Source organism: Chenopodium album, chromosome 21 (assembly GCF_948465745.1).
Source record: "Chenopodium album chromosome 21, dcCheAlbu1.1, whole genome shotgun sequence".
Taxonomy (NCBI): domain Eukaryota; kingdom Viridiplantae; phylum Streptophyta; class Magnoliopsida; order Caryophyllales; family Amaranthaceae; genus Chenopodium; species Chenopodium album.
The window spans coordinates 1,501,186-1,719,286 of record NC_137854.1 but is presented as its reverse complement, the minus strand read 5'-3'; the positions used below and the strand labels follow the sequence as shown (position 1 = coordinate 1,719,286).

Sequence of the window (218,101 nt, the reverse complement as noted above, 5' to 3'; positions counted from 1 at the left end):
AAAGTATTTTTTAACTTGTTTGTATCATGTTTATTATTCCCTCTGTTTTTAAATAATTGCTCCACATTCTATTTCTGGCCGTTTTAAAATACTTGCTCCATTTTCTTTTTTGGAAAAGTTTTACAATATTTAATTCATTTCTCACACATAGTGGATCCAACATAACACTCTCTCTCATCCAATTCTTCCACTAGTTTTGTTTTTTACAATTTTTTTATTTTCTCAACTACTCCACTACCTTCATATTATATTACTTTCTCTAATTTCTCCTAAACTCCGCGCATGGAGAAATTGAGCAAGTATTTAAAAACGGGGAGTATTCCGTAAGTGTTGATTTTACGGGCTTGGTTCCACCCAAAAGGTTGGCCCGACCTGACCAAGTGGGTTGGTTATTCCGACACTATTTTATGACCTTTTCCTTTACCTACTACGGACTGTACAGAAAGATGTCCAGCACAGTCTTTTCTGAAATGGCCGCGCAATTCCACCGACCTTATTTTCTCACTCCTCCACTGGAATTGAGTCCCAGAAAGAAGGCTAGATATGTTCTGCATTTCATTTACCCAAATCGCTGGTTTAGTACCAACGCTGAGTCGGAGTTCTCCGGCGCTGACAACGCATACGAAGTTCTCGGTGTTCCGGAGAACTGCTCGTTTGAGGACATTAAGGCGTCTTTTCGGAAGCTAGCTAAAGAAACGCACCCTGACCTCGTTTCTTCCGCTGATACTGATCATACTGCCGATTCGAAACGTTTCGTCCAAATTCTCGCTGCTTATGAGGTACTCCACTCTTTTGTCACTTTTGATTTCTTCTGTTAATTTATGTGAATTACATTGGATTAGTGTTGAAATTAATGGTCTCAACTCTGAAGATTCTACAGTTTTTAATTTTGTGAAATTTTGGTGATCATATTGTTTAAAAATTGTACGAATTGTATTCAATTGATTAATTGTCAATTGTTTTGGCACTTTTGTTTATTTGATATTTTTGCATTAATTTGTAATTTGTATTGCTTAGAATTTGGCAAAAACAAGTGCAAAAAATGAAAATAAAACAAGTTACTACTTACTAGTCTAGGGTTTTACATTGTCATGACATTGTTATATGGTTGTTCTTACAAGTCTAGGTTTGTGCATTATCATCATATCTAATTGGCATTTTCTTTGAGAAATGCTAGAGTTTGCTGCTCGGTCTGCTGACATCGGTAATTATAGGGTGCTCATAGGCTAATGTGATCGAACCTATAAGGTTCAATGGTAATTCAGTTTATGTGACTAGAATATGAATCTGGTTGCAGATTCTTTCAGAGCCTACTAAAAGAGCCCTATATGATCAGTATCTGCAAACTGGGAGACACATTGAACAGAAACATTCAAGAGAAGGTTCGAGTTATCACATGTATGCTTCATATGTGAACACAACAAAGCAAATGGAGGTTGTTGAGTGGTTAAAGTGGTATAGACATGCTGTGAAGGAAATATTATCGGAGAGAAGTCTGCCAGCTGGTTCGGGTTATTTTGATGTGCTTCAAAGAGAATTTTATTCAGCCATACATTCAGCGTATTTTGGTCCTGAAATCCTGTCTCTGGACCTTCTTCCTGATCGATTTGAAGCTGAAGAGAGGTCTGTATTTGAAACACCTGAGGTGCTACACTTGGTGTCAGGGCGTGATCTCTTTGGAATTGTCCGTATTGTTGATGATGTTCCTGAATTGTCTGATGTTTCTTATAAAAAACTGACTACTGCACTTGAGGATTTAGAATTGTGTCAATCTATGGACAATGTGGGCTGTCAAAAAGATTTTGCCAACAATAAAGCATCTGCTAAATTGTCTCAAAATCATATGAATGACATAAAAAACCAAGCTCTAGATGCATACAAAGACTTAGAGTTGCATGTGTGCGGGAGGTTAGTTGCTATGGCAACTAGAGTCCCTCCAAAAGAATCTTCTGGTGCAAGCGATTTTCCTGACAAGGCTGATGAGGAAAGTTCACAAGATATGATACATATTTTTCTTAACTCGCTCGAGGAGCCAGTGCATTTCAACCGTTGTAATTTGAATAAAAGAACCTTGCATGGTTCGGTTTCAAAAGTCGTCTTGGGCACAATAGTTGGGCTTAGAACTAATCCTGATGAGAGCTCCTGCTATGTATACAATAGTAATGGTTCAAAGAGTCATGTGATTCTCAAGCATAGAACACCACTGGTTTGTCTGACTATCTACCCTTTGCTCTATCTTACCACGGTCTCCATTTTTACTTTCTGTATGTAAGGCGTATGAGTTAAATGTACTCTCAAATTTAGAGCCTCACATGTGTCTGTTTTAAACAGCAATCACCCATTCAGTCCTATACATTTATGATTTGACTTATGTTTGTTAAAGCTGATAAGTTAGTTATGCACTCAAGTTTTCCAAATTATAAAAAAGATGGTATGCTTAAAATTTTCTAGCAGAATATTTTTATTTTCAAACTTATTACGGAGTATACAGTAATTATGCCCCCCACCCCCCCAAAGGAAGAAAAAATAAAATTGAATTTAGACCCATAAAATGTATTCTTGCTCTACTGTTTTACAAGTTTGTCTGCTTTTGCTATCTTGTCTTAACCTGATCATTGCCATCGTTGAAGCAAAGGGTAGAAATTTGACAACTCAAAGTATCTGTTTAGGTGAAACACATGCACTGGTTTCAGCTGGGAGATGAAGTTTCTATTTGTGAATGTAGATGCACCAGGGCTCGATTGCCATCAAGCAAGTAAGTCTCTTCCTCTACAGATAATTCATGGATGCGGAAGATTTTGAATTTCATGATTGGCTTTACTTCCTGAAGTATTCTTCTCTCTATTAATGGGGATGGCAGTGAATTTAGAGTTACAGAAATGCTTCTTTTAACCAATGACTGTTGCACTATTCATCCCTTATAGGTCTAAAAGTAGACTTCCTCAGGTCACTTAAGAGTATGAACATTAGAACATATTGGTATGGGGTCAGAATGTCAGCTGTTTACATGTACTAAACTGGTTCTTTTGTGAGTGCATACAACTTAATTTGCCAATGAAATATGTAGTTACTTCCTTGGAATATAAACATCCTGGATTCCTGGGTAAACTTGTTTTTAAGGAACTAGGACACTAATTTGTTCTTTAATCCCCTTCCTCCAGACACAAAAGCAAGTAATGTTAGTTTCAGAATCATTTTTTGTTGATGGAATCTACAGTACTTAAGAATCCAAGAAATTTAGATATATAATCTATATGTATTGTATTTCTGTATCATATTTTGGGATTAGCATGCTTGTATATTGTATAGCATAGCATTCATGCTGAAATTTTCCCATTTTTCTCTTTCAATATGTGGTTCTATTATTGAATCTCATTCTGAGAATGATTTTCATGGTAAGTTTTCCATAGAGTATAGCTTTTAGACAATGTGTGTTGTGAGTCCTTGCTTACTTTCAACATCATATAGCCGTTGGATTCCAACATCTCTCTTTCCTTGTAGGTTTTGGTTGTTTGAGCCACGCTGTAGCATGCATGATATTGGTGGATGGTATGTGGAAACTTATGGGCGGGATAGGAAAAGGAAAACTGTTCCATCACAAAGATATTGGGATGGCTTTAATTCTCATCAAGAATGTGAAGAGTAAGTGAACTTTATTATTGTCTTACAACCTTTTGTGCTTTCAAGATCAAAAGCTCAGTTTTTGTTTAGCTTTAGCTCCATGTTTAATATTTGATTTTACCTTATCATCCGTACATTTCCTGTAGGAGACTCCACCCTGCAGTATATTTGCTTGGTCTAGCATATAGGACTCTTGATATAGAAAATGCAAGGCGAACAAAGCAGACTTTCTGGGATATTGCTCAAGGAAGATTATTCAAAATGTTTAATTGGTGCAAGAAGCGTGTTTAATGACAATAAGCTCCTATGTTGTACTTGGTTGCAGTCTTTTTTCCTCTACATCAAATTCATCCTTGCGGTGTTCGGTGGTTATTGAGGAGCTTACTCCTATTATGATTTTGGAAGTTCATGGCTCTAAGATCGTATTTGAAGGTCAACAATCCGAATGACTGCTCCTGTGCTCCTAAAATTGAAGTTCCAGATGCTTGTGTTCAATTTACTTGCTCCTTGAGAGGTGAGCATTTGCTTTGTTGGTTATTATATTTTGTGTCTCACTATGTGCCCATGGCAAATTGCACCATATGCCAATAAACTGAAAGGTCATTAGTGATTTCCCAGCATTAATTTATTAATCCTTTTCTTGATTAAATTAGGATAGTAGAGGTTAGAATAGTAGGGGTTAGTATAGGATAGTAGGGGTTATTAAGTTATAATAGGGATTAGAATAGTAACCTCTACTATCCTAACCCCTACTATATCTATATGAAATTATGAACCCCTACTATCCTAAACCCTACTACCCTAACCCCTATTATCCTAACCCCTACTATCTAACCCTACTATATCTATCCTAACCCCTACTATGGTTCATGTAATAGGGGTTATTAAGGGATAATAGAATTAGTGTAGCATGGACATATGGTCTCTACCCCTACTCCCATATTAGGGGTTTAGATAGTATGCGTTAGGAGGGGTTAGGATCTTGGTTTTAAAAAGCGAGAGGCGCACCGAGGCGCAAAGGGTCCCCAGAGCCTAGGCGCAAAGCGGAGGCGCGCGCCTCTTGGATACGAGGCGCACCTTAAGTGCCCAAAACCTTATAACTTACTTCTAGACCAAAATATAAGCCTTAAATAATCAAAATAACATATTATTAATGCATAAATTAACAAAAGGAACTACAAGATATCCTTAAAAGGCGGGTATTCCATATTATTATTAGGTTCCGGTTTTCCATATTTTCTAGCCGGGTTGGGATCGGATGATCCGGTGGAAGGAAGGGACTCTTCATCCATGTTCCTATAATCAGAAAACAGTAACAAAATAAATATAAAGTTATAAACAGAGAAAAACAAAAAAAATTGGAACCAAAAAACAAATAAATAATCTGGAAAGCCCAAAAAAAAAAAAAAAAAAAAAATAACAGAATATAAAATCAGAACACAGAAGATAAATACAAGTACTTTATTAAAAAACAAAAACAAATTTTAAAAACACAATATAAAAAGAAAAAAAAGAAAAAAAAAACAGAGAACGAAGAAACAGTACAAAAAAAACGAAAAAAATAAAAAGTAAAAAAAAAAGAAACAGAGAACGAAGAAGCTAACCTGATTTTCGGCGAGATCCACCACAGCTTGGGTCGTTTCTGGCGAGAATCGGCAGGTTTCCGGCGAGAATCGACAGGTTCCGGCAAGAATAGATAGGTTTCCGGCGAGAATCGACAGTTTCCGGCGAGATCCGGCTGTGACCCAATGTAAATCGGGAAGCTAGGGTTTTAATTTTCAAATAGATATGTTTTCTCTCTCTTCTATTTCTTTAATTAAAGCCTGATTTTTTTTTTTTTTTTAAAATTAGCTATAGTAGCACGTGTCTCAAAGTGCCTCAAATCTCAAAAGCGACGCCTCATAGCGCCTCACGCCTCAAGTAAAAAGCGCGGAGGCGCGCGCCTCCTTGACTTCGCCACGCTACAAGACCTTGAGGCGATTTGAGGGCCGCCTCGCTACGCCTCGCGCCTCAAGTGCGCCTAGGCGCGCTTTTTAAAACTAAGGTTAGGATAGTATGGATTAGGATAGTAGGGGTACCAGGGGTTGAAGTAGGAATAGTAGGGGTTAGGGTAGTATGGGGTTAGGATAGTAGGAGTTCATATAGATATAGTAGGGGTTAGTTAAGAATCTTAAGATAGTAGGGATTATTAAGGAATAGTAGGGGTTCATATATAATAGGCTACGACCGTAAGGATTAGTAAGGGATAGTAGGGGTTAGGGTAGTAGGGATTGAAGTAGGGATAGTGGGGGTTGGGATAGTAGGGGTTGAAGTAGGGATAGTAGTGGTTAAATAGTAAGGGTTAGGTAGTAGGAGTTTGTATAGGGATAGTAGTGGTTAAATAGTAAGGGTTAGGTAGTAGGAGTTTGTATAGTAGGGGGAGGTAGGGATATTAGGGGTATAGGATAGTAGGGGTTTCATATAGTAGGGGTTAGTATAATATTGGTTCGGTAGTAGAGGTTATTAAGGGATAATTGGGGTTAGAATGGTAAGGTTTTGGCGTCATTTGGGTCCTTTATAGGCTCAAAATAAGATTGAAATTCGTAAAAAAATTTAATGTAAATGCCCTATATTTTGTTTTTGTTTAACTTGTTTGTATTTTGTTTATTAAATGTTGATTTTATTTATTATACTCGTAAGTGCACAGTAGACTAATTGGGTTTTTTACGGGCTTGGTTCCACCCAAAAGGTTGGCCCGACCCAACCAAGTTGGTTGATTATTCCGACTTAGCCCAGCCCGGCCACTATTTTATGACCTTTACATACTACGAACTGTACAGAGAGATGTCCAGCACAGTCGTTGCTGAAATGGCCGCGCAATTCCACCGATCTTATTTTGATAAGGCTAGATATGTTCTGCAATTCATTTACCCGAATCGCTGGTTTGGTACCAATGCTGAGTTCTTCGGCATTGACGACGCATATGAAGTTCACGGAGTTCCGGAGAATAGCTCGTTTGAGGAGATTAAGGCATCTTTTAGAAAGCTTGCTAAAGAAACGCACCCTGACCTCGCGGATAGTGATACTGCTGATTCGAAACGTTTCATCCAAATTCTCGCTGCTTATGAGGTGGAGTACTGTTTTGTCAATCATTATTGATTTCTTGCTGTAATATTATGTAAATTAGTGTTAAATTTGATGGTTTGAAGATTTCACAATTTCTAATTCTGCTAAGTTTATTCTAAGTTTTGTGTTATATATTGTTCAACAATTGTACTTCTTGTGAATTATGTTCAATTATTCAATCATCCATTGTTATTGACATTTGTGTTAATCAATCATCTGTAATAAGTCTTTTGGGAGTAGCTTGCTTGTATATTGTATTAGCACAACACTAGTGCTAAAATTCCTGGAGCAGTCCCTTTTGGCTCTAATTATTTGGTTATATTGTTGAATCTCATGCTGAGAAGTGAGAATAATATTTTTAATAAGCTTTCCAAAAGGTTGTCTTCTTGACAATGTGTATGTGTAGTGAGTCCCTGTTTACTTTTAACATCATATAGTCATGGGAATCAAACATGTCTCTTTCCTTGCAGGTTTTGGCTGTTTGAGGCACGCTGTAGCGCACATGATATAGGTGGTTGGTATGTAGAAACTTATGGGCGGGATAGGAAACGGAAAACTGTTCCATCCCAAAGGTATTGGGATGGCTTTAACACTCATCAAGAATGTGAAGAGTAAGTTAACTTTGTGATTGTCTTACAACTTGTGCTGTCAGGATCAAAAGCGCTGGCTTTGTTTAGCTCCATGTTTAATATTTGATTTTACCTTACCGTCCATATGTTTCCTGCAGGAAACTCCACCCTGCAGTTTATTTGCTTGCTCTAGCTTATAGGACGCTCGATATAGAAAATGTAAGGCGCACAAAGCAAACTTTGTGGGATATTGCTCAAGGAAATCTATCCAAAATGTTGCATTGGTGCAAAAAACTTGTGTAGTTGTGTAGTGACAACAAGCTTTAATTATAAGCTACTTGGTTTTAGTCTTCTATAAAATCCATCTTTGCAGTGTCCTGTGGTTCTTGAAGAGCTTACTCCTATCATGTTTTTGGTAGCTGTTATGTTTGTGGATCTAGTATCCTATTTGAAGATCAACATTCCAAATGACTGCTCCAGCGTTCTTAAAATTGAAGTTCCAGATGCTTGTGTTCAATTTAGCCCTTCAGCTTCTCTGCTAAGTGATTTCTCCTCGGGAGGTAAGCATTTGCTTTGTTAGTTATTATATTTTGTCTATCATGGAAAAAAAAATAAGTTAGAGGTAATGCTGGACTTAATAATTCTGCTTGAGATGAGAAACTGATTGGTAAAATGTTGAGTGTTAGGTTGGTATCTTCCATCTTGGTCAAGGTTCATGCTTATAGTGAACTCATAGTGACAGATGGTTAGATTTGGCTATGGTACATAATTTTAAGCAAATATTATGGGTGCATAGGATCGGCTATTGGTTTGATTTTCTGTCTCACTTAGTAGAACAATTGACCAAATGACCTTTAGTACTCAGACTACTCACAGTATCGAGGTCAACAGTCTACAATTCCCCTGACTAGGTTCAATCTACTAGTTTTGTTTTTTACCTTTCCATATTTCTCAGAATGATCTTTAAAGCACATGGTCCCATTGTGTGGTTGTGGGAAATTGCACCATATGAACCAAATAGTCATTAGCGATTTTCCAGAATGTTGATTAATCCTATTCTTGAGTTGGTCCTATTTTCAATACTTTTAGTCAAATCACATATACATCAATAATTGGAAACTTTAAATATATGTAATTTCTCTAAAACTGCAATAATGCTCAGAGACATTTTTTCTGTTCTTCTGTGTATTGTAGATATGTAAAGTCCTGCTCAGAGAGGTGCTGTTTCATACAGATACTTCATTTCACACACCCTTATATTCTATTGTAGATACTGAAACAAACTATTGATTCCAGTCCCATAAAGATATGATCATTATAATCTAAAATAACAAAGACAGTGTTATCCTGCAATCTATCTTAGTAGATCCTCCCATTTGCAATATTGCCCACCTGCTAATGCTCTGTAATACCTATCTCTGCAGTAAACTGGCCTCCCATCTGCTGCCTCTGCGGCTGCTGCTGCTAGGTCATCATCTTGCTTAACCTCCACTGGCAACCTCAACAATTCCTCCTTTCTTTGGGGGAAACGAATTGAAAGTAAAAAGTGTTTAGACCAAGAAGATGCTTATATTACAAAGTACTATAATTGTAGAACTTAAGTATCTTTGCGTACCTTATATTAAATTTTGTATTGACATCTGTGGTTGAAATTTCCTGAGAAATGTCTTTTGTGGTGAAAATGGTTTGGAAATAATTCTGTACTGGTGTGGCAAAGATGAATAACAAGACTCCAGATACAAGCAGTGCCCCTGTTCCTACCAGTGTTTGCTTCAACATTTTGATTACTGGTTTCACCTAAAGGTATCACAAATTATTAGTTTATGGACAAGTTAAATGCTAAAGAGCTAAATCTTGTGTGTATATATATGCATTTGGCAATATGTCTTTGTAGATCTCCTAGCTGGTTTCTTATTTAGTGCTGATCTCCCTGGTAAAGAATGAAATTTAAGATTGGAACACATTTCTTACCTTATAGGATCCCAGCAGCCTATCACGAGCGAGAATCTGAAAGGACCAAAATTTTGTCACAAGAATGACTTACAACAAAAGACAGCTCTTGGCTTTTAAAGCCCTGTTGCAGAAGAGTATTAATTCTGACCTCTGGTGGCTTCACCCACATTTGTCCATCATACCATCCACTCTCTTCATAGGGTACTACTGCTGATAAAAGCCTATCGCCTACATAGCTCCATCCCTACAATGTGCCAAGCCAGTATCACTTGAAAATATGGGATTTGATGTGCACAGCACATTGAAATGCACTGCACTAATGCATACTTAGCTGTTCAAATTATAGTTATAGATGCTAATCAACCCTGACATGTTATGAAGAAATACCAGATAGATTCTCAGGACAATCAGCGACACCAGAAATAGGGTTCCTGTTCCCGAAGCTAATAAAAATCTTAGAGGTTCCTGCATGAGGGTGAAGAGCAAATGAGCAATATTGTACTAGCAAATTAGGAATTCAAATTAACCATTGTGCAGACTTAGGAATTAGAATTTTAATATGCTCCAAAATTGATTTTCACACTCCTTTTGTAAGATCAGGTTTAGGTGTTTGGCACACAAAGTCGATTGCTTAATCAATTAAAAGATTATAACATCACTCCCGGCTATTGTTCTATGGTTTTTTTGGAACAACAGAAACCAAGAGACTTATTCATATTGGCAGAAAATTTAATTAAAATCAAGCGGCATCTTTTGGTTGCTGCTTGTAAGCATTGATCATGAGCTATTCAATTTTCTCTATTCATTGGTTTTGGTTACCCTTAGGATTGAGCTAGAACATACCTTGGAAGGATTGAAGCTAGCAGCTGCAACGGGCATCCCCAGTATTGTAAAAGTCGCTAACCACAGACCTCCAAGCCGTTGGAAAAAGGAAGGTGGACTCAACTCAGCCCAGGAGTACAGGCTTGCTTCCTTCAAAGATGAGTACTCATTGACCTGTATGACATATGTAAGTGTACATGAGAGCATAGTACAACATCCCTATAATAACTATGGTGGGATTGATTGAGCTATTTTCTCTTATGCATACTCAATTAGTTTAATTTAATTGCTTAAACATAATTTTTGACTTCAGCGGCATATACAAGAGGGGCAGAATTCAAATCATGCTTTTACACATATGGAAAATAATGAGGTAAACTTTGAATCTTTTGTTTTTTTTGTTGGGTTACATATCTCATTAATGCAATATCTGGGATTCGATTAAAGTGAACTACTAATTTTGATGGCAAATGATGCAAAAGCTAATCAAGATTTCATGGGTTTTAGCATTTCAGGTATTAAGCAGACTAAAAACACACTTTAAACCAATATGCAAGTGTTTAGCTTATGAGGGCATACATACCGGTCGCTGCTCAAATGGAACCTCGATCTCCAAGCCCGGGTCCCAGCTCTGACTTGGCAACCCTCTCGTGCCTTCATTTGGTTCATCTCTTAGAGCTTTGACTGAAGCATTGCGCAAGATTTTCCACTCATTATGATTCTGAATCAGACATGACCCATGTTTAATTCCCAATTTGATCTGTCTGCATCCAGCAATTGGAGTACAATATACATGGAGCCTCAGCATTTGATTTAAGAAGGTGCTACGTCAACTGCTTCACAAAAGCCGGTTTTGCGTCATGCAATTCTCTGTTAAGAATTTACCGACTTTTGGTATAAACTTGGATAGATGAGAAACAACCTTTTGATAAGTTACTTGTTAAGATTAGATATGGCTGCTGCTATATACTGAACACCATGAATTATTTACGTGGAGGAGAACAATTGTGCAATATAATGGGGAAAAGATCGAGATTTTTGTAAGAGCATGGACCCACAAATTTGCCTGGCCTTTAAAGCAGAGCAGCCAATAAATGCTTGCCATTACATGAAGTGGTCCTTATAAATTGGAAGTATATACTCTGCTGTCGAGGAAGTACTAATGTAGCCTTAAAATATTGAAAAGTATTGTAAAGTATATGGGGGTGAGAGAAAGGAGGAGAGAGATGGCACGTGGGACCAGTTTTTAAATGTACCACTGAAAGCTTATATAATATCATTGACTGTGTAGTGATACTATTTCTACACGTAGTTAGTACCACTGAATGAATATACAGTACCATTGAATGAATATATAGTACCATTGTATGTTCAATGATACTATTTGATCATCTAGTGATACTATTAATCACCCAGTGGTACACTTAAATCCAGCACATGGGGGTGAGAAAAAGGAGGAGAGAGATGGGTAAATTTCATACGAAATGTCTCTTATGCCCCTTGATATGTATGTACAGGTACCTATCAAACCTCCCTTTGAAAGGCCTCTCTGCTGTCCCACGATTGAAGGTGAATTATCCTAATTCTTTTGGGACGTTTGTGGTTTATATTAGTTTTCCTGCTGTGTAGAATTCTAGTATATGTTATTAGAATGGAGAAAATTTGAAAATGAAAGTAAGTGTGCAGCATGGCAATCGCTTGCTTACACGCTTCTTTTCGCGTCTTTCTTATTTCTTTCACGTTCAAGCTTGAGTCCATCGTTATTGTGGAAACTCTGTACATGGTGGCTAAAGGCCATGGTTGTTAATACTAGTAGAAAATTTGTCTTTGAAATTTCAACTTTTTGGCCTAATTTGAGTCTCCTATTCTAAACTGATGTTTTACTGTTTGCTGATGTTTTTTTTTTGTACTCAATACACATTTGGAAAAGGAGAAAAAAAAAATACACAAGGAATGAAGTGCTATCAATCAAGATCTATCCTAGCTACACTGATTCAGCTGTAACTCGATCTTCGTTGCGTCTGGAAGAGATCTCAATTGCTGTCCATTTCTGAAGTTGAGTAATCAGAAAAAGCGAAGCAGATTGAACAGTAAGGCCGCAGATTAAGCCAATCCAAAGACCCTGCACCACAGATTTGCGACAAAAAAACGAGGCTGGAAGCATTAATATGAAATCTACCCTATGAATGAGACATGTAAAGTTGCTTAATTGCGCGATAATTACCTTGACGTGCAAATTAAACTTAAAGGCAGTCAAGTATGCAATGGGCATACCAACGATATAGAATCCTCCTAAATTTATGAACACGGCCAAGTGCTGCCAACCACATCCCCTGCATACCCCTGTTTTATGTAACAATATGATTAGCAAAGGAAACTACAAGCGAGCAATCAAACTACAATGTGGTAAATCTAGCACCTGATAGTACGCCTTGGACTGCATCCAAAAATATGGAAGCGCATATCAAAGGAGTCATGGAAGCAAACCCTTTGATTATTTCGGTATTTTCACTGAAGAAGCTTGCCCAAATGTAACGACCAAAGCCTAAAGCTATAGCGATACAAATTGATAAGAGAATCGACAACTTTATTGTAACGACCATTGCACTCTTCGCTTGACTCGGTTTCCCAGCTCCAAGCAAATTCGAAACTCTTGTGCTGTCTCATGAAAAAAGGTTTAAGGAATGTTATCAAGTAAAATTTGCACTCACAAAACAAAGGAATTCTCATGTCATATTGATACCTTGCTGCCGCGCTCAACCCATAAGCACCCATATAAATGATTGTTTCTGTAATGACACTTTTAAGAGTAAAATGTAAGATTGATTTAGTAAAGCAACTAATGTTAAGTACAATTAAAAGAACAAAAGAAATAGGAAATTGTTAATCTTACCAGATTGCCATGAGAGAAGTAGTTGCTTCAGAATCTGGCATGAGGCCAGCCAACAACACCAAGATTTCAAATGCCCAATACTCAAAACTGTAAAGCATGAAGTCCAAAATCCAACATTAAGAATTTATGATTTCTACATGTAATTCACAATGTGGTGTAAAGCTCTGTTTGTTTTTGGAGAAAAACATATTTCTTGGAAAATCAATTTTAACAAAAAAAAAAAAAAAAAAAAAAAACAAAATTCAATGGAATATGTCTTGAAAGGGGTTTTCTTTATTTGTTTGATTACAAGAAACTGAAGAAAGCTTACATATGAAAAAATACGTAGCATAAGAAAAATTTATTATAATAATCTGAACTTGGACGATTTACTTTGAAAAACTCAACTATTGTTTATTTTATAGCCATACGAATTTTGATCTGTATTTTCCTCCGGCCCAAAGATCGGATTATTAGTAGAGGGGAGAAAAATTAGAGAGGAGAGCAAATAGAGAAGTGATGAGTACAAGGAGAAGGTGGCATATCTTCTTTACAAAAGGAAATTGATTTTCACCTTCTCACCAAAACAAACATATAATAGAAAATCAACTTTAATAAAATTATTTTCCACCAAAACAAACGAAGCCTAAATGTAAATTAAAGAAGTGTACCTACCATACCATAGCAGCAGAAGGTAGTGCGAGTTTCAAGTTAGAAAAGACGTGTAAAAATGATTCAGTAGATAGCCCTTTCCATGTATTCTCAACTTTATTAGCGAAACTCACGTACACAATGAGAATTATAACCGCTAGCCAAAACGTAGCGGAGGTAGCCACTGCTGTTCCCTTAAAACCAAGGGTTGTGTAATGAACCAACAAATAGTTAAGGCCACAATGCAAGAGCAATGGAACAAATGACAAAATTACCAAGGGATAAACCACACATTGTGCTTGGAGGAATCTTATAATGTTTTGTAGAATGCCAAATGCAAATATTCCCGGTATTAAAAATCTTATATAGATGGCTGTTTCTTTTGCAATAATAGGGCTTTGATGGAGTATTTCTAATATTGGTTCCGTAAACCACCATATTACGGATATCATTATAGAGAACACGAACGATATCATACATGATGCTTGCAGATAGATCCCTAACATATTGTACATATTTGAACCAAACCCTTGCCCGCATAATGTCTCGAGCGCACCACTTAATCCAAGCTACAATCACAAATATTTGACAAATTATCAAGGTAACAAAAATAAAAAAAATTGATCTCTATTATATAAAAAAATGAAAAATGAAGAAAGTTTGACGATTTAAAGATAGAAATCTGACCATGAATGCATAACCAGTGACAGTAGCCCAAGAATTGGCAAGAGTAGAGCCAGCCAATGGTAGCTCGCTGAAATGACCAGCAAACATAACTGAAATCATTGGAATTAGATTGTAGAACACATTGGTGAGTATCATAGGGAATGAAAGTAATATTTGCGCCTTGGCTTCCTTTACATCTATCACTTTGTTCAACATTTTTCTCCCTTCCTTTTCTCCCTAGGACGCTACCTATACAGGCCAGGGGTTTTCTGGGCCTAATCTACTACAATCACAACCGTGTAAGATTACAAAATTACTAGCTAGGTACTTGATTTGGAGTACGCTAGAAAAACTATAACAATTACAACAAATAAAAACTTTGTACGTATGATCTTTACAAATTGAATTGTCCAGTTACAATATTATCTGAAACATTCACTTTGTAAGTTTTTAAACAATGTGACAGCCTTAATTAGCTCGCAACAGAATTTGAAGCCAAATCACCAACTGTTTTCTAACACTTCTTCTAAAACACTGCCTCTCTTTGAAATAAATAATACAGTTAATCAATTTTGATAGTGTAATAAAATCTAGAAGTAAACTGAAAAAAATTATATAAAGTGTGATATATAAGCTTAGAAAGAAGGAGAATAATACAGTTACTCCACCATGTAATTTTTTTAGAATCAAATATGAATCTTTTATTTAGGCCACAAAAAATAAATTAGGTTAGTTGCTACATCTAAGGATATTTAGGCTTGGATGATCACTTGTTCTCCCAAACTCCTATGTTAACTGCTTAAAATTAGTTTATTCCTAATATTCGTTTTTTTGAGGGGACTTATTCCTAACTACTACTGCAATATAGTTTGGAAAAAAAAAATTAAAAAAAAAATAATAAATTAAATTTGCATAGTACGTAAAAATAAAAATTAAAAATTATCTGATATAGTAAAAGGCTATGGCAATGATCAAGTGATGAACTTAAGTTAACAATTGTGAGAAGACAATCAAGCAGATTACTGATCATCTCAAACAGCAACAATATATGTCGGTGGTGTCTCCTCATACATGAACTCATCAATAAATTCAAGCATGCCTATATATATGTACAAACATGAATAACTTGTGTTTTACGTATATATATGTTGTAGTTCATAATTTTCGTTCCTTACAATTTGACTTTTATTCGAGTTTTTGACAAGATGTAATATGACTATTATTATATATTGGTTTTTCTAACGTGTGCCCATGGGCCATGGGGCATGGGCATACATATTAAGAAAACATATTCTTTATAAACAATGTACATTAAGACTAATCCAACAATCTTTACTTATAAGACTCCTTTTGTTTCAATCTAAAGGTAATAGGACAATAGGTTGACTTTTACAATTCACATGCAATGTCTTCTTTTGACTGTAAATGTTTACTATTAGTGTCAAATACGTTTAGATTTATCTCAATATACTAGGTATATTTTTAATATATAAATTTTTCATAATTTTTACTCCTATACTATTTTATAATTAGAGATATAAATAGTCAAACTCATACATTGAAAAATATATTCGTTGCATTTAACTCGAATCAAAAGAAGTAACATTATCAATAATATATCATTAGAAAACTATGGATGCTAATTTGTGATTAATACAAAACTCAAAGTGTACTATATACTAGAATTAAGAAATCAGAAAGAAATAAACAAATCTCATCCACTAAAATTGGTAGGTTTTAAGTAGTCTTCGTCTGACTTAAATAATTTTGTACATATGCTGCTACTTATTATGATATTATCACTGATGCTAGATTTGCACTCAGTTTGCAGAAGTCTGCAAATGAAAGTTGAACCTCGTATAGATTAAATTAGTTATGTGATAGCTGAATCAGCCGCACGTTTACGAGATCTACAATAACCAATTAACTATAATCTAAACTTTCTTTTGGTTCTGTTATTACTAATAATCATATAATTTTCCCACCAGAAGTTGTCTCCACTACCTTTATTAGCCATAACTTAACTAACAACAAATTAAACTAGATTATAATTTAATTAACTTCCATTATATTAATCCATGAAAGTCGGCTATACAAAAAATATATGTATAAATAATTCATGTAATAAGTCATAGATCACTCTTTATTAATTAAATTAAATCCCGTAAACTAGTACATTAGTTATGACTTGTGAGTGGTGAACTAATTTTTTTTTTCTCAATATATGCTGAGTTGCGCTTCTTTTTGCATTGGGTAGGCAGTAGGCCACATCGGTTATACGTAGTACGTTAGCTGCAAAGCTGTTAGGCTTTTGTTGATAATGATAGAGTGGAGTACTAGATTTGCATAGTTATATTCTCCTTTAATTTAGTTTTCACTTACGCTATAATTAATTTTATCATTCGTCAGAAATATATTTTTTAATCATTATTTGAATTATGACTTTGTAAAAACTTTTTTTTAATACAAGTACGGTGTATAACTGTATATGGTTATGTTAAAGTAATATGGAGTATTTATTATTAATTAATTATAGTATCATATTGTAATACCATTCACATCATTTTTGAAGTGATTAATCTGATACGGAGTACTCCGTACAACCCAGTGTCATTTTTACTTCTTGTCACGAGAGTACGAGACTAGTATGATGGACCGGGTTGATATTGAATTAGGGCTAAATTAATGAAGGGTAGGCTCGAACACCATCATTAATTAGATAGATTTATTTGATGTTACACTTGAAATTGGATACATAATACAAGTAAGTATCACATCTAGCTACCACTAGCACTTAAAATATCATTCAATTAATTAATGATTTGTAAAGCTAGTTACTCTAATACAGAAACTGCATAGTTTGTAAACACTCAAAAGTCAAAAGAAGAGGAGAAAAAGGACTGCCGAGAGCCCACCACTGCATAGATCGTTGCTCTAGCTCTTAGCCTTAACCCCATTACTATACTCTAGGTGGAAAAATATTTAAAAGTTTGATGTTAGTAATGGCTTTCTTATCTTATAATAAAAGCTAATTAAAGTAAACTTAAATCATTTGTTTACCATGTTACCATGTATGCTTTATTATAAAAACATGCATGGTCTTCATCAATTCACGCACATTACCTGATTATCAAACCAATGTGGTAATGTGGCATTTTTTATGCACTTAGCTTAGCTAGTCAGCTTTAATATAGATGACAATAATCTTTTTTGGATTAGCTTTTTCAGGGTGCTGCTCAAGTTTATTATGAACTTTTATAGATTTAAGTGATACTTTTATGATATCATTAAAAAATATTATCAATAAACTTATATTTAATACATATTTACACTTGATATTTGAACCCAAAAAAAAAAAAAAAAAAAAAAAAAAATCTTACATATCTTCTACTAATGAAAGTATTACATAATGCTTTTATATTGAAGGTGCCCTATCAAACAAAGTCTCTCACAAGTCAATTAGGCGCAAATTAGCGAGCAAGACCCCTTAGGAGTGAAAGAGAAGGATAAGAGAATCTCCACCCCCAATTTAACTCTAGTATGGATTATTGATCTCACAATCTCATGATTGTGAGGTGACAGTTCACCACTAAACCAAGCACTTATATAGTGCCTCAAATCTTTGATTTGTCCATGAAAGAGTGCACTGCTCTAACCCAAGATAAGAAAGTCGAAAGGATGACCTAGCATGTAAGTGTATGTATCAAATCTTGTAAACGTTTTTTATATTATCCAATCTTTAGTCTATCTTAATTCATTAAAATTCCAAATTTTAGAATGTTAAAGTGTTTCAATTCAATCCAATATTGACCCATTGAACAACCTTAGACACAAACAAGGAAATAAATGTTTTTTTTTAATAAAATACTTATTCAGTTATTCCATTAATTAAGATTTGCAATAATGCAAGAGCATATATAGTGGAAAAGAGAGAGACAAAAGTCGTACGGAAAATTCTAATTGTGATAAAAATAATAGATTTGTAATTGACTCACCGGCTTTTCCTCGTGCTATTTTTCTGACATTTGTAAGTTGTAATAAATGAAAGAAAACTCCATTTTTCTCCCAAAATTAACCAAACTCTTTTCAAACCACACCACTCTCAACCGATGTTGCCGCGTTCTTTGCCTCTGATAATACTTCTATAATCCATTTTCCAACACTCTCTTTCTATATATTTCCATTTTTCAATTACAAACTATTTTCATTTCTTCTCACTTAGTTACTCCAATTATTGGAAAGAAATTTCAAGTTTCTGGAAAAAAATTAGGGTTCATTTGTTGATCAATTTGATCAAATGAAAGTAAAAGGACGAGGAAATTGGAACTCCGGTCGTAATTTAGGGTTACCGACTGTGTTTTTTCTCTGTTTCTTCTTCTTCATTGTTGGATTTTTCTCTTGTACTTTCATTTTTCAGGTATTTTTTCCTTTGATCTTCGTTGTTTTTGCAGTTTTGTTTGAAAATTGAATGTAATTTTTTGATTTTTGATTTTTTTTTTGTGATCGGAAGATTTCTTCGAGTGCTGGATTAAGACAGAGAATGCTTGAATCGACGGATGTTGAAGATACGTCAACACTTGATCTTGTTCCTTCTGGAGAATCCGGCGATGATTCTATTACTTCAATTCCTTTCCAGGTTTTCTCTCTCATCTTCAATTTATCATTATTCTCGATTGAATTTGACGACGGCGGGAAATTGATGAAGTTGATTTCGTTTTTGGAAATAGGAGATAAATAATGTTATTGAGGAATATTTTGTTGTTCTGATTTCAATTTTTATTGATCAAAAGGAAAAATTAGTAAATAAATAAGGATTGATCGTTTAAATTCGAATTTGTATTGTTTTCATTGAAGTGCGTCGATGTTACTTAAATTAAATATTTGACCTTATTTTTGTCTGATACGGAGCTACATGTGTGTAATGTGTATGTGTGGAAGCATCAAACAGTTTTAATTTGTAGGAAGTAAAAGAGGCTGATTGAAGATGTCTGAATGTTGAAGATTTGTTATGTAGGAATTATTATTGATTAAGCTTTATAATGAGGTTTGCTGTTGCTGCCGCCGCTGCTGGAGCCTTTTAAATGCTGCGGTAGTTCTTTGAAAATTCGAACGTTTCTCTTCGCTATTCAACTAAATAATGTTTAGTTGAGGACATTTTGAGACATAAGTGTGGTTTTAAGTTTGCACAATTACCTCTCCAAAGTTTGAGTTTGAGCTTGTTGAACTTACGAATTAGTTGAAATTTTCTTATCAGTAAAATACTGTTAGATTTGACCTAACATAACGCTTTCGGTCACCATTCAATGATGAATTCCCAATGGTCATTAGTCAACTTAAATGTAGGAGAGGGGTAGGGGGGCTAAGAGATTTAATTAGCTGACTATTTAAAGAGTTTAAAAAAGGTACTGTAATAAGTAACAACATAACTTGCTTACACTCTATAAATCCCTGTGTAATTATCTAAAATTTTTGTAATCATCTAAAATTGCTGTACACCAAGTTAAGGATTTTTTGTCATGAGAGTTTTGCATTGCATATAACTTATGTTGATGGACTATATGACTGGATTTGATTTGCTTGTAGAGTAGATGTTGGCTTGGATGTCAAAGTTTGTAGGTCAAATCTGTTTGTTAGTTCTTAGTTGTTAGAAGTGTGAACTGCCCCTTATGCTAAGGATCTTTAATTCTTTATCATTGTAGAACTTATGTAGCTGATCTGAGGAGACTGGTATGTAAGAGATTGGAACGATGATTAGAAATACAAAGGTTAAGATTTATGTTGTTACATGCCTGAATCTTCTAGCTGGTAATGTTTATTAGGGCTCTACTTTAAAGAAATTACAAAATTGTTGTGGAGGATACTCAAGGGAATGTAGGAAAGTTAATACACACTCTTTTTTAAATTTATGTTGGGTGACAATGGAAAGTACATCTTTAAGGGTTTACAAGAAAATTACAGCCCTTGTTCCTTTTAAATATGAGGTAAGTGACAGTCCGGTCTTGGATGATCAACAAAGACAGTGTTTATGTGGTAGAGGGTTGTACATTTTTTGAGAAACAGCCCATAGACTTACAAGTGCATATTTTGATTGCATGGCCTTTAATTTATCTTTTGTGTATATACTGAAGAATCAAGTCTATCTCTTCTTTTGCATGTTCTTATCCTCTGTCCTTGGGATTCCGGCTTTCTGATGTAATGTGATCAAAGTATTGACTTACCGTGCTCTCTGTTAGATCTCTTACCACTTATACTGACTGAAAGCACAACTGAAAATTTGATCTTGGTGAAATGATATTGGGATTTTTTATTCTTTAATTGTAACTTTATTGTAATTGTCTTTCTTGTGCAGGTCTTGAGTTGGAGACCACGTGCATTATACTTTCCTAACTTTGCTACCGCAGAGCAATGTGAAAGTATTATCAGTATGGCAAAGGCACAACTCCGGCCATCAAAGTTAGCTTTACGGAAAGGAGAGACTATGGAGAGTACGGAGGGTGTTAGAACCAGGTTTGATGTAGTGTTAATTGCATAAAATTGATCTGGGATTTTAATCTGTGATTGTATTCTTTCTCACTTTTTTAAAAAAAATATATGGTAGAGAAAAATCCAATTTCAAGTCGAGGTTACATAAATGCATCTATGCCTTTTAGAAATACTATGATGTTAACTATAGTGCTTGTTAATACGAAATTTTTATACTTGTATTTGTTATCTTAATTATGGGATTAAGGCTTTGATTGATTGATATTTGTTATATCAACCTTTTTTTTTATGCTGAATTTAATTTTGTATATGTATACTGAAGTTTGTGTGGCACCATGTTTTTCAACCAGTTCTGGAATGTTTATTAGTGCGGATGAAGACAAAACTGGAATTTTGGATTTTATTGATGAGAAAATTGCAAGGGCCACTATGATTCCCAGGTCAAATGGGGAGGTATACCTTGCATTCAATCCTTCAGTTTTACTGGCTAGTATAATTATTTTTGAATCTGTTGATTGAGTCTGTTTTACTTACCTAATATTGCTTTTCAATATTATTTTTCCTAGCTTAGCATGTGCTTTTTATAATTTTTATGTGGGTCTTTTGAGATGTTCTTTGAAATTACCACTTTCAAAAAGTTCTATGGAGAGCAAACACATTTGAATATGTGACTGTAAAGGAGAGTTGTTTTTAACTGTTGTCGACTGACTGGAAGGAAAATCCAACGTCTGAATTTTAATGGAGTAAATTCTGCAATTCAAGACTTGGTTTTTTTTTTTTTTTTTTTTTTTTTTTTTTTTTTTTTTTTTTTTTTGGTTGCATCACCTTCTATCTATTTTACTATGAGAGAAAGCTGTGTGCCTGTGTCAATGATATTAAGCTTTCCAAAATTTTAAGTGGATGTGATAGCATGACATTAGTCATATGGTTTTAATGCAAAAGTGGTTCCAATTTTAGCTTCCAAATTTGTTGGATTATTTCAACTCGATCATACACATCATATAGTTTTAATGCTAAAGTGATACTCTCTGGATCATAAGATTCATAACTCATTTCAGAGTTCCATTGAGGCATTACTGCCATATTCAACTTAAGTGTACAGACTGTACCCCTTCAAGAATTGATTGTCTTGTATGCTGAGGAAATTAACTGTGAGAGTATTATAAAATGTTGTACAGTGACTAGTCTATTACACTAATTAGCCTTCTCTATAATAGCAAGGTATTGAAATAGGGTTGGACTTTTTTTTTTTTCAAATGCCTTTATGGTACTTGTTCATGCCTGTGTCCTCTTTGCTTTGATATTCTGTTGACATTGCCACTGTGTATGTTTTATTCAGCTTCTACATATATTTTTGCGTGCATGTGTTTGCTGTTTTATCAACATAGATAAATTGCTATTTCAGGTAAACTCTATTACTGTCTAATTCAAAGATATCACCTTGTTTTAGGCATACAATGTCCTACGCTACGAGGTTGGGCAAAAGTATAACTCTCATTACGATGCATTCAATCCTTCGGAATATGGTCCACAGAAAAGTCAAAGGGTATGGAGAAGGCAGTTGAGTAGATCATCTGAAGCAAAGAGGCTTAACTAATATTTCTTCTAATGTGTCTTACGTAAACTCAAGCATGCCTAGATGTTTTAGTATGGCCTTGCATAACTTGTGCTTTATAATATATGACCTTTCCTTTACCCAACAAGAAAGATGAAAATTTTACTTATTTGTTGGTTACTAAAAGCAAGAGGACAAGACTTGTGATTTGGCAGGGTGGTGATCAAGTCTTTCTTATTGATTTTCCTTTTTGTTTCCAAACTGCCATCCTAGTAATCATGTTTTTTTATTGTTTATTTGTTGGTTCTTGGGAGTGAAGTATATAACTTAGCCTTGCTGCAGGTTGCTTCTTTCTTGCTATATTTATCCGATGTTGAAGAAGGTGGAGAAACCATGTTTCCTTATGAGGTAGGACAAGGAATCACTAGAGTACTCTGTTCTTGCTTTTGACTAGTGTTTTTAGATGTCGCTGACATTTTTATTTTATGCAGAATGACAACTTAGATTTCAATTATGATTTTAAAGATTGCATTGGTTTGAAAGTGAAGCCACACAGAGGAGATGGAATTCTTTTTTACTCATTGTTCATAAATGGAACTATTGATCCTGTAAGTTTATTCACATTATAACTGTTATTGAAGAAAATGACCACTTAGCGACAAGCATGTGTAAGTTGAATGTACCTTGTGTCCTTGTTTTCTTACACCTTACTACCTTAGAACCGACCATCAATCAACTTCATTGTGCAGCTATTTGATGGTAGGTACTGTGAAATAGTGTTTGGAGGGAACTGATAAGGGAATTTATCTGGGATTGTTATCTAGTAACTGTCATGCGCGTGTACTCTATCATACATCGACTGCTTTATTGACTTGACATACTGCATATGAGTATTATTTTCGAGATAGGGTCATTTTTGGAATATATAATGGGATTTAATCCAGTTTGTATCACGTTCTTGTACTGCTTCCTTAACCTTGTTTACTACATATTTATTTCCATGTGCTCCTCTATGTTCATGAGTCGCAACTTGCAGCTTCAACCACTAACATGATCTTTGATGGTTTACAGACTTCATTACATGGAAGTTGCCCAGTCATAAAAGGGGAAAAATGGGTTGCAACAAAGTGGATCAGGGATCAAGAACAAGAAGAATGATACGACGTACATTTGTAGATTAGTAGTTAGGAGGTAGATAATTTTTTGTACCATACAGGTATCATTCAACACTCAATTTTGAAAAAGTGTATTTATAAACTCTAAAGTGTATACTTGAATTAAGTTATACAAGAATGAAATCATTTTCTGTAATCTGATGATAACCATCCGGAAAAATGTCAAAGCCGCTGCTAATTGACAATTTTTCAAAAGTTCAAAAGATTGTGATCCAGATACAAGCCGGAAGTTGCGGCCAAAAAAAATGAAAAAAGAAAAAAAGGGGGGAAAAAAGGAGAGAGGGAGAGAAGTTAGCTCTTAGCTCTTTAGTCTATCCAAGCACCCCGCCTGTTTGTAACATTCTTTGGCTGAAGAAGCAGAATGCTTGTTCTAGATGCAAAAATTGAACTGCTGTCTCCCACATTCCATGAGATTTCAATTTCCGAACTTCATAAAGTAATACTTCGTATAATTTCACGATGTTTGATTAATTTCACTTTAAATCATCATCAAAGCCTCAACAAACCAAATCATTTCCCCCTTGCAAATTTGTCTCCATCAGCATGACCTCAAAAAATGGCAATGCTAGTATCATTGTTTGTGCCAGCTCTGGTGAGGCTGTTTGCCCAGATGCTTCAACATGTACATGCAACCTGCAGCCAAAAATAAGCCCAGGGCAGCAAAGGCGATTATAGTGGAATTGTTGAGGTTCCTGTAATAGCCACCCTGCAATATCAACAAGGCCTGAATCAATATACCATATGACATGTACATTGTCAAAATGGATTAGTTTTATCAGCTATGCATGATTTAAAACCACTAGCAGCCCAAAGAGAATTATAGAATCTCCTTTTCTATCAGTAGTTCCTAATTCAATGATTAGAAATATGGCCTTCTAGACCAAACAGATTGTAAAGGAAAATGACACAACAAGCCTAACTCTTGGGCTATGGCCTCACACATCATAAGAATTGTATGCATATTTTTCACTATTTTTGTTCCATTCTGTTTGCCTTGTTTACTTTTTGCATGGTTTTTTGGATTCTAATGTGCATATTGAGCATAATTATATTTGATTACATATTGCTATAAATTATTGATACTTTAAAAATACTTGAAGGGAATAGCGACTCCATGCCTCTACGAGAACAGAAATTTCTAGCTCATTATTATACATCACTTCCTCAGTTCTTTGTTCCATTATACTTATACGTATTCCTTATTGGGAAGTTTTTTTTAGTAGACAACTTAATTTTTTTTTTTTACTTTTACTATTTACATTTTCAATTATACTCTTACTTTACCTATATTGGCTATATATAAGTGTATCTACTGTGGAAAATAAAAGATGTCAACAGATTTACAGTAATCAAATAAACATCAAACTACTAATGCGTGTTTATTTGTTAACTGTGGTCGTTACACAACTTACTACATCAAAGACCAAATAATCACAACCAGCACCACAGAAATTCAATTGGCCTAGGAGTGACTGGAATGTGGCACTTACCTGGATTAGAATACACAAGATAGCAGCATTTGCTGGAGCCAGAGACAAACTTATCATCCCTGCACGGAACTCATTTGGCACGTACCTATGGCAATAACAAACAATAATAGCAATTCAACTCATCTAGAATGAAAAAAACATTATTTACTGGGAGGAAAAAGAGGAAACATAAAAAAAAATCCAGTATCAATTATTTCAAAGGACATTTCAGACCGCTACACTAAATTGTTGTACAGTAAATAAAACTGAAACTAGCAGTAACCACTGTCATGACTTCCGAGGAAGTTGTTTGCAACAATATAATGATACAAAAACCGATAAATGAACAGTGCAGAGTGGTGGTTGGCTTTTACTGTGTGTTTTACTGAGAACCATAAATTCTCCTTATTATTCATCTGATGATTTTAAGTGTTTTAGAGAGAGAGAGAGAGAGAGTACATGGTCCTCAGCCGGGCAAGAGTTGGCAATATAAGGCCAGCAACAGCCTGGAATAAGCAGAAAAGTGCAACAAATACTCCTATTTCCTGTTAAAAGAAACCAATGAGTTGCTAGTTATCTTAGCATCCTTAGAATTACAAAACACGGGCTACATTTATAATAATTCCTCATGTAGTAGAAATAAACCTATACCTGGTAGTCATATGCTACAATAGACAGGATAACCCCAGCAGCGATGAATTCATACAATAAGCAATCTTCGATACGAAGTGATAGCAATCCACTCAGGGTCCATGGAAAAGTTGTGCTTCCGAGCATCCTAGCACCCAAAAAACATGGATACATAAACCCTAATTGAACTTCACGCCCATCAGCCTAAAGCAAAAGAGGGTAAAAATTAATACCACATAACCATAATTTCACAAATATTAAGGTATTAACTACTTGAAAAATGAGGAGGGAAGAAGAGGAATTGAACCCAGGAAAGCCACAAGATTTCCCATTTATAGAATGCATTTGCTGGTCACATTATTTATACAGAGTATAACTTTAAAGAACAACAGCAGAGTACCATACTTCACTTATCCCTTTCTAATAACATATAGAGTAAACAGGAGCCATTAAATCCGTACCACTATAGTTGGTGCCCATAAAATCCAGAATACAGCAGCAGAGAAGTGAAGGCAAGCTTGGGCACATCCTAATAGCCATACCCGTTTATCTGTGGATCATTATAGTCGATCAACAATGAAAATTTCCTCAAAGGTACTAATATCGACAAACGAATTTGAAGAACAGCTGAAAAGTCATCCACTAGAATACAAGTATAGACTTCTATTGACCACTATGTCCCAAACCAAAATGAACAGAATGATAATTCATTAAGCTTCATTTGCCAAATCTACTTTGCTTTAAAGCTGATAAACATCACGCACAAGTCTACTCCAAATGCCAAAATATAATTACATGCAATTCACTCATACAGTGCAATAGCTAACAGTATGACACAAAATGGTGATATACACTATATAAAACCATGGTCAATTTGTTCACCTGATTGATGATTGTTAAAATTTGAACATTTGAAACAAGAATCAATGACAACAAAAAGAAATGGACCATTTGTGCTGACGCAAAAGCACTGATAACAACTGCTGGACTTAATTATATCCAGACAAAGTGACAGGGGAATGGCTGAACTATAGTTATGATGTCATAGTATCCTATCCCTATTGTAAGAAACTAAGAACTGATACACAGGGAACCATTACCTAACGTTCCTGAGTTTAAGTTCAATGAGCTGTCTGACTTCAAATCCCATTGTAATTTTCTCTAAGTTAGAACTACCTTGACCTTGTCTTGTTCTGATATTTCGTTCTCAAGAACAAAGTAATTGTCATCAGTTGGAACATCAGCTGTTCTATAGAGGTTAAATGCTACACACCTACACATGCCATATGGATGTCGAATTAATTTTCTATCAATTATACTGTTCTTGTTTTTATTTCTCCTCCTCGTGATGCCTCTAAAATCAATCAAAATCTATTTCCTCATTGTTCATCAAAACATCAAAAATTAACAAATGCATAAGCCAATCTTGGCTTCTACCAATAAATCCATACAAAGCAAAACATACACTGAACCATTCAATAAGTTGTTCCTCAATTACTTACTTTTTAAACAAAAATTTGGAAGCATGTTACATTGTTTAAGATCTTTACATTGGAATAAAGAGTAATTTGCAAGCTAAGTGAAGTTTAATGTAGCCAGTTTTGGCTGCACACTCAATAAGAATACATCACATCAATCTTACCTCCAAATATAAACGCAGTAAACGCTGCTCTATGTTCCTTAAACTTTCCCCTAGCTGATGATTCTGGCCATCCTCTGATGGTGAAAGCAAGATTGACAGATGCCAAGAGCATAGTTATGACTGAAGGAGAAATGAAACCCTTCATAGAGCCATGGCCCAGAGCCCAGTTTGCAAGAACTTGGCTTGATATCAAAGATGTTGACTCGAAAAAACACATCAACCAAAAAGTATCATTCAATGCATCTTGCCTGTACCCTTGCTGCATCAAATATGTAAGCACAATGTAACAATATAAACCAAATCGAAAAGATAACAGAGAAAGACTGAGTAAATGAGTTTTACATGAAGTGCATATTTTTACTTCACAACAAAGAAATCCAGTAATTAATAAAGAATCCAGGGAAGTAAAGCATTATTAAATTTTCTAAAACTGGAAATATATGAAAATGAATCGATGATGAACACAAAAAAAACAAGAATATTCAAGCGTTTAACCATGATTTCACTAAAGAATTACAACTAACACACACCTTATCATGTTCAACCACCATCCAACTTTCGAAACTGAACGAAAATATGGAACTGGCGAGAGACAAGCAGATGCTGGCTACCCAAATAGCAGGATGAGCTGCAAGTGTTTTCCACACAGCCATGATCAAATGTAGGATGGAAAATAGAAGACAAAATTTCTTGTGGCCTCTGCAACTCATACAAGCATTGCAAAAAAAAAGTACTCAAAATCGATATTGAAGAGCAAGAACTCCATCTTCAAGATTTTTCCCATAGCATAGCAAATTTTAATAGTGCATTTGGTTACGAAGACTTATTTTACATGCTGCAAATGTCAATAGTTATTTATAGCTTCGCACACCGTCCAGATGAGCCTAACAGCTCACTTCTCTTCTATTATTTATATATTGATGATCATGTTTTTCGTTATCTCAACTCTCTTTTCTTAACCTAATTTCAAACACACGAACAATTTTCGATAACTCGGAAGAAAATCCAGTGCACTAAAACAGCAAAAATTCCAGTTCAAACACACGAACAATTTTCGATAACTCAGGAAGAAAATCCAGTGCACTAAAACAGCAAAAATAAATACAAATAACGTCAAAACGAACAAACAAAGATAACAGAGTTTGAGAAACTTACAATGCATCAGAAAATATGCCTGAAAAAGTGCCGAGAACAAGCGAAGCTAAACATCCAGAAGATAGCAACACTATCATCTGCTGTTTAGTCAGTCCATAATTTACAATTTCATACTCTCCGTTCACCAACCATAAACCTTCCAACACTGATCACACAAATTATCAACAATTTAGCAATCAAATTTATGATTAGAGACTAATTAATTGATGAAATCAAACATTAAAATGAAGAAAATAGAGTTAATACAAATAGAAACCTTTCAACACTGATCACACGAATTATCAACAATTTAGCAATCAAATCTGTGATTAGAGAACAATTAATTGATGAAATGAATATACCTGATGAAAGAGAGTAGAGAAAGAGGAATTTGCGCTGGAATTTGAAGAAAGAGAAAGAGGAAGAAATGACATTGGTGTCGGAAGAAGACGACGTCGTTCGATTAGAGAAGTGAGGTAGGAGGAAAATTGATAGGAATGAAGCGACGATAATGAATAAGTAAAGTGACGGATTAAGCTCCCATACTTCGCTTGCGATTTCTACTCCCATTTTCGACGGTTTCTGAGAAAGTAGGAGAGAGAAAGAGAAAGAGTGAGGAGTATTAGTTTAGGTTTAGCTTAATCGTCCGCCATTAAAGTGGAGAAATGGAGAAGAACATGGAAAAACAATGTGATTTTGGCGTGTTTCTCTCAGATGAGATCTGGAGTGGAAAATCAAACAAATGGGAGTGAAGTTTTATGAAGTTCTAATTTCTGTTTTTGGTTGAAGCAACTCTTTTTTTTTTTTTTTTTTTTTTCTCTTTTTGGTTTTTTTTTTTTTTTTTTTTTCGTCTAATGGGCTTAGGTCGTGGAACGAATTGAAATAATGAACCATCAAACACAGCGCTCAAGTGAGGTCAAATGGACGAGGTGATTGTTGATCCGCTTTTCATTTTAAGAGACGGAACAAGATTCTCTCCAATCATTAGACGGGTTGTGTATTTAGCCGTTATGAATAATTCATTCAACAATTCTTGGATTAAGATTTTGTTCTCTGGTATGGAATGATGTATGATTTCAAACGTTTAACATTGATTCAATAGAAATGTGTGTGTTTCTTTTTTAGTATGCATTGTTTCAAAAAATGAGAACATGAACTAAAACAAAGCAAAATCTTAACATTTTTTTTTAATAAACCAATCCATCTAAACTACTACACCCTATTTTCCCGATCTATCCAAGCAAGATTTGACCCTTAATAGTAAAAGGTTTGACTTAAAACCAAGGGATCAAATTTCACTACTGACTCTCTGAGAGTGAAAATTCCCTTATCTTTTCCCCTCACTCTCAATAAAAGTCTTATGATCTAAGGAAAAAAAAAAACACTTAATCATTGTTTCGTGGTGTGTTTTAGTCTCCTAAGTTATACACTTATTAATTTCTTATACTCGTAGTCTCGTACATCATTTCACTTTAGTAAATCATTCTGAAAAAAACTGAATTGTTAATGGCAAGTTGTGACTTTTTTTAAGTGATTGATCATGTCATTGATGCATGCAGAATTGAATTCAAATCATTTAATCAATAGCTTGTAACTTAGTTGTAAGTTGTAACTTACAACTTACAGGCTTGTAACAACTTGTAAAATTGCCAATGCAACTAATTTGGTCATCCTCCATTCAAAGCATAAGAGAAATTTACACAATCAAAAAAAGAAATAAAGATTATACTTGCACATTAATGAGAAGTACAAACACAAAATAGTAAGCCTGCAACAAATTGAATCAAAAGAATTTTATTATTCCATATCAAAAGTACAATTAATGGCAATCCCTAAAATCAAAATATTATTCATTCAATTAAATTTTATACAAATACAATCAAATCAACAACATTGTAACATTCTCTACAATCAACTTCAAATTTTGATTTCATTTTTCATAATCAACCTCGTAAAACCCTGCTTTATTCCCAAGAAGCTCTTCAAAATCCTTTCTTCCAATTTCCTCCCAATCATCCATTATCCCAATTTCTCTTTCCTCTCCTTCTTCTTCCTCCTCACTTTCAATCTCAATTTCACATAATTTTCTCTCTCCTCCACTTTCTTCTTCTGATCCAAATCTCACGTTTTCGTCGTCGTCGTCATCATCATCATCGTTACCCTCTGTTTTACCCTCTTTACTATCAACAACCTCAACATCTTGAAACTTATTGCAATCTTCCTTATTTACCCCTACTACATTATACAATTCTACTGAAGATTTACCTTCATTTGGGCATTCCTCAAACTTGATCACCTCTTCTTTCAAGGGTGTATATTGGAATTTGTCGATCATTTGTGCTTCCTCTGTTAATTTATCGTTATTGTTATCGTTGTCGTTGTCGGCGTTGTTTGTTTGCATTGACACAAGCTTGATGAAGAAAGAGGCGAAGATCAAAGAGAGAGAAATGGTAAGAATTAGTTCAGAAAAAATTTCCATTGATCATATAATGGAGTTAAGAAGAGAGTTTGAATCAAAAGTTTCTGCAGATTTTTCTGAAATTGAGGAATAAGATAAAAAGGGGAGGGAAGAGAAGAGCATATACCTTTATCTCCTTGTAATCTTACTTTAATTGATGTGATGGATGAGAAACATAAATAAGGATTACTATATTACTGTTAGTTTACAACAATACTTATACTTTTCGGAAAAAATAATCCCATTGTCGGTAATTACTACGAGTACTCCGTATTAGTGTATTGTACTCGTACTCGTAAAATAGTATATGCGACTATTTATTGATGACCGATGTGAATTTATTATGGATATATTTAAATAAGTTGTTGAAAAAGAATTTTGGGTGATGATATTGTAGGGACAAGTTGAGATTATGAAAGAGAGAGGCTGGCCAAGAGGAGCAATAGAGAATAATAAAGGATGCAGCAGAGTAAGCAGTAGTTAAGGTATCGGGCATCAGGTACCTAACTGACGGGTGTCAGTATGTTTCATTTGATAATAACATTACTTGAAGGCATTGGTGGAGTAAACCTCCTTAATTGGGTCACTAATGTTCTTTGTTTAGCATAATGAAAAAGGAAAACTAGAGTCAATGTCAATAACTAAGAATATGGAATCGGATATTATTTGCATCATTTCTTGTTGTGACTATCAATAATACAAGTAATATCAATACATTTATAATTTTATATACATAGACATAAGATTATGAGACTGTGTCAAATTTTAAGTTTGCCTATCATTTAGGAGTTAGAAATGGAGTTTCATGCCCAACTAGTGTGTGTCCCGGGCGATACGCGGATTGCTAGTTTGTACTTCTTTCATTTAATAATTATGCTCAAGTGTTGTATAGTTAGTGTGTGATTTGGGCGTTGTCTCAAATGTTTTTTTTTTTTTTTTAATTTTTTTATTTACATATGTATTTATTTTCTAATTTTGTGAAAAATAAATAAATTAAATGACCTCAAAGGAATATATAATGTTAAATATGTGAAATTTAAAACACTAATAAAAGTTGGTTGAGATGGTAAGTGTGTAGCATTTATTTGTTTGAGGTTGAGGGTTCGAATCTAGATAAAACCATATTTTATTAATTTTGTTAAATGAAGTCGCAAGCTTATGTGTCGCTGATGTGGCATTGTGGCATGTTGTCATATACGTTGAAGAGTGTCACGTGGCGCCGTTCCTTTAAAAGGAACGCCTTTTAATAGATTGTATAGATAGATTGCTTGATCAAGCTTGAATTGAGTTGAGTCTCAGTTGAATCCAACTATTTTACTAAAAGATGTATAATCGAGTAGTTCAAAAACATGAATAAGTCTATCGAAGTCTTTAAAAACAAAATAAATAAATAAAAAGAATGCTGAAAATCCGATGACTCTTTAGATACAACTCTTTAAATCTTTGATCTTGAATTTTTGTGAACTCTTCCTTCTATCATTGTTTTCCGTATTTTATGTAAAGCGATATTTGTCTTGTTTGATATTACTAGTACGAAATTTATATATCATTGTTAGGTGAGAAAATCAATGATTCATGTAACTTACATATATGCGTCAATTTTAAGTGGGTAATACATTTGTTAATTTACTCCAAAGCCTACAAACTTTGGCAAATTAACTGTGGCAAATTTGGTTTTAGTTCAATAAAGGCCAATATTTCTTTCCCAAATAGAAAAAAACAATTGTAAAAATCTGAAACAACCGTAATTAAGTTCAGCCCATTTCACTCTACCCAATAGCCACTACCTTCTCTATGGGCTGAGGAGTAAGAACCCAAAACTTCAAAAGGCAAGATGTCGGTGAAATTAGTCTATTTTCCTCCCCAAAAGACTAAAAGAGGCTTCAATTAGACGCCATGTCAATTGTCAATTTGTCACTTATTTTACTACCTCCGTTGAATGTTTTGTGCGATTTTAGAATACTTCCTCCGTTAACGATTATTTGCAACATATAGTATAAATGGATGCTAACTATTATGTGCAACGAATGGTTTTTTTTTCCTTTTTAGGTTATCATTTCTCTCTATCTCTCTCCTCATCACATGCACCCAACTTTTTGTCTCTCCATTTTACACTCACAAACAAATTTTGCCCAGGAATCCGCAAACACCCCCTTTGTTGCAAATAATAGTTAACGGAGGAAGTATTTTATATCTCATAAATAATATCTAAAAGTTGCACATAATATTTAATGAGGTAGTATTTTTTTTGAGGCAAAAGGTGAAATAGACCAGAGACTTTCCCGAAGTGGAGTTAACTAACTACTGCAACAGCCAACAGACAGTGCCAATTAGCCCGCCATTATAAATTCTAGAACTTGCGGTGACCATTAATCCGTTATACATGACTCTCTTTTTCTCCCTCTTAAGTTTTAATTTTCCTAACCACTTTCTTCCAAGATATGAAAGAATTTGGTACACTCATTTCTAGCTCTTTGGTAAAATGAAAAACAATATACTAGTACTTACACCTATGTCAATAAAAACTCCAAATATTATTAAGATTTTAACATGATATTATCACACATTCATAAAGATGGCTTTGGGCCGTGTCTCGTGCCAGGCCTACGTGCTTTGGGGTTAGTTAGGCCCGGCCCATGACTTGACCTATGAGTTTATGTTGTGCCGAATCGGGCTAAAGTTTTCAAAAGGTTGCCCCATGCACGACCCAGGCCCACGTGCCATCGTGTTGGGTTGTGCCTGGTTTGCGTGCTTTGCAAAATAACTTTGATTTTAGTGTGCTTTGTCGTGCCTGGCCCGATCGTGCCATGCCTCATCATGCTTCTCCCAAATAAAGGCGGTCTACGGCCCACACGCATCGTATCGTCCCGTGCTTTTTTCGTGCTAGTCGTGCCGGGCTTTGGGCCGATGCCATCTTTACACATATATACTTCTTTTATTTCAATACATTTGTAATGATCATGGACGCATTCATGGTTCAATTATTATTTCATATACAATTACACTTTCTATTTCGTGTGTATATATTAATTTTCTTGTATTGGGTCACACTTACATAAAATAATGTCAAACGAGTATAAGACAATCAATGGGCAAGTAAATGAAAACGACGTACTGCTTATCTAAATATAAAATGTAACTATAAATTTCTAATACAGAGCTAATAAAAAACCAATTTTATCATCAATCTAATTATCAACACGTGACATTACACTCTCCCTTCTACGAACAAATATAGCACGCTATTTATATATTTGTAAATCAAGTTTTATTAGTCACAAACTCACAATTGACAACTTCTCTAGCATTGTCAAATTGTCACAAAGAACGGAAATAATGTTAAGTTTTATACCAATTTGATTAATCGTTTGTGAAATTAATTAGGTTGCGGAGTGATAGTAGACTAGTAGGTGTTGAATAGGACGGTGGGCCGTTGGCAAGTGGAAGACGCGTATCTAGTATACTCCGTAGAAGAATTATTATACAATTGTAAAATTCAACTTGGTAGGGTTACACTAAAATTCTCTTTTTTTGCCCACCTTATTTCTCCCACTTTCTTTTGTTTTTAGATTTTGCGGTGAGCCTCTCTATATTTCCTGATCCCCCAACCTCCCTCTCTTTGTACCAAATTCTCCAGAATTAGGGTTTGCATCTTTGAACAACTGAAATCATGGGAGGAGGCAACGCCCAGAAATCCAAGACTGCTCGCGAGAGAAACTTGGAGAAGAACAAAGCTGCCAAAGGTCCTTTCTTCTTCTTTTTTCCTTTTTTTTTTTGGGTCAATTTCCGGAAAATCGACAAAATTCTTCTTGAACAATTGATGAAAAATTCGACCTAATTACTTCTTTCTGAATCTTTTACGCGAAAATTTTGACTCAATTTTGCATGTAATTGTGTAATCAAGCTGAGGTTTCATGGAATTTTTGTTGATGGTTTGTTTCGTTTGATCTGGTGCAGGAAGCCAACTGGATGCGAATAAAAAAGCCATGACTATTCAGGTAATTATGCTATTTGCATTATCAATCTGTTACTTATGAAATTGTGTGTTTGGACTGACTTTTGTGCTTGATATTATTTTTGTGCTATATAGTGATTGCTGGTATGGATGTTGCTTAGTTTTCAAGCTGTTCAATTATTTATGTGTAAACTAGGATATATACTGAAATTGTGTGATTCGAACACTATATTTGTCAGCAAATGCTGCAAATGTGCCTATTGTGGTATCTAATTGCTATTAATGTTGAATCATAGTTTTATATATGTGTCGAATTTTGTGTAATTGGACTAACATAGCTTGCTATAGCTTAGATATCGATGTTGAACAAAATTAATGGGTTGCTTTGTGTTTGCTATCTGATGCTCCTATATGATCTGGTGTGCTTTGACCCCCTTATTGAGTGCTTGAGAACCACTAGTTATCATACTATCAAGAGATCCCACAAACAAGACTTAGAAGCTACTACTTTTTGTTATTTTTTCCTTTTGTTTTTTCTGTGAAGAGTACTGCCTATTGCCTTATACCTTGTCGGACTGTGAAAATTTATGGTTCTCCTTTAGAAGCGTTTTCTTTAATCTAATCCCTTTGATGGACCTATCTTTTAGAATTGCAAAGTGTTATATTGTCTATTGTTAGAGGAGCTCCTGGGGTCCTAGGCAAGAAATGATCCTGCTGATCTTGTTATATAATCTGCATTTAGATGTAAGTTGTCGTAATCTATTCAAAGATGACTCAGAATTTTCATATAAAATAGTGGGATCTTAAATGCTAGTGACCCCTGGTTTCAAAGAACATATTTGGTTTGCATTAGTCTATATTCAAGGCCTCAAGGGTGATAATGAATCTTGTTAGCTTGTTATAAACAAATATTCTGGGGTGTTTGCTATCTTCATTTGATTTATTGCCTTACCTACCGCTCTTCATTTTGTGATTTCTCTTTGTAGTGTTGCAAATCTAACAATACTGATAAATACTGATCTAGCTACAGAATGTTTTGCTTGAAGTTATATTTGAAAACTCTACTAGCTATCCATCTTTCTTTAGATTTTCTGTATGCTGCTCTTTGTCCCAAAATCATAGTTCCAAAATCCTTGTGATGAAGATGTTTCATGATCTCAAGTCAATGTAATCTGCGTTGGATTTCCATTCCCAACTACTATTGAGCTCACACTTTTATCTTATCGTTGTAATTGATGATGCTAGAAGGTGGCTAGTGCTGATTTGTCTATTGTGGGCCTTGTGGCACTTGAAAGAGTGCAACTTTATGTGGCCTTTCATTACCATGAAACACTCTTGATTTTTAGCTTTGTACCTCTATAACAAAATATATATTAGTATAAATTATTGTCTCTGTTACATCATCGAACTTGGGAGGACTCTAGTGCTGAATTCTTGTTTAAACTTTTCAAATACTTTACCATTATTTGTACTGGAATTTTAACTTTTGACTGATGGATGCAGTGCAAGGTGTGTATGCAGACATTCATATGCACCACTTCAGAGGTAAAATGCCGTGAGCATGCTGAAGCAAAGCATCCTAAGCATGCTGTTGATGCTTGTTTCCCACACCTCAAGAAATGACCCGTGCTGTTCTAAATTATGCCAAGTTTATGTAATGTGTACGATAATTTAAGTCGTTGGTTGATCTTTGTCATGCCAAATTCATGTAATGTTTATCAATCAAATTGTAGCGTTTAAAATTCTTCCAAGTACATTTGTCTTCAAGTGATGGGTTTGTTTAATGTGAACCTTTGTGCTTAATATGACAATGCAATTGGATGCTGTGTGATAAATTATCTTGAATATGTTACAGGCTTAAATCTGCTGAAATACCTCGCCAAAGATGAATGATTAAACCTATTTTCTGGTAATAATAATGAGCATGGTTAAATACTTGCACTGTTGTTTAGTCCGATGTTATTTGCTGCGCTACTATAATCCCAAAAATCTTGTATGAGAACAATAGGCTAATGCTTATATCAACACTAATATGCTTGTAGCTAGTAATGTACTGCAACAATTTTTGGAGAATATACAGAGTACATTGCATGACACATCCGAAGAGGAAAAAACAACTGAGGAGTATGAACGAAAGAAAGGTTTTCCAGTCAATCAAGGCCATGATTTGCCATCCAATTAGCGGCTCACTTTACTTCCCAATACTAATGTGCTAAGTAGACTTCCCATTTCGTTAGTTAATGTGCTAAGGAGACTTCCCTTTTCGTTAGTTTGATCAAATTGTAGTGATTCATCGCATGTACTGATGTACACACTGACTACTCGTAAAGTCTTAATGGTATGCTGGATTGTTTTGTTTAAACCTGGACGTCGTTTGGTTGACAAGAAAAAATGTAGGAAATTTAGAATTCCTTCTTAGGGCCTGTTCACTTTTACTGAGCTGAATTGAACTGAACTGATTGGAGCTGAACTGAAATGAACTGAACTGATTGGAGCCGAACTAAACTGAACTAAGCTGAAATGAATATTTTATGAGAGAAGGAAATTAGGAGCTGAACTGAACTGAACTGATTGGAGCTGAACTAAATTGAACTGAACTGATTAGAGCTGAACTGAACTCAAATTAAGTAAATGTAAACAGGCCCTTAGTCTAGTTGGCAGGTAATAGAGAAAATGCAATTTCATGGAAAGTTAATAATCCTAGTGCTCAGTTTGTTTTGATGAAAAATATTTTCAATGATTATTCAAAGAAAACAACAATTAATTTTTTTTTTTCGCTTAAAACTAAGAGTGAAAATATAACGATAGATGAGAGAAAAGATTAAAATTATATATTTTCCATAAAACATTTTAGTACATGAAAACAAAAACTCCTAACCCCCTCCAACAATTGAATTGGCTAACCGAACCCCTCGTAGGCTCTTAGCATTGCGATTTGGTTAATAAAATTTTTTGTGGCCAAATTTAGTTTTAACTGTCGTGAGTCGTGAGTCGTGAAGCTTCAATCAATATTACCCTGACCTCTGACCAGTGACCCCAATCGCTTAAACCACTGACGCACCCCCTTCCTGTTCCGCTCAGCGCTCCGGCGACACTATTAGCCGCCGCTCTCTGCTTGTCCCTCTCCTCGCTATAAGCTGACTCTTCTTGTGCACTCGCCATTTCACCACCTCGCCACTCCAGCGTTGCTTTTTACAGTCTCACCGCTAACTCCGCCATTTACACGACAGTACTATCGTCTCTCCTTCCAAAGGTTAGGTCTCATGGATTAATTACTTCTTTTCTTGGATATAATTGAATATCTTCATTGATTACCTTACTTTCAAACCCTTGGAGTTTTTACGAATTTCTCCGTTCCTACTGCTTAATTGAGAAATAGAAATTGTTGGATAAGATTATAAATTCATACTTAACTCTTAAATTTGTGGAATATTAATATACTTTTTTTTTTTTTTTTTTTTGAGGGGGAATATTAATATACTTTGTTTTGATTGGTTTCTGGCAATTTAGGTTTTGATTCAGCAGTATTATACTGTTATGAACAATTTATTTTTTTTATAATGATTGATATGTGTTAGTTGTGCCATTTGATATAATTATATGCATTGCTTCTCGAATCTCGAATTAGGAAGTTGATGAAGTTAGCCTGTTTTGGTTATGAATGCAGGAGTGTGATGAATGTTGCTGCCCTATGTTATAAGGTCCCTCATTCTCTTACTACTGGAGCTATGGCTTCTTCCAGTAGACTGTTAATGGTCTATCAGTGTCCGGTAAGGCGCTCGTGTTTTCTTATTTTGCATTATGTTGGGGAAAAGAATAGATTTCATTGAAGTAACTTGAGGCATTTAGGTATCGTCATGCTTTAATAGACGCGTAGTAGGTATCCTTATTAGATAAAGAAACTCTTATAGCCTAATTCCTAATATTGCTGAGAGACTACTTGCGTATATATGCTAGACCCTTGATCCTAATGGCAGTAGATGCGCCTAACGTGTTGCTGAAAATAATTTTGATCTAGTACATTGCAATCCAAAGAATGATGACATGTACATCATAGACTGCTTTGCAAACAATTAAGTAGAGATTGATTAGCAAGATTTTTAATTTACTCCTTTGTTATAGTTCATGAATCCAAAGTTGCTTTTGTTCAGAGTTCCAATGATGTTGAAAGTAGACCCAAGAGTCAAGGAAAAATCTTAGGACTATTACAGTGTTCAGATGTTCAATGTTTGTTTTTGCAATTTTATGACATGCTTTGTTTCGAACAAGGAATTCAGTGGTAGGATTAACTCTCTTCATTCTTCATTCATAAGTAAGCATTTTGCGTGTCTGTGTGTGTGTGTGTGTGTGTGTGTGAGGGTGACTGGAAATTAGCATCCCAGTGCAGTGCAAAATATTATGTAATAAAAGTCCCAATTTCCATACCTACCTTAAGCGACACTTTTTTAATGGAGGGAGTACCCTTTTCAGGTTTCATTGTTCTAAACTTCTACATTGTAAGAATATATTCGAAGTAGGTGGTATTGTTGATGGCACTGGTTAAAGGCTATATTTTTTTCACCTCTCACCTTATATATACTCGAGTTTTTATATTGAAGTGGATTTTCTATACCACTTTCTGAATTTATACCTGTTCTAAGGACTCATTTGGGGTTCCATTTGACTGTAGGGTGTACATCAAAGGCCTCATACAGAAAAGTTACCAAAACAATCTCTGAGAATCATCTGTTGGAAGCAGAGGCAGAAAAGTGATCGGTCAGTGAATGAGGAGAGATTTTCATCAAAAAAGTCTTATCGGTCAGTGAAAAAGGAGGTACTGCCACAGAATGTGGATCTTCCACCTGTATTACCCAAAAAAAAGAAAAAACCCTATCCAATCCCAATAACAGAAATCCAGCGGATGGCACGGGCTGACAAGAAACTTGCTCAAATGGGTATAGAAAAGGCACTTGAACCTCCTAAGAATGGTATACTAGTCCCTGAACTGATTCCTGTTGCACATGAAGTTCTGAATGCATGGGAGGGTCTGATTAGAGGTCTTGCACAACTCTTGCATGTAGTTCCAGTCTATGCTTGTAGGTAAGCTTGATTTTGTTTTCTTATTACTGTAGTTTATTTTATTTTGCTATCATTATGAACTTTTTAGCAAATAAAATATGGATAAAAATCTCTCTTCAAATTATTATATTTGGTGTAAAAAACTCCAGGTTTTAGTTTTGGTTTGTGATTTTCACTTTTCAGATTTGTGATTAGCCTACTATATATATCAATAATTCTTAAGTCAGCAATGTGAACACTCCTATACAAACACTTCAAAACTAGTAGCTCATACAGTTTGATTTGAGAGTGAATGCGGTTAGTGTCATAAGTCACGAATTAGATGATTCATTGATTCTTTTGCAGTGAGTGCTCTGAGGTTCATGTTGCTGAGACTGGGCATCAAATACAAAACTGCAAGGGCTCAAGCAGCAATAAGCGTCAAGGGCTTCACTTATGGGTCAAGGGATCAATCAATGATGTGATTATTCCTACCGAGTCATACCATCTCTATGACCCTTTTGGTCGACGAATTAAGCATGAAACCAGGTTCGATTATGATCGGATCCCTGCCATTGTTGAACTCTGTATTCAAGCTGGTGTTGATGTACCAGGTTACCCGTCACGCCGGAGAACCAAACCTATTCGAATGATTGGGAAGAAAATAATTGACCGAGGTGGGTACCTTGAGGATCCTACACCTAAACCTAGAGATTCCTCTGCACTCCTAAGCTATGATACACACGGTGCTTTGTTGAGGTTTCCACCTCCACCACCCTCAGATCTGTCTAGGGTTGCTCAAGAAACAATGAATGCATATGAAACTGTTGCAAAGGGTGTGAGAAGGTTGATGACGAAGTATTCTGTCAAAGCATGTGGATATTGCCCTGAAGTTCACGTTGGTCCATGGGGTCATAATGCGAAGCTCTGTGGGGAATTTAAGCACCAGTGGAGGGATGGGAAGCATGGTTGGCAAGATGCAACTATTGATGAATTATTCCCGCCAAATTATGTTTGGCATGCTCGAGATCCTGGAGGACCCCCAATGAGGACTGCGCTCAAGCGATTTTATGGGAAGGCTCCTGCTGTTGTTGAAGTGTGTCAGCAAGCTGGTGCCGTGGTTCCTAAGAGGTATGAACCCATGATGAGGCTTGATATTGTGCTTCCTGACAGTGAGGAAGCTCGCTTGGTTGCCTGATATGACAGTGGAGGTCTTGTATAAGTAGCACTGTAGCAGAGGAGGGCTTGTAAACTATCAGTTATAGTACGATGGATTTGTAAATATGTGTACTTCATTTTCCATGTGTGATAATCAAATTTAGGACTCATCCAATGTTAAAACAGTTAAATTTTATTATATACTTTGTATGTGAAATGCTGTAAATTGTTAGAGTTGAACTATTCCATTAGGAAGTACTTGTATTTTTTAATTTGTTTTTCCAATCAAATAAAAAGTGAATGAACTCATTGAGAGGTAATTATTAATTAATACTGTATTACTGTAAAAGAAAAGACAGCTTACTCGTTTGAAATTTGCTCATGGAAAGATTGATATTGTAAACTCGTAATACAATGCATTGTTTAGACTAGATTTCAAATAATGTGTGCCCGATTCAAATTGTGTCCTTTATAGAGTAGCTTTCTGCATGCATTCGAGCATACCCACAGGCCACATGCTCTATAGTTTATATGAATGGCTGAAGGACTTGGTGTACATTGGTGCATGTATTAATCCACATTTTTTGAGAAACTTTTGAGGTTTCGGGCCCAGTGGCAAAAAGAATAGAGACCCTAAGGATATATCTAGGGGTCATATAATGCCGTTTGAAACCATATACGATCATTATATGTTGTCATAAACGTACGTGGTAGGCTAGAATAAACGAAATCACTGCAAGTTGTGAACGGGTAAAATGACCGGTCAAGGGCATATTGGATGGTTCCACCGACCCAATTGGACACCCGAAGGGTATAAGGGACCATGATAAACATCTCGGCAATTTTTATTTCCGGACGAAAAAATATCAAAAAAATAACAAAATTGAAGGCTATAATCCACGCTTTTAGAGAAAATATTGAGGTTTTGGGGCCCGGTGGCGAAAAGCCTTGAGACCCTAAGGGATACATGTCGGAGCCATATAATGCCATTTGAAACCATATATGATCATTATATGTTGTAATAAACGTCCGTGGTAGGCTTGAGTTTACGAAATCGGTGCAAGTTGCGAACGGGTAAAATGACCGTTTAAGGACATATTGGATGGTTCCACCGACCCAATCGGACTCCCGGAGGATATTAGGGACCATGGCAAACATCTCAGCAATTTTTATTTCCGAGCGAAAAAAGGTCAAAAAATTACAAAATTAAAGGCTACAATCCACGCTTTTTGAGGAAATTTTGAGATTTCGGGTCTGGTGGCGAAAAGCCTTGATACCCTAATGGATACATCTTGGGGTCATATAATGTCGTTTTAAACCATATATAATCATTATATGTTGTCATAACGTCCGTGGTAGGTTTGAGTTTACGAATTCACTACAAGTTATGAACGGGTAAAATGACTGTTTAAGGGCATATTGGATTGTTCCACCGACCCAATTGGACTCCCGGAGGGTATTAGGTACCATGGTAAACATCTCGTCAATTTTTATTTCCAGGTGAAAAAAGGTCAAAAAAATTACAAAATTGAAGGCTATAATCCACGCTTTTAGAGAAAATTTTGAGGTTTCGAGGCCCGGTGGCAAAAAGCCATGAAACCCTAAGGGATACATGTTGGGGTCATATAATGCCGTTTGAAACCATATATAATCATTATATGTTGTCATAAACGTCCGTGGTGGGCTTGACTTTACGAAATCGGTGCAAGTTGTAAACGGGTAAAATGACTGTTTAAGGGCATATTGGATGGTTCCACCGACCCAATTGGACTCCCGGAGGATATTAAAAACCATGGTAAACATCTCGGCAATTTTTATTTCGGGGATGAAAAAAGGTCAAAAAATAACAAAATTGAAAGCTATAATCCACGCTTTTTGAGGAAATTTTGAGGTTTTGGGGCCCGGTGGCGAAAAGCCTTGAGGCTCTAAGGGATACATATTGGAGCCATATAATGCCGTTTGAAACCATATATAATCATTATATGTTGTCATAAACGTACGTGGTAGGCTTTAGTTTACAAAATCGGTGCAAGTTGCGAACGGGTAAAATGACCGTTTAAGGGCATATTGGATGGTTCCACCGACCCAATTGGACTCCTAACAGGTATTAGGAACCATGGTAAACATCTCGACAATTTTCATTTTCGAGCGAAAAAATGTAAAAAAATTTAAAATATTTAAGGCTATAATCCACGTTTTTTGAGGAAATTTTGAGGTTTTGGGGCCCAGCGGCGAAAAGCCTTGAGACGCTAAGGGATACATCTCAAGGTCATATAATGCCGTTTGAAACCATATATAATCATTATATGTTGTCATAAACGTCCGTGGTAGGCTTGAGTTTACGAAATCGGTGCAAGTTGCAAACGGGTAAAATGACTGTTTAAGGGCATATTAGATGGTTCCACCGACCCAATTGGACTCCCGGAGGATATTAAAAATCATGGTAAACATCTCGGCAATTTTTATTTCGGGGATGAAAAAAGGTCAAAAAATAACAAAATTGAAAGCTATAATCCACGCTTTTTGAGGAAATTTTGAGGTTTTGGGGCCCGGTGGCGAAAAGCCTTGAGGCCCTAAGGGATACATATTGGAGCCATATAATGCCGTTTGAAACCATATATAATCATTATATGTTGTCATAAATGTACGTGGTAGGCTTTAGTTTACAAAATCGGTGCAAGTTGCGAACGGGTAAAATGACCGTTTAAGGGCATATTGGATGGTTCCACCGACCCAATTGGACTCCCAACAGGTATTAGGAACCATGGTAAACATCTCGACAATTTTCATTTTCAAGCGAAAAAATGTAAAAAAATTTAAAATATTTAAGGCTATAATCCACGTTTTTTGAGGAAATTTTGAGGTTTTGGGGCCCAGCGGCGAAAAGCCTTGAGACGCTAAGGGATACATCTCAAGGTCATATAATGCCGTGTAAAACCATATATAATCATTATATGTTGTCATAAACGTCCATGGTAGGCTTGAGTTTTCGAAATCGATGCAAGTTGCGAACAGGAAAAATGACCGTTTAAAGACATATTGGATGGTTGCAACGACCCAATTGGACTCCCGGAGGATATTAGGGACCATGGTAAACATCTCGGCAATTTTTATTTCCGAGCGAAAAAAGGTCAAAAAATTACAAAATTGAAGGCTATAATCCACGCTTTTTAAGGAAATTATGAGATTTCGGGCCCGATGGCGAAAAGCCTTGAGACCCCAATGGATACACATTTCGGGGTCATATAATGCCGTTTTAAACCATATATAATCATTATATGTTGTCATAAACGTCCGTGGTAGGCTTGAGTTTACGAAATCACTGCAAGTTGTGAACGGGTAAAATGACCGTTTAAGGGCATATTAGATGGTTCCACCGACCCAATTGGACTTCCGGAGGATATTAGGGACCATGGTAAACATCTCGGAAATTTTTATTTCCTCAAAATCCACGCTTTTAGAGGAAAATTTGAGATTTTGGGGATCGGTGGCGAAAAGCCTTGAGACTAAGGGATGCATCTCGAGGCCATATAACGCCGTTTAAAACTATATATATATTCATTATATGCTGTCATAAACGTCCGTGGTAGGCTTGAGTTTTCGAAATCGGTGCGAGTTACAAACGGGAAAAAGGACCGTTTAAGGACATATTGGATGGTTCCAACGACCCAATTGGACTCCCGAAAGGTATTACGGATCATAGTAAATATCTCGGCAATTTTTATTTCCAAGCGAAAAAAGTCAAAAAATTTTAAAATTGAAGGCTATAATCCACGCTTTTTGATGAAATTTTGATGTTTCGGGCCCGGTGGCGAAAAATGTTGAGTCCCTAGGGGATACGTCTTGAGGACATATAATGTCGTTTGCAGCCATTTATGATCATTATATGTTGTCATAAACGTACATTGCAGACTTGGGTTTACGAAATCACTACAAGTTGTGAACGGGTAAAATTCAAGTTTAAGGGCATATTGGATGGTTCCATCGACCTAATTGGACTCTCGGAGGGTATTAGGGATCATGGTAAACATCTCGGCAATTTCTATTTAAGGGCGAAAAAAGGTTAAAAAATTACAAAATTGAAGGCTATAATCCACGTTTTTTTAGGAAATTTTTAGGTTTAGGGGCCTGATGGTGAAAAGCCTTGAGACCCTAAGGAATACATCTCAGGGTCATATAATGCCGTTTGAAACCATATATAATCATTATATGTTGTCATAAATGTCCGTGGTAGGCTTGAGTTTACAAAATTGGTGCATGTTGCGAACGGGTTAAATGACCGTTTCTGGGCATATTGGACAATTCCACGACCCAATTAGACTTCCGTAGGGTATTAGGGACTATGGTAAACATCTCGGCAATTTTTATTCTCGGGCGAAAAATGGTCAAAAATTACAAAATTGAAGGCTATAATCTACGCTTTTTAAGGAAATTTTGAGGTTTTGGGGCCCGGTGGCGAAAAGTGGTAAATTTGATGTCTATAATCCACCCCATTGTTCGAGTACAGTTTGGGTTCATATCATTGTCGGTTAAGGTCGGGTCCTCGGGTTCAATTCGAGCCAAATTCAAATCGGTTTTAATTTTAGGTTCGAGTTGTGTGTGAGTCAGGTTTGAGTGGGTTAATAGATGGTACATTCGGGTTTAATTTAGTGTTGAGTTGGGTTTTGGTTCAAGTTCAATTCCAATAATTATCGATGTGCTGAGTTGAACCTATATAATTACGCCTTCCATAATTTGATCAACATTATCAATATTTTATTAAACCTATATATGAGTAATAGAGAACAAAAGGTATACAAGCTGAATCGGATTGTGAATTTACAGATTTGTACCAGTATATAAGTTTAACAAAAGGCATATAAATTTTATTAAACCTTCCATGACTCGGGTGCAGGTTCTAATTGGGTCGGGTACTAGTTCAGGTTCAGATTGTTGTTGGTCGGATTAACTCAGTTTACGGTTACTCTTAGGTCGGGTGTAGGTTCGGGCTCATGTCAAAAAGTGTTAAATCAAATCGGTTGTCGGTTAACATCAGGTTAGATTCAGGTCGGGTTACAGGTCATTGGTTTCACCCCATTGTCCGGGTACAGGTTGGGTTCAGATCATTACCGGTTCAGGCCGGGTTCTCGGATTGGGTCAGTTTTTGACAGCTCTACATGTATCAATGTATACTTTTTATTAACTGCTTACTCTTAACTATTAATTATCAATTTAGCCGGTTATGGACATATATCATGTTGTTCAAAGTCACCATAGGAATTTATGTTACCGACCAGTAAGCGTACATGATTCAAAACAATCTATTATGACCATGAGGTGCATCCCTCACCAATCACCAATACTTGAGTCATCAACACCAGATCACGAAATCTTCATAATTGGTCAAAAATCGTGGACTACAAGTTTATAACAAGCACTCTTGACTATTTAAAGGCAAAATAGATGGTTATGACCTCCCAAATGGCCTTCCAAGGTGTCGTGGGATTCATGAATGAACCAAGATCACTTTTCTTTCCGGGTCCGAAAATGTCATAAATTCTACTAAATTTAACGCTATAATCCACGTTTTTAGACCAATTTAGAGGTTTTGAGATCCGGTGTCAAAAAATCTCGGGATTATAGGGAATACATATCGAAGTCATATAATTATGATTAAAACCATACATGACCATAGTCAGTCATATAAAGTCACGTGGTAGCTAGCCTTAATTAATTAAAGGTGGTAAGTTGTAATGCAATTTAAAGGCAAAGTAGACGTTCCACCCACCCAAATGAACTCCCGGGGACTATGGGAAGCACCTAGACTTTTTTTTCCTTTTGGGTAAAAAAAGTCAAATTTTGTTCAAAACCGAAAGATATAAACTACACATTTGGACCAATTTTGGAAATTTTTCCATAATTGAAGTGAATGCGTGGGTTGTCATAGGGATCATATAAGTTGTTTCAAACCATAAAAGGCATATCAATAGGTCTATAAAGTTCAAATAATGAATATTGTATGTGGCTATTTTGTATTTATGATGTATTGGCAGTAAAAAGTTGCAAAAGGTAGTTCTTTGGATTACTCGACAACTTCAGTCCGTCCTTTCAAGTTTGTCATTTCCAGAAGGTTTCTCGGGATGTGGTCTCTCCGGCTCATAGCCTAGCTTCTCGTGCTAGGACAAGACAGTTACTTCATTACTCTTTCTAGTTCTAGTTTTAGTTGTTCTTTGTTTTTTCTGAGTTGATCTTTGTCAAAATTAAAAAAAAAAAAAACCTTCCAATAACAACCAACTTGGCATCTTGATGATCCCGTTAAGGTGCACGGAGTTCTTCATCTTCATTTGTGTTTGTATTATTCCCAAAATTCATTAGTCACCACTATGAGCTTACATGTAACTGACTTGTGAGCATATATGATTTCAAATATCCTTTTATGACTATACTGCACATCCTTCATTTGTAATTGAGTTTTCATCACTTTGTCCCGAAATCTTCTAAACTGGTTAGTAAAAGGAAACATTTTTACCCTTTTCAGGATAGGAAATTAGTTACAACTCTTATCAGTTATAGATAATTCAAGTTATTACAGAAGAAACTTTCTCTACTGACGGAGTAAGAACTAAGAAGTCCTTGCTAATGGTTTCAAAAAAAAAAAAAAAAAAAAAGTCCTTGCTAATTTAGCGGCAAATCTTACGTGGCACACTGACACGTCATAATCCACATCAGATTTGGCGCTCATAACGGTCCACATCTGTTATTCACAGTAACACACCCTAGTTTTCCCTAGAGATACGACCGGGTGCTGCAACAGTACAACTATTTAAGTTTTCTCTCCCTAATTAATCGCATCAAATTCAGATTTGTTTTTTTTAGTGCCGTTACTAAAACTTACCCTAATCGGAAATGGAATCACAGCCGTCGGATTCACTCACAACGCCGGAAAAAACTTCGCCGGCGACGAAACCTCAGCCGTCCGATCAAGTAAGCTCTAGAACTCCGATGAAGCTTCCACATCCTCCTCAAAGATTCAAATATCATCGTCGTTCTGTTCGATTGCCGGAAAAGTAATCTCCTTTTACTTTGCAATTTCTTTAATATATTGTCATTTTATTGCATAATTTTTCTTTCAATATTGTCAATTAAAGTTCTATATTTTGTTATTTTGTTTTGATTTTTTTTTTTTCTGATAAATTGTTTTGATTTTTTTTGGAATGAAGGTATGAGATGTTATTGAAGTTTTTCGATGCATTGGATGCTTCGTTGAAATTGCTTCGCTTGCGGAATTCAATTCCTTTGTTTGGGAAGATTAGGGTTATGATTGAAAATATGTCTGAGAGGTATAATTTCTAATTTTAGTTTTTATTTTTATTTTTTCAATTTACTGCATACATTTTAGTTTAGCTTAGTTTCTGGGAATGTTGAACTAATCTGTTTAAATCTGCCTAAGTTTTGATGATTTTGCCATTGTTGTTGCCTTGTTGGTCTTATTTGTAGTTTGATACTTCTGTTCATACTTTGAAACCCTCATTTTACCCCTCCTCTTCTTTGATACCGCATATGTTTTTATAACCTTAAATCAGAAAGTAGTAGCTTGAGCTCAACAATTGTGAAAGGAGTGACATCAACCTGAATTGTTGCTTGGTAATTTGTAATTGTCGGGCTTGCAAAAAGTGCTCAACTTGGGACTTGGGAGCCAATGTAGGGCATAGTTTCTTGTGCATTTGACTAATGGACTTAATTATTCATTTGGGGATTGCTAAATGAACAAATGAGCAAAATAAATAAATAAATAAATAAAAATCGAGTGAGGTTTATTGAGGTATATGGACGTGCATGAGGATGATGCAATGTATCTTAAGGGATGGAGGAGGAGGATGGTTGTTGATGACTACACAGAATAATCAAATTTGGTTCATGTAGCTAACCTCACTTATGGGATTAAGGCTTTGATTGATTGATTGAGGTTTAGGGGGAACTTGGGTAGTGGCGGATCTTAATGACTCTCTTTTGGGGGGCCAAGTATATTGTATTTGCTCTTTTTTATATTTACAACACTGAAAATTTTATGCTATTCACACAAACTTACCTTTGTGATAATACATTAGAAAAAAACATTGGTGTATCATGTTAGGCTTTACTTGGATAATCTATATATACGAAGTATATGCTAAATTATTATAACAAAATTAACGACACAAAATGTGCGTTAGTTAGTATGAAATTTCTAACGACATTGCTATTAAAAAAACAATGAAAAAAGTATAAATCTATTTCATTATTATAATTTATAAAGCTTATCAAATTAAAGTGAAATATATACAAAGTATATAGATTGATTACAATGAAAAAATAGCTAGTACATGAAATGTCATTAAAATTTTTAGAAATGAGACTTGAACAATTGTATCATTAAAAAAAAAGGAAAGATTAAAATAATTGATTGATTGATATAATTCATAATAGTATGAAAAGTAGTTATTGTGAAGCCATCAAGTAGTGGGATTATACCAATAAAGGAATACATTTCTTAAAAAAATAAAAAGGAATACATGGAATATGTGGATATGCAGTAGGAAATACTAGCTTGTTATTGGTTGAAATGTGATGCAAGGACCTTAGCTATAACTTTAGTAGAATACATTTTGGATCAAAATCTAAGGGGGGCCAAGCCCTGGCATGCCCCTTAGATGATCCGCCAGTGGACTTGGGGGACAAGGGATGGGGTACATAAGCTTGTCATGTTAACCAAAAGCTGAATCTTTACAAAAGAAAGGCTTTCGATCTTAATGCTGTTTTACTCGTACAAATTTACAATGTGCCTTTTGTTTACCAATCAATCTTACATTATGAAATTATAACCTCACGACTTCTTCTGTTCAACTATTTCCCCTATTTTGGGAAGACCAATATTGTTAAATATCCTCAAACTCTTGGGTATCAGATGTGATATTTCTGTGTCTCAATAAAAAATTAAGTTAACCCCTATATATGTGCAGCCTTAATGCTAATTGGTAAAAACCTCCAGGAAGTTTGTTTCCCAAAGACCTAGCAGATTGATTTTGAGTGGTCGTAATTTTATAACTTGGATGATATATAGGAGGTTTACTCATCAACATTTGGCGCAATTGAAGTTTCTTTTGCCAGAGGAGATTGGAATTAGAAAAGTCTTGATGGCTGACGAGGAGACTCGCTGCATGGAACATGATCTTCATCTCTCATTGACTATCAATAGGATGACCCGTGAAGACAAAAGGAAGCGAGGAAGTAAGCACCCCTGTTTGAGGGATCTCTTCATTTCAAAGCTTTTGGATTTTGTAAGAGATCATCCTGAGGTAAACATTGCATACTTGTGTTTTTCTTTTTATATCTTCCTGATGGAGTATGTCTAGCAAATTATTAATCAGAAAGAGCTACTTGAGTATATATGTCTGCATCATGCTTCCGTAATGATTCACACCAAGTATTCAATCCCTTACTTCGTAATGATTCCGTAAGTATTATATAAAAAGATATTAAATCCTAAAATTTGTAATGATTCACACCAAGTATCCAATCTTCCACTTCATCCATCTGTGTTTGAGTATATATGTCTTCATAATGTTTCCGTATAGCTCTTTGAACAAGTCTTGTAAAATCTTAGAAATTGAAATGCATCATTTTGAATGGAGAGGGTGAAGTCCAGTTCAGTCAATGCATTGTTCAGGTTCTGTACGTACATACCTTTCTATCTGTCATTCTCATTTTCTGTGGAAAGGAAGATGTTAGAACTTCCATGGGTTGATATGCACGTGGAATACAAGGCTCTAAGCTTGAGTTCTCTTCCCTTGGTTTATTGTAAAACTAATGGAAACCGTTGGATAAATAATGTTTTCTATGTACATGTTAATTCTGATATTCTGATTTGAATAGTCATAGTAATATCTGATTCTGAATGAAGGGCACTGATATACCTGAGGAGAGTCTTCCTGAGCCATTTAACCAGAAGAAGCGTGATCTGCTGTTACATTCCTTCAAACAATCAAGTGCAAGCTCTCGCATTCAGAAATTTGCTAGTGTAGAAGAGTCAGATGCAGCTCAGGCATCCCATTTTTCTCCATCTTTCAGGAAGCATTTTTCCATGGGAGGCTCATACAGTAAATCAAGGAACAGTCTCCAGAGTGCATCAGATTCCTCAGACAATTTACAATCAATGTATGGTTCTAATCCATCTTTGGACAGAGATGAAGTGGAATCTGCAACTCTTCAACCTGAGACTGTGTCATGTAGGCTACCTGCTGGTCAAATCAAGCGGAAACCTTTTGTTGACAATGAAATTTGTTCTGCACATAGTGCTAAGATGAAGCAGGGAACACCTGTGAAATATGCTGATACTCCGATCAAGCCAGCTACACCAAGTTTGCAAACACCTAAGAGGTTTAGGCTGAGTGCAGATAAAGCATCTGATCTGCCTTCTTGCGCTAGGTCACTTAAATTCGAGGGCCCTTCGGGATCTGTAAATATTGATCTTCAAGTTGATGATGTTGAATGCTCTAATAATATTAGTGACATTCTTCCTGAGAACCTTTTACAGTCGGTACTGCTTTGTATTTTCTTTTTTGCTTCATAATGTCAATATAATATAAGTGATTTTGCAGCCCAATAAATTCTCAAATCTACTATTTGATCTTACATTTGACCTATTGATTTTGCTTTATGCAGATAAAGGAGAAAGAGAAAAGAACCATAGAGCTGGCAAAGAGGAAACAGATGATTAAGTGCCTTCCTAAGCTCTTCGACAGAATTTATATATTGTTTCAGAATCCCAAGTTTTCAGCTATAAAAAAAGAGGCACTAATTCGCAACCTGACTTGGTTGGAAGGAGTGAGGAAGGATATGAAGTGCATGGATTTACGTGAGGATGAAGTTTTGGATCGTAAGGGATGGAGGAGAAAAATTTATGTTGATGACTACACGGAATAATCATATTTGGTTCATGTTAGCCGACCCCACTTTTGGGATTAAGGCTTTGATTGATTGATTGATTGATTGAATTCGCAACCTGACTGAGTGTCATTTGGACATCACTGATGAAAGTGAGTACAGACTTTTAAATCACAAAAACTCCACTTTGAATGGAAATATACTGACTCAGAACTTTATTTACAGGTGAAATTGAGGAACAGCTAAAACTACTGCAAGAATTTATCCCTGAATGGATAGTCTGTAAGTTTTCACCATCGGGAAATGTACTTTACAGGTGAGAAATAATATCCTATTTGAACTTTCCTCGAGTTTTTTTTGTCGCCTGTTCTTATCATCATCGTAACTTCCTTGCACTTTGTTGTCAACTTGTCATGCACTTTGCAGAATCAACAAGGCATTAGATCCAAATTCGTTACGACTGACACTCGATAAAGCTATGTGACGACTGACGAGTGCTCCTATAACCTGCTGTTTTCCATAACATAATCCATGGTAAATATTGTATTTAATGTCACCTCTTCAGAAACTATAGGTAGCTGAACATTAGAATGTATCTATCTCTGCAAATTTGTACACGAGAGATGTTTTGGAAATCTTAGTATCACAGACTTGGTGTTCCCTCAAGTCTCTACAAGGGTTGTCAATTGTCCAAGGGGCAGAGCCCTTTACCACTTTGTTTCACTCTTTTGTCATGTTCAACGGCAAAGACGTGCTGAAAAGACAAGACCAATCTAAGTTTTTGCAAAATTCCCTTGTCTTCCGAGTTCATATCTTTGAAATATCATATGTTCAGGCTTAGCTTTGATTTGCTTTGTTTATGTGGGCCGTCGTCTAGGTTTTTTGAGCCATATGGATGTAATACTGTCCTATTTATGTAGTACTTCGTATATCTTAATTTTGATGTTACACCTGAGCAGAACCAAAGCTATTAGTATCATTGAAAGCTAGTGGACATCCTTGGAAGGTTGAATGACTAATGTTATAATTGTTGTTTGACTAGTTAGGTTGTTGCAGGAGAAACATCTTAATATAGAGAGGTAATTGCAGAAATTTTTTACTTGTATGAATAATTGTTTAATTATATAACTCATTCTAATCAGCTTACCAAATGGAGTGGAGATTTTAAAACCAAAACCCCTAACCTTGAGTTTTTGGCCATTAATTCTGGCAAAGGTAAAAGAAATACCATCTACTTCGTATATATCACGTTCTAAGAGGTTTTTGCCACCGGGCCCCAAAGCCTTGCCACCGGGCCCCAAAACCTTTCGCCACCGGGCCAAGATGTTTTTCATAGTCCCTAATACCTTTTTCCGGAGTTCAATTGGGTCGGTGGAACCATCCAATATGTCTTTAACCGGTTATTCTACATGTTCACAACATGCATTGATTTTGTAAACTCAAGCCTATCACAGAGTGTATGACAACATATAGTGAATTAGTGATCATATGTGGTTTCAAACGGCATTATATGACCCCACGATGTATCCCTTAAGGTCTCAAAGCTTTTCACACCGGACCCGAAACCTCAAAATTTTCTCATAAAGCGTTTATAGCCTTCAAATTTTATAATTTTTTGACCTTTTTTCACCCGGAAATAAAAATTGTCGAGAATGTTTGCCATGGTCCCTAATACCCTCCGGGACTCCAATTTGGTCGGTGGAACCATCCAATAAACAATCATTCTACCCGTTCACAACTCGTAGTGATTTTGTAAACTCAATCATACCACGAAGTGTATGATAATATATAGTGATCATATGTGGTTTCAAACGGTATTATATGACCCCCGATGTATCTCTTAGGGTCTCAAGGATTTTCGCCACCAGGCCCGAAACATCAAAATTTCCTCATAAAGCTTGGATTATAGCCTTCAATTTTGTAATTTTTTGACCTTTTTTTTGTCCATAAATAAAAATTTCCGAGATGCTTACCATGGTCCCTAATACCCTCCGAGAGTCCAATTGGGTCGGTGGAACCATCCAAGTTGTCAATTTACCCGTTCACAACTTGCAGTGATTTCGTAAACTCAAGCCTACCCCGTACGTTTATGACAACATATAATGATCATATATGATTTCAACCGTTATTATATGTCCCCGAGATGTATCCCTTAGGGTCTCAAGGCTTTTCGCCACCAGGCCTCGAAACCTCAAAATTTCTTCAAAAAACGTGGATTATAGCTTTCAATTTCGTAACTTTTTGACCTTTTTTCGCCCGGAAATAAAATTGCGGAGATGTTAACCATGGTCTCTAATATCCTCCGGGAGTCCAATAAGGTCGGTTGAACCCTCCAATATGCCCTTAAATGGTCATTTTACCCGTTCGCAAAATGCAAATATATTGTAAACTCAAGCCTACCACGTACGTTTATGACAACATATAATAATCAAATATGGCTTCAAACATCATTATATGACCCTGAGCTGTATCCCTTAGAGTTTCAAGGCTTTTCGCCACCGGGCCTCGAAACCTCAAAAGGCGTGGATTATAACCTTCAATTTTGTAATCATTTAACCTTTTTTTTCTCCGAAATAAAAACTGCCGAGATGTTTACCATGGTCTCTAATACCCTCCAGGAGTCCAATTGGGTCGGTGGAACCATCCAATGTGCCGTTAAACGATCATTTTACCCGTTCGCAACTAGCATCGATTTCGTAAACTCAAGCCTACCACGGACGTTTATGACAACATATAATGATCATATATGGTTTCAAATGACATTATATGACCCCGAGATGTATCCTTAGGGTTTTAAAGCTTTTTGCCACCAGACCTCGAAACTTCAAAATTTCTTTAAAAAAACGTGGATAATAACCTTCAATTATGTAATTTTTTGACATTTTTACGCTCGAAAATAAAAATTGCCGAGATCTTTACCGGGGTTACTAATATCCTCCGGGAGTCCAATAAGGTCGGTGGAACCATCCAATATGCCCTTAAACGGTCATTTTACCCGTTCGCAACTTGCACAGATTTCGTAAATTCAAGCCTACCACGGACGTTTATGACAATATATAATGATTATATATGGTTTAAAACGGAATTATATGACCCCGAGATGTATCCCTTAGGGTTTTAACGCTTTTCGCTACCAGGCCTCGAAACCTAAAAATTTTCTCAAAAAGCGTGGATTATAGCCTTCAATTTTGTAATTTTTTTACCTTTTTTCGCCCGGAATGAAAATGGCCGAGATGTTTACCACGGTCTCTAATACCTTCTGGGATTATATTGGGCCGGTGGAACCATCCAATATGCCCTTAAACTGTCATTTTACCAATTCGCAACTTGCACTAATTTCGTAAATTCAAGCCTACCACGGATGTGTATATCAACCTATGATGATTATAAATGGTTTCAAACGGCATTATATGACCCCGAGATGTATCCCTTATGGTTTCAAGGCTTTTCGCCACCGGGCCTCGAAACCTAAGAATTTCCTCAAAAAGCGTGGACTATAGCCTTCAATTTTGTAATTTTTTGACCTTTTTTCGTCCCGAAATAAAAATTGCCAAGATGTTTACCATGGTCTCTAATACCTACTGGGAGTCCAATTGGGTAGGTGGAACTATCCAATATGCCCTTAAACGGTCATTTTACCCGTTCGCAACTTGCATCGATTTTGTAAACTCAAGCCTACCACGAACGTTTATTACAACTTATAATAATCATATATGGTTTCCAACGTCATTATATGACCCCGATTTGTATCCCTTCGGGTTTCAAGGCTTTTCGTCACCAGGCCTCAAAACCTCAAAATTTCCTCAAAAAGTGTGGATTATAGCCTTCAATTTTGTAATTTTTTGACCTTTTTTTCGCCCGAAAATAAAAATTGTCGAGATGTTTACCATGGTCTCTAATACTCTACGGGAGTACAATTGGGTCGGTGGAACCATCTAATATGCCCTGAAACTGTCATTTTACCAGTTCCAACTTGCACCGATTTCGTTAACTCAAGGCTACCACGGACGTTTATGCCAACATATGATGATTATAAATGGTTTCAAACGGCATTATATGACCTTGAAATGTATCCCTTAGAGTTTCAAGGATTTTCGCCACCGGGCCTCAAAACCTCAAAATTTCATCAAAAAGCGTGGATTATAGCCTTCAATTTTGTAATTTTTTGACCTTTTTTCGCCTCGAAATAAAAATTGCCGAGATGTTTACCATGGTCTCTAATACCTACCGGGAGTCCAATTGGGTAGGTGGAACCATCCACTATGCCCTTAAACGATCATTTTACCGTTCGCAACTTGCAACGATTTTGTAAACTCAAGCCTATCACGAACGTTTATTACAACTTATAATGATCATATATGGTTTCAAACGTCATTATATGACCCCGAGTTGTATCCCTTCGGGTTTCAAGGCTTTTCGTCACCAGGCCTTGAAACCTCAAAATTTCCTCAAAAAGTGTGGATTATGGCCTTCAATTTTGTAATTTTTTGACCTTTTTTTCGCCCGGAAATAAAAATTGCCGCGATGTTTACCATGGTCTCTAATACTCTACGGGAGTACAATTGGGTCGGTGGAACCATCCAATATGTCCTGAAACTGTCATTTTACCAGTTCCAACTTGCACCGATTTCGTTAACTCAAGGCTACCACGGACGTTTATGCCAACATATGATGATTGTAAATGGTTTCAAACGGCATTATATACCCTCGAGATGTATCCCATAGAGTTTCAAGGATTTTCGCCACCGGGCCTCAATACCTCAAAATTTCCTCAAAAAGCGTGGATTATAGCCTTCAGTTTTGTAATTTTTTGATCTTTTTTCGACCGGAAATAAAAATTGCCGAGATGTATACCATGGTTTCTAATACCCTCCGCGAGTCCAATTGGGTCGGTGGTACCATCCGTATTGACCTTAAACAGTCACTTTACCCGTTCGCAACAAGCACTGATTTCGTACACTCAAGCTTTCCACGGAAGTTTATGACAATATATAATGATCATATATGGTTTCAAATGACATTATATAACCCCGAAATGTATTCCTTAGGGTTTCAAAGCTTTTTGCCACCGGACCTCGAAACTTCAAAATTTCCTCAAAAAACGTGGATTATAACCTTCAATTATGTAATTTTTTGACATTTTTACGCTCGGAAATAAAAATTGCCGAATGTTTACCAGGGTTTCTAATACCCTCCGGGTGTCCAATTGGGTCGGTGGAACAATCCAATATGCCCTTAAACGGTCATTTTACCCGTTCGCAACTTGCACATATTTCGTCAACTCAAGTCCACCACGGACGTTTATGACAATATATAATGATTATATATGGTTTAAAACAGCATTATATGACCTCGAGATGTATCCCTTAGGGTTTTAACGCTTTTAGCCACCAGGCCTCGAAACCTAAAAATTTCCTCAAAAAGCGTGGATTATAGCCTTCAATTTTGTAATTTTTTTACCTTATTTCGCTCGGAATAAAAATTGTCGAGATGTTTACCATGGTCTCTAATACCCTCCGGGAGTACAATTGGGCCAGTGGAACCATCCAATATGCCCTTAAACTGTCATTTTACCAGTTCGCAACTTGCACTGATTTCGTAAATTCAAGTGTACCACGAACGTGTATATCAACTTATGATGATTATAAATGGTTTCAAACGGCATTATATGACCCCGAGATGTATCCCTTAGGGTTTCAAGGCTTTTCGCCACCGGGCCTCAAAACCTCAAAAAAAGCATGGATTATAGCCTTCAATTTTGTAATTTTTTTACCTTTTTTCGCCCCAAAATAAAAATTTCCGAGATGTTTACTATGGTCTCTAATACCCTCAGGGAGTCCAATTGGGTCGATGGAACCATCCTATATGCCCTTAAACAGTCATTTTATCCGTTCACAACTTGCACCGATTACGTAAACTCAAGCCTACCACGGACGTTTATGACAACATATAATGATCATATATGTTTTCAAACGGCATTATATGACCCCGAGATGTATCTCTTAGGGTTTCAAATATTTTCGCCACCACGCCTCGAAACCTCAAAATTTCCTCAAAAAGCGTGGACTATAACCTTCAATTTTGTAATTTTTTGACCTATTATTGCCCTGAAATAAAAATTGCCGAGATATTTACCATGGTCTCTTATATCCTCCGGGAGTCCAATTGGGTCGGTAGAACCATCCAATATGCCCTTAAACTGTCATTTTCCCCATTCGCAACTTGCACCGATTTCGTAAACTCAAGCCGAGTACGGACGTTTGTGACAACATATAATGATCATATATGGTTTCAAACGAAAATATATGACCCCAAGATGTATCCCTTAAGGTATCAAGGCTTTTGCCAGCGGGCCTCGAAACGTCAAAATTTCCTAAAAAAACGTGGATTATAGCCTTCAATTTTATAATTTTTTGACCTTTTTTTGCGTGGAAATAAAAATTGCCGAGATGTTTAACATGGTCTCTAATATCCTCCGGGAGTCCAATTGGGTCGGTGGAACCATCCAATATGCCCTTAAACGGTCATTTTACCCGTTCGCAACTTGTGCCGATTTCGTAAACTCAAGCCAACCACGGACGTTTATGACAACATATAATGATCATATATGGTTTCGAACAGCATTATATGACCCCGAGTAGTATCCTTTAGGGTTTCATGTCTTTTCGCCACCGGGCCTCAAAACCTTAAAATTTTCTCAAAAAGCGTGGATTATAACCTTCAATTTTGTAATTTTGAACTTTTTTCGCCTGGAAATAAAAATTGCCGAGATGTTTACCATGGTCTCTAATATCCTTCGGGAGTCCAATTGGGTCGATGGAACCATCCAATATGCCTTTAAACAGTCATTTTACCCGTTCGCAACTTGCACCGATTTCGTAAACTCAAGCCTACCACGGACATTTATGACAACATATGATGATTATAAATGGTTTCCCCAAATGGCATTATATGTCCCCAAGATATATCCCTTAGGGTTTCAAGGCTTTACGCCACTGGGCCTCGAAACCTCAAAATTACCTCAAAAAGCGTGGATAACCTTCAATTTTGTAATTTTTTTTTACCTTTTTTTCGCCCGGAAATAAAAATTGCCGAGCAGTTTACCATGGTTGCTAATACCCTCAGGAAGTCCAATTGGGTCGGTGGAACCATCCAATATGCCCTAAAACAATCATTTTACCCAATTGCAACTTGCACCGATTTCGTAAACTCAAGGCTACCACGGACGTTTTTGACAACATATAATGATCATATATGGTTTCAAACGGAATTATATGACCCCGAGATGTATCCCTTAAGGTTTCAAATCTTTTCGCCACCGGGCCTCAAAACCTCAAAATTTCCTCAAAAAGCGTGGATTATAACCTTCAAGTTTGTAATTTTTTGACCTTTTTTCGTTCGGAAATAAAAATTGCCGAGATGTTTACCATGGTTTCTAATACCCTTCGAGAATCCAATTGGGTCGGTGGTACCATCCAATATGCCCTTAAACGGTCATTTTACCCGTTCGCAACTTTCATCGATTTCGTAAACTCAAACCTACCACGGATGTTTATGACGACATATAATGATCATATATGGTTTTAAACGGCACTGTATGACCCCGAGATCTATCCCCTAGGGTCTCAAGGCTTTTCGCCACCGGTACCTTAACCTCAAAATTTCCTAAAAAAGCGTGTATTATATAGCCCTTATTTTGTAAATTTTTGACCTTTTTTCGTCAGGAAATAAAAATTGTCAAGATGTTTACCATGGTCTCAAATATCTTTCAAGAGTCCAATTGGGTCGGTGGAACCATCCAAATTTGCCCTTAATCGGTCATTTTTTCCGTTCACAACTTGTAGTTATTTCGTTAACAGAAGCCTACCACATATGTTTATGACAACATATAATGATCATATATGGTTTAAAACGACATTATATGACCCGAGATTTATCACCTATGGTCTCAACACTTTTTAACACCGGCCTCCGAAACTTCAAAATTTCCCTAAAAAGTGTGGATTATAGAGTAAAACACAAATATAATTCAAAACAGGTTCACCACTCAAAGTCGTAAGCCTTGTAAAACTATATTCAATGATGAACTAGTAATAGAGATGCACAAAGGGCTCCAACAATGAAATATCAATTGACAATCACAGCGAGTTTGAGTATTATAGATTTGCATATAAAGATGAGTAATGTTGTGTTTTACATAAAATACACCCTGTGCAACCACGTCTGTCTACCAAACGCTGCAAGCAGTTGCAATGTTTTTGATGGGATCATAATCAACATGCAATAACTAATAACGAAGATTTTCCTTCTCATATATGTAAAAGAGTGATGGGCTATTGTGTCCGCATTCTGCTACTTTCTGCAGCTCTGACTTGTGAGAAATATGGATGTGCCTGCCAAAAAGAACAAAAAATTGTTACAGATGTTAATCAGGCCTAATTTGGATCGTAGTTGTTTGCATAGAAGTATAAGTTCCCGAAAGAGTAAGAGAATCATGTTTGACTTGCTACAATTAAGATGTCAAATGAAAGTCAAACTCGTAGATAACTAAATGCAAATGAAATGAGACAAAGGCATAGAGAATTTTATAACTTTTTGGGTGGTTAGGGGCTAGGCTTGGTCCTATATATGGGTTAAGTCAAATAATATGAAGATGCTTGAACTTCTCCCAATACTTAATGTAAAATAGATAGCTCCTGGGAGATTTTTTAACACAAAGATTGCAACAACATATGAATTATTGAAACACAGAGCAACATGAGATAAAATAAATAGTCAACAGTACCTTTTCCTCATTTCATTTTACTTCTAACAAAACACAAAAAATGAACATTTATAAGTAGGAGTTTTACAGCAGATATTATAGAGAATTACCATTGCTTCTTTTGCAGTTAGCCTATCTTGGTGGTCATAGCGAAGAAGCTTATCAAGAAAGTCGATAGCCTGTGAAAATATACAGGCTTAGAAGGTCACTCATTGGAAACATCAGACCAACTTAATGACATTAAACTTCATAATTTTGAGTTACTAAGTACTCGTATTAGTTAATCTTTGATTTGAATTACCTCTGGGGAAACCAAATGCTGATTATCTGGGTTGACAAACCTTGACCATGGCTTTCTGCTGTGCCTACAGTTATGAAGATCAATTTTTATGAATAAGATAGTTTCTGAAATCAATTGATGTTCAAATAATATGACTCATCAAATTCTATACAGCGTTACAGCAGATATTTCCTAGAAAATAAGGGAAAAAATCTAATTACTAAAATTTTAGCAAGCAAAAACAGAAAACTGTAAAGCTTACCTCCCAACAAGAGCATCAAGTTGAGGATCAAGCTCCAGATTATATTTGTTCAAATATGCATTCAATTCATCAGTTCCAAGTACCTGCACATTATCAAAGAAGTCCAAATCATGAGTGAATTCATGAGAACAAGGGTTTGGCCCAACTTTCTACTCCCATGATATATTCATCCAATATGATAAGAGGGTTGCCCTCTTATCCCTTTTCATTGGACATACTATAACTTGGCTTTTATTAGAGAGTAAACAATCTAATTGTCCCACTAACCCACGGCCAGTCTTGCTACCTTTAAATCAAAAGTTTGATTTTAAGTGAGACTCAAAATGTGAAGCATCTAATGATCTAATCACTGATGTAAAAAGGATGAATTGAATCTGCTGCACAGATAAGTTTCCTGCCACACAATTGTGTACGCACACAAACATCTGCAAGTGCACGTACAGACACTAGGTTCTCCTACTTCAGCCAAAGCTTCAACCTAAATCTAATCACTTGTTTAAAAAATTTACTCATGTCAACACATTCAGTTGAGTGGACTAAACTTTCATATAGACCCTCTATTTTCAAGTTTTGATTTGTAGAATGTACAAGATTCCTAGTAGGAAAGAATTTCTGAAAAGTGGCTACTGCTCTATATCCAGGGAATAATATCTCTTATCCGTTTTCAATGCAGTTTCCTTGCCACTCTTATCCCGCTTTAACCAATTATCACAACTGCTAGAAATGTCATAGGTACAGGAAGTGCATCTTATGCCAAAAGAAGCTTTTTCAATATAACAAGGAACTATATAGATTTCATTAAATAAGAGGTTATGAACCATGAAATCAAATTTGAATCGCATTAGAAGCATACCTTTGCAATTTTTACAAGCTGATCGTGGTTGTCATGGCCATAAAAGAATGGCTCTTTCCGGAATATCTAAAAGATTTTTTAAAAAAAAAAAAATAGAGGTGTGCTGAGTTATTTTATGTTCAAGGTAAAATTTATATTTTAGAAAGGAAAAATGAGAACAATTGCTCACCATCCCAGCAAACATACAACCAAGGCTCCACATGTCCAAAGAATAGTCATAGTCTTGTAAATCGACAAGAAGTTCTGGCCCCTTGAAGTATCTGCAAACAAGATACGAGACATTTAAACAAGTGGATCTCACCAACTCCACCCCCCATCAAGTTTGAGATTGATTCCAAAATATATAATTTTAAGAAGTTTTCGTCTCTTCAACTTGCAAGCTAGTTAACAGATTTTTCATTAGCCTCCAAAAAAGACAGGAACTTTTCAAAGTGAATTTTCAAAAAAAAAAATCAGACCAAAAAGCCCTCAAACTCTCTGCTCTAAGTGCCAAACCAATTCCACAATCACCAGGCACATCATTTAGCACCTCAACAAAGCACCAACAACCCTCCCCAACCTTCCACAAGAGCCACTGCATATTCACCTTCCTAATCTAAAGCACCACATCTGTAGATCTGAGCATTTTTATGATAGAGAAAGAGAATGAGAACTTGGGCCCTCGCTAACCATCTTTGTAAATATTATAAAGAGTGGGTTACAAGAGGCAACGTAGAAAGAAAAGGTGGAGAAGAGACAAAAAGGAAGACAGTGAAAAGGAGAGAGATGGATAATATTCTGGTTTAGGAGCAAAGGGATGTGGGAAGATAGATTTCGACATGCAGAAGTAAATTAAAAATTAAAAAGGAAGCTTGAGAATTTCAGTTGGCGTTTTACCAAGTGAAATGATTAAATGGATGTGAGAAGATAGAAAGTAACTAAAAATTGCAAGGGAAATTTAAGCCTTTCAGTTAGTATTTTATTCAGGACCTTAATACTCATTTATCAAGATGCAACTTAAATGGAAGGCACAACAAGTTATAAGTGCAATAAGCTAAGGTAGTAAATATTAAAAATAGACTTGTTCATAAGAAAGTTCGAATAAAGTGGATGAGTGAAAGAAATATGTAGAAAAAGTAAGATATATGAAGGAAAAAGTGGGTGGGCGTAAGTAAAAGGCAGATTTAGTAAGAGATCATGTAGAAAGTGTGGGGTAAGAAGGATAAGGTAGTAAAAGGGGTTTGCCAAAAACACAATAAGGTAAAAATGAGTCAAATTATATGAAAAACCAAAAAACAGAGAATGAGCGAACTTTCGAGAGCAGAGGGAGTATATAAAATTTTCAGAAATTCTAAAACATTCGGGTTTGCTAAAATTTTTGTAGGGTATATATACGCACAAGAATGATTTATCTTGTCCCATTACATACTTGCATAGGCAGATAATTGAGAGCATTGATGGCCATTTTGGCCAATGGGTACATGAAAACAATTTATGTACAGTTAGTCAGTTATAGCTTATATAAGAGCAGTCCCAGGATTTGAGGAAACAAAGGAGATGAGGGAAGATACTGTTCAAATACTACACTTCAAAACCAAGAACTAACCTTGAAGCCACACGAACATTATACTCCTTGCCAGGATGGTAGAATTCGGCCAGACCCCAATCTATTAAACGGAGTTTCCTCAATTCATGATCTATCATGACATTGTGAGGCTTGACATCTCGGTGCATAATTCCTTGTGAATGGGAGTAATCCAAGGCCTATCAAATAAAAGTAGCAACTGCATTAGCTCATGTAAGTGAGCTCATATCACTACCCTCCATCTAACATTACCAAACCCATATCTACTATTTCACTAGCCTAGTAGCCTCCCTTCATTCCCCTGTCCCCTTGCCAGCACCAAGCCACAAACATGACAATCCTAATTATGTGGATGATGAAGTGAGTTTACAGATACCTAATAGTACAACATCAAGCATGAAGTACCCATTTTATGCATCACTCTTTTATTAGCACTAAAATATGGCTGCCAATGGTTTTCAATCAAAGAAAAAAATTAACAAAGCATCAGGCCCAACACAAGAATCATGTATGAGGAAAACATACAAAAATAAATTACCTTCAGAAGCTCGTAGATGTAGTAACGTATGTCATAATCAGAAAGCGTTGGATATAGAACTTTGAAATCTGTACTGTTGACATACTCGAAAACCAAGCTTGGTGTTTTGGAATGCTGATCTCTAACAATATCAAGCAGTTTAATAACGTTGGGTCCCCCACACAGGTTCTGAAGAATCTTTATTTCTCTTTTAATCTGTCAACCAAATTAAAATCACTCTGAATGAGCTTATCATGGAAGCTTGCATCTAATAACCCAGCGAGAGACTATATTTATCAGGTACAATGTCAGCAATAATACACACACAAACAGTACATATAATAAGCTATATATAGAAAGGAGAAAAGCTCTAGAAACTGTTTTATGATACCACAGCAGCAACCGTAGCATATATGTGTGTTTTCACCTTCCACAATTCCACCTTAAAATTCCATACAAGTCTACATCCTCCAGATTTTCAGGTCCATCATGCATCATCCCATTCACTAAGAGGGCCAAATTTCAGGAGGCTTAAGAGATGCCGAGAAGGGAAAAATATAAAATATGCAAGCAAACTTAAGAAATTAAATCCATTTATCTCATTTTCCAATAATCAAAGCTGATACACAAGCACAATAATGAATCTAAGGAACTTAATTACTCTTATAAAACTTATTGTCAAGAAACGCATTCCACAAAGGCTTCATACCCTTGTGCTGGTATCAAAGAAAGCTCACCTTTTTCTTCTTCACAGGTTTCAGGATCTTGATAACACATCTTTCATTACTATTGACGTTTATTCCTTCAAAAACTTCACTGTACTTTCCCCTTCCAATCTTGCGTACAACTTCATAATCATCTTGATCACTAAGAAATTAACCATGGCAAGATTGATTACACGTGTAAATCACTTATCCCAAAATAGAAGCTATAACAGAGGCAAATGTTTAGATAGATAGAATATGCAGCAAATTCCAGATCTATATCTACAGCAGAGAAATTATAATATGATTATTAAACACACACACACACACACACCACTTGATGAGGAGTTAGTTTAAAATCTAGAGCAGAAGATATGAAACTTATTTGCCAATGTATGAGAATAGCTAAATAGAGCAGAAACAGGGTAATGAAATGTTATAACAGAGGCATTATGTCACAAACCCCAAACCCAAAGACAAATCCAAAGCTAAAAAAGTTCCCCTACTGTCCACAACTCTAAACTTCTGTCTCCACAGATCCTTCCAAGTGTAATTGAATAAATAGAAATGCAATACACCCAAACCACCAAAATCAACATTAACAGGATAACAACCAATTAGTTATCTTCACTGTAATTGGGCACACTGCACAAAACATCCAAATATATCATATGCCAGCAGTCCCTCTTTATTGGCAGAAAATTGCAATCAATTTTGTAAAGAACTTGACGACCACTTAGATAGAACCTGGTCTTTCCAAACAAAATAAGCTAGCTAAGCTAAAAAAGCTTCTGAACTTAGTACTTTAGTATGATGGGGAGATAGATTAGATTTAGATTTACAACTAAAAACTCATAAAAGGTTGGAAGACCACATCCTAAGATCTAGTGCATAGCAATGCTAAAAGAACCAAGAAAAGGAAGCAAATACTCCGTCAAATCCTAAGACAAAGACAATCTTCTAAATCATTTCCAAAATATATAAGAAAAAATAAGGTCAAGTGGAAATGGGAAGAACATGCATTGGCAACCGTGTCAAAGGGAAATGGGAAGAACTTAAAGGCTCAGAGGGAGTGAGTAAACATATCTAGTCACCTTTCATTAACTCTGCAATGCAATGAAAATGCAAACGAACAAAAATCAACCTCTTCAGAAGAAAAAAGAGAAAAGGGACAGCCATTTCACATGCTTTTTATTTGTTTTAGAACACCAACCTGACTACCCTAAGCCTCCTATTCACGATGTGTAAGCTACAGGCATAATGGGGAAGGCAATTTCTGCTGTCTGCAGTCATTTATGAGTCTTATAACTTGGCTTGACCAAGAAGTTGGCGGGACTGATATTTAGTGCACAGAGAGAGCTATTATTAAGTGAGAAGGTGAATTAAGCAAGAAGCTGTATAAATAAGAGAAAGGGTGTGAAAGAAAAGACATCCAAAAAACCTGTATTTCCCTCCTACTTTTGGAATAAAACTGGTAATTTACTCACACCCTCATACAATTGCTCCCCTACTCTTTTACTTCTCTTCTTATGTTTAACATTCTGCATGGGAAGAAGACTAAACTCGCTAGGTATGGAATCACTAATTCATAAAGTAGATCTTTCTGTAACAAATCTAGCAGCATTATATAACATTCATTCTCAAAAGTCTTAATTTAACCTAACATATAACCATTCAGTCTTAGTTTGAGCAAGGTGTTCTTTCACACCTAGTATCTCTCCACCATTTCAGTGACACAATCTTTAAGACAATGCATAAGCAGCCACTTCATATTTGAGCCAAGTTAATTTTTCTCTATTAATATTGTCCTTGCCATTTTTCTGTATTACTTTTATAACAAAAATGTGTGTGTGTGTGTGTGTGTGTGTGTCTTAGTTTTAAAAGGCGCAAGGCGCAAATAGTCCTTGCAGTCCAGGTGCAGGGCGCAAGGCGAAGGCGCGCGCCTTTTGTATGCAAGGCGCATGTATTTATTTAATTATTTTAAATTATTTTTTACTTTGATTGTACTTAATACCAATTAAAAAGATTCACAATAAATTAAACAATGATATATGTAAAGCTAAGGTAGTCTAAGTTTGAAAAATTGTCCACCATTCTTCAATTTATAACTTAAATCTTAGTTATTTTCCTTAAGGCAATTTGAGGCGCACGAGGCGCGCGCCTTCCATAGGTGATTGAGCCTCGCCTAGCTAAAGACCATTTCCCTGGGTGCGAGGCGCGCTTTTTAAAACCAAGGTGTCTGTGTGGGTGGGTTGGGGGGGGGGGGGGATGGGATCTCAAAGCCCTACAGAAGATTAGTAAAGAGGAAAAAGTTATCAAATCACTATCATCACCATCAAAATCAAAGATCAAATCAATATCACTTATATTAAATCAAGCAAAGAAGTCTTAATCCACCATTTTCCTAGAAGCCTAATCCTTCTAATAAACGCCTTAACTAACAATAAACTTATTCAAAAAGCCAGACCTCACTCCAATCATTGACTAGATCAGACCCAAAGGAATCTTTCATGATCTTCTCGGACAGTAGTCCTTATCAGAACCTCATACAAGCAGTCCAATAAAAGAAGAAAGAGAAATACTCTTATCTACAGAAGGGGAAAAAAGCCATTTTACATCCACCTACCCAATAGATGTTTCTACAAAACGACATCCTCAAAGAAAGAGATTTATTGATTTCCTGATGATATATTCCCAGAAGGGGAAATGTCTTGAAAACAGTATTTCCAAATGCCTATTCCTTCATGCGATAGACACATTTACCTAACAGCTTAACCAAATCAGTTAGCACTCCAGTCGCTCATGATCTCCGCATTCCTATACATCCTTATAGTAACAATCCAAACGAAAAATAAGAAAAACTAACCAACTGAGAATAAACGCCATATCAAACCTAAGAGATATTATCCTCAAGGACTGAGACCAGTTAATTCTCCAACAAAATACCACAACCCCACACATAGATAATCAAGAATAAAATCTGCAAATATCAACTGATTTTCCTTGACTTATCTATCCACACACGATGCGTCACTCTCCGACCTCAACCCGAGACATAGCTCAATAAAGTAGCAGGACACTACAGCCACAAGCTAAAAAATCTATCATATCACCTACCCATGAGAAGACCATCGCCTTGGTTGCTCAACTAATACTTCTCAAACTCAACATAAACAAAACGCTCCAAATCAAACCCTAAACCAATTCATACTTCAATAGTTCAATTTAATAATTCAAACCCCTAGCTAATTTCACTCCATGATACAACAATCGAAACTCTCAAGCATCCATAATTCAAAGATCCAAACAAATCAAATCATACAACAATTCAACAAACAAAAAATAAAATAAAATCCATAAATCAGCATGCAAATCAATCGACAGTAAAACAAATCAAAATTAAAATTAAAATTCAAAAAAATAGAAAAAAAAAAAAGAAGAAATGAGAAATTACCCCCATTGAACAGTAAGAGATTCGTAATCCCAGTACTCGCGAGGTCGGACAACATTAACGTCGGTGTAAACACGAGCTTTCGACATCGGAGAAATACCGACGGCGGAGATCTCGTCGGATGGAGGTGGGCGTAGGATAGGGGGAAGCGCCACCGGCGCACGGAGAGCGAGGAGGGCGCAGAGTAAAGGGAGGCGGAAGAAGAGAAGTGAGATAAAAGGGTTAATAGTTGTTGTGGAAGAAGTGTGAGACTGAGTGACCTTCACAATCTCATTTTTCCATGTCATCAGCACAAGATTCTGAGATCGCCTGATTTTAGTTACCAGATTCACGACTTTTTTTTTTTTTTTTTTTTTTTTCGGGATTTTTTATTTTGTTTTAACTTTGATTAATTAATTACTGTTTATTAATTTCAGTGTCATGACTTGTGACTGACTTTCATTTGATGGTGATTTATTATTAGATTAAGATTAGTATTCATTGCCTTTAAAAAAAAAAAAATTAGTTTTCATTTATTTCAAGTGTGCTTGCTTCCAACTTAAGTATCCTTCTAGTTTTTGTTTTGGCTGGTGGATTAGTTGATCTTCAAGTGGGTCCCCTAAGGACTACTAGGTTAAAATAGTTTGGATAAATTGATCGGTGGAGAAAAAAACATACGAGTAAGTTTTCACAAGAAAAAACACTTTATTACAGATAGATAAAATACTACAATTACAATATTACATTTGGATAATTAACGGTCATTGACTTCAAAGTTAAGTACTCCCTCTTTTTTTTTTAATGCATCAGTTTGACCGGCACATTTGCCGAGACGTTATTTTGACCATTAATATCTTTGATTGTGTATTAGTAAAAATTGTAACAAAATTATATTATGAAACTAGACATTATGACAAATCTAATGATATATTATATAATAACATTTATTTATTTTTTAGAGGTGAAAAAATTAAGTCAACTATGGTATGTGAATAGTGCAAATGTGCAATTGTCAAAGTGATGCATATAAAAATAAACAGATGGAGTATTTAGTTGCATCGCTCAAAAAAAAAAAGTATGTATTTCACAATGATATTGATAGAGTGGATTTTGTGGAGAACCAGAGATCCATCTCCACCCATCCTAATTAGGTTAAAATGAGTGATGGGGCAAGAATTCGAGGCTTTCATTGATGGGTTGTTTGGGTTTGAATTCGGATTGCTGGGTTTTGTAGATGACAAAATAGGGCATGAAACGACGGCGGCGAAGGTGGTGAAATGGGAGGGGGAGGGTGGTCGCCAGCCGTCGTCAAGTGGCTAGGTAGTGGCAGTGGATGGGGGATGGGTGTGTGCATTATAAACCGGACTCATGTAAAACGGTTTCACGCAAAACTTTCTCTAAATGTTAAACCGTGGTTTATTTTCTGTTTTATAAATAAAAATCCGTGTTCTTAAACTTTTCTGCATCTGTATCATTTCTTCTTTTGTAACTGGGAAATGGCACAAGAGGATTTCTTCTTGCTAAAAATTATGTTCTACTTTTCCTGGCTGGCTGGCTGCATAATTTATATCCCTAGCATCATGAAAAACTTACACAAAGTAAAACAAAAGTATAAAGCGGGAGAAATGCATTTCTTTACAACCCCCCTTGATGGATTATAAAAAAACGTAAAGATACAATGATACATGTTACTTTTACCTAAATCTACATAAGTGAATTTATCATACAGGTTTTGGTTGTATTTGCTCAAAGTCAAAGACCTCAAACATCAGGCGTCTCACGTCTGGCTTCCCATAAACTGCATAAGAGAGGCCATGAATGGCTTGACAAACAGATTGTGTGGCAGGATTTCTGAGTTTCCGATTGTGCTCATAAGCATCTTGAACCTGGTCAGAGTATATGATGAATCGATGAAGAAACTTCTCTCGCAAGTACTTTCCGCAGAACTTGTTCATCAGGATACGGCGATGCTTCTCTTCTAGCCACTTTCCAGGAGCATCCAAATGTTTCATTAGGAGCCTTTCAGCCATCACTAGATCCTGCAGTAGAACCAAAAAGATTCATCTATCTTAAGCACACTTGCAATGCACAATATACTAGCATCTTATATATATTAGACAGCAGAATCCAATAACGCTAACCTGGATCTTTTGGCCAAGATACTCCAGTCGCTCTAAACAAAACCTAGGATGTTCAAACTTGTATTTTGATGGGTGCAGGAAACATAGCTGCAATTATTTTAAATATTTCAGAAGAAGAGATCAAAAAAGTTCCACTGACCAATTCACACATAAATAAGAATGAATAACAGCATAAAGTTTAGCAGCAGTTCCCCATTTGATGAGAAGATAACTTGACAATTTGACATCAATAGATAGAATTTTCTAAATGAGCATCAGTTGAGCTCAGTAGCAAAACATAAAACAGGAAGGACTGACGTTACAAGTCAGTTGGGTTCAAGTCATCCAATTTTAGTTTTAAACTTAACGACAAAGTTCTATTTCATCCTAAAAATAAGGATTTGCGGCATTTGCCAGCATACTGGACTTATTTTCAAAATTCATGTCAAATACTTGAAAAGAAGAAGGCACTCAATGCACCATAGTCCCAAAAAAAGAAACTTGGAAATATACCTGCAGCCCAAGTCCAAGCTCAATATTCCTAGCTTCAGTGATCTCTGGGAGTCTATCATTCATCCGCAAAGGATAACCTAGTGTTCTCATAACTTGGGGTCTGCTATCAAAATCCCATATGTTTCCTCGGAACCGATGCATGCCTGGGGGCACACAAGCTCTAAAAACCCTTGGGTGCGCAAAAAGAGCATCCTCTGGAGGCTGTTAGCAGCAAGTAGTTTAAAAATAAATTAGCAGCAAGTGTGTGAATATTTTCTACAAATTAAAATCATCAGAGTGCAACCCCATAACAAAAGAATTTAAGCATGAAACAAACAGATAATTATCCAAACTTCTTACCCTGATAGCTAAATCCAAATAAATATAGTGACTTCTTAGCTAAGTATGTCAAAATTCCACAGGAGCAAAAGAGTAATGACTTACCCTATATGTAGCTACATCTTGCCAGCTGAGTTTTCTTCCATCAAATTCTGCAGAAACATAATCAACATCCTCAAGCTGCCTTCTTTTCTTTGGCTGGCAATCCTCATCTTCCGGGTCCATCCCAAACACTTCAAAAAGTACACGATAAACTTCTGGCATCCCATAACACAAGTATATAGCTCCAAACAGAGCCCAGAACACAGACCTGTAAAAAGAGCATGTGTTTAATACTTAATATATCAATGAAACAACCAGTAACAGTTCACATACAAAATAATATTAAAGAGGAACACTATAATCTAATAAATACAAGGACCATAAATGTATAGGTGCTTTTCCAACTTCCTCTGAAAGACAAACTGTGCTAATTAAACGTTATTCTTCAAAGGAAATTTCACTATTACAAACAAAACGATCAACATCCCAAACGCCAATTCCAAATGGAAACGAAATGAACGATAAAGTCACAAGCTCCTGAATTCATTCATTGAGCTAAGGACCCTTGGGAACTACAATGAACTCAGGCCAGTATGTTATTTCCTATTATGACTCCATGAAATCAAGTGCACCATGAAGGCATGGAGTCATAACTCATAAACGAAAATGTAAACAAGTTGGTGATAGGCAACATACAAAAAAACACCTCACATTCAGAAAGGCTCCTATTTTCTACCATCATAGGATCTTACCTTTTCAGAGAATTCTCCTGTCCTTTCAAGATCATAGTAAAGTACAGTCATAGTTAAAGGCCTTAAACACAACTGATAAAGGCTATACTATGGGAATTAGACTATCCTACTGATTCAGAGTTGAAGCTCACTGCTTTTTGTGATTCAGATTGGGGCGGACAAGACCCTGATGCAAGGGAAGAAACCCACACTGCCTCACATATTTCTTTCCGTCTTTTGGTTATAAGAGGGGCCGAATCGATGGAGAGTGAAGGAAAAGTTCTTAATATCTAGAGATATTAAAGAGCTACAGTAAGCATAAGTATCACTTAAACCACTAACTGCTAAAGTTATTTTCACCTTCAAATTCACCTATCCCAAACAAAAATGATTTCCTTGAATTTTACACATTCGTAAACCATAATTTCTTTCATTATTCCTTCACATGGAATTATGCTTCTATATAAGTGCAACAAGAGGAATATCTCAAACCCTAATAACCCTATAACAATTAATCGTTCTTCATACAAGTAAATCATACCATACCAAATATCAATGCATTCTTCATGTGCCAAACCAATGTTGCCAAATCATACAACCCATTTCTTTCATTTACACAACCAGCAACTATAACATGAATCAAAACAACTATAAATCAATCAAAAATAGCTGCAAAAACAAGTAGAAACCGGAACTTACTTCGAAGCCGGCTCTCTCTCATGGCGCCTCAGCTTATCAATATCATCAAAGGGGAAGACCAAATTATGCAAACTAGCAGCCTTAATCCATTTAGGCAAGTACCTCTTCCCAATCAAAGCAAAAACCCTCTCCCTCATCGGCCCCGGCGACTCCCGGGGATACCTCTGCAAGAAGAACTCACACAAAGCCAATTCCAGCACATATTGCCCTAAAAACATCAATCTAGCATGCCCATGTTTCACATGTCTAGCATTCACCCTAGGACAAGAAACATAATAAGGGTGCTGAAATGCTAAATACAACAAAGTATCAAACTGTTTAGCAGGATTATCATCCCCTAAATTATCAGAAGGTTCTAAAGGGTACCCTAAAGCTTGCTTAACCTCAAGTAAATACTCATCAATCCAAGTTTTATCGGCATTGTTAAGCTTCGAAGAGGGTAAACAAGAACTTAATAAAGGGAATTGTTTAAGGGACATTTGAGGGCTATCTAAGAATCTCTGAGCTAATTTAGCATCATCTAATGGAGGTTTAAGGATGTATTTTCTAGGGGGTGCTTTTCTTTTTGGGGATATTACCTTTTTACGCTCAGCTAACTCTTTAAGGAGTCTTTGAGGGCTGGTTTTAGGGAGTTCTTGAGAATCCATGGCAGAAACAGCGAGAATTCTACGATGGCGGAAAATGGGTTGGGGTTTTTTGAGTGGGATTTGGAGTGAGAAAGATGGGAAAGAAGATGAAAAGGAAAGATCCCCGCATTTTGAGAAATGGGGTGTTTTAATGGTGGATGAGAGGTCCATTGATAGAACTGGTGAAGAGTGTTAAGGAGCTGTGAGTTGTTTTAATGGTTGTTCTTTTGAGGTCTTTAATGGCGGATTTGAATTGACGCCATTGAAGAGAAGAGAGAGAAAATTGGGGGTTTTTAGAGGGTTTTAGGAAGAACTGTGAAATTTGGGAAGTTGAGGATAAGGTGGATTGATTGATAGAATAATCGCTGCAATGGCAAATGAGATTCTGAGAAAGATGGAAGAAGAATGGGACTAGTGGAAGATTGTTTAGTTTATTGGGCCTTAAAGTGAATTGTTTGTTTGTTGCAAAAATTGGCATGAGGCCCAATTGTTTAACTTGTTGAATCCTTAAAAGTTGAAACAATTTGCAAATATTCTGATTTTTTGAATGAGAGTGATCATGATTGTAGATAAGATCCTTCGTGTAAATGTTTGATTTTGATGGTCACCCTTAAGGTTTTAATTAATCAATCTAGTTGGTATCTACATTAATCCAAAATAAAGTAAATGTGTGTATTATTATTACTCATTCTAAGTGAATAGTGTGTTTTTCTGTAAAGATTTACTTCGTATGATAGATTGATAGGTGATCGATAGTAAAGTAAACATAGGAATTAAGGCCTGTTCTTATTTACTAAACTTAGCTTAACTGAACTGAACTTATTAGAGCTGAACTGAAATGAACTGAAAATAATCGTATGAGAACAGGCCCTTAGTTTGTAATTAGGTACAGTGAGTCGTAAATAGTACTCGTAACTCATAAAAGAAATTGGGGTCTTAATATTAGAGTTCTAAATGGTAAACCCGGACAAGTTTTATCCGATTCTCCACAATGGTTTATCTATCTCTTTCCTCTCTTAAAACACCCTACATTTCCTGCCTACAAAGAAGTACTATAAAACGGGCATAAAAGGAAAATAATGCGACTATTACAAAGGATTAGATAAACCTAGATTTTCTAGAAATGATCTTCAATGACTAAAATAACCACATTTCCGCACATTTTTAGTTAATAAATCCGAACTCGGCTAAAATAACCCGTTTTAACCTATCAAGCCAGCTACATTTTACGAATTTGGATATGAATTCTTATTTTAGTACTCCCTCCGTCCCTAAATTACATTCCTCTTTCTCTCTATCATGTGAGGAATAAATGCTAGAAAGAGAAATGTAATTTAGAGACGGAGGAAGTATCAAAATTTTCCCTAACCCGTTCCTTTTTCTTCTTTAATCTATACTTCCCTGACATCCCCTCCCCTCTCGTTCCTCTTCATAATTGCTATCCAAACATAGTGTAACGACTAACGAACTATTGTGCTTGGCTGCAGTTCATAGTCAATCTGTCAATACTCAACAGAATTAATGGATAATCTTGAAATCAAACACTGTTTGGGAGGAGGAGATTTGTGGCTTTCCTATGATTTTGGTGCATTTCATTCGTAATCAATCCGCAAGTGAGAGACTATCAATGCCCTTCTCAGTTGAATTCTTAAATGCACTTCTTTTCCTTTTGTTTTTGTTATTTCTCTGTTGATTTACACTCAGATTTTCTGCTAATCTAACTCTCCTTTGGATGAATTTGCATTTTTTGATTAGAGATAAATTGGTTATGTTGTGGTGAAATTACTCATTTCTCTCACCTGCATTTCGTTGTTTATTTAGCAAATTCATTGTATTACTTTCAATTGCAGAGTTTGCTGATTAATTTTGTTGCGTAAATGGTAAACCTAATTGCGTTTAGAAAGAGAGTGACTAGTGTTGAACAAACATAACCTTCCTTGATTATGATTGAACTGGGGTGAAAACTAACCTAACTATTCTAAATGTATAGATTAATATTATGAGGCAGAATCTTAACATCATTCTGTCTCTATAATTACTAATTTACATAAACAATTCTCCCTGAATGAGTAAGCGATGATCTAGTGGAGCGATAATGAAAATCGCCCCTTGAGGTTGGGTTTGAATTTTCTAAGACTAATATGCATCACTTCAGGTCATACACAAGTATTGTACTGAGTACACACTTGACCTTTGGCTAAGCTAGAATAGTGTGGTGTGGAGGGTTCTTACTAGGGTTGTGCTTTCTTACTTTATCGACAATTATCCTACTAAAGTAACTTCCTGAATAATTAAGAGATGATCAGTGATCATGAAAATTGCCCAACACTCAAGGGTTTGATATTTAAATAGACTATATATACTATGTTTCACTTCAGATCATAATGTAGACCCTTGGTTGAACTAGACATGTGTGTGTGTGTGTCTGTGAGCGCGAAAAGGTTTATGAGATTAGGGTAGATGTTGTAAGATGACTTGGTTGGAAGGAGTGAGGAAGGATATGAAGTGCATGGATTTACGTGAGGATGAAGTTTTGGATCGTAAGGGATGGAGGAGAAAGATTTATGTTGATGACTACACGGAATAATCAAATTTGGTTCATGTTAGCCGACCCCACTTTTGGGATTAAGGCTTTGATTGATTGATTGATTGATTGATTGGTAGATGTTGTGGTTTTTTGTGACTTATTATGAAATTGTATAGCTATATTATAAAGAAATTGTTATACATTATGGGGTCATGAACTCATTGTAGACCACAGTTGGTTTAATTTCTACCTGATGGTTGGAGTTGCTAAATTTAATTGAGAAATCCTCCCAAAAAAGAAATAGCAGGAGCAAGCAATCTACTACGTATAAAGTCAGTGTACAATTATATTGTGCTGACTATAATGAGAGTTATGATGAGTTCTATTGGTATTGTTTATGGGGAGAGGTGAAATTGTGGGATATGGCCCATATGGGGTGATATGACCACTATATACAAGAATCTCAACTAAGAATGATTTACCACTATAATATGTACGTATGTGCTTAATTGCATAAGTAGACTGTAACCTGTGTCAAACTGCAAGACTAGCCTGTGTCTCTTACTGTCCATGCCTGAGAATTGTTTCTTTGTGTCCACAATCAAGAATGAATCCTTGTTGAGACCATTATATAGGAACCATGATAGGAATATATCACAATGGTCATTTTTCTTATTTTTTCGAAAAATTTTAAATCCCAATTGAAGTGGGGCTGGCCTAAATTCTATCTGCAGGTTGGCCATGGTTTGACAATTACTAGGACTTTTACAGGTAAGGAGGGTGCATGTGGGCCTGGGCCCCTATGTGTTCTGAAAAATCTGCAATGATTGCTGTTGGTCTGTATTTTGTTAATCATGCATAACAGATATGTGCTTGATTTATTCATTGCAAAATTTGCCTTAATCATAGAGACATTCTTGCTTCTAGTACAACTACAAAATGAAAACGTAATGTAACTATAAAATGGTAATGTTGATTTAATAATGAATCTTGTTATTCAGCTATATAGTAATATGAAAAGGTAATGTAACTATAAAATGGTAATTTTGTGTAGTTATTACTCAAAATGCTAGCTTGTTTCTATGCTTACTGAGGCTATTAGGGTTGGCTTTACAGATATCAGTATTTTGATTCTTCTCTTCTTATGCTATGTCTTGTCTGATGTGTGTTAAAAAGCTAGGAGTAGGAGTACATGAAGTCTTGACAATGTCTAAAGGCCATAGATATTATTTTTTGAGCTGCATGTTCATCTTTATGTGGTAAATTTAAAAATTCAAGTTGATTGATGGACATAGAATTAACTTAGTTAGCATTGTAAGATTTCTCGATCCATCTCATCAAAAAAGTTGCCAGTCAGAGCATGCTGGATATCTGGATGGGTAAAAAATATATATTTCATAATTAAAGCTGGTTTCATCCTGTTTGTATGTGTTGTCTTTAGTCACTAGCAGTTCTAACTTGTACAACTTATCTTTATATGGTGGCATACTTGCATGGTGCCAAAATTTCCAATTTTCTAGGGATTTAAACTGGTTATTTACTGAAGATGCTGGATGTTGTATCTTACATATCTATACTCTTGTTTTATAGGCTAGAGCTTAAATCTTACTTCGTATGTATCACCCATCCCTGTGCTTTATCCTAGGGAACTTCTTAGAATTTAGAGGCATATTGGGTTTGAGGTAAATTTAATGTTGTTATTATTCAATTTGGTTAAATTCTCAAATTCACAGATTCACCCTCTTTCATATTTAACATTATATAAGTAAGACATGTTATCATCAGCCGCAAACAATGTAGTGAGGCCTTGCCAAAGTAGTGCTTTGGCAGGGTAAGATGTATTTCTTCACAGTTCACACAGAAGCTTCTTTGTGCGTAGAATAATATGTGATGCTGGTGGTATGCATGTCTAGGCATATAAAGTTGCTGCTTCTGGCTGATTCTTCTAAATCCTTTCTTTTTTACTTCTGCTTCTCCCCCCTCTAGCTAGAGGCCTTTATCTTTCAGATGGGACTGGTAGCTCCTTGTGGTTTAACTTTTTAGTTGCCCACCTTTCATCTAATGTTGTGTTGCTAAATAGCCCTTACGCATCATCTTTGCCTCATTCTTAAGTTCAGATTATTTTATAAACACAAAAATTGAAATATTAGCTGATGCTTTGAGCCACAATGGACAAGATGATAAGGAGGCAGAACTGCAGAAGTTGTTGCCTCTGCTACTTTGTAGTATTTACTAATTCCAAAAGGCTCAATGTTCATGACAGGTGGAAATTTGAGTATTACTTGCTTTCAAATTTCTGCTTCAAGACTGAAAGTGTAGTTGCATTATTATCATGTCAGAACTGTTTAAAGCCTTTAAGCTACTCCAGTCATGATCCCTTCTCTCCTGTCAGTTGTGACGTGAAATGCCTCATGTCGATTGAAATGCCAGTTTAATATATAATCATTTGGTATCTATATGATTAATTATCATTAGCTTTAATCATCTTAAACATGCTGTTATTCCAACACCTCTATTTTGTCATCTTTGGCTGTCTTCTGCATTTATTTGCCTTTTGTCTTAGTTGATTCATGACATTGGGTTTGTGAAGGGGAAAGAAATATGAAATTATGCACCAGTGGTTGATCCTTCAATTTCATAACTTTTATGGAATGGGTCAATGGGATAACACAATCCTAAACCTTTATGCATGTGGCCTTGTTTGTCTCAATTATTGTAGATGTATAGTTTGTATATTGCTGTCTTTAACTGGATTTATATGTTTATCTTTGTGTGTAATATAATGCTGCGTGCCAATGAGAATTGCTGGTAGGAAGTAAGAAAAGCTATTAGCTCTTTTTTTTTTTTTTTTTTTTTTTTTTTTTTTTTTTTTTTTAATCTTGAACTGGTACTTTTGTAGCACTTCAGCTGCGTCGATTGGAGCTGTTGATAGTCTTGGATAAAAAAATGATTTCTCAATTCTGAAAGTGTAGCCACTTGCTCTTGTAGCTACTTAAACAGTGCTATCTTTTTCTCTCGTGTGAATCTTTACCTATTCTTTACTAGGTGTGAAGCATCCAATATGTTGGTGTAAAGATAGAGTTGGTAACTTACAGCTCAACAAAAGATATGTATCTGTTGTTTCAAAAAAAAAAAAAAAAAAAAAAAAAAAAAAAAAAAGAACGATATGTATCTTTATAATGCAATAACAGCATTGCATTTTGAAGGACCCCATACATTTGCATGATATATTGATGTGATTTGACTTCAACAGAAATATTTCTGAGCTTCAATATTTCTAACTTCAGGTCTTATTTAAATTGATTCAATTCTGAAAGATTTATAACTGTAGTTGGTCCTTCTCTAATTTACAGGTTCTATCGTCGTTCCAGAACAATGATAGCCTCAAAATAGATGGTGAACCTCAACTATTGGCACGAGTTGTCTATGGTATGATGTTTACATATTACATGACTATTTCCTTTTTATTACTCCAAACAGCAGCTAGTCACTTGCCTCACATTGAACTGCTCCTTTTGTGTGTATGTGTGTGTTGAGCGGTAGAGGATAGAAGGATGCAACTTCTTGTTATGTGTGGTTCGGCTTGAAAATGATGGCTTTGGGTGTTCCAATACAGATAGTAACAAAGTACTGACCCTGCAATACGATATGTTGAATTGTTGATAGTTCCTCAATTTCATGCAGAAAATCCCGCTGATACCATGTGCTGTCTTCATTGTTGCATGAAAGAAAAGGACTTTAAATTTTTTTTTTTTTTTTTTTCTAGAAAAGTATACAGACTCACCTTCTGGTGCTGGTTTTCCTTGTGGGGCAACTTTTTGAATTTGGTCACCTACTGGTGTCTACTTGATTTCTAAAATTGAAAATGAAAGAGGCTGAAGATAACTTTTTATGGGGAAAGTTTGCATGATTCAATCAATTATTAGGTTAAGTCTTCTAGAAAAGATAAAGCACTCTGCTCTTGACAGATCTGAGCCTTTTGTGGTATGCAAACATTTCTAATGTTACCATATCTGTTACAAAATTGATTGGATAATGCTTTTTTTCCTGTCCTCTGGCTTGCTAGGGATCATCAAGGCTGGTTAAGATCAAACAAGCCAATCGGTGGATGCATGTGGATAGCTGGATCATTAATCTGTAAGAATGTGGCAAATTTTTCATGCACCCGGGAGTACCCAAGATAGCGCTCCTGATTTGGCATGTGCAAATCATGCACGTGGCGCACGAGTAGAGGGGCTTGTGTTTCTCACTAATAGAGCAACATCCTGGGTACTCCAGGCTGCACTATATTCGTGCTGGTAAAGCGTGATGGTTGTTTGTATCACTGCTTCAGCTAATTTTTTTAGGCGCAATTGAAATTATAGATATACCTGATTTTATAACAAGATTTTCCAAAGTTAATTACAATAGTTTGGTTAGAAGAATTGCTTGTAAGAACAATATTATTGGTGTTTTGAATGCTGCAAATCAATTTCTGTATGTACCTAGAGCAAAAAAATTGCGTCTATTGCTAATTGTTACATGCATTTCTGGAGTTTATCTGTAGCTGTAGTTCTGCACTACTGTACAAGGCCAGTGTTTGTTGGTTGTTGTGTACATTTGAATTTGACATACAAGCAGAATCCAATCCGTTGTGACCGTTTTTCTTTTATGGTGTGAAGAAATAAATGCTGATTGAGACGCATTTTAAACCCCTATCTCATATATGTTAAAACCAACTACAACATTGAAATAGTCTCCTTTATGATGCCCTTTTAGGATGAAACCGAGTTTTTAATCTTGGCTTGCAAACGTTCCCCTAAACATTTTACCAACTAAGCTGCTTGACATTCACCCCACGGTAACATGAAATCACAACTAGCTACAAGTGATAGTTCGTATTTTCTTCAAAACTGATGATTAGGACAGGTAAACATGGGTACTTCATGGATAGTTGGATTTGAGATGTTTCCCACATGGAAAATCCAGCAAGACCTTAATAAGTGTTTTACATAATTACATATGAAGTACAAGGTCTATTTAGCCAAACACGCTATCTGATCCTATTTTGTTATCTTCCTCAGCTTACTACCACACATTTATGGAGAGATTTTGGAGGACATCCTTCATTTGACATATCTGTCCATTTTCATTATCATGAATCCCTACCAAGATGTGACACTTTCTATGGTGGCTTTCATCCTCATACTCGAGGCCCATTTGTGTAATTTCATAGGTTCGATGATTGTGTATTATCAAAATTATTTCTTACATAATTCTTCATTGGAACTTGAGCTTCTACTGTCATTGAACAAAATTCAGTGCAGGATTTTCATTGTGATAAAAAGATCAGGGTAGAAAACATAGTAGTACCCAGAAAAGAAAAGGAACAATAATACCAGTTTGATTGAGTGACTTTTTTCACCACAACTTTTTGTTTTTTTTTTTTTTTGGGTGAAACTTTGTCTTCTTTACTGCTGCTTTTATGGCCTTATATTATGGCACTGTTCTGATGTAATTATGATAATAAAGGGTTTTGGTTTTGGTTTTGGTTTCGGTTTCCGATCCTTTTCATGATGGGACTTGATCAAGAAGAACCTCCACTTACTATTGGTGACATGTCCTCTAAGAAGAAAGAGCTGCTGTCTTCAGCTATGAAGAGAACAAATGAATGGTTTGCCTCTCATCTCCTATTTATATATTTATGTTAATGCTTTAATTATTATAATATATCACCGACTTTTTTCCTTTCTTAAGAAAGATGTATGTATCTTGAAAGTTTATCATAAAAATTATAATCATTAATAAACAGGAGATTATTGATGTAACTTTTGTCATTGCAGGATTATCTCTCAGGAAATTCCTAGTGATGTCACCATTCGTATTGGTGATGATTCCTTTTCTTTGCACAAGGTAATTTTTACTGTTATAGTTGAAGAAAGGAAAATCTTATTCTAAAAAAAACATCTATCTTCCTTTTTTATAATTTATGTGAAAAAAATGGCCTTAACATAAGCATAGCTGATGGTTTTTATACTTTTTATGTCAAGTGCAGTTCCCACTCCTGTCAAAATGTGGATACCTTAAGAAATTGGTATCAGAATCTGATGATTCTGATGTCTGCAACGTTGAAATTCGTGACATTCCGGGAGGAGCAGAAGCTTTTGAGCTTGCAGCAAAGTTCTGCTATGGGATTAATTTTGAGATTAGCACTGAAAACATTGCCATGCTTCGATGTGCGGCTGAGTATCTTGAAATGACAGAAGATTATGCAGTAGAGAACCTTGTTGGAAGGACTAAGACATACTTGAATGAAGTAGCACTAAAGAGCCTTTCTTCCTGTGTTTCAATTCTGCTTACATCAGAAAGCCTGCTACCTATGGCAGAGCAAGTAAAGGTAGTGAGTCGTTGTGTTGACGCTATAGCTTTTCTAGCCTGCAAGGATAGCCAATTCTCAGGGACCAACAGGATGGAAGGCGGCATTGAAGAAATCAATTCTTCATTAGTTCCTCAGCAAAAACCTATCGTGGAGTTTTGGTGGGCAGAAGATTTAACTACACTTAGAATTGATATGTTTCAAAGGGTTCTGATAGCAATGACAGCTAGAGGATTTAAGCAATATGCTCTTGGTCCACTGCTCATGCTCTATGCTCAAAAGTCTCTTAGAGGTTTGGTGAGATGCCCTCCTCAATTACTTTTTATTCATGTTTGATTTAGCTGTTAAAAATTCGTAACCTATGTTTTTGCATCTTCGGTTTCCACTTCTGTTATTTGATGGTATAAAATCAGAGAGTAGGGGGAAAACATTTACAATTTCCTGTCAATGGAGGAAACATTTAATATCAGGAGAGAATATGTTCCTTTCTGGTTCCGCTTTTCTTCATGCCCTGATTCTTCTTGATTCGGATTTGTGTAGTAATTTATCTTCTTACAGTTAAAAAAAATATGTTTAAATTCCCCCCTTGAATCCGTATATTTTGTTTTAAAAAAATGATAAACTTGTCCTATAAAACTTTTAATGTTAGGAATTTGTATTTGAGAAATACTTTGCACTCAACCAAAGGAACTAATCAATTTTCCTCCACAATACTAATTTTTTTGACACAACTGAGTCATTATAGAAAACTATACAAGAGTATTATTCTAGGCATTGTATATGATAACTTTTCCCTATCTCTTTCATAAATTCACACAAGGTTATGATCTTGTGGAGCAGGAGGTGATTGGTAAGGGGAGGAAGAAATTGGAGCCCAAGCAAGAACACGAAAAGAGGGTTGTCTTAGAGACTATAGTAAGCCTGCTTCCCAGGGAAAAGAATGTGTTGTCAGTTAGTTTCCTAGCCACATTGCTTCGTTCTTCAATATGGCTCGAGACAACAGTTGCTTGCCGCCTTGATTTGGAAAAGAGGATGGCCTTACAACTAGGTCAGGCAGCCTTAGATGACCTTTTGATACCTTCATATTGTTTCACTGGGGACACCTTGTTTGATGTGGATTCAGTGAGGAGGATCATGATGAACTTCCTTGAGAGCGAAGTGGAGGGCAATCATCTGGGTTATGGTGCAGGGGAGGAGCATGTATTTCCTCCGTCTAATGACTTGGAAAGAGTGGGAAGATTGATGGAAAGTTACTTGGCTGAGATTGCCTCTGATCGAAATTTGACAGTTTCCAAATTTACTGGTCTAGCTGAGATCATACCTGAACAAGCTCGGGTCACAGAGGATGGGATGTATAGAGCTATAGACATTTTCCTCAAGGTATGTACTATTTCATTTTGCAAATTTAACAATATAATATCATCATCTACTTTATTGCTATTCATTCCACTGGTCAAAGAGCTGCTAATTCGAATTGGAATTCTTGCAAAGTTCGTGTTATCTTACTGCACCTATTGTTTCTTTTACTTCTTATTGCTTCATATTTCTTTCATCCTGAAATAATACAACATGCCATGTTTAATTTAAGGTCTAGTATATAAACACTGACAATATTTATATATCATTATTAGACTATGTATCAACACATTTAGGGATTGGCCTGTTTTGTAGATCCCTGAGATCAGGTGTTCCTCCCTAAAATATAGTCCACGTATTCCAAGCCTCTATTCCTCGTCTAGTTGAGCAGTTGATAATTAATCATACACTCATCACCTTAAAGTAGTTCTAGATTTTGGAAATATGAATGAGAAAAAAAGCCTTGATTATCTCAAAATTTGTACCAAAAAAAAAATGAATGGCCGTCCATAATATCATATTGCATTTGATGTATAAGGTTGAGAGAAGAAACTCTGTTGTGTAAGTTTGTTAGACGACTTTGCAGGCTCATCCTACACTAAGTGACCTGGAGAGGAAGAAAGTGTGCAGCTTGATGGATTGCCAGAAGCTATCACGGGAGGCATGTGCTCATGCAGCTCAAAATGACCGTCTTCCTGTCCAAACGGTTGTTCAAGTCCTTTACTACGAGCAGCAACGCCTTCGCGAGTCCATGAATGATAATAATGACAGCAATTTTAACTCCTCTTCAGGAGCCATAATCCCTAGCAAAACTCTGAACCTTTACTCCTCGACTACACCCTCTGCAGATGAGCTCATAAAGCTTAAGCGGGAGAATGAGGACCTGAAAATTGAGCTCCTTAAATTAAAAATGAAGTTGAAGGAAGTTGAGAAACCTAAGAATTTGATTGATAATAATATATCTGTTACTAGCAGTCCTGCAAAAAGTACTACCTCTGCTTCTGATCAGAAGCCGCCTTTGCCTAGGAAGTCTTTTATGACCTCTGTGAAGAAATTAGGGAGGCTTCTTATTCCTGCTGATGGAGGAGTACTTTCAACTCCTCGCCGTGCTAAGTCTAGTAAAGGTCGTCGCCATTCCATCTCTTAAAACTCCTTGATTTACAGATTGGTTTATCTTGTAGGACTTTTTTGGTAATGTACAGTTTGAGCTCATGATTCAGTTGGTATTGTGGGGATTGAGAAAAAAAAAAAACTGTACTTTATTTTCTTCTTTTGTTTGCTAAATATATTGTTGTGAAGTATAAGTATTTGTATATTATGTGTAAAATTCATCTATATCATTCAATATTATTAGTATTGCTTTTACAAGCTGTTCTCTTTTCTTTATTTCTGGGTAAATTTCTTCAATGGTCCGGACCTACACATACTCTATTCTTGTTCTACTCCATACTCTAGCTACATATATCCAAGTAGGTTTCATACCAAAACCAATTGGTGCTTTATATGCACTCGCCGTACTCATTCAAAGGTGACACTTGATTGCTATATTGGTATTGCTAACGGTTTGTGATTCTGGTCATTAAGTAACCATCTACATACTTAAATCACCATTTTCGGAGGTTTGATGGAGTTCAATTGTCTGAACTCTGAAGGAAGCATTTGCATTCATCCTCTATAAATTTTTTAACTCCAGCCCAATTTACCGTTCAGAGGAATATTGGGTTGGACAGGTAAAATTGTATGTAATGATCATTCTATTGGGCCTTAAAAAGTGAGCCATCTCATTCAAAAGCCCATCTTATAACAATATGTTCTCCAATAAGTGTAAATTAGTAATTTACTAAAAAAAAACAGTACTATCTCTTCAAAAAAAAAAAAAAAAAAAAAAAAAAAAAAAAAAAAAAAAAAAAAAAACAGTACTATGATGATCCAATAAGAACTTAATTTGTAGAAATTATCTTTACTAAGTAAAATTGATCTTAATCAGTAATAAAAAATTATACTCATTCAAGATCAGTAGAAGAATAATTGATTTCTAATATGTCACTGTCTAAATAATTAATTTAAATGACTAAAAATGTCAACACAATTGATGAAAAATGACAACACAACTATTAGTCTATTCTTCGTATTAGAGTACAATTATATAGTATCAATAAATGTTGAAAAGTCAAAACAATTAGAAATTAATCGTATATCATAACAAAAGCAAAATGTGTAAGGACAGTTTAAAAAATAATCATGAAAGACAACGACACTTAGACATCTATACTTTTTTCTCTTGACCTTCTTATTATTAACTAGACTAGAAAAATTCAAATGTGACTAAACCAACTCATTAAGATTCAACCTAAATAAGGAGAATAGAACAAACTCCGGCCTTAATCTACTAAATTCGAGATCAATGATTTGGTGGTGGGGGTGGACTTAGAAAGTATTCTTTATACAATGAAATCAAAAAAGGAACTTTAAAGTAAAGTAAATAAACAAAGGACAGGCTAGCAAAGCATGATTCTGGGTCATACATACAAACACAATGTAATACTACAGGAAAGTTCTCTGTTTGGGGGAAGAAGATGATGGGGATACTTCCAAATGATGTTTTTCCAAAATTAAACAGAAAAATCATTAATTAGCTAAATTATGAGGCCCCGACCCTCCATTGATGGTAGTAGCTGTAGTAATTTAATTAATTCAAGACAAGGAATCTCTTGTTACCATTTGGTGGCAGACACAAACAATTCAATTTTGCAGGTTCCAACTACACTAGCTCTAACAAGACTACTGTATATTCTATCGTTCAACAACTTATATGTACCCTTTGTTGTTTAGATAATAAACTAGAGACCTTATCATCTTCGGGGATTACATGTATGCAGGATGGATATGTTACTTCCTCCGTCCTTTTTTGTTCGTTCTGTGATTTTGTTTGAGGTGTTCTTTTGAATTGTTTTATTATCTTAATTACTCTATATGTACCGTAATATATGACACAATCAAATATTACACACATGTCAATGCACTAGTTTGACTTTATTTTTATATAATTATATGTTAATGAAAATTATTTTAAAAATTATATTACAAAACTTAATATTAAAACCTATCTAATTAATTAACAACATATTTTATGATAAAATATACTTTAATTATGTTTGTAAAAAATTGTGGTCAAACCTAATGTATGAATAGTGAAAAAAAAGTCTAACATCTCATGTGTATTATGGGATGGGGGATGTTAATTTTTCATACGTAAATTTCAACTCAATTGGTCTCTTTGTGCTCCCTCTCTTCTCATTGACCCCCATCTGCGACCCTATGTGCACAATTTTGTCTCACTTCATAATAATGTGAACTTTACTCTATAAATAAAGAATCAAAAAGTAATGTGGAGAGTATATATTCATTTCAATGTACTCGTAAATTTGTATTGCCTTTTAATTTATGTTATACTCATGTACGATTTCTATTAAGAATAGGAAAGAATATAAATTATTAAGCACTCATAAGTTATAACACAGATCGATATGTGATTTTGTCATAAATTTTGATTTCAGAGTAGATAATGTACCAATCAGATGGGCAATCTACCTTAAGCTCAAAGATGAAAGATCTGCCTAGTACATAGTCCGTAACATAAGAATGGCAGCAATTGTACTGTTTACCGTACTACATATCTCTATCTGTTTGCCTGTTTAATTATTTTGAATAGCGTGATTAGTTTGATACTCTACTAATTAATTAGGGCAGCGTAATTAAACTAATTAAGACAACGAAATTAATTAGATACTGTCTTTTCTGAAGAAACTACAACGTGGGACGGGAATAATTGGTCATATGCTTTCATTTATTTCTAAGAAGATGCTGAGGTATCATATCTATTCCTTGGATTTTTATTCAGCTAAGTCAATTTAATTACACAATATGAAATATGCATTTATGCATGTATTGTACTCCGTATTAATATTAGCAGAGAGATTTTAGATCAATAAATTACTAAAAAAAGAAATCATAGACCAATTATTCTACGTTAGTGTGAGATGCCCATCTTGGGATCTAGAAATTGTAAACATGCATTTTACACCCATTCTTATAAGTTATAACACTCTTAAATTGGGAAAAAAACACAAAAAAAAAAAAAAACAAAAAAAAAAAAAAAAAAAAAAAAAACGATCTTAAATTGGAGTAAGACTTGGCCGAATGGTAAGACCATATTATTTTAATGATAAACAATATGATCAGTTCATTTTTAACATTATAAAATGACCACTATTACTCTTATAATATCTACAATGTAAATATTATTTTTGAAAATTTAAATCCAATAAAAATAATACGGAGTATTTTTTTAGAAACTACTCTAAAATAAGAATAAAAATCACATAAATGAAACTAAAAATTTGATAAATAAAAAAAAATGTTGATAATACTATGTAGTACCAAAAATAAAGTAGTATAATTAATTACTTAGAAAAAAAATATGTCAATTAGAAACTATAATATAAAATCATTATAACAATATGGTAATCATATTTCAAATGACTACTGTAATATTTTCACTCTTTAGGGTTTGAGATTTTGTTATCCTTCCCCTAATCACACCCATGCTCAACGGCAAGTCTAAGGGCCTGTTCATATTTACTGAATTGAGCTGAACTGAACTGAACTGATTGAAGCTGAACTGAACTGAACTGAACTGAACTGAACTGAATTGAGCTGAAATAAATATTTTATGTGAGAGGGAAATTAAGAGCTGAACTGAACTGAACTGAACTGAACTGATTGGAACTGAACTGAACTGAACTGATTGGAGCTGAACTGAACTGAAATTAAGTAAATGTGAACAGGCCCTAACTACCAAATTTAAATGGATTGATTATATGCTTACAAAACAGCAAGGATGTAAAAATGAAACTCCTACTTCAGAAATTATGAATTTCAGCAAGCTATTATTTACAGGTTAGGCATAATGGGTAGAAATTGATGGAGATCTTGGAAGCTGTCTCATCATACAACTAAACTTGTACATTTGAAAACATAGCCAGGAATCAAGGATACAACAACTGACATTATTTGTCCACTTCTGCTGATACCATTTCTAGCCATAGAATCTTTGCCATTTTTTGTGCAAAAATCTAGGTCCCATATAATATCTTGACGAAATCCATTTTCCAAACTGCATAACTAAATTCAACATTAGATTTTAAAATGAAAAATAAAAACTCTAAATATACGGCTATGATATATACAGTGCTTATCTTGAACCCGATATATAGAGTATTTTGAAGAAGAAATGTGATAACTAAATCCGAACATTAACACTAATCTATCGTAAGATTAATAAGGTTGTCATTTCATCAACAATTTTAAACTTTTTACAAAAGGCCTCAACTAATGCCTGATCAATCTGTCAAATAGCTCCTCCATTTGTCTCCAAATAAAACTAACAGCAAAAGAGGAAATTTAAAAAAAAAAAAAAAAAAAAGTTAAAAAAAATTAAAAAAAACAAAAGAACAACTCCACACAAAACTACAGATAACTGAACCTAATAAACTCAGTTAAGTCAGCTTCAAGCTCAAAGCTTGGTACAACCATGGAGGATTATTATTTTGTTGACTATTTGCGAACCCGGGTTCGATTCCTGAACCCTGAGGAAAACCACCCCATGTTGTCGTCGTCATTGAGCTTCTATTATTAGTAGTGGTACTAGTATTATTATTCTTCGGACTTGTTTTTCTAGTCTGGCTTGACCCCGTTGATGAAGATGATATACTTTGACCTGACTCCGACTTGCCATTTTTTCGTCGTCTTGGGTTATATGTAGTTGGACCTAAGCTTAGAGTGAGCTCAATCTCATCACCCTCATCTAACACCATCATTTTAGTATTATTATTGCCGTTGGATTCTGCAATGTGTTCGTAAGCTTCGGATGGTCTTGGACCGCCGTTGCTTGTTAATAATACTTGATTATCAGGCCGCATTATATTTAATCCCACCATTATATTGCTGTGGTTGATCTTCGTTTTCGCAATGTTATCTCTTTGTGCTTGTGCTTGTAGTATTAGTTGTTGTTGATAATGATCAATTGTAAAGGCTTTTTGGCTGCTCTCAAACAAAGGGTAACGCTCGAGTTTTTGCGGCTTTTGTTGTTGTTGTTGACTTACTACAACACTTTCCATTAGCACCTTCTGAATTCGGTATAGACGATGAAGTTCACTCACCTGAAACATAAGTAGTTTTTAATGTTAATTACAACGAAATATAAATCGTTGATTATAAGTAATTTAGACACTAGAATTCAAAGATATAAAGTATGCAAGTATTTTATTGTTACCTGTTCTCTGAATGTTTCTTCATGCTTTAACATCGCCATTCGCATAAATTCTTTATCATTATTGGACTTTTGGGTCTTCTCCATTTGTTGAAGGAAGAAAAAAAAAAAAAAGACAATTTTTTAAGAAGACGATTGTAGAATCTTCGGTGGAAGTCTTCTTCCGATCTTGTTCCTGAGAGATGGAGAAAGAAAAATTAGGAAGGAATGAATAGAAAGAAAGATATACGAGTAAGATTTTATGACATTTTCTGTTTTTAAGACCAAGCAATATGACAAATCCCAACCTTATAAAAAGTAGAAAATAACTCTTAGGAATAGTGTGCTACCAAATATACCCTCAAAAATATGTACAAAATTGTGTACAAAAATGTATATTTACTTTTTTACCTTTATTAATATGTTTACTCTTATTAATATATTTAATTAGGTTTTTTTTCATTAAACATACCATCAATTAATACAAAGTTTTTTTTAACAAAAACTTGAAATGCCTTTTTTAAAATAAAAAAATTTTAATGTTTTGTACTTCATATGTTATTATTGTTATTTAAAAAGGGAAAAAAAAATTGTATGTACGAAGACTTTGTTTATTACCACGAGATGATTTATTTTTACTCCTTCGTGGTTGCTCTTCTTATTTGCAATTTTATTGTCCTTTAATTATTACAAATATTGTTATTGTTAATTAGCTTTTTAATTGTACATTATTTGATGGTACGCACATAAACAACGTGGAATTTAAATGACATTCATATTAAATAATGATATTTGAGCAGATGTTATCAAGAGGTATAAATAACTTTAAAATCCTAAAATCGAAGGAAATCGATGATAGAAAAAAAAATGTATTAAATATGGAGAGAATTTAAGAGGAAAAATATAACGAACTAAGTGGTTATTGCTTTATTATTAGATATAGATATATATATTAGATGGTCGTAGAACATTGAACTTACATTATTAAGTTTTTAGCTACAATGAACATTTCACATATTATTACTCCATTAAGTATTATTGAATCATGCAAATCAATTAAGAGTTCTAAACTAGATTAAGATATGAAGGGATGCAAATCAACTAAATATTATTTAATAATAGTTTTGAAATAACACTGTCAAACTTTTGAGGGTTTTAAAAAATAATTATCATTTAAGATTTTGGTGACTTTTTTATATTTCTACAAAACCACTATATAGGCACATAACCAAATTAAAACTACCAGATCTACCACCTAAACCAAAGGTGTAACCACTCGCTTATACAACTTCTATGCAAGAGCTAACTTTTTCGCGCGCATCGCTCGCATAGGATACCCTAGTTACAAGAAAAATAACTTAGTAGAATAGTAGGGCATTATTTTGGACCTCTTATGAAAAGTTAATTTGGTGTACCTTAGCTTGTTTATTTATTTATATTTTTTACTTACTGATTTGTTTCATATAATTTGTTACTTAAAAAATATATCGATGGACTATTTCTTAACAATTTAAGATACTGATGTGATGTAACCTGTCAAATTTGTATCTTAACGCAATAACTTATAACTCCCTTATAAGCTGCGTGCGCAATTCTATTCTATGTGTCGTAATGGATAGGATATACCCAGAAAGAATATTAATGACCCCTGCAAGTTTCCAAATAATATCTCTTACACATCAAATTGTAGGGGCCATATAATACACATCCAAATGAAAGCAAACCTTAGGTTATATGTAGATTTCTAGCCAGTTAGCTAAATTAGATATTTCTAGTAAGTGACATATCATTTTCACCTAGTTTTAATCACACATATACTCATCTCCTTATTTTCTCTATCACTTTCAAAATCCTGTGACTTTGCATGCTTCTTTACAGTTTTTTATTTATTGTGGATCTTATTGATTATTCTTTCCTTCACATTAGGAGTACAAATCAAATATACATGAAATTTATAAAACTTTCTAAATTCAATTTTAGAACATAATAAAATATTCTTAATTACCTGTAAAATATCTTGGATTTATATGAGAAGACCAACAATGATTCACTTGAAGATCGATTGATGACGATCTCTCCGTATGTACTGATGGACACTTTGTTCCTTGATTAATGAACTGACGACGAGTTCCGGTCCTCTCAACAAAAAAAGAGAAAGGATAGGAAGATGATGATAGATGATATGATGAATTGAGGAAGCCAAGATTTTTTTTTTCTTTTTTACAAACTCTGAATATGAGATTTGGTTGAAAGTGAAAGGGATTAGATCACCTGATCTGGAAGTAAATCTTCAAGTATATATAGTAAGAGGAGGAAATAAAAAAGAGAGGGTCCAAAAATAAAAAAGGGAAGAATATATAAATTTCAGATATACTAGTGATGATATAGTATAAGGTATGGTTTATATTTAATAAACTTGGTATGTAGTAGCAAACACAGAAACCTATGAGAATTATTGTTATTGTTGTTGGAGTTTGGTGGTTTTGGGTGTTCCAACTTTTGGCATGCCAAACAAATCCCAGAATAAAACTCTTTAACCAATCTGATTTTAGATTTGTGAAGAGCTAATTAGGAGGAGAGAGAAAATGAAAATAAAATGAGATAGATGTTATTGACAGTCCCAGTAGGGCTGAGCAAAACTATCTGAAAATCCGAAAATCCGAAAATCCGATCCGAAAATTTAGGATAACCGATCCGAAAACATTTTCGGATCGGATATCCGATCCGAAAATTTCGGATATCGGATCGGATATCGGATACCAAAATTTTGAATTTCGGATATCCGATATCCGAAAAAAGTCGGATATCGGATCGGATATCCGATTTGATATCCGAAAAATACTCAAAACAACAAACCTTAAAAAGGCCCATACCCCAAAGGCCCAAACCTACCAACCCTCAAAACCCTTGAATCCCCCGTCCCTCTCTCTCTCTCCTCTCCTCTCATTCTGTACTTCATCCTCACCACCACTCTCTTCTTTTTCATCATCCTCTTAGATCTCACTCATCTCAACAAGGAATCAAGAACTACAACCCCACCACTCCTCTCTATCTCTTCTGATCTTCTCTTTCATCTTCTCCTCCTCCTTCGATCTTAGCAACCACCAGCTTCCCATTTCTCCTTCGATCTGATCCTCACGGTTGCTTTACTGCCGACCCACGCAACACCCTCCTTCAACCATCTTCAACAATCGCAATAACAGCCGCGACCGTTCGGGTCATTGCTCCCTCGAGCTTCCAACCCACAACGACGACGCCTCTTCTCAAATTAATTTCAATGTAATTCTTTGTTTTGTATTTAGATTTGTGTAAAAAAAAAATTGTTTTGTGATTTGTTTGTGTTTAATTTCTTTGTTTTGTAATTTGTAAAAATTATTTGTTTTATTTTTAGAATTTCTAGTTTATTTGATTTTTTCTTGTTGTTCTAGTTGCAGTGAATTTTTTTTTAAGAAAAGTTGCAATGAATTTTTTTTAGAGAATTGATGCAGAATCAATTTAATTCACCTTTTAAAAAAAATACCATTAAATTTTTATTTATATAATGCGAGTATAATATTGTTAAATGGGTCGGATTCACGCTAACGGCCTAGCGTTTACCTCAACAAAATAAATAAATAAATAAATGGGTCGGATATAGGATATCCGAGCTATTCGATCCGAAATTTTCGGATATCCGGATATCGGATATCCGAAAATTTTCGGATCGGATACGGATATCAAATATGGCAATTTTCGGATACGGATATCCGATCCGAAATCTAGATTCGATCGGATATCCGATCCGTGCTCACCCCTAAGTCCCAGCAATTGCTGCAGGCCTTATTATACCCCCTCTATTAAGTCTGATCCTTTATATTATTACTTTAATTAATTAATTAATTAATTAATGATACCATGCTCTCCTAGATATACACACTTAATTATAGGACTAGGATCATCACATTATCTACCCCTTTTTTTGATTAATTAATTATGTATATGATATTATTTTCCTTTTTCTTTGGAGGGTGGTGTTATAAGAGAATATCACCAGCTAATTAAAGGGTATATTAGACCCTAACAAATCATTATTATTATTATTATTATTATTATTATTATTCATGCAATAATGATTTGTATGATTTCTTGTTACTCTTTAGTAGTATAACTAATGGATGAGGGGAGCACCTAAATCATACAGAGTAACGTTTTGTATAGTTTTTAGAACGTACCAAATCACTAATAAGTAAATTAACGAAGTGTCATAAAATAAAAGTAACAAAGAGAAAAGTAATTAAGTATTTACAATATGTGCATGATCAGCTACCTTAGTTCATTAAAGTTTTGTAAAATGATACTCAAAACTTATGATCAAATTCTATCTACATCCGTTGTACAGTCCAATTACAAAGTAGAATAAATACATACGCATAGTTTAAAATACTCGTAACGAAAGATTAAAAGACGCTGAAAAATAATAGTAAGAAAAGAAATAAATAGAGAATAATAGTGGAAGAATAATAGAGAGCTCCAGCTTAATTAGCTAACAAGACGGCCAATTGGAGAATCACATGGAGCCAAGTAATGTATGTAATCTGATACAGTTGGCTGATGACTTAATTAAATAATTAAAATGAATAGTACAAATTAATTTTTATGATAATCCAAATTAATTAAAATCAAGACCAAGTTAGTGGCATCACCCACCGGGCCCGCCGACACATTGATCCTCACCGTACGATCTATATCAAGTACCTCTTGGAATAGTCCAAAAGTTCTAACTCTAGCCGCAGGATCTTCAATTTTAATCTACCAATTGCTTTATTAATTTGATTGATACTTCTTTTATTAATTACTTAATTACTTAATTAGTTGATTAAATAATTATTTATATTGCTGTAAGTTATTGTAAGATGCAACATTTAAGGGAGATCAGATTATGAGGAATAATAAGAGGGGTTAGTGCTTAAATAATGGAGGAGTTATATATATGCATGATCATATTGTATGATGTAATATTAATAATTTTAAAATAGGTGGGTCTAATTGGTTGGATTTTAATCAAATATATCCAAGCACAATGATTGTGGATGTTTAATTGGAGCATGTGGATAGAGTACTAAGAAAATCAATCTAAGATTACATCTCCATGTACTTTCTAACTGGCATACAGCTTATATATTAATTATGATTTTATTCATTAATATTATTAAGATTAAATAAGTAATATAAAATTATGTTGGTAGTATTTATATTATCAGATTTTCAACTTCCATAAGGAATATTTATGTTCATGTCACTTAGATTTTACATGAATATGCAAAAAGGGGGACATAAGTCTGTAATTGCATTTAAGTTTGTTGATATATGATCACTACATACCTTAATTATTATTATTTTTTTTTTGAGGGAACTACATACCTTAATTATGTATACACCTTAGTTTTTATATTATGCATGTCAATCATCAATTTATATATTAGTTAGAGAGTAAAGAAGAAAAAGCAAATCACTATACTTTGTCTATAAGAAACTTCTCCCCTCTTCAATTTTTTCCATAAATAATATATTAAGAAAAAGTTAGTCCATTTACCTTGGTTAGTACTAAGAACAAGTGGGACAACAAGAAATATAATTTGGGGCGTGTAGTAAGGTTATTAAGGTAGGCCTATCTTTGAAATCTTTGTGTCAAATAAAAGACCTCTTTGCCTTTTTTTTTTAATCATAGATAGTAAATCTAGATAAACTTATTAGAATTATGTCAATGAATTTGGTCAAATGGAATCCCTTAGCTTTAGGCTATAACCTCTTATGTTGTTGTTCTAGAAAAAATGACAATCTTCCATGTGTTGTGCCGCACACTCAATTGATAGTATAACATTAGATAATTATTACTAATTAATTAAGGTCTGTTCTCTTCAGCTTAATTTCAGTTAATACAGTTCAGTTCAGCTCCTAATTTCCTTCTCTCATAAAATATTCATTTCAGCTCTATTCAGTTCAGTTCAGTTCAACTCTATTCAGTTCAGCTTCTATAAGTTCAGTTCAGCTCAATTAAGTATATCAGAACATGCCCTTACTCTCTCTGAATTTTTGTTAGTATTTTCGATGGTTCATTAAAATTCTCCCTGGCCATTTTAACCCTACTAAAATGCTTATACTCCGTACTTAGCCTCAATTTTGCATGATCCAATAATCCATTCAAATGCCTCACACTACCATCGGTCAATCGATGATGTTACAAAGAAAATAACCAAAGCATAGCCAATAAAAAGGATCAGACGAAACTAGATAGCATAATTGACAAAATGAAACAATCACGTACAATAATACTATAAATGCACAATAATTAATAAGCAAGATGAATTTTATACTTTAATGCAAGATTTTCCTTTCATAAATATCGTACAAGTTGAGCTTATCCAAGATGTTTTATCAGAAAAAGATTACTGTAGATTACTAAATCTAGTCAAGACAAATCAAATGTAAAGTACTTCAATTTAGTGAACTCTTGGAAGTTATCGATCATTTCAACTTCAACTTCAACTTCAACTTGTTTTTTGCTATCTTCAAGTGGTCCTCCAACCTAGCTACCCTAGTATCTACTATTGTACCATACAAATTCTACCCAAGTTGTTGAACTTTCAAACCCCCCTTCCAAACAAAAAAAAAAAGACAAATAATGTATAAAAAATAATTATAATTTATACTCGTACTCGGTAGGATAATAAATAAAAATTAAAAATTTATCGTTTTACCAATTTTTAACCATAAATGAACCTTCATATCCAATTAAATTTGTGTGTTGTATGATATTAGAAGGATAATTTTACATAACTTTCAACTTTATTAATTATACAGATATGTGATATATCTCGTGCGTTAACACAGATGACTATAGATGAGACTATAATAATAATGATGGGAAAAAAAAAATCAAATTTAATATCCTATAGTAGTAGTACCAAAAGGGGGATGTTCACATGCATGTAGGGTTTAGCAAGTGCAGATATAGCGGCTATCGAGATAGACGACATGCACGCGTTGCCGGTGGACGGAGGCGCAGGGTGGGGCCGATGGGTGGGACTGCGAGTGTGCTGAAAAAGCCTGAGACTCAGCCATAACAATTTTACCCTTTTTTTTAAAAGGTTTTTGCTTTGCTTTCTGGTCCCAATATTATTATTATTATTTTTTTTATTTTTCAACTCCCATGAAAAAGGTTTTTATGTGATTAGGAATTATAGGGACCTAGAGGAACCAAATTAGACGACATATTTATCACTTGTGAGTTATGAGGATGACCCCATTTCAAAAGTTGAGGTTGATTTTTAAAGCATAATTTTAATTTGATTTAATTTGAGAGAGAATCTAGTTACTTGAATCATCATCATAATCACACATTGCTAGCAAGTTCATATATGTAGTACGAGTTTAATTTGAATTGATGGAGTACACGTATTAAGATTATATGAATTATTGATTGTTTTCAGTTAGTAGTGACACACAATAAAGTTGATTTCATTGGTGCTTTAGTTTAGATCTGTGTGACGCCAAAATATTCATCAAGTTTGACTCAAGTGCTTGAGATATAGTGGAGTTTAGAGTGATTGCTTAAGGTCAAAGGGTTGCCAATGGTTACTACTAGTTGTGGTCCAACAAACTTATACCTAGAATAGAATTGCTGAGAATTTAGAGATCAAGCTAAGAAGGCAGTTCAACATAGAAATAGTGTGTGTTTTGAAACAAATGAATGAAATTTAATCCTGTTAGAAAATATATCTTCCAAGAGCGTGAGTGAAAGGATGACTAGATAAGACACAATATTCCTATTAGGGTTATTTACGATAATTATGGTTCGTTAAAAACAACTCTTTTGAAAATTTTTAAAATGGAATCAACAAACAAGAATACATGCATATCATCTCATTCACTAACAATGAGCTAACTACCGAAGTACCAATAGAAAAGAGTTCTATTGATCTTAAGAAAAACAGATTACAAAATTAATTAAGTTCGTTTAAGAAGTAGAGAGTTTATATAGTACTCTTGAAGCAATAACGGGATTATATTCCGGTATAATATCATTAGACAGACGTCAAATAGATGAGATAGGCAAAGGGGGGTATGTAGTAGGGGAGGTTGGAGTTTGGATCATGTCATACATAAGTATGCTTAACACTTTGGTAGGGTGAAATTTTTGAAAAAGGGAAGTGGCCGTGGGGGAATCTAAGGCCACTGCTAAGGTTTTTGGGCGCATGCAATTTGTGTTCCCTTGACTATCTTCGCCTTCTTGTCTCTTGCTTTTTATCCTCAATATAAAGTGTATGTGTGTAACACTCATATTGGTTCGTTTCATGCACTTACATTTTTATTTTTATTATCATATCATGTTGAGAAGGTTTTTTATTTCACTATTCTAGTCTTGTACGGAGAATGTATATTCTTCTTAATTTATTTTTCTAGAGCCACTCATCATTTGTTTTTCTATAATCTCTATATAAGGTGGACAAATTTGTCTCTCATTTTTTTTTTTATTATATTGTATGTGAATGGTTTTTAAGTGTTCTACTTGAGCTCTTAAGTGGTAGTTTTGTGTTACTTGTGTCATTGTGTACTTTGTGTGTGTGTTTTTTATGGTTTGTGTAATGTGGTGTTGTGATGGTGGTCTTCAAGGTATAGGCAAAGGGAGGTAATCTATAATGTCTTTTATTTGCATGACATATCTGTAAGGAATACGTTTTATGTGTTTTAATACGACCTCAATTAGAATATTTATTATCATTTTAACAGTAAATTTGGTATAAAGACGACAAATTTTTTATTAAACGTATTCTTAACGAATATAGAATGTTAAATCTACAAGAAATTTCATCTATTTAGTCACATACGCATTGCATGCAATTTGATTATTTTCTTGAAAAATAACATTAAAGTCTTTCCTTTTGACCAAAAATATATATATTCTACAATAGAATAACTCATCATAATCTCAACTAAAAATTAAAATTATAGGAATGACATGACAACATTGACAAAAAGATTGTACATACGGAGTATAAAAGTTTAAGAACCTGATTAATTTAAAACCTTTAATAAAAAAAAATATCAAAAAAAATTGCATGAAAAAAAAGTCTCCCACAATTTCAGAACAAAGTGAAAAGGTTCCGATCCCTTTAAGTATAATCCATTAAACTAAATCTTAATTAAAACAAAATGTCTAAACTTAGAAGAAATGATAAGCTAATCTTAAATCTTATATTAATGCCTTAAACTATATTGCGAATCCAATCCAACTAGACATTAGTTACTTTAAGTAGACCACAATATGCACATTCTCTATCAAATCACATTGCTTGAAATGTTCATGAATCTGATTCATCATGTTCTTCCTAATTAATTATATCAGATATTCCTAATCATATTATTAGGCGCTTGAGTTTGCTGATTTCGTGTCATAATTCTAGCAATCCATTAACTTATCATTTAATTAAAAAGATTTAGTTTCAAAACTAAATTTAGATACTTGATCACATAAACTTCAGATCTAAACCACAAATAATGTACCATTGGCCCTTTTAATTCCATGCCATAACAAAATATACTTTATATTATATGACCCTAAAAAAAACTTTATATTATATGATCATATATATTCATAAATATAAAAATAAAGTATAGTTAGGATGTTCCCTGAAGGGCTAACTTGACAGCTCAAAATGCACCTTCATTTGTTTCATATGTTAAAAACAATTCCTTAACAGGTTCATTGGATCAGGAGTTGAATATAATTAAGAGCACCTTATTATATAAATTAATAATATTATTATTATAATTGACGCGTGGGGTGCGTAGGAACTCATATAATTATTCTTTTTTCTGACCTTCGCAGAAGATCAAGGAGTACTTAAGACCTTGATTAGATACAAAAATAGAGTAATTAAAGGATATGATTACTTTTATTTTTCTGTTGTCATGATCACGGGCACATTATGATATTGGCCGGTTAAGGGATTAAAGGTTTTATGATTAAATAAGAGTAATTATATATACCTAACTATAGTAATCATGGAGGATGAAAGAATCTCTGATCTATACAGCGCTTTTTTCATATTATTGTAATCCGTAATTATTTGTTTACATTAGGTGGATAACGATGGTTTTGCTATCTTATTGGCCAGAGAATCATATAGCTTGGAGTTTTTTTTTTTTTCGAATTATGTTGTATGTGGAGGGAGACCCTTATTATTGGGTATGTTGATGAGATGGTTAGATATACATGAAATGTTTGTCAAAAAATAAATAAATAAAAAATAATACATGAAATATGTAAAGATGATGTATAACTCGAAATTGGAAGAGCGAGGATAAGAGGAAGATACGATGTAATTTAAAACTTGCTTGTGTAACGTGTAAAACTGTAAATGATTTAAGGGGGTTAACAATGCACGAGGTTTATGTTATACCTATTCGGCTTATTAGTTTGTTTAAAGCACAATTTTTGGACCTTTTTATTTAAGGTTTATGGTAGGTAATAGGTATTGAGCTAATACTTTTTTAAACGCTGTCATTTAAAATTGAATATGATAAAGTTTATCTTATTCAGTACTCCGTGTTCATTAGAATACACAAGTATATTAGAATGTCTAATATACACACAAGTATAGTAGGCAATTAATCTAGCATGCAATCATCCATGACTTCAAAATCAATTATCTTGTTTATATCAATGTGAGTCTCTTTCGATCTTTTCAACCATTTTATCTAACATATATAAGTGTCGAGTACCATTTGATCAACATATTCTCGCACAAATTCCTTGACAAAATCAACAATTATACTTTTATTTTTTCCTTATTATGCATGACCAAGTTTTAAAAAATCGCTTAGAATTTTCAAGTAGTATGAAACACCCCTCAGAATTATACAAATGACATGAGCTTTGACTAGTAATTAGTATGAACTCCTACACTTATTTACGCAAAGGAGAATATATATGAGAATCAAATTAATATGCTCAACTTCGAACTAAGAATAATATAGCAAAGTTTAATAATTGGAAAGAGGATCCATATATTAAGGTAGCTGACTAGTCATTTCTTGTCTCCTTAATATTAGGAAAGTATAAAATTTTGGTGATGATCATATACTATATAGTTTATTGATTTAAATTAGGTAGATGTTGTCTAGATTTCAATAGCGTTATCGTAATCAATTGAAATTCTACTTTGCTATTGCACGCTGAGGTAGTTGCAGATTACGACTTGTATAACTTGTGTTTTGCATGGATTGATAGTATTGCTTGTTTGCTTCATTCTCTCACCTAGGACCCCCATTATTGGTCCAATTTAAGGGATAAATTTACAACATATCTATCTTTTTACTTTTGTCACACAACTTGTCTCTTTATTTTTGAAAAAAAAAGTCGGTATCTTTAGCTCTAGAAGATTTTGCCAAAGTCACCACCACTCTATCAATCACCTTTTGTTGTTCATTTAGTTCGTACGGAAATGAGAAAAAAGTCAACAATTTTATGTATACACGAAGTATTATATATACAATATATCTCCATTCCATAATAACTGACACAGTCAAATTTCAACACAATTGTTAATGCATTAACTAATTTAATCCTAAATATATGTAATTTTACACTTAGGGCCTGTTCACATTTACTTAATTTCAATTCAGTTCAGTTTAGCTCTAATCAGTTCAGTTTAGCTCCAATCAATTCAGTTCAGTTCAGTTCAGCTCCTAATTTCCCTCTCTCATAAAATATTCATTTCAGCTCAGTTCAGTTCAGTTCAGCTCCAATTAGTTCAGTTCAGCTCCTAATTTCCCTCTCTCATAAAATATTCATTTCAGCTCAGTTCAGTTCAGTTCAGCTCCTAATTTCCCTCTCTCATAAAATATTCATTTCAGCTCAGTTCAGTTCAATTCAGTTCAGTTCAGCTCCAATTAGTTCAGTTCAGCTCCAATCAGTTCAGTTCAGCTCAGTTCAGTAAATGTGAACAGACCCTTATATTATCTAACAATTGAGATTATAAATATTATATTAATACCTAGCTATTTAATAACATATATAAATTAGATAATAACATCTACTCTATATTTAATAAATTAGTGAAATACTATAGTCAATTTTGATACATGAATAGTAAAAAAATGTTAAATTGTCTCAATTTTTCAGGAATTAAACGAAGTGAGTAGCAGTAATATTCCACTTTCCAACAAACCAACACCAATATGAGTATATGACCCATAAATTTTGGTGTATTAAACGACTATAGGAGAACAAATATTTATTTTCATATGTACGGTCAAAGTTAAATAGTAATATATGAATAATGTACAAACTCAAATGTTACATTTTTATTTAAACGGGGCAGTATATGTTAACCTTTACTTCACTTATTTTTAGAAAAATGTCAAAATTTTGATGATTAAGCCATTTTAAGTACTAATAACTCCGTTGAAGTACATGTTTTTGATGAGGTGTAGATTTTTTATAATGTAAAAATAAACAAATCCAAATTGGCAGTATGAAACTTTATTAATTAACTTTTCATATCATGCCAAACTTCCAATTATAAAAAAAATCATCCATTAGTCACTGATCATATGAAGTGGAAAACGACTTTAGAAAGCAAAGAATTAGCACAAGAAAGTAAATTAACATGAAATAATTTATAATTTATATTTTTCAACGTCTATACGTACGATTTCTTGTAGTATGTCTTTTTATTACCAAACTGGCCTAACTTATCAAGTCGAGTGTGACGAGTTTCGAATCCTTGTTAATAAAATAATTAAGTGATTAGTGATAATGACAAAGATAATTAATTAAACAAATGTAATTTTACGGCTAATAATTGGAGGATCGCATCATTTAATCAACGCGAGAAGAAGATTATGCTTTTGAGGGGGGCAGCATCAGCTCTCACTAGCCAACCATAACAGAATATTTATCTTCTTTGCTTTGTATTGTCGTTTTGAGGGTTGTCACTTCATCAAATTACGACCTTTTTATTAGAAGCACTTTTATTAGTTACACTGTTTTTTTTTTTTTTTAATTATTTACTCAATAAACAAAATGAGAGATATATAGTAGTGTCATATTGACTTATAGATACTCTTCTATGAATTCTAAGCCACACATATACTCCTTCGTATATTTTTCTATTCATTAGAATTTCTCTTGTGAAGAGCGCTTCCTAATATTTTTAATCACTTTAAAAAACTTATTTTCTTTTTATTACTCATGAATAACAAGACACGTAATATCACTAATATGTAGCGTTACATGAATTAGATTACCCATAAATACGGCACGGAGTATTCGTTGCATGTGTTGATGTGCATATACATGTTTGGTTAAAGTGTTACGAGTAATTACCAAACAACTTGGTTAAAAATAGTCTTGCTTCAGTATGAGATTCATCACGCATCATCAATACAAAGCACCTTATGGATCGGCCCACTTGAATAAACGGATCAGCCCGAAACCTTTAGCAAATGCTGTCCACGCAAGACCAAAGTTATTTGTTTCTGTTGGCTTGAGACCTGGCCCAAACATATTCTACACATGTGTAAATGGGCCAAACTTTAGTTTCACAATACCAAAGCCCAAATAGAGTTATTCTTGGTGCTGCCCATAAAAATGTTCCCAAGTATGGTCACATGATCTAAAACGACTTCGTCCTTCAACTCTTTAAAACAACCTTGGAAGCCTGGAGCCCCAAGCCCTCATCGGACTTTGGTTTCTTTTGGTTTTCAATAGCTTTGGTCGTACCTTGTAAGGTACAATCAGTTATGCCATGAGATTTCTCGTCATTTCTATGGATAATATTATTATTGTTTTTAATACGTAGTAAAAGTAAACTCTTTCTTTTACAAGAATTAAATAAAAAAATATTAATTTAAATGGCACCATAAGGTAGCTTGCAAATCATTAGTCATCCTTTTTTCCTTTATTTACTTTCATTTACATGGCGTTTGCTTAAAATAATGTTAAGAGGGTTCAATTTGAAAACCTCCTTGTGGTTCCCAATCATTGCTCAAATGTCAACAGTAGTATGTTGTAGAAGGAAGTAATTTGAACCCTTCTTCCAACGGCTCTAGAAAAGTCTTATCGAAAGCCAGTATTATGTTCCCTTTCAACAACCTAGCTAATGGCCAAAACACTTAGGCCAAACTGCTTTGTCTCATAATAAACACACGAAACACATCAGTTGTTGCTGTGAAGATAACAGCCTTTATGTGTATCTTACTCATGAAGATAACATCCCATAATTGTACAATATGTTAGAAAAGTATATGTAGGACAAGATACTTTACATAAACATAACTATAATTAGGGCTATAAGAATTCGAAATCGGGCCAATTGTATTTTTATCTCACAGGAAGCTAAGGAACGTTCCTTCTGCCTAATGATTAAGACTACCACTTTATGTGGATGTTCATTATTCAACCTTCTTTCCAGCTCGGCCCATAAAGATAGTTCGCAATCTTCTTGTATGCATGATTTTAGAGATTTGTCGTTCATCTGATTATATATATACGAAGTATATGTTATGCGTATTAGATTCTAATCTCTTATAACATTAGCTAAAAGAGGGTCAACACACATATATTTCAATCCGTTCTAAGAGACATTTATAAATTTGGGATATTTTGAAATAAAATTATACCGCCCTATCTTCTCATCTTATTACCGTGTTTCAAATAAAAAAAAAATAAAAAAATAAAATAAACAATACAGTTTTAATATTGTCATATGGTTTTAAGATGAAACTTTATTAGAATCCATCGTACCATCCTCACACAAATTGCATTAAAAAATACGATGTATAAGTTACATCACAAACCCTTTTTCCAAATACTATTCAACATTAGAATGCAGAAGAGCATCGTGGTCCATCTTGTCAACTTTTGTGTGTGTATGTGCTTTGCACACTCAACTTTTGATTTGACTCTTCACACAATTACACTACAATCAGACGTTGCACATTATGAAAGAAATCTAGCTAACAGCAGGAAAAATAAATTAATTAGGACAGTTAATTATCATCACCAAATCACCAGCAGATATCATTGATTTTGTAATGACAGATATATACAGTAGCTGCTAATAGTATACGATATATAAGTACTTAATACCTTCATATAATTCACATACAATAATTTGAGTTAGTTAAGATTAGGCTCCTTCCAAAATGCCAGCTCATACATGTAACCTAAATCCTCCTATTTTCGAATTTTTGCAGACAATCTCAAGTGTATACAATTAAACTTGTTTGTTAGTCGGCATAGGTGTGTATAATTCACTTAACATTCTCATTTTATTGTCCATCTTTTTATGCGATTAATGTCAATCATTCAATGTACTAAGTTGAATTATACTCACAAGTAAATCTAATATTAGATACACAATCTATTTAATAGTATACGAAATACTAAATTTGCTTTTCTAAAATTCAACTATAAGCACGGTGAACTTGGTCTTTTTTGTAACAAGTGTAAAATTAAAGTGTTGTTCTAAGAGTTTCTTTCGTTAAGAATAAAATTGCAAAATATGCCAAAAATGTACATATGATGCACATCGAAGTTGAAATTTGAATTATAAACATTCATAAATTAAACACATCCAAGTGGACCAAGTAGACCACGTTGTTAGATTTAGATAATGAAATAGATATTCCTAATAATTTCGGATTTATTGGCAAAAAATTCAAAAGACAGGGGTAGCAATCTTGCAGGTAAAGGATCTTTGTCATATGATAGATTATTAGTATCTTAATTCTGACAAGTTCACAGAAATTAGTACTAGTTTAGAGGAGTAATTAGCCGCTTCCCCTCACTTTTTGGGTACTTGCCGAATCTTTAACTCTATTCTTAATAATTTGTCCCACAAGCCGCTAGCTCTTGATATTATCCGTGATAAACTTGATAACTCGTACTCGTAATTAATAGGAAATTTTGACAATTACCACCTTCTGTTATGTCCATTTTAGTAATTACCACCTTCTATTTTTTTTTTTTTTTGAAAATTACCACCTTCTATTTTCAAAAACATCAAAAGTTACCACCTACTTGCCCCCCAACTACCACGTGACGTCATTGTGGGCCCATTCTCTCCCTTTCCTCCCTATTTCCCTCACATTTCTCATTCCTATTTGGATTCTCATCTCCCCTTTCACTTTTTTTCCTACATTGTTTTTGTGGTTTAATTAAGAAGTGCATCAATGATGCCTATAGTGTTATTTATTTGTCTACTTTTAGGGCCTGTTCTCATTGACCGAACTCAGCTGAACTGCACTAAATTTATTAGAGTTGATCTGACCTGAACTGAACTGAATACTTTATAAGAGAAGGAAATTAGGAGCTTAACTGAATTGAACTGAATTTATTAGAGCTGAACTGAACTGAACTGAAAATAATCGTATGAGAACAGGCCCTTTGACTATATATTCGGGTCGGTATAGTTGGATTGAGTCAATTTATGTTTCAAATATCATTTTCGAGTTAAAATTGGGTCTCAAATCGGGTCCTTCTAGTTAGGTTAGCTTTATCTAGTCTGTATACATCAATACATCATTCATGCATGGACATATCCATATATATCCAACGTTGGCGTCTTCTCATCGTCACATTTAAAACAGTCATAATTCTCAGAACATGCCGCCAGACAGTAAAGTTTGCACTAAGATTCTACTCCAACTGGCAAAGATGCCCACCTAATCATAATTGGTTTACTAATATCACTCACTATAATTAGCTATTAAACTTAAGTACATATATACTTTATATATCGCATAAAACTACACAAGCATATAAACTTTGAAACCAAAAAACACCAAACAATGTCTCATCAATTTCACCATGTTTTAGTTTCTGCCCTGTTAATTGGACTCTGCTTATTAACGCCTTACACAGCAACTGCACTTAGTACTAATTATTATGCAAAAACATGTCCAAACGTCGAAAAAATCGTTAGGCAAGCTGTGCAGAAGAAAATTCAGCAAACTTTTGTTACAATCCCCGGTACTCTTCGCCTCTTCTTCCATGATTGCTTCGTCAATGTAAGTATTATAATATCGTACGTACCTTTTATTTCTTATATTTTGTAGCTTCAGTTTTATTTTAATGGACGGAAAAAGTATGCCACATTTTCCTTCCTATATCCTTAAGCCTAAATTAATTATTGTTTGCCTAATAGGGATGTGATGCTTCGGTTATTATTCAATCGACGAATAACAACAAGGCAGAAAAGGATCATCCCGATAATCTTTCACTAGCGGGAGATGGATTTGACACCGTGATCAAAGCTAAAGCCGCAGTTGATGCTGTTCCAGGTTGTACTAATAATGTTTCTTGTGCTGATATTCTTGCCCTTGCTACTCGCGATGTTGTTAATCTGGTTCGCGTCTCTACTCTCAATTAATTTAAATATTGTTCATAGTTTTGAGAAACTAAATTAGTCATACCACATTATTTTAGGCTAGTATTAATCAAACATTAGTACGTATATGACTAATATAAGATGATTAACCTAGACGCGTATGTGTGCAGTCTGGTGGACCGTTTTGGCAAGTGGAATTGGGAAGATTTGACGGGTTGGTATCAACAGCAACAAGTGTAAATGGAAGATTACCTCAACCTTCAGATGATTTGAATCGCCTTAACTCTTTGTTTGCCTCTAATGGCCTCTCCCAAGCTGAGATGGTCGCTCTATCAGGTAATCTTATTCTTCTAACGTATTAGTTATTCTGGGACGGAAGGAGTATTACATAACAAGTATATTTCATATGTTATATTTCGTATTTGATTAACGTTCCTTATCTGATGTAGATAAAGTCCAAAAAAAAGATGTACAATAATAATAAAGCTATAGATTTGTTAAAGTAATATTGCTGGCCAATAATTACCATTTAACAAGATGTTTTAGATTTTGAATTTTTGATAGCTTTATACGGATTACTTTTAGAAAAAAGTGGTAAATTATTATTAGATGCGTTACGTAATAGGATGGCCCAAATAATTGGACGGTTTCACAATAGCATGTCGCCTTTCTTGTCAGCTGCATTATTTGGACCTTCGAATGTAAATTAAACACCGACACCCTACTTTTGCTCGTGATCTTTTGTATGAATTCTGTTAATTAGCTTTTTTGGACAGAAAGTATTAATATTTGCACCCATATACAACAAAATTATTACTCCGGAAAAGTAATATTTTATGTAAATTCTCTATCATTTTATTAAATCTTTTCAATATGTGCAGGGGCACATACGGTTGGTTTTTCTCACTGCAACAAGTTCTCTAACCGGATATACGGGTTCACACCAAGTAACCCGATTGACCCAACCCTGAACGCGCAATTTGCTGCCCAATTGCAGAGTATGTGCCCTAAAAATGTGGATCCTAGAATTGCTGTTAACATGGATGTACAATCACCAAGGGTGTTTGATAACGCTTACTACAAAAACTTGATAAATGGAAAGGGCCTATTTACTTCGGATCAAGTCCTATATACGGATAAAAGGACTAGGGGTATTGTTACAAGTTGGGCCCAAAGTTCACAAAGCTTTAAACAGGCTTTTGCCCAGTCCATGATCAAATTGGGTCGGGTCGGAGTCAAGAATTCCAAGAATGGAAATATTCGAGTTCGATGTGACGCCTTCAACTAATGCTCTAGCAGATGAATTCTCTTTTAGGTAGCAAGGTACTAGTATAAGTGTATTATGTATACTAGTAGTAGTATTCTTTTGTTAAATTTCTATTGGAAATAAAGAAAGTAATGAAAAAAATGAATTACTTCTTTTCTTTTTTTTGTAAATTCTCAAATTGTGAATTTGTAAGATTACAAGTCATGATCTAATAATTACTACTACTCCCTCCGTCCTTAAATTGAATCACAAAGGTTATGGAGTAGCCCATAACAAAAGCCTCATTTCTCGACAATGTTCGTATGAACACTCGATGTACCTATTGTCACTATCAATAAACCAATCTCCATCTGGATTTTCAGCAAAACTGAGAGAAAATCAAACCAAACATCCTTCTCATAAAGAATATTGCTTAGCACGATCGATTTAACAAGCATACATGAGTACCAAAATACAAACAAATTACTTGTATATTACTTTTAATACTGTAATTAGAACTGGCCAGCTTTGCCATTTCAAACTTCAAAAGACAGTAATATACCTAAATACTGTAAGACATAATTCCTAGACATTTGAAAGGAAAAAAAAAAAAAAAGAGTTTCCAACATATTGAATTTTCCCTATTATTTCTAGCTATATACAAAAATGCAGAAATTTTTAAAATTTTCTGGATTTCCCAGGTTGATTGTAGCACTGTGGACCACGCTATGGCTAGGACTCATGTTTATGGTGATGATCATGCCTAACATTTCAGCATCAACCAGAATTCCCCGGGAATTAGCCGTCGTGAATTTTCAAGACCTGGGTTTCAAAGATTGCAACTTCACGGTAACTATTTTGCATTGCCTTAATTCTTGATATACTACTACCTATTCCCTAACTTTGCAATTCACCGCAAATTAATAATCACTAACTTCTCTTATATAGTAATGATTATTTTAGGGGACGAAAACAAATCTGGTTAGATACATGAAACAGGGTCTAATCATAAGATCAAATATGATTTTGTTCTTCTTAGAACTTTTCCTCTATTTAATTATATGTACCAGCAATCTACTCTGTTTGAATAAAAAGGACTTCAACTTAATGTTTTTGTCGGTCTAATTTTGAATATCTCTTCTATGAAATCATGATTTTGTTTGTATGAATCATTTGGGCAGAATTGTAATTCTATTGGAGACTTTGGAGTTGGCCCTGGTTTGCCATGATCATTTGCAGATATGAGAAACCATGCATTGATGAAGCGATGAAGCAATGAAGCAAACAAGCAGTTCAGCTAAATCTAACTCAATTTGTGTGAAGTAATGTAATTTATATGTTTTCTTTGTTCCTCTGTTATTGCTTTCATCGTATTCGATAATTCAGTATAACTTGTGTCTCAATTAAATTCTTTAGAATGACATACAGTTAACTCAAATGTAGATTGTGGCGTTTGTTCTCGGAGTATATACTTTTGGACTTTGGTAATTGATTTCATAGAACCAAATAATTGATTCTAAACTGCTTGTTACGTATGAGTTGCCAAAATCCAAAGATTTTCTAGCTCAACTAGGGCTATATATTTTGTCCCTACAATCATCATTAGTTCGAGTCAAGTCTAAAGACACAAGAGAGAGTTTGGATAACTTACAAGCTGATATATTATCTTAAATCAATCTATTACTCCAGGAGGAGCTTCTGAATCTCATATATACCTCTTATGTACAAAATAGATTTATATGTGACAACAGAACAACCTTAACTCCTTAAGTATAAAGTGCGCGCTTGACACGTTCCTTTAAATCCTTTCTTATAATGAGTCAGAGTGTAAATAAAGTGAGATCACTAAATTGTAAGTTTTGTAACTGATTGAACAAAAGGTACAGTCTGCTAGAGAGTACAAAAGGTACTCAACAAATGTCACTGATATTCAGATTTCTGATGAAATTCTCTACAAATTACAGTAATTAAATAGATAATTGTTGACTGAAGTTTATATTTCATACCATATTCCCCGCAAAATTTCATATGAATTAACACTTAATCAACTAATAATTTGAATCTAGAGGTCCAAAATTAAAAATTCATGTGTACCTGGAGAAGTGGAGAATTCCTTCGTTCATTGCAGTGTGAACGACACTGTTGCTTGGGCTAATGTTGATGCCTCACATTGTAGGATCTGCAAGATTTTCACGACAGTTGGTTCAGTAAATTAAACAAGGAAGTCTTTTTGTCAGTTATAAAGATAGTGTAAACAAGGAAATTTTGTACAATATGTCCTAAACATACACATCTACTTTGTTTTTGTTGACATCAGAAATTTCCCGTAACCCGTTAAGCAAATTAGCTTGAATGCTTGTATGCTACGTACTGTATCATGAGCATTCTTGGATTGATCAAGCAGGGATCTCATTGACACACTACCAGTGTTCGATAGTTGCTTCTCAAATCTCTTCGATGATTGAATGAATTGATATGTTCTGCTCAGCACGATCCTTCAGAGAAACAGGGTCGGCATAAATAAATAACAATACATGAAAAAGATTTAGGTTATGAGTACCTTGCACAGTCAAATGTCTCTGCGAAGATCAGCACTTTCACCTTTGCACAGTCAAATGTCTTATTTTTTCTTTTTCAGAAACATAACATCAGCCTAACTGCTTGAAGTTTGAAGTAATTGGTTTTTGAGAAGGAAAAATGGCATCAATCTGTCACAACTCACAAGGGGTCTCTGAAACTGTTATATTTTGGTCTTTTGTGTCTGAATGACCCTTTCATGAAGTGGAGGTACACTCTAATCTTGGTGTTTATATTTCTGCTAGTAAGATATATAAGATCCCCATCTTCATGATATTAAATTTCAACCTTTTTCTATTGCGATAAAATGGAATTCAATGTAATGTTTCTTTGTGTTCATTTCTGACTATATCTTCTATGAATTCACATATTTGTCTGAGTAAATCAATTTGGGCAGGCTATTGCAGTTTAATTGGTGTGAGCATATACAGATTTGAGAAACACACATTGAAGCAAACAAGCAGTGCAGCAAAATCTTGTCTCCTTTGCCAAAAAAAAAATAAAAAAAATAAAAATAAAAAAAACTTGTTTGCGTCAATGAAATTATACTGTATAATTCATACCTCTTGTTTCTGTTTAAATGCAACGTCATTTGATTGGTGCTGCAATTAAAATCTTTAGGATGACAGGCTGTTTGAAATCAGAAGTTATAAATTATTGTGTTCGTTCTCAGAATATACTTTCTGCACTTGATTTCTTAGAACAAAAAATACATTTGGAATAATCAAAAAGGAAAAGAAGAGTACCCAGCATTGAGCAAAAGTGGGAAGAATCAGACACTTATATTATTCAGAGAGCCCCAAATAGTATTAGTAACAAAAATCTTACAATGGTTTTCCTATCTATATCTCGTCATCCCCATTTCCCCAACAATAATCCTGCTGCATACCATTTTAATGGTGTATATACAATGGAATCTATTTAATCCAAAAAATCCCGGCAATTTTACACTGGATCACTGCTGATAAATCTACTGAGGTTTGAATCAATGTTAGAGGTTATTCTATCAACAAAGCAGCACCTCGTTCCTATCAAAAACATATTTTACCCCACCATGTCTTCTCCAAACTAATCACTAACCCCACTGTCAAACTCTCGAAGGCAGACCTTCTCGAGCTGCGTTGGCCAATCTTCTCCAAGCACTTGTGGATTCAACTCCATAGCAGTTCGAAAGTCCAAAAGCGAAACAGAAGGAGACATGGATGGACTTTGTAAGTATTTTACAGGCCAAAGTCCATTCAGGCCATGAACACCCTCAGCACTCATTTTTTGTCGTTTGCTTCCATTCCTTGAACTAGCCAATTCTAGTGAGGGCTTTATCAACCTCTTTAAGTAAGTATCCAACCCATTGTTCAACAGATTAACACAATCCAGTGAAATACTTAACCCTTCCTTTTCCAACTTCTGTTCCAATCGCTTCCTTAAAGAACTTGTGTTGGGTAGCTCACCATCTCCATGACACGATTCAACAGGAATTCTAGAAGATGATAAACTGCTGATAACTTTCCGGTTACCCTTTCCATTCCAAGGAATTCCTAGAGGTGGTGTGACAGGACTCCTGCTGTGAATTCCCGGGCTAATTGCTGCCTGATCAACTTCTTCCCCATCTTCCACGGAGTTGACCTCAATAGGTCTACTACCTAAAGACAGCAACTCTGTAGCACTTTGCTGCTCTAGAGTCTTATGGCCCAAATCCTTACACACCTCAACAGCATTGGGCTTCCCATGAGGGCCAAGTGGGCTAGGACGGTCCTTGCTTTTACGATCACGGAAACAAGGAGTCCTTCCCTTGCGTGGAGACAATGGCAACACATCCCTACAAAGAGATTGAAGGCAACTTCTTTGATACCCATTAGCAACCTTATCAACAACAGGACTCTCCAATTTGCTTCTTTTCGAGGGAGGTGTCTTTGATTGACAAGCATTCTTAAGAATGGATTTAATCAGGCGATTGTGCAGGCTGATGTTTTCCCGCCCAATTGCAGCAATGCAGCTTTTATCAAACTCGGACTTGCCGATTTTGAGGCCGAAAAAGCTGTCCAACAGACCAAAGTACTTCTCAGCCCTCTGACTACCTACTTTCCTACTAATCTGAATTTTGATCTCTAATATGTCAATCCTATCAAAATGCCGATCACCCGGCATTTTGATTTCCATGTTTCTTACAACCATCAAAATCTAAACCCTAATTCCACAGAAATTATAAATCGCACTTCAAAGAGAAATACCGTCTATGATTAAAATTCCAAACCCTAATCTTCTAAATAGATCAGCCATCGAGCAAGAACAACAGTGTTGTCGAATAAACCCAGAATACTGAATCCACAAACAAAATAAACAAAACCCATATCAGAATTAAGCTCAAATTTCAATCTTTTCATCAAACAACTAACTATCAACAATAAAACCCTCGAATTAGGGTTCATATTCAAGCAGCGAAAGAATTCGCCAGCAAAATTAGAAATTCATCTCAAATTCAACTTAAATCACAAGAATTAAGCTCCAAATCATCAATAACCAAGCAATTTAAGAATCAAATCGAAATTCCAACACCCAATAAAGCAAAATCAAAGTTCGATCAAAAAGATCAAAATCAAAAACCCTAGAACACCAAAATTGAGATCGAAAAAAATCAAATTCACCAACAAAACAAAACGGAGAAATTGAAAGCGAACTAACCTGAATAAGTTAAGAAGAATGCAGAAATTGATGAATATGAAAGTAGAAAATTAGATGAGCTGCTTAATCAGAGTTATCGCGATATTGGGAAGAGAGAGAAAAAGGGGAAATAATTTTAGGGCAATTTTACGGGTTGTAAAGAGAGAGACCTCGAAGAAGGTTCTGAAAGTCATAAGAAGTCAAAGTTTAAAACGCACGTGGGTTTATTTTTAAGGTAAGGGTTGAATTGTCAAAGTGTATGATATGATGAAATGTTGTGTCTTTGGTTACCTTTGATTGAAACAAAATCCAATCATTTGTTGTCATTCTTTGTTATCTCAGATATGTTGGAACTTGGAAGTCAAACTCGATTAAGGTTTTTTTTATAATAGAAAGAAAAAATCACTCACACATAATGGTCTATGGTGGTTTATTAGTTAATGCAAGTAGTTACACATGAGTCATTAAAGGATATATAAGTGTAGTAATTGTGTTTATTTTTAGAAATTGTATAGGCAATGCTTCATTTTGACGACACATATTATTTGTACAAATATATTTTTGTGAATTATGGGTCCATATTATTGAGATCGGATAATATTTTAAGTTGTTATAGAAAGGACTTCAGATGTGACCCAACCCTATCAAAATTATGTTATTGAGATCGGATAGTGTTAAAAACTTGATCGTATCAAAATTATATGTGAATTTTTAGATTGAATATAGAAGGGACTTTAGATGTGAGTGAGAGTATTCACGATCTAATGGCCTTATTAAATAAAAAATCACGAAGAAAAGATGTCATATTGATAAATTCAAATCGTAAATTAGTGATTGATATAAAATTATAATATGTAAGTGTATAATGTATTGCGTACAAGTACGATTAATAACAGTTGACACAAGCTCAATATATGACTAAAATAAGTTTAGTTAAACTTGGAAAAGTTCAAAAAATTAAAATGCATCTCATGAATTGATCTAAACTCATTTTTTTTAGTTAACGAAATGTGTCATATACTTTCGATTACTACTCACCTCCTTCTAAATCGAAGCCAAAAAATTTTGTAATCTTTAAACATTTTGAACAATTTAGTATTCGTAGTAAAGATTGGCGAGGTTAGAGCTGCATGTACCGGTCATTTTCACCGCCACTTTTATAATGATAAGCTTTAATTAGTTTGTCATGGCCCGTATTGTAAGCCACATCTTTAAAATCCAAACGAAAAAAGCATCGTATCCTTGCATATGTAAAGCCAACAAATAAACCCTAACCATTATCCTAAGATGGTCACTCTCACATTCAACGTGACGAAGGCATGCAATTGGAAGTGATCACATTCAATTTGCATGTGATGTAGCATATCATTCTTGAACTCATTTGTCAATTTGCACTCTTTTTCTCCTTTGTTATCAAAAATCAATAAATCTTGCGGATACTAGCCACTTATATATTAGCCCCTTGCTAGTTGCTACTTTAGCGCCTACAACGTTTCGTTGCTGAATGTTTGTCCACTATTATCAGCAAGACAGCAACTTGAATAGTGGTCCAACTTTAATTCTATCTTATTAACTCTAATTTCCCGTATGTATACAATCATTACAATGTGCTCTAATAATGCAAGTGCTCGTATATACTTGATGAAACTATATCTCCTATTTGATGAAAAAATACTTGACAAGTCGGCAGAAAGTAAAGACATGCAAATAATTTTGATGATTAATATTACGCTTTGCCGAAAAAAAAATAAAAACCAAGACAAGTTTAGGTATTATGTACATAAATTTGCAGGACAAACTAACAAAGCACGATTAAAGTAGTAAATCGACACAGTAGTGGTACATGAGCTTGGACTGCAATAAAAAAATTTTTTAAAAAAAAATTTAAAGAACACATAGCTAGTAATTAAAGTTAATATTAAACCAGGCCTAACCAAATATAAGATACCCTCTCCGTGTTTAAATAAATGAAACGTTTTCATTTGCGACCGTGTTAAAATATGAAACGTTTCCTTTTTTAGTAACTTCTCTCTATATTTTAAAAATATTCTCTCTAATTTTTATTAAATAATAATCCCCATAAAATCCTTTTCTTTCTTCTCTCTCCTCAAACTTATACCCCACTATACCTATTATTTTAATAAATTCAAATAATCTTCCTAAACTCCGTTAAAGTCAATACATTTCATTTATTTAAACACGAGAGTATATATATATACTTGACAAATTAACAGACACAATCCGACACGACCAACAATCATATTGCTCTCAAAGTTTGACTGCTATATCAGCAATGTGTGTAACATTTTGGTTTGTGACGTAAAGAGCTAGGCCAAACTGGCAAAGAATCTGGCAACTTAATAAACAAACTTTCTGCTGCGATGCGGATATAGGTGTTAGTTTGAATTAGGGATGGCAATTCAATCCGAGTTCGATTCGAATCCGATCCGATACGAAGAAAAAAATCCGATCCGAATCCGTTTAATTTGAGTCCGAATCCGAATCCGATAAAATAGGTCCGAATCCGAATAGGAGGCGGATCGGACTTGGACCCTATGCAGAGTCCGACCGAGTCCGACCCGAGTCCGAGTCCGAATCCGAGTCCGACCCGAGTCCGACCCGAATCCGAGTCCGAGTTCGAGTTCGATCCGAATACATGCCAAATTTGGGAATCAGGATATTTGCAACATATATTAAATCAATTTATCAATTCAGTTTTAATAATTTATCCCACCTTGACTACTTTATGGCCCAACTTCTTAATTCAATTACTTAAAAATAAAAAAATAAATAAATAAATAAAACTAGTAAAAACTAAAAGGACAGTGAACAAAAACCCTAACTCTTCACCTTCGTTCTATTGCACATTTGCACAGCCACCATCTTGCATCTTCTTCATATTCAAAGGGGAAAAAACCACCTTATTCACGCAAACCAACGCCGCCCACCACTCCACCAGCTAGGGGACAATTCTATCGACGTTTTGAAAGTTTATCTCTGATTTCCGACCAGCTCTGGTGTCCGACCACCTTCCGACAATTCGAAGGTACTATATCTGATTTCCTTCATGCTATTTTCGTTTTTTTTTTTGCTAGTTAAATTAAATATGATCATAGATGAACCCTAGATTGTGAAATTGATATGATAATTACTCAAAGAATGAAAGGAACAACAACTTTGCGATTCAATGTGCGATTCGATATGATAATTACTCAAAGAATAAATAAATGGGTTGGGTGACTTATCTCAGAAATGGTCCACAAATTTTATTTGATTTTTCTGTTTTTTTTTTTTAGTTTAATTTGTCGTAATGGTATGTTAGACTTGTTAGCTAGTTGCTTCAGTTTTTGTTTTGTTTTGTTTATTATTATTTTGTTTTTAATTTTTGAGTTATTTTATTATTCTCTAATTTTTATGTTTTCATATGATAAATTCTGATTTTTTTTCTCATGTTGTAAGTATGGTTGATTTTTCACATTGACTTATATTTGCACAAATTTGTTTATTTATTTTGACTAAGATTAATTATTATTGATGTTTAGGCTTAAACCATATTGAATCTTCATCTCAAATGGCTCCTCCTACAAAACTAACAAAAGGTAGTATCTACGATTGTCATACTCTTTCATATATTATATTTATGCATAAATTTTGGTTAGTGTTATTTTATGAAATAATGATTAATTTTTAATAATACACTTGTATAGATATGGAAACCGATGAGGCATCTTCTAGTCCGGATGATTGTGAAGAGGTTAATGGCCAACCAACTCATACTAAGACTACTAAGAAGCAAATCAATGATTCAAATACATCACATGTGAATGACAATGATGATGAAAATGAAAATGATGATGAAAATGAAGATGAAGGTGTGATAACGGGTAGTAATGGAAGAAAGTTGACTTCGGCGGTTTGGAAATTTTATGATAGGAAATTGGTTAATGGAGTATGGAGGGCCTTTTGTAAAGGTTGTAAAGGAAATTTTGTGGGTAAGAGCTCAAGTGGCACTACACACTTGAGAGAACATACAAAAAGATGTATGAAAGTCAAGAAGACAATAGATGTGAGACAACAATTGTTACTAGCTAGTGCAAGTAGGAGTGGAAGTCCTACTATGACAATTGGAAAATTCAAATTCAACCAACAAGTTTCAAGAAATGAGTTGGTGAACATGATTCTTATGCATGAGTATCCACTTTCCGTTGTTGAGCATGAGGGTTTTAGAAGGTATTCACATAGTTTGAACCCCGAATTTCATATCATTTCAAGGAATACCGTGAAATCCGACATTCTAAAGGATTACAAGGAAGAGAAATCTCGATTGATGAAGTTGTTGGGAGCAAATGAAAGTAAAGTCGCCATCACTACGGATATGTGGACTTGTAACAATCAAAGAAAAGGCTATATGGCCGTGACGGCACATTTTATTGATGATGATTGGATCTTGCAAAATCGTCTCATAAGGTAATTATACTACTTTATCACATAATTAATTATTGTTATGTAATTTTATTTTATGATATTTTTATTCATATGAGAAGTTAGTTACATAATGGTTTAGATTGCTAATTACATATAATTATTAATTATTGTTAGGTTCATGTATGTTCCATGTCCACATAACAAAGATACAATTAGTAAGGCATTAGTTGTATGTTTGAAGAGCTTTAATTTGGATGAAAAAGTTTCAACTATTACCGTTGATAATTGTACAACCAATGATGCGGTTATGGATGTGTTGCGTGAAAAACTTGCTCCTAGTAAGCTTATTTTGGGTGGTACCTATTTGCATATGAGATGTTGTGCACATATTTTAAATCTAGTTGTTAATGATGGATTGAGTATTATTGGTGATGCAATTGAGAGAGTTCGTGGTGTTGTTGCCTTTTGTACTTCTACACCAAAGAGATATGAAAAGTTTGAAGATGCTTGTAATTATATGAAAATTCCTATAACTAAGAAATTGATTTTGGATTGTAAGACTAGGTGGAATTCATGTTTTGAAATGTTACAAGTTGCCCTCTTATATAAAGATGCTTTTACTAGGTTGTTTTCAAAAGTTGGAAAAAGAGGAAAAGATAAGTTTATGTTGCCTAGTAAAGATGAGTGGAAAATGGCTAGTGAAATTTGTGAAAAATTGGCCTTATTTAGTAGGACAAGTGATGCTTTTTCGGGGAAAAACTATCCTACCGCAAACTTGTATTTTGAAAAAGTTTGTGAAATTAAACTTGCATTGAGAAAATGGTTGTGTTGTGGTAATAAAGTAATAGAGATGATGGCTTCAAAAATGATCTCCAAGTTTGATAAGTATTGGGAGGTTATTAGTATGATATTATCCGTGGCATCGGTTTTGGATCCAAGAAGAAAAATGGAATGTGTGTCTCTTTATTTTCATGCCCTTCATGGTGATAGTGGTGATGATGAATGTGAGAAGGTTAAACGATTCTTACTTGATTTAGCTCTTGATTATGAATATGATGTGTATTATAAAGAGTCGTCTTCGGTGGCACCTTCTTGCACTCTTAATGACAAGGGTAAGAGACCCATGACCGACTTGGATGATGTGGAGGGATTATGGGCAAAACATGTATCAACACAACCAACAAAAAAACGTCGCAAGTGTGAGGTGGAGGCATACTTAGAGGAGGATAGGATAGTAGTTGATGATAACAAGTTTATTCTTCTAGCTTGGTGGAATGCCGAAACAAGTAAGTATCCTACCCTCTCTAGAATTGCTAGGGATATTCTTGCGGTGCCCATTTCTACCGTTGCTTCGGAGAGTGCTTTTAGTGCCGGTGGTAGAGTAGTTAGTCCCCATCGTAGTAGACTACACCAAGACACCGTGGAAGCTTTAATGTGCCTTCAAAGTTGGATATTTCCTCAATTTAAAGGTAACTAATGTAATATATTAAAACTATTTATTGCCATGTGCATTATTTTATTTATTTTAATGCATTTGCACTTATAATTAGGTATTACAAGTGGTGGCAATTGTCAATTTGCATCGGTCTTTGAAGATGAAGATGTGGATGATAGTGAAGTGCTCCCATAGTAAGTTTCTTATTATATTTATTTCACTACTCATTTTTATTTTGTTATACACATGTTTATATTTTTGCTTAAAATTCATATTACTTTTGGATGATGCACAAGCTTTTCACTCACTTTTAATTTTCCATGTCTAATTTTATTTTTGTTTTTTGTTATTTTTTTGGTGTAGGATATCATTGGACTTCAAGTTGGGAAAGCTCTTCTTGTCAAGTTATGTTTGTATTTTGAATACAAATATTGTAATTTTAATTTGAGTCATTAAGGACTTAAGGTGGTATTGTTGAAAGACTAATTAGAAGTTACTTTTTATTGTTGAATGATGATATTTTTATAATTTGGGACAATTATTTGCTAGTTTGTAGCAAACTTTTATCATGTAACTTAATTCTTATTTATGTTATATTTAGACTTTATGCATTTTTTTTCTAAAATTTTACGCACTAATAATCCAATATGATTTAGGAAATAAAGTTTATTAGGGATAATACAAAAATGTATAGGTATACTTAACATTAAAAAAAAAAATAGTATTCGGATCCATTCGGAGGTCCGAATATATGGATCGGATTCGGACCATGAAAATATGATTCGGATCGGATTCGGATTCGGAGTTTTCGGATTCGGATTCGGAGTCGGATCCAACTCCAAGGTCCGTTTACAAAACGGATCGGATTCGGACTTGGGTGCATCCGACCCGAATCCGATCCGTTGCCATCCCTAGTTTGAATAAATGTAACCTAGACTATATTCGGATTGATATGACACAAACTAGGACACTTGCAACTAGTGACTTGGTTAATTCTTTTGGGAGTTGCCAACTTCCTTTGAAACTTGTAAGTTGGGTACTGAACACATACATCACTATATTACTCTATTTTACAACTGTACTAATTAATGATTCTTATCTATTTCTGCTTGTCACATTGGATACATTCCAATACTTTTGCTTCTTTTTTTATACTGGTCCTTCACTACTTTGACACATTTCAGTTGTTTGATCTAAAATGTATATTTAAACGAATGGAATTAAAATGCTACTCCTATTTTTTATTTGTTCGTTTATGCTCTATACTTGTATATTGTATATTTGTATTGTATCAAGACGGCTAGTATTTAATTTCACAATAGTATATTTTTCCGTTTTATAACAAACAACAATATTAGGTTAAACAAGCAAGTTAATTCAAAAAAAAATTGGCAGAGTAAGAAAATGTTGAAAAAAACTTACACGACCATACACAACTGACAAAAATCATGCTTTCAAAATTTGAAAAAGATTTAGTAATAAGAACGCGGTGAATAGTTAGGCGTCAATCTACTAAATTAGTAACAATCAACAACATCATTTTTGCCAAAATAAGGATCAAGCTATCTAACAATTAAACATAACATCAGACACTAACTAATTTACGAATGTTACTAATGACTACTCAAGTATTAGTACTAAACTAATTTAAGAAGGTACCAAAGCAGTAGCAAAAACAACATTATGACCTTTCCAAGTGAGCACAATATCCTCCTCTTCCTTCTTAGACCCCCACCCTGTAGCATGTTCTTCTAGCATTGCCTTCACCTCCGTCATCGCCTCTCCCATGAACCCGACCGCCCTAAACTCCGCCTCCATCATCCGTTGTGACCACCGTGTCCTCGGCTCCTGCCTCTCCACCCTTTGATCTCCTTCATGAGATATCACATTCTCAATTTTCCAACAAATATCGGCCTCATACCACTCTCTTTGCTTACTTCCCCTAGGCAAGAACGTGTCCACCGTATCGAACGGTATCCAAAAATAGTTAAACGCAGATCTTAGCCTTCCGACCAAATTCCTAGACGTAAAATCTACGTCTTCCTCTACAACCACCACCATGGTCGGAGCCAAACTCCGCAATGCCTTAAAAAACATTGACCTCATTGACATCACCACGCTAGGGTCCTCTTCTGGCTCTACGTGGTTTAAGTAATGTAACGACATTTGACAATTTATGATCAAAGCTTCGTCTTCCAATTCCTCATTGTGATGATGAGGATTTCCATAGAGAAATCTCATTTGCTCTTGCCTCGTCCTAACCTCATCTAGGACGGAGGCAAACCCGTCTGAGGGGGTGGTGGGGACGGCCTTAAACTCGAGCACCACCCCCTTAGAGCGGGCGAAGTTAATAAGCTTAACACCAAGATCATCATAACAAACAAAATCAAACATCGGCGGACCTTGTTGGGTAAACGCCCCCACGGTTAGTGTAACCGTGGGGGGTTGCCTACCTTGGTAGCGAGTAGCAATGGAGTCAATAAGAGTAGGAATTTGCATGCAATGAGTCACACTGAGGTCCACTATGTGGACCCCAGTGCGACCCTCAATGGCTTCTAGGATGACCGAGTTCGCCGCAGTGAACCCAAAGCGGTGCCACGGTGTTAAGTGGACAAAATTAGCCAAGTCAAGAAGAGAGAACTTGTGTATGTTTAGGTTCATACCACAAGCTACACTACTACTAGTATTACTGTTACTAGTAATAGTCGTACTAATATTAATATTGTTGTCGTCGTCGTCGTTGTTGTTGTTGTTGCTGCTGCTAGTGGCGGAGTTGAGGATGAACTTACAAGCGGGGGTACGAGCAGCACGAAGGATAAGAGCGCGGAGGAAAGCGCAAGTGAGTCGTTGATTAGAGTCGCCGTCAGGCGGGGCGATGTTGTTAAGAACCCAAAGGATTTGTTGAGCAGGAGTAGCGTCGTTGTTATCAATAGCTTGAGCACAATGTACTAAAAGTTGTTCCATACAATTAGCATCACCTAAATTATTAATATTATTATTATTGATTAAAGACGATGACGAAGAAGAAGAGGAAGAGGAAGTGTTTTGTTTCGAAGTCGTAAAACCAGGCCAAGGCCTAATTCTATTCATCATGGTTGTAGTTTGATAGAGAGAAATTGTGTTTGGTGTTGGGAAATTTGAAATTTCAGTAAATTGCATCATTATTATTATTATTGATGTTAGATTGAATTTTTTGGGGTTTTGAATATAAGTTCACACGAAAAAAAGAGAGAGAAAAAAAAATGATCAGAGAAAGAAAGAGACTCGACAAAGAGAGGATAGTACTAGTAATGGGTGGCTAAGCAAAACATAGGGAGACGATCCAAAAGAAATATTTTTGGGGCAAAACGAATCGAAGAAATTGACATTTCAGCTTTTAAATATTTTTTTGTAATTTAAGACAAAAATAAAAATGAGAAAGAACAAAAAAAAAGTTCTGTGAATGAAAGTAATATATCTATGAAAACTGATGATAAATGGAAAGAAAAGGTTGTCTGATGTTTTTGTAATGAATTTTGAAATTTTTGTGGTCTAAAATAGGCAAAGAAGATCTTTCTTATTTTAACCAAGCAAAATGCATGGAAAAAGAATTTATGGTTTATTTTGGTTTTAGTTTTATGATGATAGAAGTGATGAAACCTGGTTGATTTCATGGGACTAATGATACAAATCTGCAGCTTGTTATATATAGAGGGAAGATGAAACTAGGAGAGAGATCATGTTAATTGTAATGAATAGGATAAGCTCGTGAGTTTAAGGGATTGACTAGGATTAAAAAAAAAACACTTCGTAATTATTATATTTTGTGTTGTTGTACTTGTTGTACATATGCGACTATTTATAAACACATTCATGGATTCATGGTTAGTTAGGGCTTATTCTAATTTATTGAATAGAGATTAATTGAATTGAACTGATTGGAGCTGAACGAACTGAACTGAGCTAAAATGAATTGTTTATGAGAGAAGGAAATTAGGAACTAAAGTGACCTATCGGAGCTGAACTGAACTGAAATTAAGCTGAAGAGAAAAGACCCTTATTAGTCTTTCTTATATAATTTCAAAGTCAGTCCGATTTTAAAAATAAGGATACAATTTGAGAGTAAACGATACAAGATTTTCACTAATAAATATGAGCTCTAATGATGATTTTTTTTTTCATCAATTGTCTAATTTTTCATATCCATACTAAATCAAATCTTAACAACTAAAACAATATCTTTATTTTAGGTGAAAAAAAGTAATAACTTAGGTGTCTTATTCATACATGATGAAATTTATACCAAATTACATCTTAAAAAATAAAAATAATGTCTTATTTTAGGTGAAGAGAATAAAGACTTAGACGAACAATTACTTTCTTGTCTCATTCAAGGATAACGAAATTAAACTAAGCAAATCTCAACAAACTCCAAGCAGCATTCTACATTGGAGTATATTGTATGTATTAAATTAAACTCAACCACTAGCCTTTCTTTTATATAGTCCCCATAGCTTATTTGAGATTAAAAAGAATTTTAGTTTGTTGTCACCTTATGGCTTGTCAACATCTTGATCCACATTTATTTGCAAAATTCCTAAAAGATATCCAATTATTTATTTTTTTCAGCCAATATATATACTTCCATCTCTAGTATCACAATTATGTAAAACATTTTACTTAAATAATTAAAACAAAGGTTCCTCAAAAAAAAAAAAAAATATGTTTCAATAACTTCCTCTCTTAGTATTTTCAAAAATTTAAAAGTTTGAAAAGGGATTATAAACAAAATTTCAAAAAGGAATTCACCAATCAGTGTGATTTATATTTTTGTCAGTATAAACAAATACAAGAAAATGAAATCATAGGAGATAAAATGACAAGATGATCAGATAAGCTGGAGCATAAGCATGTTATACTAAAATCCTCAACACGTGATACTCAATTTCACATCATAACATTTTTTTTTTTTTTTGAAAACAATTTTACATCATAACATACATCTATTTAAATTGCTTAGGCCAACAAACTCAAACTTGCCGACTTGCTTATGTACCCTAACCTACAAACCCCACCTTAAATAGACAACTCGACTAACCCCACCTTAGCCAGCAGCCCTGTATAAGAATTACTACCTCTTGTGATCTTATTTTACATTCACTAGATAGTTGACCTAGCTAGAATCCTAGATAGATAGTACAATCCAAATCCATAAAAATTTGGTTATGTTTAGTTCATCCTATTTTTCTTATGTGATTAGGTTCAAATTGTCTGATTTGACTAAACTTTAATCTTATGTATGTTCATCAGTCTCATCTACTATAAGAACAAATACTAGATTTATATTCATGTATATTTTTCAAATATGTAATTTTTATAATTACTTTTTTTTATAAAATCAAAGCACGAAATTGCAAATATAACGATAATGTTTGATCTGAATTTATTTTTTTCTAATATGATCTGATATAAGTAATAATGTATTGAATGATACTTCATACGAAGTATATGGTTAGCTAAGCAAACTTATTTTTATCAAGACTTTTTTTTTATAATTTGTTATTTGTCTAATTTTAATCACCACCAAGTACGAAATTAGATACTTATCAAATATCTAACAATACGACTAACTAACAAATCGGGTATAAAGAAATTAATCCATTGTTATTAGTTTTCTTCGATTAAACGTATAAATTAAGCAAGGTAAGATAGTCTTGACATGCTTAATCATTTAAATATAAACAGGTTGGTTAGTGCAAAGAATATCAAGATAGTCAATTAAAGGGTATTAATTAGTATCCAAATATGGTTTTAGATACATTTAATTATATACCGACACATATATAATTTTAATACACATCAAAGCTACAATTTAAATATAACCTAGCATATATAGAATATTACTACTCCATAGTCCATACATGAATTTCATTATTTCATACTACGGATTGACTTAGAGAAATAAAAGAATCTGATATTGATCCATATAATGAGAATCAAGTAATGTTAAAATCACAAATCTATAAAAAGTAGTATCATTGAAAAAGGGTTCCAAATTCTAGACATACAAGAACTAAAAGACACACTATGTAAAACCTAAACACTATGTGCATACTTTGTAACTTTTACAGGAATAATCTTTGTTGCAGTAAAAGAACTAATAGTTCATTTAATCTTTTGCATGCTTTGAATTTATGAGTTCAGGCATGTGCACAAGATACCCATCTTAATAAGAGACGACCATATATATTCACTGGACCAACATTTTATTTAAACATTGAACGACTTATATCATATGGAAAACAAGAGAAAAAGGACAATAACTTCATAGAACTTTGGTATGCTAGCTAAAAGATTACCTATTTCGTCAAATTCTAGACGAAGCTAGTTGTTATATTTGGCTCTTGGCTATAGTTGGCAACTACATAAGGACTAGAGCAATCATTGCCATTGGTTGTTTAGCAATTAATTAAGAATTTAGATTAATTTCTAGTAGCTCGTATTATGTTGTAATTACTACTCAATAACTCTAGCTAGATATGAAAATTGACTAAAATATATATTATTGGATGACACTTGTAAGGCCTAGCCTGGTTGATTGGTTGACTAGTAGAGTGTTTAATTTAATCTTAGCTCTTATTAAATGGAGCTAATTAAATGAATTAAAATGTAACTTTACAGCGAATAAATCTTTTTAATGTTTATGATAATGCAATCATCGCATCCTTAGAAAATATGTTTTTCTTTACAAATTTATATTACTACCTAATGGATTATAATGAAAGGTTTGGTCATCCATAGAAAAGGTTTACACACACATTGTTTACAAATAGGTGTGTTTTAGAGGTGATCAACATTAGCTCGGCCTGAAAATAAGGCGGATTTGTGAAAGTCTAAAAATACAACAATAGTTAAAAGCCTGATTTAGTCCGAAAAACCTGAAAATCCCGCTTTGGTGCGACAAGCTCACCACTTTTTTTTTCGAATTTGGGCATGCATATCATGTTAAGGCCCAGTCCGGCCCAATTATCACCTCTAGAGTGTTTTTCTCATTTTATTAATCTATACCAGAACGTTTACATGAAGACATTCAATATGGATTATTTACATAAATCTGGCTATTTTAGGATGACTTTATACCCAATGTGTAACATTTATTGTACACCTGTCTTACCTAAAATTCGTAAATACATCAAATTCTCCTACATCCTAAGTCCTACAACACTTTACAGGCATCATAAGTCTGATTTTTCAAAATTATTTGAGCAAAGCATCTAGTATAACTGTATAAAGCGAGGGAATTCCATTTACGAATTGGGACAACAAAGTGAGGTCAAATCATAGTTGCCATCCCAAGACGGATGCATGTTCAAGTCAACAGAAGTCAGCAACAATGTTACGATCAAATATCCTTTTGACACACTCATTTTTCATACGTAATTTAATTTTAATCCTTTTTTTAAAGTATAAAGATATGGATGAAGATGTGAATATAGAAAAATAATATGCTTTGTATAGCAATTTATAAAAGCAATTCATACACTTGTATTATTATCTTGATATGACTCTAACAATAAAGGCTTTATTATGTACGGAGTTCTTCGTATTATTATTTTTTTTTTTTTAAAGGAAAGTTTTAAGTTTGATATTGAGAAGTCTTGCATCAGGAATTTAGGATGTGTTCTCTTTACCTGGTCTCTTAAAAAACTAGATCTTAGTAGCCCTAAAATCAAAGACGTATACATTTGTATGTAATATTGTTATTATAATACTTCCTTCGTTCCAATTTACTTGACACATGTTCCCACCAAAATTAGTTACCCAATTGCCTAAGTAGTACAAAGTTTTTTTATTTACTACCTCTGTTTCATATTATTTGCAACTTTAGAGTATTTTTTGTGAGATATAAAATATTCTAAAGTTTCAAATAATATGAAATTGATGTACTCCCTCTGTCCCTTTATTAGAAACCTATTTCTATCATTTATTCCTCACATAATAGAAAGAAGTAGGAATCTAATTAAGGGTCGGAAGGAGACAGGGAGTAGTATTTTACGGTTTTACCATTGAAATCGGGTCCCATAACCAATTACTCTTTTAGTAAATCATTTTCCTCTTTTAGTAAACAGGCCCACACCACATGGGCCGGAGTTTAAGACGTAATGTTTGATCCATCTCTTATTCTCGGCTTCTGGGCTAATTTCAGGTTGTGTACAAATCTACAAACCAATAATATAGACAGGCCCAATTATTTTGATTTTTTGAAAATGATATATTTTGACAGTACAATTCAGTTCGGTTACTATACCGATAAGCCCATATTGCAACAGTAAACCTTATTTTAATTTTTTTTTTTTTTTTTGAAAGAACTTTTATTAATTACTTAAAGCAATATGAATATATGATTGGTCTATATGAAATAAAATTTCATCTTTATGCAAGTCACCTTACAAAATTGGTAATTTCTTTCCCTTGATGAAATTTTCCTCTGTTTTTTTTTCTATGTATTATGTATACAAAATTCCCGTTTTCAAAAAATAGTACAGTTGTCTATTTGAATTTTTAAAGCTTTTTATCTCAATTATCATCATTTTAATAATCGTGCTCCATTTAACATATAATTCTCCAACGTTAAAGTAACATTCCGTACTTGTTACTTTCTAATAATAATACAATGAACATTACAGATGGAGGATTGTTGAAAATGAAATTAATTGATGTATTATGGGAGGATATAGAAGCCAAATTGAATTTCAATTAGTATTGCTTATTAAACTACAAAGAGTATGGGCACATATAATGGGTGCAATCATAAGCAAGTAGTTATAAAATACAAAGTATATTAATTTAGATATATGCATAATAACTATGCATTATCTATCTTCATTTTATTTTTAGTTTCCAATGATGAAAATGCATGGATGATGGGCTATTTATCGCTCAATTCAAAGCATATTCTCTTATCAAGTACAATACGTTTTAATCCTATCTTTGTTGGTCTTGTCTTGCGGCGTTACACGTGAAAGTCGCCTCCTATCACGTTTCCATGCTTTATGCCATTCTTTCCTCTGTCTCAGGAGCTCAACTCGATCTTATTACGCATCTTATTCTTCTACTACCTTTGTACCTCTTTGATTCACTCATAGGTTCGTTTTAGTTCAATTTATTAGTTTGGGGCTACTATTAACGTGTTACTTTATTAATTAAGACTCACATCTCGGCCTCATCACGTATCAGCCATATATAAGTTATTTTTATTGTTTGGTTTTAGAGTATGTTCAAAGGTCACAAATAACAACTCACTTAATATCTCAGAAGCGGGAAACAAGATGAATAAAACTAGTGCTGATCACACGTTTAGCATCAAATTAAGGAAGTTTATAGTTAAGCGAGGAATCTGATCTCTTAACTTAATCTATCGTAAAATATAAAAGAACTTAAAAGTAAATTCTATTTTCCTTGTAGCTTGATGCTCTTATTAAAAAATAAAGTTATTAATTTAAGAAAATTTGTGTGCATAAGCAAAGTCAGGCATATTTGTAGGTCCTTATAATAGCATTACTGCATTAAATTGGTAAAACAAAGAATCTTGAATTGGAAGGTTCTAGTATGTGTTTTAACCCCTAAATTTATGAATAAGTGTCCCAAAAAAATCATAAATAATAAAAGAGGGACAAAATACAATTATGAAGTTTTGTTAAAACGACCATAAATTGCATGAAGGGTCAGATGTTTCTCCAGAAATACTAAAGGGTATTTATTTGTATGTATAAGTGGTGAAAGTTAACATAGTGTTGTAGCAACTTAATCCAAAGATACTGATTCTTTTGGACAGTGACCATGAAATTATAATTGGGAAATTTAAATTAGAAAATGACATTTAAACTTTGATCTTCTACTCCACTTCATTTTGACCAATTAGTCTACTATGTTGTTATTCTATATATCGTTCATTCTTAGTGTTGCTTGATTTGAGAATGATCATTATGTTGCTTGTTTGTTGCTTGTGAGTCAGCCACTTTCATTTATTTTCAAAAGTCTAGCTAAAGCTTTAAAACTGTTTTTGGTTGACAATGAGAAAATTCAATTAAGGGGTTAAGCTTTAAAGAAGAGTAAATTAAAAGAAATAAATAAATAAATCATTAGTAAGAAAGAAGAGTAAGGATATTACGGTTGAGTTTTTTTTAATTAAATTAAGTGATTGTTGTATACTTCGTAATACTCTGTATATTCATTAAGATGTGTGCCAAGGGAATATGACGCATTTTTTTATACAATTGTTGATTTTATTCGTCCTTAAGATCGCCTTTTGTATAGCTAGCAGGTCCAACTTCTTCAATATCAATAACATTAATTGATACCCTGTAAATCTTTACTTATACGAGGACTTGAGGACTATGAATGTAGTCAACTTGAGCAAGATCGACCTATATGTTAGCAATGGAGGTGAGACAAGGCACATTGAAATATTTCCTAAAATCAATTAGTTAAAGAAGTAGCCCACTTGGGCACTTGGTTGTTGGTATATAAACCAAACGATTTTTACTTCATCTTTTAACATTAACAAACATACTCACACTTGTACCTAACACTATATGAGTTTATGAATAATAGTGCAGTATATAAAAGTAAGAAATAAGCATTTAATTAGAACACTGAAGAAACTTTTACAACATTACGTTTTCCATAGACTATATGAATTGTTACGGAGTAAACTTAAAAACTCATTTGTTAAGTGGCCAAGTAAATTTAAAAGTAAAGTCATTTTCACTTTCACTAATCATCATTCTAGGCTTTATTGTATGGTTCGTTCTTTTCCCTTGTTAAATTACCTCTCTCATCACATCAAGAAACCAATAATCTTGATACTTTATAGAGGTGACTTATCGACAACTTTTGGTAATTAACGTTGAATCATTCATTAGTCATCCACTCATCCACGTATTGAGAGAGACAAATAAATTGATAGCTCTATAGTCTATACAAACCAGTTATAGTATGTTACTACTCGTAGTCAATTATTCGAGGTACATCATTCAGCATTTGCCAATCACAATTTTAAATTAATTTGTTCTATTAGTGATGTCTGAATTCAAATTTAAGGTATCTGAACCTCAAGGAACAACTGAATTTTTTTTTTTTTTCTGTTAATAATGTGTGCTTTAGATGTCTTTATCAATGACTTAAGTACATTAGATGAATGAAAATAAGAGATAGCTCAAGTGGTTAAAACTTCTCTTTAATAATAAGGATCGTAGGATCGATTTTCATCCACTCTTATGGCTCACATACGGAAATATAGAGCACTCGTATCACTGAGTACAAAATTCAATTTGGATTTGTAAATTTTCATTTCATTAAAAATAAACTGTATTTCATGGCTTAAAATTTATACTACGTATTATTTTTGTACGAAAAAATTGAGTGGAAATTTTGTCAAAAGATTAAACTCCTGACTAATCCTTCAGACGTGGAAAACAGTAGGCGAGCAAATTAGGCACGCATAGTTTTGTCCGCTTTACACTAAAAAGTCACCAACAATAAAATATTGTCTTTATAGTTGTATGGAGTATCTTGAAGTTTTATTTGATATTGCAATTGAGTAACCAATTTGATGACAAAAGCTACGATAGCTAACTGCTAATGGCTAAATACAATTAATATTTTAAGGGTTTTTTTTTTTCCTAGTTAAACATTATTGATGAACCTTGAAGTAGACAAAGTTAATAGAATATATTTTGGTTAATTTGTACACCTCGGAAGGTTTACTTTAGATTACTAATGTGGAGTACCTCTTACACATATAAGATGATCATTATTGTTGTAATATACTTCATATTATATAAAACATATTCGTGGGCCTTAGCCATCAACTTAAACTTATGATTGAGATACATAGTCCATTAACAATACGTAATTGAAAACCAACTGAAAAGGCAAATCAGATGAATAAACCTATAATAGAAACAAAGGAATCAATTAATTCAATATCAATATTTATTATATTATAAGATTAATGGATCAACGTAGAGCTAACAAGGGTCACTCTATAATTCGCTTGTTTAATTACCATTATTTAGCAATGAAAGCATATCATTTAGGTGTTATGGTACAATCAAAGGGCACCAAAAATTCCATGCCATAGTATAGTACATAGTCCTGGATACCCATTCGGCAACAAGAAAAAGTAAGCAATCCCTTTAAGAGTATAAAATATATGAGATCAAATTAAATTTGGATAAGTCTCATCTACTTTTCTTATCTCAAAGCAATGAGGGATGTCGTACTATTGTGCGAAGTACTAATCAGTTGAAAGTAGTCTTGAACAAATGTTGGGAGTATTATGTGCTATGTAATTGCTTAACTTAGTGTTTAATTTCTTTGGACAACCATCAATTTATTGGTCATTATCTTTTTTCTTCTCTTGTTGATTTATTTTTTTTTATTATCTATTCATCATATGGTCATACCTAAGAAAACTTGGCCATGTTTTTTAATTTATAGTGTATAGATATAGCTATCAAAGAAGTTTGGTTTGATTTTTCAAAATATTCAATTTTCATGTTTTAAGATGATAAATACAAGGTACTTCAATCATGTATATGCAATGAAAATTATATTGTAAAAAATTCAAAGAGGAATAATTAAAATGAAGGCTTTTCTAATTTATTTATTTTTATTTAATTAAGGGGATAACTCTTTAGTGCGAGTATAATGGTGATCGAAGAAATCTCATCATAAAGTCATAATATATCTTTCTTATTCACCTAACTTATAAACAAATGTCTTATATATCTTTCTCATTCAGTACTATGTCAATATGAATAATTATTTTTTATTTTATATATAACGATATGTTCTCTTCAACTTAAGTTCAGTTTAGTTCAGTTCAGTAAGTTAGAACAGACTCTAAGTTTAATTTGTTTATAGATGATCAATAATTTAGTCGATGATCATAAATGCCCTAAGAAAGCAAAAGAAAGAATAGAGGTAGGAGCATCGGAGGGAATCTAAAGAGAAGCACATGGTGGGGCCCGGCGGTGGGAGGAAGTACTCGTAACATTGAGCTGCGTCATCCACCACCACAACCCCTCTTTGCCTTTGCTTTTCTTCAAAAGGTCTTTTATTTATTGCTTCATCCCAAAATCATAATCATAATCCAAAGTTTCTACTTGCGTGTCAATTTCCAATTGGCATTTCTCAAGTTGCATTATACGGAGTACTTCTTCACTTACTCCTAAAACTTGGTCGTGGTACTACACATTTACCACTACTCTCTAACTCTCTAGTCCACTTACGTGTTACCAGTACTTTTTTTAGGTCTTCATTTCACTAAAACTGTCTTTATAAAAAAAAAAATTGTAACTTTTTAATTGGATAGAGTTAATGCGAGAAAATTTGATGGAACTAAAATAGTGTATGTAATAATAAGTTCACTTATTACATATCTAGTAAGTTCAGTTAAATCAATTCAGAAAAAATAAGTTCAGATAAGGGTTGTTCAAATTCAAATTACAGTTAAAATAAGTTTTAATAAGTTCTAATTAGTTCAAATGTTCTTTCAAAAAAAAAAGTTCAAATGAGATCAAATAAGTTAAAATCAGGTGAAAATAACACACTTTAATTTTTACCGCCACAATGCTTAATAGGCCGTACTATTTTGTACCATGCTTACATTCATTTCTCCTCCTTTCATTTAGTGTCTTGGGACACCTTTTGTCTACTTTTAATATTCGATCTACTTCAATCATATTCTACTTCATATGTTGATACGTTTATTGTAACAAGGGGTAGGGATTTGAACCAGTGATATCGTACACATGTTTTCAAATCTAACCACTAGATCAATACCTCATCAAAACACGTACTTATATAAAGTATGTTGCTAAAAGAAAATTATAAAAAATTGATCTAATCAAATAGCCCGTATTTTACTATTTCGTAATTGGCTGTGACATGAAAGAAGGTCTACCATTATTTACACATTTTTATTTGGTGAAAAAATAAAGGGGGTTAATGGAAGGACAAGATCTGAGCCCAGGAGTTGGGAAATTTTGTCGTAGGTGTCTAAATTCAATGATAGAGAACGGTGGTGAAATCCGCGTCACATTCTCATTATATAATTCTGATCTCTACAATTATTAATCATTTAAGAAAAATTAAAAATAAAAGAAAGCAAAAAATGGGCCATTGTTCATGAAAGCTCCAATAATATAGTAGAGCCACTAGTACTACTTATATAAGTTGATTTGTTAATAAGAATATAACTTGGTCATCCTTTTGGGCCCCTCATTAAATAAGCTGTTGTTCTTATGCAATTGGCTTATTCTTGCTTCTCTCACTATTTAGAAGATTCTTATTTTAATTTCTAGTATTATTTTTATTATTACTATGTATTATTATTTGAATAGTATTAATTTATTATTATTGCCTTTTATTTTAATAATAAAGTTTTTTTGGCAACCTTTGCACTAAACATTGAGTCTCCTGCCTCCTTAACCAGTTAACCTAAGCCTCTTGTCTCCTAAACCTTAATAATTAAGCCCATTGGTTTCCTTCATCTTAAGTTAAGAATAATTAAACAAGGGGCTGGATTCAGACATTGATTTTATAATATTATTTAGTACCAAGTATTACGTAATCCATAATTTAATTTGGTTGTTAAACGTACCACTTGATTAGTTGATTTGATTAACAAGTGCAAAATTACATACATTATTGATTTAATAATTTACATTAATAATCCTTTAATTGGTACAACAAAGTACTTCGTATTTAAATTGTTTTTTTAATTGAAAGTACTAGCTAAGTTGCTCTGATTAACAAGTGCAAAACTACAAATGCAATAACGACGCCCATCATGGATTTCTAAACCAGATTAGTTTGTTATAAAAATAATTGTTCAAATGATATAAACTTGAATGGTCATTGGGCGGTTATGTCTATAATCATGTTAAGTATCAATCCTGTATCAATATTACATTTATTTGTGATAAACTGATAATCATAAATCATATGACATTTATAAAACAGTAAAAACACTACGTATTATATTTTGATTATTGGGTCAAAATGTAGTTTAGTTACTCATACCCAATTTGTACAAATCAAAATTATCTGTAACAAAAGTTGCATAATTTTGCAAGTGATTATGTGATTTTTCCTTATTGGAACTTATTTTTCTTAAAAAATGAGTAGAAATAAGGTGAATTGAACATAACTTTAATTCATTAGTATTTATATGATAAAATTGATTGTTAAAAATAATTGTAATTTATCAAAGGTCTTATTATATACTCCGTACATTGATATTATTTCATTCAAAATAAGTCGAATTAAACGTATAGATCATACATCATGCAACGTTGATTTGTTGAAATCGATAAAAGTTGAAGAGAGAAGGCACTAGAGCAGTGGGCTCTATGCATGATATTTGTTTTCTCAATCAGTGGACAATTGAGGGCCGAGCGTATATTTGTTCAACGTAGTATTGTCAATTTGTCATTGTTAGAGACTTAGAGTTATATGGATGTTCTTATTCCAGCTATTTTGTCCTTTGGATACAGCTACACATTGGAGTTTATTACATATCTAGTCAATAATAATTCGGACCATTAAGTATAAATTTATTGATTGTGAAATTAGACAAAGAAATCAAAATAACAGGCTAAATTAATGTACCCCGCCAAAAGATGGTGACAGACAACATCCCCCAAATGCAAGGAATTGGCTTTAAAAAGCAACTTGTAATTTGTGGTCCAAAATTACAAAGATCTAACTGAAATTGATGTAACCTCTAAGAATATCTCTAAGTTACACCAAGTGACAAGTTTTTTATGGTCCCTAATTTATTGCCCAAGGATTACACGGGAGTACGGGACATAGGAATCATAGTCTTATAAACATAACAGGAGAGCTGAAAACAATTTGTACAATTATGGATCACAATTTAAATGCATTTAGTAGGCCGGTGCGTGGTAACAGAATAACTATAAACAACCTCTTATATGTAGTTGTGTTTATGACACATACGAACATTATACTCTCATATGTGTGGCTATCGTGTTATAAATGACGAGACCCATATATACCGTGTTTTTATAGCTTATAAGTTATAACTTATAAGACCTTGACTCCTATATAATCCTATTCTATCACAGTCCACAACCACTATTATTAATAATATGCGGAGAAAAATTCAACTTGTTTTATATATTTTTTTTTCTATTTACATTTCTGTAACTTTTAATACGAAATACACATATATATTAACATCAATGAATCTAATTTATGATTAAATAATCCTTATAAATATTAAAAAAAAAAAAAATACATATTGAAAATAACATAACAAAATTTTTACATAATTCAATTTACTTTTGTTTTTTTTAAAAAAACTTTTAGATTTAAAATCCACTTTTACATAAAATTTTCTTGCATGACTTTATTATTTGGTAGATGCACTTATATTTAAAGTTCTAAACAATAATTTAAGCACAAAAGGTAGAATGGGGAAGAAATATGGTGATATATATGCAGCAAAAAGAAGGCAGCAAAAGGAGAAGAAGGTGGAAGATAATGCGCTGACGAAATTAAATTCTGATATGGGCCCCACTGCAAATGCGGCGAGACGCTGCATTATCGCAGGGGAAAATAACTCAAAAGATAATTTATTTATTTTTAAAATTATTAATACGGAGTATTAATTAGGCATGGGTGTTGGACTTATTATTTGTTTATTCTAAAGGACTAATAATATCTATTTGGGCATTTAAATAACAATTTGACAAATAGATCTGACGTGTGATGCTGGCCCACCAATCCCCAAGATGGAGGAAAGGAACCCAAAGTAGACTACTTGTACCAGAATAACTTTTTAGCCCTTTTAAGTGTTTTTTTTTTTTAAATTGAATATGTAGGTGGCTTTAAGTACCTAACTAACCCATATTAATTCTTATCATCACTCCCTAAGCATTTACTCCCTCCGTCCTTAAAAGAACGACACATTTGACCTAATTTTAGTCCTTAAAAGAATGACCCATTTGCATTAAAATACCCACCAATTTGCAATAATATTTTTGCAAAATTAGCTTTCCAATATAAAAATTTGATTTTCCATGAAATTTTATTACTTTCTCTCTCTATTTTTTACAAACTCCATGTAAATTTATCTTTCTAACATACTTTTACTTCTTTTTATTTAAATACTTGCGTAATCAACCCAAATGGGTCGTTCTTTCGGGGACGGAGGGAGTACTACGTATTTATCTATCTTTTTTCTATTTTTTTCAATAGTCAATTCTCTTATTAAACTCTTATAAGAGCTATCAGGAATTTTTAACATACAATAATCGATTAATCGGTTTTACCTTGTGCATAATACAATCAAATTATACAATCCATCTAACAATCAATATCCTCAGGTTACAAATTGCAACCATGTTGTACTAAGCAAATCATACCATTGATAATGTTAAAGGTCAAGCCACATGACATGCCTTCATGCGGTCATGCCTTATGTTCAAGTAGGTTATACTTGAAGAGTCAACTTGACTAATGCTAACATATTATAAATAGCGCTTATGCACGACTGAGGGCCTGTTCTAATTGGTTGAATTGAACTGAACTGAAAATAATCTGAAGAGAAGATACCCTTATTGTACTCATGGCAGGTTCATGCACAGATCATAGCCTATCAATGCCTCATACTAGACTTAAAATTAGCTTATGGCAAATGAGACTACTTTCCTATCGTGCCTAACCAGCATCGACCAATCGACCAATCTCTACTTGTATAATTGTGGATTTGTGGGTGGGGTAAAAAAAAAAAAAAAAAAAAAGAAAAAAAAAAAGATGATAGGAAAATAAGCAGTTGAGGGAGGGTATATGGTTATCATGGAGACAGCCAAAATCAACGCTGACATGGACCGTACGCTTGGATGCAAGTGGGAGACTTGGATAAAGAGTTGATCATTAAGTAACTGTACCAAATACACTTTGATGCTTTAAAGTTTTAAAGAGTTAGTAGGTCCATACTACCTAAATTACATTCTTACCCCTCACTCATTTATACGACTCTTTCAGCCCTTCAAAAGCCAAACACAAAGTGGTCTCGCTTTCTCTCTCTAGAAAATGTAAAAATACTCTCTCTTAGGTCACCCAAGTTAGGCTGTCCGCCGAAAGGCGAGAAACTTATAATTGAACGTGAGGTAAAGCCAATAGTTTGGAGCTTTGAATTTTTTGTAAATAAAAAAAGAAAAAGAAAATGGGCTTTTTCTTAAAATGGGTGTATTAAATGCAGCTATAATCTGTGGATAGTCGTCCTTTTGGATAATATTAAAAGGTAGTGGATCGATACGCAACAATCCTGCAACGCTGGGAATGTGATCTTCGAATATTTATCTTCCAAGATTTTCTTTACTCTCTTCCACGCGCTTTCTTCTTCGTACTATACTACTTGCCTTTTTATTTGCTCTCTCCCTAGCTTTTACTACCCGTACCCGTTTAAACTGATCTCTACCTGATTAATCGAGTGTAGTTTATTACTCGTATAATAAGTCGGTTGATTTAAACAAACTCGAACACAATTGAATACATAGTACTCCGTACATTTTTATTGCAATTTTAGTTTTAATACTTCTTCAAAACTGATATTGTACTCCTTGATAATATTGTGTGGAGTATTTAGGTGTTTTAATGGAGATTAGGAAACCGTACAAAATCATCGTGGAACTTTTTGGTCCAATAACATTAACATAAATGATATTTTGAATAATTGACTTTTCTTTTCTTGAATTTGATTTTGACAATAATAGTATGAAATCACATTTTCTTACGAGTAATGTTTTTCTCACAATGGGTCACTAATGTTCTTACCAAATTCTTTAATTGAGGAGGTTGTGAAATCTATCATTATTGGAGATATTTTCCAATATTTGTTGATGTAATAAAATCCAAAAATTAGTTATATTTCCCACTAAGGATGGCACCTTTCGTATTTTAGAGATGAGCAAGTCAATGCAATGAACTTACAATATTGAAGCTAAAGAGCAAAACTCATTCTACTGCCAAAATACATAGTATTTGCTAACGATTATTTTAAAGAAATCCAGATTCCCACCCCTAAGCCCATGTCCCTAATCCCTGCCAAATTTTTGACCTTGCATTTAGGTAAAAAAATTTAATTATCAAGTATGGAGTATAATTACACTAAATTTTGTACTTGAATGAAATTCTCATTTCTTATTATTATAAGATGGTAATGTCATATCTTCCTAACGAATATTGTTCGCAGATAAATTAAAAGATTTAACCGAGTAGAGTAAAGAAGAATCTAACACATTAAAAAGAAGTGTTAGGTACAACTAAGATAAATACATATAATTGGTGGTATAACATTTTACCTAAGATATACACACAACTCGGATAGATGGATCATGAAAATTAACGTTCCAACCCCTCCTAATTCTAAAACACAAACCGCAAATAAATCCCATATCAAAGGAAGCAATATTATAGGCTCATAGCTTTGTTGTGATCGACTACCAAATTAACAACCAACCTCACCTTTCAGGATTAGAAAAATTAATCAAAATAAAAAAAATAATTACTACAACAAGTAAATAAAACAATAGAGCCAAAAATACAATTCTTATTTTTACTCATACGTAAACTTACACGTAGTCATAGTCACAGATCAAAAAAAAGTGACAAGCCAATGAGAAACCCCGAATTACCCCAAAAAAGAAAAAAAAATAAATTTTAAAAAGGAAGAAAATAGACGCCGCCCAGCATTCATCTTCCTTTCCCCGCATTTTAGGGTGAGAAATCTTTGCCGCCGGTCATTTTACAAAAATCTCCCCGGAAAAATCTAATTTCCCAAAATAACCTTCCTTCTTATCCCACTGCACTGATTATTTTTAATCAACACACAAAATTTCCTCACCACTAAATTAAAGAGGGTAAATTGTAAATAGATCTAAGTTAAAATAAGTTGGATTTACTCCAAAACGCTTCGTTTTGTTTAACCGACGAACAAGTTTAAGAGTTTAGGTTGGTAGTAATTATCACTCTCGAAACTGACAGTAGTAGCCGATTCTTCGGAGTTCAACGACGGCGTTCCTGGCCGTTGTTGCGGCGGCGCGTGGAGAAAAGTCGGCGGTGTAAGGCTGAGATCGAGGTGTTTCACATGATAATCATCTTCTTCTTTCCGCCTTTTACTGTTGGTGAATCTTGGAGGTGGTGGAGATGACCGTGATTTTTTAATGTTGTTGTTAACATCTTGTTGTTGCATCATGTTTAATCCACCAATCTGCTTCCGCCAAGTGTTGTTGTTGTTAGATTTGGAGGGACAGACAACCTCGGAATTGTCATCGGCGTCAACAATTGTCGGGACCGGAGACGGCGGAGCTCCGACAAGGAATTCGGAGATTGGTCGGAGTGTTCCGCCACGTAGGACGGTTTCAACCGCGGCTTGACACACGTGCCAGTTTCCTGTCCATAGTAACCCTACGGCGCCACTTACTGGGTTCACGGTTCGGCCGCATGCTTCGTATAATAGAGACTGGAATAAAGCTGAAATTATTTTTTTTAAAAAAAGTTAATAACATTGGTCGAGAAATAATTTTAGGAAATATATTTAATGCTTATATCATCGAGTTCTTACCAGGTCGTTGAGAGTCGGGAACGTTGGAAATGAAGGACATGAGACCGGCACGGCCGAAGAATTTAGCGACAAAGACAGTAGCGTGGCCTTGAGATTCAGGGGTGTCAATCCATTGAAGACAAGGTCTTAAGATGCAAGATTCGCTGCATCCTTTTCGAAGAACTCGGCAACCATTGCAGCTCATTTTTGTTAGCGGAAGATAATTAATAATAATAATAATAATAATAATAATAATAATAATAATAATAATAATAATAATAATAATAATAATAGATGGGGTTAATTAAGAAATGAGGTGCATTAAACAGAAAGAAGAAGAAGGAAGTTATAAAAACTTGGAGAAAAAGAAAGAGAAAGGGGAGAATAATAGGGTGTGAAGGGAGCAGAAGAAGGGAGATTTATAGATTTAAGAGAAGAGAAACAAAGTTGAGAGATGGGTTGGGTTAGGTTAGGTTAAGTTAACCCAAGGGTTGAGTTAGTTTGGTGGTAATGTGGAGTGAGTTTTTAAGAAGAAGAAGGGGGCAATTTGTGTTTTATTTTTTTATTTATTTTATTTTATTTAATAATTAAAAAGGATAAATAAAATAAAAGAAAAAAAGAAAAGGGGTGAGATTCCAAAAGACTTGGGGGAAGAGAGGGGCAAACGGCCGCGTTTCTCCGCAAATGGGGAAAGAGAGTCCACCGTTGGATTCCTTCCCATTTCCTCCACCCAAGGAGAATGAACCCAATCAACTTGCTTTCTTTTTTTTATTAAAAAAAAAAATAATAAAAAAATTTAAATATTCAAATTTTATATTTCTTGTTGGAAGGTTTTATTCATTGCTAACTATTCACGTCTTCCTAAACTTTGACATTCCTAAACAAATGCCACTTTCATGATCTATCTAGATCTTCCATTTTTTTTAAGAAAAACAGTGTTTGGATTCAACTGTTCAGATTTGACTATCCAATCTTCGTACTTTCTTTACAATTTTATTAGTATCAAGGAATCTATTCAAACAAATTACAATTTTTCATACATGATTTAATTTTAGCATTCTTATTTTATTGTAATGGTGTAGATACTCCGTATTTGTCGATGCTAATATGTTCACATCAACATCACGTTTCAAGTAAAAACCCCGATTAATTATACTTTGAGCATGATCCTTGAATAATTAAGTTTGGGCTTAATAAATATATTCCCTTTGTTATCATAGAGTTTTAGTTTACATATTGAGGTCTACATTTTATTGTTGTTATCATGAAGTTGTTATGGACATAATTACAACTTACAAGTAGTTAACCCCACACGCCCACACACCGATTGATCAACTTTTCTCATGTGCATGACACATCATGAAAGATATGAGCATTTTAATTTCCACAATAGTATTATTAGCTTATTGCTACTAATACTCCATACAAAGCTGTGCTTATTTCATATCACAAAAATGTCAAATAATTAACTGCTTAAATTACATGAATTCTTTAATTCCTCTTTATTTTAGATGTACGTATGATTATTAATTCATGTATGTAGAATGAATTGTATTACGTAACAAAAGAAATTAAGCAAGTATTTTGGAATAGTAAAGGCACAAAATAGAATGGGAAGGGAGCAATCCACCACTAGATTATACTCATTTCAAAATCAACAAATCATGTTATTCCATGCTGTTTAATTAAAAAAAATAAAATCATCCAATCTCTTTGGATGTGAGACATGCATTTGGTTAGATTTATGATATTCTTGATGGAGCAATTCAACTAGCAAAGAGGTAAGGCCCACGAATTATTCTTTTAGAAAAATATAATAAAAAATATTATTATCCAAGTCACTTCCACATGGGTAGTGAGGTCATTAGCCATGCCCATGCTCATACCCAGGCCACCAAACTCTTTTAATGGTAAAATTAAAAATTAATTTCTTTAATTTAATTTTATTTATTTATTAACAAGAAAAACTGAAATTGCACTTGTATGATGATGTGTATTTGTATGGACTCTCAACTTATATATAAATGAATAAAATAAATCATATATTATTAAAACTATAAATTAATAAGCCAAGATTTAATTGAGGAGATAATGATATGAGGATCGGAAGCCTGGTATTAATGACATTAGAGAAGAACTAGTTGTAATATTAATATATTATTATAAGTGAGGCTAGTGAGGTAGACAATTTTGTAGGATGTTGGAGTTTTTGGCCACCACCGGCTTTGATATTATTTCGGTTTTTCCGCGTCTTGTTTTATTTGTCCAATTATCAACTACTTTGTATTAGGCTTAGTTGTTTCACTTAATAAACTCCAAGACTACTAGCTAGTGTCTACTCGAACTTAATATCCAAATGACTTAAATGGAAAATAAGCAAATTGGTAAGGAAGAAAAGACTATTTTTTAAATAAAAAAATTTAAAATAAGGAATTTCTAAACAACACACGTACTTAATAATAAAAGATCAAAATGTACAAAAGTCAATACTACAATACAAATTCTATTCTCACCTTAACACATCCCAGTAGCAAGTAAACTTGAAAGTAGATGGGACTTCATTAGTTACTAATTCCACCACTTCAAATTGACTTGTAGCCAATAGCTTTAAAACAAACGCTTGTCCTAACAATTACCCACTAACAACATAGGCTAATCCAACTAACATCATAAACTAACCCCACTGATATTGTCCAAAGCACTCTGCAGTATTCATAATTCTAATCATGATCTAACCACTTGAGGTTAGAAGCATCAAAATACTACAAATAAGTATTAACCTACTAAAATTTAACAGATTGGGTACCAAGTAACATACGGTTTATCTGTTTACTTTCATCATAGTTATCTAGCAAGCATTGTAATTTACTCTAACTCGACTTAGCTTGGACAATGTTCAGCCCTATTCTTTTGAACTTCTAACAGAACAGTTTATTTATACTCAACAGAGCAAAGCAGTGCATAACATAGCAGAGCAGACCACATCAGCTCAAAAGAACAAGTCCTTCAGCTTAAGATCGAGCTCGAACTCAATTCTAAAATTGCAAATCTTTAATTAACATGGACAATTATTTGTAACATACAATTATGAGAGTATTACAGTATAATACAGTAAACAAAGGGACCAGCAACAAGGTTGATAAAAAAGATGACGTAAAAAAAAAAGACAAAAGAAGAAAAGTAGCCGTACGAAGTGACCAATAAGAAGAGTCCCAAAAGAAAGGGGGGGACGTGAAAATGAATAGAATAACAAGTTCCAAAGGACAAGGTTTTTGGGTTGGCTGTAGAGACCACCCAGAAGTCAGGAGATACAAGTCATACAACTACTACTACTACTGTAACTGTGTAACTACAACCTAAACCAACAACTAAACTAGCTTATTACATTACATTACTTACTTATTACTGGGATTCCATTATTATTTTATTATTATTTGTACTTGACTTTTTTAACCAATGTCTTTGTCTTTGCTTATGTGTCATCCTTATCCGCCTCACCCTCCTTTTTTACAATCTTTTCCTGCCCTTTCCTGCTTTCTACAATTCTACCTAGTCATTATTATTATTTTTTAAATACTTAAAATATCTTCAGGCATTATTGTTATTATTTTTTAATAAAGAGTAGAGTATGTTTTACTCGTATTAACTTTATTTTCATTTATCAAAATTCGTCAGTATCAGTTGAACTTATTTAAACTTATCAACACTAATAACTTTTTTGTTTTTTTTCTTTAACATGAGTTAAAATAAACTAAATAGATTGCCCTACACGGCTACACCCTTCATACGGAGTAGTAATAATTGTAATAAGGCATGCAGTTTCTTTAAAAAAGGTTAACATCTTAATATGTGTCTCTATGACATGATGATAATTTATCTCAACAATAGTTGGTTGCATCATCTATAAGGGAATGGATTTTCTACAAACTCTAACAACTCATTACGACTACTATTGTCCTCTCCTACATTTATTGTAGCTTTCTTCATTTCCCTATTAAAGTATTAACATTGATAAATGATTTGGATTACATCATACTTATGGTTGAATGGACGACCTAATATAATGTTCCTATTATGTTGGTCTTATGTGGTACTGTACGTATTACAAGATAACTGTTGATTAATGGCCTTCTTGGTTGTTATAAGACACTTAACTGTGGAGTTGTTTGTAGTGTTAATTGTTTGCTCTTCGAGGAAAATAAAATATTACTCGGGTAGTTTGGTTATATTAAATTATCAATGGTATACTTCTTAGTTTTGAAGGGCATATAGTGTAGCATACTAGCATAGTAAAGAACATGGTTATATTTTTGGTATCTTGATGAAGGCATTCTCTGAAGTCAAGTCAAAGATTTATTACTACTCGTATTATTTAGTTTATTTTTTTTGCTTTTGTTTTTTCTTTTTTTTTAAAAAAAAAAATTTTGGAAAAAAAGTTAGAGAATGAAAAAAATGGTGCACGAAGGAAACATTTTCCAAATTTTCCAAACGATTTCAAGTGACCCAAGTTAATCTAAATAATTCCTTCAATATAATTGTAAGAATCCTTGGTAGCAAAAGTCAGCAACATCGTTATCTTGATGATAAAATGAAATATCACAAAACTCAATTAAGCAAGCTGCTGGGACCGTAATTTTGTCGTTTAGCTAAAAGAGACCAACATTTTCTAGTTTAGCGATAATATTAATTCTAATTCACTTCAATCATATCAATACAAGTATAAAGAGTTCCATATAGTTAGCACTTTTAATTAAGATGAAATGATAATACTCTTATTTAATGGGATAGATAATAGATTACTATGAGTAACATTATGATAAAGACCATAATACCCTTAGGTTAGTAAAGCAAAGGTTAAAGTAGTATTCACAAAATATGTATTTATTTAAGTTATTTTTGTAGAACATAATCAAATTAATTCTCCTTAACTTATAAAAATAATACTCGTAAAACATATGGGAACTAACTTGGGCATTGGAGGCTCCAAAAAATGCAAAGCCTTGAATGTTCAATCAATTCAAATAGCAAACACTTAATAATCCTTCGTCCTCAATTCCTCATATTGTGCACCAACTAATGTGTAAAGATGACGTGAAAAAAAAGTGCAAATACTATCTCCATTAACAAATACAAGTATAAAGTAGTTTCTACTCTAAAGATCTCTTCACATTTACTGAACTGATTGAAGCTGAACTGAACTGAACTGAACTGAATACAGCTGAAATGAATATTTTATGAGAGAAGGAAATTGAGAACTGAACTAAACTAATTGGAGCTGAACTGAACTGAAATTAAGCTAAACTGAACAGGCCCTAAATCATCCTTTAATATACTTGAATAATGAAATCTAATCAGCTAGTCATGTTTGATTAAGATGTGTCTCCCAAGTCCTAATGAGAGCATCCCTATATAATTGGCGTCATATCTACAACATTAGGTGAAAAATAATTGATGGCCACGCATTAACAAACATTACGAGCACTTTACTTAATTAGAGATAGCTCCTAGCCCATGGGCTCGGCCGATTGGATTAATTTGTGCCACCTCATATACCTATGTACTTAGTGTCCTTATAGTATAATCATCAAGTCCCTAACCTCTTGCATAAAATCGTATTATCCAACTTTAATAACTAACCCCAACAAAGTATTGCCTCATTATCAAGATTAACTTACTCTTGTATTAAATTCTTGATGAAACAAAATATTATGCAAAAATCGTCGTTAGGGTTGTACACGAGAATATCTCTGGTTAAGCCAACTTATACAAATGTGAGCTTTGTTGAAATGAAACAAGGAAATAGATTTAATCACAAATGAAATATAAAATTCCTTTCACCCACAAAAAAAAAAAAAAAATAAAATAAAAAATGAAGTGGGTACACTATACACAACATAATGTGAGCTCAACCTATGATTTATTTGTTATAATTTGCATCAATAGTAATTTGACCTAAGTTGAAATTTTAAAATAATCCAAAAATTATGCAAAGTCGAATTCAAACATGATACATATTACTCAAAAGGTAGCAACAATATAAACAACATAATTGACATGGTTTTAGAAATTAGATTCCTCAAAAAAATTAATGTTGTCCTTTGAAAGACTGAAAGTTCCCAAACCAAAAAAGAAAATAGATTCCTTAATGAATAATGACGTAATTTTCCACTCATTATTCCTAGAACGATTAAATCTTGTCCTAAGAAAAGTTCCCAATTAAAGGAAAGACAAATGAGTTTCAATCACATTTACAAGGACGGTCCATCCACTAAGAGAAGCAACAGAAACCACCAATGTCTTAATAATATACTCGTACGTCAATATCAACTTACCAATTGTCTCAAAAGGGACTTTAGTCTCGGTGTTACGATTAACCACTGGTTAATTTCAATCAACTCTTTATATATACTACTTGTTATAAAATTGTGATTTTAAGATTTTTTAGTTGAAATGGACATTATACAACTCATAAGAAAATGACAATCCTACTCGACCTAGTCAAGTTTAGACAACATTTATTTGTGGCCGGGCTACTTTTATGTGAGTAAGACCCGAGTTGTATGCTTGATTTGGGCCAATTTCACGCCTGGCCAACACTAACCAACCCATCAGCCCTAAGACAGATTAACCAATTATATGACACAGGAAAAACATCTTTACCAGAAAAAAATTAGTAGGCTAGTGGGAAGGTAAATCATTTAGCTGAGCACTCTTTCTTTTTTCAGGTGGATTGAATCAATGGCTTTATTATATGGTGCAAGAACTGTAGTTCCTATAGATCTTAAGAAGAAGCCATGGGAACAGGAACATCCCCTTCACAACCGGTGGCATCCCGACATACCGGAGGTTGCAGAAGTTAAGGTTGGGGAGGTTTTTAGGGTAGAAATGGTAGACTTTACTGGAGGTGGTATCAAACATGACTCCTCTGCTGAAGACATCAAGCATGCTGACCTTTCTGTGGTATGCTGCTTTGTCTCACTCTCACCTCCTTTTCTACTACGTAGTACACTAGTAATATATTCAATGATAACTTCAAACTCTTCAATTTAACTATGCTTTACAATTAGCTATGTTCTCTGCTTTTAATTTCTTATGCATATACAATTCTATACTTGTTTTGGATGGTTAGACGAAAACTATGATCGGATATCTTACAGGTCAACTCAATCCAAATTTGCACACTGAGGTCCTTAGACTTGATAAGATACATATTGATTGTATATTCGTATTGATGTGTTTTCACGTATAGAATATAAACACTGGAAAAGAAAAAGATTTGTTCTTTATATGAAAACACAAACACAGAAGAAAAAACAAAGAAAATTGTACGAGTATCAGGAAAAAGATATTCATCTCTGAAAAGAAGCAAACCAGAACCCTAGATGTCAAACTCAGTACCCTTGACACCTTGAGGCCTTGATTGATAGTTATCCTTTCATATTTGTCCATTAAGAAAATTTATACTAGTATGAGTAAAGGACCACCAGGAAAGAAAACAGGTTACAGAAATTTGTCACTATTAGCCTAAATCAGACAATATATCAGCCAAAAAAAATGCATGGAATGTCACTGGAATATTATTAAGGTTGAGTTGTCAGAAACATATGGTATGCTAGTAAACTAAAACCACAAAAATGGGTCCTCGTACGCCAACATTAGTGGTACCAATAGACTTGAAGAAGAAACCATGGGAGCAAGAGCTACCTCTTCATAATCGTTGGCACCCTCAAATACCTCCAGTCGCGGAGGTAAAAGCAGGGGAATTCTTCAGAATTGAGATGGTAGATTGGACAGGAGGTGTTATCCGTGATAATGACTCTGCTTCTGATGTAAAATTTATAGACCTCTCAACTGTAAGAACTTAATACCTTTAGGCTATACTAGTTTGTAGTATATCATACTTCATACCATTATTTGTTTAAGATGCCGAACTTTATGCACAGACAACAGATTATCAACAACGTTTCTGATTGAATCCAATCATATAATTTGGAGGTTTAGTTGTGTTTATAACTGACTTGAAATTGAACCAGGTTCATTACTTAAGTGGGCCAATTAAAGTTTCGGATGTAGATGGGGTTCCGGCTAAACCAGGTGATCTTCTCTCAGTGGAAATATGCAATTTGGGTCCTCTGCCTGGGGATGAATGGGGTTATACTGCAACTTTTGACAGAGAAAATGGGGGTGGATTTTTGACTGACCATTTCCCTTCTGCTACTAAGGCTATTTGGTATTTTGAAGGGATTTACGCGTACTCAACTCATATACCAGGTGAGACTTTTATACACAAGTCCACAACTATTAGTACAGGTTTACTGCAATGAATGGTCTATAGTTTTAATGCTTTTCCAACCTATGCTACTTGGACTATTTATTTCACCTCAAATACACATGCCGGAAGCTTGACACTTCAATATGAGTATGGACACTTGACACATCATTTTGAACCAAAACTCAGAAAATAGCTTGTAAAATAGTTGAGTTTGATACTTGGACAAAGACCTATGTTAGACATGGATACCTAAGTTTGAGTTACATAGTTCCAATTGTTAACTAGGCACCCAGAAAGTTTTGTGAAGTTACTGTTCCATTCTGAGTTCTGACACAAGATCTATGTTTGCTTCTACATGCATATATATCAGGAGTACGTTTCCCAGGTTTAACCCACCCTGGAATAATTGGGACTGCTCCATCAAAGGAGCTCCTTGATATATGGAATGAAAGGGAAAGCGAAGTTCAAGAAAACGGTTTGAAGTCTCTAAAGCTGTGTGAAGTTCTGCATTCTAGACCACTAGCAAACTTGCCATCACCCAAAGGCTGCCTATTAGGGAAGGTAAGAAAACTACCGAGTTTAATTGTAAACAAATAAAAGAATAGTGTTTGATTTTTCTAATGGAATATACTGGTCCTGACTCCTGAGTAGATAGATAAAGGCACACCAGAATGGGAAAGAATTGCGAAAGAGGCAGCACGAACAATTCCAGGTAGAGAGAATGGAGGAAATTGCGACATCAAAAATCTTAGCAAAGGTTCAAAGATTTACCTGCCAGTGTTTGTCGAAGGAGCTAACTTTAGCACAGGTGATATGCACTTCTCTCAGGGGGATGGTGAAGTCTCTTTCTGTGGCGCAATTGAAATGAGCGGATTTCTTGAGCTCAAGTACATTTTCTCTACTCTTTTCTGCACTTATGCTGCAAACAAAAAAAAACTTTAAATACAATAACAAACCATTACAACCTAAAAACGTAGTATCACTAGCATACCAAAAAACAGATCCCTCTGCAGAATCCTGCTTGTGCAAATAAAACACATAATGATTCCAAACCACACTTCTAGTTTAGTTCATTCCAAACCCCCCCCCCCCCCCCCCCCAATACAAAAAAAAAGGTACAGTGAAGCTGCTGTTAGCCTGTGAGTAAATGATATTTATGTTATGTTAATATGATTTCTAAAAAAATGATCTAAATCAAACGTGGCCTATACAGAGATGGAGGGTATACTAATTTAATCTGCGGCACTAAAGGCATGTTATACAGTAGACTGACATGAAAGGCAGGAAGGAGGAAAGAGCAGAAAAATCCAGCAAAATCTCAACATCAGAATTCAGATGATAGTTTTGTTTCAGAAAAAAGTACATTTTCCACACCTGGGCAGTAAATGATGCTAAGAAATACTACAATACTATTAAGAGGCCAAAACACAGTTAAAAAGGCGTAATATAAGATGATTTAACAGACTTAATATAAGAAGTTAATATTACAATCAAAGCTAGCTAGGAGATTATGTACATCTATGTATGATTGTATGTCTGCTAATAACGAACTACTATCACTTATTAGGTGTGACATTATAAGAGGTGGAATGAAGGAGTATCTCACACCAATGGGTCCAACTCCTCTGCATGTAAACCCCATCTTCGAGATAGGTCCAATTGAACCAAGGTTCTCAGAATGGTTGGTATTCGAGGGCATTAGTGTTGATGAGAGTGGAAGGCAGCACTATCTTGATGCAAGTGTCGCTTATAAGCGAGCAGTACTCAATGCCATTGATTACCTCTCCAGATTTGGTTACTCCAAGGAACAGGTTTGATCTCATATGCAAAAATGCAGCTGCTAATTCATATAACTAATTAAGAAAAGTTAACTTACCCTAAGAAATTGTTGGAATGCTTGCCAGGTCTATCTCCTGCTATCTTGCTGCCCTTGTGAAGGAAGAATCTCTGGCATAGTTGACTCCCCAAATGCTGTTGCCACCCTTGCAATACCAACAGCCATCTTTGATCAGGTATTAGTTTTATGCATTAATAACAACTTAAAACTACATTGTTACAGCCTATTTTACTCTGTCCCTTCATTTCACTTCAATAAAATGAAGTTTTCAGAAAATAGTCAAGTTTGACAATCGGACCCATACCCTTGTCTAACATGGAAAACCAAGTCCTAAATAAATTGTAACCATTAGCTGATTTCATTATTTGATTAAAAAGTTCCTCTTTTACAATAATTTTTATGTGTTTAATATGCTGTGGCTGCAGGACATTCGACCTAAAAGCGGAAGGATTCCTGTCGGCCCAAGGTTAGTGAGGAAACCAGATGTGTTGAAATGCACTTATGATGGTAACTTGCCTATTACAAGGAACCCAGCTGCTTCAACATGACTAATGCAAGCAGAAAACATAACTACTCTTGAGCAGGCCCTTTTTTCACAGCAGTTATAGGATGTTCAAAAGAAATGAATGGGCAAACTTGCACAACTCAACTTTTTTTTTTTTTTTAAAATCTCATACTCTCTCTATGTTATCAGTTTAAAATAAACATTAGGAAAGAAAGCTAAATAATTTCTTTTTGTGCAGCAAAAGGATGGAAATGCTACAATCATGCTAATTCCAAAAAAGCATGACCAAATTTACTAAATTACTGGCACTAGCTTTTAAGAATACATTAATCATCCTAAATTTAACAAGATCAGAAGAGGCAAAATAAATCTTCAACATGTGTATGCATGATGATTGAAAAATCAAAATAAATAAAAAGGGCTACGCAACAGCAGAGCTTCAGTAGTATTTGGAAAGTGTCCTGTGGTGAATGAGAGAAGGTAGCTGAATGCTATAAGACCAAAAGATCTTCATTCTAGTTAAAACTTCTTGCTCAGAGCAAAACTATGAAATAACAGAACAGACAAGGTGAAAGCCAATGGATAAGAGACAGTTATTATGTTATTTTGTTCTTTTGCAATAGGGAAGAACATCCAGCGCCTTTCTTTTTACAGTATCTTTTCATTTCAAAGAGAACAAGAGTTAGAGTTAGCATACTCTGTATCATTTGCATTAGAAAAAAAAAAAAAATTAGATGCACGAAAGACTAATGTACAAAAGGCCATCAGAAATGATCCATCACTTCATCAACAACCATCCTTGTCTCACAAAAAACCCTTGTTGCTAATTCCAGCAGTTTGTATTTCTTTTGAGCCAATATGACATCATGCTCAAATAAATTTCAGGTTACAGCCTTTACAGGCCACAAAAGCATGCTCAAAACCCATATTTCCAGGTTGGTTTATGACATCTCTAATTAGAACAAATAGCACATCAGTCAACAGCTAATTTAGAAATTGGATCCCCCTACAAAACATACACTAAGATAGTGATTTTCTAGTTCTTTATAGGTTATCACATATGATCTTAAACTTAAAGACTAGCACCTGAAAATAAAGTAGGTTTACCTGCTTCTAAGCTTTTCAGCGGGATCAAATCCTTGCATCTTTTCTACAGCATAGCATAGATAGAGCAAGCTTGCAATTCTACCTCCATGGCTCCACCTCAGTGCCAGGGCTATCCCGCCATTTCATTCAACCATGCTAGCAAGTGATGGACTGTAGTTTACTGGAGTTAAGCATACAAAGATACGAGGAACAAATGTTACAGAACAGACATGGACACCAGCATCTAAATACCACCTCATGGAGTAAGCGAGCTCACTCATCTTCTAAAGGAAGTGATCGAGACCAACTTTAACATTTCTTCAGTCCAGGGCCTGAAACAACCATCACAAATGTGAGTTCACATAACCTGAAAGTATGGGTAAATCGGTGTATATACATTTGCAATGTCAACCACTACTCCAAATTTGCAATGTCAATCACCACTTCAAATTTCAAGAAATTGTTCAATTTCATAGAAACAAAAACAGCTTAAATCTATGTAAGAAATGCAAACCTAATGCAACTGTAAACACGTTTGATTGCAAAGTAAGCAAACACAAACGAATTAAAAAGATTAAGTAATTCATGAACAATGCAAACGTACACCACATCTGAGTACTTTTGTATATTATCCTTTGTAGGGAATCTACAATAATTCTGCATCAATTGTAGAATTGTCATGCTTCATAGCTCTCTTTAGTTCAAAAAAAGATTATCATATATTGACTTCGATCCTCTTCTACCAAAAAATGATACTAATAAACTCGGTTTCCTTGGTTTTGTATTGAGTGAATAGGCAGTACATATACTGATATACTAGCTATGCTTTGAGTAAAAGCTATACAAACATAAACATATGGGCCAAATTAAGCTAATTACACGATGTATCCCAAATAAATCCCAGTAAAATAAATCAAAGTCCATGAACATCAGAAAAAACAACACGAAATTGTTCTTATACATGCTGAAAACAAGTCAGATTTCTGATTTCTGAAAAGAAGGTATAATGCATTATGAAAAATATTAGGGATAAAATGAAAGGTATCCAAAGTATACACAATAAAGCATACACAGTGTGCTCTATCCCATTAGAGTATACACAATCAAGCATAGACATAGCATTACGACATTACGACATTACGTAAGGTTACTATGTAATTAACACATTGTTTATCACAATTGACCATGGCGTAACAAATCTCTCACAAGTACTCGTAGTAATCAAAAACACGAGTAGAGTTGATCATGGGTCAGACAACATTTTAAACAATTTCGGGGTCTAATTGGCGTGACTTGCCAATATATAAGACATAATAGCAAGGCCCATCATGTCAAATTGTCACGTAACGACTAGAAGCAGATGCACCCAAATGCTATAAGATACAGTACATCTGTACATACATTATACATACTGGACAAATACAAATAATTGTAATTGTATAAGACAAACTCATTAACCTAACACGATCCTAAAAGTTGTCTTTACCAATCAAATTACCATATTCTGAGTTACCAAATACAATAATACGAGTAATAATTTTAGGATAAGATAAAATTAAATATGATATATGTTACATACCAATCCAAAAGCTAAAATTCAAGAATAAATAATGTATACCCTCATGATCCTTTCTCAATTTCTTTGCAAATTCTAACATTATGTCATTATTATCATGCTTGATTAAAGATAAAGTGCATTGAGAATATAAACTTTACAAAATTGCTAATTAAAAAAAAAAAAAGAAAATTAGATAGAGAAAGTACCTGGTGAAAATATGAGATGAGATGAGTTTGAAGCAACCCAATCGGCGGATAGAATAATGAAGTTGATACGAAATGATTTGGAAGTTGCGTCTTTTATTTTAGAAAGACCAGAAAATTTCCCGCTTTTGAGTTTCTTCTATCTTTGGTGTGTTGTGTATAGCACGGTCGTGTGGAATGTGGAATGTGGAGCGTGGACTATTGTGGCTTTGTGAATTGTACTACGGGTCATGTTCACATATCGGCATATCGCAATATTATTATTGCTGCATTTAAATTATTTTTACTGAAATAAAATTATTTTTTTTAAATTTAAATTATTTTTCACTAAAATGCAAATGTTTGTCTTAAAGTTAACTTATTTTTATTGAGTTGAAAATAATATTACTAATTTGCACAATTTTTGTGCTTCTCATTATTGAGTTTCCAACAAAATTAGAAATTGACGATAAAGTTTGTTAAAACACACAACCTTAAATCAAGCCTGGTACATCAAAAGTAAGTGAATGATGCAAGTTTGTACAATGTTTTCCTCGCTCAAAGTTTCAACATGAAACTGCTTTGAAAGCCCACCTACCATATTTTCAGCTTTAAATCGCTATAAATGTGGATATCTTGCATGGATGTTAAGGCCATCTGAGTAGAATATTCTTAGAAGTGCATAACCCTTGTGACATGAAATTGATCGGTGAGAGATTATTGTTGTATAACCCGGGTGCACTGTACACCCATAAGTATTTTATTCTCATTTTGGATGATTGTTTTCATTTCATCATCAAATGAAGAGCAAAAATTAACCTTAGGTTAGGTGGGTGTATGGTCTCCATTGGTCGGCGGTCACTTGGTTGAATTGAATTTTAAGAACTTTTAAAATTAAGTAAATAGTATTTCCAATGTAAATTCTCAATGTGGTAAGTTTGAATAAGTAGTGTTGGATATGTGATGCAAGACTTCTCATGGAAAGCAACTTTAGCCCATTTGTTTGAAAGAAAGAAAAAAACACTTGAAGTGTCAATTCTTAGCTATTTGTTTGCAATTTAAGTAGACAGCTTAATGTAGTTTATTTCCTAAAAAAATATCTCATTGAATTTTCTTTATCATATCAAACAAGTGCTTGGCATAAGGACAAAAAAAACATTTTACACAAGATGTTATAATTAGATAATTTGCTATTCTTTGGTCTAAGAAGAGTATTGGGAATTGCAAATCACAAGGGACCTACACCAGGGTTGTAAGGCTAACACACCCATCACAATTAAAGATGAATGTCATATGATGATCTTGAATTCTTGAATTACAATTGCATCATGTTTTGCAATAATTAATGCATATATAGAGGTCGGGTACATAGTTCTTATCCAGACAATAGTTATGATCATGTAAAGATACACAAATAAGATGTCATCAATTTGTTACGTTCCGTAAATCATGAATGCATTATATAAATTGTTTAGTTGATCTTGTTTTGTTATGTCTCATCATGCTATGTGATAGTTAATACACATAGGCACACAAGTAACACTATGAACCTATTAATCATCATCACAGTTCGTTCATATTATAGATTACCTTCCCAGCTTCCCAATAATTGGTGTGCAATACCAACAAGAACTAGCAATCGAACACTCTATCCCACACACACAGGGCAAATGCAACCAACAACATAAAATTCAACTCAAGCAACCCTACACATGCTTTTAGTACTTCAATGATTTATGGTCCTAGTAGCTATGTTGGTGAAAGTAAATTATCACCCTCCAAATACCACATTATCAAACTCTTGATATCCTAGCTAAAACTCACTTATATAATACTACACTGCCTTAATGTTAACATTGTACACGTACATGCGTTGAAAATAAAAGGCAAACATAACACTACACACTCTTAATCCACCTATCTTAATTCATCTATCCCCGTTTAGCACATGACATCCAAGTGAAACAGGTAAAGACAAAAATAAGTTTTCATTATATATTTTTGTAAAGAAAAGCTCACAAAACTATTTGAAAATTTCTTATCTTAAAACTAACTTCCAAAGTAAATTTACTATCTAAAATTAGGTCTAAATCTGATACAGCGGTGGGTAATTAACAAAATGACAACAAGGGAAGAATCAAAGAAACAAAACTAAAACAATTAAAATTGAAAAACAAGATTAAATTAAAAAAAAAAAGAGAGATTAGCTAAGATTAAAAATGCAAGAAAAAAGAAAGAAGAAAACAAGTAAAAAATCCTAGAAATGAAGAAATGAAAGTGTGTGTAAATAGCGGGAGTTAGAAGTCCCAAAAAATTGTGCCCTTTTTTTCATTTCATTGCTTATATTTGATGGCCGTAAAGGCCTCTGCAATTCACTCTCTCTCCTCGAAACCACCAACTCATCTTCTCCATCTTCGACTTTCCATTTTCTCTCTCCTCCAATCTTAACCCTAATCTTCATTCTTCTTCCTTTTTTCCCAATAATCTTCGTCAATTCGGGTCTAAAACGACCCGTTTTTCATCTCCGACAAATTCGTCGGAGCTTAAACGGATTGTTAGGTCGTCGACATTTACAGAAACGCTGGCGCAGAGGATTGGTAAATCGATTCGCCGCCCTGGCGCTGCTTCCAAAGCTAGGGTTTATTCCGATGTTAATGTTGTTAGACCTAAGGATTATTGGGATTATGAGGCTCTTACTGTTCAATGGGGGTTTGTTTTTCTTTTTCGAATTAATTTGATTTTTGTTTGATTCAATTTGGAATTCGATCTGTTGATTGATTGATTTGTTCTGGTAATTGGGAATTTGCAGTGAACAGGATGATTACGAGGTTGTGAGGAAGGTTGGGAGAGGGAAATATAGCGAGGTTTTTGAAGGTGTTCATTGTACTAATAATGAGAAATGTATCATTAAGATCCTCAAACCTGTTAAGAAGAAGAAGGTTAGTTTTTAATCTCTGTTCTTTATTTGTTGGTGTATTAATAAAGTTGAATTGTTGATTGTAAATTGAATTGTTGCTGAAACATTGATTGGGAACTGAGAATCTAGATTGTATGTCAAATTGTCATTTGTCAATGTCATGATTTTTTAGCAATATTCGCGGTACTACCTAACATAGGCTGAATTGGGAGTATATGTTTTGAGTTATCAATTTGTGGGGGTGTTGTGAAGGACCACTTTGGAGTGGAAATTAGGTTGAGTTTTCTTTAATGCTAATTTCATGAATTTATGAAATCCATTTTCTGGTAATGTTTCAGGTAAAATTAATATTTTGTAATTGCATGCATCCGACGGGCTTGTTCTCAAATAATTCTGATTTTCTTCTACCAAAGGATCTCGAAAATAGAAAGAACAGTTGATGATATCTTGTAAGAGGACCCTCCCCAACTTTTTATAGTGATAGAGTGTGAGGCATTTAGCTAACTAACTGAATAAAGTCTTTTGTTGTTATGTAAGTTGCTAGTATGTTTCGATATGTTGGACTAGATTTATCCCAATAAGGGCTGTAGGTTAGAGACATCACCCAAATTATCTAAATAGTTTGCAATTCCGGGTTCCTAATGTGTATTATAATTAACAGTCTGAGGGATGTTGGCTTCACTTTACCTGATATTATTAGCCTTTTAGAGCTTATTGTTAAAGGGTGAATAGATCTATGAATTATGTTTGTTCCTTAGAAAAGGGGTGTCAGTATTTATACAAGTGAGGCAAGCAGAAGTGGATGCCCCCCAAATCGCTTTTAAAGATGATTGCAGAAAGATACTGCCATCCAGAAGAAGTTATGGGAAGCTTGCATCAGTTATAGAATAGGGAATGGGTTTTCCTTGAAATTTGTATCCTGCCATGGTGGTTGGAATCTGAGTTAACCTTTCTTATTTGAGAGTTTAACTTTTAACTTTTGAGATTATTATCTTAGTCCTTTTTCATATGGTGAAGCAAGTTTATGCTGTCAACATTATTTGTGTTCGTATGATATGCTTTTTTGATCGAGGTTTATGATGTTTTAAGGTGTAATAATCAGTTTTTGCCCTTTCTGATGTTTGATTTGCGCTAGTCAAATCGGGTTATGAGGAGTAATTTGTTTTTATGCATTACTACAGATCAAAAGGGAGATAAAAATACTTCAAAACCTTTGCGGTGGACCGAATATTGTGAAATTGCTTGATATTGTAAGAGATCAGCAGTCGAAGACCCCGAGTCTTGTATTTGAATATGTTAATAATACTGATTTCAAAGTGCTCTATCCTACATTGTCGGACTTTGATATTCGCTACTACATCTATGAACTTTTAAAGGTAAGCTTACCAATGCCTCATTCAGGTTTTTGAATTATGTAAGTTATAAGTTTGTTAATTTTGAGTTTGTTCTTAGGTTTTGCTGTATTGCTTACAAATGGCTGTCATCAGTTTTAATTTACTTATGTAATCAACTTTGAATTTGTCATCTGAGAAATTGATTGTTATTGGTGACTTGGTGTAATTTATGTTGAATATCAATGTAATGAAGTGGTGATGGAGGATTGGGAAAAGACTTCCTGTTTTTGTGCCTACTAGCTCTTCAAAACACATGCACAGTTGTATCAATTTTTTTTTTTTTTTTTTTTTGTTTTTGTTTTGTTTTGTTTTGTTAATGAGTGTGAAATTTTGTGCTTGTTTTTAGCATCTATCATGTATGTAAAAGATCCAATTTTGTCTCTGATAAATGTATCTTGACAAACTGACAAACTTTAGCTTGGAAAATCTGATTTCTGATCAGATTTTGACAAAAGAATTTTTTAAATATTTAGAGCTAAGGTGGTAAGCCCTGCCTTTTTTAGGTCTCATGCGAGTCACTGCAGCTTTTTTGATGCAGCTTAGCCTTGACTATACCCTTATTTGTATATATTTTAATGAATGAGATCATATATATATATATATATATATATATATATATATATATGCAAATAGGTATGACTCAAACCTATGCACCGTGATCCGTAATCCAAACAATTCCAACCTGTAGTAGACCTGATAGAGGGTTTTGTCATCACCCTCTGTTTCATTTTTCTTTTAAAATATTATTGGTAAGATGTGGAATGGTGGTTTAAGGTTCGTGCAGAATTGCTGATATGCCTAGGCTGTTGAGTGATTCCCTCCATTGTTGGTGTAGATACAACTTATATTGTGGAGCAATGCATTTTTGTCAATTCTAGAGTGTAGATTCAAAGATCACTGTATTATTGGGTATGGAAGTTTGTTGGTTAGTGTCTAATTAGTGTGTGGAATTATGAGCAGTTTTAATGTCCTTTTACATGGCTGTTTTGGTGAGAACATTCCCTTTTTCTTTTTTTTTTTTTCTTTTTTCTTTCCCCAATGTAACCATCTTTGCCTTTATAAATAGAGAGCTTGAATGGGATTCTTTGGAGTTGATCAAGGTTAGATGGCCTAACAGTTGGCCAAAATGTACTATATTGCGTGTTTGAGATTCACCATTATTTTTTTCTTAGACATGATAATGTTCCTTTTTCTTCATATTCACCACCCTTTTTTTTTTTTTTTTTTTTTTTTTTTTTTTTTTTTTTTTTTTTTTTTTTTTTTTTTTTTTTTTTTTTGTCTTTTGCCTTTTGTCTTGTTTGCTATTTTAGATAGTATCTTTTGTTGCATTTATCATATTGCTATATAACTAGATTTAGCACCCTTTTTTTTTTTTTTTTTTTTTTTTCAAGTTGAGTTATGCTTTAGGTACCTTCTTCTCCCTAGTCCAAATATGCATGATTAAAACTTCAGTTCTTTTTTTTTTCTTTTCCGTTGGGTTTCATCTCAGTTTGTGGTTTTCATAAACAGGCTTTAGATTACTGTCACTCACAAGGCATTATGCACCGTGATGTGAAGCCCCATAATGTCATGATTGATCATGAGCAGCGAAAGCTACGACTTATAGATTGGGGTCTTGCGGAGTTCTACCATCCAGGGAAGGAATACAATGTTCGTGTTGCATCAAGGTTTGTTTATTGCTACGAATATCATAGATATACCCTGCTGTTTCTTGCTGGTTCACTTCCAATTTTTAATACATGTAAATTAAAACGTCTAGAAGTTGTTCAGAGCATGTTCTTTGACTTTTCTAGCTTTTACCGTCCACCATCTCTTCTGCAGATTGTAAATCTTTATATCTGGCTTGAATCTGTCAGATATGAAGATTGGAAGCCTGGAGACATCAAATAAGTCAAATAATTATCAGAAGCTTTTAACTGTGACTGTATAAATCTGAAAAATGCTTGAATATAGACATCTTTAGAGCAAAAGACTATAGAAAGATGGTACAGGAGTTAGAAAATATAGTATCTAAATTTACTGCTGTAGATCGTTTTGGATCTTATTTTCCAAGCGTATTCCACTACTGGCCATCTGCATACCTTTTTGGTAGTCATTAATTGAGTCTAGTGCAGCTAGTGAAGGATAGTACGGTTGTCACTGAAAAAGTTTTGATGAAAGGACATTATCTTGAAGGGATGAAAGAGTAAACATTGATGAGGGGATTAGGGGAGGTACTCATGTATTTGTCCCGGAGAAAGTATTGAGTAAAGGGGATGAAGAGAGGTGTGCTGCCTTTTGATTACCTGGGAAAGTGGAGAGTTTGTTCAAGTTTAGTTTAATCTCCAATTTTCTGTTTTATCGATGTGCTAGGATATGGTAGTCTCATTTCGCTAGTTTATGGCTAATGTCCTTTTTCTGCACCTTATTCTTATTGGTTTGTTAGGCTTTGATATATTTATTTGGCTACCCTGCTATATAATTTTAGACTTCGGTTATGTTTAGGATGAAGTGGCTTAAGGGGAATGACACGCTTGTCTCTCAGATAGCTAGATGGCTAAGTCATATATATGTGAGTTGTGGGAATTGGGAACTATTATTTTGGCTGTTCAATGGTGTACATGGAAGGAAATAGCTGAGGTATTGAGGACTAAGCTACTGATTTTTGAGGCTTGTTTTACTGCTGGTTTGAACTTTAAACATCATCTTTGTTTCCTGGCTTTGTAGATAAAAATAAGGTAATATCTCGTAACCTGAGGGTAAAAAAAGTTTTTGTACATGCCCCACATTTGTATAACAGATGAATTAGCAAGAGTAATAAGTGCAAAAGAAATTAGGCTGTAAGATAATATTATTTTTATTTTGTCTAAGATGAAGTTTAATGTGAAAAACATTAGCGTCAAAGAGCAATGCCTTCAGAACTGCATATTGAGCGAAGAGCAAATTTCAGAATTATGGGTAAAAAATTGAAGCTTATGGAACGTGAATTTTTCTATGCTTAAAGCAAACTGATTATTCTTGAATTTAAGCATGTTTTTTGTAGCACCTGCCTATGGCGGACTTGGTGGTCCTTATTATGTTTGTTCTTGTAATTTTACTTTAACTTATCATTCTCGTTCTCACTCTAAAGAGATAACCCTCTACTCTCAGTATTCTTTCAGTACACTAAAGTGCTTGTTGACCCCTTGCAGATATTTTAAAGGTCCAGAACTTCTTGTTGATCTGCAAGACTATGATTACTCTTTAGACTTATGGAGCCTGGGTTGTATGTTTGCTGGAATGGTGAGCTATCTATAAATCTTTATTTGATATTGATGATTTGCACTTCTGCTCACTTTGAACCGCACTTTTAATTTAGATGCTCCTGTAAAATTGTATTTTTAAAAGAATTGTTGTCTTTGATAAAACTTGAAATGTTAGATCCCTAATCATTTAAAGTTAGAAGTTTCTTCTAAATTTCTAAGTTTCTAAAAGGGTATCAGGACCTTTCTCCGTGCATCCAATGCTGATAGGCGACTATACGTTTTAGCCAATATAAAGCAGAAGAAAAATAAGCTTGGTTAAAGCCACCTTCTGATCTCTGTTTCTCACTTGCGTCAACAACACATATTTCAATGTTAGGTTTAGGGCGATATCAAACGCTGATTATCAGCCTGAACCTGATGATTTGGCCATGGTTTCTACCATGAAGTCGAATTTGTGAACAAGCATGCTCTTTAGGCAAATGTGCTGTATTTTCCTAATCATTACTTTGATATTGACTTCAGAATGGTGTTGTTTGCTCTGCCAAATAATCTCGAAAGTATTAAATAATGTGGTCTTGGCTGTGATGCTCTTTGCCTGCAATTAATATCGTACTCATTTGTTTTCATGCTTTTTTCTTAAGGCTCTCCTGCCTTTCCCCCTGAAAAGGGAAGGATGATAGGAGGGTGTAATATAGCCGGTTCTAGTGTTGTTGACTTGAAATGTTTTTCTTGTTCAGATATTTCGCAAGGAGCCATTCTTTTATGGACATGATAATTATGACCAATTGGTCAAGATAGCCAAGGTATGTATTTTTAACACTGGAAATTGAATTTAATCCCTTGCAATTTTTTGGGGTTCTCTTAAAATGATCCCATTTGTGTGTGAAGTAGTTCTGCCTTTTTCACGAGTCCTATATAAATATCGCTTAATTTTTATTTTATTTTATTTTATTTTTTAATATTTTTATTTACCATTTGTAATCTCACTCGAGCAATTTGTTGAGTTTTGAGGGGCACATAATATCAGTTATGCGTAGTGAGCAGTAGTTACATTTGAATTTTTCCTATGTTGTTTGACCCAGTTTCTATCATAGGCTGTCTGTAAAAGATTGTTTCATTGTATAACTCAATGAATTTCAATGGGGGACACACAACTTTGTTCACATAAAAACTACTATAGGTCCCACTACATGTTTCTCAAATGAATTTCACCCAACTAAAACCTATGACAATGGGGCAAGCAATTAGGGGCGGAGGGAGTATGAAATTAGAAGTCATTGTAATGCTTACTGTTCTTTTGAATCTTTTCTGAATGTTCAAGGTAATGCCACTTGACATCTAAATAGATTTAACTTCGATATTGATTATCTAATAAATTGAACTCGAGTTCCCTTGAAAGTTATAAATGTTTCAGTTAAATTCCCAAACCACTTATATTATTGAGCATTAAGATATCTTAGTTTTGTGGGCATTATAACTCCACATTACCTGTTTGTCTAATTTTCCTCTTCGATGTTACAGATACTAGGGACAGATGAATTGAATGCGTATCTAAACAAGTATCGCATAGAATTAGATGCACATCTTGCTGCCCTTGTGGGAAGGTTAGTTATTGTAATTTTTTTTTCCAATTTTTATTTACTTTGTATTGTTTCCGGCCTTATGATGGGCAGCCAGGCAGGTCTAGAAGTTTATTGATCATATGAGCTATGTTTCAATTGTTGCAGGCATAGCCGAAAACCATGGACAAAATTTATAAATGCAGACAATCAACATTTGGCAGTTCCAGAGGTGTTTTTCTTGGTCATTTGACATTTAAATCCAATATGTACAAAACAAAATTGCTAATTGTATTTGATCTGGATTGCAGGCTATTGACTTTGTTGATAAATTGCTGAAATATGATCACCAGGAAAGGCCCACTGCTAAAGAAGCAATGGTAAGACTTGAGATTCTATAACGTCTGCTCCATAATCTATTTTTTGCTTTCTTTGTGATGTTGAGATGGATACAGCATAACGAACATGGAGCTAATTTCTCTCTGTAATGTTGGTAACTTCTGCAGGCACATCCTTATTTTTATCCAGTAAGAAATGCAGAAAGCAGCCGAACTCGTACACAATAAGTTGAATTGGGATCAAGAAAAGTTATCATTGTATGGATGACTCGCAGTATGTGTTTTGAGTCTCTTCTGTTTGTCAAGCTGATTTCAAATGTTCTGATTTTTTACAAGTCTTGTGTCTATGTTCACATTTCCAGTTCAGTATAGGCATCTTTAGACAGTGGTTTACATTAACCAGTTCCCAAAATTAACTCTTTTTTCTCGTTATGGTTTGTGTAATCTATGCTTCAAGGCTTCAATTATTTTTGGATCGAATTGCCCCATCAGGTTTTTCTTCTGCTTTACTGTTTGTCAAAACTGTATACTCATAGGCTTGTCATTATTTTTTTGATTCAAATGAATCGCTGTTGTTGAGTTATATTATCTCTTTTATGAATGTTATTTTTGGGTGGGTGGTTGGACTAGTTGGCTTTTATCTGAACTATTCGAGAGGAATAACCAAGCTTTCTTTTTTCCCGATTAAACGCACCATCAAACATTTATGAAAAAGCTTGAAACAGGACTACCTAGCATGATATGGTAACACTTTTTCAAGCTGGTTAATCGGGTTGAAAATGACAAAAGATGACTTGTAACCTCCCTTGGATCTGTAATGAAGTTGGAACGGGTAACCTATTTCATCAATAGTTGGAACTAGATCTGTAACCAATGAGCGGTGAATTTTTAGCTAGGTGTTGTCTAATTAAATGTTGGAAAACTTTTGTATACATCCGGTTTTCAGTAATTTAATGTAAATCGGGTATACTTTTGTCAGATTTAGTGTCACTTTTGTCAAATTTATCAATAAAGCATAAATAACTCTTATATATGTCAGGGTAATTTTTGTGCGTTTTAGTGTAACTTTTGTACATTTTATTGTCACTTTATAACGAATGTTCAGTAATTTACTGAACATCCGTTTTATTTAAAACTTTGTGTTAAATGTTTACGGAGTGTACCAAGAAGTCCAAGACACAGTGATTACATTTCTTTCAAAAAATGTTTCTCAAAAAAAAAGTTTAAGGAGTGTACCAAAAGTCCAAGACACAGTCATTACATTTCTTTCAAAAAAAAATAAATAAATAAAATACTCAGTAAATATATACAGTGATCACATCAGATATTTTGAATCTTCAAAACCTTTTGCATGCACCCGGTTTACAATAATTTTATTGTACATCGAACATTTTGCAAAAAGTGACCCTTTTTTCTTATAAAAGTGACCCTTTTTTTTTACAAAAGTGACCCATATTTTTATAAAAGTGACCCTTTTTTTTCACAAAAGTTACCCTTTTTTCACAAAAGTGACCATTTTTTTTACAAAAGTGACCTATATTTTCACAAAAGTTACCCTTTTTTCACAAAAGTGACCCTTTTTTTTTACAAAAGTTACCCTTTTTTTCAAGATAAAAGGCAACGAAGAAACAAGATAAACAACTAATTTTAAAACAGTAGCAAAACAGAATAGTGCTAAAAACCTTGAAAAAGTGAATGACTCGATTAGAGAGCTAGAGAATGATCATCATCTTCTGTTCTATGGCAGTCACATGCATCTTTTATACAATCATCTTCCTCAGATTCATCATCTTCAATCTCATAATCATCCTCGTCGTCAATCAACTCACATTCATCTCCACTAAATCAAATTCAAACTTTTCATTCTTCCAAATTTTCAGCAAAAATCAATCAAATTCAATAAATTTCACAAATATCTTCAAATTCAGCAAATAATTTATCATTTAAAAAAAAAACAAATGAAAATTGCTATACCTAGAAGATGGAGCAGAATCGGAATCGTCGCCATTATCGTCGTAAGAAGATGAAGAAAGATTAATCAAGACGTTCTTTCCTTTGTTGGTTGACATTGCAAATATTATAGCATTATAGAGAGAGAAAGGGAGGAGAATTGAGCGGCACGCGGAGTCCAAACAAGCCGATTTACAATATCATTATTGTAAACCGGATGTTAATAAATTTTTGTGTTGAATCTTAGGCCCATTAACCCTCGTGTGGGTTAATACCTTGGACTTGCCAAAAAAAATTACTTAGTAATTCTACCTCCGTTTCTTTTTAGTTGACATGTATTTCTTTTTAGAAAGTTTTTTTTTTAGTTGACACGTTTCCTTTTTGGGTAACTTTTTTACTTTGCGACTATGTTTTATTAGAGTCTATCATTTTCATTTTTGTACATCTTATCTTATTATCTCTCTCCTCACATAATTAACACTCATACTTTTATTTTTTAATTTAATTTTATTATTGTGATTTCTCTTCTTTCGTATTTCTTGTGTTTTACTAGTAATAAACTACGAGTATTACCTTACTATCTCTATTCTACAATTTTTAATTCCTTGACAAACTCAACTCACTCAATATTTTACTCCATTCAACTCATTTTTCTATAACTTAGAGCCAATATAACCGATAACAGAGGTAATACTACTCATTTAGATTTCAATTGAGGTAAAGAATAAATGTCTAGAGAGAGATATTCTCTAAAACGCCACCTTGTTGAATACTTATGGTTAGTTGAAGCCAAGACCATGCTATGAAGAAAATACACATTTTTTTTTTATTGTAATGTAATTTAGTAGTTTAGCCCTTTCTTAATTTTTACCAGAACAACTATTATTTTATCTTCCATCCTTTGATTCTGATAAGATTAGTTTTAAGTTAGTTGTAATTTTATGCTTTAAGCTACTTCGTACTTTGTAAAAAGTCTAACTAAATACTTGCATAAAATCGAAAATTACTACAACCACCAGCAATTAGCAATTAATATTTAACCTATAGCCTTTAGTAAACTTGTTGATTAATGAGAACGATCGAGTTAATCAATGTGGAGCAAAGCAGATCGAGCAAAGCCCAAGAAGAACATGGTAATAAAGATTTTGTAATGCTTCCTTTATTATTGTAACATAAAGAAAAATTATCCCTAAATACAATCATAGGAAAATGATATACATAATCCTTACAATTCATATAATAAGTTAAAAAAATTAAAAAAAAAAAATGAAAAATATAACATTAATTACACTTATTTATGTGTAATTATGTCATTCATTCCAAAATTAATACCAAATTAGGAAAGTAATAAATGTTTTTTCTTAGCACTTAGGATTACATATAACATTACCCTTAGTTATATCATAATTATATCTCAAATAACTACAAAGTATATTTTGTCCAAGCAACATATAAATCAATAAAGAAGTCAATTACAACGCCAGACAAAGAGGAGTGTGTGAATAGCGACAAAAATGCAAAATTGATAAGGAGGGTTGACAACACAGGATATTGATACATCATTGGTAGGATTCATTCATAGTAGAAAGTCATTGGTAGAATTCATTCATACAGTAGTTGAAACATATAATCCTCCAGTCCTGGATTAGTTGCAACAGCTTTAATTTAATTAACTGATGGGCTTGTATGTTAATAGACTCTTGGGCTTTGGGCCATTGTTAATTATACTGATAGGGCAATACTCACGAATGACGAATCCTCTTTATCTTTATTAAGGGTCTGTCCCAACTCCCAATCGTATACTTTTGGCTTGTCTTCCCATAAATGATGAATCTACTCGTTATTACAAAAGCCAAAACTACTGTAATATTTTCTGAAAACTTCACCAAATCTTTTGTTTTATTACAGTAATAAATAGTACAGTAAAAGTTAAAATAAGGTCAACACAACATGACTTGTAATTAATATGGAATACAGTATAAATTTAGTGGGTTGAATTTATATGAGTGCAAGTTAATTCAGGTCATTGGAACACAAGATAATTACAAATTGACAATTATCAATCAAAACTTCATGATAAAAATCAAATAGAAGTATATATGAGTGTTATTTTTTTTTTTGAAAGAAGTCCCAAAGGACACTAAATTTCATTAATATAAGCCATACGGCATCTACAATTGACAATGAACGATAATGAAAACGAATTTAACAAAATCAAACAAGAATTAATCGGGGAAGGGCTAAGAATCCAAATACATAAATATAACAATTCGGCATATTCTCGATTCGTTGTCTCATACAACTTTTCGAGTGGATTCGTCGTCGCTTCACAATTTTGTAAGAAAGTTAATTCTTGTGCTGATTCTGTAACCCGAATCCGAGCCCTAATCAATAGTAGCCCCGCACAACCGGAGACCAAATTAAGCACAAATAAAACCTTGTCTTTCGAAGGAGTACGAAAAACCTTGTCTTTCGAAGGAGATCGAAAAAACCTTGTCTTTCGAAGGAGATAAACCCTTTCTTTCGAGGGAGACATTATTGTAACCTAAAACAAAAGGCTTAAAAGAAAATAAAGATTGGGGCTTTCCACCGGTGAAATCCGATGGAAGCCCCTTGAAAATTGACAATGGAGACTAGGTTTAGGAGAGAGAAGAGAGAAAAGGAGGCTAGGGTTTATGTTTTCTATTCTTGTGGCAAACTTATATGAGTGTTATTTGGCTGAGTCTAAGTATTCATTTTATTTTACTTAATTTTGAGAAAAGCAAGTTTAAGATTTAAAATTGTACGGAATATTATATTGATATAAGTTCTAGAAAATAAAATTCTAATACATACGAGTATTAATCAATCGGAAAAATATAAGAGTAGTGTTATATGTAATCACGTCAAATCAAGATAACTAATGTTATAATTTTCAATTTTTTTTAACTTCTTATACTAGTATATTTTTCATTTATAGGAAGAGTTATATATCATTTTTCATAATATAACTAACTTGCCATGAATTAATTAATGATGTCATCCTAGGTTTGCAACGGCATAACTTTAAACAAAGTGGTATATTTAGAAGAAAAAAAAAAAGAAAAGAATAGATTAGTGAGTGGCTCTAAAAAAATAGTGGAATGATGAATATGACAAGTTTGGGGGACAAAGTTTGGACAATAAACAGTCTCCAGCTCCTCTCTTGTTTGTGAGACATTTGGCATCCAATCCGATATGGAGATTGCCTATTTCGGGGACCATCCAACCTTATTCTTACCACTATCATTTTTTTTTATTTTTTTTTTGCTTACTATTAATCATAATTATTATTATATTTTTTTTTTAATGTATATATGATGCCAAAATAAATCATTAGTTCACAAACAACCTTGTATTTATTTATATAAAAAAAAATATTTATGAAGAAATATGGGATATTTATTAGATGAACCTATATGGGATGGACTTCCCATATGCATGTCTCATGAGGTTGTTTACATAAAATTATATAATACGAGTATATTATATAAAGTTGTTAATTTTTCTTTCAAAAAGTATATGTTGTTGTGAACTTTTTTTAGTTGACACCAACAATAAGAATTTTTTATGTCTACAAATTGAGTTTTATTGCTATAATAAATAGATAGAGTCCAAAATTTTATTATGACTGATCATCCAAGATCCCTTTGAATTGGTATTTGATGCAAGTGACCTTTACTGTTTTTTATTTGATTCTCACTAAATAAAGTTGCTCAAGAGGATTTATGTGATGAGTTCCAACTAATTACAAGCATGCCTAATTGTACCATAAAGGGGCAAAGGACAAAACTTGTTGTGATTTTAAGGTATTGTTTAGTTGAACCATAAAATGGAAAATTTGAAAATTCGCGTAAATTTAAAAAATGAGGTTTGTTTGGTTGACCACAAAAGGTGAAAAAAAACATGACCATTTAATCATCAAGCTCTCTGTTGAAGTCAAAATTCCATAATATGCAAATGTTTTATTCACGATCAAGCATGTTTAGCTACAGAGTAATAATCCTTAGAAATTCCAGTGTAGAAAATTGAACTCTTATGTTAATCAAACAATACCTTAATACACTCTATATATGAAGTATAATTAAGAGATATTCCGACTTTACATTTTTATTATCAATTATTTGAGCATATGGTTTAGCTACTTTTACTTCGACAAGAAAGGAAGTACGAGCTAAGAAAAAAGTCCAAAACAGTGGGAGATTGACTAGCATTCTAAAATCTTGCACATCATTATACCTCTAACCTCAAAAAAAAAAAAAAAAAAAAAAAAAAAAGGTAAAATTTCTACGGCCTAAGTTTTGCATGGTGCTACAAAATCTGATTTGCAAGATCATGTTATGTTCCCTTTCTTTGTCAGCTAATAGCTCCTTACTACTCGCAAGTCGTAAGAATTACGGAGTATTTAATTTCTTATTAAGAGATAAGAATGTTGATTCAAAGATCAAAGTCCAAATTGATTTGACATTTTAGTCATACTCAGGGCAATTAATTACGGTCAAATCTTTTTCGTTTTCTTTGTTAACTTTGAACGATTATTGTAGACAACACGTTAACAAACAAACAAACAAATTTAACAAAATTTTTCTAATATAGACTGTAGGACTCTTAATTTTAGTTTATGATTGAGTCTACGCATTTGTCCTGTATTAATTTATTTGTGTTATAATTTTTATCAAATATATTTTCAAACATTTGTACGTAGTCTTTAAGGTAATTTGGTCATACAAATGACTATGATATACAAATTTAAATTGTAAATACTGATTGAGTGTTACCATCAAGCATGCTCTGATCTCCAATCTCCATATATATATGATGGAATAGGGTGACATGCATGTAGATCGATGGTGATGGGGATTAAATGGGAAATCATAAATATGTATATGCATGCATGCATGGGAAGTAAAGCGATGATAGGTATGATTTCAAACAACCAAGATTGTATAAAATACAAGTACTTTGTAAATTGATGTCAACCATAGAAAAGTAGGGTGGCCATGCCTTTTTTTTTTAACCTTTTTTTTAAAAAAAAAATATAAATAAAATAAACCTCCTTTCCCCACCACATCAAGTGCCGTACAAATGTTTCAGATGTCCATATCTTCGTATTTTATATTCGTGGATGTATATACTTGCATGGGCATCTACGTATTTCTCTATATTATTCAATGCATGTCTAAATGTCTTTGTAGGGTGCATGACATTAATGTAGAAACTAAAAAGTGACTACTCTCTTTGTCTTGAAATGATTGTTTTTATTTTCTGTTTTAATACATAACTGATATGTATAATTCTGATAATTTCTTTTTATCTTTCTACTAACTATATATCTCTCATACAACTACCGTAGATAAAATTATTCAATTATCCACACAATATCAATTAGTAAGGAGTTTGACAAACAAATAGGTACATTTTTAAAATACAATCCAAAATTTTTGACATGTACGTGCAAAGAATTTAACCTAAACATAACTTCACATACTACACTGCCTATACATGATATACTTGTATATCTCATGGCTGACCTGTGAGTTTGGGGTGTTATATACCATGCATCGTGCTACCCCTAAACCCTTGATATAATATGTTTTGTAATCAAGTAGGGACAATGAAATATTTTTTAAATATGTTATGTCGATTCAAGTCAAAAAATAAAAAAATAATAATAAAAAAAAAAAATACATGCACAATCTAATAGAGAATGATAATGAAAACAAATAAAATCTTAGTTGGCGTTATGTTGTATCGTCCTTTCTTGTATATGAGATTACGATAAACTACGCTACAGACAAAATATTTTGTAGATTGAGATTTGTTACTTCGTAATTAATTGAATGATCAATCCGATGTAAAAGTTATATGAATATGTATAGGAGGATGAATCATTTGTACGCGATGTCTATCCATATGTTGTTGCCATAATGAGCAATTAGACAAAAAAACACCGTGATAGAAAGCCAAGGTTACATCTTCGATCTATCAAAAGGAGATGTACACATAATAATAATTGTACTTGGCATACAAAAAAGCAAAACGAAACAAATGAAAGCATGGGCATAGGTAACCAAATTGGTGCATAATCTCTTCGTGTAGACTTGATCGAGTGGGAGTGACCCTTAACTATAAGGACACGCCCTACCTTAATGTCGGATACTTCTTTTGTCTTGTTTTGATTACGTTATCACCATAAATAGATACCCCCCTATAATGTAGGCTAGGCTTGCTAGATAGTATAGCTATATAACAATACAAAAGTTTCTCTGTTGAGATTTGACTACTCCTATTGCTTTGCATACATCTCCCCATTTGGAAATTGTTCTTTCTTGATTAAGTATCTTGCACCCACCTATAGTATGTAGATAGGTCATAGCCTCTCATAGGTGTGTCATTGGTTGAAAATTTGGGAATTAATTTTGGCCTCCTAAAAATTAATTTAGGCAGTAAAAATATCGTACTTCCTCCGTTTTTAATACATGCAACATACCCTTTTTTTATGGTATTTAAGAAAAGCGGGTCTCATGTAATTTAAAACAACTAAAATGGAGGAGAGAGATTGTTAAGAGTATAATTTAGTGAGCCATGAAATTATAATAAGGACAATAGTACAACTACTGACATAAAATACTTTTCAATTATAGTGTGTTGCAACTATTGTGACATTTCCATTTTAGGAAAGTGTTGTAACTATAAAGAAACGAAGGAAGTACAATTTTTTATTGCTCCTACACTACATGAAGATGTTCCAATATCAATAATAGCCTAATAATTTAAATGTGTCAAAATTAGTTTACTCCATATGAACATGTATACAATATGGTATTTTGTATTCTTTAAAACAAATCAAATAAGACCCAATATTAAATTTTAAAGGGTAATTTAAAATATTTCTTAACTTGTAACTAACTAGAGTTATACAGAGTATTTAATTTTCTTACGGATCACCTGGCCTATTTGTGTAAAAATGAGGAAAATACAAAGCGTCTTTATCATTTTTTACTTGCCATAGTTTCAGGACACATAAGTTGAAAAAGATATTAGATGATGTGTGAACTGGTTAATTATATTGAGTAATAAATTATACATAGTCACAGAGTAACAAAAAATATTATAAAAATTAAAAAAATATTTTAATAAATTATAAGTTTAAGTTTACATGTACTAATCACCTCCTAAAACAATATCGTATCCTAAATGTATAGGAAAAAATTAATCCATGTACAATATTAGACAAGGGAAAGGCAAGATAGGGTATATCCGATATGCATGGGGGGGCGAAAGGGCAAGGGAGATATCGTTGGTCAGGGAATGGCTACAGTAGTACAGTAGTAGGATCTAAAGAAATAAAGAAATGTCATATTTGGTTATAAAGTTGGTAAGACCAATATTAGACAACCACAACAATAAAGTTATGGGATCACAATTTTTGGTTGCTTGTTTTTTCTAGGTCAATTTCTGCATTCGTAAAGCGTCAAATCCGTACTTTTTTTTTTTTTTTTTCCATTTCATGGGCATCGACCCCGAAAACACGTAACGGAATAAAAGAAGACCATGGTCTCTTCTTAGATCTCCCACATTATAATTAAATAATATTAACTTGATGATGTGGAAGTCTAATTATTTTTCTAGTACTTATTTTCTTATAAGAATTTTATTTTAATTAATTAACAGATTGTATAATTAGGTGTTTATTTATTTATTTATTTTATTTTTTGAGCTGAACTAAGCTCTAACAAACTAGGTCAATAATGAATTGATTTGAACATAACTGAAAATAAGTTTCAAAAAACATGATCTTAGTTATTTATAATAAAATAAGCTTGTATAGAGCCATTGAGGTATATGTACAAGGCGACAAGGGATTTCACTCCATGTATACATTCAATAGAGTTCGGAAATATTTCTAGTTTCTCAACTAAAATAAAGAATAAGGAGATTAGACATCACATGAGATCGATTAAATTATCAACAGATGTATGCTATCATCATGAAAATGTTTATAATTATTATTAATATTTAATTAGAAATATTAACCTTAGTTTAAATATCTCCTAAATATAATTGTAACGAAAAGGTAAATGAAATACTCTAGCTCATAATGTCGCTAGATGGTACACAAGAGGTTGTGATGAACTTGTATCTTTTGGTCCGTTTCCTCAAAGTTTGTTAACTTTGGCGGAAATTGATCTTCTTTAATAAATTTTCCCGCTGCTTGCCTATATTCAAGGACAAAGAGAATAACATAGATACTACTTCCTCCGTTAACTATTATATGCAACAAAGGGGGTGTTTGCGGACTCCTAGGCAAAATTTGTTTGTGAGAGTAAAATAGAGAGAGAAAAAGTTGAGTGCATGTGATGAGGAGAGTGATAGAGAGAAATAATTACCTAAAAAGGAAAAAAAAAACATTTGTTGCACATAATAGTTAGCATCTAATTATAATATATGTCGTAAATAATAGTTAATGGAGGAAGTACTCTACACTCGAATGACCGACACAAGTAAAATTGTGAAAGGAGGAAGCCCATAATATAAGAAGCCAGACTATGAGAGGGTAGTCTACACCTTGCCCCAGTGCCCCACCCAAACAAATTCATTTCATAAACTAAAACTCTGAATGTTTTGGTCCTTTATAAATCAGTTGATTTCACTAAACCTACAATTTGGGTCCCCCTCATTCCCATTACCAAGATACGACTCATGAAATTTATTTGGCTAATATATGCGGATTCCTTTTGTGTTTTGAAGGTCTCGATGAATAAAGCTAACCTCAATCAAGGGAGATCATTTTGACATTATTGTAAAAACTAGTTTTCTTACTTTTCACATTTTTTTGTACTGTTTTCACTTGCTCTCGGTAAAATTTTAGAATTTTTAAACAGTTGATTACTTTTTAAATTTACATGCATGTGTCGTTGCATTAGATGAATTTTTTTTTTTTTTTAATTTTTTTTTTACCTTCTAAGAATGTTTTAACTTATTTGACCGGTGACATGAGAATTTGAAATTTCTTATAAGATAGTTTGGATTATGGAAATTTTGTGTAGAAATACCTTAAAGATAGGCTCATTTGTGAACAAATACCCATTTTTTTAAAAATTTGTTTAGAACTACCTGCAAGTTTGGAAAAGTTTGGGTAGCACTACCCACTAACGTTTTTCATCCAATTAAAATGTTATTTTGGCCCAATTTTTCACTTTTTTCAATTACAATGGCCAATTAATGCTAAAATAAGCAAAAACCCCAATTCAATTAAACCCCCAAACCTTAGAAATCAAAATCCCTAAATAATATTAAACTCATGAACCCTAAAATGAAATCTAATTAAAACCCTAATTAGGTTAATTAAGGTAAATTAAAACCTTTATACAAATTGGGAGAGTTAATGGGGTGGGAAAAGTTAAAAAAGTGGGCTCCGATAACGTCTTAATTGGTCGGAAAATGTTAATGGGTAGTGCTACCCAAACGTTTTCAAATTTGTGGGTAGTTCTAAACAAATAAAAAAAATGGGTAGTTGTTTACAAATGACCCTATCTTTAGGGTAGTTCTACACAAAATTTCCTTGGATTATTTAAGGGGATCTTGGTAATTATTTTTCATGTTATTTAGTATTTTCTCCATCCCGACCTACAATACATTTTTTTTTTTTTTGTTGAAGAAATCCTGACCTATACGCCAGTCTATACGACTATAGTATGACCTGTACATGTATTGCACAATTCATACAACTAACTCTTAACAACTCGTTAGTCCAACTTAATTAGTATTTCTCGAGATACCCCTACTAACTGTTTGACGACACTAAGTATTTTATGATCAACTTGATTTGATTACCTCATTATCGACATAACCATGACTCCATGAGTAATAGTAATATAATATAAGACCCCCGTTGACAAAAACGTTAGTTGTTAGGGTATAGTTCCCACAATGCAGGACAATTAAGCAAGAATTAGGTAAACATGTTGCTCATCTAATCTAATCTTTTACTACTAATAATATTTCATTAGGGATCATGTGTTAAGAGACATTTGCCTAATTATGGGAGGCCTTTTTGTTTCTGATCAGAAAAACATTTCTAATTGTGTTTTGTGCCCAACATAATACCTTATTTATTTTTTTAATTATTCATATTCAACCTAGACTATGATTGGAGTCAATATGGCATAACCGTACGTAAAGAATATTTGATGATATAAGCTAAGATTAGGGCATATACTTCGCAAATTACTCGTTGTCGAGGTAATGTTGTGAATCTTGTGATTATACTTTGATTTATTTTATTTTATTTTTATTTATTGGGTGTGAGATTAATCTTGGATTTTTTGTTTATTTGATGTTTGTATGTTCCCGTATTTTATGTTAGTAGTATGGTTAATAATTGAGACACAATGGTAGGTATTGAGGTCCTATGTTTACCATTTTGACTGGTTGTCTTCATTTATACTAGCAATTTACCTTATTACTATATATAGAGTGATACATAGCCCTAACAAAATTAGTGAAAAAAATATAATAAATTCTATATAGTAGCCTTATATATATACACGAATTGTTTATCCTAATATATACTTAGCTGTATATTGAGGGGCGGGAATTAGAATGTGTTGTATCAAAGAGAACATAAAATGCATATTATATGAAGTAATAAGTTCTCCAAACTATGATATAATCATATCATAAACTCGTATTAGTATATATATATATATTTAGCTAATTACAATTTATGTTCATGTTAGTTTCGATGCCCTAGGTAGGTATAGACTATTTTTGAATGCTGGATTTTGAAACAATATATTATACAATCTGATACTTCTTATACCTTACAAATTAGGTTATGTACCTTCATTCCCAACCTTTAATTGTACAATTTGAAATAAAATTACTTTAATTCAATCTATACATGGACTCTTTTTTTTTTTTTTTTTTTTTTCCTTAGCTTCAATCTCATACGACTTTAGACAAAAAACTGTTTTAGTAGCCATAATTTAATTGCCAACTAATAAGGTAATTTATACGGGTATCACGAAATTGAGAGGAAAAAAAAAAAACTCCCTTAAAATAACATCCAGCTAGCTATTATAGCAAATTAAAAATAAATTTATTGGAGTAGGCCAGGTATAACATCTATAACAGTTTATATAATCAAATGGTGATACTGTAGACATAGCATATATAATCAACCAGCTAATGTGGTCCTTAATTAGGTTACAAAAATAAAATTATTGTGGATTTCGAAGGCTACTTGCATGTTAATCATCCAACTAAAAAGGGTTAAATATCTATTACACCATACTTAGGTTGGACATTGAACAACCAATACTGCAGCATTAAGGAGACAAGGTTAAGGTTAAACATGAAACATAATCCAATTTCTACGCCCCTAATCAAACAATTATGTCAGTATGATAACGATTTTACTACTCGTAATTGCTTTCGTCACCACGGTAATAACATCTCTAGATCCGACCATAATTAAGTTATTTATACTCGTAATTTATTTGATGGAGTATTTATTTAATATAATCTATTAGCATAGCTAGATTATATAATATACAAGCTAATTAACTAAGTAAGTATATATAAATGACATTATTTATGTCAAAGACAAAAATCTTCCACGACCCGATATGTTTAAGGGAATTGTCAGATAATATAAACTCCTTTGATAGAGAATATCCATAGAATATTCTCATATTAGGTTTAGGATATATTTTGTATAAGATTATCTTTGATATCTGTACATATCTTATAGTTACCTAATATGATTAGGTTTCTCATTGTAACCCATAAATATTGATCAATGGAAATCACTCTGATTAAGGAGTTTATATTATCTGACATGGTATCACAGCTTAGGTTAGATATTGGGATTGTTTAGATCTAAAATTTTCTCTTCCCCTGCCGGTGGGTTAGAAAATTAAACCCAATCCCAAGATCTCACCTAAGCTGTGATACCATGTTAGATACTCAAAACTCCTCAGTTAGAGTGATTTCCATTGATCAATATTTATAGGGTTACAATGAAAAACCTAATCATATTAGGTAACTATAAGATATGTACAAATATCAAAGATAATCTTATACAAAATATATCCTAAACCTAAGATGAGAATATTCTATGGATATTCTCTATCAGGAATCAACGTTGAAATAATATGAAAAGTGATTCGTAGATATTGGGTTGTAGACCATTAGGATTTGATTTAAGGATGTATATTGTTGTTTTCCATTTTTTTTTTGTTTGGTGTTCCACCCGGTTCACCGTTCTAGTCCCCTCCCTATTGTTGTTTTGGGGGATCGAACACGGGTCCTCCCTACCAAATGTAGCCCCAATCACCACTACCACAAACAATCAATTGGTAAGAATGTATGTTGTTACAAGTGTAGGAACTTTATTTTAAATTAGGTTGTACACAAAAAATTACATACTTTCCAAATTATTATTGAATTGGAATGGAATATCATAATATTTATGATTAATTATATGCTCCGTATAATGAGTAATACTACATATAATTTTCATAAAAGTAAAACTATAGGAAATAATGAAATAAAAAACAATCAAACCTTTTAGTTATATAATTAAGTGTTTGGCAAAACCACAAATTTGAGCTTTGTATTTTTTTTTTGGAGGGTGGGTTTGTAATCTTTGTATAGATTAAATTCATTGTTACAAATTCAAACTAAATACAAAATAAAATAAAATAAAATAAAATAAAATAAAAAAAATTAAAATTTACTTAAAAAGCACAAAGTCTATTGTTTTTAAAATAAGGAGACATGCAGTTTGTACTTTTTAAGCCTCATCAAAGGTGGAAGTATGACTCTTAATTTAAAATCATCCAACAATTCCCAATTATTGTCCATGAAAATTCTACTGCATTAAGCTAATTTGTCCTAAACTTATCCAATGAAAAGGAGTATTATTAAGTTATTAACTAAGGACAAATTATCTAATTATTAGTTTTTTACTTTAGTGTGAAGTGTGATCACTTTCCATTATCGCTTAAAAACTTGTACTAGTATTAATATTTGATCAGTTGATGGCTGATGCATGCTGTATTACGAAGGATAGATTACATTGAAGTGATCAATACAGCAATGGGATGACGTATGCAAGAAATTAATTGAATCAAGTCTAACAAATTCTAAATTTTTACTCTTCACTTAAAAATTAAGGGTATGTTCTTTTCAGCTTAATTTCAGTTTCAGTCAGTTCAATTCAGTTCCTAATTTTCTTCTCTCATAAACATTTCATTTCAGCTCTATTCAGTTCAGTTCAGCTTCAATTAGTTCAATTCAGCTCAGTTCAGTAAATCAAAACAAGCCCTAAGTAAACAACTTTTGTTTTAGAAATGTAATTATTTTTTCATAATTATATTATACAAATACATGGCCTAGCTATTTGCTTGAGTATTGTTTTGATAATATTCATATTATTAGTGTGACACATGACTACTCCCTTGAAAAAATGAAGAGTAATTGAATACCATTAATCTCCTTTTTAATTACTGTATACAAGAAACTTAGGATTAGTTATAATTGATGAAGATAATGATGTGGAAGTGAGAAGAATAAAAGAGAAAACTCCGTATGCACTTAAAGAAAAAAAAGGCTTCCAATAAAAAATTAATGCCCTTACCAATGATGATATAATTACTACATTAACCCACAATTTAAGTACTAAGCTAATTAACGTGTCCACTTCCTAAAAAGCTCTAATGATTAGTAGAATCGCTTTGTTTTGCCTTTTACTTTTGCCGCCAAATTAATCTATGAAATAGTAGTCTCTTTCATTTCACTAATTAAGTAATCACATCCGTTGCATATGGATCTCTTTCTTCTTCCTTTGGACTCCCCAAAAGATTATTCATCAGCTTTTATTTAAGCATGTTTTATAAGTACAATATACATACAAGCTAAGTAGTCAAGTATATTTTGAATAAATTATTTGAGAGTGGGCGAGCAATCAATTATGCGTGCCCGAATTTATAATTATGTTATTTTAAGTTATACAAGTATATTCATGCTTTAAAAAAAAAAAAAAGTTATATATTCATATGTTGAGTAATTTTTTTCACAAAAAAACATGTTATACGGAGTACTACGGGGCTGCAACATAAATTGTCATATTTGAGTATTTTTCCATACTATAAGTCGGATAATGATGAATAAGGAAATATTCAAAATCAAATCACCAAATAGCAGTCTAAGGCAATATTATTAAATACTACAGACTACGTATCATTTTCTCTATTCCTTTTTGTTTTTATACTCCATACATATTCAATTTTGGACATTTTCTTTACTCTTTAAGTTCTTTTTATAAAATACGAAGTACGGAGTACATAATTTTTCAAAATTTCCCCTAAAAATGTGTTTAAATTAATTTTATATTCATTGAATTGTAATCATTTTTTTCCAAATTTTATTCATTCAACATTTATGTTAAACATTTATGTTACATTTTTCGAGACTCTCATTCAGTTAAACTACAGAGTAATCACAAAAGTACAATTTATTAACTTTAAATTAAAAGATAAGAAAATATCTCTACTTTAATTATTTCTTAATCACTGTGATAATACAAAACATAAATATAATACTCGTACATAAAAAAAGAGCGAGTAATTTTTATCATAGATATCATACTCCATATAACTTTAAAATAGTGGTTTGATTATATTTTTTTACTGTATACTTTGTACTGTATGTTTTACTCCTTATTTCGTTAACTTGTTAAAAATGTTTATGTTCGAGCATAAAATTAAACTAAAAATTTACGAGTAGTCACAAGTGAGAGGTGAAAGAGAGATGAACATTACGAGTACTAATTTGATGCCAAAAATTTGTTGTCCTCTATTGTAATGGTCAGCATCAGCTAAATCGTTAAATTGTAATGATCCTACTTCCTACCCTATTTTGTCACATATATCAAACGGCGCAAAACTGCGGTTAAGTCTTGGAATGTGGAATTGACGGCACTCAATCAGCCATGTCATCACAATCCCACACTTTTTAAAAATAGAATATTTTGTTCTAAATTTTGTTAAAAACAAAAACCTTATTGAATGCCTAATAATCATTTAGCAGTAAAAACCGCGAGAATTAGGTACGGTAAAGGCCTGTGCACTTCAGCTTAATTTCAATTTAGTTTATTTCAGTTTAGTTCAGTTTCAATTAATTCAGTTCCTAATTTCCTTATTTCACAAAACATTCATTTCAGTTTTATTCAGTCCAATTCAGTTCAGTAGCTCCAATCAGTTCAGTTTAATTCAGCTCCAATCAGTTCAGTAAATGTGAATGGGAATCACAATGAATTGTTCATCATGGCATGTATCATGTATGTATGTTTGATACAACATGCATAATTTGCATATCCATCCATCCATACATAGATGCATAGAGATAACGTTGTGGGTTGTGAAAAAGAGGAAAAGCAAGAAAGGAACAAGACTCCCAAGCAGAGAAAAATGCGGGATTGATCTACCAATATTATGATGTTTTTAAATTTTAATGGTAAGGAAATGTCATGATCATCATCATGATGGTGACTATGATGTCGATGGTGATTGTGATGTGTTTTGATGTTGATGTATGATAATGGATGTATCATGTATGGCAGTGGAGAATGGAGATAGAGAATGAGAGGGGTTTTTGGAAAGGTAATCATTACTAATGGGGTCCTAATGGCAACGCTTCTTACGCAGCAATAAATTAATCATTATTATCATAATTTTTTAAAAAAATTATTTTAAAAACAAAACTATACCATAGATTATACTCTCAGCCGCCATTTCTTTTTCTCATCATTATATATTTATTGCCTCCACCTACATATATGCCTTACCAAATTTAATGATTTTATTTATTCCTCCCCTTTCTCCTCATATACCTTCTACTCAATTTAATTTTGAAAATAGTTATTTTCACAATGTACGGAATATATATTATTTTCTTTCACAATGTACATCATTTATAAGTAGACATTATGAGAAAATACACCAATCAAGTAACTATACAGTGTAAATTCAATATAGCTCCAATCAGTTCAGTTCAGTACAATTCCAATCAATTCAATTCAGCTTCTAATTTTCCTTTTTCATAAAATATTCATTTTAATTCAGCTTCAATCAGTTCAGTTCAGTTCAGTTTAGTAAATGTAAACAATCCCTATTTCTCGAGTGATTTATTTAGCATAATCGGTGTACACGAGTATAATATATTTTTAACAAAAGACGAAAAGATAGGAGATTCTAGAGCGAGGATGGAATATAAATAATTACAAAATTAAAAGAAAAGGAGGGGAGAAATAAAGAAGGTGTGTATTAAAAGAGAGGAAAACCAAAAGAAACATGCACTTGATAGTATCTCAACAAATGATTATATTTATCTATAACCATAATAATAATCCATCCATATTCCATCATTATTTAATTTTTTTTTTTTTATGAAAAAGAAAAAACATTCTTAATTCCCCAAAATAACTTTATTATTGTTATAAGAAGCTTAACGGCTTTCCGTCCTCTTCCCAATTTTATTTTTTTTAAAAATTAAAAAAAAACCTCTGTTCTATTACTGTCAAAACCTCCCCCTATATATATCTGCAAACCTGCATATATACATAGACTCTGCTATAATACACAGAAAAAAATTAAAAAGCTTAGTCACTTCCAATAACAACAAATTAAAACTGCCTAATTCCTCTTTCTCCAATCCAATCCTCTCTTCTCTTCCCCTATCCTCTGTCCTATCGAATCATACACCAGTACCACCTCCTTGAAAAAGCTGCGTTTCTTTTTTTTATATATTATAATCTTATATTATACAGAGACACACTATATTTTAATTATAATATATAGTTTAGGAATTGCATAGATAAGTGAGAAGCTCTTGTATATATATACACCCATGTACAGGTGAATATCTTCAAACACTAGAACTACGAACTACTTGTAGTAGTAAATAAAGAGAAATGGGGATGAAGAAAGTGTTGGTAAGAGAATACTCAATAGAGAGAGATAGTAAGGAAGTAGAAGAATTAGAGAGGAGATGTGAAGTTGGTCCCACTTCTAAAATTTCTCTGTTTACTGATCTTTTAGGGGACCCTCTTTGCCGCATACGCCACTCCCCTGCTTTTCTTATGCTGGTACTACTTCCTCCTTCTTCTTCTTCTACTTCTACTTCTTCGAAGCGAACTCGTAATTTTAAAGTTAATTTAATGATGAATTAGAAGATGATACGAGTAATATTGTACACAGTCTAAGTGTACTAGTTATATTTTGTACGGAGGAGTAATGAGTTTGGTATGATGGTGGTGGGTTCGTGGTTCGTCTCGTGTGAACCCACCACCAATCTTCCCAATCCGGGTTCACTCTCTTTTAGTTTGCATGATCACATGTATCCGATGATATGCATATGCCCTTCTTTTTTATTTTTATTTTTTTAAAAAAAAGAAGATTACAACATTATTATTATTGTCATGACCTTTGAGTGGGCTATATTGTTTGATGTGATTTATTATTGTTTTTAAAAAAATAAATACAAGTAGTTTACGTTGTTAATTAAATGAAAAATGTCCACACTTTAGAATCTTATTCTCCATATATTTTCTTAAAATAATTCTTCTTATTCACATTGTGCTATAATAGTACAATAATTTCTTTGAAGTTGTACTACTATAATTTCTTTGAAATTGTACTTTTTTTTTAAAGTAAATATTACTCCCTCCGTCCCTAAATTATATTTCTCCTTTTTATTTTTGGTATTTTAAAATTACATTCCTCCTTTCTATTTTTGGTAAGTTTTTTTTAGTAAATCAACTCTCTTTTTCTGTTTTATATTTAATGCTTTCTCACTCATCCTTTCCTAATCTCACTCATAATCCTTGTGCCAAATTACAATGAATATGATTGGGTAAACAATTTCAATTAGGAGCATGTGATTGGTCCTATTTTTTTTGCAAAGGATTGATGACATGTCATGAGTAATAACTATTCTATATATTTGTACTTCCTATTGCATTATCTAATTATTGTTATTTGTCTTATTCTTCCATCCTTAATTCCCGTGTAAATTTCCAAAGAGGAATGTAATTTAGGGACGGAGGGAATATTGGATTGACTTTTTAATAAAATAAAAATGTGTTGTGGAAAAATTTCAGGTGGCGGAAGTAGTGGAAGAAGACGAACAAGGGAAGGAAAAACGAGAGATAGTGGGAATAATAAGAGGTTGTATAAAAATCGTTACATGTGGTCAAAAATTAGCCCGATCTTCCAAATCTACCCTTTACGAGAATTACGACTCTCCTAAAATTACTGCTATCCTCACCAAACTCGCCTACATCTTAGGCCTTCGTGTTTCCCCTTCACACCGGTATGTATTTTTAACCTTTTTTTTTTTTTTTTTTTTTTTTTTTTTTTCCTTTTGTTTTTTTAAAATTTTAATAAATGAAATAAAATTATGATCATGATAATTATGCATTTATGTATTTATGTGATGATAAATAAATAACGGGACTTTTTATTTTCTTATAGGAGAATGGGGGTAGCGTTAAAGTTGGTGAATAAACTCGAAGAATGGTTTCGCCAAAATAATGCGGAATACTCTTACTTAGCGACGGAAAATGATAACGAAGCTTCACTTTCTTTGTTCACTAAAAAAAGTGGCTACACCAAGTTCAGGACCCCGTCTATATTAGTCCAACCAGTTTTTGAACATCGAGCTAAGGTCTCCAAACGGGTGTCCATCTTTCGGGTTTTGCCTTCCGATGCCGAAACCCTCTACCGCTACAAGTTCACCACCACGGAGTTTTTTCCACGAGACATCGACGTGATCCTAAAAAGTCCTCTTAGTCTTGGCACGTTTGTAGCCGTGACGCGTGGACCACACGCGCTGGACTCGTGGCCTGGGGCGGATGAGTTTTTGTCTAATCCGCCCGAGTCGTGGGCGATAATCAGTGTTTGGAACTGCAGTGATTTGTGGAGATTGGAGGTACGTGGCGCTTCGCGCGTGGGGAGAGGGTTGGCTAAGACAAGTAGGATTATGGACCGGGCTTTTCCTTTTTTGAAAATACCTTCTTTTCCAGAGGTTTTTAAGCCATTTGGGCTTCATTTTTTGTATGGGCTTGGTGGTGAAGGCCCAGAAGCTGTGAAGTTGGTTAAGGCTTTATGTGGATTTGCTCATAACTTGGCCCAAGAAAAAGGGTCCAGTATTGTGGCTACTGAAGTAGCTAACAGCGATCCGCTAAAAGCTGGAATCCCTCACTGGAAAAAGCTGTCTTGTGATGAAGATATATGGTGTATTAAGAGACTTGGGGAAGACTACAGTGACGGATCTGTGGGTGACTGGACTAAGTCACCGCCCGGTGTAACTATTTTCGTCGATCCTCGTGAGTTGTAGACTCTTTGGATGTTAGTTAGTTTAGTTAGTCATAGTTTCTAACTTATCTCAATTAACAGGGAAAAAAAATTAATAAAAAAAACGGATTTTCGTGTTTTTTTCGTTAATAATCTTTAGGTTTTTAACGATTAAATTGGAGGAAAATGATATGATCAGTTTTAGCAAAGTGGTGTAGTGTGTTGTAACGTTAAAGTGGGGGTATATGAGTATATCCTTTGTTATGTATTTTCACCCTTTAATTTCTTTGTTTTAATTTGTCCTTCTTGTAAATGGAACTTTGGAAGTGGCTTTTTTTTTTTACTTTCTTTTGTCCAATGATCCGAATTCTAAACTTAGCATCTGATTATGTCTTACCTTTTATTTTGTTACTTTTGCAAGCACTATATATGTATGTTCATGTAACTTAATCCATAAAGTATGATTACCGCCTTTTTATTCCTAATAATGGAGGAGAGAATATAGATAAATAGTTAATGGCGTGTGATCACGCATACCTCTGTAAGTTAAAATAAACATAAAATCAATGTTAGTATTAATCCCTTTAAGCGTAACACATGTGGTGCATGAGCTTGATTAGGAGCACTATCGATCTTCGACATTCCTAGGCGCAAGAAATTAGTAGACCCACATATATATTAGTAGTGTAACTTGGTGAGTTGGTGTATGACTCAATGCCACCACAACAAGATATAAGTAATGACTCTTCACTCTTGTATTGATCTTAGCCATTCCTTGTAGTATGCTAAAGTTTTGAAAACGTTGCGCAACAACATCATGTGCTATGAATATCCGTTGTTAGGACCATTTACAAAAAGGTTTTTTCTTTATAGAAGTATAAAATCTTTTTGATGAGAATTTTTTTTTTTTTTTTTTTTGACAACCACAAACTAAAGAATGATGAGAAAATTAAGGATTGGACAAGAATAGTATCATTGAGTAAGATCTCCTTGTTTTTTTCTCTTTTGTTTAGATTTGATAATTTTTTTAACCAAGAGATTTGATAGTTTGTGGTAGATAAACAATTAATCTAATAATCCCTAATAATTTTTAAAAATAATTGAAGTTCCCCTAATACACTGTATTACAGCTAACAAAGATGAATAATCTTGGTTATGCGCATATTTGGTTCGTGGAGATTGTCTTAAGTAATTAAATGAGATGCGAATTAATTAATGAATTTGTGGGGTAATTATTTGGATCAATATTCAACTTTAAGGATGATAGTGATAGATTATGGAGCATAAATTGGCCTTTCATTGTTACCTTTTAGTGTCTCTAATAAGAAAGAGGGTAAAGGAAAGCAATAGGTCAAGGCATTTGTGCACACAAAAGGCATAAATGTCCTTTTTGTGGGACCTTCCATTTTAATTGCTCTTTTCAATAATTTCTTCCTTTATTTGTCGATTTCCTTTAAATAAGGACACAATTAAATGATGGAAAAATACTTGTGCTATATTTGCTAGATTTTGATCAATCTAGGAACCCACACAATCAAAAGAAGTCGACTTGACGTATTTAATGCTATCATTTTTGAGTTTTGTGCTATTTGCATTGAAAATTTGATAAATATCTTCAATTACTCCATGTATATATGTCTTAGTCTACAACTGGTATATACTAGTACAATCAAATATTTTTTCACTCTTAACATATCTTATGATTCCCCACACATGTCCTTGATCGCTTCCCTCCATTATTCCCGTCTCAATCCCAAATACACTTCATGTAAACTCGTTATTGTAACAAGTCATTGATAATGACCTCACGACTAAACGTGAAAAAAGAAAATCTTATATCTGGATATAAAACACCATTGGTAGTTTCAACAGTACGAGTAGTGTTTAATCATTTCATTCAATATCAGTCCAATTTCCAACCGCGTTTAATTAAACACTATTCATAATTCACATTATACCTTATAACTCCGCACATTGTTAGGCGGAATACAATTGATCATTGATTGGCCGTCTACGCTAGTATTACTCACAAACTATATTTTGGTATTTCCATGATCATTATACTATGCTTAAATGTGAAAATGGTAGGTCACAATTGAAGAAACTCACAGCAAATATTCATGACAAATGAGAAGAAGTATATCCTTTGCCAACACTGTACTACGCTACTATTGATTTTACACTACCAATTTCATTTTGTTCGCCTAAACTTTCTTGAAGTGAACTAATAAAAACATAGACTTTTCTTAAACAACATGCATAATCTTGAACTTGTTTTAATTCTACTTAGAGTTGTCAATTCGGGTATTCAAGTCGGGTTGGGTTAGGTCAAATTAGGTCTCGGGTTAAATCAGGATCAGGTTATGTCGGGTCAATCTAGCTTCAAATCAGGTCCAGGTTTAGGTTGGATCAATTTCAGTTCAAGTTATAACGGGTCGTTCACCATTTCGGATATAGGTCGGGTTCAATTCAAGTTAAAATCAGATTGGGTTCAATTTCAGGTTCGGGTTGTGTTGAGTCGGATTTGGATGGGTTAACAAGATGGTACATTCGGGTTCGAGTTAGTGTTGAGTCGGGTTCTGGTTCAAGTTCAATTCTAATAAATATCAATGTGGCCTAGCCAGGTTGAACTATACAATGACGCCTTCCATAATTTGATCAAGCATCATCAAGATTTTATTAAACCTATATACGAGTAATAGAAAACAAAAGTTATATAAGCTAAACAAAAGATTTTATTAAATCGGATTGAGAGTTTACGGAATTATACTAGTATATAAGCTGAATAAAAGGTATATAAAATTTTATTAAACCTTCCATGACTAGGGTTCATATTTTAATTGGGTCAGGTACTAGTTCAAGTTTGGATTGTTTTCAGATTAAAACGGTTGACAGTTACTATCAGGTCGGGGGCATGTTCGGGTTGAGGTCATAAAGTATTGGATCAAATGGGTTTTCGGTTAAGATCATGTCAGGTTTTAGTCAGGTTACATGTCACAAGTTTCACCCTATTGTTCGAATATCGGCTGGGTTCATATAATGCCGTCTGAAACCATAAATGATCATTATATGTTGTCATAAACGTACGTGGTAGGCTTGAGTTTATGAAATCAATGCAAGTTGTGAACGGGTAAAATGACCGTTTAAGGGCATATTGGATGGTTCCAACGACCCAATTGGACACCTGGAGGGTATTAAGGACCTTGGTAAACATCTCGGCAATATTTATTTTCGGGCGAAAAAAGGAAAAAAAATTACTAAATTGAAGGCTGCAATCCAAGCTTTTTGAGGAAATTTTGAGGTTTAGGAGCCCGATAGCGAAAAGCCTTGAGACCCTAAGGGACATATCTCAGGGGCCTATAATGCCGTTTGAAACCATATATGATCATTATATGTTTTCATAAACGTCTGTGATAGATTTGAGTTTACGAAATCACTTCAAGTTGTAAACGGGTAAAATGACCATTTAAAAACATATTAGACGGTTCCACCGACCAAATTTGACTCCCAGAGGATATTAGGGACCATGGTAAACATTTCGACAATTTTTATTTCTGGACGAAAAAAGGTCAAAAAAATACAAAATGGAAGGCTATAATCCACGCTTTTTGAGGAATTTTGAGGTTTCGGGGCCCGGTGGCAAAAGGTCTTGAAACCCTAAGAGATACATCTCGGGGTCATATAGTGTCGTTTGAAACCGTATATGATCATCACATGTTGTCATAAACGTCCGTGGTAGACTTGAGTTTACGAAATCACTACAAGTTGTGAACGGGTAAAATGACCGTTTAAGGGCATATTGTATAGTTCTACCGACCCAATTGGACTCCTAGAGGATATTGGGAACAATGGTAAAAATCTTGGTGATTTTTATTTTCGGGCGAAAAAGGTTAAAAAATTATAAAATTGAAGGCTATAATTCACGCTTTTTTTAGGAAATTTTGAGTTTTAGGGCTTCTGGCGAAAAACCTTGACACCTTAAGGGATACGTCTTGAGGTCATATAATACAGTTTGAAACCATATATGATCATTATATATTGTCAATTTGTCATAAATGTCTGTGGTAAGCTTGAGTTTATAAAATCAGTGCAAATTGCGAACGCGTAAAATGACCGTTTAAGGGCATATTAGTTAGTTTCACGGAACCAATTGGACTCTTGGAGGGTATTAGGGACCATGATAAACATATCAACAATTTTTATTTCTGGGCGAAAAAAGGTCAAAAAATTACAATATTAAAAGCTATAATCCACTCTTTTTTAGGAAATTTTGAGGTTTTGGGGTCCGGTGGCGAAAGGTGTTGAGACCCTAGGGAATATATCTCGGTGTCATTTAATGCCTTTTGAAACAATATATGATCATTATATGTTGTCATAAACGTCTGTGGTAAGCTTGAGTTTATAAAATCAATTCAAGTTGCGAACGCGTAAAATGAGCGTTTAAGGGCATATTGGTTGGTTCCACCGAACCAATTGGACTCATGGAGGGTATCAAGGACCATGATAAACATCTCAGCAATTTTAATTCCTGGGCGAAAAAAGGTCAAAAAAATTACAATATTAAAGGCTATAATCCATGCTTTTTTAGGAAATTTTGAGGTTTTGGGGTCCGGTGGCGAAAAGTGTTGAGACCCTAAGGAATATATCTCAGTGTTATTTAATGCCTTTTCAAACCATATATGATCATTATATATTGTCATTAACGTACGTGATACGCTTGAGTTTACGAAATCACTTCAAGTTGTGAACGAGTAAAATGACCGTTTAAGGGCATATTGGACGGTTCCACCAACCCAATTTCACTCCCGGAGGAATTAAGGGACCATGGTAAACCTCTCGGTAATTTTTATTTCCGTGCGAACAAAGGTCAAAAAATTACAAAATTGAAGGTAATCCACGACTATTTAGGAAATTTTAAGGTTTCGAGGCCCGGTGTCGAAAAGCCTTGAAACCCTAAGGGATACATCTCGGGGTGATATAATGCCGTTTGAAACCATATATGATAATTATATGTTGTCATAAACGTCCGTGGTAGGCTTGAGTTTACGAAATCACTACAAGTTGTGAATGGGTAAAATGACCGTTTAACGGCATATTTGATTGTTCCACCGACCCAATTTAACTCCTGGAGGATACTAGGGACCATGGTAAATATCTCAGCAATTTTTATTTTCGGTTGAAAAAAGGTCAAAAAATTACAATATTGAAGGCTTATAATAATCCACGCTTTTTGAGAAAAATTTGAGGTTTTGGGGCCCGGTGGCGAAAAACCTTGAAACCCTAAAGGATACATCTTTGGATTATATAATGTCGTTTGAAACTATATATGATCATTATATGTTGTCATAAACGTCCGTGGTAGGCTTGAGTTTACGAAATTACTGCAAATTGTGAACGCGTAAAATGAACGTTTAAGGGAGTATTGGATTATTCCACCGATCCAATTTGACTCCTGGAGGATATTAGGGACCATGGTAAACATCTCGGCAATTTTTATTTTCAGGCGAAAAAAGGTCAAAAAATTACAAAATTGAAGGCTATAATCCACGTTTTTTGAGGAATTTTGAGGTTTCGGGGCTCGGTGGCGAAAAGCCTTGAGACCCTAAGGGATACATCTCGGAGTCATATAATTCCGTTTGAAACCACATATGATCATTATATGTTGTCATAAACGTCTGTGGCAGGCTTGAGTTTACGAAATCACTTCAAGTTGTGAACGGATAAAATGACCGTTTATGGGCATATTGGATGGTTCCACCGACCCAATTGGACTCTTGGAGGGTATTAGGAACCATGGTAAACATCTCGGGAATTTTATTCACGGGCGAAAAAAAGGTCAAAAAATTACAAAATTGAAGGCTATAATCCACGTCTTTTGAAAAAATTTTGAGGTTTCAGGGCACGGTTGCGAAAAAGCCTTGAAACCATAAGGGATACATCTCGGGTTCATATAATGCCGTTTGAAACCATATATGATCATTATATGTTGTCATAAACGTCCGTGGTAGGCTTGAGTTTACGAAATCACTGCAAGTTGTGAACGGGTAAAATGACTGTTTAAGAGCATATTGGATGGTTCCACCGACCCAATTGTACTCCTGGGGGGTATTAGGGACCATGGTAAATATCTTGGTAATTTTTAGTTCCGAGCGAAATTAAGTCAAAAAATTACAAATTGAAGGCTATAATCCACGCTTTTTGAGGTTTCGGGGCCCGGTGGCGAAAAGCCTTGAGACTCTGAGGCATACATTTCGGGGTTATATAATTCTATTTGAAACCACAAATGATCATTATATGTTGTCACAAACGTCCGTGGTAAGTTTGATTTTACGAAATCACTTCAAGTTGTGAACGGATAAAATGACCGTTTAATGGTATATTGGATGGTTCCACCGATCCAATTGGACTCTCGAAGGGTATTAGGGACCATGGTAAATATTTCGGCAATTTTTATTTTCGAGCGAAAAAAAGTTAAAAAATATAAGAATTAAAGGCTACAATCCACGCTTTTTAAGGAAATTTTGAGGTTTTGGGGCCCTATGACGAAAAGTGGCAAAATTGAAGGCTATAATCCTCCCCATTGTTCGATTACAGGCTGGATTCAGATCATTGTTGGTTAAGGTTGGGTCCTCGGGTCTGTTCAGTTTTTGACAGCTTTAGGGTCTCAATACTTTTCGTTACCGGGCCCCGAAACCTCAAAAATTCCACAAAACTGTGGATTATATAGTCTTCAATTTTGTAATTTTTTTTAACCTTTTTTCGCTCGGAAATATAAAATTGCTGAGATGTTTACTGTGGTCCCTAATATCCTCCGAGAGTTTAATTGGGTGGGTGGAGCCATCCAATTTGTTTTTAAATGGTCATTTTACCCGTTTTCGTACATGCCTCTTATATTGGCCATAAGCTCTCACGGGGCCTTTACGTTGCCGCATAATGGTCACATATGGTTCCACACAATATTATATGATCCCGGGATTCATCTCGTAGTGTTTAGTGAAATTCCAACACCAGCTCCCGATACCTCCTAAATCGCTCCAATTTTGTGTGTTATATTTCTACTTACTTGAATTTACTTATAAATTTTTTTTTTTCCAAAACATTAACTTAACCGAACCTAATTTAAACCTATTTTTCAAATCCAATATGAACTTATTTTTACCCAACCTTAACATATCAAAGCTCATTGGAACACATCTTTAAGAAGGAAAAAAAAAAAGTTGAATTGATCTAAACATGGCGTAACTTTTTTTTTTTTTTTTTTTTTTCCTAAAAAAAGAAATGGTCCTTTTGTAGATTAAAAGCACTATAATGATGTTAGTGCTAATATAATGTAATTCGACTAAGGGGCCAATTTAATGATCAATCTTTTAGTTGGATGTCTCAAGAACTTAATTAGCATACAAGTATACAACTAACTACGTTACTTTGCACTTCCTCCACTTGCCCTCTAGCCCGTTTAATTATAACTTTATGCACCTTTTTTGGGGGGGTGAATGGGTTTAGTGGTTCACAATATTTTGTAGCTACTAGCTAGTGGTGTCTTACAACACATTTCGTTTTTTTAGATATTTAACATTCATTCCTTTTTCCCTTGTTTTTGTAGGAAGAAGATTATTGCTTGGCGTTAGTTAGGATGGCAATTTTTTATGATTAACTAGTGAGTAGCCCGGGCGTTGCTCCGAGATACTATTTTTATAGTTGTGCAGCTTCAATACTTTTATAGTATTATACTACCTCCGTTTCTTTTTAGTTGACACGTTTCCTTTTTGGGTAAATTTTTTACCTTGTATTTACAAGCTACCCCGCTTGCTTTTTCATTCTCTCTCGCTATCTCTCCTCTCCTTAATATATGTGCCTAAATCAAATGCGTCAACTAAATAGAAACAAAGGAAGTATTATTTAGTGTGCAACATTAAAACATAATTAGCTATTAGTCTAGATGGTTAGACAATAATCTCTCTTCCAAGAGGTCTAGTGTTCGAACCTTGTCATCCATATATTTTTTTTCAATATAGTTGAGAACATGGAGTATTTTTGGTAGTGCAATGATGTGACATATTGAGGAATGGAGTAGCTGACGTGACATAATAAGGAGTTGAGTTAGTGACGTGGCATAGTGAGGGGTTCTACGTGGCGTAGAGACGTTTTTAGAAACGCCTTTTAATATATTAGTATAGATTTGTGGGTCTTAATTGTTGTTAGAAGCATTATTTGGAAATATGGAATTGCCCTTAATGGGTCAAAATCATAAAATTGGAGAGAATTCTGTTACGATGTATCAAGATATGCATAGAACTTTTCAAAGAAAATTCATCATCCCTAACACATAATGCGTCTCTAGACATGAAATGAACTATCATGCTGTTAAGAGAGTAAGAAATTATATGTATACATAATACTTTGGTACGAAGTATACGTTAATTTACTATGGTAGTCAAGTTAATGTATATAATCAATCTATTTTTTTGTTGCAAAGTTATATAATCAAACTGTACATAGTAGAAAAAGATATTGTACTACATTGGTTAGTCTATAAATTATGTCAAATAGTAAGAGATATTAGAAAGTAGAACATACATTTATGATAAAGTTTGGGCCTTACAATTAAATTTGGAGGGGGCTTGTTATCTTTTAAGAAAGTAGGTAGGCATGATTTATACAATTAAACGAAGTAAACGCAGTTAGGATTAAGCACTGAGTTGCTAAAATAGGTGGGGTATAACATATGGTTATATGCACCGTATAATCATATGATGTACATACATGATGCATGTATCTACAAATATGGAGCACATGATATAATATAATTAGTAGCAATGAAGATTAATTTAGGATTATTAAATAGGTGAACATTAACAAATTTTGCAATTCAATGCAAATCTAACTTTACACGGAGTATTATGTTTTATTTTTAAAATGATGGAGCATGTGTCACTCAAGTTCCTTACTAAATCCATTTATTATTAATACGTCGGCACCAAACGTATTAATTATATATCGAGTGATTTTTCATAGTATGAATCATACAGAGACAAAATGGAAGGCTCACGTCGAGGAACAAAGTTTGTGCAAGTGATGATCAAAGTGTTATGATACTATGCCATCACTAAATGACAAATTAAACTTTGGTACGGTCTATTTATGTATATCTATATTCTTCTTTTAAAGCTAGGTCCTACATATTTTTAGTACATCTTGGATTTGTGAGTCAGGTTACTTAATGTGGGCCTTGTGGGCCCCCTTTTACCTCCCACAAAATCACTTTTTTCGGCCCTAATTGTTGCAAGCTTGCCCCTTTTGTATTTGGGCCCGGGTTAATAAGTCGGTCGCATATTCTTAGGTGCATGTTTGTGCACGTAGAATAGGTGCAACACCCCTTAAACGCAACTTTTAGTGTATGAAACGCAGTCCACCTTTATCTTTTTTTTTTTTTTTCAATTATTATTCTTCCTGCAATTCTTCTTTTCTTTTTGATTTTTTTCCCCCTTTTTTAAATTTTCTCTTCACTTTTTATTTATATAACAATATTCATCAAATTTTTCATCAAATTTTTCTCTGAATTCTATACTTTCGATCACTTTCATAAACTTTTTCTCTTCCCTGTTTTTTTCTATTTTTATTTTCCATTGTTTAAACTTTCTCTCTCCTCTGTTTTTTCTATTTTTATCTTCCATTGATTTTGTGAATTGAATAGATGAATTTGATTGTTATTCCCGAAGAGATCAATGCAAGTTAGTTTCTATGAATTTGCTATGACGGATATCAATTAGATTGATGAATTTGGGTTTTTTTTTTTTTTGAGAAAATGGTTTAATTTGGGATGAATTTGATTATTTGAATATTAATTCAACTGTTAAATCTGTGATGAATTTCATTTGATTTTGTAAGTATTAGGTTTAATTTGTAATCGATATTGCAAAAATTATGGTCGATGAATTTGTGATGAATTATTGAATTGCTGCACCTTAAATTTGTTTTTTTTTATTACGATTTTGATTTTTTTAATTAAGTTGCTAATATTTGTGTATAATTTTTGGAAAAAAATGAACACGGCGTACTTTAAAAGTGAACATTTAGTACAAAATGAACATTTAGTAACTAAAAATGATCATTTAGTATGCTAAAAATGAACATTTAGTACATAAAAATTAAAACATACGCATTATAAGTATTTAAAATATGAACATATACATTACAAATGTGAGTATATGTATTTTAGAAAATGAACATACGCATTCAAAATATGAACATATGCATTGGGTCCCAGTAAGTGAACACATGCATAAAAAATGTATGAACATATGCATTTAAGAATGTAAACATAAGCATTCAAAATATGAACATATGCATTTTAGAGAGTGAACATATGCATTCAAAATATGAACATATTTTATAAACATTACTTCGTAATATATACTTAAGAATATTTATCATATGAACAACAAATATTTATATTATGAACGTTTTAAAACATTCTATGAATATAAGGTATCCAAATAATGAACATATGCATAGGTTCGCTTACATGTGAACATTATCTTTTCAGAAAGTGACACATAGGCATAAAAAATATGAACTTATGCATTTTAGAAAGTGATATTACATTTCAAAATATGAACGTAAGCATTGGTTTTCTTCAAGTGAATATAAGCATTTAAAGTATGAACATATACGTAAAAATATATGAACATAAACATTTAAGAAAGACAACATATGCATAAACAGATTTAATTACTATGTCATGAAAAACACATATTTACATTATGAATATTTGAAATTATATATGAACATATAAAATATTATTATGAATATTATGCTTTAATTATGAACATAAAAATTTGAAAAAATAAAAAATAATATGATTATGAAATATATGCATTATAAGTATTAAATGTTCATTTTTTTACGTGTTCATTTTTTATTATTACATGTTCATTTTTTTTCATGTTCAGATTTTTGTACTAAATGTTCATTTTGTAGAGTGTAGTGTTGATTTTGGCGGGTCGCGGATATGTTGTCTGGGTTATTAATTTGGGCCGCGCGTTTTGGACCTTCACTTGTTGCACCTATCTTAGGTGCATGAGGATGCACCTAAGACCAATTGCTCACTTAATTGTTTTATGTACTAACTATTTGAGTATTAATACAATTATTTGATTATCTATAAATAGAAAATTACTATACTGAGGTAGATAAACACCTTAATGTGTCCATGCTAATTTTTCTTAGTTTATAAGAATACGAAATTGTCGAAATATATATAATTAAGATAGACTTGCAACGTACTTCAATATTGGTGCGTATTGATTTTTTTTTTGTTTAATCAATATAATATGTATGAAATCAAACTTGTCCTATAAATATATACCTCATTTCTCTTTTGTGTTGTTAAAAGTAGAAAGTCGACTTTGTAATGTCTCATTTCTCTTCACAATTTCATTTGTATTAATGGCCGACTGGTCATAAACAATTAAAAAATCAAACGTACAAATAAAATTTGCCGTTATTAATTGATAAATGACTACCTTTTTTTTTTTGTTTTTTTTTTTTTTTTTTTTGAAAGTGTGATAAATGAATACTTAATTACTTACCATAGTAAGTTTGAGTAATCTCAATTATAATGATCTTTAAGTGGTGATGATAATGATTAATAAGCTCCACTTGGGTAGTTATAAATGGAAGAACTCTAAAATATGATATGCAAAAGGACAAGTCACTTTGCACTTAATGGTGCTAGCTTTGGGATTAAAGTTGAAATCTCATTATCAAGACATGATGCTAACAAAAATACAAAAATTAAATAATTAAAAGAAACAATTTAAGGGGACCATTTAACTAATGTATTGTCTGCGCTACATGTTTAATGAACAAAGTTTAGTGGTCTCTACACTTTCTTTGTTGGTAACCTTACCTCTCCTATCCCAAAAAATCTGGGAATTGAATGAATTGCACCTCTTTAATTGGTAACATTTCTAAGCCTAATTTTCTGTCATATTAAGCAATATTTAAGTAGGTAAACGTCATATAATCCATAATTAAAGCTAGTCTTATCGCACTTGTATTATTGTTAATCCCTTCTGTTAATCACTCTTGTTTATACTGATCAAATCAATTAATCAAGGCTAATGAAGTGCCACGTATTTTTATAGAAACTGTAACAAATCAATCAACTATTTAGTTGAAGACAAAATGATTAATTATACTCCCTCCGTCCCAAAAAGAACGACCCATTTGGGTTGATTACGCGGGTATTAAGGAAGTTAAGTAAAAACAAATAAAAGTATATTGGAAAGATAAATTTACGTGGGGTTTGTAAAAAAATAGAGAGAGAAAGTAATAAAATAACATGGAAAATCAAATTTTTATATGGGGAAGTTAATTTTGCACAAATATTGTAGCAAATTGGTGGGTGTTTTAATGCAAATGGGTCATTCTTTTTGGGACAAAGTTTTAGCCAAATGGGTCGTTCTTTTTGGGACGGAGGGAGTACTTTTTTTTAATAATGAATGATTAATTAAACTTTGCATGCGTTTTTTTTTTTTTAAAAAAGAAGATTTGTTGTTTTGCCATCATGCACACTTCAACAATTGCCCTCATTGTACGTATGAGATGACGTAGTACAACTTTACAAGGCCTAAAAGCAAGGTAACTTAACCATTGAAGTTTAGCATAAGTGCAATGTGTAATAGCATGATCGAAATTTAGCCTTGAGCCCTTGATAAGAATATACTTGTTCTCTAATCATCAATTGATCTTGATTTAAAATATCAATTGGAATGTAGGCTTTATGTTCTTGAGACTCCTGATCGACATGACTATATACTAATTCTAACTCATGAATCATAGGAGCGCTTTGTATATGTTTTCACTGTTTGCTCGCTTTATATTGAGTACGGAACACATTGATTGATATATAGACAAATGTTTGTCGTTCACATATATAAGTGCGAATCAAGGTTTAACTAGTACTCTTTACATTAAGCAACCAACGAGGGATGCAAAATGAGTTGTGGTACCTTTAGTTGGTGGGCCTAACTGGGCTTGCTTATGTTGGGCTAATTAATGGCCACACTAATGGACAGAATTGGTTGTGCCTATAATCTATTACATATAAAAGACAAGACAGGTTGGCCCACTAAATTTTGTTGAAGATTCAAGGCCTTCAACTACTACTACACGTGCATTTAGTCGCTGCACATTTTAATGATTTTACCCACTACTTTTACTCCAAGCCCAATTTCTGTCTGCCGGCTTTAAAAGTTTAAGCTTGACTGCAGGAGGAATATTTTGTACGACTGACAACAAATGTCGATATCATGGGAATATACGCAAACATTTTGATATTAATGAATATACATAAGAAACTACATTTTGAGAGCTTAAGATCATTACTCGAATTTACTCGTAAAAGGTTAGAGTATCACCTATATATATAACGCTTTAAACAACTCAAATCTTGTAACTGCTGCCCCATATGATATATGATTGAGTAGCAAACATGTTACTACTGTTATTACAACTCAGTCATCCTAAGCTATCTAAATTTCAGCATCTACAATAAGATTTCACTTGTTGCTTGAAGTAGCCACCAAAAAAACAAACTGATAGAAGGGAAATACATTTCCGCTTTCATATATAGGGAAAAATCTCGTGTTAGAACCTAAAACTGACACATTACCTAAACTCGAATACCTTGACACCTGCATCGAGCCTTAGCTCCTATACCGACGAACCAGAGGGGTAGCCTCTTAACACTTGTGGTTCATCGGATTCGTACATGGCGAGATAGAATTTGTCAGTCGACCTACCTATTCCTACATAGGAAATAAGAAAAGTGAGCTAATTTTACATTGTTGGGGCACAATAAAATGCACCGTTATTCTCTTGACTGTAAAACCTTTAACAAGATTGTGATTAAGGTTGTGAATGCCTCCTATTTCTGGTAGGGGTAGATCTCGTTTCTTCAGCATTATTCGTCGATGCAGGGCTTTCAGAGGTATCAGAACTACTGTTCTCACCGTCTTTTTCTTTGCTGGACCACAGCTTTGAGAATAGCCTCTTTGACATTAGCAAGCCTCTGACTTTGTTGGCTGCAGCTTTCTCGATGTCATTCTTAGGGCCATCACCGCTAGTTCCTTCACCGCCCCCAAGTCTAAGGTTGGCTATTTCACCTTTCAGAGCCCTTAGCTCTTCTGTTGTGGGGACCCCATCCCAGTCATCCTCCGTATTTGTGGTTGCAGACCTTGAGCTTCCGTGAGATCCACCAGGAAGGGATGCTCGGGCAGGACGCTGCAAGTCTGGGGTCCGATTTCCTGGGGACGATGATGTGGCTCGAGCTTGCTCAAAGAAGAGTACCTGAACTACAACTCGCAAGGGAAGGCGTTCATTTTGCACAGCGTGTGCACAGGCCTCTACTGAGAGCTTTCTGCAATCCATCAGTTTGCATATTTTCTTCCTCTCACTCTTACTTATACTGGGATGTTCCTGCAGAATATCACATTTCATTTGAGTAACAAATACCACAGAAATGAAGACTTGAAAATTAGGAGTAATTGTTAATTTGTCATTATTGTCAACAAATTGATGATTGATTAAGTTGTTTTAGAAAGTTCTCTAAACTAACATGTAGAAACAAACTGGTTTTCAAAACAGCATACTGATTTTACCTTCAAGTACATATCAATAGCACGGTAAATCCCATCATGGGTTGATCTTGGAAATCCAGAAACAAGCTCTGATATACCAATGAATTTAGACAGTGGTAGATTGGGGTCTCTTGAAACTTCGGCCAGGTAGCTGTCAACCAGCTTAGCAACCATTCCCTTGGAAGCATCTGATACGGCAACAGGCTTCTTAAGCTCCTGAAAATCTATCTCACTATGAGAGTTACTCTGAATAACACGTTCCTGCATCACAAACTCCTTAACCAGATTCTCCACCAAATCAATGTCATAAACAGTAGTTTCACCAGGCGGAGCTCGGATCAACAAATCTGCAACTGAAGCCTCATCCAACTGCAACCCAATTCTTCTCAGCAACTCCATCCTAACGATTTCTCCACAACCTAAAGACATTGATGCTCTCAACAATCTAAGCATGAAACTCGAAGAGACACTGCCTTTGTCTTTTGGAAGAAGTCTAACTACAGTCTCAACTAATAATTGGTTCTTCTGCATATCACCACCTTGAACCAAACCCTTACTGAAACCAGGCAACTTTCTCAATGCATAAGTTTTCAAGGCTTCACCGATGACATCACTTGAAACCCTTCCTTTTGCCTTGATTGTAATTATTACCCGTTTAAACAGATCCATGTCCAGGTCAGATAAGTCTTCTACCCACCAGTCTTTTGGAACTGTAAGCTGTTTCCTCACACCATTGTAATGTTGTTCCCCTCCATTCTCCAATGGGTTCTTCTTCCTGTTATAGGTGTACGACCACTCAACTTTGGAAGTATCCATGGATGCTTTAGAAGCTATTGCATCGAGGCAGTGGCTAACTATTTTGAGCTCTTCAGACCATGGAAGTAGAGACTTAGTTGTTTGGAGAACGATGATGGAGTCTTTCCAACCTCGGAAGATACTAGAGTTGAGAAAGACATCAATTTTGTAAATGAGGTTTCCTTTCTCGACTGTATCGTACATTTCTAGAAATTCAGCTGCACATCGAGCTGCAACCACATTGTAGGCGTTTAGTGTGACAGTCATCCCATAACAGTATTTTGCACATATTTCGAAGGCAGCAGGTCCCCCAGGGATATCCTCGATGAATATTTCGTCCTGACTTTCTTGACTTGCCATGGCAACAAGCTTTTGCAAAAGAGCACTCTTGGACAGTAGGGGAAACTGGGAAAAAAAAATAGCACATAATATAAGCATAACAATTGAAGAAAGTTCGAAGGTTATTGGTAACGTTTTCTGTTGTGTAAGTTATGCTTTCAAGGATGTATGTTTTGGGACATCTTTATGAATTTATTTATTTTTTTTTTAAAAAAAAAAACACCTTGCTACTCTGTCATCCAAACAAACAAAACATGTAATGTGTTTAGGACATGTACTGATGACAAAATAAGATAAGAAATAATCAACAGGCAAGAATTTCATATGCCAACTTCTGTTTTAGTAAAAAGGCAAAAAAGTCAGGAAAAAAGGGAAACAAGCAACCTAGCTAGGAAGAGAGGATATAGCACCATTGTATTACTATACAATCTAAGTAAGATTCTCATACCTTATGTAGATAGAATTTGACGTCCGCAACATTGACAACTATGTCGGTTGACAGCTCAGTTGCCACATACCTGAAAGCGATGATTCTCACGTTTAAGCCATGGTAGTAGAATATAATTCCAATCTAAATTTAAAAGGGTAAGCCTTTCGGACAAGCATAACCAAAGAAAAGTTCTTTAAAACGATGAACACAGGATCATAGAACTAGCTAACAGTCACAAACTCCACATGATACAAAGTTACATACTAATGTCTAACTCGCATCATATACCAATGATCATTTTATCTTAGCATTCATTGCAGAATAGCAATTAGCCCCATCACTCCCCCCCCCCCCCCCCCCACACACACACACACACACACAATAAATGATATAAAAGATGGCATCAAAGCAGGGCACTTTCCATATATTGTCTTGGTATGTCAATGTAAAATTAGTAACTCAAATAAGATAAGCATCCGACTTCCCAGTGTTCAGAATGAGACTTATGATTCCATTATGACAATAACAAAAGTAGTCCATATAAGCAGAAAAGCTTAACAATATCAACTACTCCATAGGCAAAAACCACAGTAACAGAATCAGTGACTGAGACAAATAATAGAAGTCGGAAACTACAACCCCCAAACTATGATTTTACAAATATAAAACTTAATTTTTATATCTAACATCCCAGAGAAACATTAGAGTCCTTCGGTGATTGATTGAAATTAAAAATTAATCCAGCCTCACATTTTTCTATTTAAAAACGCCCCCTAATCACTCAAGAAAACCCGGAAAACATCATTATATATATCAATAATTTATACACGGAACATATAAAAAATGTAATGCCACCAATGTTGGACCTTTACGTCGCATCTCAGAGATAGATATAACATTGCTCCAAACCCGTATTGGGATATACGGAGTATGAATAACACATAGCTAGCTAAGCAAAGACAAGGAGACCAGATAACAGAGCAATCAGTGATTTCAAAGCTCATTCAATGTCTCTATGAATGGCAAAGGGACATTGGGACAAAACTATTATTATGAAGCTGCGATAAATCCATTGAATCATCTTCAACTCATGTTCATTAGCTAGCTACAAGAACGACCCAAAGGACCCCACAAATTTACAAAATACAGCTCACAATGTCAGAGCAAACCTCCAAATCAAGGAACCATCAACATAAATTAGTGTAGGCAGCTTATTAGTTATCACAAACATCAGTACTATACTACCAACTTTCGCCTAAAAAATGTCAGAAATACCTGAAACACACCTAATAATTTCATTTACATTTCTCTGAAACAAAAAAGTAAATATCTCAAGCTCCATTATTCAAACTTTGAATCACCATTTTTGTAGCAAGACTAAACCTTGTTGTACCCCCTTGTTAATGAAGTTTCTATGATTAGAAAATTAGAATTCATTGTACTATATCAAGCAATTACTATACAAATTGGAACAAGAAATAACAAAAATCAAAGCTTTCTAATCAAACAGTAATAACAACAACAGCTTAATTAATCAAAAATAGAGAAGAGAAAGAAAATAATCTGACCTGATATTATCACCATCAGTCTGAAATGAATCAGGTTTAGATCCAAGCTTCATAAACTTCATCTTTACCCAGAATTAAACAACACCCACCAACTAAAATCAACTAAAATCAAAAACCCAGAAACAGAAATCTGGGTAAAAATGAAAAACAAACTAAAAGATCAAAGTAAAAACTAAAAATGACCCTCCTTCAAACACCTTCTTCTTTTCTTGAAGCAACAGTTTAAGAGAGAGAAAGTGAAAGTGAAAATGAAGAGAGAGAAAAGAAAAGTATAGTAATTGATGAAGAAAAGGGTGGAAGTTAAGTTGATTATGCTTCCTTACTCAGCAGCACAGTGCACTGAGCCCGGACATAATTTGGGAACCCAAGGTAACATTTTTACATACCCATAACATTATTTTCTCTCTCCTCCACTTGCTTCAAAGATTACACCGCCTTTTTTTCATTAATTACCCCCAAATTAAAACCCAGAAAATTAAAAAATTAAATTAGGGTTACAGAAAAGAAAAACCCCCTTTACTGTTGTTGTTGAGATTGAAATTGAAGCCCTGCAAAAAATGCACAAAACATAGGGTGGACAATCAGCATCTCCCACACTTTTTTCATGTGGACAAACAATCTCTCTTACCAACAAAGTTGTTTCACTGATAATGTGCAGGTTTTTAATACAAGGATTTTGCAGTTTTTATAATTATATAAATACTTTATTGTATAATTTTTTTTATATTGGAATTAGATTTGGAAGAGAATATTCATAGGACACGAATTTTCATGGAAACCCATTAAAAATGTTGTACTAAAAATATTGGTTTTTTAATACAACTCCACCAAAAAATTTAAAAAAAAAAAAAAGAAATTAAAGTTAAACCCGGAAAAACAGAGGAAAAGAAAAAGAAGAAAACTGAGAGGAAATAGTAGTAATGATTAGAAGCAGAGGGTCTAAGGCTACTAGTCTAGTGAAGTGTGTTTGAAACTGACCTTTAGAGAGAGAAATTTTTCTTCTTTGTGAATGCCAATAACCAACATTAGCTTTATAAAGAATCAATCTTTGTATGGTAATTTTACTAATTTAACACGATTCAAGTTGTCGGTCTGATTTTCTTTCGTATTGAACTTGTATGATGATTGATTAAGCGAGCATAAGTACAAACACGAAGAACAATTCCAATCGAATGTCTATTTGAGCGACAATTAATGAACCAAAAACAAGATATGGTATAAAACACTAGAAAAAAAATCAAGGAAAAGGAAACAAAAGATTATGGTAGAAAGAAATTAAAAATGGTATACCATTCCATAAATCAGAACAATGAGCTGTTGTTTTTTTAAGCTTTTGTCAGCCACCTTAACTACACGAAAAGCTATGTCTAAGAATGTTTTTTTTTTTTTTTCTTTTTAAAAAATATAAATCTCTCTCTAAAAAAAAATGTAAACTTGAAGCAAAAATTTGGGAAAATTAACAGAAATAGGAAAATAATTGGTTGATTGAAATAAAAGGAAAAAAAAAGGGGAAATGGGCAAAAATGGAAGATGCCCACTCTAAAAAATTTCTCTCTCCTAAGAAGAGTCACAGTGATAGGCACGCCAACCTGACATTATCAACATGGCTGCTCCCTCTCACAAATACATTTTCTTTTTATTTTTATTGATTAATATTAAAAAAAATGCTTGATTTAAGTTTTTTAATTAGTTAATTAGATTTATGGAACTCTAAGAAAATGACCCATCTCTCTCTTACTTTGATAATTTTTATTGCTGGAATCCATTTCGTTTTTCCCCCCTTTTGGCCATTTTTTACTATTTGTACTCATTTTATAAAATTTTATTCTGAGAAACTGTTTCTGTTTTTGGATTTTTTTTTGGAAGAAAGTAAAAACGGGAATAATTGACGGAATGGTTAAATGGAAAAACGAGAATTATTAACAAAAATGGTTAAAGGAAAAACAAATACTCAAGTCTTCATAAGCAGGAATTACTTATAGAGTATAACACTAATTTTGTCGTAGATTTACAAGTTACGGAGTGTAATATCACTAATATCTTGGGTAATTGCATGAAAAATTGAAAACACATTGAGGTAGTGCAAACATAGATGACCAAGTCTTTTTTTCCTATTATTTGTTTTGCTTATTACAACTATATGATTTAGGTTGTATATTTTCATTCGTCTCTAAAAGTCTTTAATTTAACTTTATTTGTTTTAACTTCTTATGTGAGACAACTGTTTGTGTTAAATAAAATTAGAAATGAAAAAGTTTTTAAAAACGAATGGATTGTTTTTTTAGTTTAAGAGACATGGAGAGCACTTTCCCTAAATAATGTTGTCTTTTTATCTAATTCCCAAAATACAGTCACTTTTTTATAATTTCCCAATATACTGTCCACGTCATCGGTTTAGTGTGGTTTTTTTTTTTACGGTTTTATTGCAAAACCGCTACTTCAAGTAGCGGTTTATCATGGTAAACCGCTACTTGAAGTAGCGGTTTGTACTTATTTTTTTATTTATTTTTTTCTGTTTTTAAAAAAAGCTTTCCTTTCTTCTCTCTCCTAATCTTCATCAACAGAGAACAAAACTTCCAGAGTTTTGAAAACACCTCCCTGCCATTGCTATGAGATGAGTCCGCCGCCGATGAACCTCCACCACCAAAGTATTATGCCTAACCATTTTATCCATTTCAATTCAATTATTAAATTTGTCAAATAATAATAATTTTGGTGATTGTAATTTTAATGGAGAAATTGGAATTGGGAGTAAGTTTTGAGAGATGATATTGGAATTGGGAGTTTTTCAATGATTATTTAGGGTTGAAATGTTGGATTTCAGATTTTGATTGGATTTATTTGGAAGATTTACTTTGGATGAAGAGGATAAATGGAGTTGAAAGGCAAACGGTGAATGTCGATGCACGATGCTCAAGGCGGTCAAGCCTGTGTCTGGGATTTTTTTTATGAATAATTTTTTTTTTTTAAAAAAGATGAAAACCGCCACTTCAAGTAGCGGTTTTCATGTTTTAACAGTGTAGATGGAAACCGCTACTTGAAGTAGCGGTTTTCATTTGAACCATAAAAAAAAAAACCGGTTTTTATACATTTGCTTACGTGGACAGTATTGTGGGAATTTTTAAAAGAATGGCTGTATTTCGGGAATTAGATAAAAAGACAACATTATTTAGGGAAAGGACTCGTTAAATGTCATATCTAAATGTTTAAGCCCCTACCCTAATTTCGACTAATTAAATAGAGGAAAGGTTTGACATAGAGGATTAATTGACATAAACTCTTTTTTGGCATACACCATAATACTTGTGTAGGTGTCACGTGGCCTACCACCTTACTATCCTCATTGAACAAACCTTTAAATGGCCAGCTTCCTCCATTTCATCATTTGCTAAATTGCTAGTATATAAATTCATCCTTCTCCTTTACTTTTTACAACTCATTCATTATAAAACAAAGTGCCTGATAATATTACATAGATATATACTATTTAATTTGTAACAAGTCAAGTGATTTTAAAAGGATGAAGGATGTGTTCATTGATCAACTTATCAAAGAATAATTAATTAAAAAAAAAAGTTTATAAAGATCATTAAGTTTAGTTTAGATAAGAGCATATAAAGTTTACTTTTATTTCAACTATTAACCTTTAATTACAACATCTTTAAACCTATATTTAATGTATCTTTGAATTGAATTTTGATTATGGGCTATGAACCTAATTTTCTAAACTTATAGGCAAAGAAAAAAAGCTTAATCTCAATATAATAGATTATCTTTTAAATGTACCTAAAAAGTACTAACTTACTATGACCATATGACATGATTAAGGGCCTATTCTCTTCAGCTTAATTTCAGTTCAATTCAGTTCAACACTAATCCATTCAATTCGGTTCGGTTCCTAATTTCCCTCTCTCATAAACAATTCATGTAAGCTCTATTCAGTTCAGTTCGGTTCGGTTCAGTTCAGTTCAGCTCCAATCAGTTCAGTTCAGCTTCAATCAGTTCAGTTTTTATAATTTTTTTTTAAAAAAAAAGAAGTAATGACATTGATCCCCTTAAAATACATCACTCTCATCTCACGTCTTAACCTTCGTTCCTCTCTCCCTTATAAATCAATTTTGGATTAAAATCATCACAATTTAATTACCATGAATAGCTTTGTCAAAAAAACAAAAAAAAAAATTTAAAAAAAAAATCATGAATAGCTAGCCTTTTTACGAACAACTACTTTGAATTTCTTATTTTGTAAAGCTTTTGCATGCATTTAAAACGTGCCAGATTCATTTGTTTAATACTTGCATTGAGTTTTTGAAGAGGAATTTTCTAGCCTACATATTATTGCCTACCCAGCATCCATATCTAGTTTCTATAATTATTTTTATCCATTTTAGTAAGAAAAATGGTTTCACATCTATTAGTCAAAGGTGATTATGGCAAAATGGAGACAATGTCTAGACATCAAATAATAACAATATTTGACAAAGAGATTTAGTTACTAATTGTATAAATTTACTTGCCAGTAAATCAAAAGTTACCAAGATTTGGAATTGAAACATGGTACGTACCTAAAAATTTAAAAAGAGGTCCACTTATTTCAAGTTAAATGATTAATTAATGACACGCATTACTTATATATTTCATGTCGTCGTACTCAAACAAGCATAAAGAAACACACCGTATCTTATTATCCACTTTAAGCCATACTATAAACTCGATTTAAGTCAAATTCAACGACATATTATGACTTTGTATCAAGCGTCTACTTAATCATTAAACTTAACTTATATATACCTACATACGATCTCAAAAATAAATCTCGGCCCCGGCCTTTAGGCATTATTTAGGCCTTTCTAATTGAATGACACACAAGGATACAAAAACTAAATGACACTTGACGTCCGAGACAAGTAACTATCAGTCCACAAATATTTGGTGTTTTACTAATGTGGGCGCAATTACAAAAACAACATCAAGCTAGTTGAAAGGGAAACATGGCCGGTTGGTTTTGATGTTCACATATCTTAATTTGACTCGTCCAAATCTAAATAATATTATACGTAATCATATCCAAACTTTATATGCTACCAAGTATATCTTTCCATTACCTAATGAACAAATTATAACCACATACATCAAGCTAGTAATAATATAAATAAACTATTGTAGTAATCTCCTCGATTTCCCTCAATCAAATCTTTATTTTCTTATCAAAGTTCACATGAGATGCTCCCATTCTTCGTCCTACCCAATTAACAGCACGAAAATCCCATCATTGCATTGATTAGCATTCAACCTTTTTTGTTTGATCAAAGTAGTTTGAATTGATGATTTAAACCTTGACTAAATTTTACTAATCGCGTATCATACTTTATTTGATTAAATTAAATAAACGATGTATATCCATCTGATGTAGTGTAATCAATTACGAGTATCTTTTAACTAGTAAAAACTTCTCATAACTTCATCGGAATGTATTATGTGTACGGTTGTTAGTTGTATGACTTATATTCGACATGATAACACAACTTACATGAACAAGCTGAGCGCGTACGTACCCTAGCACTCATCACCTAAACCATTTAATTTTACACATGCATGTCATGTGATAAGCAAATATCAAATATTAACCTTGTCTATTTTCTTAAGAAGTCAATTTATTGATACAATATATAGAGGATAACATTTTCTAAATGTTAATTTTTGCCGTAGAATTAGATGGTCATATATTTAACAAATTATCAACCTACCAACAATATAATACTTGAAATTAAAAATTCGCAACAAATATGTCTTGTACTCTTGTAAGATATAATGTAGAAAATAACTAGATAATGAATGTTTTGATGAATGAGGGAATAAAAATGAGTAAAAGAAGAAGCCAAAAACAATGTCCAATGGTAGAAGGTGGTTGTTCCATATTTCGTTTGGCTTATTGTTGGAAACTCCCGACAGCATGACCTTTTTTTCACTTTGATTTTGCTTGCCTTTATTTATATGGACTACCTTTATTCATTTTCTTATGAAAAATAATATTTTTTTAGCAAAGTATGGTAAAATTTTCCAAAATGATAGGAAGATACGGTCTCCTCTTCAATCATTCATTCGCAGATTTGTATGCGGTTAAAAATTACAAAATTGAAGGCTATAATCCACGTTTTTTGATAAAATTTTAAGGTTTCAGGGCCCGGTAACGAAAAGTGTTGAGATTTTAGGGGATATATCTTGAGGTCATATATTACCGTTTGAAACCATATATAATCATTATATGTTGTCATTAACGTCCGTGGTAGGCTTAAGTTTAAGAAATTGGTGCAAGTTGCGAACGGATAAAATGACCGTTTAAGGGCATATTAGATGGTTCCACCGACCCAATTGGACTCCCGGAGGATATTAGGGACCATGGTAAACATCTCGGCAATTTTTATTTCCGGGCGAAAAAAAGTCAAAAAATTACAAAATCGAAGGCTATAATCCACGCTTTTTAAGGAAAGTTTGAGGTTTTAGGGCCCGATGGTGAAAAGCCTAGAGACCAAAAGGGATACATCTCGAGGTCATATAATGCCGTTTCAAACCATATATGATCATTATATGCTGTCATTTTTGTACGTGGTAGGCTTGAGTTTATAAAATCATTGCAAGTTGTGAACGGGTAAAATGACCGTTTAAGGGCATATTGGATGGTTCCATCAAACCAATTGGACTCCCGGAGAGTATTAGGGACCATGGTAAACATCTCGGCATTTTTATCTCCGTGCGAAAAAAGTTCAAATAATTACTTCCTCCGTTTCTTTTTAGTTGACACGTTTCTTTAGTTACGTTTGCCAATGCACTTATTCAATCATTAATTTCTTTCATTATCGATAAGCAAAAATTATAAAAAGTTGATACTTTGAAAGTATATAACGTAACGAATCTAACAAGATCTCACATGACTATATTTTTCAGTACGTATAAAGCACAAAATACGGTCAAAGGGAAGTGGATGAATAGTGCTAAAGTCAAAACGTGTCAACTAAAAAAAAAACGGAGGTAGTACAAAATTGAAGGCTATAATCCACGCTTTTTGAGGAAATTTTGAGGTTTCAAGGCCCGGTGGCGAAAAGTGTTGAGACCCTATGGGATATAACTCGAGGTCATATATTGCCGTTTGAAACCATATATAATCATTGTATGTTGTCATAATTTCCGTGGTAGGCTTAAGTTTATGAAATCGGTGCAATGCAAGTTGCGAACGGGTAAAATGACTGTTTCAGGACATATTGGATGGTTCCACCGACCCAATTGACTCTTGGTGGGTATTAGGGACCAAGGTAATCATCTCGGCAATTTTTATTTCCGGGCGAAAAAAGGTCAAAAAATTATAAAATTGAAGGCTATAATCAACGTTTTTAAAGGAAATTTTGAGGTTTTGAGGCCCGGTGGCGAAAAGCCTTGAGACCATAAGGGATATATCTCGAGGCCATATAATGCCGTTTGAAACCATATATGATCATTATATGTTGTCATTTTTGTACGTGGTAGGCTTGAGTTTACAAAATCACTGCAAGTTCCGAACGAGTAAAATGACCGTTTAAGGGCATATTGGATGGATCCACTGACCTAATTGAACTCCCGGAGAGTATTAGGGACCATTGTAAACATCTCGGCAATTTTTATTTTCGGGCGAAAAAACTTTCAAAAAATTACAAAATTGAAGGCTATAATCCACGCTTTTTAAGGAAAATTTGAGGTTTCGGGGCCAAGTGGCGAAAAGCATTGATACCCTATGGGATACATTTTGGGGTCATACAATACCGTTTGAAACCATATATGATCATTACATAATGTCATAAACGTTCGTAGTAGGCTTGAGTTTACAAAATTGGTGCAAGTTGCGATTGGGTAAAATGACCGTTTAAGGGCATATTAGATGGTTCCGCCGACAAAATTGGACTCCCAGAGGATATTAGGGACCATGGTTAACATCTCGACAATTTTTATTTTCGGGCGAAAAAAAGTTCAAAAATTACAAATTTAAAGGCTATAATCCATGTTTTTGAGGTTTTGGGGTCCGGTGGCAAAAAGTGTTGAGACCCTGGGGCATACATCTCGGGGTCATATATTGTTGTTTGAAACCATATATGATCATTATATGTTATCATAAACATACGTGTTAGGCTTGAATTTACGAAATCACTGCAAGCTGTCAACGGGCCGGTAAAATGACCATTTATGGGCATATTGGATGATTCCACCGACCCTATTGGACTCCCGGAGATTATTAAGGACTATAGTTAACATCTCAGTATGGTAAAATTTTCCAAAATGATAGGAAGATACGGTCTCCTCTTCAATCATTCATTCGCAGATTTGTATGCGGTTACGTTGCATATGATATATATGGGATATGCCAAGGATTAGCAAAGATTTATGTCACAAGTACTTGATAAGTGGCCATAAAAGCATAATAATACGTTTGTCAAAATGTTATATATCTACTCTTTTCAGAAGTCTATAGTATAGTAATGTGGATACTGTATCCTAATACATGTCACAGATATATTTGGCGTTCAAGAAAATTGCTAATACTTTAAAGATATCACGGATACTAACTTTGATTAAATAATTATACTAATACTTCGGTACTTGTACATTATTATGTAAAACATTTTCTTGGATATTAATTGTTTGAATTACTCGTATGAATTAACAAACATATAACCCAAATAACGTATTTGTTTTGAGAAGAGATGGAGGAAGTAACCCATTACCCATATCCAAGTATCCACAACAAAGTTGAATGAAGTACAAAGAGCTTTTTTGTTAGAAAAAAAAAATCCACATCCATATATTGGTGTCAAATATTCAAATAAGGGGTGTTGAAAGGCAAGAAAGTGGGAGGTAGGGAAGCTAGGGTTAGGTCTGTTTGTATAGGCAATGGGCCAGCTTTGCCATATTTATGGGACATGGACAACTACTTTTCAAATTCTAACTACAACTCTCTGGAAACTTGTTTCCTCTTCAAACAGATAGTTAAGGTTCCACTATGTCAACCTCATTCTTTCCCTCAAAAAAAAAAAAAAAAAAAAAAAAACCAAAAAACAAAAACAATTTTTATATTAATAGACTAGTAGCCCATGAAATCCAGTAAGAAAATTACAAGCCCATTTTGGCTAAAGTTATTTGGGTTGGGCCTCTTGGGCTCTTGGCCCGTGGTAATTTTTTGATATGAGCCAATACATAATTATCGATTTTTATTTTTTTTTACTATCTCTCAAATAATACCCAAAGTTGCAACTAAAAAAATCGGACTAGGTAATTAAGGGAAAATTTGTAAATTGCAGTCATTTAAAGTTCGTATTTTGCAAATTGCAGCCCAAAATTTCGTATAAATTGTAAATTGCAGTCCGATTCAACTTTTTCATCAGTTTAAATGTCGAAAAATCTTCAGTAAAGGTTTTGGGGCCATTTTAGCTCATTGGGGTCCAAATTAAGCTCAAAATTAGCAAAAAAAATATCGTTAGTGCCTCGTTTTGCGTAACAAAAATGTATCAATTTATGAAAAATTGTAAAAATGAGACACTTAGGTTATTTTTTGGCTAAGTTAGAGCTCAATTCGGACCCTTAAGACCTAAAATGACCTCTAAAACCCTTACCGAAGATTTTTCGACATGTAAACCAATGAAAAAGTTGAATCGGATTGCAATTATAATTTATACAAACTTTTAGACTGCAATTTGCAATTTTTTTTAAAAATAGGTGCAATTTGCAAAATACGAATTTTAATTGGCTACAAATGCAAATTTTCTTTTTTTAAGCCAATATTGATTCTTCCTAAACATTCCGGCCTCACATTCGGCTGACCCTGCATCGCTCTAACGTGCTGTTAGCCGACCGCCGACCAGTTCCGCTTTCTCCGACAGTTTCAGGTTGCTGGGATTCCTCGTGATTTAGGTGAAGCTTACATTTTTTTTTTCTGCAACCTAAAATATATGACATTGCTATTTGAATTCATGAGTTGGGATCTTGATTGATTTAAAAAAAGAGAAGATCTTTATGTAAATATTTGCAAATAGTCTTGAATTTCACTCACATTTGGATTGTCTTAGTTTTGAATATGGGTTATTATTACATGTAATTGTATGGAGTTTCAACAATTCAACTTAATGGGTGCTAATAACTTCGGCTATTGAATTTATTTTCATTAGGGTTTTATAATCATCGAACTACCAATGCTCCGTATTATGAAGGAATGTGATTATAAATGCTGAATTGTTGGGATGTTGAATTTGAAGAATTTTGCTATTGTTCAAATTGTTGATTTTATTATGATTTTGGACTCTGCATTTTGTATTTGTTCATTTTGATCTCGTATCCACAATTCCACATCCTTGTTTTCAAATTTCTGGATCCGCTGTAATTCATAACAATAATCTAGGTGATCGTTTGACATTGATATTTACAATTGGTGGTCACCCAGATTAGTTCCATTGAACATGGTGTGGGTTAATCTAAGTTCTTTATCTCTACATTACTGATTAGTGCGTTTTAAAGGTTTGCAAATTGATTTAGAAGTTGCAGTGATGCTCGAAACTCAAGAGTAATACTCCTTATATAGCTATTTAGGAAGGAGAATACATTTATGATAACACATTGGATTAGATTCAGCAGGATTGATTTTTTATTTTTTTGTTGTATTTTCTTGAGGAATTAGTTTATTGTTAGAATAGATAAGATTATAGGGTTATGTTGCTAGCATTTCTGTCCATGTTATTCATGATGGTTTTTGGCCAAAATATTCCAGATAATTAATATGTACAATAATGTGGGAGCTCAGCCTGGGGGCCAACAACCTTCCTTTCCTCAAGCTATTCCATTTGGTAATGCATTCTCTGGGGCAACTTCTGGGTTGATTAGTAGTGGATTGAGTGCATACGGGGAGAAAATATTCGGTTCAAGTTCTGAGTATGTGCAAAGCAATGTAAGTACCCTATACCAATATTATGTCATCTTATAGATCTGCTGACTGCTGTGCTTGAAATGGATATTCTCATTCTTATTAGAATCTTTCAATTTCCTATAAATGTATGTTATTTATAAAATTTATTAATTTGGCATCCAAGTTTCTTAAAGTTGGCTGAAAATCTGAAATCTTTGGCTACAGAATTCTAAATTCTCTTTTGGATTTGGCTTAGGCAATCTAAGTAGTTCCTGATACTATTGTTCTTAAGATTAAATTGAAGGAAGCAAGTACAAGTATTAGATATTACTTTGTACTGTATTTATATATTCATCATTTGAAGAAGTGAAAACCCTTGTCTTTGTTGAGAAAATACTTGTTGACTAATTAGTATTGTATAAGTGTGAGTTCCTTAGACATGATGACACCTCATATTCTACGTTGACCCCCCTCTCCCCAGTACACTAATGAATATGCGTTACTACTATGAAGAAAAATAAATATGGGTTTCTCGGGTATCGTTTTACTCAGCTTTGATTTCTTTCTTACATGTGCTACCTAATGACTAGTAATTCATACTGCCATTTTCATTTTGGTGGTTCTTGGCTCATCCCTAGTACTTTGTAGTAGTCCTTTTCTTATGACTTGATTTTGTGGCACTAAACATCTAAGATTAAATAATTTTCATTTCTTATCTCTCATGGTTATGAAATCTCACAGATAAGTAGGTATTTTGCTGACCCCCAATATTATTTCCAAGTGAATGATGAATATGTGAGGAGCAAGTTAAAGATTGTCCTGGCTCCTTATTTGCATCGAGTAAGCATTCCTCACATTGTTAATATTATAATTTAAATTTTTTTTATTTTGTCTTGTGGTATTCTAAAGCTTTCTTTATGTGCAGCAATGTAGTTTATATTCTGTTTCTTTGAATCTCTTTTTTGCTGTAGGGACACTGGACGAGGATAACTGAGCCTATGGCAGGCAAAATTTCCTACAAACCCCCAATTTATGACATTAACGCACCAGATTTGTACATTCCTTTGATGGCCTTTCTTTCCTATGTTGTGCTTGCTGGTTTTTCCCTGGGACTGAGTGGAAAGTAAGTACTTTAGTTTGCTTTGGATCAATGGTCGTTTGCTATTCCAGGTTTTGACTCCTCCTGAATGTGGTATAATTGCTGTAAAAGCATTAAATATGGTATATTTGGTTATTGATGTTTCAAGATCATTGAATATGATATGATTGTTTGGGATCCACAATCAAATCAAACCATATGATGTAAGAGGGGGTTATTGTGGATTTTGTGGGGTGTGAGTTCCATGTGTGGGCTGGTCCCTTCTCCTGTGTATAGAAGCACAAATCCTTCCTATTTAAGAAGTAAAATTGGTTTATCTCTAATATGGTACATCTGGGAACAACTTGAGATGGCCAACATATTTTTTCTTTATCTAGCACTTGAAACAAAACATAAATTTATATCTGGAAATATCTAGCACTTGTAATATACTAGTATATAGTTTATGTACCAAAGCTAGGAAAATATCTGGAAGCTTTCATTGTAAATCAGTGTATTGAGATTGTTTTCACCTTAAAGATTGTACGACTTCCTGGCAAGTATCAAACCAACCACAGTTATGTATTACAGTATTAGTGACTAAGCCGTCCAGGTTGATGAAAGGGGAATAAGGAGAGTGCTTGTATTTATAACACCTCTTGGTGAAGTTATAGTTTCGGAAAGGGCTGGAGGTATCTTCTAAACTGTGATTGAGAGTGTGAGACTAGTTTTCTTATATACTTGTTGTCTTGTTGAACTGACTAGCATGTATCTTGATTGTAATGGAGGCCTCAGGCCTGTGTTTAGTTTATACCAATGTTGGTAATTCAACTGGTAAAACTGCTGTTCTCTGTAGCTTTACTCTTTAGTAGAAGAATTTTATGAAAAATTGTTTTCCCAAATCGTCCAGGTTTAACCCAGAGACGGTGAATTGGCTGCTTATGAAAGGATTGGTAGGCTGGTTTTTTCAGGTTGTAGGTCTCAAAGTGTCATTAATGTCACTCAGCATTGGGGAAACACCATTGCTAGATATTGTGGCATACGCTGGTTATGCATTTACGGGTATATCTTTGGCTCTCTTTGGAAAATTATTCTGGAGACACTCTTATTATATAGTGTTACTGCTGAGCTGCCTTAGCATGGGAATCTTCTTAGTGAAGACAATGAAGAGAGTTTTGTATGCAGAGGTGAGGAGTCACAACTCAGGCAAGCATCATGTTCTTTTGCTCTTGATTGCATTAGCTCAGTTTCCGTTCTTCTTGTGGCTTGGCAACATTACCATCAACTGGCTGTTTTAGACCCCCCTCCCCCCATCACTATACCTTTGCTTCCTGTATATGCGTAGGTGCATACTATACCTCTGTCAAGTCAAGGAACTCAACAGGATATTTAGGAGAGATTTATTCATTGTCTATAAAATTTAAACTTTTAGCTTCTAATGTCCTTACATCGATTTGATTTGTAATCCAGATTAAAGTTAAATTGTTTCTTTATAAGTAGAAATATGTGCAGTTTGTTTGGTAATAGCACAAGAAGTAAGTACTGTTTCCCAACAATGGAGGGACTTCCTAGGTTAGGAACTTCCGACGGTATACCAAATCGTTCCAAAGAAGTAATACGTTGTATGTCTAATCAAACAACTATACTTGGTTTGCAGCAGATTGTCTTTTAGGTAGAGCTGTCAATTCGGGTATTCAAGTCGAGCTTGGGTCGGGTCAAATTAGGTCTCTGGTTAGATCAGGATCAGGTTATGTCGGGTCAATCTAGCTTCAGATCAGGTTCAGATTCAGGTCGGGTCATTTTCAGTTCAAGTTATACCGGGTTGATCACCTATTTGGATATAGGTCGGGTTCAATTCAAGTTAAAATCAGATCGGGTTCAATTTCAGGTTCGGTTTGTGTTGAGTCGGGTTTAGATGGGTTAACAAGATGGTACATTCGGGTTCGGGTTCGGGTTAGTGTTGAGTCGGGTTTTGGTTCAAGTTCAATTCTAATAATTATCGATGGCCAAGTTGAAGTATATAATTACGCCTTTCATAATTTGATGAAGCATCATCAAGATTTTATTAAACCTATATACGAGTAATAGAGATCAAAAGGTATATAAGCTGGACAAAAGATATTATTAAATTGGATTGAAGGTTTACATAATTATATCAGTATATAAGCTGAATAAAAGGTATGTAAAATTTTAATAAACCTTTCATGACTCGGATTCATGTTTTAATTGGGTCGAGTACTAGTTCAGGTTCATATTGTTTTCGGGTAGGATTAAATCGGTTGACGGTCGGGTGCAGGTTCGGGTTCATGTCATAAAGTATTGGATCAAATCGGTTTTTAATTAAGATCACGTCAGGTTTAGGTCGGGTTACAGGTCACTGGTTTCACCGCATTGTTCGAGTACGGCTAGGTTCTCATTGTCGGTTATGGTCAAGTTTTCGGGTCGAATCAGTTTTTGACAGCTCTAATTAATCCACACTTTTTGAGGAAATTTTGAGGTTTCAGAACCTAGTAGCAAAAAGTGTCAAGACCCTAATGGATATATCTCAGAGTCATATAATTACGTTTGAACCCATATATGATCATTGTATGTTCTCATAAACGTACGTGGTAGGCTTGAGTTTACGAAATCACTTCAAGTTCCGAACGAGTAAAATGACCGATGAAGGCATATTGGATGGTTCTACCGACCCAATTGAACTCTCGGAGAGTAGTAGGGACCATGGTAAACATCTCGACAATTTTTATTTTCGGGTGAAAAAAAGTTCAAAAAATTACAAAATTGAAGGCTATAATCCACGCTTTTTGATAAAATTTTGAGGTTTCAGGATCCGGTAACGAAAAGTGTTGAGATTTTAGGGGATATATCTTGAGGTCATATATTACCGTTTGAAACCATATATAATCATTATATGTTATCATTAACGTCCGTGGTAGGCTTAAGTTTAAGAAATTGGTGCAAGTTGAACGGATAAAATGACCGTTTAAGGGCATATTAGATGGTTCCACCGACCCAATTGGACTCCCAGAGGATATTAGGGACCATGGTAAACATCTCGACAATTTTTATTTCCGGGCGAAAAAAAGTCAAAAAATTACAAAATCGAAGGCTATAATCCACGCTTTTTAAGGAAAGTTTGAGGTTTTAGGGCCCGGTGGTGAAAAGCCTAGAGACCAAAAGGGATACATCTCGAGGTCATATAATGTCGTTTCAAACCATATATGATCATTATATGCTGTCATTTTTGTACGTGGTAGGCTTGAGTTTATAAAATCATTGCAAGTTGTGAACGGGTAAAATGACCGTTTAAGGGCATATTGGATGGTTCCATCAAACCAATTGGACTCCCGGAGAGTATTAGGGACCATGGTAAACATCTCGGCATTTTTATCTCCGTGCGAAAAAAGTTCAAATAATTACTTCTTCCGTTTCTTTTTAGTTGACACGTTTCTTTAGTTACGTTTGCCAATGCACTTATTCAATCATTAATTTCTTTCATTATCGATAAGCAAAAATTATAAAAAGTTGATACTTTGAAAGTATATAACGTAACGAATCTAACAAGATCACACACGACTATATTTTTCAGTACGTATAAAGCACAAAATACGGTCAAAGGGAAGTGGATGAATAGTGCTAAAGTCAAAACGTGTCAACTAAAAAAAAACGGAGGTAGTACAAAATTGAAGGCTATAATCCACGCTTTTTGAGGAAAATTTGAGGTTTCAAGGCCCGGTGGCGAAAAGTGTTGAGACCCTATGGGATATAACTCGAGGTCATATATTGCCGTTTGAAACCATATATAATCATTGTATGTTGTCATAATTTCTGTGGTAGGCTTAAGTTTATGAAATCGGTGCAATGCAAGTTGCGAACGGGTAAAATGACTGTTTCAGGACATATTGGATGGTTCCACCGACCCAATTGACTCTTGGTGGGTATTAGGGACCAAGG

General features: G+C 33.8%; 21 protein-coding genes across 27 annotated transcripts; 11 read left to right on the top strand and 10 right to left on the bottom strand.

The window, feature by feature from the left end:
• The first annotated feature begins 447 nt into the window (after positions 1 to 447).
• On the top strand, positions 448 to 7,872 carry LOC145602172 (uncharacterized). Of its 3 annotated transcripts, none has more exons than XM_081658339.1 (8): positions 448 to 779; positions 1,298 to 2,206; positions 2,670 to 2,755; positions 3,502 to 3,642; positions 3,768 to 4,135; positions 6,441 to 6,729; positions 7,197 to 7,337; positions 7,454 to 7,872. In XM_081658339.1, the coding sequence occupies exons 1-5, from the start codon at positions 471 to 473 to the stop codon at positions 3,910 to 3,912; spliced, it is 1,590 nt and encodes a 529-aa protein (XP_081514465.1). In that variant the 5' UTR covers positions 448 to 470; the 3' UTR covers positions 3,913 to 4,135; positions 6,441 to 6,729; positions 7,197 to 7,337; positions 7,454 to 7,872. The 3 variants fall into 3 exon arrangements, with proteins under 3 accessions (XP_081514465.1, XP_081514464.1, XP_081514466.1); XM_081658338.1 differs by having other exon boundaries at positions 6,350 to 6,729; XM_081658340.1 differs by lacking the exon at positions 6,441 to 6,729 and having other exon boundaries at positions 7,454 to 7,871.
• Positions 7,873 to 8,396: 524 nt separating this feature from the next.
• Positions 8,397 to 11,047, bottom strand: LOC145601061 (protein CONSERVED IN THE GREEN LINEAGE AND DIATOMS 27, chloroplastic-like). The gene is made up of 7 exons (XM_081656981.1): positions 10,654 to 11,047; positions 10,092 to 10,244; positions 9,636 to 9,713; positions 9,397 to 9,492; positions 9,267 to 9,302; positions 8,911 to 9,092; positions 8,397 to 8,812 (listed from the first exon to the last, which is right to left on the bottom strand). Exons 1-7 carry the CDS (start codon positions 10,876 to 10,878, stop codon positions 8,650 to 8,652), a joined length of 933 nt encoding a protein of 310 aa, XP_081513107.1. The 5' UTR covers positions 10,879 to 11,047; the 3' UTR covers positions 8,397 to 8,649.
• Positions 11,048 to 12,047: 1,000 nt separating this feature from the next.
• LOC145601060 (protein DETOXIFICATION 18-like) lies at positions 12,048 to 14,478 on the bottom strand. The gene is made up of 7 exons (XM_081656980.1): positions 14,281 to 14,478; positions 13,618 to 14,162; positions 12,964 to 13,050; positions 12,814 to 12,870; positions 12,490 to 12,728; positions 12,295 to 12,413; positions 12,048 to 12,192 (listed from the first exon to the last, which is right to left on the bottom strand). Exons 1-7 carry the CDS (start codon positions 14,473 to 14,475, stop codon positions 12,055 to 12,057), a joined length of 1,380 nt encoding a protein of 459 aa, XP_081513106.1. The 5' UTR covers positions 14,476 to 14,478; the 3' UTR covers positions 12,048 to 12,054.
• Positions 14,479 to 18,296: 3,818 nt separating this feature from the next.
• LOC145601896 (putative prolyl 4-hydroxylase 9) lies at positions 18,297 to 23,608 on the top strand. The gene is made up of 8 exons (XM_081657980.1): positions 18,297 to 18,676; positions 18,770 to 18,895; positions 20,609 to 20,766; positions 21,093 to 21,195; positions 22,193 to 22,288; positions 22,640 to 22,705; positions 22,789 to 22,905; positions 23,369 to 23,608. The coding sequence occupies exons 1-8, from the start codon at positions 18,557 to 18,559 to the stop codon at positions 23,453 to 23,455; spliced, it is 873 nt and encodes a 290-aa protein (XP_081514106.1). The 5' UTR covers positions 18,297 to 18,556; the 3' UTR covers positions 23,456 to 23,608.
• LOC145601895 (uncharacterized) lies at positions 23,606 to 29,178 on the bottom strand. Its single transcript, XM_081657979.1, has 9 exons — positions 28,710 to 29,178; positions 28,369 to 28,513; positions 27,744 to 27,912; positions 27,214 to 27,472; positions 26,033 to 26,121; positions 25,593 to 25,775; positions 25,401 to 25,486; positions 24,963 to 25,047; positions 23,606 to 24,178 (listed from the first exon to the last, which is right to left on the bottom strand). The coding sequence occupies exons 1-9, from the start codon at positions 28,915 to 28,917 to the stop codon at positions 24,044 to 24,046; spliced, it is 1,359 nt and encodes a 452-aa protein (XP_081514105.1). The 5' UTR covers positions 28,918 to 29,178; the 3' UTR covers positions 23,606 to 24,043.
• Positions 29,179 to 34,361: 5,183 nt separating this feature from the next.
• Positions 34,362 to 36,612, top strand: LOC145601936 (uncharacterized protein At2g23090-like). The gene is made up of 3 exons (XM_081658026.1): positions 34,362 to 34,548; positions 34,763 to 34,803; positions 36,264 to 36,612. Exons 1-3 carry the CDS (start codon positions 34,476 to 34,478, stop codon positions 36,381 to 36,383), a joined length of 234 nt encoding a protein of 77 aa, XP_081514152.1. The 5' UTR covers positions 34,362 to 34,475; the 3' UTR covers positions 36,384 to 36,612.
• A 1,080-nt stretch (positions 36,613 to 37,692) lies between these two features.
• Positions 37,693 to 41,172, top strand: LOC145601548 (APO protein 1, chloroplastic-like). The gene is made up of 4 exons (XM_081657586.1): positions 37,693 to 38,013; positions 38,428 to 38,530; positions 39,430 to 39,839; positions 40,164 to 41,172. The coding sequence occupies exons 2-4, from the start codon at positions 38,435 to 38,437 to the stop codon at positions 40,993 to 40,995; spliced, it is 1,338 nt and encodes a 445-aa protein (XP_081513712.1). The 5' UTR covers positions 37,693 to 38,013; positions 38,428 to 38,434; the 3' UTR covers positions 40,996 to 41,172.
• Positions 41,173 to 47,776: 6,604 nt separating this feature from the next.
• On the top strand, positions 47,777 to 52,472 carry LOC145602812 (CDT1-like protein a, chloroplastic). Its single transcript, XM_081658965.1, has 8 exons — positions 47,777 to 48,001; positions 48,155 to 48,274; positions 50,035 to 50,269; positions 50,875 to 51,510; positions 51,636 to 51,769; positions 51,966 to 52,009; positions 52,083 to 52,173; positions 52,284 to 52,472. The coding sequence occupies exons 1-8, from the start codon at positions 47,841 to 47,843 to the stop codon at positions 52,339 to 52,341; spliced, it is 1,479 nt and encodes a 492-aa protein (XP_081515091.1). The 5' UTR covers positions 47,777 to 47,840; the 3' UTR covers positions 52,342 to 52,472.
• Positions 52,473 to 59,969: 7,497 nt separating this feature from the next.
• Positions 59,970 to 68,556, bottom strand: LOC145603082 (casein kinase II subunit alpha-2). Its single transcript, XM_081659202.1, has 10 exons — positions 68,256 to 68,556; positions 64,835 to 64,964; positions 64,119 to 64,313; positions 63,602 to 63,759; positions 62,186 to 62,276; positions 62,017 to 62,082; positions 61,164 to 61,246; positions 60,923 to 60,986; positions 60,732 to 60,800; positions 59,970 to 60,250 (listed from the first exon to the last, which is right to left on the bottom strand). Exons 1-10 carry the CDS (start codon positions 68,537 to 68,539, stop codon positions 60,191 to 60,193), a joined length of 1,200 nt encoding a protein of 399 aa, XP_081515328.1. The 5' UTR covers positions 68,540 to 68,556; the 3' UTR covers positions 59,970 to 60,190.
• Positions 68,557 to 69,783: 1,227 nt separating this feature from the next.
• LOC145602573 (ribonuclease III domain-containing protein RNC1, chloroplastic-like) lies at positions 69,784 to 73,668 on the bottom strand. Its single transcript, XM_081658760.1, has 5 exons — positions 72,655 to 73,668; positions 71,288 to 71,492; positions 70,865 to 71,065; positions 70,373 to 70,459; positions 69,784 to 70,270 (listed from the first exon to the last, which is right to left on the bottom strand). Exons 1-5 carry the CDS (start codon positions 73,449 to 73,451, stop codon positions 69,953 to 69,955), a joined length of 1,608 nt encoding a protein of 535 aa, XP_081514886.1. The 5' UTR covers positions 73,452 to 73,668; the 3' UTR covers positions 69,784 to 69,952.
• A 7,195-nt stretch (positions 73,669 to 80,863) lies between these two features.
• LOC145600111 (BTB/POZ domain-containing protein SR1IP1-like) lies at positions 80,864 to 84,886 on the top strand. Of its 2 annotated transcripts, none has more exons than XM_081655996.1 (5): positions 80,864 to 81,460; positions 81,630 to 81,699; positions 81,842 to 82,459; positions 83,003 to 83,542; positions 84,105 to 84,886. In XM_081655996.1, exons 1-5 carry the CDS (start codon positions 81,360 to 81,362, stop codon positions 84,663 to 84,665), a joined length of 1,890 nt encoding a protein of 629 aa, XP_081512122.1. In that variant the 5' UTR covers positions 80,864 to 81,359; the 3' UTR covers positions 84,666 to 84,886. The 2 variants fall into 2 exon arrangements, with proteins under 2 accessions (XP_081512122.1, XP_081512123.1); XM_081655997.1 differs by lacking the exon at positions 80,864 to 81,460 and adding an exon at positions 81,486 to 81,549.
• Positions 84,887 to 88,845: 3,959 nt separating this feature from the next.
• LOC145602893 (uncharacterized) lies at positions 88,846 to 92,310 on the bottom strand. The gene is made up of 3 exons (XM_081659042.1): positions 91,834 to 92,310; positions 89,853 to 90,024; positions 88,846 to 89,739 (listed from the first exon to the last, which is right to left on the bottom strand). The coding sequence occupies exons 2-3, from the start codon at positions 89,934 to 89,936 to the stop codon at positions 89,077 to 89,079; spliced, it is 747 nt and encodes a 248-aa protein (XP_081515168.1). The 5' UTR covers positions 89,937 to 90,024; positions 91,834 to 92,310; the 3' UTR covers positions 88,846 to 89,076.
• Positions 92,311 to 106,528: 14,218 nt separating this feature from the next.
• Positions 106,529 to 108,643, top strand: LOC145601243 (peroxidase 50-like). Its single transcript, XM_081657216.1, has 4 exons — positions 106,529 to 106,886; positions 107,024 to 107,224; positions 107,377 to 107,542; positions 108,088 to 108,643. Exons 1-4 carry the CDS (start codon positions 106,668 to 106,670, stop codon positions 108,492 to 108,494), a joined length of 993 nt encoding a protein of 330 aa, XP_081513342.1. The 5' UTR covers positions 106,529 to 106,667; the 3' UTR covers positions 108,495 to 108,643.
• Positions 108,644 to 111,491: 2,848 nt separating this feature from the next.
• LOC145602237 (uncharacterized) lies at positions 111,492 to 113,838 on the bottom strand. The gene is made up of 2 exons (XM_081658411.1): positions 113,709 to 113,838; positions 111,492 to 113,345 (listed from the first exon to the last, which is right to left on the bottom strand). The coding sequence occupies exon 2, from the start codon at positions 113,199 to 113,201 to the stop codon at positions 112,098 to 112,100; it is 1,104 nt and encodes a 367-aa protein (XP_081514537.1). The 5' UTR covers positions 113,202 to 113,345; positions 113,709 to 113,838; the 3' UTR covers positions 111,492 to 112,097.
• A 7,188-nt stretch (positions 113,839 to 121,026) lies between these two features.
• LOC145602543 (scarecrow-like protein 32) lies at positions 121,027 to 122,721 on the bottom strand. The gene has a single exon (XM_081658735.1). The coding sequence runs from the start codon at positions 122,707 to 122,709 to the stop codon at positions 121,195 to 121,197; it is 1,515 nt and encodes a 504-aa protein (XP_081514861.1). The 5' UTR covers positions 122,710 to 122,721; the 3' UTR covers positions 121,027 to 121,194.
• A 16,438-nt stretch (positions 122,722 to 139,159) lies between these two features.
• LOC145601964 (LOB domain-containing protein 38-like) lies at positions 139,160 to 140,569 on the bottom strand. The gene is made up of 2 exons (XM_081658056.1): positions 140,192 to 140,569; positions 139,160 to 140,100 (listed from the first exon to the last, which is right to left on the bottom strand). Exons 1-2 carry the CDS (start codon positions 140,373 to 140,375, stop codon positions 139,550 to 139,552), a joined length of 735 nt encoding a protein of 244 aa, XP_081514182.1. The 5' UTR covers positions 140,376 to 140,569; the 3' UTR covers positions 139,160 to 139,549.
• Positions 140,570 to 146,756: 6,187 nt separating this feature from the next.
• Positions 146,757 to 151,027, top strand: LOC145600970 (uncharacterized). 2 transcript variants are annotated; one of them, XM_081656854.1, is made up of 7 exons: positions 146,757 to 147,130; positions 148,204 to 148,441; positions 148,813 to 149,003; positions 149,094 to 149,329; positions 150,010 to 150,253; positions 150,347 to 150,454; positions 150,705 to 151,027. In XM_081656854.1, the coding sequence occupies exons 1-7, from the start codon at positions 146,909 to 146,911 to the stop codon at positions 150,825 to 150,827; spliced, it is 1,362 nt and encodes a 453-aa protein (XP_081512980.1). In that variant the 5' UTR covers positions 146,757 to 146,908; the 3' UTR covers positions 150,828 to 151,027. The 2 variants fall into 2 exon arrangements, with proteins under 2 accessions (XP_081512980.1, XP_081512982.1); XM_081656856.1 differs by lacking the exon at positions 146,757 to 147,130 and adding an exon at positions 147,726 to 148,023.
• Positions 151,028 to 153,690: 2,663 nt separating this feature from the next.
• Positions 153,691 to 163,549, top strand: LOC145602613 (casein kinase II subunit alpha-like). Its single transcript, XM_081658793.1, has 11 exons — positions 153,691 to 153,779; positions 155,972 to 156,319; positions 156,420 to 156,549; positions 157,709 to 157,903; positions 159,431 to 159,588; positions 161,092 to 161,182; positions 161,883 to 161,948; positions 162,667 to 162,749; positions 162,873 to 162,936; positions 163,016 to 163,084; positions 163,211 to 163,549. Exons 1-11 carry the CDS (start codon positions 153,691 to 153,693, stop codon positions 163,268 to 163,270), a joined length of 1,353 nt encoding a protein of 450 aa, XP_081514919.1. The 3' UTR covers positions 163,271 to 163,549.
• An 18,007-nt stretch (positions 163,550 to 181,556) lies between these two features.
• On the top strand, positions 181,557 to 184,715 carry LOC145601663 (putative N-acetyltransferase HLS1). The gene is made up of 3 exons (XM_081657713.1): positions 181,557 to 182,165; positions 183,180 to 183,391; positions 183,553 to 184,715. Exons 1-3 carry the CDS (start codon positions 181,992 to 181,994, stop codon positions 184,415 to 184,417), a joined length of 1,251 nt encoding a protein of 416 aa, XP_081513839.1. The 5' UTR covers positions 181,557 to 181,991; the 3' UTR covers positions 184,418 to 184,715.
• Positions 184,716 to 197,979: 13,264 nt separating this feature from the next.
• On the bottom strand, positions 197,980 to 203,706 carry LOC145601302 (phototropic-responsive NPH3 family protein NPY4-like). Of its 2 annotated transcripts, none has more exons than XM_081657300.1 (5): positions 203,442 to 203,706; positions 202,152 to 202,699; positions 200,602 to 200,671; positions 199,041 to 200,219; positions 197,980 to 198,858 (listed from the first exon to the last, which is right to left on the bottom strand). In XM_081657300.1, exons 2-5 carry the CDS (start codon positions 202,211 to 202,213, stop codon positions 198,289 to 198,291), a joined length of 1,881 nt encoding a protein of 626 aa, XP_081513426.1. In that variant the 5' UTR covers positions 202,214 to 202,699; positions 203,442 to 203,706; the 3' UTR covers positions 197,980 to 198,288. The 2 variants fall into 2 exon arrangements, with proteins under 2 accessions (XP_081513426.1, XP_081513427.1); XM_081657301.1 differs by lacking the exon at positions 203,442 to 203,706 and adding an exon at positions 203,130 to 203,395.
• Positions 203,707 to 211,966: 8,260 nt separating this feature from the next.
• On the top strand, positions 211,967 to 215,605 carry LOC145602077 (uncharacterized). Of its 2 annotated transcripts, XM_081658213.1 has the most exons (5): positions 211,967 to 212,084; positions 212,935 to 213,111; positions 213,811 to 213,909; positions 214,041 to 214,192; positions 215,058 to 215,604. In XM_081658213.1, the coding sequence occupies exons 2-5, from the start codon at positions 212,944 to 212,946 to the stop codon at positions 215,443 to 215,445; spliced, it is 807 nt and encodes a 268-aa protein (XP_081514339.1). In that variant the 5' UTR covers positions 211,967 to 212,084; positions 212,935 to 212,943; the 3' UTR covers positions 215,446 to 215,604. The 2 variants fall into 2 exon arrangements, with proteins under 2 accessions (XP_081514339.1, XP_081514340.1); XM_081658214.1 differs by lacking the exon at positions 211,967 to 212,084 and having other exon boundaries at positions 212,766 to 213,111; positions 215,058 to 215,605.
• The last annotated feature ends 2,496 nt before the right edge of the window (positions 215,606 to 218,101 follow it).

Excerpts from the sequence above, each read along its gene's own strand:
- LOC145602172 (XM_081658339.1), top strand. The coding sequence starts at position 471 with ATGGCCGCGCAATTCCACCGACCTTATTTTCTCACTCCTCCACTGGAA. Across the intron at positions 2,207-2,669 it reads TCAAGCATAGAACACCACTG|GTGAAACACATGCACTGGTT; the intron begins GTTTGTCTGACT and ends GTATCTGTTTAG. Across the intron at positions 3,643-3,767 it reads TCTCATCAAGAATGTGAAGA|GAGACTCCACCCTGCAGTAT; the intron begins GTAAGTGAACTT and ends CATTTCCTGTAG.
- LOC145601061 (XM_081656981.1), bottom strand. The coding sequence starts at position 10,878 with ATGCTGAGGCTCCATGTATATTGTACTCCAATTGCTGGATGCAGACAG. Across the intron at positions 10,245-10,653 it reads TTCCATTTGAGCAGCGACCG|GTCAATGAGTACTCATCTTT; the intron begins GTATGTATGCCC and ends TATGTCATACAG. Across the intron at positions 9,093-9,266 it reads GGCTGCTGGGATCCTATAAG|GTGAAACCAGTAATCAAAAT; the intron begins GTAAGAAATGTG and ends TGATACCTTTAG.
- LOC145601060 (XM_081656980.1), bottom strand. The coding sequence starts at position 14,475 with ATGTTGAACAAAGTGATAGATGTAAAGGAAGCCAAGGCGCAAATATTA. Across the intron at positions 14,163-14,280 it reads TCACTGGTTATGCATTCATG|CTTGGATTAAGTGGTGCGCT; the intron begins GTCAGATTTCTA and ends TTGTGATTGTAG. Across the intron at positions 13,051-13,617 it reads CCTTCTGCTGCTATGGTATG|TTTTGAGTATTGGGCATTTG; the intron begins GTAGGTACACTT and ends CATGCTTTACAG.
- LOC145601896 (XM_081657980.1), top strand. The coding sequence starts at position 18,557 with ATGAAAGTAAAAGGACGAGGAAATTGGAACTCCGGTCGTAATTTAGGG. Across the intron at positions 18,896-20,608 it reads TTACTTCAATTCCTTTCCAG|GTCTTGAGTTGGAGACCACG; the intron begins GTTTTCTCTCTC and ends TTTCTTGTGCAG. Across the intron at positions 22,706-22,788 it reads AAACCATGTTTCCTTATGAG|AATGACAACTTAGATTTCAA; the intron begins GTAGGACAAGGA and ends TATTTTATGCAG.
- LOC145601895 (XM_081657979.1), bottom strand. The coding sequence starts at position 28,917 with ATGGGAGTAGAAATCGCAAGCGAAGTATGGGAGCTTAATCCGTCACTT. Across the intron at positions 27,913-28,368 it reads GGCATATTTTCTGATGCATT|AGGCCACAAGAAATTTTGTC; the intron begins GTAAGTTTCTCA and ends TATGAGTTGCAG. Across the intron at positions 25,487-25,592 it reads TTGTAGCATATGACTACCAG|GAAATAGGAGTATTTGTTGC; the intron begins GTATAGGTTTAT and ends TTCTTTTAACAG.
- LOC145601936 (XM_081658026.1), top strand. The coding sequence starts at position 34,476 with ATGGGAGGAGGCAACGCCCAGAAATCCAAGACTGCTCGCGAGAGAAAC. Across the intron at positions 34,549-34,762 it reads GAAGAACAAAGCTGCCAAAG|GAAGCCAACTGGATGCGAAT; the intron begins GTCCTTTCTTCT and ends GATCTGGTGCAG. Across the intron at positions 34,804-36,263 it reads AAAAAGCCATGACTATTCAG|TGCAAGGTGTGTATGCAGAC; the intron begins GTAATTATGCTA and ends TGATGGATGCAG.
- LOC145601548 (XM_081657586.1), top strand. The coding sequence starts at position 38,435 with ATGAATGTTGCTGCCCTATGTTATAAGGTCCCTCATTCTCTTACTACT. Across the intron at positions 38,531-39,429 it reads TAATGGTCTATCAGTGTCCG|GGTGTACATCAAAGGCCTCA; the intron begins GTAAGGCGCTCG and ends ATTTGACTGTAG. Across the intron at positions 39,840-40,163 it reads GTTCCAGTCTATGCTTGTAG|TGAGTGCTCTGAGGTTCATG; the intron begins GTAAGCTTGATT and ends ATTCTTTTGCAG.
- LOC145602812 (XM_081658965.1), top strand. The coding sequence starts at position 47,841 with ATGGAATCACAGCCGTCGGATTCACTCACAACGCCGGAAAAAACTTCG. Across the intron at positions 48,002-48,154 it reads TCTGTTCGATTGCCGGAAAA|GTATGAGATGTTATTGAAGT; the intron begins GTAATCTCCTTT and ends TTTGGAATGAAG. Across the intron at positions 50,270-50,874 it reads TTGTAAGAGATCATCCTGAG|GGCACTGATATACCTGAGGA; the intron begins GTAAACATTGCA and ends TTCTGAATGAAG.
- LOC145603082 (XM_081659202.1), bottom strand. The coding sequence starts at position 68,539 with ATGACATGGAAAAATGAGATTGTGAAGGTCACTCAGTCTCACACTTCT. Across the intron at positions 64,965-68,255 it reads TCTCTTACTGTTCAATGGGG|TGATCAAGATGATTATGAAG; the intron begins GTAATTTCTCAT and ends TTAATTTCTTAG. Across the intron at positions 62,083-62,185 it reads GTTGTATGTTTGCTGGGATG|ATATTCCGGAAAGAGCCATT; the intron begins GTGAGCAATTGT and ends AAAATCTTTTAG.
- LOC145602573 (XM_081658760.1), bottom strand. The coding sequence starts at position 73,451 with ATGGACCTCTCATCCACCATTAAAACACCCCATTTCTCAAAATGCGGG. Across the intron at positions 71,066-71,287 it reads AAGATGTAGCTACATATAGG|CCTCCAGAGGATGCTCTTTT; the intron begins GTAAGTCATTAC and ends TGCTGCTAACAG. Across the intron at positions 70,460-70,864 it reads AGCTTGGACTTGGGCTGCAG|CTATGTTTCCTGCACCCATC; the intron begins GTATATTTCCAA and ends AAATAATTGCAG.
- LOC145600111 (XM_081655996.1), top strand. The coding sequence starts at position 81,360 with ATGATGGGACTTGATCAAGAAGAACCTCCACTTACTATTGGTGACATG. Across the intron at positions 81,700-81,841 it reads ATTCCTTTTCTTTGCACAAG|TTCCCACTCCTGTCAAAATG; the intron begins GTAATTTTTACT and ends TGTCAAGTGCAG. Across the intron at positions 82,460-83,002 it reads AAAAGTCTCTTAGAGGTTTG|GAGGTGATTGGTAAGGGGAG; the intron begins GTGAGATGCCCT and ends CTTGTGGAGCAG.
- LOC145602893 (XM_081659042.1), bottom strand. The coding sequence starts at position 89,936 with ATGGAGAAGACCCAAAAGTCCAATAATGATAAAGAATTTATGCGAATG. Across the intron at positions 89,740-89,852 it reads AAGAAACATTCAGAGAACAG|GTGAGTGAACTTCATCGTCT; the intron begins GTAACAATAAAA and ends CTTATGTTTCAG.
- LOC145601243 (XM_081657216.1), top strand. The coding sequence starts at position 106,668 with ATGTCTCATCAATTTCACCATGTTTTAGTTTCTGCCCTGTTAATTGGA. Across the intron at positions 107,225-107,376 it reads CTCGCGATGTTGTTAATCTG|TCTGGTGGACCGTTTTGGCA; the intron begins GTTCGCGTCTCT and ends GTATGTGTGCAG. Across the intron at positions 107,543-108,087 it reads TGAGATGGTCGCTCTATCAG|GGGCACATACGGTTGGTTTT; the intron begins GTAATCTTATTC and ends CAATATGTGCAG.
- LOC145602237 (XM_081658411.1), bottom strand. The coding sequence starts at position 113,201 with ATGGTTGTAAGAAACATGGAAATCAAAATGCCGGGTGATCGGCATTTT.
- LOC145602543 (XM_081658735.1), bottom strand. The coding sequence starts at position 122,709 with ATGATGCAATTTACTGAAATTTCAAATTTCCCAACACCAAACACAATT.
- LOC145601964 (XM_081658056.1), bottom strand. The coding sequence starts at position 140,375 with ATGAGCTGCAATGGTTGCCGAGTTCTTCGAAAAGGATGCAGCGAATCT. Across the intron at positions 140,101-140,191 it reads TCCCGACTCTCAACGACCTG|CTTTATTCCAGTCTCTATTA; the intron begins GTAAGAACTCGA and ends AAATAATTTCAG.
- LOC145600970 (XM_081656854.1), top strand. The coding sequence starts at position 146,909 with ATGGCTTTATTATATGGTGCAAGAACTGTAGTTCCTATAGATCTTAAG. Across the intron at positions 147,131-148,203 it reads AGCATGCTGACCTTTCTGTG|GTTCATTACTTAAGTGGGCC; the intron begins GTATGCTGCTTT and ends AAATTGAACCAG. Across the intron at positions 149,330-150,009 it reads AGCGGATTTCTTGAGCTCAA|GTGTGACATTATAAGAGGTG; the intron begins GTACATTTTCTC and ends ATCACTTATTAG.
- LOC145602613 (XM_081658793.1), top strand. The coding sequence starts at position 153,691 with ATGAAGTTGATACGAAATGATTTGGAAGTTGCGTCTTTTATTTTAGAA. Across the intron at positions 156,320-156,419 it reads GCTCTTACTGTTCAATGGGG|TGAACAGGATGATTACGAGG; the intron begins GTTTGTTTTTCT and ends GGGAATTTGCAG. Across the intron at positions 162,750-162,872 it reads CTTGCTGCCCTTGTGGGAAG|GCATAGCCGAAAACCATGGA; the intron begins GTTAGTTATTGT and ends CAATTGTTGCAG.
- LOC145601663 (XM_081657713.1), top strand. The coding sequence starts at position 181,992 with ATGGGGATGAAGAAAGTGTTGGTAAGAGAATACTCAATAGAGAGAGAT. Across the intron at positions 182,166-183,179 it reads CCCCTGCTTTTCTTATGCTG|GTGGCGGAAGTAGTGGAAGA; the intron begins GTACTACTTCCT and ends GAAAAATTTCAG. Across the intron at positions 183,392-183,552 it reads CGTGTTTCCCCTTCACACCG|GAGAATGGGGGTAGCGTTAA; the intron begins GTATGTATTTTT and ends ATTTTCTTATAG.
- LOC145601302 (XM_081657300.1), bottom strand. The coding sequence starts at position 202,213 with ATGAAGTTTATGAAGCTTGGATCTAAACCTGATTCATTTCAGACTGAT. Across the intron at positions 200,672-202,151 it reads ACTGATGGTGATAATATCAG|GTATGTGGCAACTGAGCTGT; the intron begins GTCAGATTATTT and ends CATCGCTTTCAG. Across the intron at positions 198,859-199,040 it reads CTATTGATATGTACTTGAAG|GAACATCCCAGTATAAGTAA; the intron begins GTAAAATCAGTA and ends GATATTCTGCAG.
- LOC145602077 (XM_081658214.1), top strand. The coding sequence starts at position 212,944 with ATGTACAATAATGTGGGAGCTCAGCCTGGGGGCCAACAACCTTCCTTT. Across the intron at positions 213,112-213,810 it reads CTGAGTATGTGCAAAGCAAT|ATAAGTAGGTATTTTGCTGA; the intron begins GTAAGTACCCTA and ends GAAATCTCACAG. Across the intron at positions 213,910-214,040 it reads TGGCTCCTTATTTGCATCGA|GGACACTGGACGAGGATAAC; the intron begins GTAAGCATTCCT and ends TTTTTGCTGTAG.